The sequence below is a fragment of the Salmo salar genome, chromosome ssa14 (genome assembly GCF_905237065.1).
Source record: "Salmo salar chromosome ssa14, Ssal_v3.1, whole genome shotgun sequence".
NCBI classification, from domain to species: Eukaryota; Metazoa; Chordata; class Actinopteri; order Salmoniformes; family Salmonidae; genus Salmo; species Salmo salar.
The window spans coordinates 78,262,711-78,551,068 of NC_059455.1; the positions used below are offsets into that span (position 1 = coordinate 78,262,711).

At 42.8% G+C, this 288,358-nt stretch overlaps 6 protein-coding genes and 2 long non-coding RNA genes across 24 annotated transcripts; 4 read left to right on the forward strand and 4 right to left on the reverse strand.

Moving 5' to 3' along the window:
- Positions 1-3,581: 3,581 nt before the first annotated feature.
- On the forward strand, positions 3,582-10,253 carry LOC106570352 (XK-related protein 8). Its single transcript, XM_014142563.2, has 3 exons — positions 3,582-4,259; positions 4,718-4,908; positions 5,230-10,253. The coding sequence occupies exons 1-3, from the start codon at positions 3,895-3,897 to the stop codon at positions 5,997-5,999; spliced, it is 1,326 nt and encodes a 441-aa protein (XP_013998038.1). The 5' UTR covers positions 3,582-3,894; the 3' UTR covers positions 6,000-10,253.
- Positions 10,254-10,581: 328 nt separating this feature from the next.
- Positions 10,582-43,796, reverse strand: LOC106570353 (eyes absent homolog 3). Of its 9 annotated transcripts, none has more exons than XM_014142565.2 (18): positions 43,668-43,796; positions 28,940-29,039; positions 28,155-28,204; positions 27,688-27,785; positions 22,229-22,312; positions 21,868-21,937; positions 21,027-21,136; positions 20,562-20,702; positions 19,920-19,996; positions 17,561-17,741; positions 16,436-16,626; positions 15,912-15,995; positions 15,611-15,759; positions 15,276-15,436; positions 14,640-14,763; positions 14,381-14,502; positions 14,054-14,195; positions 10,582-13,900 (listed from the first exon to the last, which is right to left on the reverse strand). In XM_014142565.2, exons 2-18 carry the CDS (start codon positions 28,997-28,999, stop codon positions 13,831-13,833), a joined length of 1,914 nt encoding a protein of 637 aa, XP_013998040.1. In that variant the 5' UTR covers positions 29,000-29,039; positions 43,668-43,796; the 3' UTR covers positions 10,582-13,830. The 9 variants fall into 9 exon arrangements, with proteins under 9 accessions (XP_013998040.1, XP_013998045.1, XP_013998042.1 ...); XM_014142570.2 differs by having other exon boundaries at positions 14,095-14,195; positions 14,649-14,763; positions 16,436-16,605; positions 28,940-29,036; positions 43,668-43,792; XM_014142567.2 differs by having other exon boundaries at positions 16,436-16,605; positions 28,940-29,036; positions 43,668-43,792.
- LOC123726805 (uncharacterized) lies at positions 39,617-40,597 on the forward strand. The gene is made up of 3 exons (XR_006758953.1): positions 39,617-40,055; positions 40,303-40,324; positions 40,460-40,597. It is a non-coding gene; the product is annotated as an uncharacterized lncRNA (long non-coding RNA).
- A 1,806-nt stretch (positions 43,797-45,602) lies between the features above and the next one.
- On the reverse strand, positions 45,603-64,432 carry LOC106570356 (serine/threonine-protein kinase Sgk1). 2 transcript variants are annotated; one of them, XM_045694833.1, is made up of 9 exons: positions 64,140-64,432; positions 51,615-51,690; positions 50,282-50,354; positions 49,876-50,061; positions 49,455-49,699; positions 49,000-49,219; positions 48,543-48,698; positions 48,301-48,390; positions 45,603-48,062 (listed from the first exon to the last, which is right to left on the reverse strand). In XM_045694833.1, the coding sequence occupies exons 1-9, from the start codon at positions 64,165-64,167 to the stop codon at positions 47,901-47,903; spliced, it is 1,236 nt and encodes a 411-aa protein (XP_045550789.1). In that variant the 5' UTR covers positions 64,168-64,432; the 3' UTR covers positions 45,603-47,900. The 2 variants fall into 2 exon arrangements, with proteins under 2 accessions (XP_045550789.1, XP_013998047.1); XM_014142572.2 differs by lacking the exon at positions 64,140-64,432 and adding an exon at positions 52,234-52,498.
- Positions 64,433-99,492: 35,060 nt separating this feature from the next.
- On the reverse strand, positions 99,493-129,747 carry LOC123726807 (uncharacterized). Of its 4 annotated transcripts, none has more exons than XR_006758955.1 (5): positions 129,513-129,747; positions 124,670-124,811; positions 124,371-124,425; positions 122,764-122,870; positions 99,493-100,412 (listed from the first exon to the last, which is right to left on the reverse strand). It is a non-coding gene; the product is annotated as an uncharacterized lncRNA (long non-coding RNA). The 4 variants fall into 4 exon arrangements; XR_006758956.1 differs by having other exon boundaries at positions 122,764-122,888; XR_006758958.1 differs by lacking the exon at positions 99,493-100,412 and adding an exon at positions 105,623-108,846.
- On the forward strand, positions 129,597-133,738 carry LOC106570357 (uncharacterized). Of its 2 annotated transcripts, XM_045694834.1 has the most exons (4): positions 129,597-129,786; positions 130,004-130,092; positions 130,201-130,290; positions 132,311-133,738. In XM_045694834.1, exons 1-4 carry the CDS (start codon positions 129,609-129,611, stop codon positions 132,359-132,361), a joined length of 408 nt encoding a protein of 135 aa, XP_045550790.1. In that variant the 5' UTR covers positions 129,597-129,608; the 3' UTR covers positions 132,362-133,738. The 2 variants fall into 2 exon arrangements, with proteins under 2 accessions (XP_045550790.1, XP_013998050.1); XM_014142575.2 differs by lacking the exon at positions 132,311-133,738 and having other exon boundaries at positions 130,201-131,925.
- Positions 133,739-134,052: 314 nt separating this feature from the next.
- Positions 134,053-197,146, forward strand: LOC106570358 (unconventional myosin-Ig). The gene is made up of 22 exons (XM_014142576.2): positions 134,053-134,384; positions 136,611-136,819; positions 139,790-139,883; positions 140,246-140,411; positions 141,109-141,162; positions 142,893-142,988; positions 143,747-143,863; positions 144,790-144,996; positions 145,267-145,412; positions 145,680-145,794; positions 145,989-146,159; positions 146,995-147,065; positions 152,082-152,156; positions 160,778-160,910; positions 165,229-165,395; positions 165,718-165,925; positions 168,620-168,843; positions 171,017-171,161; positions 173,474-173,578; positions 174,448-174,561; positions 176,725-176,882; positions 196,442-197,146. Exons 1-22 carry the CDS (start codon positions 134,290-134,292, stop codon positions 196,602-196,604), a joined length of 3,033 nt encoding a protein of 1,010 aa, XP_013998051.1. The 5' UTR covers positions 134,053-134,289; the 3' UTR covers positions 196,605-197,146.
- Positions 197,147-228,361: 31,215 nt separating this feature from the next.
- LOC106570360 (cyclin-dependent kinase 5 activator 1) lies at positions 228,362-231,053 on the reverse strand. Of its 4 annotated transcripts, none has more exons than XM_014142580.2 (2): positions 230,484-231,053; positions 228,362-229,727 (listed from the first exon to the last, which is right to left on the reverse strand). In XM_014142580.2, exon 2 carries the CDS (start codon positions 229,496-229,498, stop codon positions 228,512-228,514), a length of 987 nt encoding a protein of 328 aa, XP_013998055.1. In that variant the 5' UTR covers positions 229,499-229,727; positions 230,484-231,053; the 3' UTR covers positions 228,362-228,511. The 4 variants fall into 4 exon arrangements, with proteins under 4 accessions (XP_013998055.1, XP_013998054.1, XP_013998053.1 ...); XM_014142579.2 differs by having other exon boundaries at positions 230,378-231,053; XM_014142578.2 differs by having other exon boundaries at positions 230,318-231,053.
- Between the last annotated feature and the right edge of the window lie 57,305 nt (positions 231,054-288,358).

A 288,358-nucleotide genomic window follows, 5' to 3' on the forward strand; every position in this document is an offset into this window, starting at 1 on the left:
CTCTGGATAAGAGCGTCTGCTGAATGACTAAAATGTCATGTAAAATTTAAGGGGCTATTTTGCTTCCACTGGTCCTGGGGCCCTTGTTAAGATTGACGGCATCTTGAACTTTATTCAGTACCAGGACATTTGAGCCGAAAACCTGTCTGCCTCTGCCAGGAAGCTGAAACATGGTGTATCTTCCAGCAAGACAATAACCCCAAACACACAACAAAATCCACAAAGAAATGGATAATTGACCACAAGAATCAACATTTTGCAATGGCCATCTCAGTCCCTGGACTTGAACCCCATTGAAAACGTGTGGTTTGAATTGGAGAGGGCAGTCCATAAGCGGAGATGAAGCATATCAAGAATCTGGAAAAATTCTGTATGGACGAATGGTCTAAGATCCTTCTAAAGCTGTTCTCCAATCTCATAAAACATTTTAGAAAAAGGCTCAGTGCCGTTTTCCTCACAAGTGGAGGGATAGTATTGAAAACGGGGGTGCCAATAATTTTTTACCCCTATCTTTAAGATAAAAAAGATTACTTGTTAAACAACATTTCTTTCTCTTAGCATTTGTGTTAGTATAAAATAATATACAGTTGAAGTAGGAAGTTTACATACACTTATGTTGGAGTTATTAAAACTCATTTTTCAACCACTCCACAAATGTCTTGTTAACAAAATATAGCTTTGGCAAGTCGGTTAGGACATCTACTTTGTGCATGACACAAATAATTTTTCCAACAATTGTTTACAGGCAGATTATTTCACTTATAATTCACTGTATCACAATTCCAGTGGGTCAGAAGTTTACACACACTAAGTTGACTGTGCCTTTAAACAGCTTGGACAATTCCAGAAAATGATGTCATGGCTTTAGAAGCTTCTGATAGGTTAATTGACATCATTTGAGTCAATTGGAGGTGTACCTGTGGATGTATTTCAAGGCCTACCTTCAAACTCAGTGCATCTTTGCTTGACATCATGGGAAAATCAAAAGAAATCAGCCAAGACCTCCGAAATAAATTGTAGTCTGGTTCATCCTTGGGAGCAATTTCCAAACGCCTGAAGGTACCACGTACATCTGTACAAACAATAGTACGCAAGTATAAACACCATGAGACCACGCAGCCGCCATACCGCTCAGGAAGGAGATGCGTTCTGTCTCCTAGAGATGAACGTACTTTGGTGCGGGAAGTACAAATCAATCCCAGAACAACAGCAAAGGACCTTGTGAAGATGCTGGAGGAAACAGGTACAAAATGATCTATATCCACAGTAAAACAAGTCCTATATTGACATAACCTGAAAGGCTGCTCAGCAAGGAAGAAGCCACTGCTCCAAAACCACCATATGGGGACAAAGATCGTACTTTTGGGAGAAATGTCCTCTAGCCTGAAGAAAGAAAAATGTAACTGTTTGGCTGTAATGACAATCGTTATGTTTGGAGGAAGAAGGGTGTGGCTTGCAAGCCAAAGAACACCATCCCAACCGTGAAGCACGGGGGTGGCAGCATCATGTTGTGGGGGTGCTTTGCTGCAGGAGGGACTGGTGCACTTCACAAAATAGATGGCTTCATGAGGAAGGGAAATTATGCGGATATATTGAAGCAACATTTCAAGACATCAGTCAGGAAGTTAAAGCTTGGTCACAAATGGGTCTTCCAAATGAACAATGACCCCAAGCATACTTCCAAAGTTGTGGCAAAATGGCTTAAGGACAACAAAGTCAAGGCATTGGAGTGGCTATCACAAAGCCCTGACCTCAATCCTATAGAAAATTTGTTGGCTGCAAAAAGGTGGCTCTATAAAGTATTGACTTTGGGGGGTGAATAGTTATGCACGCTCAAGTTCTGAAAATCAATTTTCATTCCAGATTGTAAGGCAACAAAATAGGAAAAATGCCAAGGGGGTGAATACTTTCATAAGCCACTGTATGAACTGTTTATAGTGACCACAGTCCATTCTTTAATTGATCAAATCTATCCTAGCCAGAGATGTAAAGTTGGAGCCTATGCATAATGCTGTGTGTAGCCTATAGTGTAAATAACATTGAAAGATTCGTGGAATCTGGGTGGGTAGCTGGACAGGTAGGATGACTGACAGTGAGGGTGAACAGGTGGTCACGGGTCAGGTGACAGAGGAATGGATGAGACAGGCAGGAATTCCTTTAACCATAAAGTGGTATATTTACTGAGTAGTCTGTGCTGCATAACAAAGGAAACAGAATAACGTGTATCCAATCAAATCCATCATCATAAAGATCTAACCATAACAATCATTCATTATTAACATCATTTAGCGAATTCAACAATCCAGTTCATTAATAAGTCAATAGGAATCATCGGTGAGTAATTTAGGCTCGTAACTATTTATCATAAATCATGAAAGAATAATACAAACAGTGATCGGTTATTCAATCTATAATCGCCATTAGTTGGATCAGAGTCGATCAGTTCAACAAACAATGACTTTCTTATTTCACCCCTTCAAGTGTCTTCATGTGTACACGTAATTTCATTACATATTAACCATACCAATTGCATAATTGGCCTACCATTGACCATTCACATTACACAAAATGTTTGAAGCGTGCGCTCCAAGCCGCGCTCCGCCCACTCTCCCGATCGCAACAGATAGTTCAGATGAAAGTTCAGATGAAAGGTAACAGAGTCGGTGGATTCATGGACGCACAGAACTTCTGCATTTGACAGAGTGAAGGATGAGAAAGCAGCGCGATCAGGCGATGGTGATTTCCTCCTTTTATGGAGTGGAGATCTGTCGGACATTTCCACCTGACCTAATTAAAGCGCCCCTGGCCCAGCTGAGTAAGTGGCAATGAATTAAAGGCTATTCCACCAACTCCATGGGCTTTTTCTACAAACATTTACCAAAAGACCTACTAAATTATGAAGGTATAGTCAATCAAAGAGTACTCTATAAACGAGGAATGCATTTACTCAAATCGACTAATAAGATGTATTAGTCACGAAAGAATAAACACTCATACAATAACAATGTACATGGAAAACATGACATGCAAAATACAAACAGATGACTATCAACTAAATAAGACTCGTGTTTACTTACAGGTGTCTTCAAAATAATATCTAGAGAGAAAGTCTGTCTGGTACAGCGAATTCACTGCCCATTTAACCAAGTGAAAATGGGAAACTCACCCACAACTTTATGATACATATTTTGTGTCCATTTTTTTAAGGACGCACCTCAAATATTGTCACCCCTCCACCACCTCAGGACAAGCGAGCTGATGTTAGATGGGTAAATTGCTGAACCTGACGTTAGGGCCCGTTATACTATAATCTCATATTGTTTGGCAACCTGGTCTCAGAGCATTTTGCATTATTCTGTATATATATCTGAGACACTCAATTTAGTAAAATGTTACATTTTGCCTTTTTTTATGTAACCATACCAAATATAATATCTCATACTATTTTGAGTGTCTTAGTAAACTAAATCTGTTACGTCTAGTCTATGAGACCAGGCTGTGTGTGGGCATATGAGTAATGCTCACACGTCTCGGTCTTCAAACATGTCAATTGAAGTGTAGTAGCAAGTATGGAACTTTTGTACTTTAACTGTGTTACATGAGAATCCATAGGGACTTCAGTAACTTTGTTACTTTGCTTGTCTTTTATCATCTGCTCAGGTTGTGTACAACTTGAAATACTCTCTGTTGTATGTCAATGTGCTTTACATATTTCTCTTCTCCCTCCACAAAACATGTTGGAGGTGTGGTGATTTGTTTGGAAGTGTGTGTACTTAAACTGTCTGGACTTTGCTGTTTGCATACCTTCAGTTTCACAGTCGATGGGTCACTCAGTGAGCAGGAGTCACAAGTAGCGGCTGCGGCTTTTTCTTCTCTTTTCCATTTGGTGGTTAAATGCTAGAGCAACCGCAAACGTGTGGAATTGAGGTTTACTCAGTCATCATGGAGGAGGACAGGGGAAGCCCTCTTTTCAAGTATCCAGTATCTGACTTCCTGTTGACAGTCGGTGGTCTGGTGTTCTTTCTCCTGGACGTGGGACTGGACGCGTGGGCGGTGGTGTCTTTTTATCAGGAAGAGGACTATGTGTTCATGGGACTGCTGGTGTTCCTACTCCTAGGTTCCTCGGCCCTGGTCCAGGCTTTCAGCTGGCTGTGGTACCACTATGACAAGGACGGGACTGAGACCAGGACTGAGAGCCTTGTGAAGAACCTCTGCTCTCTCAAGATCCTCCATTTTTTCCAGATGGGAGTCTACCTCAGGTGGAGTTCAACTGTGTTTACTTGGTGTTGAAATGGAAACAGCACAGGCTGTGTTTATAATCTAAAAAGGTTGTTTTCAGAGTCCTTGTTATTCTGGCAAGCAAGGCTCCTTTAAGAATTCTCCTGCTTTTCTGTTTCCCTTTCTGCTCCACTGATTGTGTTGCAGTTAAAAGGAATAGTCCCGGCTGACAGGAAAAGTACAGCAAATACAATTGCCTAATACTATGTTTGAAATGATACATAAACATTCCAGAGTACATTGTCAGAGTTGTACATTCATGGAGTAGTACATCATTGAAGTAAATGAGTAGTCAGTTCTCTGAAAGAGTTTCCCACTCATACTCAAGGCAGAAACACCTTTGTAACCACACTTCTTTGTATTATAGAATTAAGATGGTGAATGTCGTGTATAAAATCTAAAGTCTCAAGTTACACATACTGCTTGGCTGTCATTCTAGATATGCTGGTGTGGTGAGGATCTCGATATGTGGCTTCTGCTGTGGAAAGCGTTACATGGATGGCGATGCTGTGTATCTGACCCATGACCTGAGCCTGCTGCGCCTCATCGAGGCTTTCTCTGAGAGCACCCCACAGCTTGTCCTCATGATCACTATCATTGTCCAGAGGGGAGAGGTTGAGCCCATCACAAGTACATACATGTATAGACAGAGACTGTGTCCCAAATGACACCCTATATCATACACAACATTGACCAGAGCCCTATGTGCCCTCGTCAAAAGTAGTGGATAAAATAGGGAATAGGGTGCCAAATGTGGCACAGTCCTAGAGGTATGACGCATTGTGGCTGGTATTGCCCTGTAACTAGGCTTCAGAGTTTTCTCCTGACCCTACTCATAATCTAAGAGTTGACTCCAAACATTATGATACATTTTTATCATTTCATCCATTGTCAGTTAGTTGATTAGTCTCTGTTATTTAACTTCCTGTGTTGGTGTTCTCTCTCCCTCAGTCTTGAAGGCACTTGGTTCAGCATCTGCCATCGCCGTCAGTGTGACCATGTATCACCGTTCCCTGCGCTCCTTCCTCCCTGACAAGGCCAAGCAGGGCTGGTTCTCCTCTGTGGTCTACTTCCTGTGGAACCTGCTCCTTATTGGTCCACGTGTGGCAGCAGTCGCCCTCTTTGCCTCAGCCTTCCCCTGCTTTATCACTGCCCACTTCCTGTCTTCCTGGATGGTTCTCTTTTTCTTTGCCTGGCGACTCAAGACAGACTTCATGGACAGCGCCGGTGGAGAATGGCTCTACCGGGCCACTATAGGACTCATCTGGTATTTCAGCTGGTTCAATGTTATAAAGGGGGACACCAGGTGCCAGAGCACCCTCTACCACACCTGGATAGGAGTGGATATTGGTATGCTTTGTGGTGTTTGGGTGTGGCAGATGAAGAAGAACCCTCCATATTTTGAACTGCCACTAGATCCCTATGTTATCCTTGGCATTATGATCTCATTCTACATTGTTGGGCTCGGTCTTAAGGTGATATACTACAAGTACAGTCACCCAAAGATCACACAGCTGAGAGAAGACGAGCGTTGCCTCGAACCGGAGCCAAGGTCTGAGCCAGAGGATCTCACCTCAGATTCCCATGACGAAGTGGACTGTAGGCTTATGAGCCATAGAATGGGTCCTACAGAACCAGTCAAAACCTTATCAGACCCTCCAGACCCGGTCATCAGAGTCAATAAGAGGATGAGGAACTTAGCTGATAACTTTTACTCCTGAATGGATCATCAGAGACCTCCTACACATGGAGAAGGCTGTATGGGCTTGTTTGACATTGCAGCCAACATTGCAGTCAGTCTCAATGAGTCATTCAGTCACAATTTACCCACAATGACTAAATGGTCTGTCACATGTGGAGATGGAATCCACATGACAGATGGCTGTGTGAGTGCTTCCCACACTGGTGAAAATACCAAGTTCCTTTAAAAAAAAATATTTAATCTTTATTTTGACAGGGAGTCATGCTGAGACCAAGGGCTCTTTTACAGATGAATCTGGAGGCGAAAGAAACACACACCTGTTTAGGCGAGGTACTGGCTATGAGTGTTTGTTTGTTGTTGGAACATCTGTTTAATGGAATACTTCAGCTCCCCTAATCGTGATATTTCAACTGAACATGTAGGTTGCTCACCTGCACATACCCCGACTCATTTTAGAAGTAAGAGTTATTTTGTACCTCCAGCTAATCGCAATCACTCTATTGAGACATATTGCAGACTCGTTGAAAAATATGTTGGTAATCTCCTTCAGAACAAAACAGGAGTACACATCCTTCCATAATTTAACAGAGAATGAAAAACAAGATTTGCTTGATTTACAATCCAATATATCAGTCCTTACCCGTCCTGCTGATAAGGGTGGGTCAGTTATACTCATGGATAGTACAGTTTATCTAAAGGAGTGTCATAGACAACTGCTTGACAACACCTCTTACAAGAAACTCAGAAGTGACCCCACTTCCTCATTTCAGAACACTATCTTTACTGTCCTAGATGGGTATTTAAATTCTGGTCAGATCACCAAAAAAAACACAACTTTTTGGTTATTCAACACCCTAAAAGTGTCACTTTCTATACTTTGCTGAAATTACACAAGAATGTTACAAAACCTGCAGGGCGCCCTATTGTAGCGGGCATTGACGCAGTAACGGCCCCTTTTATCGACTTTTGTTGACTTTTTATTAGACCACTCGCAGAACAGCTCCCCTCCTTTGTAAAGGACACCAGCAGTATCTCTATTAGTGAATCTCTTGATCCTCTCCCTGAAAATACTTTGTTAGTTACTTTTGATGTTGAGTCGTTATACACAAATATTCCACACGAGGGCGGTATTGAAGCCATGGAACATTTTCTTCTGCAACGTGACCCTAATGAATTAATTACCTTCCAGTGCCTGCATTATAACATTGGCTGAAATAGTACTCACACATAACTATTTCATGTTTGTAAATGATTTCTTTATTCATACGAAGGGTACTGCTATGGGATCCCCATGGCTCCTAACTATGATCATTTGTATGTGGGTTACATGGAGAAACAGTCCATTTTCAATCCTCTCAACAACAAAAATTTTGTCTAACATTATTTGGAAACGGTACATTGATGATATTTTTGTTCTATTGAGGGGTGAAGCAAAACCGCTCCAGGCATTTCATGCTTTTCTTAACTCTTGTTCTGAGCACCTGAGATTTACTATGAAATCTGACACACGTCAAATCAGTTTCCTTGATCTTCTGATTTTGTTTGAGGATAATGTTCTATACACTGATCTTTACAGGAAACCTACTGATCGTAACAGTTTGTTGAAAAACAGTTTGCCCTATAGCCAATTCTGTCGAATCAAAAGAATTGTACAAAAAACAATCAGATTTCGACAGAAATATGGCTGAGACGCAAAGCAAATTCAAGGAGGGGGGTACAAAAATGGTCAGATTAATACTGCCATTGAGAAAATTCAAAACTAATCGAGACATGATCTCTTTCAAGGACAAGTCTCGCAAAAAGAAGCATTCTTGCATTCTAGCTACCCGCTATTCAAAGTGTTCTGAACAAATTACGGGAATCTTTCACAAACATTGGCACATTCTAAGATCCGATGACAGTATCGGTAATGTGTTTTCGGACTCTCACTTGGTCGTATTCTCACGGGGCAGAAATCTCTGATAAATTGGTAAACTCTGATTTACCAGCCTAAAATATCCCTGCACGTCTATTTGCGCCTCTACCGGATGGAAACTACAAGTGTAATGGCTGCTCCCAATGCAATGGCACTTAAAAATGTAGATCATTCAAACAGATCCCTATCAAAGGTGTTATCACGTGCTCCACTAAGGCAGTTATTTATCTTGTAACTTCTCCTTGTGGTAAAAAGTATATGGGTAAATCAAAGCGCAAATTAAAAGTACAAATCACGGAGCATCGTAGCACCATTAGGTGCAAAAACTTGATTTACCCAGTTGCGGCCCACTTTTTGGAAGTGAACCACTCAATTTCGCCCAACGTTATATCGGCATTGAACATGTCACCCTCCGTAGGAGATGGGGTGACCTCGACAATTTATTATTAAAATGAGAGGCTGCCTGGATCTTTCATTTAAAGACCCTTGCTCCCTTTGGTCTCAATGTAGACTTTGATCTGAAGCCATTGTGATTTTGCTACTCATTGTAAATGTGTGTAGCCAAATTGTATCTACGCTATGCTATCCATTCATGTTTTTTGTATGTTATTTTTATATCTGGGAATTAACTAATGATATGAGGTCACACCCGGCCATGATTAGACACCTGTGTGTGTCCTTAGACACTAAACTAGTGCCCCGTAGTGTTTGTCATTATACCCTGATGACTGTCGAAACGTTGGATATTAGGTTATTATAAACTGGTTGGTTCAGCCCTGAATGCTGACTGGCTGACAGCCATGGTATATCAGACCATATACCATATACATTTATTTTTACTGCTCTAATTATGTTGGTAACCAGTTAATAATAGCAATAAGGCACCTCGGGGGTTTGTGATAAATGGCCAATGTACCACGGCTAAGGGCTGTGTCCAGGCACTCCGTGTTGCGTCGTACTAAGGAACAGCCCTTAGCCGTGGTATATTGGCTATATACCGCACCTCCTCGGGGGCAAATCATGATGTCAGTGATCTTCAGGTCGGAAAGTTGGAGCTCTAGAAAGAGGCCCGAGTTGGATGACCGTTCAAAAAAAATAATCCCAGTCGGAGGTCATTTTTTTTCAGAGTTCAAAGTTGTCTATCTGAGTTCCCAGTTGTTTGAACGTGGCATCAGATTGTAACTATGGTACCTCAGGGTTGCCAGCGCATACCCCCCCCTCCAGGGGTTTTATTTTTATTTAACTTATAAACTTTTCCTGTGCTTGTCCCCTATTTATTGATAAATCCCCCATCATAGTGGTTTCATCCAAACTTGACAACCCTGATAAACTTTAGCGTATGGTTAGGCAGTAGGCTTCTATTTGGAGTGATGATCTGTGAGGTGATAACATTTTATTTGCTTTGTGATTTGTCAAAAACTGTAAATGACTTGTCAAGTCATGTTCTCCAGTTCTTGTATACACTATAACTAGTACAGTGAAGATTTGTAATATGCTGAAAAGTGGCCAAACTAAGTTCATATTTTTCAGGCAATGGGCGCAGCCATCTTTGACTTTGTTTATTTGCGTTTTATAGTGAATGGCATTCTGGGATTAGGGAGTATTTACTTGTCAGACAAACATGGCTGCCATCATAAAGAATTGAACTGCTGTTAGATCACTATGATCGCCAGGAACTTTACTTTTGGTCTCTAATTTTAATTGTTGCGCTACTGGTGATGCCTGTTGATGTTAGGTAGGCAGCTACAGTAGCTGAATGATGTTAACATCTTCGGGTTTTGTTTCATTAAATGTATTTTATTTAATCTGGGTGCTTACGTCACCTACTAACACCCTGGAACTACCCGTAGCTCCAGTTCTCCTCAGTCCGAGAAAACACTGAGAAAGAAAGGTATGTGTTGCAGATTACTCCTTTTGTAGAAGTCCATAAAGTGAAATAAATAAAACAGGTTAATGCTGTAGATATTGTTATAAGGGAGCGTGAGACTATTGAAACACGTAACTTTCAGAGTTTTGTCGTTATTAATATAGTTTACAGAGTGCTAAAAGTGTTGCTAGCTAGCATGCCTTTCTGTGATGCAGACGGTTAGCTGAGCTGCCGACTGGTGATGGTGTTGCATTATGGGAGATGTAGTTTTGGCCCTCTAAGGTCTAAGAATTAAGATTATACATTCTTCGTATTAAGGACTGATTATTATTTTATACTATACATTATGGCTTTATGTATGAGTGTGATTGTGTGAGTCTGAGAAAACAGAGAGAAAGAACAACTTGTCAGCTGGTGCATTGGAGACTGATGTGTTCCTGTCCTGTCTTTTCACAATACTATTGCAGATCAACATAAAAGCCTAAAAGACAGCCGTAGTGTCGCACTTCATTTCTTGGTTCTCCCGTGGTGCATAACAGACCCGCTACATATCATTGTCATGAAGTTCTTACTACTGTAGTTTCATGACCACGGCTGATCAGGGTTACATACTGAAATGTTAGTAGGGCCTCCTGCGTGGACATTTTTATGATTAGATGGTAATAACCTCAGGGGATTTAATAAGTGTCATCTCTCACACAATCATTTTCATACAGCTGCTCGCGAGAGGTTCAGAAACCCTTTATGGTGTACATTTGCATTTTTTGTTCTTTGTATGCGAACATGACTATAAAATGTACAAAGACAATGTGAACCAGGCACTTTGAAAGTAATTTTATTTGTATTTACAATTGCCTTGAGTGTTATTATACACAGGACAACCTTATTGGGCCTTCAACAGTGTTCCGGTCCCAGACAAAAAAGTGGGGTGGGAAAACAAGTCCCTTAAATGTTTTATCGTCAAGGCTTTTTTTCTACAGAAGATAGTCACACTAGCTGAGTATTCAAGAAATAACATGATCAAGTTGAGCCAGATATGTCCCTACAAAGCTGTGCCTTCATAGCTCCTTGCATTTGACAGTTGAAATGTAAAACACTACATGACAGCCAACAGAGACTGGTCAAAATGCACTTATAAAATTGTACATAGTTCTTAGCCTTTAACACAAATCCAAGGGAAATGCAAAAAGCATATCCAGCTTTTTTTTTAACAATCATAATTTGTTAGCAACAGAGTACTTTAAATCAAACTATCACTGATAGAACTACATGCACCGTAAACACCTAACAAACTAAATCATACCAACCAAAAGGGTGAAAGGCAAACAAAACTAAAGATGATCTAATGATCAGTTCAACAATAAAAAACAAAACAAGGGATTTTGGTTTGGGTATGCTGACTTCCAAATGTGTGTCAACTTCACAAAATGCCATGTCCAGGACACCCTTCCATTCTAAAGGATCTAATTCATAATTTTACAATGCATCCATTTCCTCTTAACTCCATTAGGTAGTAACATGTACTGTTTCAGGAGAACATACAAACATACTGCAAGTCTATATACATGCTTCACCATAGGAGGTGGATCTGGGCACCATTCAAAGTACCATGTGATACAGATTTGATTGTCTAAGCAGTAAAAGCCAGTCACAGCGACTCAGAAATGCTAGGTGACAGCATTGGCATTCAGTTTTCAACAAAGGGAAGGATGCTATGACTTGGTGAACAAAGCTGCGAATCGTCTTTAAAAGGAGAGAATTTCCGCTGTAACATTTGTCATCGGCAGGACAATCAAAACAAGAAAATAAAACTTATTCAAAAGGAAAAAATACATTTCACATACAGTAAGCTTTTCAGTGCTACTGATAGTAAAATAACGTGTGTAACAACAACCATGTTTGATAATGCATTTAACACAACTTAAGTATTTCCCTTAAAGATGATATATTCATATACAATATAGATGGCTAAAAAGGCACAATATAAATATGTACAAGACACTCTAGAAAGATGCAAACAAATACACAAAGAACACATTCTTAACGGTCAAGCTGCAGGGGTGTGTAAAATTGCCAAATCTTCTTCAGGCTCAGTATTGTTTAGTCATAATCTCACACAGACCAGGGTTTAATAATATCAACCCTCTAATCAACTCTCTTGACCAGCTAGCTACATGCGGCAACAAAATGTCCCTTGAAATATAGACCAGTTAATAACAGGCATACCATTACCACTGACCAGAACTGTATTGCACGGTCATCCCTGTTTTCCCCCCCAATATGTATAATGACGAGGGTAGATCGACTGACTACACTGCAAACAGACAGCGGCTGTATATTTCTTGGGCACCCCAGCTAGTTCACTGATGAATTACCAACTTGGGGACATATCTTTGTATGCTGCTGTTTCTCTATTCAAAATGTGACTATAGGAAAATCTGTGGTATTTGGAAACTGATGTCACTCCTGGGAAATAAATCAACACATATTTTTGGTAAGTTACCCACCACATTGAAATAATGGTATCTGGGGTTGTGTGCAAAAACAAAACACACATGCAAATCAACTATAGATTGATTTTACAATTGCGACCTACACACATTTCCATTTATCAATGACTCAAGCAGTTGATCTTTGTGATGGAAAATATGTCATGTGAGGTAATCAGGACCATATTGACCAGACAAACCTCCTGTGACTTGGTCTAACATTTCCAGTATTGAACAATAACATAACAATTGCACTGCATCTTAAACATGTGATTGGATTGTGCGATTTGCCATTCCTTTCAGCAAACTGCTTTTAAATGCTATTTGTCAAGTTTAAGTCCCTTTGCAGGAATTCAAGGACACTTAGGGCTGTGCTCTGAGGAACAATTAGCCCAGTGGGGACAGCTTCTAAAGGTTATGTATACATGTACACACATTGAACTTCAGCACAATGCTGAAGAAATTACACATTGTTTCAAAGGCCCATCCTTGGACTTTTAAAGTTAATTTACAGAAAGGCCAGGTTTGGCTTATCTTAGGTAATAATATACAGCAACCTGGAGTCCATAGATATCATGCAGTGAAATACAGGCTAGGTTCTTCATTGAATCATTGCCACACATCAGTTTATGTAAAAAGACCACAGAAGACTGTTAGGCTGTTGAAGTCTGACACAGTGGAGAGGTCAGGACAGCTGAGAGAAGGGTGGTTTTTATAATGAGCACAACATTCTATCTCCATGGAGGACATAGTCAGTACTAGAGTATAACTTGTAGAAAGGTTACATCCAGAAGGCAATTGAAGGTCATTACTAAGTAGCCATCTCATCATATGCTTAGAAAAACTAAAACAATTACCAACCCCCATCAATGCTGCCTCAGTAACATTGAATTCTGTTTTTTAAGCTTTGGAATGAGTGCAAAATAACCCAAAAATTATAAAAATAATTCATTTTGTGACATTATCCTTTCATGTATAGCTACTGAGGGCTCTAAAACAATCCAAAGCGTCCATCCGTGATGCCCGACAGTGCTGCAGACCTTTGCTTTGGTCGATCCACGAATGAGAGAGTGAATCCCAAATGGCACCCTTTCCCATATATAGTCACTACTTTTGAACACTACTTAGTCAAAAGTAGTGCACTGCATAGGGAATAGGGTGTAATTTGGGATGAACCCAGAGGAACAACAGCCTGTGGGTTGTGGAGCCAGAGGTTTGTCTTCTTCCCTTTAGTTGTGTCCTCTCTGACTGCTGTGCCCCAGTGCCAGGATAGCTGCCATAGGGAGAGTGCTGCTGGGCAGGAGCCCTGCATCAGAGAGTATGTCTGTCCAGTCTGCTTCCCAACCACTGCCATCCCCAAGTCCACCTCAGTTCAGTCCATGGCCATCATACTGGGGCAAGAGTAACTCACTAGGGCCAGCAGGTGTGTATTTCAGAGGGCTGGGGTGGAGCCGAGTACAGAATAATAATAATAATAATAATAAAGAAAAGAAGAAGAAGTCACTCCACAAGCGAACAGTGGTGTGACTGACTGTTTCCCTCTGTGTCAGACCTCTATCCCTTCCGCTCTACAAGAAGTCTAGCTCCAGAGCTTGGTGGAGGGATACAAGGTCCCCGTGGGTGGAGATGCGCCAGAAAGGCATGTTGTGCTGCAAAAACAGAGCAGAGATACCAACAATCAAATCAATACACCAAGACTAATTTACTGCAGTGTTGAGTGTAAATGGTGAATACCAGAAGTACTTGACATACTGTATGCAACACATAAGAATTACTGCCGGCTGTTTGTTCAGTCTTAATACCTTGTAATATGCAGCCGATACCCAAATGCACATAGGCCTACCCGTTTTGCGGCAAATTCCTCATCACGGCCATCTCCTACCACCACATAGGTCACCTTCTTCCCAAAGCGAGAGACGATGCGCTCAAAGCAGCTCTCTTTCCCTACAGAAAGACCACAGCAAAAGCAAATAGTCACAAGGACACACACTAGTAGATTGACTTTCAGCTGAGATACTCAAATGCTGGATTTAATCAATTTCATCCACCTTGGATCAAATACAAATCCTTTAAACCCCACGGCTATGGAGAACATGGGTTAAGGTCTGTGTGTTAGTGGTTTAGTTTACCTATCTTGGTGGCACTGTAGATGTTCTCTATGGGGAAGACGTCCCCCAGGCCATAGAGCAGCACCTTGGCCAGAGCAGGCACCAGCTGGGTGGTCGTCACCAGGACATTCATACACTTACCCCTGTTGCCACGGATGCACACACAGTGAGTAAGGCCACAAACTCCACTACTATACACTTCCAAATTTCAGTAAAAAAAGAAAAATAATAATAAACACTGTAAAATAACAACATAGATTGTCTAAAATGTCAAACTCACTGTGCTGACCTGGACTGGATGAGCAGCAAGGATTTGAGTGCCGTACTGAGCCAGGCATCCGTCACATTTTCCATCTCGGACTGCAGTCGAAGGAGCAGCTCCCTCTTAATGGGACTCAGCAGGCCTGGAGGAGAGCAAAGGAGTTAGATGTGTTATTACCAGGAAAGGCCCAAGAACACAATTCTAGCATCACTAATTTCTTGCATTGATTCCGTATATAAAAACAATACCATCAGAGCAGGGCGTTTAAAGGTTATTACCACAGCAACCAGGAGATGGCGCAGGAACACATTTACAACCTACCCATCGCCCTATTTTTTTTTCTCCATCTGTTGATATCTGGCTTTTGATCTGGCTGTTATATCAATGTCTGGTTAAATTCTAGATTCCAGGATGCTGCACACAAAATTACTGTGCACAAACAGGAATATTCCTCCCAGGCAATACTATGACAGGGCAAGAGTACACAAAAGCATACAGTTTTTATTTGAACAATGCATCAACTTTAACGTCTCAAAGTAATATTGTGGATATTAATATTCAGATGTCATCAGTGTTTGGATGCCGTGCCTTAAGGGTTTCCCAGTAAGTCACAGTCCGGTGATTAGTCCGAATTTGAAGACAAACACATCTCACCTCCCACGTTGCATTTGTATCCATTGTAGAGGTCCTTTAGACGGCGGTAGCGGAAGGCCAGTTTCCTCATCCACTCCACCCCACCCTGGACTCCAGTGGTGGCCCCTGGGGCCCCTCCACCACTGGGGCCATTGAAGCCGTCCGCCAGGAAGTTATAGGTGCTGAGAGGAGGAGGATGAGAGGATTGTATGTGGCGAGCGAGGAAATTAGGGTTACTGAGTCTCTACCGTTTCCTGATATAAGCATCACAAATTATCATTATTTAGCTAAATAGTATGGCCTTTTGCATTTACTGGTTGTTTCCAGCAGCATCATAACTGAAGACATGTCCATACCTCAGATCCTGTCCATTGTCATCAGAAGCCATGTCTTCAACATGGACCTGGTCACACTCCTCCAGGTCATTGAAGAACAGGTGTGTATCTGCCAGCTCAAAGATCAGCTCCTCCATCTGAAGGCCCAGGTTCAGTACTGTGGCAGGGTCCTACACAACCCCAACAGGACAGAGGTTATATTCATATCAATAGAAATCTTACCACATATCAACAGAGAAATTCTCTCTATTATACAGATGTGTAAAATAATAGATTACAGCGCTTGTGATTTCCCAATGTATCTTCATTCCTAAAGACACACCTTGCCAAACTTCTGAGCGAAGGAGCCGGTGAGCAGAGAGTGGAAAATTATGATGGTCTCATCCAGATCCCAGAGAAAGATTCTCTGAAAGAGACAGGAGAGGAATGAGTCAGTAACTAAAGAGTGGGATGAATCAGAAATTATTCAATTTATAAAATTACATGAACATGTAAAAACAAAATAAAATGTTGTAGAGCAGATACATAAATAACAAAGACAATTAAAGAACCAGTCACCTGAGTAGCTGGTTAATTTGTAAGTCTGTATATGAATGACTGCATTTTTTTAAACAGTCTGAGGTGGGGTTTTTTAAAGTGTTTTTTTTAAATGTATGCTTTGGCCACAAATATAAGGATAGGATGAGTCAACAACATTATTTGGGTACGAATCAACAGACAACTTTTAAAAAGTGAGATTTTCACTGGAAAGTTACTTTAAAAATAACCTCATCTGAGTAGCTGGTAAATTTGTATATGACTGAGTAAGTGGTTGTGCATCTCTGTTCATGTGGGTCCTATAGTTACCTCAAGGTCGTTGTCAGTGGGCTGGTTGCTGTCTGATTTCTTGGTCTTCCCCTTGGCCTTGCCAGCAGGGTTCCTCCTCCCTGCCTCATCCTGGTCCCGGGCCCCCGTGGGGAGAGCCACGCCTGCCGGGAGGGCCACTCCAGTCGGGAGGTTCTCACGTGGAGACGCGTCTGAGGGAGAGGGCAGACAGGCTGTGGATTGATAGTTGACAATTCAGTTGAGCACTGACATAATCTCCCATGTTTCTGAATGTTGAACACCTCAGCCTAAATGGCCTAATAAGCCCGTAATCAAAGCAATGTTGATAACACATTAACTACTGGATCCCAGTGTTATCCATCCAGCTATATTCTAAACATGGAACTGACATTCATCCGGTAAGGCAGTGTGACACCGATAACGAGAGTTATCAGAAGTACCTATAGATACCTGCATGGTCCTAAGGTAAGACTAGGGTTGCAAAGGGAGGGTATATTACTGGAAACTTTCGAGGTTTACCAGTAAACTACCAGAATGTTGGCATCTTTCAAGGATTTTATGTAATCTATCACAAGAAATCTAATGGCCCTTTTGGGTTCTTCAGGTTTTTACAGGTGTCTAATGATCTCTGGCCCTCTGTGGCCTTATCACATGTAAACTACTTTAATTAAACAAGATGATTTTAACATAAAATATAATGACAAAGCTGTAAACATTATCCTAAATATAAACCATTGGTGTTTAATATCCTTTATATTTTTTATTTATATTTATTTTAATATGTATTAGTCGTCAATGTTTTGGTGTCAAACTGGTGGCAGTAGTGAAAAACGTCAATCAATGGAAGAGTTGCAGAGTTAATTGAAAATAATGAAATTGTTGATTAGATGGGGGTTTTTTCTCCATTAATTAGGATATTTTCTCTTGAATCATATTGGCCTATCTACTAGAAAAACTCATGGACACTGATAAACAATGAATACTATACAAGAATACATTTGTTAAAAGTTATTCAAGTATAAATTACCAAAGTTACCATAGATTGCTATTGATTCTGTTAATTACCAAAATGACGTTAACTACCGGTAGCTTTGTAACCCTAGGTAAGACGGTACTAGCTATTGTTATGAGGTAAAGCTGAAGTACCTGTAGTGCTGGGCAGTCCAGCGGAGGCACTGCCCTCCGTCTTGATGGCTGGATAGCCAGCCACACCCACACTGGATCCATTCCCTTCGCTATTGGGCTGGCCGGCGAGCACGTAGCTAGGAGGTGGGGCGTAGTACTGAGGGAACTGGGCCTGGCCCAGAGAGTTATAGCTGCTGAACTCCTGCAGCACGAGAGACACATACAGAGAAGGGACATGAAACAATCAAGGATGGATTTACAGGCTGTGTCCCACAGGGCTCTGGTCAAAAGTATGGCAGTTGTGAGGCAGCCATACTCCATTAGACATACTCCGTAAATGCATTGCGCCTTGACCCTGCACCGCACTGAAGGCTCTGTAGAGATTTGTCTTGCCGTAGGTTGTAACTTTACATATGCTCCAGTGACGTTTTGCTACAGAGACTAGGGCTGTTGCAGTGACCATATTAGCGCCACACTGGCAGTCATGACCGCAGTAAAATTCTACATGAAAGTTGAGTCACGGTAATCTCCTTTTATGCACTCTGGACATGCCTCAGTAGTAGCCTATCCAACTGGCTAACGACCATCAGGTCCTAATGGCCTGCTACTCGGGGCTCTATTGTCCCTCTAACCACTGACAATGGAAAAATCACATCAAAAACTCACCTCATTATGATTGATAAATTCAAAGAAAGAAGTTCAACAATAGGTTGAAACAGAGTAGAACACATGGCCATTCTGGATGTTGTTTCAAAGCCTAACAAAAAAAAAAAAAAAATGGACAGCGCTTTCTAAGGAGACGATTCATTCAAAAATACCCATACGCATATTAGAGCTTATTAATAAGCATAGGCCTATATGAGCCCAAGCCCCCCCCAAAAAACGATTGGGCCGTTATACAATACATAACCAACGAATAATACACATGGCAGAAAAACATTTAAAAAAAATACTGATTCAAGATATCTTTGGTACATGGTCTAGCCTACATTAAACCAATTCTGATTTAGCCTACACTTATAGTAAATTTAAGATTTTGAATAATTTAGTAATAGGGATTTTTATTTTAATAATTAATAGATTGACAGATTACCTTTAGCTACAGAATATCTCACCACTGAGTTGCCATCTCCTTCATTCCTTTCTCCAGCGCACAGAGAGGGGCTGTCAACAGTTTAATGAAAAATGTTTTGTGAAAACATGTTACTATCGATGTTCCCGAACAGATTTCACTTGGTTTCTCAAATTAAGCACTGGGTAGCTGCTAGAACAGGGTTGGAGAGCCCATGGCATACAGAGTTTGGGCAGAATATCACCTGTGGCGCAACGAAATTACTGGAGTAGCCTACCCAACATGAGTGAAAAACGTACCGTCGGGGAAAGTGGCCTCCATTCGCTATTCCAGTGCATAAGGATGACATGTCTTTTTTGTCTTGACCCTGTTCCTGCCCATTTGATAAATGGGCCATTCTAAATCTAAATATATTTTACATATTGGTAAAAACAAGATTAAATCGAGAATAGTCTGATGGGTGAAAATATGATCACTTGATGAGAGAACAGTACGTGCAACCTGAGGCAAGGAACAGAGCGCAAACTTTTTTTGTCATTTTCTCAAAATGATCAATAGCCTATAGCTGCATCATGCAGCCCAAATATATTTGGATTGCTAAGGCCTTCTAATGTTTGTATCATTTATGACTCAAGTTGCCCCAAAAAATAAACTCTACATCTAGCATATAGGACCTGTTTCAAATTCTCACTTTTACACTCAGCACTCTCGCTCCGGAAAAATATCCGTTCCATTTTATTTAGCTAAGTTCAATTATATTATTCATACTATAAAGGTAGCCTAGTGGTTAGAGCGTTGGACTAGTAGCCGAAAGGTTGCTAGATCGAATCCCCGAGCTGACAAGGTAAAAATCTGTCGTTCTGCCCCTGAACAAGGTAGTTAACCCACTGTTCCTAGGCCGTCATTGTAAATAACAATTTGTTCTCAACTGATTTGCCTAGTTAAATAAAGGCGAAATAAAATATTCTGTTCTGAAAAAAAACATTTTTTTTTCTTTAGACCACCTAAAATAAATAATGAATGTATTGTGATGGTGTATATTAAATTGATTTATTAGACTTTAAATGTAGATGTTCCCAAAAGGCTCATATCAGTGGCTTGTATGCTGCTTGTATGAGTGGAACCTGGAAATGCTAACCATGTTTATGTTAATTAATGGTAAATTACTGTGAGACCAGCAGACTTTTGCATGACAATAACCAGCTGCCAAAATTTCATGACCCCGACAGCCCTAACAGAGACCGTTCTGATGGATTTTTTTGCTTTTCGAGGCCCTAATTTCCCTGGTCAAAGCTAGCCAGTCCTTACCTGGTGAGTCACTGTAGGTGTAGCCGTGGTAGCTGAGGGGATGTTAGTGTACACACTGGATGTAGTGAAACTGGAGCCTGGCGGAGAGAAAACAGACACCTCAAAACATTGGAAAAACGCAGACAAGAATTAATACTTCATCTCAATCCATTTCAATGAATAGATCATTCACGCTAGTGAGCACAGTAACCGTAGTAGTGAAAAGTGCAAAAACACATCTGCATAAATCGTAGCACCGATTTTCTTGTCCAGTAAGCTTGTGCCTGACTTGCACTATGGGACTGTTCAGAACCATAATGTGCTGGCTTGGATATTGTCCTTCCACATTGCCTTTTCCAGAACAGTTAGAGCAACTATTGTGGATGCGAAACCAGGCCAGGCCAGCCCAGCACAGCTTGGCTCAGTTTGGCCCTGTAGTGTGAATCAAGCATTGGTTGGAAATATTATTATATGAGGTGCACTTATTGGCGTTGACAGAAAGCAGATGTTTCTGGTTTTCAGGAACACAGTATTTTCAACCTAACTTCCGTTTGCCCTGAATAACAGAAGTAGGGAATCCTCTCAGGCGTCTGCCTACATCTGCTACGTTAGGTTATATGATGTGAGTCAAGGTGGTGAGATTGATAGATGGCGATGGCTTGCCTTGGCTGGGGTATGAATAGTGCACCTGGCCTGGCTGGGTTGAGGTATATGCAGAGCTGAAGCTGAGAAACCCAGGCTGGCCAACAGAAGGCACTGCATCAGGCAGCCCTGTCTCTGTCTTAACACCTGGCCACATAGCACCTGAGGGAGGGATGGACAGAGAGAGAGAGGGGGAGAGGGAGGGGGAGAGAGGGAGCAAAAGGTAGGAGAGGGAGGTGTAAAAGGAAATTAAAAAAAGATTTAGAGAAGGAAGTGTTAGAAAGACCTTTCAGTCAAAGGGGTGAAACTTATTGGAAATTTTAGGGCATTTGAATCAGTGCAAAAGCTTGACGTAGCGTAACAAGCGTAATAATGAACGAACAGAAGCGTAGTGTTGGGTTATTGTGCAGGTGACGTTAGGAGAAGACCAGGGAGGTGAAGTGTGTGTGTGTGTGTGTGTGTGAGAAAGCGAGATCAAGGACTGACCGAATGGTGGGAGGCCGTAGGTCTGTCCTGCCTGGGGGAAGGCGGTGTACACAGTGGACTGGGTCAGAGGAGGGAAGGCCACCTGGCTGCTGTACGAGGTGACGGCTGGGCTGTGGGAAAGACGGGACTGTGAGACCTACTGGAGGAAAACTATCTTCCCAATAGCATGCTGTGGAGAGCTGGGCCCGCATTGATCAATTGTTTCAGAGTAGAAGTGCTGATCTAGGATCAGGTCCGCCCTGTCCATGTAATCTGATGCATGATGATTTAAAAGGCCAAACTCATCCTAGAGCAGAACTCATACCCTGAGACGCATTGTGAATATGGTCCCTGGGCCCCCATTTATCAAGTGTCTCAGATAAATAGTGCTGATCTAGGATCAGTTTGACATTTTTGATCATAATAGTTCAGATTATTATGGACAGGGCGGACCGGATCCTAGATCAGCACTTCTACTTTGAGACACTTGATAAATATGGGTCCTGACCAGAACTTTTTAATATCTAGAGTTTCCACAGATCTGTCTGCACAAAGCATTTCCCTGCGGGAACGATAAAGTATGAATTGAACTGTCATGCAAGTCCCAACATACATGTAACCCAGTGTTTCCCAATCCTGGTCCTGGGAACCCAAAGATATACACATTTTTGTCCTATCCCTAACACACTTGACTTAACAAATCAACTCCTCATCAAGCCTTATATATATATATATATATTTATTTATTTTTTGAAATCAGGTGTGTTAGTGCTAGGAATTAAAAAAAATAAAAAAAATGCACCCGTTTGGGTCTCCAGGACCAGAAAACACTGAATAACCTATGACAGCAGACAATACTCACCTGCTTCCATGGTAGATGTGGGAGTTATATTCAGAGGCTGTTGTCATGGTGAGCTCTTTACAGGTCACCGCTGGAAAAACATGAACAATGGTAGCCAAGCCTCAGCTTAAACACGTTTTACAAAACATGGCCTCACTATGACAAATTAAAAGCTTGTGTAGACCCAAGGAGAGTTGTGCTCGTACCGGCGTGTGCAGGGCAGCATTTTCCAAACTCTGTCCTGGGGACCCCAAGGGGTGCACCTTTTGGGTTTTGCCCTAGCACTACACAGCTGATTCAAATAATCAAACCCAAAAGGTGCACCCCTTGGGGTCCTCAGGACAGAGTTTGGGAAACCCTGTGTAAAATGTTGTGCTCATACCAGTGTGTGTGTAGGGGTTCATGGACTCGTTACAAGCCTGAGGCCCTGCTCCTCCTCTGTCTGAACCAGACTGGTCCCTGCTCCCTGAAATCAAAAAGACAACAGTCAACCATCTACACCAATGAGTGAACTACCACTTATGTTCACTGACGCCATCTACAAGTTTCATCTATTCCTTATATGCCCACACACAATAGATCAGGGCATAAAATGAACACCTACCAAATGTGGGTAGATTTAGATATTTGCGGGTAAGAATGTCTATTTCACCAGCTACTTTGGCGGGTGGTCAATTTGCAGGGCTCTACAGTGAGAGCAGTACATTCGCAATTGTGAAAATATTCAAAAGTATGACCACTAGAGGTCAACCGATTAATTAGGGCCGATTTCAAGTTTTCATAATCGGTAATCGGCCTTTTTGGACGCCGATTACATTGTAATCTACGAGGAGACTGCGTGGCAGGCTGACCACCTGTTACGCGTGTGCAGCATCAAAAGGACCTTGTGGCTGCAAGAAGCCAAGGTAAGTTGTTAGCTAGCATTAAACTTAGCTTATAAAAAAAAAACAATCTTCACATAATCACTAGTTAACCTGTTATGGCTAGGGGGCAGTATTTTCACGGCCGGATAAAAAAACGTACCCGATTTAATCTGATTATTACTCCTGCCCAGAAACTTGAATATGCATATAATTATTGGCTTTGGATAGAAAACACCCTAAAGTTTCTAAAACTGTTTGAATGGTGTCTGAGTATAACAGAACTCATATGACAGGCAAAAACCTGAGAAGATTCCAAACAGGAAGTACCCTCTCTGACCATTCCTTGGGCTTCTTGGCTCTGTTTAAAGAAAATTTAGGATCTTTGCTGTAACGTGACACTTCCTACGGCTCCCATAGGTTCTCAGAACCCGGGAAAAAGCTGAATGATGTAATTCCAGCCCCAGGCTGAAAAACTTTAGCGCGTTTGGATAGTGGCCGGTCAAAGGACCATCAGACTGAGGCTCGTGCACGAGGGGGTCCATGTTTTTACTTTCTCTCTCTTTGAACGTAAACACGCTTTCCCGGTCGGAATATTATCGCTTTTTTACGAGAAAAATTGCATAAAAATTGATTTTAAACAGCGGTTGACATGCTTCGAAGTACGGTAATGGAATATTTATAATTTTTTTGTCACGAAACGCGTCGGGCGCGTAACCCTTATTTACCCTTTCGGATAGTGTCTTGAACGCACGAACAAAACGCCGCTATTTGGATATAACTATGGATTATTTGGGACCAAACCAACATTTGTTATTGAAGTAGAAGTCCTGGGAGTGCATTCTGACGAAGAACAGCAAAGGTAATAACATTTTTCTTATAGTAAATCTGACTTTGGTGAGGGCTAAACTTGGTGGGTGTCTAAATAGCTAGCCCTGTGATGCCGGGCTATCTACTTAGAATATTGCAAAATGTGCTTTCACCGAAAAGCTATTTTAAAATCGGACATAGCGAGTGCATAGAGGAGTTCTGTATCTATAATTCTTAAAATAATTATGTTTTTTGTGAACGTTTATCGTGAGTAATTTAGTAAATTCACCGGAAGTTTGCAGGGGGTATGCTAGTTCTGAACATCACATGCTAATGTAAAAGCTGGTTTTTGATATAAATATGAACTTGATTGAACAAAACATGCATGTATTGTATAACATAATGTCCTAGGGGTGTCATCTGATGAAGATCATCAAAGGTTAGTGCTGCATTTAGCTGTGGTTTGGATTTATGTGACATTATATGCTAGCTTGAAAAATGGGTGTCTGATTATTTCTGGCTGGGTACTCTGCTGACATAATCTAATGTTTTGTTTTCGTTGTAAAGCCTTTTTGAAATCGGACAGTGTGGTTAGATAAAGGAGAGTCTTGTATTTAAAATGGTGTAAAATAGTCATATGTTTGAAAAATTGAAGTTTTTGTATTTTTGAGGAATTTGTAATTCGCGCCACGCCCATCATTGGCTATTGGAGCAGGTGTTCCGCTAGTGGAACGTCTAGATGTAAGAGGTTAACCTAGTAATATCATCAACCATGTGTAGTTAACTAGCTTGTTCTGCGTTGCATATAATAAATGCGGTGCCTGTTAATTTATCATCGAATCACAGCCACAGCCTACTTCAACTTCGCCCAACGGGTGATGATTTAACAAAAGCGGATTCACGAAAAAAAGCACAATCGTTGCACAAATGTACCTAACCATAAACATCAATGCCTTTCTTAAACTCAATACACAAGCATATTTTTTTAAACCTGCATATGTAATTAAAATAAATTCATGTTAGCAGGCAATATTAACTAGGGAAGTTGTGTCACTTCTCTTGTGTTCAGTGCAAGCAGAGTCAGGGTATATGCAACAGTTGGGCTGCCTGGCTCGTTGCGAACTGTGTGAAGACAATTCCTTCCTAACAAAGACCGTAATTAATTTGCCCGAATTTGACATAATTATGACATAACTTGAAGGTTGTGCAATGTAACTGCAATATTTAGACTTAGGGTTGCCACCCGTTCAATAAAATACGGAACGGTTCCGTATTTCACTGAAAGAATAAACGTTTTGTTTTCTAAATTATAGTTTCTGGATTTGACCATATTAATGACCTAAGGCACGTATTTCTGTGTGCTTATTATATTATAATTCAGTCTATGATTTGATATTTGATAGAGCAGTCTGACTGAGCGGTGGTAGGCAGCAGCAGACTCGTTAGCATTCATTCAAACAGCACTTTACTGTGTTTGCCAGCAGCTCTTAGAAATGATTGAGCACAGCGCTGTTTATGACTTCAAGTAAATCAACTCCCGAGATTAGGCTGGCAATACTCAAGTACCTATAAGAACATCCAAGTCAAAAGGTATATGAAATACAAAATGGTATAGAAAAATAGTCCTATAATTCCAATAATAACGACAACCTAAAACTTCTTAACTGTGTTAAAAGGAACCACCAGCTTTCATATGTTCTCATGTTCTGAGCAAGGAACTTAAACGTTAGCTTTTTTACATGGAACATACTGCACTTTTACTTTCTTCTCCAACACTGTTTCTGCATTATTTAAACCAAATTGAACACGTTTCATTATTTATTTGAGACTAAATAGATTTTCTTTATGTATTATATTAAGTTCAAATAAAAGTGTTCATTGTTCATTCAGTATTGTTGTAATTGTCATCATTACAAATATATATATATAAAAATTGGCATCGGCATTTTTTGGTCTGCTAATAATCGGTATCGGCATCGAAAAATCATAAGCGGTCGACCTCTAATGAGCACGTGTGAGTTTGAAAACAACTACTGCAGAATTTTTCTAAGTATGTCTGCTGTTTTGTCTCATAGCTAATTGCACAAAGAAATAGGAATCCTATATCCCACCTCACGCAGCTACACCACTGCCTGCCAGTGAAGTGCAGTGCTGATAGATTCATTTTAAGGCACTGCGCACAGCAATAAAAGTTGGTCTAATTTACTCTAGTCTACAAAGTGAGACTTTGTCCTAATGTTTCTTGGCTATTTACACTTTTTCACAAGGTCGGTTGTTTTTCAACGTTAGTTTGTCTGCTGCTTCAACCAATAGCGAAGAGTCAGATCCCAAGTCACTCGCACTCAGGACTCTTATAGGGGTAGCTGAACATTTTGTCTCTGATATTTTGGTTAAAAGACTCAGGTCACCAAACACGAAGTGAAATTTAGCAAAGCACGGTCATCCATTTTGTGAGTTGCTGGTAGACTTCGTAATCTACATGCCACAGGGGCTGGTGGATAAAAAAAAGTACACTGCTCAAAAAAATAAAGGGAACACTAAAATAACACATCCTAGATCTGAATGAATGAAATAATCTTATTAAATACTTTTTTTCTTTACATAGTTGAATGTGCTGACAACAAAATCACACAAAAATAATCAATGGAAATCCAATTTATCAACCCATGGAGGTCTGGATTTGGAGTCACACTCAAAATTAAAGTGGAAAACCACACTACAGGCTGATCCAACTTTGATGTAATGTCCTTAAAACAAGTCAAAATGAGGCTCAGTAGTGTGTGTGGCCTCCACGTGCCTGTATGACCTCCCTACAACGCCTGGGCATGCTCCTGATGAGGTGGCGGATGGTCTCCTGAGGGATCTCCTCCCAGACCTGGACTAAAGCATCCGCCAACTCCTGGACAGTCAGCGGTGCAACGTGGCGTTAGTGGATGGGGCGAGACATGATGTCCCAGATGTGCTCAATTGGATTCAGGTCTGGGGAACGGGCGGGCCAGTCCATAGCATCAATGCCTTCCTCTTGCAGAAACTGCTGACACACTCCAGCCACATGAGGTCTAGCATTGTCTTGCATTAGGAGGAACCCAGGGCCAACCGCACCAGCATATGGTCTCACAAGGGGTCTGAGGATCTCATCTCTGTACCTAATGGCAGTCAGGCTACCTCTGGCGAGCACATGGAGGGCTGTGCGGCCCCCCCAAAGAAATGCCACCCCACACCATGACTGACCCACTGCCAAACCGGTCATTCTGGAGGATTTTGCAGGCAGAACGTTCTCCACAGCGTCTCCAGACTCTGTCACATGTGCTCAGTGTGAACCTGCTTTCATCTGTGAAGAGCACAGAGTGCCAGTGGCGAATTTGCCAATCTTGGTGTTCTCTGGCAAATGCCAAATGTCCTGCACGGTGTTGGGCTGTAAGCACAACCCCCTCCTGTGGACGTCGGGCCCTCATACCACCCTCATGGAGTCTGTTTCTGACCGTTTGAGCAGACACATGCACATTTGTGGCCTGCTGGAGGTCATTTTGCAGGGCTCTGGCAGTGCTCCTCCTGCTCCTCCTTGCGCAAAGGCGGAGGTAGCGGTCCTGCTGCTGGGTTGTTTCCCTCCTACGGCCTCTTCCACGTCTTCTGATGTACTGGCCTGTCTCCTGGTAGCGCCTCCATGCTCTGGACACTACGCTGACAGACACAGCAAACCTTCTTGCCACAGCTCGCATTGATGTACCAACCTTGGATGTGCTGCACTACCTGAGCCACTTGTGTGGGTTGTAGACTCCGTCTCATGCTACCACTAGAGTGAAAGCACCGCCAGCATTCAAAAGTGACCAAAACATCAGCCAGGAAGCATAGGAACTGAGAAGTGGTCTGTGGTCACCACCTGCAGAACCACTCCTTTATTGGGGGTGTCTTGCTAATTGCCTACAATTTCCACCTGTTGTCTATTCCATTTGCACAACAGCATGTGAAATGTATTGTCAATCAGTGTTGCTTCCTAAGTGGACAGTTTTGATTTCACAGAAGTGTGATTGACTTGGAGTTACATTGTGTTGTTTAAGTGTTCCCTTTATTTTTTTGAGCAGTGTACATTTTAGGCCCTGCAAGATATGGATGAGCATATTTTTTTTTTTTAGAGCCATTTATTTCTCAGGCTTTCTTTTATTCAACTCACCTCCATCAAGCTGGGCATTAGACAAGGAGGAGAAGGAGTCATCCTGATCTCCTGAGCCCAAGAGAGTAGGGGGGCTTTGGTCATCACCACCCAATCCCCTAAAAAAAAAGATCAATTTACCAAATATCACAGGCCTATTTACTACCCACTGACAGCACTACCTGTGCTAATGAGCCAAGTAAAACTGAACCATCAAACTACTCAGTAATACATTTCAGTCTAACCACCATATAGAATCTTTGAAAGGTCTTTAATAAGAGCAAACACCACTGTACGACCCACAACAGGAAACAATCACAAAATTATCTTCTAGTGTATGTGAGAATGCTGAAAAAGCTGACAGACCCCCTCAAATGTCTGCTCTTTCAGTCACCTATTATCAGAACATAGATCTCATTCATCCGAAGTGGCTTTCTAGAGACAAAATGGGCCATGTTAAAAAGCATGTTAGAAATAAACAAACTGACCGTGGCTCTTTATCCAGTCCAACGTTGAGCTCATGCCTTGCCTTCTTGATCTGTGAAAGTAAAACACACATGAATGACATGTTAACCGTTCTTTAAGTCTCAAAACACTTAAATTATGACAGTCAATCAGGTAGTGTCAACTTTAGTGTTTGGCAAGTTGTGAAGTGATGTTAAAGGAAAATCCACTCAAAAACCCAACATTGGCAATAATTCTGTCAACAAGATGTATATTACAAATCTTAGTATCGTATATAGATTTGGAATCTGGACATTACGTACTTGAGGAAAATTGGCACGTTTTGACATATTCCTTCAGTCATTGGATTCCTATCTCTTTTCTATAATATCTCTGGCAACGGCACCATGCAATGCGCACTGGACTTAAGAGGCAGACTAATTGGAAAAATGTGCTAGACCCTCCGTTAAATTACACCTTTCTTGAGGTAGTAATATAGTAAAAATATGAACAATGGCTGATTCGAGAGGAGATATCCTCCTGAGTTATGACATTGGCCTGTACTGAAATCTGACATGATAGACGTTTTCGTGATCTAAAAGTCATATTCCTATTATCTTCCAGTGTAGTGAGAGACTTTATCACGGTGCTACGTCATACCGGCAGGATTTCTGCCTGCTTGAACGCCAATAACTCAGATACCCATGAAAAAACATGAAATGACCCAGGGAATCAATAGAAAATCCCGCAGAGATGTAAAATAAACAAATGTAACATTCAAAATCGGTGAGCCATTCCTTTAAGGTGAATGTCTTGAGTCTCAACTCACCGGCAGTTCAGGCAGGTCCTGCAAGTCATCCATGTCTAATGAGCCACGTCCTCCTGACATATCTTCACTCTCTTCGTCTGGGGAGGCTGTCCGGACCCTGCTTCACACAAACACGGTATGCCCAGGGTGAGTGGACAGGACCACTGGTTTAAGTAGCCAGCTATGATCCCCTCCCCCCTGACGCATCTCCGGTGCCCCCCGCCCACCATACTATCGTAGGTGTTTATCAACAGTGAGGCGTGATGTCGCCTACTGGGGAAGAAGTGATGCACGGTCGGCCTAATCTACTGCAGGGGAGCGGCAGGCGAGGCACGTGCAGCGTGGCCCCACCACTCCGGTGTTTACAGTTGGATTAAGGGGAGCGTGCCTCCTTACATGACCTAGCCTACATTTGAGGAAATGTATTCTCTGCGGATTACATGAGCGGCATTAGGTGTTCAGATGCAAGCTGTCGTATCAACAGGTGGTCCACTGGATAAGATCTAACCTCATTTTCAGCCACCGGCCGCCCCCTTTAGCCTCCTCTCTGTGTGCCCTGGCCATAGAGCCCTGATCTAACTGGCATTTGCGGGAAGAGAAGGGAGAAAATAGTATTTCCCACCTGACCTAATTTATCAGGCACTTGTTAAAGAAAACCGTGCACATGAACAGGATGTCAGCCACCTGAATTATAGGCATAATCGAGGCACGTGTCCCAAAAACACTTATGCCATTCTTCCTAGTAAAATGGACCACTACATATTTTTTAGGAACCGTTTTTGTACACCATGCAGCTTACGTCAGATCATCTTGCAACTTTCTCTGTAAAGCTAACTTTTGTCAAGGTTTCATATATTCTACAATTGGTTTCTCTTTTCATTGTCAGTAGGCCCATCCATTTTCAGCGTTGATATCCATAACATCTAAGTCTTGACATTTATGGCTCATAGCTTCAGAAGCTTGTGCATTCACCACATTGTGTGCGCTTGTTCTGAGATTTATTTTTCAGACTTTTACTGAAGCAATTGTTAATATATTGAAAATGTGTTTTAGCTAAGATTCCCTTAGAAAATACACACTAAAATGTATTTCTCATATGTAGCAGTACTGTTCTTTATTTCAGATAAACACATATTTCTATCAACGATCTTTTAAAATAGTCCTGGGAGTGTATTTTTCTAATTAAAGTGACCCAAAACATACTGACTTCATCCAGTGTCCTGAAAAGTGGATTAGTACATGTATCATTTGCATATTTTGTACGCAAACAGTATCAGAAAAATACAAAAAAAAAAGTGTGTTAGATTATAAATCCGTTTTATATATCCTTAGAGATTTCAATTATTTGATATATCCTTAGAGATTAATTTCAATGATAAGTTCAAGCTCTTTGTGTATGAGAAGTAATTATTTAGTGGCCTGCAGTAATGTGTACTCCCTATAACTCAAGGCCTCTCCTGACTGATAAGAAGTTATGTGATATGCAGAGAAATCCTGGGTGATGGAAGAGTACTGAAGTGCATATTTGTGGAAAGGATGGGGCGAGAGCTAAGGGTGTAAGTGGACACTGCACTGAATGTATGTTTTTACAGTCTTGTGTCCAACATTTAAATGTATTTCTAAACATTTTTTGCTCAGAAAACTAAGGGTTCGAAATAAAACCACAGCCAAATTCAGCCTGCCAGTTGGGGAACACTGGTGTTTACCTTCAATTGGTTAAGGTTAATTTGGATATATCAAAACGAGAAGAAAAACCCTATTAGGTTGTGGTGCCTTGCATCAGGGATGCAAACTGGTGAGGGTCCAAAAATGTGACACTAATTTCCCCCCACTGAAACATGCAAAAAAAATCCCTGCTTAGGAGGAAATGCAGGTTTTAACTAATTAAAACAAAGAATATTATCTACATGATCAGCTTGGGTGTAAAATAGTGGTTGAAGTGAACCTAACTCACAGCTAAAAAAAATGTAAAGAAAACAATCCAATGTTTTGTTGCCTAGACTTTACTGCAAATGACACTCAAGTCTTGAGAAAGAAAACAATACACTAATATTGTAGTTAGCCATGACAGCCTTTATAATAGAACGCTTGTGACCACACAAATATTGCACTTGGGGGAAAAAAAAAAATAATCTTATGTAGAAATAGAATGAAACAGGCATTCTATTTTTGCTCTATTATAGTGGCCACTATAGACATCAATTAAGTGCACAAGGCTACATGTGTGCAAAAATAACATTCACTGAATAAAAAAAAGAGAGAAGAAAATCCCCCCCCCCTCTCACTCACATGTTACTGTCAAGTTCAACACAACAAAAGTAATATCTTTGGGCTACACTGCACACTATTACATTGTACAATTTCTGCCTGTGGACATCTGTTCTACAATGTGCCAGCAAAAGTGAGAAAGAGGGAAAGTGTGTGGTGTTCCTTTCACCTCTATAGTGGCATCCAGCTTAAGCCAGGCCCAGCTACACTTGATCCCTGAATCCACTTGTTTAACCTGTTAGTGATCCCTTCGCGCGCGCCAATCCCTTTAGCGGGATCGATTTGACAACATCCAGTGAAATTGCAAAGCGCCAAATTCAAACTACAGAAATATCAATATTCAAGATAACCAAAAATATAAGTGTAATACATCAAAATAAAGCTTAACCTGTTATGGCTAGGGGGCAGTATTTTCACGGCCGGATAAAAAACGTACCCGATTTAATCTGATTATTTCTCCTGCCCAGAAACTAGAATATCATATAATTATTAGCTTTGGATAGAAAACACTCCAAAGTTTCTAGAACTGTTTGAATGGTGTCTGTGAGTATAACAGAACTCATTTGGCAGGCCAAAACCTGAGAAGATTCCATGCAGGAAGTGCCCTGTCTGACAATTTCTTGCCCTTCTTGATTATCTCTATCCAATACAGGGGATCTCTGCTGTCACGTGACACTTCCTACGGCTCCCATGGGCTCTCAGAAGGCGGCAAAAAGCTGAATCGTGGCTTTGCAGGCTCTGGCTGAAAAAAAGTAGCGCGTTTGGATAGTGGCTGGTCACAGTACTGTGAGACTCAGGCTCGTGCCAGAGTCGACCCCATGCTTTATTTTCATTCGTCTTTTTACCTAAACGCAGATTCCCGGTCGGAATATTATAGCTTTTTTACGAGAAAAATGGCATAAGAATTGATTTTAAACAGCGGTTGACATGCTTCAAAGTACGGTAATGGAATATTTAGAAATCTTTTGTCACGAAATGCGCCATGCTCGTGACCCTTATTTACACTTCGGATTGTGCGTTCAAGACACTAACAAAACGCCGCTATTTGGATATAACAATGGATTATTTTGAACCAAACCAACATTTGTTATTGAAGTAGCAGTCCTGGGAATGCATTCTGACGAAGGACACCAAAGGTAATCAAACTTTTCTAATAGTAAATCGGAGTTTGGTCAGGACTAAACTTGGTGGGTGTCTAAATAGCTAGCCGTGATGGCTGGGCTATCTACTCAGAATATTGCAAAATGTGCTTTCACCGAAAAGCTATTTTAAAAATCGGACACCTCGATTGCACAAAGGAGTTCTGTATCTATAATTCTTAAAATAATTGTTTTTTGTGAACGTTTATCGTGAGTAATTTAGTAAATTCACCGGAGGTTTGCGGGGGGTATGCTAGTTCTGAACGTCACATGCTAATGTAAAAAGCTGGTTTTTGATATAAATATGAACTTGATTGAACAAAACATGCATGTATTGTATAACATAATGTCCTAGATGTGTCATCTGATGAAGATCAAAGGTTAGTGCTGCATTTAGCTGTGGTTTTGTTTTTTTGTGACATTATATGCTAGCTTGAAAAATGTGTGTCTGATTATTTCTGGCTGGGTACTCTACTGACATAATCTAATGTTTTGCTTTCGCTGTAAAGCCTTTTTGAAATCGGACAGTGTGGTTAAAGGACAGTCTTGTCTTTAAAATGCTGTAAAATAGTCATATGTTTGAAAAATTGAAGTTTTTGTATTTTTGAGGAATTTGTAATTCGCGCCACGCCTATCATTGGATATTGGAGCAGGTGTTCCGCTAGCAGAACGTCCAGATGTAAGAGGTTAACTTCTTGCTAATCCAGCCGCAGTGTCAGATTTCAAAAAGGCTTTACGGCGAAAGCAGACCATGCGATTATCTGAGAACAGCACCCCGCATACAGACACATGAAAATCATTTTCACCCAGGCAGGTGGCGACACAAAAGTCAGAAATAACGATATAATTCATGATCTTCTTCTGTTGGCACTCCAAAATGTCCCAGAAACATCCCAAATGGTTCTTTTGTTTGATAATGTCCTTCTTTATATCCCCAAAATGTCAATTTATTTGGCGCATTTGATTCAGAAATACACCAGTTCCAACTCGCCCAACATGACTACAAAGTATCTAGTAAGTTACCTGTAAACTTGGTCCAAACATTTCAAACAACTTTCCTAATCCAACCTAAGGTATCCTAAAACGTAAATAATCTATACAATTTAAGACGGGATATACTGTGTTCAATACCGGATAAAAACGTGATGCGAGTTCCAATTCACGCGCACCAAAAGACTAGAGACCATCTGAGTGACACAAAGAATAGGACTACTTCATTTCTCAAAAGAAAATCAACCAATTTCTAAAGACTGTTGACATCTAGTGGAAGCCATAGGAACTGCAACCAGGTTCCAATTAAATAGGGCTTTCAATAGAAAACCAATGGGAAATACTATGACCTCAATTTTCTTTTCCCCTGGGTGGTTTGTCCTCGGGGTTTCGCCTGCCAAATCAGTTCTGTTATACTCACAGACATTATTTTAACAGTTTTAGAAACTTTAGAGTGTTTTCTATCCATATCTACCAATTATATGCATATGCTAGCTTCTGGGCCTGAGTAACAGGCAGTTTACTTTGGGCACGCTTTTCATCGGGATGTGAAAATACCCACCCCATATCCCTAAGAAGTTTTAACAAGCATCGGCTCATTTTCAACTAATTCTGAAAATTAACCACATACTGTAGAGGGAAAACATTAGTTAACAGATAGTGGTTAGTTTGATAGCTAGTTAACATTTCACAGATTGCCAGGGTCCAGTAAGCAACTAACACATTACAACTTTGAGGAACGGTGTTTTGCTGAAAATCTCCCCCCTGCCAGAATTATCGCCCCCTTCTAATTTCCTTACATTTTGTGACTAGAGTCAATTACTTTCTGTGGCACACAGAGTCAAATACTTTCTAAAGAACAAACTCACGTCAGGATAGGCAACCAAAATGAATAATTCATGTATGTGTGTTACATTAAACACAGAGGGAGTTAAATGTTTGCAAGAAATAAACATTTCAGAACAACTATGGCTGAATTATTATCCTTACACTTTCAAAAATACTAGTCGAATAAGACATGGGCAAGATGATGAATTTTGGCAAAGAGATTTATTTATAGACTAATTCAAATCAGTAGCGGATTTAGATACGAGTGACATGGGCAGTTCGCTCAGGGCGCCATACAAGCTAGAACTGCCACATACACTTGAAACAAATAGCCAAATCGAAAACTGCAGACAAAAATGCTTTCTGCTACTAAGATCAGTGAAATGTAGGCTAAACTGACAACGGAGTGAAGAGCAGAAATCTCAACTAGCAAGCAAATTGCAGCAATGAAGAACGTGAAGGGGGGGGGGAAATTCTGGCAAAAGTGACATCATCTGATGTAACGTTAGCTGTCTGACTATATTATCAAGCTAATTCTCACACCATAAACTCAATTATTTGATCAGAGTTGACTAATGTTGCTAACAATTTCTTTGGCTAGCTAACGGAGAATTCGATCCAGCTAGCAAGATACTTAACATTGCTAATACTTGTTCCACCACACTTTCTCCCACAAACTTTCCAAATGCCAGTTGTGTTTCAGTTACAGCTCATGAAGTACGCTTCATCCCCGTCTCCGTGGTCAGGCTTCTCAGCTAACGTTCGCTCTTTGGTATCATTCAGGGGACACGCTGCCGTAACTGACATGCATTCTGGACGGTTTGGCAGGTCATATTTCGGAGGACGCATGACTCGACATTTGCCTCCTGAGCCCATTTTGCAGCGATGAGAAGATCAAATTGGGGAGAAAATGGGGGTAAAAAAATGCAACAATTGGAAACGTTTCTAAAAAAAATTGTTTTTACTTTGTCCTTATGGGGTAGTGTGTGCAAATTGAGGAGGGGGGGGTGCAATTTAATAAGGCTAGGATTGCACATTTTTGGGGATATTCAGAGGTGGAAACTTTCCATGGGAATATATGCAAATTAATATTAATACCATGTAAATACTTTTTTTATATTTACCATATCATATGGAGACAGGTTTATGTTTCTAAGTAGACAATTGTAAATTATTAAATCCTTCCAATAGACCAACAAAAATCTATTTAGTTACAAATTGAACCTTACATGAGTTGACTCTTCACATGGGATGATTTCACTGAACAACAAAAGAAAGGGAATATTGAACAATCCCCAATGATTCATCGCATCTCCCAAAACTGTTTTCAACATACATCTGTAAACTAATAGTCTAGAAACTAAAGCTTTGGTTGTCTTCCTCTCAGGCTTCCATGTCTTCTCCTTATACCTCCTCAATGTCCAACTCTTGAACATCAGATTCTGAGGCCTCATCTTCACTGTCCAACCTTGTTGAGGATGGCTCGTTGTCAGGCTCAAAAAGCCTCAAATCTCCCTGGATGGCCACCAATTTTTCAACCCTTGTATTGGTCAGCCTGTTGCGTGCTTTGGTGTGTGTGTTCCCAAACAAGGACCAGTTGCGCTCTGAGGCGGCTGATGTCAGTGAGATTTGGAGGATGAGGGAGGCAACAGGGGAAAGAGCCTCTGATCCACAAAGTCCCTTCCACCAGGTGCCATATTGCATCTCCATCCCAAAGCCCTTGCTTGGAAGTGTACCTCGCCAGACTGCCAAGAACCTTGCCCTCATCCAGGCCAAGGTGGCGAGACACAGTAGTGATGACACCATAGGCCTTGTTGATCTCTGCACCAGACAGGATGCACTTACCAGCATACTTGGGGTCCAACATGTACGCTGCAGCGTGTATGGGCTTCAGGCAGAAGTCTTCATGCTTTTCGATTTATTTCAGAACTGCAGTTAGTGAAGTGGGCAGGGCAGTACGGATTTCTTCTTTTACATCTGCAAGCAGAGTCTGAACATCAGACAGTCTCCCTCAATCCGTGCAATGGCTACTGCTATAGGTTTCAGGAGTTTCAGGCTGCTTACCACTCTCTCCCAAAATACAACATCCAGGAGGATCCTCTTGATGGGGCTGTCCATATATTGGCAGACTGTGATATGGCCATTTCTTGGAGAGACTCCTTCCCATACAGGAGACTGTCAAACATGACAACACCACCCCAACGGGTGTTGCTGGGCAGCTCCAATGTGATGCCCTTATTCTTCTCACTTTGCTTGGTGAGGTAGGTTGCTGCTATAACTTGATGACCCTTCACATACCTAACCATTTCCTTGTCTCTCTTGTAGTGTTTCTATTGTTTTCAGTAACATGATGTCCTTGAGGAGCAGATTCAATGCATGAGCAGCACAGCCAATGGGTGTGACATGAGGGTAGGTCTCCTCCACTTCAGACCAAGCAGCCTTCATGTTCGCAGCATTGTCTGTCACCAGTGCAAATACCTTCTATGGTCCAAGGTCATTGATGACTGCCTTCAGCTCATCTGCAATGTAGAGACCGGTGTGTCTGTGGTCCCTTGTGTCTGTGCTCTTGTAGAATACTGGTTGAGGGGTGGAGATGTAGTTAATTGTTCCTTGCCCACGATCATTCGACCACCCATCAGAGAAGATTGCAATACAGTCTGCTTTCTCTATGATTTGCTTGACCTTCACTTGAACATCCAGCAAATGAGTAGATAGAGCACGTCTGGTTGGAGGGTGCATGCTGGTTGAACAACATTCAGAAATCTCTTCCAATACACAGCCTGTGAGCATCAGAGGTGAACCAGTTGCATATACAGCTCGAGCAAGACATTCATCAGCATTTCTCTGACTACGTTCCTCCAGCGAGTCAAAAAAAACTTCTGATTCCAGGAGGACCATGAGCTGTTGCTATCGATAAGGTGTCTGATTAATCATTTTCACCTTGAATAGAAGTAGAGGGACTTTTGTCAGAGGTTGCTTGTTGTGAGCGCTGAGGGAACTTTATGCACTTGGCCAGAGGATTCTGCACTTTTGTTGCATTATTCACATAGGATTTGGCACAGTATTTCCACATTTATATAGCTTTTCCATCTACATTAGCTGCAGTGAAATGTCTCCATACATCAGATAGTGCCCGTGGCATTTTCCTGTAAAGATTAGAAAAAAAGAGAGAAAGTTTAACCTCTATGGGCTAGGTGGGACGCTTGCGTCCCACCTACTCAACAGCCAGTTGAATCCTGTGGCGCTTTATTCAAATCCTTAGATATGCTATTACTTCAATTTTTCAAAAATATGACTATTTTACACCATTTTAAAGATAAGACTCTCGTTAATCTAACCACACTGTCCGATTTCAAAAAGGCTTTACAACGAAAGCAAAACATTAGATTATGTCAGCAGACTACCCAGCCAGAAATAATCAGACACCCATTTTTCAAGCTAGCATATAATGTCACATAAACCCAAACCACAGCTAAATGTAGCACTAACCTTTGATGATCTTCATCAGATGACAACCCTAGGACATTATGTTATACAATACATGCATGTTTTGTTCAATCAAGTTCATATTTATATCAAAAACCAGCTTTTTACATTAGCATGTGACTAGCATTCCCACCGAACACTGCCGGTGAATTTACTAAATTACTCACGATAAACTTTCACAAAAAGCAGAACAATTATTTTAAGAATTATAGATACAGAACTCCTCTATGCACTCGATATGTCCGATTTTAAAATAGCTTTTCGGTGAAAGCACATTTTGCAATATTCTCAGTAGATAGCCCGGCATCACAGGGCTAGCTATTTAGACACCCAGCAGGTTTAGCACTCATCAAAGTCAGATTTACTATAAGAAAATTTTTATTACCTTTGCTGTTCTTCGTCAGAATGCACTCCCAGGACTTCTACTTCAATAACAAATGTTGGTTTGGTCCAAAATAATCCATCGTTATATCCAAACAGCAGCGTTTTGTTCGTGCGTTCTAGACACTATCCTAAAGGCTAAATAAGGGTGACGAGCATGGCGCAATTCGTGACAAAAGAATTCTAAATATTCCATTACCGTACTTCGAAGCATGTCAACCGCTGTTTAAAAATCAATTTTTATGCCATTTTTCTCATAAAAAAAGCGATAATATTCCGACCGGGAATCTGCGTTTAGATAAACAGACAAAGGAAAAGAAACCATTTGGTCGAAGCGGGCACGCGCCTAAGCCCATAGTACTCTGATCGGCCACTTGCCAAAAGCGATAAAGTGTTTCAGCCAGAGCCTGCCTCGATATCGTTCAACGTTTTCCCGGGCTCTGAGACCCTATGGAAGACGTAGGAAGTGTCACGTTATTGCACAGATCCTGAGTCTTCAATAAAAAGAGCCAAGATGAAACACTACTTCTCAGACAGGCCACTTCCTGCTTGAAATCTTCTCAGGTTTTGGCCTGCCATAGGAGTTCTGTTATACACAGACACCATTCAAACAGTTTTAGAAACTTTAGGGTGTTTTCTATCCAAAGCCAATAATTATATGCATATTCTAGTTACTGGGCAGGTGTAGTAACCAGATTAAATCGGGTACGTTTTTTATCCAGCCGTGCAAATACTGCCCCCTATCCCCAACAGGTAAAAAAAAATATATACAATTCCATGTACAGATAAATAGTTAGATTAAACAACTTTTGTAAGATAAATGTTTTAAAATGAAACATGGAAACAGGTGAATTAACACTCAGTGAGCAGGCTCAAGCAAGCTAAAACCCACATGGTAGCAAAAACTAACTAGCAGAAATTGTAAACAAGTTAGAAATGATTTAAACACACTTTGCTGTAGGCTACTATTTCCTAGTTAACAAAAAATCATGTATGTTATACAAAATATATTCACCCCACCCAGTATTGTAATCAAAACTTACCAGAAAGCATGTAGTCCTTGGCTCAGACATTGTAGTAGTGTGGGTTCAATAGAATCTCATTAGTGTGAAAAATCTTGAGAATCAGTTGTACACGTGATGGAAGAATGCACTGTGCATGCATAGGGTTGCAATTCCATTGAATTGGGGATAGTTTAACCAAAATATGCCACAAGACCTAGAATTGCCTTGTGTATCCCACAAAAAAAGGTTCACTGTTAAGCTAACTTTTTGGATGAATTTAAGCAAAATTCCCAGGCTTAACTTCCCATGGAGAAATTCTGGAAATTTACCGTAAAGTTTCAGACACTTTGCAACCCTAAATAAGGCTGTAACATAAAATGTAGAAGTCAAGGGGTCTGAATACTTGCTGAATGCACTGTACACTCCCCCCAAGGGGTACTATAGACACACATTAAAAGTTTAATTTTATATTTTGTGCATTCTCTGAGACAGTAAAGTTGTGATATTGCATGCAAATGTAACATCCATAATGCTAAAATTGCCCAGTAGTACTAAGACCAAAAGGCAAAGCTGAAGAATTCAAATGAGGGCACCTTTGACTAAATAAAAAGTCTAAAATATTCCTGTCATTCACATGTGCAGTGTAAACTTTTTAAAATTTTAAATATGAATTTAATCTGATGGTTTAAAGATTTGCAAACAGCCCTGGCATTTTCTATTGAATTTAGGCATATTATGAATCTGGCCTCTATAAACTAATAGTGTTAAGATCTGGCTTGTGAGACTATTGTGACCCCAATGCAATCTCGGTTGTCCTGACAACCATACAAAAGCTCAAACTACTCACTGCACCTGCTGTCGACACGGGTAACCTGCTGTACCTGTGCTGTACACAGTGATTAGCTGATGTTACCCTATGGTGTTTCCAGTTCTCAGAACCGTCACTAAACTTCTAGCCATCTGAATCACAACACACACAGGCGCTGTAGTACGCTTTATGCAAAACAATGAAGCAAGCCTACCTGCTCCACAGACACGGAGGTATGAATCTTTTTTATTTATAATTATTTTTAAATAGGCTATACTGTGGTCTACTTCAGGGATCATTAACTAGATTCAGCTGTGGGTGGATTTTTTTGTTGAGCAGATGGTCACGGGGCAAGAACATAATTACAAATACAAATGTTGGGCTAAAATAAAATAATTTCAAGCTTTGCTTACATTTGTATACGATACTTGGGAACAGATTTCTTAAATTAAAATAAATTTTTTCTTGGTGTTTTTACAGGCTTATATCCAACAATGAAAATGTAAGTTTATTATTTTATTAAAATTGGGATGTCTCTGTGCTGCCTATGAGTATTGTCTTGAGAAGCAAACATTGTGTGTATGATGATCTTACTGCTATTATTGCCTCCTCTAATAAGACATTGTGACATTTACAGGAGCACTGTGCTGATTTGACTTAATCTTTGTCCAGGAAAACCAGCCCTACAGTGCTTTCAGAAAGTATTCACACCCCTTGACTTGTTCCACATTTTGTTGTGTTACAATGTACATTTCACATTTTGTGTCATTGGCCTACACACAATAACCCATAATGTCAATGTGGAATTATGATTAGGAATTTTTACAAATTAATTAGAAATAAAAAGCTGAAATGTCTAGAGTCAATAAGTATTCATCCCCTTTGTTATGGCAAGCCTAAATAAGTTCAGGAGTAAAAATATGCTTAACAAGTCACATAAGTTCCATGGACTCACTGTGTGTAATAGTGTTTAACTCATCTCTGTAAGGTCCCTCAGTGGAGCTGTGAATTTCAAACTGATGCAACCACAAAGACCAGGGAGTTGAACATTGAATAACCCTTTGAGCATGGTGAAGTTAATAATTACACGTTGGATGGTGTATCAATCCACCCAGTCACTACAAAAATACAATGGTCTTTCCTCTCAGTTGCCAGAGGAAGGAAGCCACAAGGATTTCACCATGAGGCCAATGGTGACTTTAAAACAGAGTTTAAATTGCTGTGATAGGAAAAAACTGAGGATGGATCAACAATATTGTAGTTACTCCACAATACAAACTTAAATTACAAAGTGAAATGGAAGCCTGTACAGAAAAAAAAAGAAAAAAAAAAATGCATTCTGTTCGCAATAAGGAACCAAAGTAAAAATGAAAAAAAAAAAATGAAAAAAAAAAAGTGGCAAAGAAATTACATTTACGTCCTGAATACAAAGTGTTATGTTTGGGGTAAATTCAACACAGCACGAGAACCACTTCATATTTTCAAGCATGGTGGTGGCTGCATCCTGTTATGGGTATGCTTGTCATTGGCAAGAACTAGGGAGTTTAAGACTTAAAAAAAATAAGCTGATTAGAGCTAAGCACAGGCAAAATCCTAGAGGAAAACCTGGTTCAGTCTGCTTTCCACCAGACACTGGGAGACAAATTCACCTTTCAGCAGGACAATAACCTAAAACACAAGGCGAAATCTACAATGGAGTTGCTTACCAAGACAACGTTGAATGTTCCTGAGTGGCTTAGTTAGAATTTTTAATTAAATAGTCTTGAAATCTATGGCAAGACTTTAAAAATATATATATCTGCCGTCTAGCGATAATCAACAACCAACTTGAGAGTTTGAAGAATTTGTTAAAGAATAATGTGCAAATATTGTACAATCCAAGAATGCAAAGCTCAGAAGTTTACCTAGAAAGACTTACAGCTGTAATCACTGCCAAACGTGATTCTAACATGTATTGATGCAGGGGTGTGAATATTTATGTAAATTAGATATTTCTGTGTTTCATTATCAATACATTTACAAACATTTCTAAAGACACATTGTGTGTAAATGGGCGAGAGAAAAAAATATTCAACCCATGTTGAATTCAGGCTGTAACAACACATTTTTGAATATGTCAAGGCTTATGAATACTTTCTGAAGGAACTGTCCGCGTTTTTTCTGAATAACGTAGCTCATTGAGCTCGATTTGATTCATATTAAAGATAGCATACAGGTCCCGTTTCCCAGACACACATTAGGCCTGAACCTAAAACGAGTCCTGGACAACAAAAAAAGCAAGCTCAGCATGCTTTTAGTTCAAGGCCAGGCTAAATCTGTGTCAAGGAAACCAGCCCATTGAGAACTGATGTACCTTTGGATTCTGTTCTTGCTTCTTTGTGACTCGTGGACTATTGGTAACAAATAACCTAATGTCTAGCTGGATTGCGATAACATCCTGCTATGGTTTCAATAAAATTATTTTAATTAAAAGCTACTCAATTATAAGCTTTGACCTTCATAGTAGTAGCTAGCTAACGCAGGTAAAAACCAATGACAAGCTGGCAGCATGCCATTATCTGTGGTGGTGGTAGCTATCTGATTTTAACAACGCTAGTATTGACACACTAACGTTACTACTAGGGTTGCTGGGAATTAGCTTGCAAAAAAAACAGTCCGCCGGAAAATTAAATTTCAACGTACTCTGTAGAGGGAATTTGAGAAAAAACATCTAAATGGAACAAACGTGAGTCTGTTGTAGACCCATGCAGTTTCTCTTCGCTTACCTCATGGACATGTCAAAATAAAAAAGTACCACACAAGTTCTTGCTTTTACGTGTGCAGGTATGGCGCACGTGTAGGATTTTGACATGAGGTTTAGTATATTAGAATCCCCATTAGCTAATGCACATGCAGCAGCTACTCTTCCCCAGATCCACATAAAACGTACAGATATTAAGATATAGCTAGGTAAACAGAGAGGAAGTGGGTCTACAATAGACCCACGTTTGGAATGTCCAGTTAATTCGTTTCTCAATCCCCCTGCATAAGGACCAACACTACGGACAACCGGCAGAGTAAATTTAAACGTAATTAACTTTGACTATTCCGTTTTTTTTACAAGATAATTATGACATCTGGTGGTAGCTGTTTTTAGTGTGTAAATACTAGCCTTGTAAAAGCAGCTATGGTGGTGGGTGTCTGAGGCTGACTTTAGACTCTCATTTCAATACATGTTGAATGATAAGCGTGCAGATAGTAAAATAGCTAGCCAATTTTGCCTCCTAGGCAAATCCAAGTTAAATCCTATACAAGTGAGTGGGGGGACTAATAAGTAATTAGCATGCCCAAAACAGGTGTGCTAATGTTAACTACTACACGCACAACACTGAATCCAACACTGGTTCCAAATTGTTATTCATCTTTATCCAGGAACTGTATACACGATTAAGTGTTGCTAGCGATGGCACGCTTACTAGAACATTCTACATGTGTAGAGTCAAGGACAGTTTGTGAAGGTGAAGTCCAGTTATTGCTAGCAAATAAGATATCTAGCTAATCCGCTAAGTTAGCCAAATTACTACGTTACTTAGCCAACGGACTTCTCATTTTAGCAAACTAAGAGGCATTGGAAAGCTATAGATATGGTTTTATATATTGCAATTAGCTGAGTACCGGGAACCTTGCTTACTAGAACGTGTTAGCTAGCGCATAGCAAACTGCATTGTTTTTAGCTAGCCAACTCTCGAGATGCTATGTTAGCTAACGGAGTATTACCGCAACGTGTTGGAACTTCCCTTCCAAAGTTTGAAATCGTTACCGCCGTAGACCATAGGTCTATATGAGTTAGTCAAACTTAACCTTACCATTGGTGTAATGTATTTTTGCTTTAGTCGAATGTCTTCGTACTGAATCCACACCGCTTTGTCTGTTGTTAGACCACTATTTAGCAGGAAGTTTTGATTATTCATGGTAAGCGGTGTGCACGGTCCTTGGAATCCGGGATCTTTGGGACGTCACTACCCACCATTGAAGCTGAAATGTTGGTTAAGGGATACTTTAGATATGTTTCCATCAAATTGACTGACTTGTCGCAGATAAAAGGCTGTGCATGATGATGATGTATGGCACATAAACATACCTTTTGCGGTTAAATTCCCATGTACCGAATAAAAAAGACAAGTTAAATGGGTTTCCATCGCATTTTCAACTCTAATGGTTTTCTCACTTTGTTGTTGCTTTATATAGCAAGTTTGCCCACTCTGGTATTGGCATGTGCGCTCTAGCCAACAGTGCGGCTAGAGCGCACATATAACCTACAAAATGAGATTATTATGGATAAAAGAGCGAGATTATATTGTTATTTGTCAAACTGCAGCCAAGCGTCAATGATCATGTCATCAGAATAAGACCCTTGATATTTATTGGAAAGGAGCGTCAAACTCATCAATCAATCATTCAGATGTATTTATAAAGCCCTCCTTACATCAGCTGATGTCACAAAGTGCTGTACAGAAACCCAGCCTAAAACCCCAAACAGCAAGCAATGCAGGTGTAGAAGCACCTGTATCATCATTTTACACTTTCACCACCCTGTGAACGTCATCATAATTGATTTAATCTGTAGCCTAATAAACTGCATGCTTTCCCAACGAGTCATAGTGGGAAGACCACACATCATCGCATGACTCTACATTTATTTTTGATATGATGGTTATTATATCAATATATATATATATATATATATATGCACATCATTTCCACCGAGAATTTCAGTTTCTTTCATACTGGACACCGATACATAAAAATGGTATCCATAACTTAATCTGACTCTGGGGGAAAAGGGCATCATTGCCAAAATCCCAAAATACCCCTATAGGGTTAGGAAAGGTTTGTGGTTAGGGTAGGGACGTCCTAAGGAACCCGGATTCCACTAACTACGCGTGTCGTGCAGCGGAATTCGTATCCCCCTTCCCCAATAATTGGTATTTTGACCAATCACATCAGATCGTTTCAAATCAGAAAATGTTCAGACCAATAGTGTGGAAAAAAATATAAAAGCCCCTCCCCTTTTGTCCTCAGAACAGCCTCATTTTGTCGGGGCATGGACTCTATAAGGTGTCGAAAGCGTTCCACAGGAATGCTGGCCCATGTTGGCTCCAGTGCTTTCCACAGTTGAGTAAAGTTGGCTGGATGTCCTTTGGGTGGTGGACCATTCTTAATACACATGGTAAATTATTGAGCATGAAAAACCCAGCAGCTTTGCAGTTCTTGGCACAAACCAGTGTGCCTGGCACCTACTACCATACCGTTAAAAGGCACATAAATAGTTTGTCTTGCCCATTCAACCTCTGAATGGCGCACATACACAATCCATGTCTCAATTGTCTCAAGGCTTAACAATCCTAACCTGTCTCCTCCCTTCATTTACACTGATTGAAGTGGATTTAACAAGTGATATCAATAAGGGATCATAGCTTTCACCTGGATTCACCTGGTCAGTCTGTCATGGAAAGAGCAGGTTTTCTTAATGTTTTGTACACTCAGTGCATAAAATTGAATGTAGCCTATATTTCCAGGAGACCAGCACCAATAATCAAAATGTACCAGGTGTGTGGTGATTTTTTTAAATTGATATCAAAATGTATGGGAACGTGTTCCTTGGAATAGAATGTAGTCAGCTAAAACTGACTACTTACTATTTTAGCATACTACTTACCAAGACTTACCATATATTTTCTTAAAACTCCTCAATTCAGTATCAAACTGGCCTCCAGAAAATCACTTGGTTCACACTTCCATTTGAATTTGGTCAATACATTTTATTTACCATTTTGAACTGATAGATTACAATTCAATATTTTAATTTTTCAATACTAGGAATTTGTCCTCTGGTCTTTATACATACAGTACATTATGTGTCATGACGTAAATAAATATATATGGAGAAATAAAATACAAAAACAAATAACATATGTAAAGCTTCCAAATATGTTAGAAAATCACCTATAACTGTATTGCGTTGTTTGTAATTTTCTACAAGGAAGCAGTACCACAGAATGGTCTGTAGATATTCACTGCAGAGTCAACACTTCTTTGCAGACCAACATTTCCAGACTTGGCAGGATCAAGGAAGTTTAAGTGACATATCAAATTAAGTGTCAGTCCTTTATCAATTTACACTATATAAAAAAACAACGTACGTGATTTTCATCATGAATAGATATTTGTTCTGTCAGCCATTACAAGGTTATCATATCTGTTAAGGCTAAATAAAATAAATCAGTTCATGCCCTTTTTTATTTTGACTACTGACATCGGGTAAACACTGATCTTCCATAATCTCAGTCATTTTAGAGGATGATTTTTTAAGGCATGATGACTAATGGAAAAATATATCTCTGGTCAATTAAAGGTGATTCTTGCCAAGCCTGCGATGTTATTGCGCTATTTAGGGCCATCAGTAAATGAACGGCGCTAGCGCTGTTTACAAAGAGTCATTTCAGTCTAAGCTCTCGTCATTGCAGCAGCACAGCTTTTCAGGTCGTGGTCTTCAGACCATGAGGATAACAGAGAAGAAATAGATACAAATGGATCAGGCCTACCTATCCTACTGTAACATGGCTGGAACAGACAGGCACACTTTACAAAACGAAATACATGTACAGTTCCTTTCTATATCAATCTAGCAGGAGTTCTGTACACAATGCAAATGGATATACATAACAATATAATGGATTCTCTTGAGTGTTTTGCCAGCAAAACAGCAATCACTTTCACTCGCAAGAATAACAATGATTGATATGTGTTATTACTGCAGAAGACCTATTATTGCTGGTAAAACTGTATACTCCATTTGCTGTATTTATGATAAAAAATATATTAATGAGTCTACAAACATTTATGTCAACACAATTTGTCAACACAGTCTCAGGGGGGTAAAAGTGCAGGTATTAGAAGAACAAAGGCAAGAACATTTTGTTCACATAGGGAGTATAAATAGTTAAACATTTAGAGCTTCCTAATATATTACTATGGTTTATGTTAAAGATTCAAGTGGAAAATGTGTTTTTAAAAGGAGTACTTTCTAATTTCTCAAACTGAAATACTGTAGTAAAATGAACGGTACCATTAAAATAGTAAACCAATGCATTATTTGGTAAGATTTGAATTAAATTACTATGCCATGACATGATATGCAGATTTCTTGTAAAATAACATATTCCGTGTCTGCTTTCTATGCAGTGGCATTCATTTGCTCTGTTATCAGTATGTGGACGATAATTATCCACCAGTAGAATTTGGTTCAGATGGTACCATAGTACCCTATTTGGTCCAAACAAAATTGTTTAAATTTCATTATCCATTCTGGTGTTTTCCTACTTGTTTGAGATTATTTTGTGGGTGAAAAGATTTGCAGCTGACCAAGAGAGAGTGGATGCTTAGGAAACGCAAATATTTTCTTTACCCTTGTTTCCTCAAGTGCAATCGACCATTCACATAACAAACCGATAAATGCATTGTGACTCGGACAGACATGTAAATCTTCAATATATGCAGAAAGATTAGGAAGGCATGGACCTCTCTACAGCTAGCGCCAGGGTCATAAGTCCAAACAGACTGGAAAGTCTGTGGGTTTGATGCAGCCGGCTCTTCTTGCCTAGCTCTGTGGGTACAGTACTGTTCTCGCTGCCTTGAAACTTCAGGCACTTCACTCTTATCTCCGACAGTGGTCGTAGTCCACATCGATTTGAGAGAAATGTCCTTTCTCCCTGTAGTACAAAACATAATCTCTGTTTCCCACCTTGGCACACTTTGGGTCCGTTTTGGGGTGGGTGAGTAGGTAGGGCCATTGGTGTTGAAGATTAGAGTCCCATGCAATCTACACCCCTCATGCAACAATCCAACAAGATCTGGAGTTTCTGGACCCCCTTTTCATGCCTCTTAGGCATGTCACTCAGGATTTCCATTAGCAGGCCATGCAAACCTCCTAAGCTGCTCTAACAGTGCGTGGTCATTGTCCCAGGCAGTGTCTGTCTGTTCCTATTCCCCCTCTCGACTGTGGAGGGGATGAGGATCGAGGTGGATAGAGGAGTCCTTCACATGAAGCTGTCAGCAGGTCCATAGGAGAAGCCTGGGAAGGCTCCAGCTGCCTCCTTGATGCTGCTAGTCACCAGCAGGCCGTCCGTGTTGCACAGAGATGAGGTCACAGGGAGGTGGGTGAACTCTGGGTCAAAGTGCCTGAGGTCCGTAGGCCCGCTCTGTGAAAGCCAACCAAAGCAGTATATTAGAGACGTGCTCTAAAACACAACCATCAAATTCACATTTCACACCCATACAGCCTCTAAATATATACATTGTTGTCCTTGGGATCCAGTTTGTGACCATTTCAGTAAAACAAAAATTCTACTTGAAGTGAACAAGAAAAGGTACATTTGTACTTCTCTCACATGTTAACCTGGAAGACTACATGTATACATTGTTGGTAGATGTACTTACCACTGAGGGAATGTAGGGTGGTGTGATGTTCCTTGCCATCAGGTCATCCCAGTTGATAGGTGAAAAGAAGGTGTGGAACTTCAGTTCCATCTAGAGGCAGATAAAAACACTACATCAATCCACTGGTACAGAACAATACTGACACCTTAGTAGTATTTTTTTCGTGTGTTATTCATATAATGTATTTGTTTGTTGAACATGGATTGCTCTGTCTGTCTATGTCTGTGTGTGTGGGTACTTACAAAATCGTCTTTCACTCCCAGCCTCTTAGTGCGGTCCTTTTGCAGGAGCCCCTCCAACAGTTCTCTGCCTGCGTTGGACACGTTGGGCTTCAGTACGAGAGGCTTGTTCAGGATATTGTTGTACATCTCAGCTGTGTTGCGGCTGTAGAAGGGGGGCTATGGAGAGAGACAGCAAAAATCAGTACATGCTACTTGGCCAAACTCCATACACACCACGCACCATGATTGTCAGTGTACTTGTGTGATTCATACTGACATTCCTTATATATAACTGACATGGTGACATACGGTGTCCCACCAGAGTCTATAGAGCTCTGGTCAAATGAAGTGCACTATATAGGGAATAGGGTGCCATTGGGGATGCATTGATAGTGGATATCATAACTATTGTAAATGCATTGTGAAAACTGAACCATGAAAGAGATGCTGAAAAGAGCAGTGATCAGTAATGCCTCACCAGTCCATAGAGCATCTCGTAAAGCACGGATCCCAGGCACCACCAATCCACGGTTCGGTCGTACGCCTGCTTCTGCAGCACCTCGGGGGCCAGGTACTCTGGGGTTCCACAGAAGGTGGTGGTGGTCCCAGTGGGCGCCAGGCCCTCTTTGCAAAGGCCAAAGTCTGTCAGGACGATGTGGCCCGCAGAGTCTAGCAGGATATTCTCAGGCTTCAGATCTCTGTGAAGAGAAGAGAAAGGGAGAGGGTTAGGAAAGTGCAACTCTCCCTATACTTAATGCATTTTTACGCAAAAGGTGGATAAACAGTGTTTACGTGCGTTTACCTTCCTCTAAACCACTGGCCCTTATTCACTGGACCAGACTACACATTTTTATGAGTGGTATTTTTTCTGTCATGTGCTATGACATATAGTCACCACCAGATGGTGGTGTATGATAGGATCTTAGTTCATACCTGTAAACAATATGCAGGGAGTGGAGGTATCCCAGAGCACTGGCGATCTCTGCAGCGTAGAACCTGGCTCTGGGTTCTAGGAACACCCTCTCTCTCTGAAGATGATAAAACAGCTCTCCTCCGTTCACGTAGTCAAGCACAAAGTACAGCTTGTCAGTAGTCTGGAAGGAATAGTGCAGCCCCACCAGGAAAGGATGTTTGATATTCTTCATCAGGACACTTCGCTCCGCCATTATATGCTTTTGCTAGATGAGGGAGTAAGAGAAAGATGAGCATACCACTCACAATGACATCAGTGCAATACTTAAATTAGAGCAACTGAGCGAGCAACTGAGTGGTTGTATGTGTTTGTGGCTATTGCAGCTTGCTTGGAGTATTGACTGTGTGTTTTTATGGTGAAGATCAGTAGAGTAAGACTCACTTCTTTCTTCTTCAAGATGATTTTCTTCTGTAGAACCTTGACGGCGTAATACTCGTTGCTCTCCCTGTGTCGAGCCAGCAGCACCTTCCCAAAGCTCCCTTTGCCAATGATTTTCAGGTAGTCGAAATCACATGGTTTGATCGCCAGCTCTTCAGCTAGTGAGCTTCTGGGGGAGGTCAGTAACATCTAAGAACAGAGGAGGAGAGAAGGAGCTAAGAATGACCATCTTGGCTCTGGATAAAATTATCTATTTTCCGTTCACACTGGTAAATCAAATGGCACCCTATTCCCTATATAGTGCACTACCATAGGGCTCTTTTAAAAACTGGTGCACTATATAAGGAATAGGGTTCCTTTTGGCTCAGTCTGTCCCAGTGGCCAAGGCATGTGTTATGCTGATGCTCACCGGATTTAAGAGCTCAGCATTGTCCAGCTTCTCATTCTGGTTCTCATCGATCTTGAGGAAGTCAACTTCAGAGCTGAGGAATGAACAGAGAATGTTAGAATGGAATCCTCCTTCACTTATGATACACTCATTGCCACTGTGATTTTATAGGGATGAGTGACCTCTCTAAGTTGACAGTGTATTTTATAGAGTGCTTAAATTATAACAGTAGTCTAATACTTAGATTGCCATCAAAGGCCAGTATTACGATTCATACTATTTTTCAAAGTTGGACATTGCAGTAAAATGGTGAGTTTTACAGTGATTTAATTGAGTAATTAGATAGAGAAGGTTCCATTTGTCATAACTGACCCAAATGAGATACAAACCGGCCAAGACTTTAAATAAGGGTCTCCTCTAACTCCTGAGAGACTATTCAGTTGTTGTTGACCTATACACCATGTAGCCTGCAGCACCATCTGAAAAGCAGTTCTAAGCCAGGGGATCAGACATGACTAGCACAAACAGCCCAGAATTTGACTGCTGTAACAACCTAGCACCTGAAGAGGGTATTTCATTTTTGTATATTTTATTGAACCTTTATTTAACTAGGCAAATCAGTTAAGAACAAATTGTTATTTACAATGGCAGCCTACTCCGGCCAAATCTGGATGACGCTGGGCCAATTGTGCGCCACCCTATCACGGCCGGATGTGATACAGCCTGGATTCAAACCAGGTACTATAGTGACACCTCTTGCACTGAGATGCAGTGCCTTAGACCGCTGTGCCACTCGGGAGCCCAAGGTGTTTGGGAATTTTCCACTGAGCTAGACCCCCACCTGGCCCCTTTTTAGGCTGTTGAGTACAAACCATATTGTGTGGTGCGCACTTAATTGAATTACCCGGTTATCCCAGTCAAGGGGACACAGGGGATTTGCAGAAAAGGTGCTTAAGAACTGGAGAGACCATGGCGGGAACACACTTGACATGACATAACTATTCTTGTGCTGGCTTTGCCTGCTTGGCCCCAGATTACTGCTTTGACTCAGAATGTGAATAGTGACGTGCAGATGATTGGATTGGAAACGTACAGTAGCTTACACTGACCTAGGTAGACCTATACAATTATAAATAAAAACATAGACCTAATCTAATGCCATGGGAAGCAGATGAAATGTCGCAGAGGCCTATTGTGTACGCACCTATCATATATCTCGACTATTTGATAAATATCTATACTTTCAGAAAAGGTAATTTGTCATAATATTATCATATTTCATTGGCAGTTGGTAGCTCATATATAGTATCTAAATATCTCATTTGGCCATACAAGTGCTCCATATAATACTTACTGTTGACACATATGTGGGTTTGACACCAGCCTCGATATGAAGTCGTTAAGTCCAATTTTCCTCTCCTTGATGAAAGCTGCAAATCAAAAATAAGCATTTATGTCAGCGGGCACCCAGAGAACACAACGTCACAGATTTAACAGCCCTTCATCAGACCTAAACTACACCATTGCAGAACTAGGGCCATGGATAGGCCTCTATCTACCTGGGATAACAGCTTACATTTCATCACAGTGCGGTGAACAGTCTAGAAATTATAGCCGTATGCCTATACTAAATCTGTTCAAAACTTTCATTTTAAAATGTTCCAGACGTTCAAAAATGATTTGGAATGGATTCCCGTTATAATGCATTATGTGCCAAATTTAGTCGTTATGCAACAAAATATTACTATTGCTTTGGCGAACCGCCGCGTCGCATAGTGAAAAATAACACTCAAAGCCTATATCACAAACATGGACATGGATAAAGAAGCCACACATCAATAGACTACAGTCCATCTACAAATCATAATCCAAAGAATATTGATGCATACTATTAAACAACACAATGTAGAAGCTAAATTCAAAATAAAATAATTGAATTTAGATTAACACAAATAACTGATTAATATGCCTACCAGTGAGCACTGACACAATTCCTCTCATTTTGCAATAAGACAAGTCACATGGAGCCTTGGTAACAGCCATGGTGAATAAAAATATGTATCCACTTGTAAAACAGCGCCAGTAGAAAGCTCCTTTATGGAGAAGACACGCTGTTTGCTCTAGTACCAATTTCTCCACTTCATGCGCACTAGCTACAGAGTCCTGCCTGCGAACACGATCAGTTCAAAATACCTAACCAGGGCGCTGGGCTGCAAGGCGTTATATACAGAGCACGTGATTTTAGGAGGAGCGGCATACTGACGGCACTTGGTTACTAAGCAACTGTCAGAGGCAGTGATGTCACGGGATTCCGCAGCTCAATCTTTTGCCTGCAGGAGGCGGGGAATGACAGGAGGCGCGCAGCAGTGTATAGGCGGAGCACGCTAGATTGAAAATCGCTCCTCCAACCCCCTTTTCTACCAATGGAAAGATACGGATGGCTGTAATCTCGCTAGAACCGAAAGCAATAAAGGCAGTCTGGATAATTTCCAATGAAAAATTGAATAACAGGTGCATTGATCCTACACAGATTTCTGTCACCAGCCTCAAAAATACACTGAACAAAAATATAAATACACAGAACAAAAATATAAACACACAGAACAAAAATATAAACACACCATGTTTCATGAACTGAAATAAATGATCCCATAAATGTTCCACACACACAAAAAGTTTATTTCTCAAAATATGTTGAGCACAAATTTGTTTACATCCCTGTTAGCGAGCATTTCTCCTTTGCCAAGATAATCCATCCACCTGACAGGTGTGGTGTATCAAGAAGCTGAATAAACGGCATGATCATTACACAGGTGCACCTTGTGCTGGGGACAATAAAAGGCCACTCTAAAATGTGCAGTTTTGTCACACAACACAATGTGCAATTGGCCAGTGGTGGAAAAAGTACTCAATTGTCATACTTGAGTAAAAGTAAAGATACCTTAATAGAAAATGACTCAAGTAAAAGTGAAAGTCGCCCAGTAAAATATTACTTGAGTAAAAGTCTCTAGAAGTATTTGATTTTAAATATACTTAAGTATCAAAAGTAAATGGAATTGCTCAAATATGCCATTGCAAATTCATTATATGAAGCAAACCAGACAGCACAATTGTATTTGTTTGATTTTTATTGAAGGATAGCCAGGGGCACACTCCAACACATCATTTACAAACAAAGCATTTGTGTTTAGTGAGTCTGCCAGATACGAGGCAGTAGGGATGACCAGGGAGGTTCTCTTGATAAGCGTGCAAATTGGCGCATTTTCTGTCCTGCTAAGCATTCAAAATGTAACGAGTACTTTTGGGTGTCAGAGAAAATGTATGGTGTAAAAAGTACATTATTTTCTTTAGGAATGTAGTAAAGTAAAAGTTGGCAAAAATATAAATAGTAAAGTACAGATTCCCCCAAAAATGACTTAAGTAAAAATACTTTAAAGTACTACTTAAGTACTTTACACCACTGAAATTGGTAGGCTGACTGCAGGAATGTCCACCAGAGCTATTGCCAAATAATTGAATGTTAATTTTCTACCATAAGCCGCCTCCAACGTAGTTTTCGAGTATTTGGCAGTACGTCCAACCGGCCTCACAACCGCAGACCATGTGTATGGCGTCGTGTGGGCGAGCGGTTTGCTGATGTCAACGTTGTGAAACGAGTGCCCCATTGTGGCGGTGGTGTTATGGTATGGGCTGGTATAAACTATGGACAACAAACACAATTGCATTTTATTGATGGCAATTTGAATGCACAAAAATACCGTGACGAGATCCTGAGGCCCATTTTTGGTGAAAGGCATTTCAAGATTAAACTTTTTAAACTTCTGTAGCCAATTCCCTGTTTGCATCATCAGCAAATATCCAATATGTTCTTATGAAAGGATGGAAGCAAGTCAATGCAAGGAACATTCAAATGCAGGTGAAAATATGCCAACAAAAAAGTGATTTTCTTTTATATTCTGCAAGACATTATATTCTACAATACACCATCAAATCCTAACCCTGGTGTTTACAAAATGGCTTCTCTCCATTTCCCTGACATAAGGCCCAGTTATGGACCTATGCATACAGTGACAGTGCAGATCAAAACATTAAAACAAACCGCAGGATCAAAACAGAGAACTGTCAGGGGTAACTCCTAGGCTATGTCCCAAATGACACCCTATTCCCCACAGAGGAGACTACTTTTGAGCAGGGCCCATAGAGCTCTCGTCAAATGTAGTGAACTATGTAAGGAATAGGGTGCCATTTGGGATGTTTTGCTTGCTCAATGGCATGTGATAGTCATGCATACTTCGAAGGATGTCCCATCTCGGGACTGAATTTGACCGATAGTTCCTACTATATAAGAGGAAGCATGTTGCCAAGCTAAGTACATGAAGAAGCAAAATGGTGTGAAGACAACAGCTAATTGTGTCATGTCAGGTTATGGTAGTATACATTCCCAGCAAAGATCTATTTACACACTGTCAGGATCAGATGGCACGACATTGACACCTGGGTTGTGTCCAAAATGGGGCCCTATTACCTACATTATATTGTGCACAACTGGTCAAAAGTAGTGCACTACAGGGAATAGGGTGCCATTAATGTAATTGTAAAAAATACATACATAAGGGCGCTCCAGCTGGTGAAGACTCCACATGTAATTTAAGAAAATCATCATGGATAACACCAAGCTCAAAAGCCTATTTCCATTGTAGTCCTTTTTGACAGACAATTGTTGTTTGTTTCATAAAATGAGCTAATTAGTACAGTTCCATTTCCTAATAAACAACGACGAACAGGTATATCTCCCTTGTCTCACATACCCCTAATATATAAATCAATTCCTAACATATAAAACAATCAATCCCTAATATATATATATACACAAGACAATCACAATAGGCACCAAAAGGCAGACCATATGTTATCCCGGGCATTTTCTTCTCACCCTTGTAATAGTCTTATGACTCACTTCTGAGACATTCCACTATTTAGCCGTTTTTTCAGTGAGAACTTTAAACTGCCTATGGAGGTTATACTTTTCAAATGCTGTTTCATTTTGGACATAACCCTTGTTAGGAGCTTAGGTAGAGGCTATTTCCTGACCTCATCAAGCCCTTATTCACACACATAACCTCATCTCTGTCATGCTAGTGTGATATCAACACTTTAAAGGGAACATTTGTAACCACAAACGATTGAAAACAGCTAGGGAAATTCAAGTTCCCACGCACAGTTGAATCTATTTCAGTTTGCTTGACTTTAAAACAATTTAACACAAGTTATTTTGTGCACAAATGCCGGCTCTGCAGAACTGGTTGTGTGTTTGTACTGCAGTAAAGACACCTCGCTTTTGTCATGTGCACGTGTTGTATTTTTCATTTTTTGTTGTTGTAATATATACTGAACAAAAATATAAATACAACATGCAACAATTTCATTGATTTTACTGAGTTATGGTTCATATGAGGAAATCAGTCAATTGAAATAAATTCATTAGGGCCTAATCTAGACAGGTAGCTGGGTGGTTAGAGCTTTGGGCCTGTAACTGAAAGGTTCCTGGATTGAATCTCTGAGCTGACAAGATAAAAATATGTTGTTCTGCCCGTGAACAAGGCAGTTAACCCACTGTTCCCCAGTAGGTTGTCATTGTAAATAAGTATTTGTTGTTAACTGACTTGCCTAGTTAAATAAAGGTTAAATATAAAATTAATCTATGGATTTCACATGACTGGGAATACATATATGAATCTGTTGATCACAGATACCATAAAAAAAATATCCTCAGGATCTCGTCACAGTATTTTTGTGCATTCAAATTGCCATCAATAAAATGCAGTTGTGTTTGTTCTCCATAGCTTATACCAGCCCATACCATAACACCACTGCCACAATGGGGCACTCATTTCACAACGTTGACATCAGCAAACCGCTCGCCCACACAAACGCCATACACATGATCTGTGGTTGTGAGGCCGGTTGGACGTACATTGGAGGTGGCTTATGGTAGAGAAATGAACATTCAATTCTCTGGAAATAGCGCTGGTGGACATTCCTGTAGTGAATATGTCAATTGCAGTACGCCAGTATGCCAATTGAGATATCTGTGGCATTGTGTTGTGACAACTGCACATTTTAGTGGCCTTTTATTGTCCCCCGCACAAGATGCACCTGTGTAATAATCATGCTGTTTAATAAGCTTCTTGATATGCCACACCTGTCAGGTGGATGGATTATCTTGGCAAAGGAGAATTGCTCACTAACAGGGATGTAAACAAAGTTGTGCATAGAATTTGAGAGAAATAAGATTTTTGTGCGTATAGAAAGTGGGACCAACACTTTACATGTTGCATTTTATATATACAGTACCAGTCAAAGGTTTGGGCACACCTGGTATACAGAAGATAAAAGACTAAGTCCATATTATGGCAAGAACAGCTCAAATAAGCAAAGAGAAATGAAAGTCCATCATTACTTTAACCTGTTATGGCTAGGGGGCAGTATTTTCACGGCCGGATAAAAAACGTACCCGATTTAATCTGATTATTACTCCTGCCCAGAAACTAGAATATGCATATAATTATTAGCTTTGGATATATTAGCTTTGGTTATATCCTGCTTGTTTGGCCCTGTCTGGGGGTATCATCGGATGGGGCCACAGTGTCTTCTGATCCCTCCTGTCTCAGCCTCCAGTATTTATGCTGCAGTAGTTTATGTGTCGGGGGGCTAGGGTCAGTCTGTTTCATCTGGAGTATTTCTCTTGTCTTATCCGGTGTCCTGTGTGAATTTAAATATGCTCTCTCTAATTCTCTCTTTCTCTCTTTCTGTCTTTCTCTCGGAGGACCTGAGCCCTAGGACCATGCCTCAGGACTACCTGGCATGATGACTCCTTGCTGTCCCCAGTCCACCTGGCCGTGCTGCTGCTCCAGTTTCAACTGTTCTGCCTGTGGCTATGGAACCCTGACCTGTTCACCGGACGTGCTTGTTGCACCCTCGACAACTACTATGATTATTATTATCTGACCATGCTGGTCATTTATGAACATTTTAACATCTTGACCATGTTCTGTTAAAATATCCACCCTGCACAGCCAGAAGAGGACTGGCCACCCCTCATGGCCTGGTTCCTCTCTAGGTTTCTTCCTAGGTTTTTGGCCTTTCTAGGGAGTTTTTCCTAGGGAGTTTTTCCTAGCCACCGTGCTTCTTTCACATGCATTGCTTGCTGTTTGGGGTTTTAGGCTGGGTTTCTGTACAGCACTTTGAGATATCAGCTGATGTACGAAGGGCTATATAAATACATTTGATTTCATTTGATTTGGATAGAAAACACTCCAAAGTTTCTAAAACTGTTTGAATGGTGTCTGTGAGTATAACAGAACTCATTTGGCAGGCCAAAACCTGAGAAGATTCCATGCAGGAAGTGCCCTGTCTGACAATTTCTTGCCCTTCTTGATTATCTCTATCCAATACAGGGGATCTCTGCTGTCACGTGACACTTCCTACGGCTCCCATGGGCTCTCAGAAGGCGGCAAAAAGCTGAATCGTGGCTTTGCAGGCTCTGGCTGAAAAACATTAGCGCGTTTGGATAGTGGCTGGTCACAGTACTGTGAGACTCAGGCTCGTGCACGAGTTGACTCCATGTTTTATCTTTGAACGAAAACCACCACTCCCGGTCGGAATATTATCGCTTTTTTATGAGAAAAATTGCATAAAAATTGATTTTAAACAGCGGTTGACATGCTTCGAAGTACGGTAATGGAATATTTAGAAATGTTTTGTCACGAAATGCGTCGTGCGCGTGACCCTTCGTCACCCTTGGATAGTGTCTTGAACGCACGAACAAAATGCCGCTATTTGGATATAACAATGGATTATTTTGAACCAAACCAACATTTGTTATTGAAGTAGCAGTCCTGGGAGTGCATTCTGACGAAGAACACCAAAGGTAATCAAACTTTTCTAATAGTAAATCGGAGTTTGGTGAAGGCTAAACTTGCTGGGTGTCTAAATAGCTAGCCCTGTGATGCCGGGCTATGTACTCAGAATATTGCAAAATGTGCTTTCACCGAAAAGCTATTTTAAAATCGGACACCTCGATTGCACAAAGGATTTCTGTATCTATAATTCTTAAAATAATTGTTATGTTTTTTGTGAACGTTTATCATGAGTAATTTAGTAAATTCACCGGAAGTGTTCGGTGGGAATGCTAGTTCTGAACGTCACATGCTAATGTAAAAAGCTGGTTTTTGATATAAATATGAACTTGATTGAACAAAACATGCATGTATTGTATAACATAATGTCCTAGGGTTGTCATCTGATGAAGATCATCAAAGGTTAGTGCTGCATTTAGCTGTGGTTTTGTTTTTTGTGACATTATATGCTAGCTTGAAAAATGTGTGTCTGATTATTTCTGGCTGGGTACTCTGCTGACATAATCTAATGTTTTGCTTTCGCTGTAAAGCCTTTTTGAAATCGGACAGTGTGGTTAGATAAAGGAGAGTCTTGTCTTTAAAATGCTGTAAAATAGTCATATGTTTGAAAAATTGAAGTTTTTGTATTTTTGAGGAATTTGTAATTCGCGCCACGCCTATCATTGGATATTGGAGCAGGTGTTCCGCTAGCGGAACGTCTAGATGTAAGTTAAGACACAAAGGTTAGTCAATCCGGAAAATTTCAAGAACTTTGAAAGTCGCAAAAACCATCAAGCGCTATGATGAAACTGTCTCTCATGAGGAACGCCACAGGAAAGGAAGACCCAGAGTTACCTCTGCTGCAGAGGATACATTTATTCGAGTTACCAGCCTCAGAATTTGGCAATTAACTGCACCTCAGATTGCACCTCACCGAGTTCAAGTAACAGACACATCTCAACATCAACTGTTCAGAGAAGACTGCGTAAATCAGGCCTTCATGGTCAAATTGCTGCAAAGAAACCACTACTAAAGGACACCAATAATAAGAAGAGACTTGCTTGGGCCAAGAAACACGAACAATGGACATTAGACCGGTGGAAATCTGTCCTTTGGTTTGATGAGTTCAAATTTAAGATTTATGGTTCCAACTGCTGTATCTTTGTGAGACGCAGTGTAGGTGAACGGATGATCTCCGCATGTGTGGTTCCCACTGTAAAGCATGGAGGAGGAGGTGTGATAGTGACACTGTCAGTGATTTTATTTAGAATTCAAGGCACACTTAACCAGCATGGCTACCACAGCATTCTGCAGCAACATGCCATCCCATCTGGTTTGCACTTAGTGGGATCATTTGTCATTTGTTTATCAACAGGACAATGACCCAACACACCTCCAGGCTGTGTAAGGGCTATTTGACCAAGAAAGAGAGTGATGGAGTGCTGCATCAGATGACCTGGCCTCCACAATCACCCGACCTCAACCCAATTGAGATGGTTTGGGATGAGTTGGACCGCAGAGTGAAGGAACAGCAGCCAACAAGTGCTCAGCATGAGTGGGAACTCTTGAAGACTGTTGTAAAAGCATTCCAGAAGCTGGTTGAGAGAATGCCAAGAGTGTGCAAAGCTGTCATCAAGGCAAAGGGTGGCTACTTTGAAGAATCTCTCAATTATAAAATATACTGTATTTAGATTTTTGTAACATTTTTTTGGTTCCTACATGATTCAATATTTGTTATTTCATAGTTTTGATGTCTTCACTATTATTCTACAATGTAGAAAATAGTAAAAAATAAAGAACCTGGAATGAGTAGGTGTGTCCAAACCTTTGACTTGTACTGTATGTATACAACATATATATTTATTATTTGAAATATATTTTCCTTTATTATTTTCCCTAACCCTACCACCCCTCCCCTAATTAGAGTAAACTAATGGACAAAAACACCTAGACTTCTACTTCCAGTTTACATATACATTTTACGGACACAGTATATTTTGGATTTCTAATTGCCATATATTTTTCCACTGTGTTGTGTCACAAAAGTTCTGATGTCCATGTATTTTCCAAAATCAAATAATGCTTAGACCCTGCCCATCTGTCATCTACTATAATGCCAGCACGAGGTTTCCTAGTGTGTATGCACATCATTACAATGACCAAAAGAGAGTATCTGGATTACAATGTGTAGATGGGGGAACTCCCTTCCATCCAGGTTTGGCTGCAATCCGATCCTGTTCCTTCTCCTTCTGACAAATTAGTCATTCAAAGCCTGCGTCTTGTGTTCAGTCTGCTTTTGGAGATGCTTTAAGGCAACGTGTGGTGAATCAGAGGTGCTGAATCTACAGTTTAAAAGCTTTGCATGTTTAACAGTCGAAAATGACCTTTCTCTATTTCATTAAACAACACTTCAGTGCCAGCATTGCCACATAACTGCTTTAACGCTTATATTTAGCATCCTCCCAATCCTAAAAAAAAGCCCCTTAATTTGCCACCATCTCTTTGTCTGATTCATGCCAAGCAGACAGGTGGTAGTATAGGCAACATTTCCACTGGTGAATACTACCCATGATGAGTCACTACTCACCAAGGACCCCTGTCCTCGCCAGCAGCGGCTGATAAATGCCTCTGTTAGTACTATCTGTAATAAAACCCAGTCCCCAGCCTGACTGTCTTCTTTTACGTCACTACTTCGTGTTGTCTTGGCTACCTCTCTATGTTCTGCTCCTACGGATGTTTGAGTTTAGTATTTACATCCGAGGCAGTGTGTTGCTGGTTCAGGTCCCAATGGATGCATCCCAAATGGCACCCTATTCCCTTTGTAGTGCACTACTTTTGACCAGGGCCCCCAGTGCACAAAGGGAGTAGGGTTCCATTTGCATCTGTTTTGGATGGATCTGGTGGGAAGGCAGGGCCTGCTGTGCAGTGATGACTCACACAATCAGCTAGACCCCCACCTGGCTGGTTAACCTGCTGCTATTGCTGGGCTGAAGGAACCACCAGGGGAGGGGGCGCACATCCAGGCCTCCCCCGCACAGCTCACTCTAGGTGGGTCGTGGCTCCGGGGAGGAGTGGGTAGTGGGTGGGGGAGCCAGCCTCTCCCTCTCACTCTGACTGTCTAAGAGAGGGAGGTAGTGTCCAGGACTGTATCCCAAATTGCACTCTATTCTTTACGTAGTGCACTACCCTATATAGGGAGTAGGGTTCCATTTGGGATGCAGCCCAGGGCTTTGACGTCCTGCCTCCACAGTTATGCAGCCAGCAGCTCCATTGATTTCCCCCCCTCCACCTGGTGTGAGTCACCCGGTTGAGTAATGAACCTCCAGTGTAATTCCCTAGAATTTCTCACCTGCTACATCCCATCTCTCTCCACGTCTGTCATTTTTGCCTTTTCTACTGCTTCTCGATTGCCCTTTTTCTCAATTTCCTCGAGAGAATCATCCCACCCCTCCCTTTTCCCTTCTATTGCTCTGTCTCTGTACCTATCTACGTCTGTGCTGTCCATTCTGTCTATGCTCAGGGCACTTTGGCATTACTCAACGTCGACCCACAGAGACTAGAGTACTGGAGGTGTTGGGGTCCTTGAACAATGAACACTGCAGTGCAGCTTCAGGTCCGAGTCAGTAGGAGGGTTAACTCATCATCCCAGCACAATCTGTACGGCAGCATTACACACAACTCCATTTCCTTCTACAATTCCCAGAAACAGAGATGACTGATATTCAAATCACAGTCAGCTGGGATACGGATATGTGCCTTTGAGTCCCAATGACTCAACATCAACTCAATGGCTAAGAGCCACGGAAGCTCACTTTAGGTGAGAGTTTATGTAACGATTCTGGCGCTATCACCAAGTACTCTACTAGCAACATCCTTCAAGCTTCTACATTGATGTCTAAGCCAACTGTTACTTAACTTTTACTTAAACTTAACCTACTGTACCAGGCCTACCACAACTGCACCTTCTAATATTCCTCCTGCTAGTATAATTACTAGTACTTTTCACTAGCTACTGCTACTACTATTCGTTCTAAATTAATATTTAATTTGACCAATGCCAATAGCCATTGTATTATGGGCAAAGCCAAATTCCCCCCTGAGTCTGTTCTCTTAGGCTGTTCCAAATGGCACCCTATTTCATACATAGTGCACTACTTTTGACCAGAGCCCCATGGGCCCTGGTCAAAAGGAGTGCACTAAAAAGGGAAATAGATACAACCCCGCTGGTGCAGCCAGAGCCAGGTGACTACTCTACAATAGGCCTGTCACGCTCTACTGACTTCCACAGCATTACCTAGCTCAATACAGTTCAGTGGATGGTACAGGGGAGCGGCTAGGGATTATACCACAGAACAACCACTCACATTTATTCAAAATGACAACACAACTCATGTTTACAAGCATCAATAAATGAATCAATGGGGAGTGTTGTGACAAGTTCTCTCTTCAAGATGCTGCTTCCCCCTTCCTTTGTTGGGTCGTTCCACCAATTTTGGTGACTTTTGAGAAATGTAACTTGGTCAAAAAACCTTGTGATTTCACCTAATTTAAAAATGTTGGCATAAAGAGCACATGTTCAACTTAATAAAAAAATATGTTTTCCCATCGTAAGATGTAAAATAAAAACAATACTATATTAAGTGCCAAAGAAAGTAACAGGGTTGACTGTAACAGTAGCAGCCATAAATCCCCTCATGACAGGGGGAATGGAATCTCGTTTTGTGCAACAGGGAGGTGCAATTGAATGCAGGCTTCACAAAAAATAATCAAATTCCTAAAGCATTTCTAACCTGTATATCTATGGGTAACAGCGTTGGCGTATTATACTCGACCCGAAAAGTATTCCAAAAAACACCAGAAAATGGCCAAAAAGAGTAGAACCAGCTAATCTGCTTTACAAAATGATTTGACTATTAGATGTTCATTGTTTCTTTTGAATTAAAAAAAAAAAAAAAAATAGTTTTACCATATTATAACGAGAGTTCAGTTCACATAACAGTGTTGACCTTACAATGAGGGACAGACTAATCACATGAAATAAATAATAATCTTCAGAAATTACTTTGTCAAGAAAAACGAAATAACTTGGGCTTTACAATGATGTTGAAACTTGGAGACATTTTGGGGTTAAAGGAATTGAAATATTCCTAGAAGTGACACAGGGTTGACGCATGGACATGTCAAAATGCTGAATCTTCGCACTTTAGCAAGCCTTCATAAAAATCTGATTTACTGAATAATCCATGCGGTCTATATTAAAAGGCACGTCATTTAATATAACAGTCTTTTAAAATGCAATATTGGTGGACAATTTCTACTTAAAATATCAAAGAGATGCAAAAGGCACTCTTTTTGTGGAACGACCCTGTTTCTCGCTCACTAATCCATACATGGGATGGATCATGATTAAAGATGTGTAAATGTGAATGAAGCAATGAATGACTGGGTAGCTGGCTGGAATGCACTTACATTCAAAGAACAGAGTGTGTTTAAACAAAGTGTTCTGTCTGTCTGATATTTCCTGTCACATTCTTTTCCCTCGTACATAATCTCAGCTTGTTTAGTGATTATTGGCTGCTCCCTACCATCCAGGTGAGTGATGATTATAAGTGATTTTACAGAGTAAAATGGATTATGTCACCTGTGATGGGACAGATAGAGGTGTGATTGATAGATAGATGGAGCAGGAGGTGATATGAAATCCTGCCTCTCTCCCTGACTAAATTATTTAGAGAGACACCATAAGAAGTAAGTCACGTAAAAAAAAAGGGAAGGAAAGAGAATCTGAAAGAGATGATGGAACAGACTGAAAGAGAGAAACAAACAGTTGAATGAAGACAATAAGCATGAAAAGTTATATTTAACCAAATTTAAACTCCACTTGTTCTAGACCTACAACAATGGCCTCAAACATGTCACCCCTGGGATAGGCGTTGCCAGATAAAGCTTATTATCACACAATAAATGAAAAAGGTTCCTACCTATGAAAGATTTCTTGCCAGTCTTCATGTCCTCTTCTATTTAGGTGCAGTGTTTTTTGTGTATTTGTGTCTGTCTCTCTGTGTGTGTGTGTCTGAAGCAGTAATATTCCAGTGTATGTCTCTGTGTGCGTATGAATGATGTAATCTTGTCTCCAGCTCCTCTCCCTCAGTAATATCCCCCTCTCTATGTCTCTGCAGCACCGTTTGAAAGAATTCGACTCTGCAATTCACAAGACCAGCAAATCCTTTCCTTCATCGCACTTCCCTATCTTTCTCTCTCTCTCTCTCTCTCTCTCTCTCTCTCTCTGTGTCTCCCTCTCTCCCAGGCAGTATTGGCTGAACTGATGAAACCAAAGAGGCGAAACCAGAGAAGTGTGACGCACCTGTCCCCCTCTCAACCCCCCTTCACCTGTTCCTTTATCTACCAGAGAGCCACAAACAAAACAATAGCAGGTGTCAGGATACGGTTCCCGTGAGTATGGGAGTCCTGCCTGAGGGAACCTAGTCTGCATCCTAAATGCACCCTATTCCCATCACAGTGCACTACTTTTTTTTTTACCAGGGCCCAGGTCAAAAGTAGTGCACTATATAGGAAATAGGGGGCCATTTGGGACTCAGGCCTGGTCTCTATGACACTAGAGCGCACCTGAGTCACCTGAGCAGTACAACACCAGGATTTTAAGTCCACCTTTAATTGGGGGATATTACTCTAATGATGGTGATGATGATGGTGTCTCCATCCCCCTATAGTATAGTATAGTCTTTCTATTTAAAGTTTCTGAAGTAATCCAGGAAGTAAAGTGATCTATTTAAGAACACTGTTACAGTTCTGATATATTTTACTGCCTGAGGTCGTACGTGAATAGATATAGTAGGACAATGAATGTTGGTCAGGAAACGAGGTCTGCTTCCCAAATGGCAGCCTATTCCCTTCATACGACACTACTTTTGGACCATGCACTGGTCAAAAGTAGTGCACTATGTAGGGAATAGAGTGCCTTTTGGGACACAGACTTAGGTCTGTGGGCACACCTGGCTGCCATTCACTGTAGTTCTATGGTGAGTTCTATGCAACTGGGTCATTGATGCGGTAAGGCCCTATTCAATGAGGAAAACCTCATTGGTAAATAATTATGTTTCTTTGTTAGTGCTGATCTAAGACACTGAATATGTGAAATCATTGTAAACGTGTTGTGAAATGTGATATACAAGCGTATGCAGGCGGTAGGTAGCCCTGCGGTTAAGAACATGACAAAAATATGAAATGTAAATGTTTGCATTATTTAATGTACTGAATATAGTACATAGTATTTGACCATGGTGGATAAAATAGCTTCGTTGAGTGGGCTCTTGTAACAGAATGTAACACTGTGTCCAATACAAGTCCTGGCTAAAACTATTAGGTCCAGTTTCCCGGACACATATATTAAGCCTAAAAATCATGTTCAAAGGAGAGTCACCATTGAAAGTTCTTCTTAGTCTAAGATTAGGCTTAATCTGTGTCCGGGAAACTGGCCATTAGAGAATCATTTAAAAAGTTGAGTTCACACATGGATGTTGCTGACTTTTAGTCTTTCTGTTCACCAAATCCTCTGTTAAAGTTGGAGTCCTTAATGGTTAAACTGCCAGGTCAGTTTGCGACATTACAGCAACAAAGAAGTTACTGCGAACAGCGAACACTGTCTCAGTCATCATTGCACGCGCGATAGAAGAACAGTATAAGTACTGCAATTTTTTTCTCCCTTGAATGCGCAACGCTCCCCAACTCTGCTTCATCAACAAAACAATAACAATGGCCATGGGGCAGACGGTGGCACTGTTTCCCCTACTTTAAACCACTATCTGTCTGTCCCTTTTGGACTTTTCTGCGCAATTGATTTGCCTTCCACTTTGCAAATGAGAATGGCAAAGCTGCCCCACCGCTGATAACCGAATAGATTTCTCATCCACTTTGTGAAAGAAAATCGAAATGCATATTACTACTATAACCCTGGAAAGAGAAAGCATTTATATCCCAGGGATAGCAATTGTTTTATTTTATGTCCTTGCTGTAATAGAGGTCCATTTTACATCCCAAATGGCACCCTATGCACTACTTTTGACCCTCTGGTCAAAATGTGTGCACTTTATAGGGTAGCATTTGGGACACAAACCCATTCTCAGCCTATATGGAAATAAGATGTGCCGTTCCGTGCCATTCAGAAAACAATCATGGCTGCCTTTTTGGTGATTAAACAGGTCATGTAGTACAATGGACTCCATGGCTGTTCAATCCACATTATCTGATGCTTCTGTTCTATGCCTTGACGCATTCTACAACCCATTCATTCATTTCTGCTGTATTGATATCGAGGCAATGGTGGTTATGTCCCGAGTGGTGCAGCGGTCTAAGGCACTGCATCTCAGTGTGTGAGGTGTCACTACAGACCCAGGTTCATTCCTGGACTGTGTCACAACCGGCCGTGATCGGGAGTCCCGTAGGGCGGCACACAATTGGTCCAGCGTCGTCCAGGTTAGGGGAGGGTTTGGCTGGAGGGGGCTTTACTTGGCTCATTGCGCTATAGTGACTCCTTGTGGCGGGCCGGGCGCCTGCAGGCTGACAACGGTCGTCAGTTGAACTGTGTTTCCTCTGACACATTGATGCGGCTGGCTTCCGGTTTAAGCGGGCGGGAGTTAAGAAGCGCAGTTTGGCAGGTCATGTTTTGAGGTGTAACGGCTGTCGTAGAGAGGGGACCAAAGCGCAGCGTGTTGATTGCTCATGATAAATATTTATTTTAACTCAGAACACTAAAGAAAAAATAACAAAGAGAAAACGAAAGCGCACAGTTCTGTCAGGTACAGAAAACTAAACAGAAGACAACTACCCACCAAACACAGGTGGAAAAAAACCCTACTTAAGTATGATCTCCAATTAGAGACAACAAGGACCAGCTGCCTCTAATTGGAGATCATCCCAAAAAACAACAACATAGAAATAGAAAACTTGAACCCAAACATAGAAATACAAAACATAGAAAAACACAAAACACCCCCTGTCACGCCCTGACCTACTCTACCATAAAAAATAACATCTTACTATGGTCAGGACGTGACAGTACGTCCTGACCCCAAAGGTGCGGACTCCGACCGTACCTAAACAAAACAACAAACCCCCCCCCCCCAAAAAAAAAACACAAAAGGGAGGGTAGGGTGGGTAACTCCTGTCTATGGCAGCTCTAGTGCAGTCCACATAACCTTATCCTCCAGCGGATCCTCCAGCAGAGGAGGTGGCTCCGGTTCAGGGCGTAACCCCCGCTCCACCCGCTGATCCCTCTGCTTCAGTACCACCGGACCGTGGATCGTCATCGGAGGAACCGGACAGTAGATCATCACTGGAGGCTCTGTGCCGCAGACCGCCGCTGGAGGTTCTGGGCTGCAGACCACCGCTGGAGGTTTTGGGCTGCAGACCACCGCTGGAGGTTCTGGGCTGCAGACCGCCGCTGGAGGTTCTGGGCTGCAGGCCGTCGCTGAAGGTTCTGGGCTGCAGGCCGTCACTGAAGGTTCCGGGCTGCAGGCCGTCTCAGGAGGTTCCGGGCTGCAGGCCGTCTCAGGAGGTTCCGGGCTGCAGGCCGTCTCAGGAGGTTCCGTACTAGGGAGCGTCGCTGGAGGCTCTGGACTGGGGAGCATCACTGGAGGCTCCGGACTGGACAGTGTCGCTGAAGGCTCTGGACTGGGGACCATCGCTGCAGGCTCCGGACTGGGGACCGTCGCTGGAGGCTCCGGACTGGGGACCGTCGCTTGAGGCTCCGGACTGGGGAGCGTTGCTGGAGGCTCCGGACAGGGGACCGTCGCTGTAGGTTCCGGACTGGGGACCGTCGCTGCAGGCTCCGTGCCATGGATCATCACTACAGGTTCCGCGCCATGGATCATCACTGGAGGCTTTGTGCCATGGATCATCACTCAACATAGAAATTGGGGTGAAAAAGGGGGTAAAATAAATAAGAAAAAAAAAAACAAAAAAAAATAATAATAGTGGTTATGTCCAAAATGGTACCCTATTCACAATTTAATGCACTACTTTAGACCAAGGGCCCTAGTGCACTAAATATGGAATAGGGTGCAATTTGGGACGAACATTGACGCAATACAGCTTCCCTGCCCTGGTGTTGAAACCATGGATTTGAACAAACAGTATCGCTCACAGGCCATTTGTAATTGTAATCATTAAAGCATGCAGATACTTGGAGGTTAGTAAGACTTGTTACATTGGTGTATCTTTTACCTCAGTCTTGTTCATTCCATGGAATTGCATCGAAATAAAAATGTGTTTTTTATTGAAACATTTCAATGTTTGACGAGTTAGTCATCTTATATCTTGAGGGAACTAATATGTTTCATGTAGCAAACACATCTTGTGGGTTCTTTTCATTACTCTGTACAATCCAAAGCTAACATTTCACAGGGAAAGCAAACATACTAGATATTGGCTGGCTGATTCCATGGAACTTGATAACTGGGCCTGTTTTCACAAAGCATCTCAGAGTAGGAGTACCGATCTAGAATCAGAGGTCCCCCTGTCCATATAATATTACTTATTATGATTTAAAAGGCTAAACTGATATTTTATCAGCACTCCTACTCAGATACTCTTGATGAATATGGGCCCTGGTGTGTTGTGAGAAAAGGTCAATAGAGAAACAAAACAAACAGAAATTTGGCAAAGGTTGGAAAGTGTGTCAAGCAGCATCTTTTGAAAGATTTTGAATAAACAGATTAGAGTGTTATGTACAACAAGGGGAAAAGTGTGTCACATGTCATCTTTGAATGGATTTGAACACATTGTGATGTTATTTAGAGCAGAGAGGAGTAGGGTTTGAGAGGAGGGACAAATGAGAGGAGTAGGGTTTGATTCACTCATATAACAATACTTTTACAGTCACCATCCAGCCATTGGAAAATCATTAAGAATGGAAGATGGCTATTCTTTCAAGTGTTGACACTTCCTCCACAGATTGAATCAAATGTGATTTTTGGCAAGAGATGGCCTCAGCTGGTCATAGCTGGCCTCATCTGTCATTATGTTTGCCTGACTCTGCGATATCCCAGTCACCATCCAGCATTGGGTATCCCAGTCACCATCCAGCATTGGGAATCCCAGTCATCATCCAGCATCGGGAATCCCAGTCACCATCCAGCATTGGGAAATCATGAACAAGACTAGCCAAGATGTGTTCAAATGTTGACACTTGCCTTGCACATTCTGTCAAGAATCTGGCCTGAGATCAATCAAACTGCTTCAGCTGCATGGTCACAGCTGGTCTCATCTGTCATGTTGTTATGTTTACATTTGAGTCATTTAGCAGATGCTGTTATTCAGAGCAACTTACAGTTAGTGCATCTATCTTAAGGTAGCTAGGTGAAAAATCACACATCAGTTATGGTAAATGCATTATTTCTCAATAAAGCAGCTATAAGCAAAGTCCAACATTGGATATTTCTAGTAAGAAAAGACAAGTGTTAGTGCAGAGATGGCAACAGTGAGAGTATTTCTTATCTCAAGTGCACATGATCTCAAGAGGAGTAGTGCACGTGACTGATAAGTTGGCCAGATCACAGCATGATTTTGAAAGTGATCATATTTGTAAACGGCCAGAACGTCCACCCACAAAACGAAATTAGTCATAAACCCCAAGAAATCATGGCACCTGATCAAAGGGATTAGGGATCTTGTAATTGTTTTATTTTTGGAAGTATAGGGTCCGTCCCAAATGGCACCCTACACGCTACATAGTGCACTACTTTTGACCAGATCCCTATGGGACTATGTGCACTACTGTACATAGGGAATAGTGTGCGATTGAGATGTAGACAGTCTCTCATGACAGCCTTTAAGTTAAAATGTTAAACATTAATCAAATAGTTCCGATTTGGTTCTGGGTTTAGAAATGAGCTGAAGTACAATTTATGAGGTAAAAAGAAAAACATTGCATTCAAGTTCATGTTCAAGTTTTATTGTCACATGCACAAGTACAGTGCAATGTTTAACTTGTGAGCTCTACCCAATAGTGCAGTAATCAATATCTAAAATGGTTTAACTAATAACAAAGTATATAATAAAAAACACAATAAATAAGAGAGGAAGCTATAGACAGGGTCAGTGCCAATACCAATTTTACAATGTGCAGGGATACTGGAGTAATTTGAGGTAGCTATGTAACATGTAGGTAGGGATTAGGATAAAATGACTGATATCAGGGTAAATAATAATAATAAAAGTTAACAGTATTGCAGCAGGGTGTGTGTGTACAAGAGTGTCAATGTAGAAGTGATCGGCGGATATACAATACATGTAAACAGGGCTGAAAAGTGACTGGTAGCAGGAATATACTGTATAAGTACTTATGGTAATATATTAATGGCAATATATACAGTTGAAGTCGGAAGTTTACATACACTTAGGTTAGCTTGTTAACAAACTATAGTTTTGGCAAGTCGGTTAGGACATCTACTTTGTGCATGACACAAGTCATTTTTCCAACAATTGTTTACAGACATTATTTCACTTATAATTCACTGTATCACAATTCCAGTGGGTCAGAAGTTTACATACACTAAGTTGACTGTGCCTTTAAACAGCTTGGAAAATTCCAGAAAATGATGTCATAGCTTTAGAAGCTTCTGCACCGATGCCCAGTCCAGGCACGGCCTCCAGTCCAGCTCCAAGGCCGGAGCCTTCCCCTGTGCCGATGCCCAGTCCAAGCACGGCGTCCAGTCCTGCTCCATGGCCGGAGTCTTCCTCTGCGCCGATGCCCAGTCCAGACACGGCGTCCAGTCCCGTTCCATGGCAGGAGTCTTCCTCTGCACCGATGTCCAGGCCAGGGCCGGTGTCCAGTCCCGCTCCATGGCAAGAGCCTTCCTCGCCATCGAGATCCAGTCCAGGCACAGTGTTCAGCCTGGGTGCATGGCTGGATCCGCGGGATGAGCGGTTTCTTCGTCCCGCACCAGAGCCACCACTGACACTAATCACCCCCCCTACCCTCCCTATTTGGTTTCAGGTTTTGCGGCCAGAGTCCGCACCTTTGGAGGGGGGTACTGTCACGGCCTGACCATAGAGAGCCATTGTTTCTCTATGGTGAAGTAGGTCAGGGCGTGACTGGGGGATATTCTAGTTTATTATTTCTATGTGGGGTTCGAGGCTATTATTTCTATGTTGGTGATTTGTATGATTCCCAATTAAAGGCAGCTGGTAATCGTTGTCTCTAATTGGGGATCATATTTATGTAGTTATTTTTCCCACCTGTGTTTGTGGGATCTTGTTTTTGTGTAGGTGCCTATTTGCACTTCACTGTCTTCACGTTTCATTTGTTCATTTATTGTTTTTGTATTTTGCTAAGTTTCACATTATAATAAAGATGTGGAATGCTACTCACGCTGCGCCTTGGTCCAATTATTACGACGATCGTGACAAATATATACATGTGAACAGGAGTAATAGTGACCAGTAGCAGGATAAATAGATAGATACTCATGGTAATATATACATGTAAACAGGAGTAATAGTGACCAGTAGCGAGATAAAATAGATAGATACTAATGGTAATATATACATGTGAACAGGAGTAATAGTGCCCAGTAGCAGGATAAATAGATAGATACTCATGGTAATATATACATGTAAACAGGAGTAATAGTGACCAGTAACAGGATAAATAGATAGATACTAATGGTAATATATACATGTAAACAGGAGTAATAGTGACCAGTAGCAGGATAAATAGATAGATACTAATGGTAATCAATGAACAGCAGCGTAGTGGTAGTAATACATCCAGTGTAGGTGTGAGGGGGAGCAGTAGTTGTTAGCCATTTAACAGTCTCATGGCCAGGGGCTAGAACCTGTTAGGAGTCTGTTGGTCTGAGCTGGTCTGCATCGGTATCCTCTGCCTGATGGAAGCAAGGAGAACAGTCCATGTCTCGGGTGGCTGCAGTCTTTGGGAATTTTCAGGATGCTCTCCATGGAGCAGCTGTGAAAGGGGTCATGCCAAATAGTTTTAGCCTCCTGAGGGAGAAGAGGTACTGCCGTGTCTTCATCACGATTGTGCTGATGTAAGAGGACCATGTTAAGTCCCCAGTGATGTGGAGACAGAGGAACTTGAAGCTCTTGGCCCTCTCAACTGCGACCCCCGTGGATGGGGGTGTGCACCCACTCCTGTTTCCTGAAGTCCACGATCAGCTCCTTGGTCTTTCTGACGTTGAGGGAGAGGTTGTTGTCCTGGCACCACACTGCCAGGTCTCTGACCTCTTCCCTGTAGGCTGTCTTATCGCCGTTGGTGATCAGGCTGACCACCGTCATGTCGTCAGCAAACTTGATGATGGAGTTGGAATCATGCGTGGCCACACAGTCGTGGGTGAACAGGCATTACAGGAGGGGGCTAAGCACACACCCCTGGGGAGGTCCCGTGTTAAGGGGCCTGTGTGATAGAGGTGTTGTTGTTTACTCTAACCACCTGGGGGTGGCCAGGCAGGAAGCCCAGGATCCAGCTGCAGAGAAGGGTGTTCAGTCCCATTGTCTCTAGCTTCAGACTAAAATGTGGGTGGGGATGACAAAGAGAAACATGAAAATGCAAAGTCATTGCCCTCTTGTCTTGACTGTAGAGAATGAGGAAGGGGAACTATGTTCGGCCAGATCATGGGAGGAGGGAGGGTGGGGAGATGTGATGGATTGTTTACGGATGCTGTACAATAGTACACCCTCTAAATAACCCTAACTTTGGACTGATTAACTGGTCATCTGAGGTAGTATCGTGGGATCTATTTAAATCATGTGGGCTGACTCACTCCCTGACTGCTGCTGACCTTGGACCAAAATGCCTGCAAGGCTATTTACAATCTTCCCCTGTTGAGCAAGTCTCGTGCACTCCTACACCTCACCTTTAGGATCATAGGTTCTTAAGACCTCAGACCTATTTATAACCTCCTGTGATAATCTGAGCTTTCCAATGTCCACAATGCAAAGACACCAACCAACACCTCTCTCCTCTCAATACAGCTGAACTGCTTAGTGACCCACGTCTTTGTGGGACTGTGTGGTCACATGCACCGCAGCCTATGGCCTGTCTAAGAAAACGCAGGACAGGTGTGTCAGCTCGCTGGATTATTGTCAGGTCAACACAGCCAAGGTTGAGACCTTCTCAATATAGCTGAACTACTCAGTGACCCAATGTATTAAATGGTTACATGCACTGCTGCCTAGAGCCTTTCTAAGAAAACAGTAGAGGTGTGTCAGCCCATTTCTATTTAGGTCTGTCAGGGATTTAGGCCAAGTCTCCAGACTAAACATATGGATCAAAGCAGCTGAGGACATATAAGAAATACTGTGCGCAACACTTCCATCAAATGGCTGTCTCTGTGTGTTCTATTAAAGCAGTAGTTACTAATTGTTGCATAGTAATTACATTTCAGGTTTTTTGAGATTCATTGACACAAATGTGTCACAGGGGTCGTTGAAAGGGGACCAAGGCGCAGCGTGTAAAGTGCTCATATTTATTTTATTAATGATAACACTTCAACAAAATAACAACACGACAGCCAACAGTTCCGTCAGGTACGTATACAAAACGGAAAACAACTACCCACAAACCCCAAAGGAAAACAGGCTGCCTAAGTATGGCTTCCAATCAGAGACAACGAAAGACACCTGCCTCTGATTGGAATCCATACCCGGCCAAAACCTGGAAAACAAAACATAGAAATAGAATACTAGAAAAACCCCACATATAAACAGAAAACCCAAAAATACCCAACACAACCACCTGTCACGACCCTGACCGCTCTACTATGGCAAATGACCTCTTACAAGGGTCAGGACGTGACAAAATGTCACTGTGTAGAATTATAATACAATGAAATGCATCAATATCACACATCTTGATATAAAATCAGGTTTCAGGGAGTCAACACATTCTCAGGCACTGATCAGGCCACCTAAAGGACATAACAGAGCTGGATAGAAAATATGGGTTTAAAAATAGACCCCCTACAGCATCTCAGAAGTCCAATAACTTTTTAGATAGAGAAGATTAATCACACCCAACACTAGCGTTTAACATTCTATCACTGTCAGGACTGATGGCCATGACGATGATATTATTTGCACAGCTATCTCAGATTTACATGATTTGTCAGATATAATCTATCTCTGACTTTTCCTTGATGGCTGGTCCCGGGAAAGGGTGTGTATGTGTGCATGTTCAGTGTGTGTGTGTGTGTGTGTGTGTGTGTGTGTGTGTGTGTGTGTGTCTGTGTGTGTGTGTGTGTGTGTGTGTGTGTGTGTGTGTGTGTGTGTGTGTGTGTGTGTCTGAGTGTGTGTGTGTATGTGTGTGTTTGGTAATCGTGTGTTTGTGTGTGTATCGATGCAGACCAGTGGGCAGCATGGCATGAGTTGTAATGTGGAGCATAATGATTTTGAGGAATGCAAGGTTACAGTCCTCCTGCGCTCTGCTCTCTTACCCAATCCCGCTATCATGGTTGCAGTAGCATGATAAAAAAGGATGGGCTACGCCCCAAATTGCACTCTATTCCCTATATACAGTAGCGCACTACTTTTGACCAGAAGTAGTACAATATAGAGGTGTGGGATCTTAATTTGACCAGTTTTGTCGCAGGAGTAAAATGATCCTGCAGCAGGAGGATTTGATTGTTTAACAAAAAGTGATAATTTCTAACGGAAAATTAGTTTTGATAGGCTACAGTAGGCTATAGTGTAGGTGTGAGATCTATTGAGAGAAAGAGAACTGAGGGGATTGAGTGAATTTATATAAATCACAAGGATCATTTAGATTTCCTGCAGCGTAGGAACAGAGTGCGACAACAGTGTGATCAAATTATGATAGTGCATCTGTATAGGGTATATAGTGCCATTTGGGACACAGCCAGTGGAGTGGTCTATAGAGACCAGGCTGGATAGAATGAATATGTGTGAAGTAATAAGAGAACCAACTGCTATCAGCTTTACAAGTGTTTTTATGCATGGGTTATTGAATTCATATGCATTTCCTATCCCACATTACACACCCATCGTAGGGATACCAGCTTGTCTTGCATAAATGAGGTGGCAGTCAGATATACGTCTGTCTTATCTAGTCCTTACTTCACAAGGACTGCTGCTGATCCTCTAGATTGGTGTGTGTGTGTGTGTGTTTGTGGTGCATGCATGTACATGGATGTGTGTGTGTGTGTACTCGCTTACTGAGCACAGGGAATGCTCAGGGATGATACAAACTCTATTGGAGGGCCACCATAAACCATCATTAACATTAGAGAGAGAACTCACTGTACTTAGCTGCATCTGGAAACTAATTGGTATCAGGCAATGTTCTTTAGGCCTGAATTTCATGTTGTCAGAGTAACATAGTGGCGGTTTGCTTATTTGAAATGAATCCAAATGTACAGTAAGATGTTTATGTCCCCACATGGGCTTATTCCAGAACAGAATAAAACCCCTGCCTGCAAGCAGATGACTGAGTGGTCTTAATAATTAGTGTTTTAAATAGAACTTTGTCTCCTTGTGGTATGGGCACAGCTTCCTTTTCTGTAGTTAGGCTGGCGGCTGTCTTGTTACATTATCTAACAGTGTATACAGTAATTCTGCATTCCAAATGGAACCCTTTTACCTTAATGGGCTCTGGTCTAAAGTACTGCACTATATAGCAAATAGGGTGCTATTTATGAGAGTTGTTCGCTGCAATCTTAGTTTGAATGATGTTCAACAAACGTTCAACAAAGAAAAGGGAACTATGCCAAGTACCAGTGGTTAAGAGAAGTGGGAGTGAGAGTGGGACCACATTACCATTGGCTGCACGGAGTCGCATGAACAGAAACCCCATGCAGCCTTGTTTACAAGTTGGAATGTGAGATGTAATCTACACCTCCATTATGATGATAGAAACCCTCATTATTTAGTTTAATGAGTTTAAATTTGAGAGTAATTATTTCTACAAAGCCTACACTTTCTTGTTCTGCACTTCTAACCCGAGTGGGGCGGGTGTGGCTTCGTGACAATGATCGCAAGAGCAGCTGTCACAAATCTCACCGATTTGACGGTTCCAACGTAGTTCCACCTCCAACACCACCAAAACCGCTATGCGGCTGTCTTCTATCGCTGTTTAACGCTTGATCTGGTGGAATCTAGATCCTAGTGTGCATCCCAAATGGCACCCTATTTGCTACATAATGCACTACTTTTTACCAGAGCCCTATGGACCCTAGTGCACTACATAGGGAATAGGGTGCCATGTAGGACGCTACCCTATAGTACAGGGCAGCAGGGGATTAGATTACATCATTTTAGCATTTTAGATTACATCATCATCATTATCTGTTTGAGTGAGAGTTGATAAAGTAGATTACATTACTGCTATAATCCTCTTATTGATGGCTGATGGAGGGATACGGAGAAATGACCAAATGATGTGACTGCATTGGGCTGAAAAACAGGATCCATCTTTAGGGATCAAATTTGATACCTTGGAGAGAATAAAAGGTGTTGGTCGCAGGTGCAGGGCCAGGTCTAGCACGTCTGTTACAGATGATAGATTGATTCATATCTCCCTAAAGAGAGATGTGTGTGTGCAGGTGCATGTGTGTGTTAGATGTACTGTGCATGTGTGTCAGAGAGAGAGACGGAGAGACCAACAGAGGGAGAGAGAGGAAGTTATAAAGAGGGAGGACAGAGTTATGTAACTCAATAGGATGTCTAATGACTTTATAATGAGAGAGAGAGAGAACGAGAGAGAGGGAGAACATTCACTTCCTTGCAGGTCTAAATAAGTTTGTGCTGCAGACACGGGATGTGTCCCAAATGGAACCCTACTGTCACGGGCTGGCTCAAGAAAGCAGGAGAGGTAGAGTCAGGCGCAGGAGACAGAGATTTCTTGACCACACTTCTTTATTCCAGAAAGTAGATATGGTCGCCAAAAAATAGGGACGCAGCCCTTAAATACTTCCGTGGTGGTGAACACAAAGAAACCAACCACAGGCAGAGGAAAACCAGCACACGTTCCTCAAGCACACAAAACGGACAAGAAACATAATCACGCACAAACACAGACATCCTACGCTAACCTAAATAACCCCCCCTACTAATAACTAACCCAAAACAGGTGCGTGCCTACCTAGACCTAACCAACAGAAAGTGAAACAAAAAAGGATCGATGGCAGCTAGTAGGCCGGCGACGACGACCGCCGAGCTCCGCCCGGCCGAGGAGGGGCGCCACCATCCGTCGGTGTCGTGACACCTACTCCCTTTAAGTGCTACTTTTTCCAGGGCCTATAGGGCTCTGATCGAAAGTAGGTCACGACATAGGGAATAGGGTGCCATTTGGGACACAGTCAGTCTTTCAGGGACATCCTCTTGATCTTTTCATCCACTCCCCTCTTACTTTTGATCTTCAACCAACTGACTAACAGAAAACCCAGGCCTCTTAAAGAGATCTTTCTCCAACTAACAAACAGAAAATCCAGGCCTCCTAAAGAGATCTTCATCCAACTGACTAACAGAAAACCAAGGTCTCTTAAAGAGATTGTCATCAAACTGACTTACAGAAAACCAAGGTCTCTTTTAAATAGCTCTGCAAAGCCTTCAGTAGATTCTCCTACCCTGCTAGATCTAATTCCTCATTATAGCTCCACCCTCCAAAATGCATTGTCTTGTCAAAGATTTCGAGTCTCTTTGAAAAAGGCTGGTGCAGTGCACTGCAGTGGTCTTGTTTCTTGGCTTTGGGTATTATGTCTTCAATATTATGTAATTATGTCTGATGGCCAAGAGAGGGCTATGGCTTCATCCCATATGGCACACTATTTCCAATATAGTGTATATAGTCCCTGGTCAAAAGTAGTGCACTACATGGGGAATAGGGTGCCATTTGGGACACAACCTACTGTATATTACAGCCCACGGTGACAAAAAGCTTCCTCTCTTTTACCCTGACCCTGGCTCATAGCTGATCCATGAATCATTAAAGATGCATTCTCAAACTTTTGTATAATTTCAGCCAGTAGTTTTGAAAGTGGTGCTCACAAGCCAAAGTGGTCCGCGTTTTTTGTGTACTACGTCATCCAAATGTGTACCATGTCATTCATTTTGTGTAATATGTTACAAATGTTTGCCATTTGTATGATACAGTATCATACACATTTTGTAATTTGTGTGATATGCTAGGAATCCAATTTGTGCAATATGTTACACATTTGTTGTGCTTAAGATCCTGGTCTGCATCTTTAAGGGAGGTTGGATTGTCTTTTCTATTTCTCAAATTCCTCTGTGTTGTGTCTGTATTGGATCCTATAGCTGGCTCTGTGACACTAGGCAAATCAACATGCAAAGAACACTTCCAATGGGGATGGAGGGGAGGAAGGAGTACATGGGAGGGGATGGGAGGGGGTGAATCCTGTGTGTGTGGATTGGCTCTTCCCTCTCCCGTTCCCCAGGGTCGTTATGCAATATCCCAAGAGGAGAAGCTCCAAAGAAAGAACACAACGGGGGAGAGGGGTCTGAAGGTCTGGCCTGCAGGTGCCATAACAGCAGGGGGTGGCCCTGTTTTTGGAGTTGCTGTTGACTCCATGGTTGCATCCCAAATAGCACCCTATTCCCTATATACTGTACTACTGTTGACAAGAGGGCTCTGCAGTTTATAGGGAATATGGTGACATTTGGGATACACACCCACCCCCAATGTACATCAAAAAACATGCTGCTGGGAAAAGCAGGGAGCCGAGTCACAAACCGACTGAGACCAACTCAATCCGGTCCTATTCAAAGAGAAAGTCTGGCCTGGATCTTCTCATGATGAGTTTAAGCAGTGACATCCTTCCCCCTGTTGGAAAGAGGATCAAAGAGAGAAAAGACAGTGTTTGTGCTTGACATTACACAGACAATGTTGTCGGTTTAAACAGGTTTCAAGTGCTATATTAACAACTGAATGAGTGGGTTTGAGTGCCTGAAATGCAAGTGGGTTTGAATCACGATGAATATAATGTAATCCTTGCTACGTTTGTGGAAATTACAGAGAATCTCTGTGATGTCTCTTAATTTGCATTATCTACTGGGGAAAACCCCACAGCTGTAATAATAATAATAATAATAATAATAATAATAATAATTTGGTAGGTGCTTATATTTGTGCTGTTTCACACACGCACAAGTGTGTTTTATATGCATGTCTGAAATGGATATGTGTTTTTTGCATATCCCAACTCCCCTTGAGATACCTTTGGAGAGTGGTGTCACAGCCTTGGAGAGTGGGGTCACAGCCTTGGAGAGTGGGGTCACAGCCTTGGAGAGTGGGGTCACAGCCAGGTTCAGCCATTATCAGCAGTGACCCTGGAGTTTAACTCAGGGTTAAGTGCCTTGCTCAAAAGCACATTGATATATTTGTTTACCTTGCTGGCACAGGGATTCGAGCTAGCAACCTTTCGGTTACTGGCCCAACCCTCAAGCCACTAGGATACCTGAAGGAGAAGGAGGACTTACAATGAGTCAGAGCAATCTGACAAGATCAGCTAGACATGAGCACCTCTTCATTATTCACAAGGGAACAACTGTACAGTGATATGCGAACCAGCTTGGATCTAACTCTATGAGTATCACAGTATCTCGCTATCTATCATTATCTCTCTCTCTTTCTCTGTCTCTCTCTCTCTTTCCATCCCACTTTCTCTCCCTCTATATTGACCTTTCACAAACACAAACACACTTTGTTTACTTGTTATCTTCCTCTATCGTCTCCTGAGTTAGGGTTAAACCTCACACTCTCACATGGTGTAAAAGTTTGGTTTGGGGAATTTGTCATCATAGGGAAAGCGGCATTGTGAATTCTATTGCCTGTGGCTCTGCGGAGTTGTACAGTGGACCACATACCTTCTATTCTATACCTATCTGTTATGCTACGCATGAATAAAGGTTGGGTTCGGGGAATTGGTCATCGTATAGAAAGCAGAATGTTGATTGGCATAGGCTGAGTGTGGAAGGAGTTATACTGTACATACTTTCTACTTCGTACACTTGCTGTCCTAAACCGGGCAGGAGAATGGGTGTTTTGTTTCATCATTTGAATACCATGACAGGATACAGGAGTCACCGGTTTAAGAAAACAGACCAAGGGCCTCTCCTCTCAGGACTCAGGACACACAAAGACAGCCATTCCCTGAGGGACCGAAAGACATGGAAATGCACTTCAAGATGCACAAAGGAATGTTTATTCCCTTCTCCTTTCCCAAGAGGGTCCATTCCCAGCTGTTGAAGTATCCCTTCTCTCTCAGGAGAGATTAAGCAAATCATTAGAAATTATGGAAAAATGCCAATGCTGATAAGTTCTCATGCTGCTATCAGCCCTGGTGAGAGGGAGAGGGTGACTTCAACAAGACGTGGCTGTAGTGGCGTTACCACTGGGCACAGACGTCAATTCAATGTCTATTCCACTTTGGTTCAACTTAATTTTATTGAAATGACGCGGAAACAACGTTGATTCAAGCAGTGTGTGCCATGTTGACATAAGCACAAGCAGGCGTACAGATTTAGGATCTTAATTTGATCACCCTGTGGACATTTAAAACTTGTAGTGTATTTGAGGTTTAAAAAGGCTTCTGAAGTTTATAATTTCCACTTTGAAATTTCAGACTTGATTTTCTCTAACGAAAACTTTATTATCCCCAACAAAAAAGTCCATTAATTATAATCCACATAATAATTCACATTTCCTATTGCTGCAGGATTCTTTTCCTGCTGTAACTGGCTCAAACTGGCTCAAATTAAGATCCCACATCTGTAGCATGCAAAACAGGTACATACTAGGATGATTCACCTCCACTAACCTGGAAAGAGACAGAGACATTTGAATACATGGAAAGTTGTTCCAGGAGAGAAGCACAGCAGAGAATATTAGCCTACATGAGGTTTAATACCATTATGACATAATGGATGGATGGATAGAGGGAGAGAGGGAGGAATAGAGTGGGAGGGAACAAGGTAGAGGTCACATAGGGGAGGGAAAGAGGGAATATAGTAGGGATAAGGAGATGGTAGGTAGATGTCCCAAAACGGGTCCATGATAGATTTGGAGTCAACATGGGTCAGCATTTCGACACCTTGTAGAGTCCATGCACCAACTCAATATTAGGAAGGTGTTCTTAATGTTTGGTATACTCAGTGTAGGTCCAGGTAGATCTACACTGAGTGAACAAAACATTAGGAATACCTTCCTAATATTGAGTGGCACCCCATTTTACCCTCAGCTGAATGGCACACATACTCAGACATTTTAAGACCTTTAAACTATCCTGCTGACTTTTTGTAATTGTTCTGTAAATATATGTTTCTTTTTTCTGTTGTTGTTGTGTTTTACATTTTGAAATGTAATCTTGACTGCAGCAAAATGAGTTGCCTCTTGAGGACATTAACATTTTCTGAATCTGAATGTTGTTTAATTCACTTCTAATCCTCCCCAGCCGCTGATGTCTTTTTGCCTGATCGCAACTCTTGCTCTTACATGTAAACCTTGGGGCTGACGCGGAAAAACACAAAGAATTATGAAAGAAGGGGGAAAAAGCCTTTTAGCCTCTTTCCATGCCACTCAAGTATGGATGCATGCGCAAAACCTCAGACATTTGCGTGCACTAACTGTGACAGCAATATGACCATTGAAAAGCCTTTGCTTCTCCTTCGCTCTTAGATCCTCATTCCCTGCAGTCTTGGCCTTTTTTTCTTTGTGATTGATGTATTCTCTTTCATTGTCTTTCACTCGTCTTTTAGTCTCTCACTATTTTCTGTCTTTGACCCTTGTAGGGTGGGCCCTGGGGTGACCCTGTCCTATTCAGAGCGGATTGCGTAAGTTGCTGAGCTAGCTTTTTCTGCCAAATGTCCCCTGGTTTGCTGTACTCTATATCTAGGTTAATGCTGTGGCTTGGTAGGGGGTTTAAAACAGCATAGTGGGCACAGCTGCGCCCTGGGGTGTGTCCCAAAATGGAGACCCTATTTCCTATGCAATTAAATTCTTCTGACCAGTACCCATAGGGCTCTGGTCAAAAGTAGTGCATTATATAGGGAAAAGGGTGCCATTTGGGACGTTGACTTGGTTTAGGTGGGAGGGGAGGACAAAGCCCTGACTGCAATCAAAAAAGAAAGAACGCTAAAATATGTACAGTGCCTTAAGAAAGTATTCACACCCCTCTACTTTTTCCACATTTTGTTTTACAATGTGGGATTAAAATGGATTTAATGGTACTTTTTTTGTCAACGATCTACACAAAATATTCTGTAATGTAAAAGTGGCCAGAAAATTTGAATGTTTGTAAAAACAAATTATAAAAAGTTAAACACCAATATATCTTGATTAGATACAGTTGAAGTCGGAAGTTTACATACACCTTAGCCAAATACAGTTGAAGTCAGAAGTTTACATACACCTTTAAACTCAGTTTTTCACAATTCCTGACATTTAATCCTTGTAAAAATTCCCTGTCTTAGATCAGTTAGGATCACCACTTTATTTTAAGAATGTGAAATGTCAGAATAATAGTAGAGAGAATGATTTATTTCAGCTTTTATTTCTTTCATCACATTCCCAGTGGGTCAGAAGTTTACATACACTCAATTAGTATTTGGTAGCATTGCCTTTAAATGGTTTAACTTGGGTCAAACGTTTTGGGCAGCCTTCCACAAGCTTGCCACAATAAGTTGGGTGAATTTTGGCCCATTCCTCCTGACAGAGCTGGTGTAAGTGAGTCAGTTTGTAGGCCTCCTTGCTCGCGCACACCTTTTCAGTTCTGCCCACACATTTTCTATAGGGTTGACTTTGTTGTCCTTAAGCCATTTTGCCACAACTTTGGAAGTATGTTTGGGGTCATTGTCCATTTGGAAGACCCATTTGCGACCAAGCTTTAACTTCCTGACTGATGTCTTGAAATGTTGCTTCAATATATCCGCATAATTTTCCATCCTCATGATGCCATCTATTTTGTGAAGTGCACCAGTCCCTCCTGCAGCAAAGCACCCCCACAACATGATGCTGCCACCCCCGTGCTTCACGGTTGGGATGGTGTTCTTTGGCTTGCAAGCCTCCCCCTTCTTCCTCCAAACATAACGATGGTCATTACAGCCAAACACTTACATTTTTCTTTCATCAGGCTAGAGGACATTTCTCCCAAAAGTACGATCTTTGTCCCCATATGGTGGTTTTGGAGCAGTGGCTTCTTCCTTGCTGAGCAGCCTTTCAGGTAATGTCAATATAGGACTCGTTTTACTGTGGATATAGATAATTTTGTACCTGTTTCCTCCAGCATCTTCACAAGGTCCTTTGCTGTTGTTCTGGGATTGATTTGTACTTCCCGCACCAAAGTACGTTCATCTCTAGGAGACAAAACGCGTCTCCTTCCTGAGCGGTACGACGGCTGCGTGGTCTCATGGTGTTTATACTTGCGTACTATTGTTTGTACAGATGAACGTGGTACCTTCAGGCGTTTGGAAATTGCTCCCAAGGATGAACCAGACTGGTGTTGGCTGATTTCTTTTGATTTTCCCATGATGTCAAGCAAAGAGGCACTGAGTTTGAAGGTAGACCTTGAAATACATCCACAGGTACACCTCCAATTGACTCAAATTATGTCAATTAGCCTATCAGAAGCTTCTAAAGCCATGACATCATTTTCTGGACTTTTCCAAGCTGTTTAAAGGCACAGTCAACTTAGTGTATGTACACCTCTGACCCACTGGAATTGTGATACAGTGAATTATAAGTGAAATTTGTCTGTAAACAATTGTTGGAAAAATTACTTGTGTCATGCACAAAGTAGATGTCCTAACCGACTTGCCAAAACTATAGTTTGTTAACAAGAAATTTGTGGAGTGGTTCAAAACGAGTTTTAATGACTCCAACCTAACTGTATGTAAAACTTCCAACTTCAACTGTAGGTATTCAACCACCTGAGTCAATACATGTTAGAATCACCTTTTGGCAGCAATTACAGCTGTATGTCTTTCTGGTTAAGTCTCTAAGAGCTTTCCACACCTGGGTTGTGCAACATTTGCTCATTATTATTTTCAAAATTCTTCAAGCTCTGTCAAATTGTTTGTTGATCTCTGAATGTTTGACAACAATTTTCATCTATTGCCATAGATTTTCAAGCAGATTTAAGTCAAAACTGTAACTCAGCCACTCAGGAATTCACTGTCTTCTTGCTAAGCAACTCCAGGGTATATTTGACCCTGTGTTTTAATTATTGTCCTACTGAAAGATTGATTCATCTCCCAGTGTCTTGTGGAAAGCAGACTGAACCAGCTTTTCCTCTAGGATTTTGCCTGTGCTTAGCGCCATTCCATTTCTTTTCCCCCCTGAAAAACTCCTCAGTCCTTAATGATTACAAGCATACCCATAACATGATGCAGCCACCACTATGCTTGAAAATATGAAGAGTTATACTCAGTAATGTGTTATATTGGATTTGCCCCAAACATAACTATTTGTATTCACAACAAAAAGTTTATTGCTTTGCCACATTTTTTGCAGTATTACTTTAGTGCCTTGATGCAAACAGGATGCATGTTTTGGAATATTTGTATTCCTTCTTTTCACTCTGTCAATTAGGTTAGTATTGTGGAGTAACTACAATGTTGTTGATTCATCCTCAGTTTTCTCCTATCACGTCCATTAAACTCTGTAACTGTTTTAAAGTCACCTTTGGCCTCATGGTGAAATCCCTGAGTGGTTTCCTTCCTCTCTGGCAACTCAGTTAGGAAGGAAACCAGTATCTTTGTAGTGACTGGGAGTATTGATACCCCATCTAAAGTGTAATTAATAACTTCACCATGCTCAAAGGGATATTCAATATCTGCTTTTTACATTTTTACCCATCTACTGTACCTATAGGTGCACTTCTTTGCGAGGCATTGGAAACCCCCCTGGTCTTTGTGGTTGAATCTGTGTTTGAAATTGACTACTTGGCTGAGGGACCTGAAAGATAATTGTGTGGGGTACTGAGATGAGGTAGTCATTCAAAAATCATGTTAAACATGATTATTTCACACAGAGTGCATCCATGCAACTTATTAGGTGACTTGTTAAGCTTATTTACACTTGCCATAACACAGATTTTGAATACTTATTGACTGAAGACATTTCAGCTTTTCATTTTGAATGAATTTGTAAAAACTATTTGAAGGCACTATATGCTAAATGGAAGGAAGAATACTGGTGAAACAAGTACAAATACATAGCTATCACATTTATAAATACTTCCCAGGTCAAGTTTCCCCAAAACAGCTCAACAAAAAGTATGACCGAAGACCAAAATATTATAGTATTCAGGAAAGAGAATTCACCATCCATTGCATTTCTCCATTGGATGTTACAACATCTTCCCACAGTGAGAGACAGACAACAACATCTCTTTTGTCCCAAAGGGGGTTGAATCGTCCTCATGGAAGAGCCACAAGGAAATTGAAAGCATCATAGTAAGAGACACACATAAATGAGACGCAGTGAATGAATGTCATGAAGGGCTTGAATCCATGGCGATAACAAAGAGGAACTTGTGCCTGTGGCTAGGAAACTGCAACCACACAGTAAGTGGGAAGAACTCCATTAAATTGCGACACACAAATGGTGACACACCCAGACACTCACGCACGCAAGCACGCAGCCATCAATTCAGTCCATATCATCAATCCAAAACACACACACACACTAAACCCAATCCCCAACCCAGTAGACATGAGAATTGTTTTGTGCTCTGGCCCTATTTGGGTGACTTTACAGCCTGACCAGAGCCCAGTCAAAAGTAGTGCACTATATAGTGAACATAGTGCCATTTGGGACACAGACAGGATGTTTTATAGTAATCAAAGTAATCAATCAGATTGGGGGCTAAGTCAACACTGTGTGTCCCATTACTACTGCTCTTACCGGTATTGGAGAATATCCCAAAATAGCCAATTGCAGAGGATTGTTGATGCATAGGTGACAATGCTCTGTTGGCACGGTTACAGAGTAGAGCCAGCCAGAGGCGCATGATGTACCAACCAACCCTCTCAATGGGGAGTGTCAAGGTCGACCACATAACACAGACCTAGTAAAAGAACAACAGAAACTAGTAGCACTGGCACGGCAATGGAAAATATAACCAGACCCATCAATGGGTAATGGCGTAGTTCTCAGAGCTTATTATATATTACATTGATTGTCAGTTCTGTATTTAGTAGTGTACTGTGATATATGCTGATTTTGTTGTAGTAATACAAGTAGTAGTAGTAGTAGCAGTATTAGTAACAGTAGCAGTGGTGTTTTTCAGTAGCGGTGAGTGGGTAAAAAAAAGCCATATTACAACCTGTGTTGTGATAATTGCGCTGTTGGCTCTATAACCTCTTAGTTCATATGCCTTGTCACCGTCATATATAGGCCCAAGGTCGAGACAATAAGAAGACACAGTGGCAGAATAAATTCAACCACACCTTTGTTTCATCACAAAACTGGTGATCAACCTCTGTCCGGTGAAGTCCACAAAGTATATTGCATGTAACAAACAGTTACATGACCTACAGTATGGTCAAGCAAGTTAATGTTTCCGACATTTTCGGACCACTAAACAACTATTGATTTAGAACCACCAAGTCGCAAAGAAAACAGGAGCTGCCTCCACTATTCCAGCACCATTTCAACTCCAACATCTCAACATAATTGAATCAGCTATGCTTAGTCTAATACAGTGACAACTAAAATATACCAAAAACAATTTAGTCCAATCAAAGTAAACTAAATATGATGTGGCTGTCCATAGTACTGATTTCTGTGAGTGTGTGTGTGTGTGTGTGTGTGTGTGTGTGTGTGTGTGTGTGTGTGTGTGTGTGTGTGTGTGTGTGTGTGTTGTGTGCGTGCTTGTTCGTGCAAGTAGAAAAAACATGTTGACCCACCCATACTTGTAGAGAAACGCCAATGCCATCCTCTCTTTTATTGTTGACAAAACGGTCTTTCACTCTGTCATACAGTACACGCTTACATTTTTTGTTGTTTTAGGCTACCTGGCTAAAATGCTTGCTCGCTAGCCTAACTTCCATTCATGGGCAACATTAGCTAGTTAACATTAGCCTTCTACATCTAGCTACATATTGAACTTTCATCCTCTCAGGCCAGGGGCACAATTTATGAATTAATGGTTGGATCAGAATCGGCGTTATAATTATTGGCCAGTACGGATAATTAAGTATAACCACAAGTCCAAATCCCTATCTCCATCCATGGCTAATTTAGGAAAGGGACCATTTTAGCTAGCTAGCCACTTGAGGACAATGACACAACAAGGTGAAACAATTCAAGTCTTTTCTGTCAATGACGTATGCTCTCAATGTGATGTGATAGGTGTGACGCCAAATTCAAACTGGCTTCTCTTTCCTTTTTTTTTGGTGTGCCAGGACCATTCACAGCTGAGCTCACACAGTTTAATACACACCACTGGTGTTTTTAGACATGGCAGTTATAAATTATACTCATAGTGGCTCGAGAATATCACATACATTTCAGCTTGATCGAGGCCAATTGGGTCTCGTGCATTTCCAAGTAATGTACATGACCGTATACTGTACACAGAAATGTACAGTATGTACATTATTTAACACAGAAATGCAAAGACCTATACTTCTCTCTTCACTACACAAACCCTTTTTAGAGCTATTTTGGACAGGGAGATTAGTGCCAAAGAATGTCCAATAGATAATGTAGGATCTTGACTTTTATTTTGTGCATATTCATCCAGATTAGAAAACAAACCACTAAAGCCACCTAGGTCAAGTGACAGGATGCAAAATAACTGAATAGACTCTGTAGATAGGCTTGATGAATTCATGCACTTAGCTAACATATGGTATTAGACTATCATCGACACATTCTTGTCCATATGACCACTCAAGCCATTCCTTTTCTAATGATTGTCCATCTCATGATGCTGTGTGATGAATCGCATCTCTGCATGTCTGGCAGACATATCAGTGTGGATGACGGATCACCACCTCAAGCTGAACCTCGGCAAGACGGAGCTGCTCTTCCTCCCGGGGAAGGACTGCCCGTTCCATGATCTCGCCATCACGGTTGACAACTCCCTTGTGTCCTCCTCCCAGAGTGCTAAGAGCCTTGGCGTGACCCTGGACAACACCCTGTCGTTCTCCACCAACATCAAGGCGGTGACCCGATCCTGTAGGTTCATGCTCTACAACATTCGCAGAGTACGACCCTGCCTCACACAGGAAGCGGCGCAGGTCCTAATCCAGGCACTTGTCATCTCCCGTCTGGATTATTGCAACTCGCTGTTGGCTGGGCTCCCTGCCTGTGCCATTAAACCCCTACAACTCATCCAGAACGCCGCAGCCCGTCTGGTGTTCAACCTTCCCAAGTTCTCTCACGTCACCCCGCTCCTCCGCTCTCTCCACTGGCTTCCAGTCGAAGCTCGCATCCGCTACAAGACCATGGTGCTTGCCTACGGAGCTGTGAGGGGAACGGCACCTCCGTACCGTCAGGCTCTGATCAGGCCCTACACCCAAACAAGGGCACTCCGTTCATCCACCTCTGGCCTGCTCGCCTCCCTACCTCTGAGGAAGCACAGTTCCCGCTCAGCCCAGTCAAAACTGTTCGCTGCTCTGGCACCCCAATGGTGGAACAAGCTCCCTCACGACGCCAGGACAGCGGAGTCAATCACCACCTTCCGGAGACACCTGAAACCCCACCTCTTCAAGGAATACCTGGGATAGGATAAAGTAATCCTTCTAACCCCCCCCCCTTAAAGATTTAGATGCACTATTGTAAAGTGGTTGTTCCACTGGATATTATAAGGTGAATGCACCAATTTGTAAGTCGCTCTGGATAAGAGCGTCTGCTAAATGACTTAAATGTAAATGTAAATGTAATGATGTTGTTTTTTCGAAATTGCATGGATTTTTTTGTTGCTTTCAAGCTCTTTGAGATTATTTAATGAACAGCACCATAAAAGTTGAATACATTATTATGACTATTATTATTATTATTATTATTATTATATAATTGTCATTATTTCAGTAGGTTACAAAACATACCGTAACAGACAATTGTATTGTTAGAAGTGTTGCAAGTGATGTAATTCTTTGTAGAATCCTTTAAAGAGTTTGTGTCTAAAAGACACTTATGGCAGCATTCATCTGATGTGTGTAAATTCTTCAGTAGATTACACAACATAACAAAATAACAATTGAATTGTATTGTTAGAAGTGTTGCAATTGATGCCACTCTTTTTCACATACAGCGCCTTGAGAAAGTATTCATACCCCTTGATTTATTCCACATTTTGTTGTGTTACAGCCTGAATTCAAAATTGATTAAATAGATTTTTCTCTCACCCATCTACACACAATATCTCATAACGACAAATTGAAAACATGTTTTTAGAAATGTGTCAGGTATGAAGGTAAGACCCAGATGCAGACAATGTCAAATGAACAATGGTTTAATAATCCAACAGGGGCCAGGCTATAGACAGGTCAAGGCAGGCAGGGATCAGTAAACCAGAGGTGGGGCAACGGTACCAGACGGCAGGCAGGCACAGGGTCAGGCAGAGTGGTCAGGCAGGTGGGCTCAGAGTCAGGACAGGCAAGGGTCAAAACCAGGAGGGTGAGAAAAAGAGAGACTGGGAAAAGCAGGAGCTGAGACACAAAAATGCTGGTTGTCTGGACAAACAAGACGAACTGGCAACAGACCAACAGAGAACACAGGTATAAATACACAGGGAAATACACATGGGGAAGATGTGGAGACAATCACAAAAACAGGTGAAACAGATAAGGTTGTGACAAAATGTTTGCACATTTATTGAAAATTAAATACAGAAATATATCCTTTACAGTATTCACACCCTTGAGTCAATACGTTAGAAAAACCTCACAGTGAATAAATCTGTGAGTGTTTCTGGGTAAGTCTAAGAGCTTTGCACACCTGGATTGTACAATATTTGCATATTATTATTTGACAAATTCTTCATGCTCTACAAGTTGGTTGTTGACAGTGACGTAAAGTACTTATGAAAAATACTTTAAAGTACTACTTAAGTAGTGTTTCTGGGTATCTGTATGTTACTTTACTATTTCAGATTTTTTACAACTATTACTTTTACTCACTACATTCCTAAGGAAAATTATGTACTTTTTGCTCCATACATTTTCTCTGACACCCAAAAGTACTCGTTACATTTTGAATGCTTAGCAGGACAGAAAATGTGCCAATTCGCACGCTTATCAAGAGAACCTCCCTGGTCATCCCTACTGCCTCTGATCTGGCGGACTCACTAAACACAAACGCTTTGTTTTTAAATGATGTCTGAGTGTTGGAGTGTGACCCTGGCTATCCGTAAATAAATAAAAAATGACGATTTGCTTAATATAAGGAATTCTACATTAATCATACTTTTACTTTTGATACTTAAGTATATTTTAGCAACTACATTTACTTTTGATACTTGAGTATATTTAAGACCAAATACTTTTAGACTTTTACTAGGTGACTTCCACTTGAGTCATTTTCTATTAAGGTATCTTTACTTTTACTCAAGTATGAGCATTTTGTACTTTTTCCACCACTGGTTGTTGATCATTGCTAGACAATGTTTTTCAAGATTTAAGTCAAAACGGGAAACTAAGCCACTCAGAAACATTGAATATCTTCATGGTAAGCAACTCCAGTGTATATTTGGCCTAATGTTTTACGTTATTGTCCTGCTGAAAGGAGAATTTGTCTCCCAATGTCTGTTGGAAAGCAGACTGAACCAGGTTTCCCCCTAGGATTTTGCCTGTGCTTGTCTCTATTCTGTTTATTTTTATTTTTAATAACTCTAGTCCTTGCTGATGACAAGCATACCTATAACATGATGCAGCCAACACCATGTTTGAAAATATGAAGAGTGGTACTCAGTGATGTGTTGTGTAGGATTTGCCCCAAACATAATGCTTTGTATTCAGGACATAAAGTTATACATTTCTTTGCGACATTTTTTGCATTTTTACTTTAGTGCCTTATTGCAAACAGGATGCATGTTTTGGGATATTTAATTCTGTATAGCAGGAGTGTCAAACTCATTCCTAGTGTCTGCAGGTTTTTGGTTTTCCTTTCAATGAAGCCCTAGACAACCAGGTGTGGGCAATTCATTACTAATTAGTTACCCTAATTCAATAATCAAGTACAAGGGAGGAGCAAAAACCAGCAGACACTCGGCCCTCCGTGGAATGAGTTTGACATGTGCTGTACAGGATTCCTTCTTTTCACTCTGTCATTTAGGTTAGTATTGTGGAGCAACTACAACGTTGTTGATCCATTCTCAGTTTTCTCCAATCACAGCCATTAAACTCTGTAACTGTTTTAAGGTCACCATTGGCCTCATGTTGAAATCCCTGAGTGGTTTCATTCCTCTCCGAAGGACGCCTGTATCTTTGTAGTGACTGGGTTTATTGATACACTATCCAAAGTTTAATTAATAACTTCACCACGATCAAATGGATATTCAATGTCTGCTTTTTTATTTTTACCTTTACCTATATACCAATAGGTGCCCTTCTATGCGAGGCATTGGAAAACATAATTCTAAATCTCAATTTAATAAATATTAAATTTAGGCTGTGCTTACATCAAAATGTGGAAAAAGTCAAGGGGTGTGAATATTTTCTGAAGGCACTGTATGGCAGCATTCATCTGATGTGTGTAAATGCTGGCTAATACCACCTCAAGCTGAACCTCGGCAAGACGGAGCTGCTCTTCCTCCCGGGGAAGGACTGCCCGTTCCATGATCTCGCCATCACGGTTGACAACTCCCTTGTGTCCTCCTCCCAGAGTGCTAAGAGCCTTGGCGTGACCCTGGACAACACCCTGTCGTTCTCCACTAACATCAAGGCGGTGACCCGATCCTGTAGGTTCATGCTCTACAACATTCGCAGAGTACGACCCTGCCTCACACAGGAAGCGGCGCAGGTCCTAATCCAGGCACTTGTCATCTCCCGTCTGGATTATTGCAACTCGCTGCTGGCTGGGCTCCCTGCCTGTGCCATTAAACCCCTACAACTCATCCAGAACGCCGCAGCCCGTCTGGTGTTCAACCTTCCCAAGTTCTCTCACATCACCCCGCTCCTCCGCTCTCTCCACTGGCTTCCAGTCGAAGCTCGCATCCGCTACAAGACCATGGTGCTTGCCTACGGAGCTGTGAGGGGAACGGCACCTCCGTACCTTCAGGCTCTGATCAGGCCCTACACCCAAACAAGGGCACTCCGTTCATCCACCTCTGGCCTGCTCGCCTCCCTACCTCTGAGGAAGCACAGTTCCCGCTCAGCCCAGTCAAAACTGTTCGCTGCTCTGGCACCCCAATGGTGGAACAAGCTCCCTCACGACGCCAGGACAGCGGAGTCAATCACCACCTTCCGGAGACACCTGAAACCCCACCTCTTCAAGGAATACCTGGGATAGGATAAAGTAATCCTTCTAACCCCCCCCTTAAAAGATTTAGATGCACTATTGTAAAGTGGTTGTTCCACTGGATATTATAAGGTGAATGCACCAATTTGTAAGTCGCTCTGGATAAGAGCGTCTGCTAAATGACTTAAATGTAAATGTAATAGTTAAGCGTTTGTTCACAGTTGGTGTGATGTAAGTGTTCAAAGGACCATTAGCTAGAGGAAGCGTTCTTCTGATGTGACAGAAAACAGTCTCAAGTAGAGCATCAAAATAAAGACCATGAAGGAACAGTGACACCCGACCTGGAACACGTCGTCATTCAGAGGCTATGTCCCAAATGGCACCCTAGTCCCAATAAAGTGCCCTGGTCAAAAGTAGTGCACTATAAAGGGAATAGGGTGCCAGTTAGGATGCAACCAGAGAGGTCAGGACAGCCAGTCTGAGAATGTCATGCATGACTGCTGCTCTGCTGCACCGGAACACAACATCCTGTGGTTACTGTCACTTGGGCAGTCTCCCAAAGTCAGTCAAGTATGTCCATGCTCCTGGCTGCCAGGGTTGTCAGCCCAAGTACAACTTAACACCAAATGTCCACTTTTAAAAAAGATGTGCCCTTCTCAAACCCAAACACAAACAGGAATGTGCATACACACACCCGACACCTGCACGCACACAGTCACGCACGCACCACGCAGGCATGCACACGCACACACCACGACTATGTGGTCTAATTCCCAGATCGGAGTCACTTCCACAGGGAGTTGTGATGCTTGCAGCAGGGTTGAGGTGAGAACTGGAGACAGGAACATCAACATGTCTTACTACTGGAACAGGGACATCACAAGCTCTATCCAAATACTGGAAAATAAATGTGTCACCAAGCCCTCGGTAAGCCCCCACCACTAGTTTACTACTACTACTAAACTGGTTCAGTGCCCATCACTAGTTTACTTTATAGTCCTATAGTTTTGTACATAACTCAAATCTCATAGGCATAATGACCTATATTCCGTGAGTTCTTGTCCTGCAAGAATGCACATTTGGATTCATGACCTCACTCAAAATTTACATTGTTAACAAATAAGAACATTACTCAAACTTACTGTAGCTCTTGCTAGGTGAGTTTTTCCTCATTTCCTGTTTTGATTGAATCAGGCCCTTCCTTTTATATAAACTAAAACTCTCTTGACCTATGGTTGTCCCATCAACAGACATATTAAGCTGTGTGATTGAGATGTGCCATCTCTCCCTGCTAGGTCAGGTACCACAACAGAGAGAGGAAGAGTGTTTTTTGTTTTGATTAAAGAAAGATTACATCACTAGGAGGATGAGTTTAATAACGGCTGTCTGCCACAATGTCTGTTTGACTCCTGCTGGCTAGTGTGGGGAGAGAGAGAGAGAGAGAGAGGGGGGGGCAACACTGGCATGGGTCAGAGATGGTGAAGCCTGCCTTGGGCGTAGGGATTGAGAACAGAACAGGCGATGTGTTATGAAACAGGGAACATCTGTTCCTCTGGCAACCGGGGCTCTGCCCTGTTCTGGCCCTATCCCAGGACCAGGCTGATGCCACCTCACACCGTCATTCATCTAACCCCTCCCACCTTGCCTACCATGCCAGCCCGATGCCACCTCAGGAAACCACATCACTACTCCCCTGATCCCTGACCTGCTGACACCTGCTGTGTAGGTAGCTGCTTTCTCCTTACCAAAGAAATAATACAAGTTATGTTATTTTTTAAAAGTCCATTTTGGTTGGTCACAGTTGAAACATATAAACAAAAGTATAATAATAAGACATCATAACATATCCATTCAATCAAGCAATAACGTGATTAAATTAAATTAGTAATAAATAATTTCCTATTGCATAATTTTATTCTCAAAAAGGGATGAAAGAGATCCTTGCATTTTGGGATGGGAGGCAGTTTGTTTACAGTAATTAAGTCAAAGAGCACTCTAATTTTGTCCTGTCTGCTCCTGCTCCACCTCTCCGGCGTACGACATCGCCAGAGTACTAACCAAAGGTCCTGGGATTCATCATTACTTACACCTGGCAAGGGGTGTTTCACCTCCACCCCCTTGCTAAAACACCCAGATCCCACACTACCTTTTGTAGTGTGGGAGGTTGAGGTAGATGCATCGGAGGTGGGTGTGGGGGCAGTTTTGTCACAAAGACAGAGGGACCCTGTAAGGATCTATGTGTAGCTGGTGCAGAGGAGTCAGGCGCAGGACAACAGAGATGAGTAAATAAAAGTAACTTTACTCAAAGTCATCATAATACAAGAGAATTACCAAGCCCACAAATACGGACCACAATACAACAAACAATCACTCACAACCTGGGGGACAAAGGGTTAAACAATAAACAGGTAATTGGGTGAGGGAAACCAGGTGTGTAAGACATAGACAAAACAAAAGGAAAAGGAAAAGTGGATCGGCGGTGGCTAGAAGGCCGGTGACGTCGACCGCCGAACGCCGCCCGAACAAGGAGAGGGACCGACTTCGGCGGAAGTCATGACAGACCCTCTAAAATTGTATCCTTGTGCTTTCTTCTCCAAGAAACTGTCCACCGCAGAGAGGAATTACGACGTCGGCGATCGGGAGCTCTTGGCGGTGAAGTTGGCATTAGAGGAGTGGAAACACTAGCTGGAGGGTGCCAAGGAACCATTCGTCATCCTCACTGACCATCGGAACCTTGAGAGCATACGGACAGCGAGGAGACTGCATACGCCAAGTGGGCCCTCTTCTTCACCAGGTTCGACTTCACGCTGACCTATCGCCCAGGTTCTAAGAACATCAAGGCCGATGCCCTGTCCCGTATCTACGATTTGGGAGAGGCTCCTGTCCAGAGGGCAACCATAATCCCATCCTCCTGAGCCGTGGGTCCAGTGGTTTGGTATGTAGATGTGGACATCCGTCAGGCTCTAGAGAGGGAGCCCGCACCCCGGGATTGTCCTCCCACGTGCATCTACGTTCCCACACAGATAAGGGATTGGCTGCTGACCTGGGCACACATAGCTGTTGTCGCTGGACATCCAGGTATTTCTTGCACCATCCATTCCATCACTGAGAAATACTGGTGGCCCACCTTGGTGCAGGATGTTACATGATATGTCAACTCCTGTTCCGTGTGTGCTCAAACCAAGTCCCCCCGGAATGCTCCAGCAGGGAAGCTCCTGCCGCTTCCCGTGCCTCAGTGACCTTGGTTTCATCTATCCATTGACTTTGTTACTGAGCTTCCCCCTTCTGATGGCTTCACCACCATTCTGGCGGTAGAGGATAGATTATCCAAGTCATGTCGATTAATCCCTCTTCCTGGTCTTCCCACTGCTCTCCAGGTCGCTGAGGCACTCTTCCAGCAGGTCTTACGGCATTACGGCCTTCTGGAGGACATCGTCTCAGACCGTGGCCCCCAATTCACATCCCGAGTATGGAGGGTCTTCTTGGAGAAGCTCGAGGTCACGGTTAGCCTCACATCCGGGTATCGGCCTCAGTCTAACGGGCAGGTGGAGAGGATGAATCAGGAGCTCGGGAAGTTCCTGAGGAGTCACTGTCAGAACCGGCGGGGGAGTGGGCACTTTTCCTTCCTTGGGCAGAGTATAGCCAGAACATTTTACATTTTACATCACTCTTCCACTGGTTTGATCCCTGTGTGTGTGTGTGTTGGGTTTCCAGCTGGCCCTGACCCCATGAACCCTGGGTCAGACCGTGGCTCCTGCGGTAGATGAGTGGTCCGGCATGCGGAGGAGGTGTGGAACAATGCGCACGTGAGACTCCAGCACACCGTCCACCGTCAGAGGGAGCAGGCAGACCGTCATCGCAGTGAGACCCCTGTGTTCCATCCTGGGGATCGCATCTGGCTCTCTACCAGGAACCTCCCACTTCGCCTGCCCTGCAATAAACTGAGCCCCCGGTTTTTGGGGCCGTTCAAGGTTCTCCGGAGAACCAATGAGGTGACATACAGGTTACAAATACCCAGTCACTACCGTATCTCACCCTCTTCATGTCTCCTCAAAGGCCGGTGGTTCCTGGTCCCCTAGCTGATGCTGTCCCCCACGACACACCTCCACACCCCTGAACATCGAGAGGAGCCCAGCGTATGCTGTCAGATCCCTCCTGGACTCCCGATGTTGTGGGGGTCGGCTCCAGTATCTGGTGGACTGGGATGGGTATGGCCCAGAGGCACGGTGTTGGGTTCTGGTGGAGTACATTCTGGACCCCAACATCATCCGTGATTTCCACCTTCGCCGCCCGGACCAACCCGCTCCTCGCGGTCGTCCCCCTGGTTGGCGTCGTCCTGCGGCTGGAGCCGCACGTTAGAAGGGGGGGGTACTGTCACGTCTGCTTCTTCTCCTCCCCTCCAGCGTACAATGTCGCCAGAGTACTAACCACCGGTCCTGGGATTCCTCATTACTTTCACCTGGCACTCATCATTACGCACACCTGAATCATTATGATTCACACCTGGACTCCATTACCTTCATCATTTCCTCCCCTTTATATGTCACTTTCCCAGGTTCACTCACCAGTTGATATTGTTCTTGTGCGTCGGTGTACCGCCTTATGTTAGTGTCGTGTTCTTGGTTTTGTTGTTTTCTTAAAACGTTTCACCTGCTTCAGACTCGTCGCCCCATCATTACAAATGTACCCATATAAACCCACGCTTCAGGCCATGTGTACAACTGTGTGTGAGGTCTAGTAATCTCAACCTAATGTTTAATGCCATGTTCCTTCACACGTTGGCATGGTAAGGATGGACAGTGCCAGAGTTACTAGAAATGAAATGCACTTAAACTGAAGGGGCACACGTGGTACAAAGTGAGTGTTTGGGTGTCGTAACCATGGCCGCGGGAATATGTTTTTGGGTGGGGGTGCTGCCAACGGAGGTTATCCAGAGGTGCTTCAGCACCCCTACTTCCCGCGACCATGGTAGTAATATAACGTAGACTATGTTCCTGATTTGGGTCAACAGTCAATTATTAAATTAAGAAAATATCCTTGTGAAATAAAAAAATCATATGATAAAAATCGACGTCTGTGTTTACTCTGCAACAATCAAGCTTGGGACTGACACTTGTGGTGTTATAACATAATGTAGACTATGTTCATGATTTGGGAAAACAGTAACTTATTAAATAAAGTAAATTAGGACTATTTCCTTGTAAGATAAAGGTCCTATATTTGACCGTTTACTTTAGAGTCTCTACACCATTGACATCAACTCCAGTACAGTAGGCTAAGCCCTTCACTCTAGTTTCACATTCTCCAGTCCATTGACTGGGTCTAATGAGATAGCAGGGACTCAATTCAGGGCTTGGTATATCTCTCCTTTTTCTTTCTTTCTCTCTCCCTCCATCTCTTTCTCTCTCTCACTCCATCTTTCTTTTGCGCTCTCCCTTTCTCTCTCTTGCCTCTCTCTCTCTCTCTCTCTCACCATTTATCTCCATCTCTCCTCAACCCCCTCTCTCTCGCTCTCTGGAATGCCAATGTTTTTGTGCTGAGCACTGCTCCTTTCCCAACCAACTCCCCGTTTCCCTATCATCCAGCCCAGGGATTCCACAGATAAGGAGGTTATTATTCAGAACAATGCCCAGTTTGTCCAGCGTTAGGTTGTGTCCTAAATGCCACCCTATTCCCAAATAGTGCAGTACTTTTGACCCGGGTCCCACAGGGCTCTGGTCAAAAGTAGAGGACTATGTAGAGAATAGGGTGTCATTTGAGACATAGTCTTAGTCTTCAGCTGACCGGACCACGCTGTTTGTTTGGCCACGTACCCAAGGAGGAATTTTCCACTTCGTGTTCTCCCTGGGGAGAACAGCCAGCGGGCTCAGGCTTGTTGTTTTACAGGTGAACCTGGGTCAATTCAGTGCATGGGACTTTGTTTTCATTCCAAGTATTGATACAACTGGATGTGATATTAATATTGCATCTTGTTATTATTATATGAAGTAAGACATAACACTTGCGAGTATTGATACAATTAGATCCAGGGATGATTTAGAGATTAAATAAAAAAGATTGCATGGCGCCTGGAATATTATTTGTGTATTGCATCTTAATGACCTACAATGATAAAATAAAACATTTCCATCAACTAACTAGTATGAATTTAAGGGAGGAGATGGAGAGATGATGCATTGAGTTTGTCTAAATATAGTATCTTATGAGTGTCAACTCGTTATTGACATTGACACAGTATGCGTGACAATGCTATTCTATATACTGACTTGTCCTATTGTCTTTTACATAACACTGCTGTCAGACACATGATGGACCGGTTCATACACACACACACACATAGGATAAAAATACCATGGTAGCAAACTTCTTCAGAATCGGTGGGTCCCCCATGGGACGGTTGAGCTAACGTAGGCTAATGGGATTAGCATGAGGTTGTAAATAACAAGAACATTTCCCAGGACATAGACATATCTGATATTGGCAGAAAGATTAAATTCTTGTTAATCTAACTGCACTGTCCAATTTACAGTAGCTATTACAGTGAAAGAATACCATGCTATTGTTTGAGGAGAGTGCACAATTATGAACTTGAAAAGTTATTAATAAACCAATTAGGCACATTTAGGCAGTCTTGATACAACATTTTGAACAGAAATGCAATGGGTCATTGGATCAGTCTAAAACTTTGCACATACACTGCTGCTATCTAGTGGCCAAAATATAAATTGTGCCTGGGCTGGAAAAATACATTATGGCCTTTCTCTTGCATTTCAAAGATGATGGTACAAAAAAAGAAATTCTTTGTATTTTCTTTGACCATATCTAATGTGTTATATTCTCCTACATTCATTTCACATTTCCACAAACGTCAAAGTGTTTCCTTTCAAATGGTATCAAGAATATGCATATCCTTGCCTCATTACCAGAGATACAGCCAGTTAGATTTGGGTATGTCTTTTTAGGCGAAAATTGAAAAAAAGGAGAGGATACTAAATTAACATACCATGCTTATGATGACAACTCATTCCACTCCACTCCAAATAACAGGGATAATAGTCCAGCCTATGTTTGTATAAATAGCATAGTGCTGTTAGTTTGACGCATCTCCTGCCTCACCCATCTGTCTGATGTTCGGAGTGAGACGTGTTATTGGAGCGGAGAAAGGGAAAGTGTTGAGGGCATCTTTTGTGCTATGTGACGTTTCACCAGCTACTGAAAAAAAGACCCTGGAACAGAAATATAGCCTACATTTTAGATAAGAGGGCAGAACCTGATTTGATCAGCAATGTATTGTCATAGAGGGGTGCAGTTTTGTTCCTTAATTGGGTGATTGTTTTGCGTTACTGATTAAGTTGCTGCTATCAGTCTCATACAGTAGGTGTTCTGTAATATTATCTTGACATCACAACAATCCAATACATGTACACTAATCAGAACAAAGTGGACTACAGCTTACTGTCAACCGTGAGGATATTATGATATTCATCACCATCATCTGTTGCTGAAACACTACTTTACTATACTAGCTTAGCCTGGTCCCAGATCTGTTTCTGCTTTTGCCTACTCCATTGTCATTGTCATGCCAAACATGGCATGACAATTCCATAAGGTTTGACAAGAGAGCAGAAACAGATCTGGAACCAGGCTAATACTAACCCCTGAAAGCCGACTGTCTGTAGAGTACCCTTGGATGTAGGGCAGTTACATCAGACCATCAACACCTCCTCTGCTTTCACACGCTAGGCCCAAAGGCCCAATTCTCCCAAGGTGTCAGGTTGATGCCAGGGAGTCCTGCCAGGCCGGGGTGGATACTAGGCAGTGGAACTACTTTTGGCAGCTATAGGAGGCATAAACAAAGTAAATATTTTAGTAACACAGCAACGACCACAACAGAAAGATACTCTTTTATCCAAAGCGTCTGTATCTCTATCTACCAATTAGATTACCCAGTGTAGAAACAGAACCCTGTTGTGGTCTGGGACATTATCCAGTATAGAAACAGAACCCTGTAGCAGCTCTTTGATCTCTGACCAACGTGCAGAGCCAGAGGGAACATACACTTCAAATCAAATCAAATGTTATTTGTCATATGCACCGAATACAACGAGTGTAGACCTTACCGTGAAATGCGTACTTTCAAGCCCTTATCCAACAATGTAGCTCAAGAAATAGAGTTAAGAAAATATTTACTAAATAAACTAAAGTAAAAAATTAAATAGAAAGTAACAAATAAAATACCAGTAATGATGCTATATACAGGGGGTACCGGTACCGAGTCAATGTGAGGGGTACAGGTTATGTGCGGGGTACGGTCGGATGCCGAGCAGTTTCCATACCAGACGGTGCTACAACCGGTCAGGATGCTCTCGATGGTGCAGCTGTAGAACTTTGAGGATCTGGGACCCATGCCAAATCTTTTCAGTCTCATGAGGAGACAGTAAGGGGGGGTGTCAGTAAGAGCCAGGAGAGATGATATTAACTGGAGACAGAGTGAGAATAGAGAGAGATGGAGAGAGAGATGGAGGGAGAGAGGGAGAGAGGTGGAGGGAGGGGTTGTCCACACTGTTTTCACACTTGCTTTGACCAACAGACAACAGAAAGAGAACAGCTGAACATAACAGTATGACAGTGGAAGGGAGGACAGTAGCAGGTGACCCAACTGTGGTTTGTGACTACTATGATTTCCCATTGTAGACAATTAAATTGCAGTAATTATGTTACTGATTTATTATCTGGTAATGTGGTTACCAGTTCTCAGAATATCCAATATTAATGTTCTATACACGTTTCCCATTAAACGTGTTCAAAACATTAATATCTTATATTTTGAGAACATGGCAACCATGTACTGTGTATGTTTGGTGTGACGTTGATGGAATACTCTCCTAACAGTCAGAAAACGGAGAATTATTGCAACATTCCAATGAAACATGTCTAGAACATTCATATACAATGGCAAGAAAAAGTATGTGAACCCTTTGTAAATACCTGGATTTCTGCATAAATTGGTCATAAAATGTGATCTGATCTTCATCTAGGTCACAGCAATAGACAAACACAGTCTGCTTAAACTAATAACACACAAACAATTACACGTTTTCATGTTTTATTGAACACACCGTGTAAACATTCACAGTGTAGGGTGGTTATATATGTGAACCCTTGGATTTAATAACTGGTTGACCCTCCTTTGGCAGCAATAACCTCAACCAAGAGTTTTCTGTAGTTGCGGATCAGACCTGCACAACGGTCAGGAGGAATTTTGGACCACTTCTCTTTACAAAACTGTTTCAGTTCAGCAATATTCTTGGGATGTCTGGTGTGAAGTGCTCTCTTGAGGTCATGCCACAGCATCTCAATCAGGTTGAGGTCACGACTCTGACTGGGCCACTCCAGAAGGCATATTTTCTTCTGTTGAAGCCATTCTGCTTTTGATTTACTTCTGTGTTTTGGGTCGTTGTCCTGTTGCATCACCCACCTTCTGTTGAGCTTCAATTGGCGGTCAGATAGCCCAATTCATTTTTCCGTCGATGATAGCAAGCTGTCCAGGCCCTGAGGCAGCAAAGCAGCCCCAAACCATGACGCTCCCTCCACCATACTTTACAGTTGGGATGAGGTTTTGATGTTGGTGTGCTGTGCCCTTTTTCTCCATACATAGTGTTGTGTGTTCCTTCCAAACAACTCAACTGTAGTTTCATCTGTCCACAGAATATTTTGCCAGTAGCGCTGTTTTTTTTGGACAGCAGTGGCTTCTTCCGTGGTGTCCTCCCATGAACACCATTCTTGTTTAGTGTTTCACGTATCGTAGACTCATCAACAGAGATGTTAGCATGTTCCAGAGATTTCTGTAAGTCTTTAGCTGACACCTCATTGAGCATTCTGTGCTGTGCTCTTGCTGTCATCTTTGCAGAACGGCGACTCCTGTAGCAACAGTGCTGAACTTTCTACATTTATAGACAACAAGGCATCTCTAACCAATATCTTCAATCTTGTCTCATTGATTGGACTCCAGGTTAGCTGACTTCTGACTCCAATTAGCTTTGGGAGAAGTCATTACCTTAGGGGTTCACATACTTTTCCAACCTACACTGTAAATGTTTAAATGATGTATTCAATATAGAAAAGAAAAATACAATCATTTGTGTGTTTTTAGTTTAAGCACACTATGTTTGTCTATTGTTGTGACGTAGATCCAGGTAATTTTTCTTGCCACTGTAAGATATTCTGAGAACACGTTCTTGGTAAGTTCTGTTTGACATTAAAGGGAATTGTCTCTTGGAAACAATCCACTGGAATATTCTTATGAAAGCATTCGGTGATGACCTAATGACACTCTTAAGGGGAAATTCTCTAACGGAGTGGAAACGTTTGTTGTTAGCTGGGTTGTCACCTCCTGTTGCTCTGTCATATTAGTCATTTTGAAGGCGGCTTCAGGGCCTATAGGACTGTCTTATTGTTATCTGAAGAGCCTGTCCTGTTCATGGTAAAAAGTCTTTATTCTACATCTATGTGAACATGTCAGGACAGAGACATTTTTTCTCCTCCTCCTCCTCTCGTCTGGTGGGGTGGGTGAAGTTGCCAGGACGACAGGCCTCTCTGCTTCAGAGTGGGATGTTGTTGGCTGGAGTTGTTCTGTTCTGGTGTGGGTTACACTAGTGCTTGGATTGGTTGACCGTATGCCGAGTGGCCCAGCAAACCGAGTGGCTCAGTGGGCTAAGGTACTGTATTTCAGTGCTAGAGGTGGCACTACAGACCCGGGTTCGATCCCGGGCTATATCGCTACCGGCCGTGATTGGGAGTCCCATAGGGCGACACACAATTGGCTCAGCGTTGTCTAGGTTAGGGGAGGGTTTGGTCGGGGTAGGCCATCATTGTAAATAAGAATTTGTTCTTAACTGACTTAGTTAAATAAAGGTTAAATAAAAAAAAGGTTGTGGTTTGTTAGAAGGTAAAACCTTTGAGATAAGACATCTCATTTTCACGTTGTTGACATTATCTGTCTGCAAGTCTGAAAATACATATATCATACCACATTATTATAGCCAATCCTAGCTCAAATAGATTCTAAATGTACCAATATGATGATGGTGCATGTGGTAGTACAGAAAATGTAACTATTTAAAAACTTAAGGAACTAGCTTTAAGCTCTACATGGTGTTATGGAATCTCATTACAAGGTGGTGATCATAAAAGCACTGGTATCCAGTGAGCTGAACCATGGGAACTAGAGGTTGATCAGATCAGTAGTGCACACCGGGCACACTGCTGCCTAATCTCTGACCGCAGCCCAAATGGCACACTATCCCATACATAGTGTACTACTTTTGACCAGAGCCATATGGGGCCCTGGTCAAAAGTAGTTCAATATGTAGGGAATGAGGTGCCATTTGGGGCTCAGAGTCAGGAACGCAGACCTGTCATGTGAGGAGCTCTGTCATGTAAAGTTATGTCCTTTTTCCACACACCAGCATTCCTTAATTTCTCCTTCATCCTCCCTCTCTCTGGCGCACACACACTCCCTCAAACACACCCACCACACGCATGCGCTCAAAAGGGTAGAGATACACACAACCCCCACTTCCCCACAAGCACAAGCAGACACACCCCTTATCATGTGACCGACTCAACGAGCACATTCCACATTCCTTTATGTTCTTACTGTTTAACTGTTTTGAACCACATGAGTGGAATTATGCTCATATCCCATGAGAGAGACTGAGTGTATTGTGTTATGTAACAAGACATGGCCCTTGCAGACACAGAGCCACTTCCTTAACCTTTGTTTCCATTCCGTTAGGAACATACAGTACGTACAGTCCTCCTAAATTACAATTCACTGCATCACTAATGGAAGGAAATGGTTATTGGATGCCATGTACTTTCTATCCCATTCCCTTATTTTACCACTTGACCATGTACACATATATACTGAACAAAAATATAAACACAACTTGTAAAGTGTTGGTCCCATGTTTCATGAGCTGAAATCACAAAAGCTTATTTCTCTCAAATTTTGTGCACCAATTTGTTAACATCACTGTTAATGACCATTTCTCCTTTGCCAATATAATATACAGTATCCACCTGACAGGTGTGACATATTAGGTGTGATTAAATAGATTCTTGAATACACAGGTGCACCTTGTGCTGGGGACAATAAAAGGCCACTCGATAAGTTTAGTCACACAACACAATGCCACAGATGTCTCAAGTTTTGAGGGAGCGTGCAATTGGCATGCTGACTGCAGGAATGTCCACCAGAGCTTTTGCCAGAGAATACCATCTTCATTTCTCTACCATAAGCTACCTCCAAATTCATTTTAGAGAATTTGGCCATACATTCAACCGTCCTCACAACCCGCAGACCAAGTGTAACAACGCCAGCCCAGGACTTCCACATCTGGCTTCTTCACCTGCTGGATCGTCTGAGGAGGGGATGGTGGGGTGGGGGGATTGGCTGGGCCTGGCTCCCAAGTGGGTGGGCCCATGCCCTCCCAGTTCCACCCATGGCGCAACATGCAACAATTTCAAAGGAAATCAGTCAATTGAAATAAATTCATTAGGCCCTAATCTTAGGCCTATGTAATTTGTCTGCTCATGGATTTCAGTATGTGGGTGTAATAAAACTTGAATTTGATATGCTACAGTAACATCACCATTGTTATGAATAGGCCCACAAGTGGAAACAACCCATGATTTAATGCAAAAGCACAGTGGATATGTGTTACAGGGTGTACCACTACTGCTACAGGGAGTTGTAGTCACCTTGTGCAGCTAGTAAATACCTGTGTAGCCTAACATCATGAGATTTACCACTGGCCCTATGGAGCTCAGTGTTGACCTGAACCATGTGTGGTCTGCAACCCATCATTGCTGGTTAGTATGCTAGTATTTGGCCCAAATGACACCCTATTCCCCTTGTAGTAGTGCAGTAGTTCAGTACTTTTAACCAGGGCTCTGGTCAAAAGTAGTTTGCTCTATAGGGAATAGGGTGCCATTTAGGAAACACTCCTGCTAATCACAAGGGGTCGCAGGTAGGGGCCTTTCTTTTCCTCCTAAGGGACAGGGCAGTACTTCTCTCTCAACAGCTGGGACTGAGTGGACTTTGGTTGGTTGGGATTAGGCCCTCTGAGAAAAATGAGATTACCCAGCGTTTATACACCATTACATCATTAAAAAAGAAAAACTCTCAATCTCCCACACAGACAGGATACGATTGCAAATGTAGGGCGGATACAGGAAGGGAATTGGACAGGATGGAGGTCGATTTGGGGAGAGAAGGAGAGAGGAAGATAGTAGACATAGATTAAGCTCAGTTAATGAATGAATGGATGAATGAAGTGGATGGATGGAGTGATGGGATGGATGGATAAATGGAGAGATCATGGAGGATTTGAGGCGTGAGGTGGAAGGTTTATTTGCTGGGTGAGAGTGTGTCATATAAGGGCATAGTCTAGTGCTCCAGACAGGAAGGAGGCAGGCAGAGATGGGAGAGGGACACTCTGTCCCAAAGGGCCGAGCCGTACAGGACACCGCCCCTTCCCATGCTGCAACAACAGCTGGAAGCAGGAGGTTGGAGCTGCAGGAACAGTTATGACAGTATGGTAGCATCCCAAATGGCACACTATTCCCTATTTAGTGCACAACTTTTGACCAGGGCCCATAGCTATGGTCAAAAGTATTGCACTATATAGGGAAATGGGTGCCATTTGGGATGTAACAATGACAGTTATCTTTCGCAGAACACAACACAAACAACAGGCCAAAACATAAATCATGTTCTGTTTTTATGGATTATAAACTCTGTTCTGAATCCAGAGTGCAGAAGAGCTTAAAATGGTTACAGTACGGCAGAGCAGAAAGGCTCAGGGAAATAAAAAGAGTGAATAACAGGGTCATTCCACAAAATGAGTGCCTTTTGCGTCCTTTATGATATTTTAGGTAGAAATTGTGCATCAATATTGCATTTTAAAAGCCTGTTATATTAAATGAAGTGCCCTTTAATACAGATCAGATGGAGAATTCAATAAATCAGATTTTTAATATGAATAAAGACTTTCTTTAGTGCCAAAATTCAGCATTTTGACATCCCTCTGTGTACCATATCTGACTTCTAGGAACATTTTAACCCACCATCATTGTAAAGCCCTAATCATTTGGTTGCTTAAAACGGCAAAAAAAGTAATTTCTGTAGATTATCTTTTATTTCCTGTGATTAGTGATTCATTTACGCCAGGCCCTCATTTTAAGGTAAACCCTGTCGCATGAACTGAACTCTCGTTTTAATATGGTGAAACTATCCTTTTTTAAATATTTTTTCTAAATAAACATTGAACACCTAAGAGTAAAATCATAGTGTAAAAGCATGTTAGCTGGTTTTACACTTTTTGGGCATTTTCTGGTGTTTTGTGGTGGAAAACTGAGCGGGTCGAGCATAACACATCAACCCTGTCACCCATAGATAGTCAGACTAGAAATGTTTTAACAATAATTAAAATTTAAAAAGCTTGCATTCAAATGCCCCTGTCACAAGGAGAGTAATGGCTGATTTAAAATCTCTTCGATGTTAAGTCCCTTGTTTAGGAGACCTGCGTGTTTCTGGTACCGGTCCCAAACAACATTTTCTCTTATAAATCCATCTGTGGACACCGTAGATCGCAATGGCTTGCATTGAGCGATAGCCCTGATTCTATTTTGCCTGTGTGAAGCAGGATGTGAAATCTGACACCACTTGAAGATGGGATGTCCTACCATTTCATTTGTTTTTCCGACTGTCCATCCACTCCTGACTGAACCATACGTCACAGTCACTAACAACGCATATGCCTTACATCGTAACGCAGCAGGAGAGTGGTTTTGTCTCTGTAGCACATTCAGAGATCGATTTATAGCCAGTAATCTAAACTAATTCATAGATTTTAAACAAAAAACACTTTCTGTTTGTCATAGATGTAAAAAAAAATATTCATATGTGATGAAAGGTGAGTTCCTAACAAGTTCAGGAAGCCTAGCTAGAGCTCTTTGAGACATTCAAAGCGATGGGGGCAGACTTTATGATCAAGAAAGACCTTTAGAAAACATGCACATTTTCTCTAACAGTAAATATACAGGCATATATTTAACAGTTATAAGGTGAAATCTTATAGTTAGACATTTTCTAAATTGATTCTAATATATTTAGAGAAAATATAAATCATTTCAAGCCTTGTTCATACAGTTTTGTTGAATAGGAAATCCATCATAATATCGTCAACACTGTTACAGTTAACCCTGTTATGGTCAACCCTGTCACTTTATTTGGCACTTATTATAGTATTTGTTATTTATTTAACCTCTTGAGATGGGAAAACAAGTTTTTAATGAAGTTGAACATGCTCTTTATGCCAGAATGTAAACATTTGGTAAAATCTTTTTTTACTAAGTCACACTTCGACAACAAGAGGTCTCTTTAGGCCATATGGAATATGCCATGCAAAGACACCTGCCTTGGTCTATGATCCTCGTAAATTGATTTAATTGAAAATGGGTGCTGACATTTTCCTCCTCAATGATTGACAGACGGACCTGATTGATGGCCTCTGTATTTTAGATTATCTCGGGTCCAATGTGTGTGTTCATAATGGAAGAGAATCTTTGGGAAGTCGGGACTTGTATTTTTATGATAAGCCTGTTCCCGTCAGGCTCGGAACAGTACAGTGTGAGAGAGAGGGTGACCTGGACATTACCGTCTGCAGATATGCTGTTTCCTTAGCCCTGACTCAAGTGTGTCTGGCTAATAATAGCTAGCTTCCCTCCCAATGGAGAGAACTTCAGACATCTGGTGTTGTATGCGTTTGTCATCCTTCCATTTCCGACAGCTTACAACGCTGATTAAGAGTTCACAATGAGACAATTGTTTTTTTCTCCATTAAATCTTCTCTGAAGTTTTTCCATTGAGGCCAGTCAGGCCATTGAGGCATGGTTTGGAGCCCTCTCATTGACTTTGACTTCAGCATGGTCCTAGATCAATTGGTCATTGTCATGTCAATGGCACAAACAGGGTGTAGTTGCCCCTAGATGCTGATCTTGGGTCAGTTTTACATTTCCCCTACTAATGGTTAAGATTGGGGGAGTGGAAGCTGATCCTAGATCTATGCCTAGGGGAAACTTCACCCCGAAGTGGTTATTGTTACACAAACTGGGGCCAGGCCTAGCCATTCTTCCTTGTGAAACCTGGTGGTGGTGCCAGGGAAGAGGGGGGAGGTGTCTACAGTGGATCGATTCCATGGGATCTGGAACAGAGATAATGGTGTTAAAACCAATCCAGCTGGTCCCAGAGACCAGATCAGACCAGTGCCCCTCTTGAGTCATTGAGAGAGTTTAGCCTAGGCCTAATCACTGAGGGGGATCATGGATGGGATGACGTGCCAATCGGTCACATGGTCAGATGCCATATGATGGGAGCCTGGGAGGAGGATTGACTTATAATGTTAGATAGAAAATTGTCTGCATCATTTCAGATCCCCCATATATTTTAGGCTTCTACTTCCAGCTTATACATACTATATACATTTTACGGACACATTGTATTTTACAATAGTTATCTTTTGTTTGTTTTAATCACATCCTTCAGCTACCCTCAACCCCTCCCATCTATCTCTGATGACCCTCCAGTTTTGATTTCTATTTGCGATATATTTTTAACTGTGTTGTTTCACAAAAGTTCTGAACCTATATACATTTTATGGACACAGTATATTTTACATTAGTTATCGTGTTGTTTTCAGTCTCACCCTTCAGCTCCACTTAACCCCTCGCATCTACAGTGCATTCGGAAAGTATTCAGACCCCTTGACTTCTTCCACATTTTGTTACATTACAGCCTTATTCAAGCTTTTATTAAAAACATATTTTACCTAATCAATCTACACTCAACACCCCATAATGACAAAGCAAAAACAGGTAAAAAAAACCTAGCTGAAATATCACATTTACATAAGTATTCAGACTTTCCGAATGCCATGTACCTCTTAACACCATCCAGTTTTGATTTCTATTTGACATATAGTTTTCCACTGTGCTGTGATAAAGGTTTCCATCAAGTATTTCTCTTTACATTGCTCCTATCATCTTTCCCTCGATCCTGACTAGTCTCTCAGTCCCTGCCACTGAAAAACATCCCCACAGCATGATGCTGCTACCACCATGCTTCACCGTAGGAACGTGAAAATGAGTGACAATCGGGTTCTAGGTCACCTCCCTGACCAAGGACCTTCTCCCCTGATTGCTCAGTTTTGCCTTTTGGCCAGCTGAGGCCAATGTGTTCTTGCTGCAGAAATATTTTGCTACCCTTCCCCAAATCTGTGCCTCGACACAATTCTGCCTCGGAGCTCTACGGACAACTCTTTCAACCTCATGGCTTGGTTTTTGCTCTAACATGTGTCCACATGGTGTCCACATCACCAACAAACTAACATGGTCCAAGCACACCAAGACAGTCGTGAAGAGGGCATGACAAAACCTATTCCCCCTCAGGAGACTGAAAAGATTTGGAATGGGTCCTCACATCCTCAAAAGGTTCTACAGCTGCACCATCGATAGCATCCTGACTGGTTGCATCACTGCCTTGTATGGCAACTGCTCGGCCTCCAACTGCAAGGCACTACAGAGGGTAGCGCGTACGGCCCAGTACATCACTGGTGCCAAGCTTCCTGCCATCCAGGACATCTATACCAGGCGGTGTCAGAGGAAGGCCCTAAAAATTGTCAAAGACTCCAGCCACCCTAGTCATAGACTGTTCTCTCTGCTACCGCATGGCAAGCGGTAATGGGGCACCAAGTCTAGGTCCAAGAGGCTTCTAAACAGCTTCAACCCCCAATCCATAAGACTCACATCTAATCAAATGGCTACCCAGCCTATTTCCATTGCCCCCCTCCCCCCTCTTTTACACTGCTGCTACTCTCTGTTATTATCTATGCAAAGTCACTTTAATAACTCAACCTACATGTGCACTACCATTCAAAAGTTTGGGGTCACATAGAAATGTCCTTGTTTTTGAAAGAAAAGCACATTTTTTGTCCATTAAAATAATATCAAATTGATCAGAAATACAGTGTAGACATTGTTAATGTTGTAAATGACTATTGTAGCTGGAAACGGCTTATTTTTTATGGAATATCTACCTAGGCGTACAGAGGCCCATTATCAGCAACCATCACTCCTGTGTTCCAATGGCACGTTGTGTTAGCTAATCCAAGTTTATCATTTTAAAAGGCTAATTGATCATTGGAAAACCCTTTTGCAATTATGTTAGCACAGCTGAAACTATTGCCCTGATTAAAAAAAGCAATAAAACCGCAATAAAAGTCTTCAGACTAGTTGAGTATCTGGAGCATCAGCATTTGTGGGTTCGATTACAGGCTCAAAATGGCCAGAAACAAAGAACTTTCTTCTGAAACTCGTCAGTCTATTCTTGTTCTGAGAAATGAAGGCTATTCCATGCGAGAAATTGCCAAGAAACTGAAGATCTCGTACAACGCTGTGTACTATTCCCTTCACAGAACAGCGCAAACTGGCTCTAACCAGAATATAAAGAGGAGTGGGAGGCACCGGTGCACAACTGAGCAAGAGGACAAGTACATTAGTGTCTAGTTTGAGAAACAGACTCCTCACAAGTCCTCAAGTGGCAGCTTCATTAAATAGTACCCGCAAAACACCAGTCTCCACGTCAACAGTGAAGAGGCGACTCCGGGATGCTGGCCTTCTAGGCAGAGTTGCAAAGAAAAAGCCATATCTCAGACTGGCCAATAAAAAGAAAAGATTAAGATGGGCAGAAGAACCCAGACATTAGACAGAGGAACTCTGCCTAGAAGGCCAGCATCCCGTAGTTGTATTTGTTGTATTTGGTGCATGTGACAAATAAAATGTGATTTGATTTGATTTGACATGCACTGTCAACTGTGGGACCTTATATAGACTGGTGTGTTCCTTTCCAAATCATGACCAATCAATTGAATTTACCACAGGTGGACTCCAAGTTGTAAAAACATCTCAAGGAGAATAAATAGAAACAGGATGCACCTGAGCTCAATTTCTGTCACGACTTCCACCGAAGTTGGTCCCTCGGGCGGCATTCGGCGGTCGAAATCACCGACCTTCTAGCCATCGCTGATCCTCTTTTTATTTTCCTTTGGTTTTGTCTTGTCTTGTATCACACCTGGTTCCAATCCCATTCATTACATGTTGTGTATTTAACCCTCTGTTCCCCCTTATTGTCCTTGTCGGTGATTGTTTGTTTGTAAGCTATGTGCAAGATATGTTCTGGTGTGCGACGGGTTTTGTACCCACTTGTATTATTTTGGTTTTCAGAGTTTTTGAGCACTTATTAAACTGCTCCGTTTTATACCAAGTTCGATCTCCTGCGTCTGACTTCCCTGCTGTCACGCCCTGACCTGAGAGAGATGTTTTATTTCTCTATTTTGTTAGGTCAGGGTGTGGGGTGGGCATTCTATGTGTTATATTTCTATGTTGTGTTTTTCCTTTGATTGGACTAGTATGGTTTCCAATCAGAGGCAGCTGTCTATCGTTGTCTCTGATTGGGAATCATACTTAGGCAGCCCTTTTTCCCTCCTTCAGTGTGGGATCTTATTTTTGTACAGCTCAGTAAGCATGCAGAACGTGACGTTCGTTTTTCGTTGTTTATTATTTTGATTTAGTGTTCTGAGTTAAATAAAATAGAAATCTGAACACTTACCACGCTGCACCTTGGTCTTCTCCTTACGACGATCGTCACATCTGCCACCAGCACGCACCCTTACAATTCAAGTCTCATAGTAAAAGGGTCTGAATACTTATGTAAATAAGGTATTTCTGTTTTTTATTTTTATTACATTTTCAAAAATGTCTAAAAATCTGTTTTCGCTTTGTCATTATGGGGTATTGTGTATTTTTCCCCAATCCATTTTAGAATAAGGCTGTAACATATCAAAATGTGGAAAAAGTCAAGGGGTCTGAATACTTTCCAAATGGACTGTTTATATAACATTCTATGTTTTTTTAAATAAATTAGTTTATTTGAGTTTAACCATAATATTTGTTGTATTATTTGTTCTGTATTTTCTAATGGATTAAGCTGAAATTGCAACCAACTTTGTATGGCTAGTTAAAAAAATAGCGATATTTTGGAGATTATTTCATTTTCAAATAACAGAAAGTGAGAAAAAAGCCATTCTTGAACATGGGGTGAGACATTTTTACTAATCTGCTAGAGAACTAGTTCGGATTTAAGGATACCTTTTGTATGACTGAAGCCTTTAGTCAGAGGTCTAATGCTTTAATATTTAGTCATTTATGCCCTCCGAATTCATATTCACTATATAAATAGGCCTGTTTAATTTTGCCTGGCTTGTAGTTCCAAATAAAATGGAATATTTTTTGCTCATATCATTTAAACAAGTCGCTAGGTGTAGGCAAAATCATAAGCAAATAGGTAAACTGGGATATGACTAAAGAGTTCATTAGGGTGATTTTTCCACAAATAGACAGGTATTTCAAGCTGTTACCAAAGTGATAGAAACCAGAGGAACATAATGTTCCCCTTATTCAGATCAGAGCATCAGACTCTGTGCTCTGTTCTGAAAGTGATATGTACAATATGTTACGAATTTCTAAGTGCTTCAGACCCCGGACTGCACAAGCATTTCACTACACTCGCATTAACATCTGCTAACCATGTGTATGTGACCAATAACATTTTATTTGATTTGATTTGCATCTTTAAGTTGTCTAACTAACCTTTGCAGGTTAGCATTTTTTTTGTTGCCATGAATCTTGTTATGGAGGCAGTCCTGAAGTGGTCAGTAGCTGCCACAGTCACAAAGTCATTTCTGTTGCCATAAATGTTTACGATATAGCCAATTTTTACTTTGCAGCTGGCCCATTTAGCAGAAATCGATCAATTCTGCCTCCATGGCAAAATTCATGACAGTAAACCCCAACCTGCCTGACCGGCACCCTCTGTCTAATATTGCAAAAGGACAAGTAATCTGACAGGTCTGGACAGAGACTTCTGTAACTCTGAATAAGCGTGGGAGTTGATGATGGCCAAGACCTTGCCTTGCCACTGAGCCACTGAATGGAAATTCACCACAGGAGGTTCCCATGGTTACCACACTCCCGCCCGCTTGCTCAACTGGCCTCAGCTGAAGCTGATTGGTCGAGCCAGGGCACTTAGCAACCAGATCCCCACTTAGCCTGAATCCAGCCTGTACTTTGGCGTTCAACAGCAGGTCAAAGGTCAAATGTATCCTGATTCGTGACCAGCCTCCAACCAACCAGTAACCTACCAGGCGATTGGCTAACAGGTTAAAAGGAGTATTAGGCCCAACTCATCGACAAAGACAGTAGTCTTAATTGGAGTTGATATCTAACTCAGCAATAGGTGTCCCTTCCCACGTCAATCAAAATCATAAGAAGCCATGTAATGGCTTGGTTACCAGACTCAAATAAAATCAAATGCCCAGTATTTGTCACATGAGCTGAATACAACAGGTGTGGACTTTACCATGAAATGCTTACTTACGAGCCCTTTCCCAACCAAAAAAAATACAAATAAAAATGTAAATAAAAATTTGCCTCCCCAAAAAAGAAAGAAATAGTAACACAATAAAATAACAATAACAAGACTATATACAAGGAGTATCGGATGCAGGGGTAATATACACATGTCATGTAGGTAGGGGTGAAAGTGACTAGGCAATCAGGATAGATAATAAACAGAGTAGCAGTGTATGGGAAGAGTGTGAAAAATGGTCAATGTTTGTGTGTTTTGTGTGTGTGAGCATATGTAGTGTGTGTGTGTATGTGTGTGTTGTAGGCCGAGTGTAGTATGTGTGCGTGTGTGGGTAGAGTCCAGTGAGTGTGCATAGAGCCAGTGCAAGAGAGTCAGCAGCAGTCTTATGTCTTGGGGGTAGAAGCTGTTCAGCTTTGGTCCCAGACTTGTTGCTGCGGTACCGCTTTCTGTGCAGTTGCAGAGAGAACAGTCTATGACTTGGGTGGCTGGAGTGTGACAATTTGTAAGGTCTTCCTCTGACACTGCCTGCTATAGAGGTCCTGGATGGCAGGGATCTCGGCCCCAGTGATGTACTGGGCCGAATGCACTTCCCTCTGAAGCACCTTACGGTCGGATGCCAAGATTGAGGTCAGTTTGAGCAACACAACAACTACACAAGTCTCAAAGACTCTAACCAGAGAAACAAAGTCTGATTGAGCATGGTAAACTCATAATAACCAAAAGAGGAGACTGACCGATGTTGTTCTCTGCACTATTGCTACGTGCTTATAATCATAGTGTACGGAAAAAACAAATCAACATTCTTTAAGCCCCACAAGGCCTGCAGTGTCAGCTGAAACATGTTGTACTGTATTTAGAACTAAACTGCCTTTAACTGTCTAGGTAAGTGACTGAAACATTAAAACTAAAGTGCTGGGAGACAAAACATCAAAGGTAATCTTATAACATTAGTGGTAGGTACACTCAGGCACAAGGAATGTGTTGGAGTTGGAGGTTATATTTTTAAAAACATTACCCAAAACTCCTCACCTCAGCACTTAAAAGAAGTGCAATGACAGGATATTTCATATCCATTTATTACAGTCCGGGGAAGGAACAAAATAAAATAAAATGTTCCTATTAGTCACCCCTCATTTAATTTCCTGGTTGGCCCCCTAGATAGATCAGAACATGTCCAATGTTCATTCACTTGTGAGGATCTGACCTATCTGTGAGCCTCTTTTATCTCTGGCCAGTCCTTTCCCAGGAGGTTGACTGACTTCCTCATGTGGCCAGGTGTGCGTCACAAATGGCACCTTATTCCCTATGGGCCCTGGTTAAAAGTAGTGCACTACATAGGCGATAGGGTGCCATGTGGGTCACACACCTGGAGTTTGGTTTCAGTCTGATCACCCACAGGTAGCCCAAGAAGCACAGGTATCCCACATTCCCCTGACTGTGCCATGGGATGTAGAGAGAGAGGGAGAGAGGCAGTTTCCCTGAGAGTGGTTGTCAGGGCACCGAGGAGGTGAGAAGGGGAAATATGCAGACTGGAAAAACTTATGGAAGGAAGGATTAATGGAGTCACACAGAGAGGGGGAATGAGAGAGAGAGAACATTTGAGAGAAAGAGAGGGAAATTGAGAAAGAGAGAGGAGAGGAGAGAGGGGGGTAGACTGAGAGAGATAAATTGAGAGTGAGAGACACACAGACAGAGAGAAAGAGAGAGATAGGGGGAGTGAGAGAGACAGAGAAATAGAGAGAGGAAGCCCACAGGTAGCCCAAGAAACAGACTCCCCATTCAACCTCCTCCAGTGCTCTCCAGATCAGTATGTTCTGCACAGGAGGACTGTGCCTCAGCCTGCCTGTCCGGTTGTGTTTAGTACAGTACCTCTGTACTCTACCACCGATCTCACTGTAGCCTGTCTCTTCACATCTATGTCATCATTAGTGCTAGTCTGATAGAGCACTAATTGCTGCAACAATCAAATCAAGCTCGAGATCCGGAGCAGGGTCCTCCTATATCGAAGTCTCCACGCGGCTGCCAAAGCTGCCCCAGGGACACATGAGTCTGCTGTGACCAAGACCAGACCCAGACACAAAAGTAGTGCACTACATAGGGAATAGTGTGCCATTTGGGACACAGCCAGTGAGGGAGCAACTCTCTTCTCTCTGAGGGGCTAACCCCGTCTGGGGCCTCAGAGGCTAGCTCTGGCCCCCTCTACCCTCCAGCTCACCCTGATACCCTGTACAGAATACAATCCATGGGCCACTGGAGAATCAATTCAAGCTGCCAGAAAAAACAGACTGACTGGCTTACAGAGGGTCCAAGTGGGGCCATCAAAGTGCCCACATGTAAACAACTGGGTTCATCAAAACAGTTATGCATAAGCCACTGTCCATTAGCTAGCAGTACTAAAGCATGATGCAGCTTCTAAACAAACAACAACCGAATAACAGCAGAATAACTTTCATATGCCAGAGTGGTTACAGCCTCAAACAAAAACAACAGGCAGCTTAGCGAGGGCTGTTTTGGCAGCGGTGTTGTTCCTGATTGTATCCCAGTGTGAGTCCCAAATGGCACCTTATTCCCTACATAGTGCACTACTTTTGACCAGTGCCCTGGTTAAAAGTAGTGCACTATGTAGGGAATAGGGTGCCATTTGGGACACAGACCCATGTTGATCCAGCAGGCCTATACGTGAAACTGTTAGATAGAGCTGATTAATGAGGCTCTGTATGAATGAAAGGCCCCATCCATCAAACACAGCTGTACTGGGTTACTGCACAGCACAGTGGGCTGGACAGGCAGATAGGCAGTTCTGATCTAATGCACCATGTGCTGGACCAAAACACTTTCATCTTGTTTACACTGTTCTACTTGCTGTGTAACATAAAATCTATTTATTCATCATACTCACAGATCTTAGCTTGGCTGTAGTGCAATACAAATAGCACAGTAGGTAATGGATGATATGCTCTTCGAAGAAAATGTTTGTTATCTGGGGTAAGATATGCATCTTGAGGTTTCTGGATTGTAATTCATTTCATGCAACTTTTCCCTTTGGGTTCCTATAATATTCCATGGGCCATGACGACAGTATAGAGTACAAACAGTAGGCTATCACTTCCTGAAAAAGTGAAGTGTACAAAACAAACACTGAGTACTAAATGTTGGTGAATTGCACACACCCAGACGTGACAACAACCCTCATTGCTTCACTGTTAACACTTCTCAAAAAGGGAAGTTGTCTATGTTCATTGCGTAAGAGACAGTGGACATTACGTACAAGGAGGGTAGTATTACAGACAATAAAACACCCTTATCACAACAACAAAGAGTTTTTTACTGAGTTTACTGATAACACAGTGACTCAATGAAATGTGATGTTGCTGTCTTACTGTCGCTACTGAACATAACATTGTGTCCTCACGGGACATTTTGAAATTACTGAGGATTCCAGAATATGAGTCATGCCAACCAACCATGATGTGGTGATTTTATGCTATTGGCTACAGAAAATGTAATTGTGTCCATATGGAACATTTTGAAATGACTGTGGATTCCAGAACTCCAATCATGCCAACCAACCATGATGTGCCGGAGGACAGAGGATAGAACATCCTGGTTACGCTGAAATCAAACCAGAAACTTTCCCACTGAGCCATGCTGATTTTGGATTGTGTCTCAATAATCTCTTCTTCCTCCAGAAGTATGCACTTGTTCACTTCCCATCACTGACTTTACAGGAAATTACTGGTATAAGACATATGGCGGAAACACCCTCTAGTCCATGCCTCCACTAATCCAATGCTTTTAGATTTGTGGGAAGTAGTGAATGAGTTCACACTTCAGGTGGAAGGAGATATTATTGGGAAGCACCCAAGGCGGTCATTGGTTCACCTGTAGCAGACACACAACTCTTACTGTGCATAGTACTACATGTACTTATTCTGAGATCATGAAGTCATAGGTCATTTATGGTGTATTGTTGGTGATTCATATGGGTTGCCGATTCATTCACCTCACCTGTAGAGGACACAAGCCACTCTTACTGTGGTAGATATGTTTATTCTGGGATCTTGATTTACCTTATAGGTCGTACTGGTCATTAATCACGTGTTTTCTCTGTTAGTTTCATCTTGATGCCAATTCATTCACCTGTCCACCTGTGGTTAGGTACTGTAGTTGTGAGGCGTATAGCCTTGGCTACAGTCACTACCATCTGCACAGTAATGGTACATTCAGTGGTGTGATAAGACTCTTAGAAAAGGATCTGGCCTCCAGAAATAACCTAGACTTAGTCTCTCCCTTGTTCCCCTGACCGTGCCATGGGAGAGAGAGAGAGAGAGAGAGAGAGAGAGAGAGAGAGAGAGAGAGAGAGAGAGAGAGAGAGAGAGAGAGAGAGAGCATACCGTTCAGATGCAGGAGCCTCAGGGCTGGTAGCTAAGAGACTGACTCATGCTATGCTGTGGGGAAAATCATGTTCTGGAAATCTGCTCAGGAGATCATAACTACATTCATAGGCTACTCTACTTCTATTCGGAATGATGCACCTAAACAATAACTACATTATGTTCTATTGAATAGATCCTACTGTACAACAGTGACGTCCTTCATAGGAGCACAGGACCCACAGGCTTTATGATGACATCCCTTAATGCGTCATTGAACCTCTTAAGTACTGCACTCATGCACTACTGATGATTAAACTTAGGGCTGTAGTACGTACATCCAAATGTTAGGTACATTTAAAGCTTTAAGGCCTCACATTTGCCTTGACACAATATTGAGACCCTCAAAATGTCTGTCCAACAGTTGGCCTGGATCCCATGCAAAACAAGCTGCCCAGAGAGTTAGGACACTGGGTGAATGAAAATGGGCAGATCATGACCACACTTTGCATGGCCCATTGCATACAATGAGGGTCAAGTCGATCATTTGCTTTGAGGTTCATGAGTTAGGCATCTTTTGAGGGTCAGGTCGGGGCCTAAAGCTGCGTTTACACAGCCCAATTCGGATATGTTGCCCAATTATTGGCAAAAGTGCTAATCTGGTTGGTTGAAATACCAATACCCTGGATTCCATGCAAAACAAGCTGCATGAATGAAAATGTCCAGATCCTGATTCCTGACCACACTTTGCATTTACCATTACACCCTTCGTGACCTGGGAGAATATCTTTCATCTCAGTGTGCTGAACAGGGGGGTCAGGTGTAAGGGATTAGCTATGTTTATGGTCAAGCAGCAGCCCAAGGCCTGGCTGGAGTGAGTCTTCATTATTCACAGATTACAACCTTCCAAGAGCCAAAACCCCAACAGATCTACCAGTAGGCTCAGCTGTACCTCTCATGTTCTATTTTTGTTTCTGGGTTCATTTTGGTGGCTGGCGATCCCCTGGAACAAAAGTATAGGTGTCCTATTCTATATATAGTGCACTACTTTTGACCAAAGCCCTATAGGCCCTGGTCAAAAGTAGTGCACTTTAAAGGGACGCACCCATATCTACGGACAGGACATGTATTCATGTGGAGACACATACATGAATGTACACTCATGCACAGTATGCATGCACAATCAGGTGCAGTTTTTACTCAGAAGCATTAATACAAATAGCTGGTTCAGTAGCTTACAAACAAACTACTTGAGTTGACCCACTGGGCAAAGATGTCAGTTTAACATTGAGTTTAAATTTACCTTTGATTGAGTTGTCAACTAACATGAATTCAATGTGAAATCAACAAAAAAATGAGTTCATGTCATTGGATGTAGGTTTAAAGTCCGTGGAAAAAACACTAATTTCTTTACGTTGATTGCTTTTTGCAATCTAATCAGTTTTCCACCTTGATTCCACATTTTATTATTTTGTTGCAATGACATGGAAATAACGTGGATTCAACCAGTTTGTGCCCAGTGGGGCGAGTCAGTTGGTGTGTATCTCCTGTCCAGCCTATCCCCGTCCCCATGACAGGGAGTGTGTAGCATGCGGACTCAACACAAAGACATCATTCACACTGGCCCTTACATAACCTTCAGATACAAAGCCTTTCATTTTGGGCTAGATACCATATCCTCTATGTACCCTACAGCTAGGTAAAGGGCAGAAAGGTTGAACAGAACTATAACATAGTATTTCAAAACATTCTTTCCTAGAATACAAGTCCATTATGACCCTTTTCCACGTGGAACCTCTAACTCAGGTATTCCCCCAGGGGTGCGCACAATGCCGTCGGGGGTACGCCAAATAAACATGTGATTCACATTTAAAACATAAATAAATCAATAAATAAATCTTCACATTTTCAAACAGTTCATTTATATTTTCCAACGGGGCTATACATTTGGGTGAGGGTTTTTCTTCTCACCTGAGTAGCCACTGGCAAAAATAAAATTAAACCATCTAGTGTTCCCCCGAAATAACAACACAATGTCAAATACAGGTAGCCTAGTCAAATAATTAACATCCAATCACATTAACCGTTACTCTCTCGCGGGAATACCACTAACGGGCCGTAGCTTCTGCTCATGTTGGTATCTGTACTGATGGCGCAAAAGCCATGACAGAGACTGGTAACGCGCGTGCAAGCAGTTGCTCCCGACGCCACTTGGGCACACTGCAGCATCCAGCCAAGAGGCTCTTGCTGCCAAGGGAATGCCTGACAGCTTGAAAGATGTTTTGGACACTACAGTGAAAATTGTGAACTTTGTTAAAGCAAGGCCCCTAAACTCTTGTGTATTTTCTGCACTATGCAATGATATGGGCAGCGACCATGTAATGTTTTTACAACATTCCGAAGTGTGCTGTTTATTAAGGAGCAAAGTATTGACATGTTTTTTTTTTTAATTGAGAGACGAGCTTAAAGTTTTCTTTACTGACAATAATTTTCACTTGTCTGACCGCTTGCATGATGACGAGTTTCTCACACGACTGGCCTATCTGGGTGATGTTTTTTCTCGCCTGAATGATCTGAATCTAGGATTACAGGGACTCTCCACAAATATATTTAATGTGCGGGACAAAATTGAGGCTATGATTAAGGAGTTGGAGCTCTTCTCTGTCTGCATTAACAAGGACAACACACAGGTCTTTCCATCATTGTATGATTTATTTTGTGTGCAAATGAACTCAAGCTTACGGACAATGTCAAATGTGATATAGAGAAGCACCTGAGTGAGTTGGGTGCGCAAATACCCAGGTACTTTCCCGAACCGGATGACACAAACAACTGGATTCATTATCCCTCATTCACTTGTGAGGGTCTGACTCTGCCTCCAGTCCACTTACTGATATCTGAACAAGAGAACCTCATCCAAATTGCAACAAGAAGTTCTGTGAAAATTGAAACGCAGCTGGAGGTTGAATGTTTGAAGGGGTACGGGACTATAAAAAGTTTGGATACCACTGCTCTAACTGGTTCTAAGAACCCCACCACCTCCAACCTCCTCTGCTGACACAGACTAAGCTGTGTCACGGTGCCGTGAGAGAGACTACAGGAGTTAAATATTGTACTAGTACCCAGAACTCAGTTAGGTAGCTAGGTTACGCAGTCAGTGCTCTTAATCTGTTGTCCCAGTGGATGCTGTGCCGTCATTAGGGCCAAGGCCAATCCTCTGTCTTATACAAGCTTAATACCAGAATCTGACCTCTTCCTCACGCATCAGGATGATTAAGAGTCAATGGGAAGAACTTCCGGCCTTTAAGCAGAACATAAAATGCACTTGCACATCTGAGATTCCTTGTTGCAGATGTGTGGGCATCATCATTGATGTCTTCAAAGAAAAGAAAGACCTGCACACTGCTCTTGCCAGTATCATTACCATAAAGCAGAACCATTACTCCTCTAATACACACAGGTATCAGCCGTTTCTATTGCTCTTCCAGTAGGGTTTGAGAAATGCTGTGTGTCACATTGAACTCCCTCCCCAGGCCTCGTTTTAAAAACACAGAGTTCCTGAGCTCTGCAATGACACAGACGAGCCGGAAATGAATGACTAGTGTTTTCCTGCCAACACAGATGCAAGCGTTCAAGCTTGGTGGTCAACCCATCTGCATGCGGACCACGTCAACTGGAGAGACAGTCAGCATTTCAATAGACAAACAAAGCTGAAATTCATAGCCTGTCCTGTGATCATAGACGCTATGCCAATGACAGAGCTCTGTCTATGGGCTGTATTGTTGTTGTCTAATGATGTATTCTGAGTCATCCACCATGCTAGTCCTTTGTGTAAGGGGCTCTGTGAGACCACAGTCACCACCCACCATCAAAGCCGTTACTGCATCAGTTTCTAACTATCTATATTGTAGTGTAACAGACCAAGGGTTGGGGTCAGAATGCATGGTAAACTCAGTTTGAATTTGAATTGAAAAAAGGTCAAGAGGAAGTAGAAATGTAAATGGGCGGAAGGTAACCTAGCGGTTAAGAGCGTTGGTTCTAAACGCAAAGGTCGCTGGTTTGAATCCCTGAGCAGACAAGGTGAAAAATCTGCTAATGTGCCCTTGAGCAAGACACTTAACCCTAATTGCTCCTGTAAGTCACTCTGGATAAGAGCTTCAATTAAATGACTAAAATGGGAAAGACAGGATATTCTATATAATTCTAATCATACTACGTATGAATGACTTATTTTACACGTAGGAAGATGAGATAGGTAGACTTACTGTATGCTACACAGCCAGTGAGATTGTTCTGGATGGACTGTGTTGCTGAAACGGTAACACTGTAGATTGCGACCAAACAGACACCTTGAGCAGTCCTCGGCTGTCCCCTAGTGGGGAAAGTGTCACTATGAATCAACAAAAAAATGCCTATTGAGTTTGTGCATTCTAAATGTTTGTTTGTTGTGAATACATTCTGAAATCAATACAGAATAAACACCCAGCTAATCAATTCCAAAACAATAGGTGTTTTGCTGATACAAATGACCAAATTAAAAAGTAGGGAGTATCTAGGCTAATGCCTGGCAACAATTTAAAATGGATATGAAAAACAAGTATTATCATACCAAACGACATTAGACTTATTGATAGATTGATACCAGAGGAGGCTGGTGGGATGAGCTATAGGAGGACAGGCTCATTGTAATGGCTGGAATGAAATCAAATAGAACAGAGTCAAACACGTGGTTCCCATATGTTTGATGTGTTTGGTACCATTCCATTTATTATATTCCAGCCATTACAATAAGCCAGTCCTCCTATAGGTCCTCCCACCAGCGTCCTCTGATTGATACGTATATACAGTACCAGTCAAAAGTTTGGACACACCTACTCATTCAAGGGTTTTTCTTTATTTTTACTATTTTCTACATTGTAGAATAATAGTGAAGACATCAGAACTATGAAAGAACACATATGAAATCATGTTGTAAACAAAAAAGTGTTTAAAAAATATACAAATATTTTATATTTGAGATTCTTCAAAGTAGTCACCCTTTGACCTTGATGACAGCTTTGCAGACTCTTGGCATTCTCTCAACCAGCTTCATGAGGTAGTCACCTGAAATGCTTTTCAATTAACAGGTGTGCCTTGTTAATTCCCTATTTGGTAAAAGACCAAGTCCATATTAATGCAAGAACAGCTGTACTCTGGACCTTCCTGTCTTAAAGTAATGATGGACTGTCGTAATGATGGACTTTGCTTATTTGAGCTGTTCTTGCATTAATATGGACTTGGTCTTTTATCAAATAGGGCTATCTTCTGTATACCAACCCTACCTTGTCACAACACAACTGATTGGCTCAAACGCATTAACAAGGCACACCTGTTAATTGAAAAGCATTCCAGGTGACTACCTCATGAAGCTGGTTGAGAGAATGCCAAGAGTCTGCAAAGCTGTCATCAAGTCAAAGGGTGACTACTTTGAAGAATCTCAAATATAAAATATAATATGATTTATTTAACACTTTTTTGGTTACTACATGATTCCATGTGTTATTTCATAGTTTTGATGTCTTCACTATTATTCTACAATGTAGAAAATAGCAAAAATAAAGAAAATCCCTGGAATGAGGAGGTGTGTCCAAACCTTTGACTGGTAATGTATGTAATTGATTGACACCTTGATAAAAGTGAAGAGTCAGACCACGTGGATTTCGTACAACAGAGAAATGTACGTCGTCAAAGCTGTAGGCATCTTTATAAAAATCTTTTTTATAAACTGCTCCTTAATGTTGTGAGTTGTTGTCCTATTTTGTATTTTTGAAAATATATTATATGGTGTAAAGTAATATTAATGTGGGTATGATGTGTGAGAATGCTGACTCACCGCAAATCTTTAGTTTGCTGCACATGCACACATGTGAGCCGACAGGAAACCGTAACTATGGAGTAATGTGTTGAAGAAATGGAATAAGTGGAGGTTAAAGCAGTGTCATTCACTCAAAGCTAGCAAAATGTTACAATGTACTTTACAATTTTAGGAAAACTCTGAGTATCTATCAAACAAATCTACCTCCCGCCAAATCCTCAGAATTGTATGTGCATGCGCTGTGAGATGGGCTGGGGATGAGGTCCCGAGGTTACCCATCTTCAGTTCATTGAAAGTATACGGCAGTGTTAACTTACATGAGTTAATGTTTCAATATGCAGACCATTCAGCGAGGCTTGGCCTGTCGTGGCTCTGTCCTTTCCAGTAGTGTCTGCTAGAGAGAACTGGGATGGTTTGAGGCTCTGTTGTGTCTCCACCGTGGTTATAGGTAGCCTAAACCTTAATTATATTAATTATAAGGTTATTGTAGAAGGTCAACTATATTTAAACCACCCTATATTATACAGTGCATTCGTAAAATATTCACACCTCTTCCCTTTTTCCACATTTTGTTACGTTACAGCCTTACTCTAAAATACTTTTTTTTTTTTTAAATGTCCTCATCAATCTACACACAATATCCCATAAAGACAAAAACATTAAAAACAGAAATACCTTATTTACATAAGGTATTTCTATAACTTGACTGGAGTCCACCTGTGGTAAATTTAATTGATTGGACATGATTTGTAAAAGCACATATCTGTCTATATAAGGTCCCACAGTTGACTGTGCATGTCAGAGCAAAAACCAAACCATGAGTTCAAAGGAATTGTCCATAGCTTTCCGAGATCGGATTGTGTCGAGACACAGATCTGGGGAAAGGTACCCAAACATTTCTGCAGCATTGAAGGTCCCCAAGAACACAGTTGCCTCCATCATTCTTAAATGGAAGAAGTTTGGAACCAGCAAGACTCTTCCTAGAGCTGGCCGCCCGGCCAAACTGAGCAATCGGGGGAGAAGGGTCTTGGTCAGGGAGGGGACCAAGAACCCGATGGTCACTCTGACAGAGCTCCAGAGTTCCTCTATGGAGATGGGAGAACCTTCCAGAAGGACAACCATCTCTGCAGCACTCCACCAATCAGGCCTTTATGGTAGAGTGGCCAGACGGAAGCCACTCCTCAATAAAAGGCAAATGACGACTCCTTTGGAGTTTGCCAAAAGGCACCTTAAGGACTCTCAGACCATGAGAAGATTCTCTGGTCTGATGAAACCAAGAGTGAAATCTTTGGCCTGAATGCCAAGAGTCACGTCTGGAGGAAACCTGGCACCATCCCTACTGTGAAGCACTGTGGTGGCAGCATCATGATGTGAGGATGTTTTTCAGCAGCAGGGACTGGGAGACTAGTCAGGATCGAGGGAATGATGAACAGAGCAAACTACAAAAAGATCCTTGATGAAAACCTGCTCCAGAGTGCTCAGGTCCTCAGACTGTAGCGATCGAACATCTCTGGAGAGACCTGAAAATACCTGTGCAGCAACGCTCCCCATCCAACCTGACAGAGCTTAAGAGGATCTGCAGAGAAGAATGGGAGAAACTCCACAAATATAGGTGTGCCAAGCTTGAAGCGTCATACCCAAGAAGACTCGAGGCTGTAATCACTGCCAAAGGTGCTTCAACAAAGTACTGTATAAAGGGTCTGAATACTTATGGAAATGTGATATTTCAGTAGTTTTTTTATTTACTTTTTTGCAAAAATGTCTAAAACCTGTTTTTGCTTTGTCATTATGGGGTATTGTGTGTAGATTGATGAGAAAAAAATTACAATTTAATACATTTTAGAATAAGGCTGTAACGTAACATTTTGAAAAAATCAAGGGGTCTGAATACTTTCCCAATGCACTGTAGTTGGTTGGTTTGAGGCCAATCAAAGTAATAACATTTACAGTTGAAGTCGGAAGTTAACATACACCTTAGCCAAATACATTTAAACAATTGCTGACATTTCAATTCCTGACAGACAACAATTCCTGTTTTTCACAATTCCTGACATTTAATCCTCATAAAAAATCCCTGTCTTAGGTCAGTTAGGATCATCACTTTATTTTAAGAATGTGAAATGTGAAATGTCAGAATAATAGTAGAGAGAATGATTTATTTCAGCTTTCATTTCTTTCATCACATTCCCAGTGGGTCAGAAGTTTACATACACTCAATTAGTATTTGCTAGCATTGCCTTTAAATTGTTTGACTTGGGTCAAACGCTTTGGGTAGCCTTCCACAAGCTTCCCACAATAAGTTGGGTGAATTTTGGCCCATTCCTCCTGACAGAGCTGGTGTAACTGAGTCAGGTTTGTAGGCCTCCTTGCTCGCACACGCTTTTTCAGTTTTGCCTACAAATGTTCTATGATTGAGGTCAGGGCTTTGTGATGGCCACTCCAATACCTTGACTTTGTTGTCCTTAAGCCATTTTGCCACAACTTTTGAAGTATGCTTGGGGTCATTGTCCATTTGGAAGACCCATTTGCGACCAAGCTTTAACTTCCTGACTGATGTCTTGAAATGTTGCTTCAATATATCCACATAATTTCCCTTCCTCATGATGCCATCTATTTTGGAGCAGTGGCTTCTTCCTTGCTGAGCGGCCTTTCATGTTATTTCGAGATAGGACTCGTTTTACTGAGGATATAGATACTTTTGTACCTGTTTCCTCCAGCATTTTACAAAGTCCTTTGCTGTTGTTCTGGGATTGATTTGCACTTTTCGCACCAAATTACGTTCATCTCTAGGAGAGAGAACGCGTCTCCTTCCTGAGCGGTATGACGGCTGCGTGGTCCCATGGCGTTTATACCCGTATGCTATTATTTGTACAGACGAACGTGGTACCTTCAGGCATTTGTAAATTGCTCCCAAGGATGAGGCAGACATGTGGAGGTCTACAATTTTTTTTCTGAGGTCTTGGCTGATTTCTTTTGATTTTCCCATGATGTCAAGCAAAGAGGCACTGAGTTTGAAGGTAGGCCTTGAAATACGTCCACAGGTACACCTCCAATTGACTCAAATTATGTCAATTAGCCTATCAGAAGCGTCTAAAGCCATGACATCATTTTCTGGAATTTTCCAAGCTGTTTAAAGGCACAGTCAACTTAGTGTATGTAAACTTCTGACCCACTGGAATTGTAATACAGTGAATTATAAGTGAAATAATCTGTCTTTAAACAATTGTTGGAAAAATGACTTGTGTCATGCACAAAGTAGATGTCCTAACCTACTTGCCAAAACTATAGTTCGTTAACAAGACATTTGTGGAGTTGTTGAAAAACGAGTTTTAATGACTCCATCCTAAGTGTATGTAAACTTCCGACTTCAACTGTAGATTTTCTAGTGATATTGTATCATTAAAGACTGTATAATAGGATTCTATCTTTCTAAATATATACACTTTCTCGCTTTTGACCTAAGAATGAGTTAAGTCAATCCTAGGACCTCAAACTTGTTAATGGTCAAATGAAACCAAATAGTAATCAGTGATGAAAAAACATCTAATTATGGGGCTACATTGTTGACTTGATACCTAAACTGAAAAGGTTATTTTTTTTAAAGACTCAGAATGTTTAAATAATTATATTACCGTAGGCTTCTCTTGCTTTTCATTATCTGGTAAAACAATATTATATCAATAACACACAGGCTGTTCAGCAAGGCTTGGTTTGTCGTGGCTCTGAACTGGGATGGTTTGAGGCCCTGCAGTGTCTCCACGGCTAAGTTAGCTAAACCTCAGACATGCTTATACTTAATTATCATGTATCATTGAAGACTATAATAGGATTGGATCAAATCACTATTTGTTTAAAACCCCTATAACAGGACTGTCTTTGACTTGGTATAATTTGGGCTTGTTGTTTTATTATTGTACAGATATCCTTCCCAGGTGTTTGAGAGGTAGCCTAGAGGTTAGAGAAATGGACCTACAACCAGAGGTTTGCTGGTTTGAATCTCGAGTTGGGTGCTAAATTGTTAACTGGCTGCTTGTTTCAGGTTAACTGTTGTGCTTGTGAGCAAAGCACTTATACCCTAAAACCACATGACAACATTTGATGTAAAAAGGGCTTTGTAAATACAATTTCATTCAAATGGTGCATCTGAACTAGTATGCCTCATTTAATCAGGGGTCACCAGCCTTTGACAATTTTGATTTGGTTTTGGAATCGACAGGATCTTTTCAAGCAAGATGGAATCCAGCCAAACAAACATGGATCTTGGATACTCTCATCCAATCTTGTTCCATTCAATTGAACTTCCTTGTTGGCTGATATGGGAAGTTCAGCTTCTTGGATAACCCCATGATTGACATTTGGGTCCAAGACACCAACCCCTACATTCTTGTACTCAAATAATCAAGAAAAAAACTAAATGTGAATACAAATACAGTTCTTATAAACCATTTATTGTCCCGCTCAATGTGTTGAATGTATGTAAGAAGATGAACCTTGAGTAGACCAATGTACACCTTGCCCTCAGATGGTTGATATAGGCCTAGCTGGATATACTGTATCATTATACCATTTTAAACAGATATTATGACAGTTATTGGTCTCGGGTTATATTTAAGACAGCCTTGAGTGTATTAAACTGCATTGACATGATTCCAACAATGAGAGAATTCGTTTGACAATGTATTATTACAAGGGGTTCAGTACACTACAGAACCCCTGTGAGTAGAAGGCATAGCTTATTTAGTCAAGCAGCGCCCCATACTGGCCATCGTGAGAAATATGCGCACCTTTCACTTTCGGTTTTCTCGAAATGCATAGTGACGACCTTTATTTTGAACGAACGACTACACTAGATAGATAGGTAAGTTTAGGTTCGAATTACACCATTTTTAGGAAAAGGAAAACACAAGACGTTCTGTAAAATGCATAACATGCGTCAGCATCTTTGCTATGTATTTTCTTAGTGGAAAAACTGGTGGAAAACGAGTGGGAAACTTTGACAGGGATTAAAACAACATTGCCAAACAAATAACATTGATTGGGAGAACTTCTTCGTTAACTGACATATCCATAAACAGTTAATGTAATGTAAGATTATATTGCGTACAATGGAATATTTCGTACTGTTAAAATGCTTAATTTCAGTAACTTTCAGTTTTTCACCTTACATGGCCTTTATAGTCTCCATTACTTGCATGATGTGGTTTCAACTTCGGTCACGTTGCTCATCTCGTTCTCAAGTGTTGACAGAACTTCACAATGGAGGGTATAGTCGTGGAGGTTCTTGGCGTCCCCAATATCCTTGCCTCTGACAGAATGGTTGACAAGCTCACTATACACTTCCTGCGACCACGGCACGGGGGAGGAGAGGTGCAGAGAGTGCTGTTTCCATCTGATAGCCCGGGACAGGCCTTTGTCATATTTGAGGAACCAGAAGGTAGGCAGTCTACTGTAACTGATGGCGGGGTTACTTACATATATTCAGTGGCTGAACTAGACATGAAGGGGATCAGAGACAAAAATGGATGCAATGAATATATGTCACAATATTAGTATGTGTTAAAGTAGGCTACTCTTTCCCCCTGAATTTATTGATACATAAAACCACCCCAAATACTTGATAATTTCTTTAACCTACCCTCTATCTTTTGCAGTGGCTGCCCATGTCTCGCGGTTGACCCATATGTTGGAGGTGGACCAACAACAATTTTGTCTCAAAGTCAGAGTAGTTGACAGGCCTGAGGTAGGGAAAAGCCTCCGTCCCTTGTATTACATATCATATTGTCATATTGTTCAAGTGTAATTCAATCCTAATGTTTATCTTGTTTTGTTTTATTTGTGTGTATCACAGGTGGACATGCCAGTCAAGGCAACTCTGGATGTGCGTATGTTCCCCAATGACAGAGAGGTGCGGCGACTCCTAGACATCCATGGCTTTAAGGTGAACGAGCTTCAACATGGTCAGCTGCTTGTCCAGGGCTCCTTTCTGAAGCTCAGAGCAGTGAAGGCCCAACTGCAGCAGCTCCTACACCAAGACAACCAGCCCCAATACAACCCTTCCACACCCAGCCTCAGTGGCCATGCCTCTGGGACCTACAAAGCCTACAGCAGGACGCACCACATCAATGGCACCGCAATGCATGCTGGGAACATGAGTCCTATGTATGCTGGGAGCAGGAGTCCTATTTCAGTCAATGGAGAGCAGTTTGCACATGTCCTACAGTCTTCTTCCCCTACCAACTATTCACGGGACTCAGGGTCACCTTGTAGCCTCTCCAGCCCCCGGAGTGGCAACCCATCTCCCAGTCTTCTGGCACCAGGGTATGGGGCCAACGTGACCCACAGGAGGAACCCATCTCCCAGCAGGTCTCGCAGTGTGGTCTCCTTCCTAATGGATGCAGATGTGCTCCGATATGCCCAGCGCTTCAGGAAAAAGGACATTGATACAATTCTTGGAAGCAACAACATTCAAATGAATGTGCAGCCTAATGAATGTTCCGATATCAGTTCTGTTAGCCTTGAGGGGAAGAACCCAAAGAGTGCTATGGAAAAGCTGCAAGACTATCTCACTACACTCAACTCAACACTACGCACCCAAGAAATCCCACTGGAAACATTCGATCACAACGAGCAGGTTAGAATTAGTAAACTGATTCAGAAGTATAATAGTGTTTATCCTACTGTCCTCGTCAATCAGGTTGGAGATATTCTCCGCCTTGTAGGGCCTTCCAGGGACAGTTATGACATGATGCAGATTCTCTTGGGAAAACCCCTAGAACTTCCACCAGCCGGGCGAACAGGGAGGGCACTGGACAGGGGCTCAAGGGACAGGAGAAGCAGTTCTCTATCGAGTCTGCCCAAAAGGAAGGATGCACCCATCCCATGGCATCATGTCCCTGTGTCTGCTGCTGTACCAGATTACCCCCCCTCAAAGTACCAGGGTGACTCTGGGCATGGACGGACTGTACAGAGGGCTGGAAGCCCAGTACCCTATACATCCACCCCCAGTCACAGGGGAAGAAGTCACTCTGATTCACAGGAGAAAGTAAAGGAGCAGAGAGTAACACAGAGGGACATCTCTAGGCAAGAACGGGTGGATGATGTGGTAGGGCCCTCTGCTGGAGCTCAGATGCCAGTGATGAAAAAGAAGTCATTACTTCCCAAAATTCCTACAAACAAAGCAGATTGGAAGAATATGCTACCAGGAAAAAAGAAAAGCCATAACAAGTCACTAGTTTAGATTCTGACACCTATAATACAATTGGCTTTAGCTGTTTATTTCTTGAATACCTTATATGTCATGATGTGGGGCAAAATGTTCAATACAGTTTGGCTTAGGCAAATTGATTATGACAGATTCTAATATGTTCTTTCTTATGGTCTGATTTTAAACTATTATTGTTAATAAATGTGGTTGATTTTATTTATATTTATTGAGGGTTCAGAGTATGACAAATGTATTATATTTGTAAATCTTTTTTGTTGCTGTGATATTTGTTATTATTTTCATTGTTTTTGAGACTAAATCACTATCGAAAGGTTTTGTAGAAAATATGCAAATGAAACGTAATTCGTTTCTGGAGTAGACTTTGAATGTAGCCTAATGATTCATCATAATCTATCTGTGTTGATTATTTGGAACAATTTGCCTATTCTGGGATGATCTAATTCAATCACTTGTGGAAACTGTCATGGAATGTGTTAATTTAAATACTTCACATAGATTCAAATCAACATATTCTCTCTTTAGAATTGTCATTGACTCCACATTCCACTTAGTTCTGTTCCTATGTCAGTCTGCCTCTATGCTTTTGCCTTAGTATCTGGTTGTGTGCCTCTTGTCAGACTGATTCTGAGTATGTAACTTCTGGACTCAGAGTGTCATGTTGTGTGATGATGGAGCCAGAAGCAGATGAGAGAGGAAGTGCTCACTGACGCAGCCCTCCCCCCTCTCTACACAGGATGTGAGGCGGCCCCACGCAGTCGACATGACAGAACACAAGACACACTGACAGAGGAAGTGCTGATCAGAGATAAGCAGGTTAGGAGGGGGTGAGTGGTAGTGCAGTCTATGGAATGATACTTATGAGGTAATGGGGCATGTTCTTAATATTATGAAAAAACATTAAGAACACCTCAGAACAGCTTCAATTCGTCAGGGCATGGACTGCAAGGTGTCGAAAGCGTTCCACAGGGATGCTGGCCCATGTTGACTCCTGCAGTGTTGCAGTTCTTGACAAACATACACAATCCATGTCTCAATTGTCTCAACCTGTCCCCCCCCTTCATCTACACTGATTGAAGTGGTTTTAACAAGTGACGTCAATAAGGGATCATACTGTAGGGTTCACCTGGATTCACCTGGTCAGTCTAAGTCATAATGTTTTGTACACTCAGACAATTCAGTTTTTTTCCCTCAATTATTGGCAAAAGAGCTAATCTGATTGTTAAAAAATACTGTTAGTGGAAAATAGAATGAGGCTACCTGTGTAAACGCAGCTTTAGAGAAGCAAAAACCACTCCTAGCTAATGAGTGCTTTGAGGTTTTATGTTGAGGTCCATTGCCTCATCATACACTGTTTCCCAAACAACGTTGGTTCACACGTTGTAGAAAAACAAATAACTGTCATTGTCAATGAGTTGAAATGTACGATGTTAGATGACCACCAATGACTAAGGCTGCGACTCAGAGGCTGACAGAAGTACACTGACTGAAATGTAAGAAAATAGATTTAGTTTGTTAACTACATTTTATTATTTGGCAATATTGACAAAGACTGAATCCCTCTTTGTCCTCTCATACACTGATGCCCCCCCTACACAATGTATCACCATCCTTTTCCAGAGGTTGGTAGAAGACTGCTCTTCATACGTTCTGACTCATGTCTGGAGCCAGATTACCTGTCCTGCATTGGAAAATACCATACTGTTGAAACAGAGTGGAAATCTTGGTCTTAAATGGATGGTTGTCTACACAGGAATCGGTCAATCCCGCAATTTTTACAGAAATATTTTGCCTTCAATTATGATGTGGTTTAATGTCTGATAAGGATGAGCCTGATGTCTAGCTCATGACAAACCCCAGGGGGATGATGAATGCTGCTGTGGAGTCAGAAGCAGGAAATGCCCTGATCCTTCCCAGGAGATAAGGGAACGTTGTTCCCAAATTTACAGCAGATTTATAGGATTAATTGTACATGGTTGGCGGTGGAGAGAGCCTATGTGTCTCTGTTCTGTTTTTATTTTCTGTCAAATATGTGAAGTCTTAACAGAAAAAAAGAGGCATGCAAAGGGAGAGGCTGAAAGACAGAGAGAAGGAAAGAGAGAGTGTGAGAGCACGCAAAGGATGGCAGAAAGAGAGAAAGAGACAGTGAGAGGGAGAGCCTGAGAGAGCTTCTGCAATGGTTCACTCACTGTGGTCTGTCTCCCACGGAAACAAGGAGGTCTGGAGGCCTGTGGCAGGAAGAGGAGGATGCAGAAGTGCTGTATGTATTTAATGATAGCTCTTCTCTGTCCCGTTATGTACATTATATATACCCGCAACAAACACAACACACATACTCACTCTCCCACTGGGCACAGACATCAATTAAACATCTATTCCATGTTGGTTCAACCAGTGTGTGCCTCCAGCTCTCTCGCTCTCTCGCTCTCTCTCACACACACACACACACACACACACACACACACACACAAACTCACATAAACACACACCACTGAGAGGATGACGTGCTGCAGCATGCCGACCACAGCCCTCAGTGACTTGACTAAGCAGCACACCATCCCAGAATCCACCACACCACAAAAGAACAGACTTACGCCACACCCACAGCACGCCACCGGGCCCCAGTAGCACTAGTCTGCCTGCCTTCACTTCTCTCTCTTCTCTCTTCAGTCCTCGTTCGTTCCTTCCTCTCTGTTTATCTGTCTGTCCGTCAGGATGGCGGAGCTGGAGGGCCTGGAGTTTGGGAAGTCGGATTTTGTCCTTCTGGATGAGGTGAACATGGAGCAGTTTATGGAGAATCTGAAGTTAAGGTATGTCCTGATTGTAGAGTCTCCTCTGGTAGAGATGAGGTAGAGGGGAGGAGAAAGCAGCTGTCTGTAACACAGGGATGGAGATGAAGCTGTCATGGGGACACCTACTGATGACTTTGTGGGCCCTCAAATCTTGTATATGTATCTGTTATCTCAAACTGTCTGTTTGTGTGCTTGTAGGGTTGTGATGTCACAGCTTGATATTTGAGAGCTCTGTTGTCAGAGAGTGTGTACTCATCAGCCTCACAACAATGGCAACTTTTCAGGGCCTCTAATAGGAGTGTTATAAACTCTTTGTTTGTACGAGAACCACGGTGAAGAAGTTGACTTGTATAGAACGTGAGAGAGAGAGAGAGAGAGACAGGAAAAGGAGAAGGATGAGTCATTTCTGGTTTGACTTTCCCGCCCACCTTCAGTGGTTGCGATATGAACTTGTAATGTCCAGTTAGTTGCTATCACCATAGAAACGGTCACATAAATAGATGCATTGTAAGTCAAGAATACGTCATCAACCCATTGGTCAAGACCTGAAACTCGTTTTGTTTGACTTCACACTTACGGGAACTACTTTCCTGTAAAAGCCCACCCTTTCTGATTGGTTTTCTCAGTGACGTATTCTGTTGAGTTTGAGTGAATCAGGTGACCTTTTTTTCCTCTATTTTGGGTGTGGTGTGACTGACTGCATCTGCTGCTAAATTCACCCCTCTCAGCATCTCTCCATTCCAACACTTGTCAGACAGCACAGCTCTCTCTCTCTCTCTCTCGCCCTCACACTTTTATCTCTCAAGTTTGGTAACGTCGTGACATGCCCTTCTCTTGAGACAGTATTGAGAAACCACATAGCACCACATCTTTAGAATCCAGTGGAAGCCTAGGAGTTAGAGTAGCATATCACTCAAGAATTTACAGTAGAATAACATGTCAATTATTTATTTTGTAGATCTTATACAGCTCACAAATTCTTAGCAAATGGACACTAGTTTCATATCACTTTTCTCATCATAGTCCACAGGTGCGTTTGAGATGGCATCCTATTCCCTTTCCTATATAGTGGGTCAAAATTAGTGCACTTTAGGGAATAAATAGGAAATAGGATCCCGTTTCACATGTAGCCCATGTGTTTTAGTCAGGCCTTTGCCCTAGAAGGTAAGCTAGGCAATGCATGCAACAATTCTTATTCCCTGAATCTCCCATTCATTTGATCATGCACTGCCTGACCAGACTTGCCCCATGGCAATGTCTGGAGAAACATTCAGGGCCACTTGATGTTAGATAGGAATTTATAAAATAAAGCTTTCCTGTAATATTGCCCATCAAGATACTATTAGGATCAGTCATTGTCACATCCTGGTCTTAGTATACATCTAATATACACTGTAAATTACTGTTTGTGCCTGTGTTTGTATCACAGGTTGTGACATTTACAGTATTTTTGGTTTAGAAGCAAATAGATTTGATTAATGATTTCATGCATATTGTATTTTTACACATAGAAAGAGACAATTATGTGTAATTTCAGCAGAATAGTTGCCACAACAAGTCAAACCAATACCCAGGAAGGTTAAACAAGGTGAAGGAAGTGACACCTCTTGTGGGTTGTCACTAGTTATCACAGCCACAAAGTCATAATTATGGCTATACTCCACCCATTAAACCTAACTCTAACCTTAACTGCACTGCTGTTGAAACTGACTTTATGGCTGAGTTATCTAGTGGAAACCCCTCTTGAGCCATAATTTGTACATACTTCCTGTTCTCACTTCCCACCTGTGTCACTTCCTGTCCTTTGGGGTGTGTTCTCTTGAGGGTAAGAGGTTTGACTTTAGGTGCAAAAATATGTTGCCTTTTTTATTTCAGGGTGTTTCTCTGTAAAATAGGTTATCTAATGTCTATGTAAACATCTCTCTCTTTGGTGTTGATGGGGTGGAGACTTAGATACTGACTTTTGAATGTGGTGTGGGTATTTGTAGGCTATATATAGCCTATATAAGCATTGCTGTGACACAAATTATTCTGGTCCCCCTTGTTACAGCGTTATTATCACGAGTTGGCTGTTTCATATCAGAATTATGTTTCTGTTGTGGACATTGATACTTGGACAATTTTCAAGTCATTTCAAGTATACTCAAATGCTACATGAAGACATTACATACAAATATTAAACCATACTTCAAAAAGCTAAAATAAATTCAACTCTGTCTCTGTGTTTGTCTGTGTGCCTGGAAGGTTTGAGAAAGCCCGTATCTACACCTTCATAGGTGAGGTGGTGGTATCAGTCAATCCCTACAAACAGATGGACATCTACGGTAAAGAGGCCATCGACGCGTACCGCGGCCGGGAGCTGTACGAGAACCCACCCCACCTGTACGCTGTGGCCGACGCTGCGTACAAGGCCATGAAGAGACGGGCCAAAGACACCTGCATCGTCATATCAGGTCTGTATCAGACTCCAGTCTCCTACTCTTTCATTCATTCATTCATTCATTCATTCATTCATTCATTCATTCATTCATTCATTCATTCATTCATTCATTCATTCCATCTCATACTCCAACCATAATCTTTTACCTAGTTTACCACAGTCCTGCTTAGCATGTTTGACTCACACCTTGCTGGTTTCTGAGCAGTTCAGAAGACATGGTGCATGAATAGTTTTTTTTAACTGGCTATGTCCTGTTGCCTTCATATAAAAAAGAGGACAGTTTTGTTGATTTATGTATGTAATATTTCTAAGGGCACTATCATGTGATGGAACATTCATGCCACAGTATTGCTTCCTGGCGTATACAGTAGCACCCTGTTATCAATAGTTTACTGAGGGAAGTAGAGCTGAGCAGGGTCCCTAATCTATTCACAGTCTGTCCTGTTGCAGACCCCATCATGCCACTCTGTGTGTCTATGAGGTTTTCTTGTTTGAGCAAAAGTCTGTCCTCCGTCCTCTCTCCATGACCCGGAAACCGATATGCAGTTGTGTGGTCGAGGAGTGTGTCAATTCGTTAGCAGGCAAATGGAAGACAGTCCTCCCCTCCTCGATAGCCTCCTTTTGGCGAGGAAGCACAAGTGTACTGTATCCTACGAGTCCTACACTTGTGAGTCCTTCGTGGAAGAGTTTTGAAATCTGCCACACCCCCTTTGAATCAGCTGTTGTTGTCTCGAAGGAGAAAAGCATGGACACATTTAAAAACAATACTCTACTCAATGTTTATCTATAAAATGTCTGTCACAACTAGCTACATTTGTTTTTATCACTTTATAAAAGAAAATGGGGATTCCACCCTGTAAACGTAATTTGCCTGATGACGTCCGATTGAAGAAGGGGAGTCTCATTTCATACCAGCGCATTTTCATCTTATTTCCCTCTCCTCGCCACCTCTCCTCGATTACTTTTGATATTTTTTAAAAGGAGGCCAGAGAGGACACAGCTAATCTAATTGAGAAAAGGCCAATGTCTACAGTTTCTGAGTGTTCTCAGTTCCTCACTTCCTCCAGGATGCTTATTGGTCTTCACTGTTGCTGCAATGGTCTTTTCTTAGTTGCACTAGCTCATAATGTCCTGTTTCCTCATCTGCTGTGTGTAGCAGGCTACTTTACGGTCATAGAAAGAGGAATAAAAACATGGTGATTGGTGACTGACAGTCAATAACTACTTCAAGAAGATTCATGCCATAAATAGACTTCAGTTTACCATGTATGATCTCATATCGTAGAAGTACAAATATACTGTATGTCTACTAATATACTGCTCAAAAAAATAAAGGGAACACTTAAACAACACAATGTAACTCCAAGTCAATCTCACTTCTGTGAAATCAAACTGTCCACTTAGGAAGCAACACTGATTGACAATAAATTTCACATGCTGTTGTGCAAATGGAATAGACAACAGGTGGAAATTATAGGCAATTAGCAAGACACCCCCAATAAAGGAGTGGTTCTGCAGGTGGAGACCACAGACCACTTCTCAGTTCCTATGCTTCCTGGCTGATGTTTTGGTCACTTTTGAATGCTGGCGGTGCTTTCACTCTAGTGGTAGCATGAGACGGAGTCTACAACCCACACAAGTGGCTCAGGTAGTGCAGCTCATCCAGGATGGCACATCAATGCGAGCTGTGGCAAGAAGGTTTGCTGTGTCTGTCAGCGTAGTGTCCAGAGCATGGAGGCGCTACCAAGAGACAGGCCAGTACATCAGGAGACGTGGAGGAGGCCGTAGGAGGGCAACAACCCAGCAGCAGGACCGCTACCTCCGCCTTTGTGCAAGGAGGAGCAGGAGGAGCACTGCCAGAACCCTACAAAATGACCTCCAGCAGGCCACAAATGTGCATGTGTCTGCTCAAACGGTCAGAAACAGACTCCATGAGGGTGGTATGAGGGCCCGACGTCCACAGGTGGGGGTTGTGCTTACAGTGCAGGACGTTTGGCATTTGCCAGAGAACACCAAGATTGGCAAATTCGCCACTGGCGCCCTGTGCTCTTCACAGATGAAAGCAGGTTCACACTGAGCACATGACAGACGTGACAGAGTCTGGAGACGCTGTGGAGAATGTTCTGCTGCCTGCAACATCCTCCAGCATGACCGGTTTGGCGGTGGGTCAGTCATGGTGTGGGGTGGCATTTCTTTGGGGGGCTGCACAGCCCTCCATGTGCTCGCCAGAGGTAGCCTGACTGCCATTAGGTACCGAGATGACTTCCTCAGATCCCTTGTGAGACCATATGCTGGTGCGGTTGGCCCTGGGTTCCTCCTAATGCAAGGGAATGCTAGACCTCATGTGGCTGGAGTGTGTCAGCAGTTCCTGCAAGAGGAAGGCATTGATGCTATGGACTGGCCCGCCCGTTCCCCAGACCTGAATCCAATTGAGCACATCTGGGACATCATGTCTCGCTCCATCCACCAACGCCACGTTGCACCACAGACTGTCCAGGAGTTGGCGGATGCTTTAGTCCAGGTCTGGGAGGAGATCCCTCAGGAGACCATCCGCCACCTCATCAGGAGCATGCCCAGGCATTGCAGGGAGGTCATACAGGCACGTGGAGGCCACACACACTACTGAGCCTCGTTTTGACTTGTTTTAAGGACATTACATCAAAGTTGGATCAGCCTGTAGTGTGGTTTTCCACTTTAATTTTGAGTGTGACTCCAAATCCAGACCTCCATGGGTTGATAAATTGGATTTCCATTGATTATTTGTGTGTGATTTTGTTGTCAGCACATTCAACTATGTAAAGAAAAAAGTATTTAATAAGATTATTTCTTTCATTCAGATCTAGGATGTGTTGTTTAAGTGTTCCCTTTATTTTTTTGAGCAGTGTATATCCAGTATCTGTGGTAAAATACTCAAGTAATGTACATGTACTGCTATATGTGAGTTGCTTCTTTGTTATTAATGGTCTGTGTCTGTGTGTCCCAGGTGAGAGTGGAGCAGGAAAGACAGAAGCTAGCAAGTACATCATGCAGTACATCGCAGCTATTACCAACCCCAGCCAGAGAGCAGAGGTTGAGAGGTGAGTCATCAGTGTCAAATGTCAGGGGTCAGCAAGGTGTTGGGGGACAGGAGGCTCTCCTCTCCCATTTAAATAACTACATCTTAGACTGGGTTAGAGTACAGGTTCTGATTCTGATAGGAACTTCAGTATATTGCATTTAGTCTTATGCATCAGGCTTCCTCCCTAACCTCAAAAGTACAATAGACCAGAGACAAGGTTATATTGGGTCAGTCTCAATGTCATAGACACAAATTCACAATTGAAGGGTGGAAAGGACTTCCAATTCACCTCTCTCTTTTTCTCTTCCTCTCCTCTCACTATTTGGGCCACATTGTCACCTGATACTATCAATGATGACCACCCTCTCCTCTCTTACACAGTGTGAAGAACGTTCTGCTGAAGTCAAACTGTGTGCTGGAGGCCTTCGGTAACGCCAAGACCAACCGCAACGACAACTCCAGCCGCTTCGGCAAGTACATGGACATCAACTTCAACTTCAACGGCGACCCCACCGGCGGCCATATTAACAACTACCTGCTGGAGAAGGTAAGAGCAATATGATTAGATAGGATAGAGAGAGACATACAGTGATTGGCGCCTGAAGTGAGGGGAAGGACTTAACAGATAGGCGGGGAGATTTGATTGGATGGTTTGAACAGAAGTCGTATTTATAGGCCAAGTTTCCCAGACACAGATTAAGCCTTGTCCTGGACTACAAACAGAGATTGAACATGCTTTTTAGTGAAGGAGTATACAATAGTGAAGGAATATACTTAATATGTGTCTGTGTCCATAGTCTTCTTTTGAAAAGTTATTCACTTTCTGGTCTTCATTTCGTGGTGGAACATACATGTTTGATAAAGGTGGTGAAGCAGAGAGAGTGAGAGAGTGGGTCCATGAATAGAAATGCCTGTGAATTACACCCTGTTCTGTTCTGGTTCTGTTGAATGATAATGAAGGGCTCGCCTGGGGGCATGATGAGATAGGTTGCTGTTTTTATCCTTTCTATGAGCTAGCCTATCACACCATCTGACACAGTGGGGCTGTGTGAACGACGGTGTCATCCATTCTCACTGCACAGACACAACCTTACTAACTGTGGATCAGTGAACTGTCTGAACCCCGTTCTTCTGTCTTGTATTGGAGTTATGTGGTTGGTTAAACTTGCGGCCTGTGTGTATGTGTTTGTGTGTGTATGTGTGTGTGTGTATTCATGTATTTTTCTCTGTTCCCACATGCAAAGTCAAGGGTTGTTCAGCAGCAGGGAGGAGAGAGGAACTTCCACTCCTTCTATCAGGTAAATATTGATCTTTACTGGTCAAACGTATGCACGCATGACTGTAAGTCACTTCGGATAAAAGCGTCTGCTAAATGGCATATATTGTTAAAATAAAGTCATAAGTATGATTAACCCCTGTGCGGCCTCGAACAGACATCCAGCGAAAAATCATATCGCCATTAGCATAACAAAATGTAATACTTTTTTTTTTTCAATTTTTTTTTCAAATTATATCGTTTTATAGATACACCTCTCCTGAATCGAACCACGTTGTCAGATTTCAAAAAGGCTTTACAGCAAAAGCAAAACATTAGATTATGTTAGAGGAGTATATCGTAAAAGTAGCCACATAGCCATTTTCCGACCAACCACATGCATCACAAATAACCAAAAAACAGCTAAATGCAGCACTAACCTTTGACAATCTTCATCAGATGACACACCTAGGACATCATGTTACACAATACATGCATTCTTTTGTTCGATAAAGTTCATATTTATATATAAAAACAGCATTTTACATCGGTGCGTAACGTTGACTAACTATTTTCCCTCAAATGCATCCGATGAAACAGAGCTACAATTTACTAAATTACTATTCGAAAACATTTTTAAAATGTAATATTGTCATTCTAAGATTTATAGATGAATATCTCTTGAAAGCACCTGTAATGCCAGATTTAAAAATAACTTTACTGGGTAATCACACTTTGCGATAAAAGGGGATGCAATACTCAGAACAATAGGCTAGCAATAGCAATAGGCTAGCCATCTTGGAACAATCGCATATCACATCTAGTCTTGTATACTATTGTCAATAATCCCTTACCTTTGGTTGTCTTCATCAGAAAGCACTTCCAGGAATCCCAGGTCCACAACAAATGTATTTTCGTTCGAAAAAAATGACTCCTTTATGTTCCAAGAGCTTGTTCTTGTTAGCGCGTCTGAAGGCTGCTCCAAAACTTCCGTCGGCCACGGGACAGCCATTTCGAGAAAATGCATTTTTTTCCCATTTAGGTTCGTTCAAACGTCAAACGTTGTATAACATAAATCTTCAGGGCGTTTTTCAACAAGAGAGCCAATAAGATTCGAGGGGGACGATTGCATTGTGTTTCAAAACGTTTCGAAAGGGGAGGGTAACCAGGGGCGCCGGCATCATAATGGTGATGGCCTTCTTCGTGTGACTACGTTCCAAAGCATCTCATTCATTCAGTTTTAACAGTAGAAGGCTCAAACCAATTTGTGAAGACTGGGGACATCTAGTGGAAGCAATAGGAAGTGCTCAATGAACCATAGCTCACGGTGTGATTAATAGGCAACGTGATGAAGTTGAGTTCGCAATTCAGAATTCCACTTCCTGTTTCCATCTGTCTCGGGGTTTTGACTGCCATATGAGTTCTGTTATACTCACAGACACCATTCAAACAGTTTTAGAAACTTTAGGGTGTTTTCTATCCACAAGTATTAATTATATGCATATCCTAGCTTCTGAGTTTGAGTAGGAGGCCGTTTAAAATGGGCATGAATTTTTTTCAAAAATCGCTTTTAGCGCCCCCTATCCTAGGGGAACGCCAAGAGGTTAATAATGGCTGTTTGGGTCAGGACATGTTTGGCTGGATCAGGAAAAGGAACGGGTGGAAAAGGATATTTTGATTCGTTCTATTACAGATTAATAATTTGTAATGAATGTTTCCACATTTTCCCAATTCAACTTCTGTACTGTACTGTATGTCTGTGTATTTCCACAGTTACTGCGTGGAGGCTCAGAGGAAATGCTGGGGTCACTTCACCTCCAGAATGACCCTGTCAACTATGTGTATACCAGAGAAGGAGCTGCCTCCACTGTGAGTTCTCCTTTACTCTTCTACAGTAGTTCCACAACCTTACCATGACATTGGTTGCTGGACAAAACGCATAGACACTCAACACTAATTTGTGAATACAGTGTTTCCACCTGTCTCTAAGAAAGGAAAGCAACGTAAAGTAAAGTAGAATAACGTTTAGTAACCTAGGGTAAAGTAAAGTAACGTAAAGTAAAGTAAAGTAGAATAACATTAAATAACCTAGGGTAAAGTAACGTAAAGTAAAGTAGAATAACATTAAATAACCTAGGGTAAAGTAAAGTAATGTAAAGTAAAGTAAAGTCGAATAATGTTAAATAACCTAGGGTAAAGTAAAGTAACGTAAAGTAAAGTAGAATAATGTTAAATAACCTAGGGTAAAGTAAAGTAACATAAAGTAAAATAGAATGACGTTAAATAACCTGGGGTAATGTAAAGTAAAGTAAAGTAGAATGACGTTAAATAACCTAGGGTAAAGGAAAGTAACGTAAAGTAAAGTAGAATTAAATAACCTAGGGTAAAGTAAAGTAATGTTAAGTAAAGTAGAATAACGTTAAATAACCTAGGGTAAAGTAAAGTAATGTTAAGTAAAGTCGAATAACGTTAAATAACCTAGGGTAAAGTAAAGTAATGTAAAGTAAAGTAGAATGACGTTAAATAACCTAGGGTAAAGTAACATAAAGTAAGGTAACCTAACGTAAAGTTAAAGAGTAGTAAATACTGTTCTGTAGTCTGTAATTTACCTCTCTCTTTCTCTGTAGACATCCAACAATGACCGGTCCAGTCACAGGGCTGTGCTGAGTGCCCTGCAAGTGATTGGCTTCTCAGAGGAGGAGATCGACTCCATCTACAGGATCCTAGGGACCATCCTCATCCTGGTTGGTTGTATTCAGTATATTCTTGGTCACATTTCTATTGGCCATACATACCAAATGATACCTGAATGGTCTAACGCAGCTATAAAACCTTAGCATGTTGGTTACTTACATTATTGGTGCCCACCTCTAAACTAAGAGCTAGTGTTAATGGTTCAGTGCAGTAAAACTTAGCATGTTGGTTACTTACATTATTGGTGCCCATCTCTAAACTAAGAGCTAGTGTTAATGGTTCAGTGCAGTAAAACTTAGCATGTTGGTTACTTACATTATTTGTGCCCATCTCTAAACTAAGAGCTAGTGTTATTAATGGTTCAGTGCAGAAAAACCTAGCATGTTGGTTACTTACATTATTGGTGCCCACCTCTAAACTAAGAGCTAGTGTTAATGGTTCAGTGCAGTAAAACTTAGCATGTTGGTTACTTACATTATTGGTGCCCACCTCTAAACTAAGAGCTAGTGTTATTAATGGTTCAGTGCAGTAAAACTTAGCATGCTTGACAGAGGTTGATTTGATTCATTAGGATCCCCATTAGCCAACGCCAATGGCGACAGCTAGACTTACTGGGGTCAGACACAACGAAAAAGACATTACAGACAAAATACTGTACTTTATAATTGACATACATTTAAAAACATTAACATGTAGTGTGTGTGTGTGTGTGTGTGTGTGTGTGTGTGTGTGTGTGTGTGTGTGTGTGTGTGTGTGTGTGCGTGTGTGTGTGTGTGTGCATCTATCAGTTACACATAGATGTCAGTTGATACACAGATAAAGGAACATTTAATATCTTGGTTGGAAACCATATTATTTCTTAGTACATATCTTGCAATTTACTTGTGAAGTAAAGTTCAACCCTGTGATCTATGATTTATACCAAATCCAGTTTTATAATACTAGGATCATGAACTGTGTTTCTGCCACTCCCCAGGGCAACCTGCAGTTTGAGACAGACAGTGAGAGTGTCCAGGTGGTGGGTTCAGAGGCTGTGAGTCACATCGCTGGGCTGACCACCACAGAGCCAGACAACGTGACTAAGAGCCTGCTGTACCGCACTGTGGCCACCGGGGGCGGAGAGGTCATAGAGAAGGGACACACTGAAAAGGAGGCCTGCTTCGGCCGGGACGCTTTCGCCAAGGTACTGGGCTGGTCACTATTAGCACATCAAGACTTGTTGTCTTCATAAATGACAAATCCCATCAATGTTGACTCATTATTGTGTACTGCATAATCTCTCTCTTTCGTTCTCTCTCTCTCTCTCTCTTTCGTTCTCTCTCTCTCTCTCTCTCTCTCTCTCTCTCTCTCTCTCTTCGTTCTCTCTCTCTCTCTCTCTCTCTCTCTCTCTCTCTCTCTCTCTCTCTCTCTCTCTCTCTCTCTCTCTCTCTCTCTCTCTATGTTGGTTCCTTAGGCTCTCTATGAGAGATTGTTTTGTTGGATTGTGGCTCGTATCAATGCTGTTATTGAGGTGAAAGACTACAACCCAGTGCTTCATGGGAAAAACACAGTCATCGGAGTGCTGGATATTTACGGCTTTGAAATCTTCGACAACAACAGGTTAGACTCTCCAGTAGAATCTATCTACCTTCTCCTCCCTGTCCATGTATTTACAATCTTGTGAGTTATCAGGATGGTGGATCAGCCTTGTATTTGACCAGATAGATATATATTGATATAAATATTTCTCACAATATCTATAATTTGAAACTTTTTGAAACCTCTCTGAAGAATATATTTATTTATTCAAAATGTATGGTAGTCATGGTGACTACATGATCTGTTGTTCCATATTGAAACCTGTGTTTCTGTGTTGTCGTCGGGCAGCTTTGAACAGTTCTGTATTAACTACTGTAATGAGAAGCTGCAGCAGCTCTTCATCGAGCTGATCCTTCGCCAGGAACAAGATGAGTACCAGAGAGAGGGTATCACCTGGCGGCATGTGAGTCAGACACACGCGCACGTGGACTAACACAAACACATGCCCACACAGACGCGCGTGCACGCAGAAACACTCTCTCTCTCTCTCTCTCTCTCTCTCTCTCTCTCTCTCTCCACAAACACACTCCCATAAGCAACACATGCAGTATTCAGAACCCTACATCTAACAGTTCCTCTCCCCCTGTGTGTTTCCAGATTGACTACTTTAACAACCAGATCATCGTGGACCTGGTGGAACAGCCCCATAAGGGCATCATCTCTGTGTTGGACGAGGCCTGTCTCACTGTGGGTAAGGTGACAGACACCATCTGCCTGGAGAGCATGGATGCTAAGCTGGGACAACACCCTCACTACACCTCCCGCAAGGTGGGTCAGACGAGCAACGCTGCCTTCAATAGAATAAACTCTATTCTATTCTATTCTATATTATTCTCTTCTATTCTAGTCTATTCTGTTATTCTCTTCTAATCTAGTCTATTTTATTCTCCCAGGCCATACTTCTAATACACATACCTCAACATTCCCTGTCCCTATAACCATGAAATCGTCATTCCTTCTGCAACCTACACTAAAAACCCACAATGTGAATTATGCTAAGGTACACCAATCCTTCCTCTACCTCACTGAAGATGTCTTCTCTTCATTACTGTCTTCATTTGACTGCAACACTCCCATCAGGACCCCATGGACGGTTTAAGAATGTCTTTAACACCCCACTGGTATGATATTGTTAGTGCCGTTACACTGGATGGTCAATAGAGAGGAGGGGTCTCCATCCCACTATTTGCACTCTGTTGTGGTTTCGTTATACTTCAGAAGGCAGCTACATTCCATTGAGACCATTGAGACAGACAGTAGCATCCAATGGTAGTGGGTCTAAATGCTCCACTTCCAACAACTATAGGATGCTTCCATTTCGGTTTCTTGAAGAGATGTATGTGAGAGGCATACGAGAGGTGTAAGAGATGGTTGTATCCCCCTCTGCCAGCCTATATTACAGAGGGTAACTGTGATGATGATGATGGTGATGATGATGATAAGGATGATGTTGACGATGATGATGAGGAGGTTGATGATGATGATAATGGTGATGATGATGGTCACAATGATGATGATGGTGATGATGATGGTCACAACGATAATGATGGTGATGATGGTGATGATGATGATGATGATGATGGGGATAATATCTCCATTGTAGCTCACCCCATCAGACAAGACCATGGAGTTCCACAGAGACTTCCGTATCCGCCACTATGCTGGGGACGTCACGTGAGTCACATACTTGTACTTGCTGTAAAGTCACTTACTCTATTCTCCTTCATCCCTGTTGGCCCTCCTGCTGTGTTCCGGTTGAATTGAACCGATTTACAAGTTTTCTCTCTGAAAAATGTAGTTCATTTAAATCGGGTTGCCTTAAGGTTCCATGACTTTGTCCACACAGGGCATCTGAACACACAAAATACATTTTGATGATTTTCATTACATTTTGGGTGTTTTATTTAACTTTTGTACACCTGTGGTGTTCCCGGTGAAAAATGACCGGTCATTAGAAATGAATGGGTTGAGACTGCAATTAGTGTATAAAATTGATTTCAGGCACATGCCCATTCATCAGATGAACACACTTCCTCTCCCGGACCCCCACATGCATGTGTGTTTGAGCACACACACACACACACACACACACACACACACACACAGCTCACTCCCCTTCTTGGCTTCCATGGCAACCCCCACGGGAACCTTTCCCCAATGGAATCTTTCCCCCATGGGAACCACACCTGTTGGCATTCTCACAAACAATCGCAACATTGTTTCAATAATATATAGAACTTTTCTCGCAGCTCTAGTATATTAAGCTTTTTTAAGGCCTTGCTCACAATTCATTCTGTGGCAGGCCAATGACCAAATGATATACTGTATGTGAGGCTCTTGATCATATCTTTGATCATGACACTGGTGAGAAGGAGAGAGGCCAGGAAACTGACAGTGAAGATGCATTAGAGGAGAAAGTAGTGTGTGATAAATAGCACAATACGTTTCATTTGAGTATTTGTTATAGTAAAAAAATATACTCAAAAACGAGTTGTATGAGCTCAGGTCAATAAATAGCAAATAGTTCAAAACTTGTAATGTTCGCAAGAACTTAAGTTGATAAAAAGATCTAACACAACATTAAATGATAATATATGTATTATTATGGATTTATAGTCAGCAATAATGGGGCGGTCATTTTGAACCGAGAACACAGAATGAATTAACATGAAACGAACACAACAGGAGGGTTACGGCTGACTCAGCCTGCACTTAAACCACAACCATGACAGGAAACTATGGTGGTTCAACAGGTGAAAGGTCATGATGATGTAACACAGGGAAGGTCATAGGTTATAGGACCTATAAGATTAATGTTGATTGGATGAAAAGTCAAGGGCAGTGTAGCTAAATGGAGACAAGCCAATACCAGCGCCAAGCCATTAGTGACTTGGCTAGCACTGTTGGCACTAGTATTGTGGGACCTACAGTAAAACATTTGAAATAGAAGGACGTCGTCTTGTTGAGGGAGGGAGAGAGGAAGGGAGGGACGAGGGAGGGAGGGAGGGAGAGAGAGAGAGAGGAAGGAGGGAGGGATGAGGGAGGGAGGGAGGTAGGAGAGGGCAGGGAGGGAGTAGACCAGACTGTTATCCAGTACCAGGGTCTTTCATAGGTTAACGCTGTCGGTTTATCTAGTACCACCATATTTCATTGGCTAACACTGGGGGTTTATCCACTACTAGGGTCTTCCATTGGCTAACACTGAGGGTTTATCCAGTACCAAGGTCTTCCATTGGCTAACACTGGGGGATTATCCAGTACCAAGGTCTTCCATTGGCTTACAGTGGGTTTGAAGGATCTACATTGCCCTCAATTTTAGAAATAGTAGGGCATCAAAGGAGCCAGGGAGAGTAAGAGGAAAGGATATATAGGGAGGGAGGCATAGAGAGAGAGGAAGGATGGAAGGGATAAAAAGAGAAGAGAGAAGAGAGAGAGAGAGAGAGAGAGAGAGAGAGACTACCAGACTATTTCCCCTTAGAAAGTCTCGAGCAGTATTAATAAAGGAGAAGTCGAGTGGGTCTTGCCAAGTACATGTGACGAGAAATGACAGTCAGGGAATCCAGGTTAACATGAGTATAACATGACTTCAACGCTGAGCAATTAGGTCATGTTTAGTTTGCATTCATCCATCCCTGAATCCCCAGCTGGCTCACACATCACAGTCATGCCTTTTAGTGCACAACATGCTAGTGCACTAGTCTTCGCCTGCGTCTGAAATGACACCTTATTCCCTATATAGGGCATTATTTTTGAGCAGGGCTCTGGTCCAAGGCAGTGCAATATATAGTTAAAAGGATTAGATGTTGTTCCAGTACGACAGGGCTCCTGGGCGGCCAAGATGGAAGGCTCTCCTTGTCACTGTGTTGTCCTCGTCTGTCTGTCACTCTGTCATAGCCAGGACCCAGGGGAGAGCCTGCCTCAGCCTAGCTGTCATCCCCCATAAGGTCCCTACACCTCCCCTGTGACTGCGACAGTCCCCCCCTCCCAACCTATCCCATTCCCTGCTCCTGCTAAATATACCCTGCCTTGTCCCTGCCACCCCCCATGTCACAATGCCACCCCTCCCATCCCACGCCCCTCCAGCACTGACCTACTTTGCTCCCCCCTCCCTCCCTCCTGACTTTTCTCACTCCGTCTCTCTTCCTCTCTTTCTCTTCCTCTCTGTCTTCTCTCGCTGTCTTACCGCTATCATCTGTATCCTACAGCCATACTTTTCCATCTCATTGCCTTATAGTGTTGCTGACTCCTCAAACCCGTCCTAACTCTAGATACTATTGAACTGCATGCTATAGCTTAGCCTTTATATTTTAACCATGGCCTTTAGCACTTCACTCTCAGTCTCTCACCACTATATACCTTTGCTTTGTATAACCATATATTTCCATACTGTTTACTGCACACAATGTACTTCCACCCCATATGCTACCCTCTACCTTCAAACCTACACTGAACAAAAATATAAACGCAACATGTACATTTTTCATGAGCTGAACTAAAAGATCACAGAAATGTTCCATACGCACAAAAAGCTTATTTCTCTCAATAAATTAAAGGCCACTTTAAAATGTGCAGTTCTGTCACACAACACAATGCCACAGATCATGTCTCAAGTTTTGAGGGAGCGTGCAATTGGCATGCTGACTGCAGGAATTTCCAACAGAGCTGTTGCCAGAGAATTGAATGTTCATTTCTCGACCGTAAACCACCTCCAATGTCGTTTTAGTGAATTTGGCAGTACATCCAAACTGTCTGTAATAAAGCCCTTTTGTGAGGAAAAACTCATTCTGATTGCCTGGGCCTGGCTCCCCAGTAGGTGGACCTGGCTCCTAAGTGGGTGGGCCCATGCCCTCCCAGGCCCAGTCATGGGAAATCCACAGATTAGGCCCTAATGAATGTGTTTAAATTGACTGATTTCCACCTATGAACAGTAATTCAGTAAAATCTTTGAAATTGTTTCATGTTGCATTTATATTTTTGGAAAACACTTGAGTAAATGAGGGATACAAAGTATATTGTTGTTGTTGCCCAATGCCCTATTAAAACACTTTATGTTGGTGTTTCCTTTATTTTGGCAGTTACCTGTACAATACAGTATATACCAGGGTTTCCCAAACTCAGTCCTCGGCACCTCAAGGGGTGCACGTTTTGGTTTTTGCCCTAGCACTACACAGTTGATTCATATCAACTAATTATCAAGCTTTGATCATTAGAATCAGCTGTGCAGTGTTAGGGGAAAACAGCGAGTTTGGGAAATGCTCATATATTCCCTGAATCATCCTTCATCTTCTGGATAGCTGCTTTTCCTCCCTGTGTCATCTTGTCTGTCCTGTCCTTGTAGCATCTGCCTTGGCCCTGTATGTGTCTGCCTTCCAAATGGTACCCCATTCCCTACATAGGGCTTTACTTTTGACCAGCACCTGGTCAAAAGTAGTGCACTATATAGGGAATGGGGTTCCATTTGGAACACATGGTGTGTTCTTCTCTCTAGAGAGGTTCCTGGAATCCGGTCAGGTGGTGTTGACACAACAACACACACACACACGCACACACACACACACACACCGCCTCCATCAGCCTCAGGAGCACATCTGTCATACTAACACAAGCTCTTCATCTGCCTCTCTGTCAAGATGTGACAGTCATGGAGAGACAGAACATTCTTTCACAGTGCCATATCTGTGTGTGGCAGGGGTGTGTCTGTGTGTGTTTGAAAGAGAGCGAGAGAGAGAGTTCTTGTGTATGCATGAATATGTACCTGCACGCGTGTGTGTGGGTGTGTTTGAGAGAGAGAGAGTGAGTTCTTGTGTATGCATGAATATGTGTGTGTGTGTGTGTATGTGTATGTGTGTGTGTGTGTGTGTGTGTGTGTGTGTGTGTGTGTGTGTGTGTGTGTGTGTGTGTGTGTGTGTGTGTGTGTGTGTGTGTGTGTGTGTGTGTGTGTGTGTGTGTGTGTGTATTAAAGGGTTTAGCCTTTCACATCTGGTTCTCTAATCCAGTGAAGCAGCATGCCATGAGATATCACTACGGCGAAGTTTCAACTCAATTTACCTCATTTAGTTCTAAACAATTAATAAAGTTCATTCATTGTTCTATTTTCTATTTAATGTAATCAGGTTGCCCCATGCACACGTATTGTGTATTTTTTAATAGTAACTAGTCCCACAAAGTGGTGCATAATATCATAATGTTGTTGATGTGGTTCAACTCAGTTTTTTTCCCTCCTGTTTCTTAAATGTAAGCTCTCGGGGAGTTTACTCAATCCACTAAGCGCCGTGACTATTATTATAAGCTTCTGCCCGAGGACTCCTTGACTCATTTACATTTACATTTTAGTCATTTAGCAGACGCTCTTATCCAGAGCGACGACTCACTTGAGAGAGTACTGTTCTATTTGTGTAGAAGGGATTGTGCTGGTAATATAGTATGCATTCTCAATGGCACCCTATTCCCCATGTAGTGCACTACTTTTGACTAGAACCCTATGTGCCCTGGTCAAGAGTAGTATAGTACTAAGGTAATAGGGTGCCATTAGTGATCCATCATAGTCTCCCATTAGGAGAGAGTTTAGGACTGACTCTTATGTACTGTCTGTGTTACTTCACTTATGGTTGCAGTGTCACTTATGGTCTCTTGTACATTTGAGGCTGTGTTATTTTCTATAACCTCTGTCTGTCTCTCTCTCTATTTCAGATATTCCGTCGAGGGCTTTTTGGACAAGAACAAGGACCCACTCTTCCAAGATTTCAAGCGGCTCATGTATAACAGGTGTCTCCTCTGCACACACACGCTTTACAGAATGATAAAGTTCTTGAAAAATGAGTTCCCGTTACCCTGCTTCCCTTGCTCCTCTCCTCTCCTAGACCACTTCATCCTGTCCTTACAGTACCCTCTGCTCTCCTCTTCTCTCCTAGACCACTTCATCCTGTCCTTACAGTACCCTCTGCTCTCCTCTTCTCTCCTAGACCACTTCATCCTGTCCTTACAGTACCCTCTGCTCTCCTCTTCTCTCCTAGACCACTTCATCCTGTCCTTACAGTACCCTCTGCTCTCCTCTTCTCTCCTAGACCACTTCATCCTGTCCTTACAGTACCCTCTGCTCTCCTCTTCTCTCCTAGACCACTTCATCCTGTCCTTACAGTACCCTCTGCTCTCCTCTTCTCTCCTAGACCACTTCATCCTGTCCTTACAGTACCCTCTGCTCTCCTCTTCTCTCCTAGACCACTTCATCCTGTCCTTACAGTACCCTCTGCTCTCCTCTTCTCTCCTAGACCACTTCATCCTGTCCTTACAGTACCCTCTGCTCTCCTCTTCTCTCCTAGACCACTTCATCCTGTCCTTACAGTACCCTCTGCTCTCCTCTTCTCTCCTAGACCACTTCATCCTGTCCTTACAGTACCCTCTGCTCTCCTCTTCTCTCCTAGACCACTTCATCCTGTCCTTACAGTACCCTCTGCTCTCCTCTTCTCTCCTAGACCACTTCATCCTGTCCTTACAGTACCCTCTGCTCTCCTCTTCTCTCCTAGACCACTTCATCCTGTCCTTACAGTACCCTCTGCTCTCCTCTTCTCTCCTAGACCACTTCATCCTGTCCTTACAGTACCCTCTGCTCTCCTCTTCTCTCCTAGACCACTTCATCCTGTCCTTACAGTACCCTCTGCTCTCCTCTTCTCTCCTAGACCACTTCATCCTGTCCTTACAGTACCCTCTGCTCTCCTCTTCTCTCCTAGACCACTTCATCCTGTCCTTACAGTACCCTCTGCTCTCCTCTTCTCTCCTAGACCACTTCATCCTGTCCTTACAGTACCCTCTGCTCTCCTCTCCTAGACCACTTCATCCTGTCCTTACAGTACCCTCTGCTCTCCTCTTCCCCTAGACCACTTCATCCTGTCCTTACAGTACCCTCTGCTCTCCTCTCCTAGACCACTTCATCCTGTCCTTACAGTACCCTCTGCTCTCCTCTCCTAGACCACTTCATCCTGTCCTTACAGTACCCTCTGCTCTCCTCTCCTAGACCACTTCATCCTGTCCTTACAGTACCCTCTGCTCTCCTCTCCTAGACCACTTCATCCTGTCCTTACAGTACCCTCTGCTCTCCTCTCCTAGACCACTTCATCCTGTCCTTACAGTACCCTCTGCTCTCCTCTTCTCTCCTAGACCACTTCATCCTGTCCTTACAGTACCCTCTGCTCTCCTTCTCCTAGACCACTTCATCCTGTCCTTACAGTACCCTCTGCTCTCCTCTTCTCCTAGACCACTTCATCCTGTCCTTACAGTACCCTCTGCTCTCCTCTTCTCTCCTAGACCACTTCATCCTGTCCTTACAGTACCCTCTGCTCTCCTCTTCTCTCCTAGACCACTTCATCCTGTCCTTACAGTACCCTCTGCTCTCCTCTTCTCTCCTAGACCACTTCATCCTGTCCTTACAGTACCCTCTGCTCTCCTCTTCTCTCCTAGACCACTTCATCCTGTCCTTACAGTACCCTCTGCTCTCCTCTTCTCTCCTAGACCACTTCATCCTGTCCTTACAGTACCCTCTGCTCTCCTCTTCTCTCCTAGACCACTTCATCCTGTCCTTACAGTACCCTCTGCTCTCCTCTTCTCTCCTAGACCACTTCATCCTGTCCTTACAGTACCCTCTGCTCTCCTCTTCTCTCCTAGACCACTTCATCCTGTCCTTACAGTACCCTCTGCTCTCCTCTTCTCTCCTAGACCACTTCATCCTGTCCTTACAGTACCCTCTGCTCTCCTCTTCTCTCCTAGACCACTTCATCCTGTCCTTACAGTACCCTCTGCTCTCCTCTTCTCTCCTAGACCACTTCATCCTGTCCTTACAGTACCCTCTGCTCTCCTCTTCTCTCCTAGACCACTTCATCCTGTCCTTACAGTACCCTCTGCTCTCCTCTTCTCTCCTAGACCACTTCATCCTGTCCTTACAGTACCCTCTGCTCTCCTCTTCTCTCCTAGACCACTTCATCCTGTCCTTACAGTACCCTCTGCTCTCCTCTTCTCTCCTAGACCACTTCATCCTGTCCTTACAGTACCCTCTGCTCTCCTCTTCTCTCCTAGACCACTTCATCCTGTCCTTACAGTACCCTCTGCTCTCCTCTTCTCTCCTAGACCACTTCATCCTGTCCTTACAGTACCCTCTGCTCTCCTCTTCTCTCCTAGACCACTTCATCCTGTCCTTACAGTACCCTCTGCTCTCCTCTTCTCTCCTAGACCACTTCATCCTGTCCTTACAGTACCCTCTGCTCTCCTCTTCTCTCCTAGACCACTTCATCCTGTCCTTACAGTACCCTCTGCTCTCCTCTTCTCTCCTAGACCACTTCATCCTGTCCTTACAGTACCCTCTGCTCTCCTCTTCTCTCCTAGACCACTTCATCCTGTCCTTACAGTACCCTCTGCTCTCCTCTTCTCTCCTAGACCACTTCATCCTGTCCTTACAGTACCCTCTGCTCTCCTCTTCTCTCCTAGACCACTTCATCCTGTCCTTACAGTACCCTCTGCTCTCCTCTTCTCTCCTAGACCACTTCATCCTGTCCTTACAGTACCCTCTGCTCTCCTCTTCTCTCCTAGACCACTTCATCCTGTCCTTACAGTACCCTCTGCTCTCCTCTTCTCTCCTAGACCACTTCATCCTGTCCTTACAGTACCCTCTGCTCTCCTCTTCTCTCCTAGACCACTTCATCCTGTCCTTACAGTACCCTCTGCTCTCCTCTTCTCTCCTAGACCACTTCATCCTGTCCTTACAGTACCCTCTGCTCTCCTCTTCTCTCCTAGACCACTTCATCCTGTCCTTACAGTACCCTCTGCTCTCCTCTTCTCTCCTAGACCACTTCATCCTGTCCTTACAGTACCCTCTGCTCTCCTCTTCTCTCCTAGACCACTTCATCCTGTCCTTACAGTACCCTCTGCTCTCCTCTTCTCTCCTAGACCACTTCATCCTGTCCTTACAGTACCCTCTGCTCTCCTCTTCTCTCCTAGACCACTTCATCCTGTCCTTACAGTACCCTCTGCTCTCCTCTTCTCTCCTAGACCACTTCATCCTGTCCTTACAGTACCCTCTGCTCTCCTCTTCTCTCCTAGACCACTTCATCCTGTCCTTACAGTACCCTCTGCTCTCCTCTTCTCTCCTAGACCACTTCATCCTGTCCTTACAGTACCCTCTGCTCTCCTCTTCTCTCCTAGACCACTTCATCCTGTCCTTACAGTACCCTCTGCTCTCCTCTTCTCTCCTAGACCACTTCATCCTGTCCTTACAGTACCCTCTGCTCTCCTCTTCTCTCCTAGACCACTTCATCCTGTCCTTACAGTACCCTCTGCTCTCCTCTTCTCTCCTAGACCACTTCATCCTGTCCTTACAGTACCCTCTGCTCTCCTCTTCTCTCCTAGACCACTTCATCCTGTCCTTACAGTACCCTCTGCTCTCCTCTTCTCTCCTAGACCACTTCATCCTGTCCTTACAGTACCCTCTGCTCTCCTCTTCTCTCCTAGACCACTTCATCCTGTCCTTACAGTACCCTCTGCTCTCCTCTTCTCTCCTAGACCACTTCATCCTGTCCTTACAGTACCCTCTGCTCTCCTCTTCTCTCCTAGACCACTTCATCCTGTCCTTACAGTACCCTCTGCTCTCCTCTTCTCTCCTAGACCACTTCATCCTGTCCTTACAGTACCCTCTGCTCTCCTCTTCTCTCCTAGACCACTTCATCCTGTCCTTACAGTACCCTCTGCTCTCCTCTTCTCTCCTAGACCACTTCATCCTGTCCTTACAGTACCCTCTGCTCTCCTCTTCTCTCCTAGACCACTTCATCCTGTCCTTACAGTACCCTCTGCTCTCCTCTTCTCTCCTAGACCACTTCATCCTGTCCTTACAGTACCCTCTGCTCTCCTCTTCTCTCCTAGACCACTTCATCCTGTCCTTACAGTACCCTCTGCTCTCCTCTTCTCTCCTAGACCACTTCATCCTGTCCTTACAGTACCCTCTGCTCTCCTCTTCTCTCCTAGACCACTTCATCCTGTCCTTACAGTACCCTCTGCTCTCCTCTTCTCTCCTAGACCACTTCATCCTGTCCTTACAGTACCCTCTGCTCTCCTCTTCTCTCCTAGACCACTTCATCCTGTCCTTACAGTACCCTCTGCTCTCCTCTTCTCTCCTAGACCACTTCATCCTGTCCTTACAGTACCCTCTGCTCTCCTCTTCTCTCCTAGACCACTTCATCCTGTCCTTACAGTACCCTCTGCTCTCCTCTTCTCTCCTAGACCACTTCATCCTGTCCTTACAGTACCCTCTGCTCTCCTCTTCTCTCCTAGACCACTTCATCCTGTCCTTACAGTACCCTCTGCTCTCCTCTTCTCTCCTAGACCACTTCATCCTGTCCTTACAGTACCCTCTGCTCTCCTCTTCTCTCCTAGACCACTTCATCCTGTCCTTACAGTACCCTCTGCTCTCCTCTTCTCTCCTAGACCACTTCATCCTGTCCTTACAGTACCCTCTGCTCTCCTCTTCTCTCCTAGACCACTTCATCCTGTCCTTACAGTACCCTCTGCTCTCCTCTTCTCTCCTAGACCACTTCATCCTGTCCTTACAGTACCCTCTGCTCTCCTCTTCTCTCCTAGACCACTTCATCCTGTCCTTACAGTACCCTCTGCTCTCCTCTTCTCTCCTAGACCACTTCATCCTGTCCTTACAGTACCCTCTGCTCTCCTCTTCTCTCCTAGACCACTTCATCCTGTCCTTACAGTACCCTCTGCTCTCCTCTTCTCTCCTAGACCACTTCATCCTGTCCTTACAGTACCCTCTGCTCTCCTCTTCTCTCCTAGACCACTTCATCCTGTCCTTACAGTACCCTCTGCTCTCCTCTTCTCTCCTAGACCACTTCATCCTGTCCTTACAGTACCCTCTGCTCTCCTCTTCTCTCCTAGACCACTTCATCCTGTCCTTACAGTACCCTCTGCTCTCCTCTTCTCTCCTAGACCACTTCATCCTGTCCTTACAGTACCCTCTGCTCTCCTCTTCTCTCCTAGACCACTTCATCCTGTCCTTACAGTACCCTCTGCTCTCCTCTTCTCTCCTAGACCACTTCATCCTGTCCTTACAGTACCCTCTGCTCTCCTCTTCTCTCCTAGACCACTTCATCCTGTCCTTACAGTACCCTCTGCTCTCCTCTTCTCTCCTAGACCACTTCATCCTGTCCTTACAGTACCCTCTGCTCTCCTCTTCTCTCCTAGACCACTTCATCCTGTCCTTACAGTACCCTCTGCTCTCCTCTTCTCTCCTAGACCACTTCATCCTGTCCTTACAGTACCCTCTGCTCTCCTCTTCTCTCCTAGACCACTTCATCCTGTCCTTACAGTACCCTCTGCTCTCCTCTTCTCTCCTAGACCACTTCATCCTGTCCTTACAGTACCCTCTGCTCTCCTCTTCTCTCCTAGACCACTTCATCCTGTCCTTACAGTACCCTCTGCTCTCCTCTTCTCTCCTAGACCACTTCATCCTGTCCTTACAGTACCCTCTGCTCTCCTCTTCTCTCCTAGACCACTTCATCCTGTCCTTACAGTACCCTCTGCTCTCCTCTTCTCTCCTAGACCACTTCATCCTGTCCTTACAGTACCCTCTGCTCTCCTCTTCTCTCCTAGACCACTTCATCCTGTCCTTACAGTACCCTCTGCTCTCCTCTTCTCTCCTAGACCACTTCATCCTGTCCTTACAGTACCCTCTGCTCTCCTCTTCTCTCCTAGACCACTTCATCCTGTCCTTACAGTACCCTCTGCTCTCCTCTTCTCTCCTAGACCACTTCATCCTGTCCTTACAGTACCCTCTGCTCTCCTCTTCTCTCCTAGACCACTTCATCCTGTCCTTACAGTACCCTCTGCTCTCCTCTTCTCTCCTAGACCACTTCATCCTGTCCTTACAGTACCCTCTGCTCTCCTCTTCTCTCCTAGACCACTTCATCCTGTCCTTACAGTACCCTCTGCTCTCCTCTTCTCTCCTAGACCACTTCATCCTGTCCTTACAGTACCCTCTGCTCTCCTCTTCTCTCCTAGACCACTTCATCCTGTCCTTACAGTACCCTCTGCTCTCCTCTTCTCTCCTAGACCACTTCATCCTGTCCTTACAGTACCCTCTGCTCTCCTCTTCTCTCCTAGACCACTTCATCCTGTCCTTACAGTACCCTCTGCTCTCCTCTTCTCTCCTAGACCACTTCATCCTGTCCTTACAGTACCCTCTGCTCTCCTCTTCTCTCCTAGACCACTTCATCCTGTCCTTACAGTACCCTCTGCTCTCCTCTTCTCTCCTAGACCACTTCATCCTGTCCTTACAGTACCCTCTGCTCTCCTCTTCTCTCCTAGACCACTTCATCCTGTCCTTACAGTACCCTCTGCTCTCCTCTTCTCTCCTAGACCACTTCATCCTGTCCTTACAGTACCCTCTGCTCTCCTCTTCTCTCCTAGACCACTTCATCCTGTCCTTACAGTACCCTCTGCTCTCCTCTTCTCTCCTAGACCACTTCATCCTGTCCTTACAGTACCCTCTGCTCTCCTCTTCTCTCCTAGACCACTTCATCCTGTCCTTACAGTACCCTCTGCTCTCCTCTTCTCTCCTAGACCACTTCATCCTGTCCTTACAGTACCCTCTGCTCTCCTCTTCTCTCCTAGACCACTTCATCCTGTCCTTACAGTACCCTCTGCTCTCCTCTTCTCTCCTAGACCACTTCATCCTGTCCTTACAGTACCCTCTGCTCTCCTCTTCTCTCCTAGACCACTTCATCCTGTCCTTACAGTACCCTCTGCTCTCCTCTTCTCTCCTAGACCACTTCATCCTGTCCTTACAGTACCCTCTGCTCTCCTCTTCTCTCCTAGACCACTTCATCCTGTCCTTACAGTACCCTCTGCTCTCCTCTTCTCTCCTAGACCACTTCATCCTGTCCTTACAGTACCCTCTGCTCTCCTCTTCTCTCCTAGACCACTTCATCCTGTCCTTACAGTACCCTCTGCTCTCCTCTTCTCTCCTAGACCACTTCATCCTGTCCTTACAGTACCCTCTGCTCTCCTCTTCTCTCCTAGACCACTTCATCCTGTCCTTACAGTACCCTCTGCTCTCCTCTTCTCTCCTAGACCACTTCATCCTGTCCTTACAGTACCCTCTGCTCTCCTCTTCTCTCCTAGACCACTTCATCCTGTCCTTACAGTACCCTCTGCTCTCCTCTTCTCTCCTAGACCACTTCATCCTGTCCTTACAGTACCCTCTGCTCTCCTCTTCTCTCCTAGACCACTTCATCCTGTCCTTACAGTACCCTCTGCTCTCCTCTTCTCTCCTAGACCACTTCATCCTGTCCTTACAGTACCCTCTGCTCTCCTCTTCTCTCCTAGACCACTTCATCCTGTCCTTACAGTACCCTCTGCTCTCCTCTTCTCTCCTAGACCACTTCATCCTGTCCTTACAGTACCCTCTGCTCTCCTCTTCTCTCCTAGACCACTTCATCCTGTCCTTACAGTACCCTCTGCTCTCCTCTTCTCTCCTAGACCACTTCATCCTGTCCTTACAGTACCCTCTGCTCTCCTCTTCTCTCCTAGACCACTTCATCCTGTCCTTACAGTACCCTCTGCTCTCCTCTTCTCTCCTAGACCACTTCATCCTGTCCTTACAGTACCCTCTGCTCTCCTCTTCTCTCCTAGACCACTTCATCCTGTCCTTACAGTACCCTCTGCTCTCCTCTTCTCTCCTAGACCACTTCATCCTGTCCTTACAGTACCCTCTGCTCTCCTCTTCTCTCCTAGACCACTTCATCCTGTCCTTACAGTACCCTCTGCTCTCCTCTTCTCTCCTAGACCACTTCATCCTGTCCTTACAGTACCCTCTGCTCTCCTCTTCTCTCCTAGACCACTTCATCCTGTCCTTACAGTACCCTCTGCTCTCCTCTTCTCTCCTAGACCACTTCATCCTGTCCTTACAGTACCCTCTGCTCTCCTCTTCTCTCCTAGACCACTTCATCCTGTCCTTACAGTACCCTCTGCTCTCCTCTTCTCTCCTAGACCACTTCATCCTGTCCTTACAGTACCCTCTGCTCTCCTCTTCTCTCCTAGACCACTTCATCCTGTCCTTACAGTACCCTCTGCTCTCCTCTTCTCTCCTAGACCACTTCATCCTGTCCTTACAGTACCCTCTGCTCTCCTCTTCTCTCCTAGACCACTTCATCCTGTCCTTACAGTACCCTCTGCTCTCCTCTTCTCTCCTAGACCACTTCATCCTGTCCTTACAGTACCCTCTGCTCTCCTCTTTCTCCTTCAGCTGTTCAAACTCTCTTCAAACTCTTTCATTTGAGCCTGTGTTCGCTTTTATAACCTCCTTCCATCTCTCTCTCTCTTCTCTCTCTCTCGTTCTGTAGTTCCAACCCTGTGCTGAAGGAGATGTGGCCAGATGGTCAGCTGAGCATCACAGAGGTCACTAAACGACCCCTGACTGCAGCCACCCTCTTCAAGAACTCCATTGTGGCCCTTGTGGATAAACTGGGCTGCAAGGTCAGTGGTGGTTGATTGCAGACTGGTTGTATTGGGCAACTCCTCATAGCGATAAAAGTTCATTCTGTTCATGGTGACTCTGGTGTGCCTGGTAGGTTTGATGTTTGTCCCACTCCTACTTTTCTCCCAACTTTTCGGCAATATAATATGAATCCGTGTTGCTTGGCAATGGCTGTCAAATCAAGGCCACTCGTCCGTCACTCTCCATGCTTTTTATCTAACATGAGCTTAACCTCTCTGTCATCATCGTCCTCTGGACATTGTGGACTAGCCACGCCTGTGTTTCTAACAGCTGGACGAATCAACCAGCTCCTAGAAATATGGATAACGTTGTCAGAGATAACAATGTCTGTTTTTGAGAGGTCAGTCAGATACTGACAAACTGCAGGGATGATTACTGAGACACACACACACACAAAAATACCCCAAAACACAGCCTGGTACGGTTGCCACCCGGCTGCCTGTGGTCCTATAAGCCTCTCCCTAGGGGGTCTAGTCTATCTATCTGTCCTGTGAGAAAATGCCTGGACACAAGACATACCACTACATTAATGAGATGGCAGTCTGCTGCACAGACAGGACTGGTCCTGTATTCCACACAGACCTGTGCCATATCTACAGTATATGTGATGTAATATCCTGTATCTCACACAGACCTGTGCCATATCTACAGTATATGCAACGTTTTAGACATATGAGTGATAAAGCATGTCTTACAGCATATGAGGAATTTGTTTCTACATGAGGTGATATGTCTCCCTGTAACCCTGACTGAGATGGGACATTTCCTGATGTTATTTTGAGATGACCGACTCGTACTTCAGTGTTTCTCTGTCAGGATGCGCTAGGCCAGTGTGCATGGAGAGGGGACGGGGACGGGGACGGGACGGACACATTGGGGACAGTTTTTAGGTCATGTTGAAGGACTGAATGCCCTGATTGTTAGTCCCAGGGGGACACCTGTACCCAATCTGACCTACCGCTTCTCAGCTCCTCGTTCTACCCCTCCCAGTCTGACTGCCTCCTTTCTCAAGTCTCTGATGAACTGAGCTAAAATTGTTGTGCTGGTGTGTGTGTGTGTGTGTGTGTGTGTGTGTGTGTGTGTGTGTGTGTGTGTGTGTGCTCTGTTCCACTGTATTCATCCTGCAGGGGGCAGTGAATGAGAGACAGACCACAGAACACTAAGAACAGAGAGAACAAAGTTCTGCATCCCAAATGGCACCCTATTCCCTATATAGTGAACTATGAGCCCTGGTCAAAAGTAGTGTTCTTCAATGGAAATAGGGTGTCATTTGGAACACACAACATGCCCATTCCCTTGACAAGAAGATGTGTCCCTTAATATGTCCCAACAAGCTCCTGTCTGGCACACAGAGGTAGCACAAGGACACACTCTATGTGTCCCAAATGGCACCCTATTCCCTACATAGTGCACTACTTTATAGGGAATAGGTTACTAATTGGCATGCTGCCACTATCTGTGCACTTTAAAAACTAGTATTATGCCATTTTAAGAGTTTAATAGTCTCTTTCTGTAGGACAGACGCGCTGTGAGTTTGGCCGCGCTAGACTTTAATGATGCATTGATATTCTAATAGGCTTGGATGTATTTCTGCATGATTGCACAAGGCAGATTCAGTCCTCTTTGGGATGGCTATGTTCCACTGAGTTCTGTACAGTCTGGTCCATGCCAAGTTGACTACAGAGCCAACTTGGGCAAAATAGGTATTTCTAATGTTTGTCACTATTTTGCTTTTGGACTCTTACCACTATTATGACCAGTATAGGTTATTCTGTCTATTACAGGAGCTGTACTATGTGATACTACAGTAATACAGTATTTGACTGTTCCACTACTCTCTGTATTGTGAGAGCGGTACTATGTGTATACAGTATCTCCTATACAGTACATAGATGCAGTAAAGAGGTCAATGGAACTCGACCAAAACAATGGAAATGCCATGGAAATGCGTAGGGGAAAGGGCCATGAAGATCCTGAATCTCCTCATTGCCCTCAAGCAAAATTTTCCTACTGAATATTTAAGCTATTGTTTATACACTGGGGGAAAAAGGTATTTGATCCCCTGCTGATTTTGTACGTTTGCCCACTTACAAAGAAATTATCAGTTTATAATTTTAATGGTAGGTTTATTTGAACAGTGAGAGACAGAATAACAACAAAAAAATCCAGAAAAACACATGTCAAAAATGTTATAAAATGATTTGCATTTTAATGAGGGAAATAAGTATTTGACCCCTCTGCAAAACATGACTTAGTACTTGGTGGCAAGACCCTTGTTGGCAATCACAGAGGTCAGATGTTTCTTGTAGTTGGCCACCAGGTTTGCACACATCTCAGGAGGGGTTTTGTCCCAATCCTCTTTGCAGATCTTCTCCAAGTCATTAAGGTTTCGAGGCTAAAGTTTGGCAACTCGAACCTTCAGCTCCCTCCACAGATTTTCTATGGGATTAAGGTCTGGAGACTGGCTAGGCCAATCCAGGACCTTAATGTGCTTCTCCTTGAGCCACTCCTTTGTTGCCTTGGCCGTGTGTTTTGGGTCATTGTCATGCTGGAATACCCATTCACGACCCATTTTCAATGCCCTGGCTGAGGGAAGGATGTTCTCACCCAGGATTTGACGGTACATGGCCCCGTCCATCGTCCCTTTGATGCGGTGAAGTTGTCCTGTCCCCTTAGCAGAAAAACACCCGCAAAGCATAATGTTTCCACCTCCATGTTTGACGGTTCTTGGGGTCATAGGCAGCATTCCTCCTCCTCCAAACATGGCGAGTTGAGTTGATGCCAAAGAGCTCCATTTTGGTCTCATCTGACCACAACACTTTCACCAGTTGTCCTCTGAATCATTCAGATGTTCATTGGCAAACTTCAGACGGGCATGTATATGTATTCTTGAGCAGGGGGACCTTGCGGGCGCTGCAGGATTTCAGTCCTTCACGGTGTAGTGTGTTAACAATTGTTTTCTTGGTGACTATGGTCCCAGCTGCCTTGAGATCATTGACAAGATCCTCCCGTGTAGTTCTGGGCTGATTCCTCACCGTTCTCATGATCATTGCAACCCCACGAGGTGAGATCTTGCATGGAGCCCCAGGCCGAGGGATATTGACAGTTCTTTTGTGTGTCTTCCATTTGTGAATAATCGCACCGAATGTTGTCACCTTCTCACCAAGCTGCTTGGCGATGGTCTTGTAGCCCATTCCAGCCCTGTATAGGTCTACAATCTTGTCTCTGACATCCTTGGAGAGCTCTTTGGTCTTGGCCATGGTGGAGAGTTTGGAATCTGATTGATTGATTGCTTCTGTGGACAGGTGTCTTTTTTACAGGTAACAAGCTGCGGTTAGGAGCACTCCCTTTAATAGTGTGCTCCTAATCTCAAACTCCTAACCTGTATAAAAGACACCTTGGAGCCAGAAATCTTTCTGATTGAGAGGGGGTCAAATACTTATTTCCCTCATTAAAATGCAAATCAATTTATAACATTTTCGACATGCGTTTTTCTGGATATTTTTGTTGTTATTCTGTCTCTCACTGTTCAAATAAACCTACCATTAAAATTATAGACTGATCCTTTCTTCATCAGTGGGCAAACGTACAAAATCAGCAGGGGATCAAATACTTTTTTCCCCCACTGTATGTGTATTTCACAATATGTTAAGAATCTGAGTATAATGATTGTATGGATGTCAACAGAAATACATGTTCTTGTCATCGTAACTGCATTACGGTTAAAAACAACTTTGACTACCACCCCTGATTTCTGTATGCTAGCTATTTTACCAGCTTATACAAAAGGGAGCTATCATTTAGCAGTCACTTCTTCATAACATGAAAAGGGACAACTTCTAAATGTTATGCAGTGAAAACAGCCGAAAATATCGAAATCGGACTTCAGTAACCACATTGTGGGCCTGTTACAGTACATCAATTATGATGGATTTGACGAATATCCACTTTGTTAGATCAGATTTGTTGAATGTGCGCCAATCCGGCGTCCTTCTATCCCCGCGGTCTGCGTTCCATTGACCTTTTTACTGCATCTATGACAGTGTATTGTATCCTGTTGGACTGTGACTGTGTTCGCTGTATTGTAAGAGCCGTACTATGTGTTACTGCACAGTTTTCGACTGTGTTGTGTATTGCAGTATTACAGTATTATATTAGAGGATTCTGTGTGTTGTATTCTAGGAGCCATACTTATTGACTGTGTATTATTCTGTGTATTACAAGAGAGGTAGTATGTGAGACTGTACTACACAGTATATAACTATGCTGTTAATGACTTTGTGTTTTGTATTGTAGGAGCCATACTATGTGCGCTGCATCAAGCCCAATGAGATGAAGTCTCCCGTGCTGTTTGACGACGCCCGATGCCAACACCAGGTGGCGTACCTGGGCCTGCTGGAGAACGTCAGGGTGCGGAGGGCAGGGTTCGCCTACCGCCAGCCCTACGCACGCTTCCTACAGAGGTCAGAGGTCATGCACACCCTGAGGTCTAACGTCAGTGGGGCGAAAGCATTACATAAAGAATGAGTCATTTCTCAGCAATTAGAGTCAATGTCCGTGATTTTAATAACATTCTGCCACAGTATTCATGCGAATAACAAGCTTCATATGACTGTGTTCAACCATGTGTATAACAGAGGAATTTAAATCTATCCAGTGTCCAATCCTAGCCTCAGTGCCACTCTGTTTGTTCTATCATACCAACTCCTTACGTCACTCATTGTCATGTTTAGCACAACTGCCTGTATCTTGAACTCTTCATCTTCCCTCCTGTGTGTACTGTAGGTATAAGATGACGTGTGAGTACACCTGGCCCAATCACCTGATGGAGACAGACAGGGAGGCAGTGGAGGCTATTGTTACGCAGCACGGTTTCCAGGACGACGTGGCGTATGGACACACCAAGCTGTTTGTGCGAACACCTCGGTCCCTTTTCACGCTGGAGCAGGAGAGAGCTGCGCTCATCCCCATCCTGGTGCTGTTCCTACAGAAGGTAGGGGCCCCTAGTGGCCGGAGGCTGTACTGACAGTAAAAGTTTACAAACTGGGTTGTGTTCAATCAATGGGGAGAAAATGGTATATATCTGTCTTGCCAAATGTACATTTCCTCCTGTTTGGTTTTACTGAACAAACCCCTGCTTTCAGATACTCCACACACAATTCTATGGCATTTATCCTGAATTTATATTTCCTGTTACTTTCATAGACCAAATTATTCCTGTATGTATGAAAACAGACAGAGATGCATTTAATTGTCCAAGGACCCATGGCATTGGCAGTTAGTCCTAATTAAAACCCCATCGACAGCTTGCGTGTCAGAATGTGAATCATACAGCAGCATCCACATCTTATTAAGACCTCTGCATTTAAAGGGGCAATCCGCAGTTGAAACAATAACAAAGCCACTGTTTCAGTAAAAAGCTGAGGGATGGGGCTGGAGAAATGTAACCACTCTCAAATTCATAGAAAGACCTATGGATGCAAGGACGGACCATCAGCGATATTTTTACTTACATGTAAAAAATGTTTTACAAACAGAGTAAAACAAACTTATATTTTAGGTTCTGATGGGGTACGGCAGTTGAACTAAGCTAATTCGGTATTTATAAGTTAAATTCTTCAAGAATCAATGGGTACATATCATTAATTCACAAGTCCAAAAATGGATGATACAACTGCAGATTGCCCCTTTAAAAGAAAAGCTTTTAATTTGTCTCCAGCTTGACGATGATCTGGCTCCCAGTCACAGCTTGAGTCCCAAATGGCATCCTCTACCTTTGTAGTGCACTACGTTTTTTTTACCAGCGCCCTTAGCACAAAATAGGGAATTGGGTGCCATTTGGGATGTGTTATATTCAACTCAGTGTGATTCATCTGCTGAGTCAAATGGAGATCGCTCTGATAACAATAATTGGGATAATGAATGCGATCAGAGCCATCGTTACATTACATTTCATTAATTATTCTCTTCTTCTTGCTCTGTGATTGTGAATTAAATGCCCTGCTTTTCTCTCTGACCCAATTCAGGGACTGCGTCCCAAATAACTCCCTATTCCCTATATAGTGCACTACACCGTATGCGCTCTGGTCAAAAGTAATGCACTATATAGGGAATATGTTGCAATTTGGGACGAAACCCGGATGAATCTATCTGCAGCTAAGCCTCTCTAACTGGAACAGAACATTGTCTGGAACTCAGCAGGAGTCTAACCCAGACAGTCTCTGGACAGACTTTGATTTGTCCCACACAGAAAAATCAATGGTGTACATTTAACTCAGAAAGTGTTAAATGTACACTATTTTCAGTGAACATGAGCCCTGCTGAACTGGTGTTAAGATAACACCTTTGAAAGAGTTAAAGATTTAACTCTGTTGCAGTGTTCCCCATTTAACTTTTGAAGTGTTCAAATTAACTTTATTGTGATGTTTGCATAGCTCTACTGTAGAGTGATACGCAACACTTACAGTGTAAAACATAACACTTGATTTAGAGTAAACTTGACACACTTTGCGTTGTGCTGACGCTGTTACTCTTTCTCAGTGTTAGAAATTAACACCTGTTGTGTTACAGTAAATCATTTTGGGGTGTTGTTTTAACGCTGTATGGTCTAAAGCCTGATTTGCACATTTCCCAGGGTGCCTTTCCTTTTCGAGTGAATTGTAGAGTTACCACCCATGACTGTATTTGTTATTGACAGAGATATGGTTATTGAATTCTTTCATTTTAAAGACCTGTGGCTTTCATTAAGTGAGTACCTAGGCAAATGTTATCATTAAAATTGAACTCTATGACAATACAATACTTATATCATTAGGCTTTACTTTGATGGCCAAGTTTAATCCTCACACAGTGCTGTTAGGAAACTCTTTGTCACATTATGCTGGCTTGTAAAGTGATGTGTAATTCATATTGGATTTCAGACAGTTATGATATCCAACAGTTGGGATTTTTATTCACCTGCAACCTGCATTCAGAATGAATGCCAAGGTTAGGAAAGTTGATACGAAGACTACTTAAACCGTTTAAACTGGAACAACCATTTCAGTAATGGGTGCAATAAATCTAACCAACTGATTGGATTAGTTTATTAAAATGTATGTTATTTATCCTTGTGTAGCATAAGATTAATCAATCAATGTACATGCAAAAACAGAGATATTAAAAACAATCCTAAAGAATATATTTTACAATAGAGCATTCTGGGAAATATGATAAGGATGGGCATGGTTTCTATGGGACTGTTTTACTCTCCAAAGTGTAAAACAATAACTCTGGTTATTAACACCAACACTGGGGTTTCATTTACACCACTGGGTGTCAATTTCACTCTTACAGAGTGAATTTAACACCTAAATCAACACTAGAAATGTTACACTGAAAAATTAACACTGGCAAATTTGCTTTGCAGACTTTGATTTGACAACTAGTCTACCTGTCACCCTTCTTTCTTCCGCTTCCTCCTTTGTTTCACCTTTTATTAGTATTTCCCTAACTTGCTACTTCAATTGAGTGCCCACTGAAAAGTGTGGACCCATATAGACACTGGAACAACACTGACAGTATTGATTTAACACTGGAGAATTTGCTGTGCTCCATCTCTCTCTCTCACTCTGACTCTCACTTTCTCTCCATCCATCCCTCACTCTCTCTTTCGCTCTCTCTCTCCCTCCCACCCTTTCTCCCCCAGGTATGGCGTGGGGCACTGGCGAGGATGAGGTGCCAGCGTATGCGTGCCATCTATGCCATCATGGGCTGCTACAAGCGCTTCAAGGTCAAGGCCCACTTCTGGGAGGTAGAACGACGTTTCACCAACGTACGCAACATGGCTGACTATGGGAAGAGCGTGGAGTGGCCCACGCCGCCGGCAGCCCTCGCACAGTTCGACAGCATCACTCAACAGCTGCATCGCAGGTCAGTCAGCCCCCGTAGTTACCACAACGAGAAATAGAATGTGCATGCATTTATATCAGGGGAAAACGACTGCCCCCTCTCATTGAAGCCATGAAGTTCAAGGCCGACCGCCGTACTGCAGGCATTGTTAGTAGAAAACAGCATCCTCCATTATAGTGAATGGAAAACTGCCAATCTCCGTGTAAATAAAAATATGTTTAGAAGACAATCATGGTACCAATAATTGCTTCTAATACACCAGATGTATGTCCTTGAACCGATTATTTTTCAATCATACACAGAAGATACTTTAAGGATCTTTTAGTTGCTAATGGCAGGCTGCAGTACCTCGGTCTGCCTTTAATTTGGAGTTACTCAATAGGAGGGGGCAGCACGGAGCTAGCCTGCAACGTCACTTCCTGGATGTCTCCATGAGACTCCATCTTAACCGACTTCATTTGGCTTCAATGCACTATTGAGTCTTAAAATAAGAATGAATGGTTTCACGTGATCAATGGCTTTGTTCGTTTATATATTGTCATTGCTTTAATATGTTTGGGGTCACTTAGAAATGTACTTGTTTTTGAAAGAAAAGCAATATTTTGTCCATTAAAATAACATAAAACTGATCAGAAATACAGTGCAGTGTAATGGCTGTTGAAGGGAGTAGACCAAGGCGCAGCGTGTTGAGTGCTCATCATAATAATTTTAATAGAACACTTTAAACAAAACAAGAAACGAACGACAGCCAAACAGTTCTGTCAGGAACAAGAACTAAACAGAAAGTAACCACCCACAAAACCCAAAGGAAAACAGGCTGCCTAAGTATGGCTCCCAATCAGAGACAACGATATACAGCTGTCCCTGATTGAGAACCATACCCAGCCAAAACAAAGAAATACAAAACATAGAAAAAAGGACATAGAATGACCACCCTAGTCACACCCTGGCCTAACCAAAATAGAGAATATAACCCTCTCTATGGCCAGGGCGTGACATGCAGACATTGTTAATGTTATAAATGACTATTGTAGCTGGAAACAGCAGATTTTTATGGAATATCTACATAGGTGTACAGAGGCCCATTATCAGCAACCATCACTCCTGTGTTCCAATGGCACGTTGTGTTAGCTAATCCAAGTTTATAATTTTAAAAGGCTAATTGATCATTAGAAAACCCTTTTAGAATTATGTTAGCACAGATGAAAACTGTTGTTCTGATTAAAGAAGCAATAAAACTGTCCTTTAGACTAGTTGAGTACCTGGAGCATCAGCATTTGTAGGTTCAATTACAGGCTCAAAATGGCCAGAAACAAAGAACTTTCTTCTGAAACTCGTCAGTCTATTCTTGTTCTGAGAAATGAAGGCTATTTCATGCGAGAAATTGCCAAGAAACTGAAGATCTCGCTGTGTTCTACTCCCTTCACAGAACAGCGCAAACTGTCTCTAACCAGAATAGAAAGAGGAGTGGGAGGCCCTGGTGCACAACTGAGCAAGAGGACAAATACATTAGAGTATCTAGTTTGAGAAACAAGTCCTCAACTGACAGCTTCATTAAAAAGTACCCGCAAAACACCAGTCTCAACGTCAACAGTGAAGAGGCGACTCCGGGATGCCTCTGTCCAGTGTCTGTGTTCTTTTGCCCATCTTAATATTTTATTTTTGGCCAGTCTGAGATATGGCATTTTCTTTGCAACTCTGCCTAGAAGGCCAGCATCCCGGAGTCACCTCTAGCTAACACACTGTGCCATTGCAACACAGGAGTGATGGTTGCTGATAATGGGCCTCTGTATGCCTATGTAGATATTCCATAACAAATCTGCTGTTTCCAGCTACAATAGTCATTTACAAAATGAACAATGTCTACACTGTATTTCTGATCAATTTGATGTTATTTTTATTTACTTTTTTTGTTGCTTTTCTTTCAAAAACAAGGACATTTCTGAGTTACCCAAAACTTTTGAACGGTAGTGCATATTTTGGTAACTACAGTAAGGAAGTCTGTAATTATCTTAGTGGGCAGAAGGGCACGGCATGTGTTCTTTCTTCACTATAAAATGTAGTTACTGTTCATTTCAGGCCTATACACAGATTATTTTTTATCTTATCTGACAGAGTGTGGTTAAGAATGAATGACAGCACTTTTTTCTGCAACGTCTTTGATGTATTCTCTATTATACATGTTTGTTCCCAGGTGGCGTGCCAGGCAGATAGTGAAGAACATCCCTCCGTCTGACATGGGGGAGGTGAGGGCCAAGGTGGCTGCTCTGGGGGCTCTGAGTGGGGAGAGGAAGGACTGGGGCTGTGGCCGACCCTGGGAGAGGGACTACCTGTCTAACGTGAGTCACAACACGTTAGCTGTATGTCAAATTACCTCCTAGCTCCTCCTTCCAGCATATTGCTTCCACCTATCCAATCCTCTCATATCTACAGGAGTGGCCAGAGAATAAGGGCAAGGGTTTGAATTGTAATTCAACAGTTGGCTAACATACTCACATGTCTTCCTATCATCATACCTTGTTTATAGTATTTCAACAAATAGTAAAATGTGAACAACAACTTTTTGCAACGTTCATATTCTGTCCCCATGGGTTGGCCCCAAGTGCAGTTCTGTAAAAGAAATCTAGACGGCACTGTACATTGAAACACTAATACAACATCATACACACACTCACCCGGGAGAGGATATATGGATGCCTGGTGCCCAAAATGTATGACGAATGTCTCGCAGCGAGAGATGAGTGGGGACAAATGGAGCTACATTGCCACTTCCCTCTCCTTATTGCAGGACAGCGGTGCTCGGCAGTCCGCGAGTGAGAGCGAAGGACACACTGTGCCCCGTGTTGTTGTGTTGCCGGCTTGCAGTGCAAACTCTCCCTATTGAGCAGTAGACTGTATCACGGTGACATTCAGATGGTTACTATACTACCAAATACCAATATTACAAGTTATTTATCTTGTGGTCTGCTATCCTACTCGAAATACAATTAAGTGAGATGAACAAATTGGCCACGTAGCTACCGGTGGGAATTGGGAAGCACCTCGATACAACACCGTTGTACTGGTCATTCGCTTGTCGTTACGTTAGCTAATTGGCATGTCATGGTGACATCTAGATGGTGACCAATACTACAAGTTCTTTCTCCTTAGCCCATTGAAAGAAACATCATTTTCCTTTACAAGTTTTAACTAGTGCCATTTTGTTGTTGTTGCTAGATAGCCAGCATAAACTAGCTAGCTGGGAAGGGCTCATCATCAGGACGACTGACTGAATCCAATCTGTTGCTCTCCACTCGCACGACGTACTATACGTCATCAATGTGGGCACCAGGCGTGTCCATATTCACCTCCTTTTCAACGGAAGTCCTCCACCAAACAGAACGTTTCGGACATTGTTTTGTTTCCATGTTCGTAAATAAGGTGAATCGACTCTCCCCACTCACCCTGACTAGTACACGGGGAGATGGGGAGTTCCTGAAAATACAATGACATTATTGAGGAAGCATTATTTACATTCTTTAATTTAACCTTTATTTAACTAGGCAAGTCAGTTAAGAACAAATTCTTATTTACAATGACGGCCTACACCAGCCAAACCCGGACAATGCTGGGCCAATTGTGCGCTGCCCTATGGGACTCCCAATCATGGCCAGATGTGATACAGCCTGGAATCGAACCAGGGACTGTAGTGACCCCTCTTCCGAGTGGGGCTCCCGAGTGGGGCTCCCGAGTGGTCATCCATCCCATGAAGGAATTCTTGTGATAAACCACATGACCAGCAGTTGCCATGTGACTCAATTTGACAATGCTTAATTCAAAGGCAGACACAATAAGTCTCATTCTAATGGGTCTCACTCACGCCTCGCTTACGGGTTAATCCAATGGCGTTTGGTCTGTAGAGCCATGAAAGGCCCCTCTAGGTATCATATTAATCACTCAATCAATCAGTCAGTTAGTTGGTCCTCGAGTGGTCTGTGGATTGTGTCCCAAATGACACTCTTTTCTCTACATAGTGCACTATTTTTGACCAGAGCCCAATGAGCCCGGATAAAAAGTGTAGACTGGGACGTCATTTTTACATATTGCTGTTCTTCAAATTCCTAAATAAATTTCCTTAAGGCAGGGCAGTAGATGTGGAAAAGCTATGTTAAGTTACAATACAACTACACTGCCATAAAAGCCATGACCCATCTCTAAATGCTCCTCAAAGTCAGTGTCTAATATCATTTCCCTCAGGCTGTGGTTTTTGATCTGCTGGTCTCAGAATATCAGTGATACAAGCTTGAAAGAGAAGGTTATAAACAGTGTTATGACTAATGAGGAGATGCTGTCCTAGCTGGTAGCAGTGTAGATGGTGGGTCGTGTAATATTAGCCTTGTTCCACCAAACAAGAGCGCAGCAATCAGGATGGTGGATCAGGCTGGTGTAATATTGTTTACGTCCCAAATGGCACCCTGTTCCCTAGATGAGCTCAATGGTCAAAAGTAGTGCTCTATATAGCAAATAAGGTGCCATTGGGCCCTGGTCAAAAGTAGTCCACTTTAAAGAGAATAGGGTATGGGCCCCGGTCAAAAGCACTATATAGGGAATAGAGTGTAATTTGGAATGCATCCCTAATGTGTACCTTTGTAATGTGTCTCTTTGATTGCAGGTGAGGGACTGCCCTCAGACGAGCTCTAACTTCATACGGATCTCCAAAGAGCTGAGAAACAAAGACCAGTACAACCAGGTCCTCTTCTCAGGGTTCTGTAGGAAGGTGTGTTACAGTACCATAGCCTACTGTACTGTACTGCCACAAAGAGTTTATTTCTCTCTCTCGTTGTTGTTCTGTGTCTCTCTATCTCTATCTCTATCTCTATCTCTATCTCTCACTCTGTCTGTCTGTCTGTCTGTCTGTCTGTCTGTCTGTCTGTCTGTCTGTCTGTCTGTCTGTCTGTCTGTCTGTCTGTCTGTCTGTCTGTCTGTCTGTCTGTCTGTCTGTCTGTCTGTCTGTCTGTCTGTCTGTCTGTCTGTCTGTCTGTCTGTCTGTCTGTCTGTCTGTCTGTCTGTCTGTCTGTCTGTCTGTCTTTCTTTAGCTAGCACTTTAACTTCAGATATAGGCTCAGTTCCAGACACAGCACAATATAGTAAACCTGCCAGTACATATCCACTGGACATACCACAGCAGTCGTGGGTACTGACCACTTGACCTCCTTATCAGGCTATGAGATAAACTGTTTTTCAGAAGACAGGACCCCACATCCAACCTAGTTATTATGACTATTTTAATTACCATCCTTGTTGGATAGGTGTGTAGGGAATGCATGAAATTATATAAACTATAAACCCATCATCTTCAATAGACCTTTTTGTCCTGACATATCTGTCCTGGATTATGTTTTGTCTGGTTTAATCTCCTGATATATTCTGAAGATGTAGAACAGAATAGAACTTAGAAAACAGAAATGTAGATAAGCTTGAATGTGTTTGAAATCTCCTCTTGTTCCCTTGTTCTACCCCACCCACCTCTTGTTCTCTATCTTGCTCCCCCTTCTCGCTCTCTTTATCTCTCTCTCTGTCTATGTCTGTCTGTCTCTCTCTCTTTTTCTTTTTCTCTCTCTCTTTCTATCTCTTCCTCTCTCTCAGGTGAATCGGTTCAATAAAAGCACAGACCGAGCCTTGTTTATTACGGAAAAACATATCTACAAACTGGACCCCAAAAAACAGTTCAAGGTGTTGAAAAGACTGCCTCTAGAGAGTGTGAGTACTGGCTCAGAAGAACTCTACACACACACACACACACACACACCTTGGGTCATACAACCGCACGTATACTTCATTTGATCACTCTTTTGTTGCTGATAATTGTTCTGCACAGCAGGAAATGCAAACTTAGTATTCAAGAGTTAAAAAGGCTTCTAAAGTTTGTAATTTCCACTTTAAAATGCCAGACTTTATTTGCCCTAACAAAAAAATGTATCAACCCCTACAACAAATGCCAATTAATTATAATTCACATAATAATTCACATTTCCTCTTGCTGCAGGATTATTTTCCTGCTGTAGCAAACTGGCTCAAATTAATTTCCTACATCTGTAAACTTTCCCAATGTGTCAATGAACATACACTCTCTAGTCCTTCCCTTGAGTTCCCACTTTACACCCTCTTATACCCATTGCCTTGGTATTACTTTATAACATGAGATACATCCCAAATGGCACCCTATTCCATACACAGTGTGCCATTTAGGATGCAGACATGAACAATGGCTGTGCTCTCTGTCTGTATGTGTGAGTTAAAGTGACCCAGGTCCGATGAGAGAGGGAGGGAGGGAGTGAGCGAAGTAGGAAGGGAGAGAGGGAAGGAGGGAGAGGGGGACAGACGGGAGAAAGGCTGAGGAGCGGTACAGTGCTGCACAAAGGAGTGTGTGTTCTGTGTGTTTTCTCTGTGTATGTGTGAGTGTGTGTCTTCGGTCACAAAATGCGGCACTGCAGTGTGGGGCGGGCCCGTCTCATTTCACGAGCTGATCTGAGAAATTGGATCAGGGATCTCTCTGGGGCGCTGCTCACAAGGACAAGGAGGAACCTGGAATATAGAGGGAGGGAGAGAGAGAGGGAGAGAGAATGAGAAAGAGAGACTGAGACCGAGTCCAAGGAAGAGAAAAAAGCGACCGTGAAAGACATAGAGAAAAAGAGAGGGAGAGGGAGAGAATAAGGAATGGAGTGACAGGGAGAGAGAAACAAATAAAGAGAGAGAGAGAGAGCTCCATGTGGGACATGACAGTGTGTGACTGGGACATTCTCTGCCTCAGTGACAGTCAGTCAGGTACTGTACTGTACAATAGAACACCACACTACTCACAATACGCACAATGTGTCTGTGTGTGTTTTGGCCTGGAGGCTGTGCATGTTATAGAACAGACTGTAGGTTTAGGTAACAGATCAGGCAGTTAATTACACAGTATTACTTAATGAGGTACAACACAGCTGGACACCAGTTAGGATAGAACACAACCATGCCATGGGGGAGAAACAGTAGAGCTGGAAAGTTATCCAAAGCAATATCACTACCCCATTAACCTATAGGATGGCAATAGAGTATGGCTTAGTACTATAAATAACTTTCAATTGAGTTTTACTTAGAATGTATGAATTACAGGACACAAAGTTGTGTTTATGGTGCGACTAGCTCACAACTAACTGTCTGACTCACGACATTACAGTGTAGTTCCACATGGTAACGTACTAGAGCTCACGCATTGTAAAAGGGTTAGTGCTATCTGGTATCCTTGGGACGTCCCTACCCTAACCCTAACCTTAACCATAACCCTTACCTAAGCCTAACCCTATCTTTAACCCTTACTTAACCATTTGAAATGTCAACTTCAATGGGGTGTCATCAGAGTTGGGCCGTCCCAAGGATCCCGTTTAGACTTTTCCTTTGTAAGAGGAAGTGGAAGACAGGATTCAACAGAGAATCTCTTTCTACTGCTCTGTGTGATGCATGTATGTTGTGACAGGTAGTATGTCTGCTCCATTTAGCATGATGCCCAACAAAATAGTAATACCTCAACACTGTTCTCTACTATGACTATGTCTGCGTCCAAAATGGCACCCTATTCCCTATAAAGTGCACTACATTTGACCAGAGCCCCATGGGGAACCATGAAGGGAATAATCCAATCTCCCCTAGCGCACACACACACACACACACACACACACACACACACACACACACACACACACACACAGAGAGACCACAACAAATGCATAATGGATAGAGAGAGTAACCTGTGTTTTGTTTTAGTGTGTGAGCCTGTGTGTGTGTGTGCATGTGAGTCTGTGTGTGAGCCTGCGTGCATGCGTATGTGTCTGTGTTTGTGTCTGTGTGTATCTAACCCCTCTGTGTCTGTCTATCCCCCAGATGACAGGCCTGAGCATCACTGCAGGTGTTGACCAGATGGTGGCGCTACACACCTCCTCCCAGGATGATGTCCTTCTCTACATCCAGAGAGGAGAGCTGTGCCCCAACCAGGACCGCATCGGGGAGCTGCTGGGAACGCTCATTGACCACTTCACACGGTCAGTGGCCGCTGTCAGGGGGTGTTGGGTTGAGACTGGGATTGGGTTTAGACTACAGAGTGGAGCCGAGTTGAACCAAGCCAAACCAAATTTTACTGAGCTGGCCTCCTGTGGGAATCGAACCCACAACCCTGGCGTTGCAAACACCATGCTCTACCAACTGAGCCACAGGGAATGTCAGCTCTCATCCGACTGGTATAACTTTACCTTTGCTAGATAATAAAGAAAACCACGTTCATTGGCTAGCTACCTTTAACTACTTGCCTGTTCGTTAGCTAGCTAGGTTAGCTTTCAGCTGACTGGTTTTAGCTAGTTACAGTCAGAGGCTAGCTGCTGTACTTTGTCCAAGCACGCTAACGTTAGCTAGGTAACATTAGCTAGCTAACCAATCAAAATACCTGTTTGCATTTATTGATTGACCACAGTTAGCTATATACACAATAGCCTAGGCTTGTTCGCATACAATTCGGGTGAAAAACATGGCCCACCTTGCCTGGCGAGGATTCATTCTCCTCACCGCCCGGATGTACTCCAGATTGCGGTGGTCAGTCCAAATGAGAAAAGGGTGTTTAGCCCCCTCAAGCCAATGCCTCAACGTTTTCAGAGCCCCAACGACAGCCAACAGCTCGCAGTCCCCCACATCATACTTTCGCTATGCCGGGCTGAGCTTCTTCGAAAAGAACGCACAGGGGCGGAGTTTAGGTGGCGTACCCGAGCGCTGAGACAGCACAGCTCCTATCCCAGCCTCGGACGCATCCACCTCTACTATGAACTGTAAGGAGGGATCAGGATGAGCCAACACTGGAACCGAAGTAAACATAGCCTTCAGTTGATTAAAAGCCCTCTCCGCCCCAGCTGACCACTGCAGTCACACTGGTCCCCCCTTTAGCAGTGAGGTACTGGTAGCCGCTACCTGCCCAAAGCCCCGGATAAACCTCCGGTAGTAGTCGGCAAACCCTAAGAACCGCTGCACCTCCTTTACCGTGGTTGGAGTCGGCCAATTACGCACGGCTGAAATGCGGTCATTCGCCATCTCCACCCCTGACTCTGACAGACGATACCCTAAGAAGGAGACGGACTGTTGGAAGAACAAACATTTCTCAGCCTTCACATACAGGTCATGCTCCAACAGTCTACCAAGCACCTTGTGCACCAGAGCCACATGCTCGGCGCGTGTAGTGGAGTATATTAGAATGTCATCTATATACACCACTACACCCTGCCCGTGCAGGTCCCTGAAAATCTTGTCTACAAAGGATTGGAAGACGGATGGAGCATTCATCAACCCGTACGGCATGACGAGGTACTCATAGTGCCCAGAGGTGGTACTAAATGCCGTCTTCCATTCATCCCCCTCCCGGGTACGCACCAGGTTGTAAGCACTCCTGAGATCCAATTTGTTGAAGAAGCGCGCCCCATGCAATGACTAGGTCACACTGGCTATGAGAGGCAGAAGGTAACTATACTTCACAGTGATCTGATTTAAACCTCTATAGTCAATGCACGGGCGCAAACCTCCATCCTTCTTCTTCACAAAAAAGAAACTTGAGGAGGCAGGTGAAGTGGAAGGCCGAATGTATCCCTGTCCCAGAGATTCGGTGACATATGTTTCCATAGCCGCCGTCTCCTCCTGTGACAGAGGATACACGTGACTCCTGGGAAGTGTTGCGTCTACCAAGAGATTGTCGCACAATCCCCCCGTCGATGGGGTGGTAATTGAGTCGCCTTCTTTTTACAGAAGGCGAGAGCCAAATCAGCATATTCACAGGGGATGTGCATGGTGGAGACCTGGTTTGGACTCTCCACCGTAGTTGCACCCATGGAAACACCTATACACCTCCCTGAACACTGACGTCACCATCCGTTGAGAGCCTTCTGTTGCCACGAAATAGTGGGGTCATGATAAGCCAACCAGGGAAACCCCAACACTACAGGAAACACAGGATAATCTATCAGGAAGAGACTAATTCCCTCCTCATGACCCTCCTGCGTTCTCATGCATAGTGGAGCCGTGACCTCCCTAATCAGACCCGATCCTAAAGGACGACTATCTAAAGAATGTACAGGGAAGGGCACATCAACAGGAACAATAGGGATCCCTAAATTACGAGCAAACAAACGATCAATAAAGTTCCCAGCTGTGCCTGAATCTACTAGCGCCTTATGCTGAGAATGCGGAGAAAACTCAGGAAATTCTATAGATATATACATGTGCGCAACAGGAAGCTCTGGGTAGGTTGGGTGCATACTCACCTGGGATGATCCACCAGTGCCCTGCCTGCTGCCTCGACTTCCTGGGGTACCTCTCCAGCACCGACCAGCAGTGTGTCCGCTTATTTTAACCTAAAAAAGGCTTGATACAAGACCATATCTTGATGCATTTTCTGTGTAACTCAAAACAAGTAAATGCAATTTTTTTGGGTAGGAAAATCAACTCAAACCAAGTTATTTTTACTTTATTATCTCAATAAAAGAAAACAAATCTAGGTAAGATGTTTATTTTTTGCAGTGCAGGCCAGAGTCAGCCTGTCTGTTATGTGTCTCACCACTAAGCCTAGTGTCCTCCTAGCTAACAGCACCCATCCTAAAATGATTGGTTTCCTAAATCTTAATCCCCAAATCCAGTCATACTGATTTACTTAAAAACACCAAAGACCATACTCCCACTTATTTTAATTGTACTACAAACTTTTCAGTTCAAACCTCTGAATCGACATTCAATGTTTCCAAATATAATGAGGAATAACAAATTCCTCATGTGCCGTAGGACATGCTTTCTCACTCATGTCAATCGTATTATGTCTATTACGTCACATATACTGTAGATATGGCACAGGTCTGTGTGGGATACAGGATATTACATCACATATACTGTAGATGTGGCACAGGTCAATGGGGGATACAGGATATTACATCACATATACTGTTGATATGGCACATCTCTGTGCGGAATAGAGGATATTACATCAAATATACTCTAGATGTGGCACAGGTCTGTGTGGAATACAGGACCAGTCTTGTCTGTGCAGCAGACTGCCATCTCATTAATGTAGTGGTATGTCTTGTGTCCAGGCATTTTCTCACAGGACAGATAGATAGACTAGACCCCCTAGGGAGAGGCTTATAGGACCACAGGCAGCCGGGTGGCAACCGTACCAGGCTGTGTTTTGGGGTATTTTTTGGAGCGTGTGTGTGTGTCTGCGTGTTTGCATGTTGGACAGCGTGTGTGTTTTAATGACAGAGCAGCATCCTAGACTCCTGGACTTTAGGTCTGGGTCTGGTGTGTGTGTGTGTGTTTTGGTCTGTGTTTGTGTTGGGGGAGTCAGTCAGTCAGTCAGTCAGTCTGTGTCAGAGGGGTTCCTACAGCAGCTGTGTGTCTTTGGCTGCTGATCGGAGCGGCTGGCGTCAGATAGTTAGTGACGGCCATTGAGAAAGGCTAATCACTGTGCCGGCCTGTCTGCCTGCATGGCCCCCATGTACCTTTGTGCCGCCATCTGGGGGTCGTGACCCCCACAGGCTCTCATCAAAAGAGAGACTTGGAGACTTAGAGTCGGGGGGGGCGGGGGATAGTGGGATTGTGGGGTTGCCGACCACAGAAGTGTGTGTGAGGGGGTGAGTGTGTGTAAGCATGAACGAGGGGGAGGAGGAGAATGGCAGATGACAATACACACACGTTCTTTTTCCTCTCTCTTTTTCATCACTCTTTTTTTTGCCAGGAAGTCAGTCCCAAGACCACAGTAGTCATGCCCCAGTCAGGCCTGTTCTCACATGTAGTCTGGTTTGGTCTGGGAGGGAGAGTGAGAGAGTGAGTCAATGGAGCGATTGTGGTACCAGTCTGTTTCCCTCTGCCCCGAGCCAAACACTGATGCCTATTACGTACTGATGAGTATTTGGAGCCTCATGGAGTAGGTGTGTGTGTGTATTGGGGGGTTAGACCCCTTATGGGCCATCTGCTGAGACAGCTGGGTGTGTGTGACAGGGCAGGGGCAGAGGGCTGGAGATTTAGGGTTTGGTCAGCCCCTTATCTGAAAGATTGGGGAGGGGATATTCCTTTACATCCCCCTTTTCTCTTCCTACCCTGTCCCCCTCTTCCCCCCTCCACTCTCCCCTTCTAACCACCCCCCCACTCTCTTCCTCCCCCTCTTCCCTTCTTCCCTCACCCCCTCTTCTCCCTCCCTCATTTTTACCTTATGTGACCCTGGTCAAGGTCAGTGTGATGTCAGTAGCAGAGATCACGGACCTAAATGGTCTCCGCTCTTTTCTAAACTTGACTCGCTTTTTAGGTTGTGAAAGGCGTCATCCTATCCTGAAATAGCCTGCTCTTCCTCCTCCTCTTCCTCCTGCTCTACCCTTCTCCCTCAGTGCCTGTCCTCGATACGCTCGTTTCAGCGTTAAGCGAGGCGAGCCACGGCCCTACCTCTCTCTTTCTCTCATTCTCTTCCTCTTCCCCTTTTATCTCTTCCCTTCTCGCTCTCTCTCTCTCTCTCTCTCTCTCTCTCTCTTCCTCTCTTCCTCTTTCTCTTTCTTTCTTTCTCTCTCTCTCTCTCTCTCTCTCTCTCTCTCTCTCTCTCTCTCTCTCTCTCTCTCACTTCCTCTCTCTCCCTCTCTCTCCCTCTCTACCTCCATCTCTTTCTCTTCCCCCCTCTTTCTCTCTACCTATCTCTCTCCCACTCTCTCTCGCTGTCTCCCTCTTCCTCTACCTCTCTCTTTGTCTCCCTTTCTCTTTCTCTCTCTTTCTCACCTTTCTCTCTCACTCTCACCCTCCCCCTCTCTTTCGCTCTCTCCCACTCTCTCACCTCTCTCTCTCTCTTACGCTCCCGCTCTTTCTCTCTCTGTCCCAGCCATGGTTGACTGTTTGTCCTATTTAGGAGTCATTTCTAAAATCTAAAAGGGAGTCAAGAACTATTTGCTTTGTGCCTATTCTGAATGGAGAAGACTCGTAGGCTTATATACATTTGAGATTCCAAAGTTGTAGTCATTAGAGAGAGGTTGGTCAATGGAACTGATTTAACCTTGGTGTAATAGTTTGAAGAACTAAAAATAATAGTTAAAAAAAATAAATGCAGGCATGCTTATGCAGAGAGAAGGGAAACAGAGAGAGAGAGAGAGAGAGAGAGAGAGAGAGCTCTGCCATCTCTTGCATGACAATGTTTTCACATGTTCACATCAAACCCATCAAATAGCTACATTTTACAAAGACAGTCTGACTGCGCTGCAGTAGCAGCTACCAGAAAGCTACCATGGCCTTGTTCATTCCTGGTAGGCTTTCTGTTTGACAACAGAGGCCTCTATCTCACGGTCTGCTTTACAAATGGCACCCTATTTCCTATATAGTGCACTACTTTTGACCTGGACCCATAGGCACTTTGTAGGGAATAGGGAGCCGTTTGCGACAGCGGCACAATCTACTACATTTACAGAGTCAGCTATTAACCCATGAAACTGAGAGCAGTGCAGCATCAAAGTACCTCTTTGTGGATGCCTTGTTTTGGAATCATCAACTGAAATACCATGATGAAACACAATTTTGACAGATTGATAGTCAGTTAGTTTTCTAACTATTATGATAGATTCATTTGAATTATGGACTTAGTTATATCTTAAGATGGAGGGGGTTGTAAGATGGCGCCGGAGAAGCTAGCAGACGTTTTACGTGCCCCTAGCCGATTGTGTTTTTTGTTTGGTTATTTGCGCTGTTACTTATTTTGTACATAATGCTGCCGCTACCATCTCTTATGACCAAAAATAACTTGTAGACATCAGGACTGCTGTTACTCACCACGGACTAGCAGAATCCTCTCTCTCCTTTCATGACTCTGACGAGCCCGACGCGAAGGATACACTGCTTCCATGGGAACAGGCCCCGATCCCCGTGATCTGCGTGAAGGGAAAGAGGGGCCGAAGATCAGGCTGCCTTCTGAGAATTCGGAGGCGGTCGATTAAACCCCCACTTCCCTCCATTCTGCTAGCAAACATACAATCTTTGGATAATAAAATCGATGAGTTACGCGGAAGATTAAACTACCAACGGGACATTAAAAACTGTAACATCTTATGCTTCACGGAGTCATGGCTGAACGACAACAACATCAACACACAGCTGACTGGTTATACGATGTACCGGCAGGATAGAACAGCGGCTTCTGGTAAGACAAGCGGCGGCGGTCTATGTATTTTTGTAAACAACAACTGGTACACGATAGCTAAGGAAGTCTCGCGCTATTGCTCGCCTGAGGTAGACTATCCCATGATAAGCTGTAGACCACACTACCTACCGAGAGAGTTTTCATCTGTATTCTTTGTAGCTGTTTACATACCACCACAGTCAGAGGCTGGCACTAAGACAGCATTGAATGAGCTGTATTCCGCCATAAGCAAACAAGAAAACGTATACAAAGCTCTCCCTTACCCTCATTTGGCAAAGCTGACCCTAATTCTATCATCCTGATTCCTGCTTACAAGTAAAAATTAAAGCAGGAAGCACCAGTGACTAGATCAATAAAAAAGTGGTAAGAGGAAGCAGATGCTAAGCTACGGAACTGTTTTGCATGCACAGACTGGAATATATTCCGGGATTCCTCCGATGGCATTGAGGAGTACACCACATCAGTCATTGGCTTCATCAATAAGTGCATCGATGACGTCGTCCCCACAGTCCCCACATACCCAAACCGAATTGAATCGTACTACGCCGGCTCTGACGCTCTTTGGGTGTGGCAGGGCTTGCAAACCACTACAGACTACAAAGGGAAGAACAGCCGAGAGCTGCCCAGTGACACGAGCCTACCAGAAGAACGAAACTACTTCTATGCTCGCTTCGAGGCAAATAACACTGAAACATGCATGAGAGCACTAGCTGTCCCGGAAGACTGTTGAATCACGCTCTCCGCAGCCGATGTGAGTAAGACTTTAAACAGGTCACCATTCACATGGCCGCAGGGCCAGACGAATTGCCAGAACGTGTACTGCAAGCATGCGCTGACCAACTGGCAAGTGTCTTCACTGACATTTTCAACCTCTCCCTGTCCGAGTCTGTAATACTGACATGTTTTAAGCAGACCACCATAGTCCCTGTGCCCAAGAACACTAAGGTAACCAGCCTAAATTATTTCCGACCCGTAGCACTTACGTCTGTAGCCGTGAAGTGCTTTGAAATGCTGGCCGTGGCTCACATCAACACCATTATCCCAGAAACCCTAGACCCACTCCAGTTTGCATACCGCCCCAACAGAACCACAGATGATGCAATCTCCATTGCACTCTACACTGCCCTTTCCCACCTGGACAAAAGGAACACCTACGTGAGAATGCTATTCATTGACTACAGCTCAGCTTTCAACACCATAGTGCCCTCAAAGCTCATCAATAAGCTAAGGACCCTGGGACTAAACACCTCCCTCTGCAACTGGGTCCTGGACTTCATGACGGGCGCTCAGGGTCCTCAGATCCTCAAAAGGTTCTACAGCTGCACCATCGAGAGCATCCTGACTGGTTGCATCACTGCCTGGTATGGCAACCACTCGGCCTCCGACCGCAAGGCACTACAGAGGGTTGTGCGAACGTCCCAGTACGTCACTGGGGCCAAGCTTCCTGCCATCCAGGACCTCTATACCAGGCCCAGAGGAAGGCCCTAAAAATTGTCAAAGACTCCAGCCACCCTAGTCATAGACTGTTCTCTCTGCTACCGCATGGCAAGTGGTACCGGAGCGCCAAGTCTAGGTCCAAGAGGCTTCTAAACAGCTTCAACCCCCAAGCCATAAGACTCCTGAACATCTAGTCAAATGGCTACCCAGACAAACCCCCCACCCCCTCTTTACACCACTGCTACTCTCTGTTGTCATCTATGCATAGTCACTTTAATAACTCTACCTACGTGTACATACTACCTCAAATAACCGGTGCCCCCGCACATTGACTCTGTATCGGTAAATCCCTGTATATAGTCTCGCTATTGTTATTTCACTGCTGCTCTTTAATTACTTGTTACTTTTATCTCTTATTCTTATCTGTATTTTTTTTAATCTGCATTGTTGGTTAGGGGCTTGTAATTAAGCATTTCACTATAAGGTCTACACCTGTTGTATTCAGCGCAACCAGCGTGACCAATACAATTTGATTTGATTTGTGTGTACTGCATGACCCTTCTGATAAAGAGGCAGGGCAGCGGAGGTTGTCATCAAAAGCAAAATCGTACATTAATGTTTGTGTTCTGATAGTGTTAATTGTTTGTTTCCTGTTGTGTCTCTGACCCAGCAGCAGACAGAGACACTGATAACTATAATCAGAGCAGCTACAGAATAGCTTCTCACCTCTAAACAATATTAGTACAGTAGTGCACAGTAGGCTACAATCAGCAGGAACCAATGTCCCAATATGAAAAGTCTTTTGCATAAATTCCCTCCTGGGGTGTTACGTTGTTTAACTGCCCCCCTACTACAGATAATCATTCAATCCCCGCCTCCTGTAGATAATCAATCTGGTGGTGGTGAGACACTCTCTATGTTCCTTCTCTCTTTGATTGACTTAGGTAGTGAGGTAGGATGCTTTTGCTCCTAACTCCGAGATGTGTGTGTGTGTGTGCGTGTGTGTGTGTGTGTGTCCTATGGAGTCCAGGAGTCCATTAATCGTTTCCAAGAAAATGATTGAAGCTAATGCTATTACTCACTGTGGTGTGACGCACGTTTCTAGTTCAACATACCATGTAGCAGAAAACCTAAGTGGTGTCAATATGCATTAAACAGTGTGGTTTCAGTCGGTTGAGAATGGCGCTTGCAATGCTAATGGTCGTTGGTTCAATTCCACCGGGGCCACCCAATTGGAAAATGAATGCACACATGACTGTGAGTTGCTTTGGATAAAAGCTTCTGCTAAGTGGCCTATGTTATATTATTATGAACATAGGTTAAAGGTCATATTCCTTCAATTAATTTCAATCCATGATTGCACAACATGGTGTTTCTGCTCTTCATGAGTGAGTTGTTTTTTTCCTTAGAATACATCCTCCAATGTACCTGGTTGCAGCAAACCTAATAGGTATAAACATATACATATTACAATAGATGAACGGAGGCTAAGGGTCGTATTCCTTCAATTCATTTGAGTCCTTGATCACTAAACGTGGTGTTTCTGCCATTCATACAGTATACTGAATAAAAATCTAAACGTTTACTAACAGGGTTGTAAACAAATTTGTGCACGCAATTTGAGAGAAATAATATTTTTGTGCGTATGGAACATTTCTGGGATTTGTTTTTGTCAGCTCATGAAAAATGGGACCAACACTTTACATGTTGCGTTCATATTTTTGCTCAGTGTATATTAGTACATATTAGATTATATAAACTTCGGTTAAGAATCATATTTGCTCAAATCATTCGAATCCATGCTCACACGACATGTGGTGTTTTTGCTGTTTTTGCCTACGTCAGTCGTTGTTTTTCTCCTCAGAATACATCCTCCAATATACCTGGTAGCAGCACTTAGGTATAAACATACACTTTGAAAAAAGGGTTCCAAAAGGGTTCTTCTGCTGTCCCCACAGGATAACACTTTTTGGTTCCAGGGAGAATTATTTTAGGTTCCATGTAGAACCCTCTGGGGAAAGGGTTCTTCATGGAACACAATGGGGTTCTACCTGGAACCAAAAAGGGTTATTTAATGGGTTCTCCTATGGGGACAGCCAAAAAAAACATTTTAGGTTGTAGATAGCACCTTTCTTTCTAAGCGTGTATACATAATATACTATATGAGTGTAGATTAAGGGTCATATTCGCTCTATTCATTTGAGTCCATGTTCATGTTTGTGCTGTATCCTATGTGGTTGTGTACCAAATGGCATCCTATTCCCTAAACAGTGCGCTACTTTTGCGTGCCATTTGGGATGCAGTCCGTGAGTCATTGTTTTTCTCACAGAATACTCCCAGGTGAGCCTTAAGATGCAGGAGGCAGCTGGCTGAGATGGTCCTGTGTTGGTGGTGATGTTGATCACGATGACGACAATGCTAAATCAAGGCAGTCTAGTCCTTAATGTCAAAACAAGCTCCCCTGCCCATCCCCTACCCAGACCACTTGATTTGAGTGCATGTTCGCACAACATGTGGTGTTTTTGCTGTACATCCATACATATTAGTAGATGTTAGTACATATTAGTACATATTAGAGTATATGGGAATAGGTTAAGGTGGCAGCTGTTTGAGATGGACCTATTGTGGTGATGATGATGGTGATGTTGATGATGATGATGACAATGCTCAATCAGTGTGCTGTTGGTTGTTAAGTAGTCTGGCGAATGGCCATCCATATTTCAACAAGCCCCCTGGCCCATCCTCTGCCCAGCCTAGCACCCATAGACCCAAATAGCCTCCTCTTCCTCCCATCCCCACCCCCTCTGTACAGGACGCAGATGCTGCTGTTGCCCAGGGATTGTTGCCAGGCAGCTGAGGAGGAAGTGCTCATTTAGGGCTTTGGGGCTGTGGGGATTGAATGGGGATTTACTCAACAGGAGTTGAGATTGTGTCAGAGCTCTCTGCTGAGACTGTGACTGCATCCCAAGTGGTACCCTATTACTTTCATAGTGTAGTGCACTAATTATTGGCCACTATATAGGGAATAAATTGGGCACTATATATAGGTAAGTTAGCACTATATAGGGAATAAGGTACCAATTAGGACGCAGACTGTGACTGAGGTACCACAGTGTGAATACGTTGTTTTACCACTGTGGTAGAGTAGTGTGAATAAGTTGTTTTACCACTGTGGTAGAGTAGTGTGAATAAGTTATTTTACCACTGTGGTAGAGTAGTATGAATAAGTTGTTTTACCACTGTGGTAGAGTAGTGTGAATAAGTTGTTTTACCACTGTGGTAGAGTAGTGTGAATAAGTTGTTTTACCACTGTGGTAGAGTAGTATGAATAAGTTGTTTTATCACTGTGGTAGAGTAGTGTGAATAAGTTGTTTTACCACTGTGGTAGAGTAGTGTGAATAAGTTGTTTTACCACTGTGGTAGAGTAGTGTGAATTAGATGCTGTACCTCTGTGGGTGTTAAATATGTTCTAGTCTACACAGTGAGCATGTTTCTCACCAGTGGAAGTGAATCTCTGAAGAGCAAATATATTGTACAGCAGTGGAGGCTGGTGAGGGGAGGACGGCTCATAATAATGTCTTGAACGGAGCATATGGAAACCATGGAAACCATGTGTTTGATACCATTCCACTCCAACCATTACCACGAGCCCATCCTCCAAATGAAGGTGCCACCAACCTCCTGTATAGTACAGGTAACTGCCAAATTAAAAGAAAACACCAACATAAAGTGTCTTAATAGGGAGTTGGGCCACCACGAGCCGCCAGAACATATTCAATGTGCTTAGGCATAGATTTACATTTTTTTTACATTTAAGTCATTTAGCAGACGCTCTTATCCAGAGCGACTTACAAATTGGTGCATTCACCTTATGATATCCAGTGGAACAACCACTTTACAATAGCACATCTATATCTTTTTTTTGGGGGGGGGGTAGAAGGATTACAATATCCTATCCCAGGTATTCCTTAAAGAGGTGGGGTTTCAGGTGTCTATGGAAGGTGGTGATTGACTCCGCTGTCCTGGCGTCGTGAGGGAGCTTGTTCCACCATTGGGGTGCCAGAGCAGCGAACAGTTTTGACTGGGCTGAGCGGGAACTGTGCTTCCACAGAGGTAGGGGGGCCAGCAGGCCAGAGGTGGATGAACGCAGTGCCCTTGTTTGGGTGTAGGGCCTGATCAGAGCCTGAAGGTACGGAGGTGCCGTTCCCCTCACAGCTCCGTAGGCAAGCACCATGGTCTTGTAGCAGATGGGCAAATGGCCATTTTTATACATGAACCTATGCATTATGGGATGTTAATTTCTTAATTAACTCAGGAACCACACCTGTATGGAAGCACCTGCTTTCAATATACTTTGTATCCCTCATTTTCTCAAGTGTTTATTTTGACAGTTACCTGTAGTTCCAGTTCCATGAGATAAATATACAGTACTAATCAAAAGTTTGGACACACCTAACTCATTCAAGGGTTTTTCTATTTTTTTAAATTATTTTCTACATTGTAGAATAATAGTGAAGACATCAAAACTATTAAATAACACATATGGAATCATGTAATAACAAAAAAAGTGTTAAACAAATCAAAATATATTTTATATTTCAAATTCTTCCTTCAAGACTGTTGGAAAAGCACTCCAGGTGAAGCTGGTTGAGAGAATGCCAAGAGTGTGCAAAGCTGTCATCAAGGCAAAGGGTGGCTACTTTGAAGAATATACAATATATTTTGATTTGTTTAACACTTTTTTTGTTACTACATGATTCCATATGTGTTATTTCATAGTTTTGATGTCTTCACTATTATTCTACAATGTAGAAAAAAGTAAAAATAAAGAAAAACCCTAGAATGAGTACGTGTGTCCAAACTTTTGACTGGTACTGTACATCATAAATACATGATGAACTGAGGAGAAGTCTGAGTCTTTAGTAGTCCGGTAAACTACCATCATTCGTCTTTCGAATGCTCAGGGGAGAGACGTCTATTCCTCTCCAGAAACTGTCCATCCATGTCCTCTTTATCATCCTTAAAATTACTCCTTTATTTCCTCTTCTATCACTCTCTCCATCAATGTCTCTCCTGGTGGGATACTGTAGCTGGCTAGGTAGAGGGCCTGACCACTCCACAGTTAGTTTCCTCTCTTTCTTTCACTCTTTCTCTCTTTCACTCTGTTGACCAACATATGTCCTATCTGATCCCCTCCTGAGGGCCAATTATACCTGCCTGGATGGATGGAGGGAGAGAGGGACGAGGGCAGAGTGAGTGAATGGACAGAAGGAGGCAGGGATAAGAGAAGAGAGAGTGAAGGGAGGGAGAGAGGGATGAGGGGAGAATGTTAGTTTAGTGAGATAAAAGAAGGTTAAGGAAAAGCATACCTTTCTTTGGGATAAGTAAAAAATAATCTTATTCCAACCATTCAACCACAATGCAACATACTTCTTCATCTAGGGCATACGTTTAACACCCCATGCACACACTGCTATAAACAGCCTACATGCCATGGTTATCTTCACAAACCGATGCAGTGGTAAACCAAGTGCTATTGAGGTGCTATGAGTGAGATGATGCTATGTGCTAAGTAGGCTTTATGCTGTTACAGAGAAAGTACAGGCTAGCAGTGATTACAGAGACAGTTGAGGGTGCAGCGTGGATGCATGCAGTGTGCTGTGTCCCAAATGGCCCACTATTCCCTATGTAGTGCACTACTTTTGACCTGAGCCCTATGGGCCCTGGTCAAAAGCAATGCAATATATAGGGAATAGGGTGCCAGAGCAGCTGTAGTGACTCAGTGAGCCCCAGACAGCCATTGTGTCCCTTGGCAGTAAGCTGTGTCTTCAGGCTCCGGTAGTGTGATCATCATCAGGCTGTTCTGTGGTCAGTGGTATTATTCGGAGCAGCAGTCATCACAGCTGCTGTATAAAGTGTCTCAGAGTTTGAGTGCTAATCTAGGATCAGCTTTGCCTTTTATATCATAATGAATAAGATTACATGGACAGGGGGGACGCAATCCTAGATCAGCACTCCTACTCTCAGATGCTTTATGAATGTGCACTGAGCCTCCCCGGAACAGGCAGCTAACTGTTTGGGACCCATTGATTACTAGATGGTGAGTCAGAGAGTCAGTGTGGATGGCAGTGTTGCTTTCATTGGAAAACCAGGAAAAGGTGTATGAGAATATGTGAACCAAAGGAATGGGAACTTTATTCTCAAAGCATAGCGTTGTTAGCTTGGTCCTAGATCTCGTTGTGCTGTCTTGTCTTTGGCAAGACTGCACAAACAGATCTGGGACCAATCTACAGTGTTGACCCTGCAGATAGCTTTTTATGATCCGTCATACTCGTGTGCTACTTTGTTAAATGATATTAAGTTACCTACTCAGCCTACTTGCTCATTAAAGTTGCACTGGTTAGTTATATAAATACTTTGGCATGAAATACTTTATGATTTCCATAGATGTCTCTTGGCTGTCAGTGAGATTATGTAATATCTTAGAAAATGTTGAAGAAAGGCTTGGTTTTGGGGCTACACTGATAATAATGTCCTAGTTTGGACAGCTTGTGTATACACACACACACACACACACACACACACACACACAGACAGACAGACAGACAGACAGACAGACAGACAGACAGACAGACAGACAGACAGACAGACAGACAGACAGACAGACAGACAGACAGACAGACAGACAGACAGACAGACAGACAGACAGACAGACAGACAGACAGACAGACAGACAGACAGACAGACAGACAGACAGACAGACAAACACCAAACACACACACACTCCCCCATCATAAACATGTTTTATTTGCAGTGACACATATTTCCTGGCAGGGACGCTGTACAGGCCTCAGTGTTAATGATTTGATTTCTACACAATGGGATCTAGTGCTGGTACCTCTGATGCCACAGACAGACAGACAGACAGACAGACAGACAGACAGACAGACAGACAGACAGACAGACAGACAGACAGACAGACAGACAGACAGACAGACAGACAGACAGACAGACAGACAGACAGACAGACAGACAGACAGACAGACAGACAGACAGACAGACAGACAGACAGACAGACAGACAGTCTAGCAACAGCATCACTAACACAGTAACTGAGTGTGGCAGGAGGCACAGCAGAGGCAATGTCTTACAGCACATACACCCAGCCACAGCCCAGCACAAAATGGTCTCATAATTCTCCGTAATGGAGACACAGGAGGCATATATTCACATCGGATTATTACACTCCAACACTATAGAGGAGATGACAGGGGAAAGAGGGAGGATGAGGAGAGGGAGGTGGGGAAGGAGGAATAGGAGGAAGGAAAAGGCGGAGAAGGAAGGAGGTGGGTGGGTGGAGGCGGTCCTCAGGCACCTGCAGGGTTGCGTCCCAAATGGCACCCTATTCCCTACATAGTGATCAGAGCCATATGGGTTCTTGTCAAAAGTAGTGCACTAAATAGGGAATAGAGTGCCATTTGGGACACAGACCAGGAGTTGCTGCTGCGCCCCAGTTCTGTCAGCGGTCGTTTCCAGGAGAATGAATAATTCGGCTGCAGCATCAGGAGGCCTCATTGGCACATCTCCCTGTTTATGAACCAGAGCAGTGAGACAAACCAGCTTGTAAACACCAGGCCTGTGCCTGAAATGGCACCATTTTCCCTATGTAGTGCAAAGGGTATATGTTGTTTTTTTTTAAATAATTTTTCTCCCCTATTTCATGATATCCAATTTGTAGTTACAGTCTTATCCCATCACTGCAACCCCTGTACAGACACAGGAGAGGATCAAACCCAGGTCTGTAGTGACACCTCAAGCATTGCGATGCAGTGCCTTAGACCAATGCATCACTCGGGAGGCCGTAGTGCACTACTTTTGACCAGGGCTCTATGCGGATAGTGCACTACATAGGAAATAGGGTCCCTGATCAAAAGTAGTGCACTATAAAGATAATAGTATGCTATTTCAGACGCAATCCAGGTCTGTCTCATTGAGAAATCTGGACCATCTCAATCAATCACACCACAGCCCTTTAGGCTTCACACATACACTATATATACAAAAGTATGTGGACAGCCTTTCAAACTAGTGGATTCGGCTATTTCAGCCACACCCGTTAGTGACAGGTGTATAAAATCAATCACATAGCCATGCAATCTTCATAGACAAACATTGGCAGTAGAATGGCCTTACTGAAGAGCTCAGTGACTTTCAACGTGGCACCAACATAGGATGCCACCTTTCCAACAATTTAGTTTGTAAAATTTCGGCCCGGTTAGAGCTGCCCCAGTCAACTGTAAGTGCTGTTATTGTGAAGTTGAAACGTCTAGGAGCAACAATGGCTCAGCCGCGAAGTGGTAGACCACACAAGCTCACAGAACGGGACCAAGCGCGTAGCGCGTATAAATTGCTTCTCCTCAGCCGCAACACTCCCTACAGAGTTTCAAACTGCCTTTCAAACTGCCTCAAGAACTGTTCTTCGGGAGCCACACACAAGCCTAAGATCACCATGCACAATGCCAAGCGTCGGCTGGAGTGTTGTAAAGCTCACCGCCATGGGACTCTGGAGCAGTGGAAACGTGTGATGAATCACCATTTGGCAGTCCGACGGACAAATCTGGGTTTGGCGGATGCAAGGAGAATGCTACCTGCCCCAATGCATAGTGCCAACTGTAAAGTTTGGTGGAGGAGGTATAATGGTCTGGGGCTGTTTTTCATGGTCCAGCTAGGCCCCTTAGATCCAGTGAAGGAAAATCTTAACACTACAGCATACAATGACATACTAGATGATTCTGTGTTTCCAACTTTGTGGCAACAGTTTGGGGCAGGACCTTTCTTGTTTCAGCATGACAATGTCCCCGTACACAAAGCAAGGTCCATACAGAAATGTTTTTGCGAGATCGGTGTGGAAGAACTTGACTGGCCTGCACAGAGCTCAGACCTCAACCCCATCGAACACCTTTGTGATGAATTGGAACGCCGACTGCGAGCCAGGTCTATTCGCCCAACATCAGTGTCTGACCTCACTAATTACCTTATGGCTGAATGGAAGCAAGTCCCCACAGCAATGTTCCAACATCTAGTGGAAAGCCCTCCCAGAAGAGTGGAGGCTGTTATAGCAGCAAAGGGGGGACCAACTCCAAATTAATTCCCATGATTTTGGAATGAGATGTTCGACAAGCAGGTGTCCACATACTTTTGGTCATGTAGTGTAGATTCCCCCCTCTACTACACTGCAGTACCACAGCCCAGCCATAGAAATAGATAGGTAGACCTGGCTTGGGCTGCGTCTGACATGGCAGCCTATACCCTCATCTCATTCTAGCCCAGCCATAGTGGTCAAATATCTCTGTCATAGCCCATGGCTTAGTGTGAAGTTCAAAGAGCCTTACCCTGGTGTAGATTTACACTGGGCCATTCCTCTGGACAGTTGGTCAATCAATCTGTGCTGAAATCAGTATTGCACGCGAATCATCAAAACCCAGGGAAGCTAGGAAGTCAGTGGGTTTCTGGGTCGCAGGGTCGGGCGGGTGTGTCTCTGGGAGTGGGACAGCTGGTGGAAACGGGTGGAAGGGGGAGGAAGGGAAGAGGAAGAGGGGGTTTGGGGTTTACGTGACTTTGGGCACTGGGGACTATGGGACTGGGGTCACACCTGTTAGAGTGGCTTATTGATGGACGCCGTGCAGCTTTGTGAAACAAGGGTGCTGGAACTGGAAGGAAACCTTGAATTAAGCTTTAGCACAGTACACAAGCACTGTATACAGGTTCAGATACAATAACAATACACACGCACATATACACACACACACACACACACACACACACACACACACACACACACACACACACACACACACACACACACACACACACACACACACACACACACACACACACACACACACACACACACAGGCACACGCAGACACACAGATAGTTACTTTCCTGCATCATCAATTCAAACTGAGACAAATGCAAGTTCTGCCCTTTCAAACCATTTCCCCCCCACAAAAAAAGCCTGTGCTCCCAGAAGAATAACACACAAAGCTCCTTAACCAGCCGAGATATAGAGCAGTTTAACAATGCACTGTGCACCCATCCAATCCCATAGCATAGACAGATAGATAAGGCTCTCTGTGTATTTGGTCATGTGCTGGTCCTATGTGTTAACTAGAGAGTCAGTGTGGTGCAGAAGTCCAGCCAGGCTGGAGGATCCCCCTGGTCAGACAGAGGCTGTGTCCCAAATGGCACCCTATTCCCTATATAGTGCAATACATTTGACCAGGGCCATAAGGTGCACTATGTAGGAAATGGGGTGCCATTTGGCATGGAAACAGAGACTGTAGTATGGCCTTCGGAACAGATCATCTTCAGCTGACTGTGCAGCGGCCAAAGCCCTTCATCTCCCTCTCGTCCCTCTCTCTCCCCTCTCGTCCCCCTCTCTCCCCCTCTCTCCCCCTCCCCATGGCAGCTGTCAGCTCAAGGATAGGGTGTGTGACACCACAGCACCTGCACACAGGATACTAGATAGATGAGAGGATGGCAGTCAGTCAAACCCCTCTGAGAGGCAGTGTAGAGTTTTCAGTTAGATAAGGACTATTACCTTTTATAAACTGGGTGGTTCGAGCCCTGAATGCTGATTGGCTGACAGCTGTTGTATATCAAACTGTATACCATGACAAAACATTTATTTTTACTGCTCTAATTACGTTGGTCACAAGTTTATAATAGCAATAAGGCACCTCAGGGGTTTGTGGTATATAGCCAATATACCACTGCTAAGGGCTGTATCCAGGCACTCTGCGTTGCGTCATGCGATAGAACAGCCCTTAGCCGTGGTATATTGGCCATATACCACACCCCCTCGTGCTTTATTGCTTAAGTATAACTAATGGACACACTATTGGTGCTGTGTTAACTGTCCTTTACTGACATGTTGGAATACCAATTAAAACATGTCATATGGAGCTGATGAGAGGTGTAATATAACTTTGGTCAGGAAGGTGACCAAGAACTCGATGGTCACTCTGTCAGAGCTCCAGAGTTCCTCAGTGGAGATGGGAGAACTTTCCAGAAGGACAACCATCTCTGCAGCACTCCACCAATCAGGCCTTTATGGTAGAGTTGCCAGACGGAAGCCACTCAGTAAAAGGCACATGACAGCCCCCTTGGAGTTTGCCAAAAGCCACCTAATGGACTCTCAGACCATAAGAAACAAGATTCTCTGGTCTGATGAAACCAAGATTGAACTCTTTGGCCTGAATGCCAAGCGTCACGTCTGGAGGAAACCTGGCACCATCCCTACGGTGAAGCACGGTGGTGAGATCCGTGATGAAGAGAGATCCGTGATCCATCAAAACCTGCTCCAGAGAACTCAGGACCATACACTGGGGTGAAGGTTCACCTTCCAACAGGACAACAACCCAAAGCACACAGCCAAGACAACGCAGGTGTGGCTTTGGGACAAGTCTCTGAATGTCCTTGAGTGGCCAAGCCAGAGCTCAGACTTGAACCCGATCGAACATCTCCGGAGAGACCTGAAAATGGCTTTGCAGCGATGCTCCACATCCAACCTGACTGATCTTGAGAGGATCTGCAGAGAAGAATGGGAGAAACTCACCAAATACAGGTGTGCCAAGCTTGTAGCGTCATACCCAAGAAGACTCTAGGCTGTAATCGCTACCAAAGGGGCTTCAACAAAGTACTGAGTAAAGGGTCTGAATACTTATGTAGATGTGATATTTCAAATGTGCTAACATTTCTAAAAACCCCACTATGGGGTATTGTGTGTAGATTGATGAGGGGAAAAAAACAATTTAATCAATTTTAGAATAAGACTGTAAAGTAACAAAATGTGGAAAATGTAATGTGGTCTGAATACTTTCTGATGATACTATATATTTTATCTTGTTTTGTAGATAATGATCAGTGAGTTAACAGTCAGTGTGTGTGTGTTTGTGCATGTGTGTGTTTCAGAGTGAGGAACGCCCCGCTACCAGTGAAGGTTTGCTGCTCGGCCGTCCAGCTGCACATGCGAGGCAAGCCCAAGAGGGTAACCCTGGAGACCAAGGCCGGCCAGGCCCACGCAGACTTCCGTAAGAACCGCGACGGTTTCACCCTCCTGATCCCCTCCAACTGAGACAGTCACCACCAGCTACCCCAGGCACATTCTAATCTGGACCTCAAAGCCTGCTGATTTTCATGTTCTTGGAAAAGGAGCTTCAATCTTATTGGTTGAAAATGTAAAACCAATGCACTGATGGTTGTAGTTGGAACTACTCATTATGGCAGGGACTCACACTGGCCATTGGATGTTTTTGTCATATTATGTATGGTATAGATGCTCACAGGTATAACATTTTAACTTTAAAAACATATTTTTTATATGATTTCCTGTTTTTGCAAATTTCAGAGGATTAACAGAGATATATAGCCTAGAGACTGAAATGCAAACAAAATAGCAATATTTCACATACCTTTTTTCAGACTAAGTTAGCTTAGCTACAGTGTTTTTATACTGTATATTCAGCAGAGAAGACAGCTATTTTACTGCCTTTGAGAAATGGGAATACTCCTTTAAAGTGCATCATCTCAACATGCTGCCTTGAAAGGGCAGACCATGAGATTCATAGCAACAATGAAAAAGCAAATATATAATTTATTAAAATGTATTTTATCGCAGTATGTGTAGATGTTTTTACTCTATCAAATAAGTATATATAATATGTTTATATTATTCATACTATTTATTTTCATATGATATATTATTAATGTTATTATATTTTGGGCCAATTTTCTGGACCCAGATTAAGTCCATTGATGAACAGTCTTATTCTGGGTTAGAGATACCAGTCCTATATACTGTAATGTAACTGAGAGCCTCTCTCTCTCTCTCTCTGACATCCACTATCTCCATCCTCCCCTCCTGACATCCACTATCTCCATCCTCTCCTCCTGACATCCTCTATCTCCATCCTCCCCTCCTGACATCCTCCCTCTCCATCCTCCGCTCCCCTGACATCCACTATCTCCATCCTCCCCTCCTGACATCCACTATCTCCATCCTCCTCCCCTGACATCTTCTATCTCCATCCTCCCCTCCTGACATCTTCTATCTCCATCCTCTCCTCCTGACATCCTCTATCTCCATCCTCCCCTCCTGACATCTTCTATCTCCATCCTCCTCTCCTGACATCCTCCATCTCCATCCTCCCCTCCTGACATCCTCCCTCTCCATCCTCCGCTCCCCTGACATCCACTATCTCCATCCTCCCCTCCTGACATCTTCTATCTCCATCCTCCTCTCCTGACATCCTCCATCTCCATCCTCCCCTCCTGACATCCTCCCTCTCCATCCTCCGCTCCCCTGACATCCACTATCTCCATCCTCCCCTCCTGACATCTTCTATCTCCATCCTCCTCCCCTGACATCTTCTATCTCCATCCTCCTCCCCTGACATCTTCTATCTCCATCCTCCCCTCCTGACATCCACTATCTCCATCCTCCTCCCCTGACATCTTCTATCTCCATCCTCCCCTCCTGACATCTTCTATCTCCATCCTCCCCTCCTGACATCCACTATCTCCATCCTCTCCTCCTGACATCCTCTATCTCCATCCTCCCCTCCTGACATCTTCTATCTCGATCCTCCTCTCCTGACATCCTCCATCTCCATCCTCCCCTCCTGACATCCTCCCTCTCCATCCTCCGCTCCCCTGACATCCACTATCTCCATCCTCCCCTCCTGACATCCACTATCTCCATCCTCCTCCCCTGACATCTTCTATCTCCATCCTCCCCTCCTGACATCTTCTATCTCCATCCTCCCCTCCTGACATCCACTATCTCCATCCTCTCCTCCTGACATCCACTATCTCCATCCTCTCCTCCTGACATCCACTATCTCCATCCTCTCCTCCTGACATCCACTATCTCCATCCTCTCCTCCTGACATCCACTATCTCCATCCTCCCCTCCTGACATCTTCTATCTCCATCCTCCTCTCCTGACATCCTCCATCTCCATCCTCCCCTCCTGACATCCTCCATCTCCATCCTCCTCCCCTGACATCCTCCATCTCCATCCTCCCCTCCTGACATCCTCCATCTCCATCCTCCTCCCCTGACATCCTCCATCTCCATCCTCCCCTCCTGACATCCACCATCTCCATCCTCCTCCCCTGACATCCTCCATCTCCATCCTCCTCTCCTGACATCCTCTATATCCATCCTCCCCTCCCCTGACATCTTCTATCTCATCCTCCTCTCCTGCCATCTTCTATTTCCATCCTCCGCTCCCCTGACATCCACTATCTCCATCCTCCCCTCCTGACATCCACTATCCTGTTGAGGACAGACGTTCCGCTAGCGGAACCCCGTTCCGCCTGCGGAACCCCTAGCCAATGGCATCGCACGGCGCGAAATACAAAACCAACTAAAATACCACAATTCAATTTTCTCAAACAATCAACTATTTTACACCATTTTAAAGATAAGACTCTCGTTAATCTAACCACATTGTCCGATTTCAAAAAGGCTTTACAGCGAAAGCAAAACATTACATTATGTTAGGAGAATACATAGACACAAATAATCACACAGCCATTTTCCAAGCAAGCATATATGTCACATAAACCCAAACCACAGCTAAATGCAGCACTAACCTTTGATGATCTTTGATGACACTCCTAGGACATTATGTTATACAATACATGCATGTTTTGTTCAATCAAGTTCATATTTATATCAAACACCAGCTTTTTACATTAGCATGTGATGTTCAGAACTAGCATACCCACCGAAAACTTCCGGTGAATTTACTGAATTACTCATGATAAACGTTGACAAAATACATAACAATTATTTTAAGAATTATAGATACAGAACTCCTTTATGCAATCGCGGTGTCAGATTTTAAAATAGCTTTTCGGCGAAAGCACATTTGCAATATTCTGAGTACATAGCTCGGCCATCACGGCTAGCTATTTTGACACCCACCAAGTTTGGGGCTCACTAAACTCAGAATTACTATTAGAAAAATTGGATTACCTTTGCTGTTCTTCGTCAGAATGCACTCCCAGGACTTCTACTTCAACAACAAATGTTGTTTTGGTTCCAAATAATCCATAGTTATATTCAAATAGCTCCGTTTTGTTCGTGCGTTCAGGTCACTATCCGAAGGGTGACGCGCGAGCGCATTTCGTGACAAAAAAATTCCAAATATTCCATTACCGTACTTAGAAGCATGTCAAATGCTGTTTAAAATAAATGTTTATGCTATTTTTCTCGTAAAATAGCGATAATATTCCAACTGGGCAACGTTGTATTCATTCAAAGGCTGAAAGAAAAAAATGTAGTAGTCTCGTGAATGCGCATCTCAGTCTCACTGTCCCCAGGCTGACCACTTGCAAATTCTGCTGCTGTTCTTTGCCCAGAGACAGCAGACACCCCATTCCACTTTCTGGCGGCTTTAGAGAGCCAATGGAAGCCTTAGAAAATGTCACGTTACAGCACAGATGCTGTATTTTCGATAGAGATGCAACAGAAGGACAACAAATTGTCAGACAGGGCACTTCCTGTATGGAATCTTCTCAAGTTTTGGCCTGCCATATGAGTTCTGTTATACTCACAGACACCATTCAAACAGTTTTAGAAACCTTAGAGTGTTTTCTATCCAAATCCACGAATTATATGCATATTCTAGTTTCTGGGCAGGAGTAGTAACCAGATTAAATCGGGTACGTTTTTTATCCGGCCGTGAAAATACTGCCCCCTATCCCAAAGAAGCTATCTCCATCCTCCTCCCCTGACAGCCACTATCTCCATCCTACCCTCCTGACATCCACTATCTCCATCCTCCTCCCCTGACATCCTCTATCTCCATCCTCCTCCCCTGACATCCACTATCTCCATCCTCTCCTCCTGACATCCACTATCTCCATCCTCTCCTCCTGACATCCTCTATCTCCATCCTCCCCTCCTGACATCTTCTATCTCGATCCTCCTCTCTTGACATCCTCCATCTCCATCCTCCCCTCCTGACATCTTCTATCTCCATCCTCCTCTCCTGACATCCTCTATCTCCATCCTCCCCTCCTGACATCCACTATCTCCATCCTCCCCTCCTGACATCTTCTATCTCCATCCTCCTCCCCTGACATCTTCTATCTCCATCCTCCTCTCCTGACATCTACTATCTCCATCCTCCTCTTCTGATGACAGCGATGGGGAAGAAAAGGTGATCAACAGTATTGTTGTCACGGAAGAAGTTGACCTAGTTTTGACATCAGTGGAATGCCCGGTGGAAGCAGAGAGATGAATGCCAAATGCGGAGAGAGTCGAAAGAGAACACAGAAGGCTGTTGTATAAAACACCTGTCGCCCACTCTGGTTTTGGCACAAGCACTCTAGCCAACAGCTCGCAGATACAGTGCGGCTAGGCTACCTACATTATGAGATAATTACGGACCTGGCAAAGAGGGCATTAATCAGAGAGGCATCAAAGAGACCAAAGATAACCCTGAAGGAGCTGCAAAGCTCTACATCGGAAATTGTACCGGTTTTCATGTTTCCATAATAACTTGGTTGTGACTTTTTTCATGCGTCAGGTAATTCATCCTCATGGAATGGTTGGATAGAAACCTGGTTAGTATCAACTTCCTCTTGTGTGGTTGCATGTATTTCTTTGTGATTGCATGTGTCTGAGCAAGTCTCCCATCTTACCGGACAACCGGAAAAGCATTCCTCTCTATCTTTCCCCTCTCTCCCTGAACCTTCACTTTCTTCTGCTCTTTCAAGCTGAGCCTCTTGAGATGTCAAGTACTCTCTCCACTTTCCGTGACATTAGGAGATGATAGGCCTGCATCAAGGCTGCAACACAGATACAGTGCCTAATATCTCCCATGACACCTCTCTCCTCAGTGTTATTGAACCTGCTAACCCAAATCAGCTAGTTTGAATAACACTTAATACCTAGGAGTCTGGAATGGCTCTTTGATGTTGTTGGCACAATGTGTGTGTATATTTAAGGGGGCTGTGCTTTTACTGTTTGGCTCTTCTCTGTGTCTTTCTCACTCACTCAAACAACCACACCACACACAGCCCCTGAGCGCCGCCCCCTTCCAATACAATGGTTGGATTTTCAACCCCAGAGGAGAAAAATATATATTTAAGAGAACCGATCAAACCCGTTGCACAATGTCTGAGCAAATAGTGCAATAACAAACCGCCTCCTTTCCAGACCAGAGTGGTTACAGCTCTCCCTGCATTGTAAGTCACGTCAACCAGGCTACAAGTTAGAAGCCTCGGCAGCCAAGCGTCTTTTTTTTCCAGATCTCATGATGATGATGATGATATAGTGCGAACCAATACCGAGCAGAAACAGCTGTCTTCTCCCGCTACCCTCTCCCTCGCCCTAATTCAACAGCAAATTGAGTGTCAACAAACAAACGTAATTGTACATTTTGTTTAACCTAACTGCTGACTTGGTCTGGGAAACCGTTAAAGTGTCTAAGATATAAATTCAGCAAAAAAAGAAACGGCCATTTTTCAGGACCCTGTCTTTCAAAGATAATTAGTTCCATTTTGGTCCAAAACACTTGACTTAGATGTCATCCAAACTGGACTGGATGAATATGAAGTTGTTAAAACATAACTTTTTTCTCAGAAACTTTTTTCCAGATCATTTCAAAACATATTTTGAAAAGTGTCTTATCCTTTGCCAACCTGAGTGAGACAGAGCTCTCTTGCTGATAGCTGTGTGTTCTTTGGCCAAAACAGATTACTTGACAAGTCTATGTGCTAATCTATAGGTGGTGTCCTAAATAGCACCCTACTCTTTATATAGTGCAGTAGTTTTGACCAGGGCCTATAGGGCTCTGGTCAAAAGTAGTGCACTAAATAGGGAATAGCGTGCCATTTGGGACATAACAGTCTCTCCTGCTGAGATAGACATCTGTTCTTACTAATACATACACCAATCACACACTTGCTTAGAGACAGCTACTGTAGCTATCACGTACAGTGGCCATTGATTCAAAACGTCTGTGTAACTTCCCTTAATCATTGATCGATAGGATTGTCAAGCTTTTTCCATATAATGTTTTAAGGTTAGAGTACAGTAGATAACTCTAACTGGGTATTGATTGACTGTTGTCTCTGTATGTAGTTTGGTATTTGGGATGCTTTCAGCCTTCTACAGTTAGGAACAAGGTAGAGGTATAAGGTACAATTCTATGTGTCCTGAATGAAACCCTATTCCCTATGGTGCACTACGTTGAATAGAGAGTCCTATTGGCCCTGGGGAATGAAGAGCTATGGGCTCTACTCAAAAGTAGTGCACTATATAGGCTGCAGCTACACTACACTTCAACAGTCATTTAGCAGACACTCTTTAGCAGACACTCTTTAACAAACTCCTCACAAGTCCTCAACTGGCAGCTTCATTAGATAGTACCCGCAAAACCCCAGTCTTAACGTCAACAGTGAAGAGTTCCTCTGTCCAGTGCTCATCTTATTCTTTTCTTTTTATTGGCCAGTCTGAGATATGGCATTTTCTTTGCAACTCTGCCTAGAAGGCCAGCATCCTGGAGTTGCCCTTTCACTGTTGACGTTGAGACTGGGGTTTTGCGTGTACTATTTAATGAAGCTGCCAGTTGAGGACTTGTGAGGTGTCTGTTTCTAAAACTAGACACTCTAATGTACTTGTAATCTTGCTCAGTTGTGCACCGGGGCCTCCCACTCTTCTTTCTATTCTGGTTAGAGCCAGTTTGCGCTGTTCTGTGAAGGGAGTAGAATACAGCATTGTACCAGATTTTCAGTTTCTTGGCAATTTCTCACATGGAATATGTAGCTCTCTTCACGACAACAGACACAGGTTGGTTCCTTGAAACGGGCGTTTATTGCCTTGCACGTCTTTTTCTCCGATGCATCCACGTCACGCCGTGAGAACTATATGTTTAAATGAACACAGTAACGTTGATAAATTATACAGTACTGAAACAAAGGAATAGAAATGGCGCTTGGCGCGACAATACAAATGGCACTTGGCGCGACTATAAACAAAGTTCTATAGGTTGAACAAAATACCTCGTTGGCTGCTTGTCCTGAAAAGAGGTTCTTGAATCCTTAAAGTCCCTTGAAAGTCCCTTTACTGTCTTTCTTAGCCTCTGTCATTGTCACAAAAAATGTCGTACTCGTCACGGAAAATGTCGTACTGGAGAGATGAGGACCAAGGCGCAGCGAAAATGTGAATACTCATATTTTAATTACCAAAAAGGCTTTACAACGAAAGCAAAACATTAGATTATGTCAGCAGAATACCCAGCCAGAAATAATCAGACACCCATTTTTCAAGCTAGCATATAATGTCACATAAACCCAAACCACAGCTAAATGTAGCACTAACCTTTGATGATCTTCATCAGATGACAACCCTAGGACATTATGTTATACAATACATGCATGTTTTGTTCAATCAAGTTCATATTTATATCAAAAACCAGCTTTTTACATTAGCATGTGACTAGCATTCCCACCGAACACTGCCGGTGAATTTACTAAATTACTCACGATAAACGTTCACAAAAAGCTTAACAATTATTTTAAGAATTATAGATACAGAACTCCTCTATGCACTCGATATGTCCGATTTTAAAATAGCTTTTCGGTGAAAGCACATTTTGCAATATTCTCAGTAGATAGCCCGGCATCACAGGGCTAGCTATTTAGACACCCAGCAAGTTTAGCACTCATCAAAGTCAGATTTTCTATAAGAAAAATGTTATTTCCTTTGCTGTCTTCATCAGAATGCTCTCCCAGGAATTCTACTTCAATAACAAATGTTGGTTTGGTTCAAAATAATCCATAGTTATATCCAAACAGCGGCGTTTTGTTTGTGCGTTGAAGACACTATCCGAAAGGGTAAATAAGGGTGACGAGCATGGCGCAATTCGTGACAAAAAAATTCTAAATATTCCATTACCGTACTTCGAAGCATGTCAACCGCTGTTTAAAATCCATTTTTATGCCATTTTTCTCATAAAAAAGCGATAATATTCCGACCGGGAATCTGCGTTTAGGTAAACAGACGAAAGAAAATAAAGCATTCGGTCGACTCGGGCACGCGCCTAAGCCCATAGTACTCTGATCGGCCACTTGCCAAAAGCGATAATGTGTTTCAGCCAGAGCCTGCCTCGATATCGTTCAGCTTTTTCCCGGGCTCTGAGAGCCTATGGGAGCCGTAGGAAGTGTCACGCTATTGCAAAGATCCTCAGTCTTCAATAAAAAGAGCCAAGATGAAACACAATTTGTCAGACAGGCCACTTCCTGCATGGAATCTTCTCAGGTTTTGGCCTGCCATATGAGTTCTGTTATAATCACAGACACCATTCAAACAGTTTTAGAAACTTTAGGGTGTTTTCTATCCAAAGCCAATAATTATATGCATATTCTAGTTACTGGGCAGGAGTAGGAACCAGATTAAATCGGGTACGTTTTTTATCCGGCTGTGTAAATACTGCCCCCTATCCCCAACAGGTTAATGGTAGCGTACGTATAATATCCTTAAGTGTTTTTTATCCCTCTCACAAATGTACTTCCGGTTTGGAGCGAGCAGTCGCACTACGCTTCGCTCCACAGGTAATATTACACTTCCTTACATTACAATGGTTTGATTTGTTTGATCTGAGCAATTTTTCTTAGCTGGCTACATAGCCGTCTTTGTATCAAAGATAATTGTGTAGTTTAGAGTAATTAGAGTAATTATCGAGGTTAGCTATCTTCGTCCTCCTAACGTAGTCATCACTGCTAGCTAGCTAGTCAACACTGCTAGCTAGCCAACTTCTACCGACTAGCAGCACTGTAGAAACTATTACATTACAACGGAATGACTTGATTAGTGTAGTGTTAGCTAGCTTAGTCAACACACCTAGTCATCATTAACCCACTGCTAGCTAGCCAACCGTTACCGACTAGCAGCGCTGTAGATACTAATACTTTACAACGGAACGATTTGACTAGTGCAGTGTTAGCTAGCTAGCTACATAGTTGTCTTTGTCATAGCTTGATAATTGTGTAGTTTAGTAATTATCGAGGTTAGCTAGCCAGCTATTTCCGTCCCCCGCGACGCCATTTTTCCAAACCCAGCCAACTATTACCGACGAGCAGCATTGTAGAAACTAAATACGTTACAAAGGAACGTCTTGATTAGTGTTATGTTCGCTAGCTACAAAGTTGCTTTTGTATCATGACAAGGTGTAGTACTGAAACCATCGAGGTTACCTAGCCAGCTACACGTTCAAAGTCAACAACGCAGCCACTGCTAGCTAGCCTACTCCACCAGCCAGCAGTACTGTGTCATTTTAGTCAATAAGATTTTTGCAACGTAAGCTTAACTTTCTGAACATTCGAGACGTGTAGTCCACTTGTCATTCCAATCTCCTTTGCATTAGCGTAGCCTCTTCTGTAGCTTGTCAACTATGTGTCTGTCTATCCCTGTTCTCTCCCCTCTGCACAGGCCATACAAACGCTCCACACCGCGTGGCCGCTGCCACTCTAACCTGGTGGTCCCAGCGCGCACGACCCACGTGGAGTTCCAGATCTCCGGCAGCCTCTGGAACTGCCGGTCTGCGGCCAACAAGGCTGAGTTCATCTCAGCCTATGCTACCCTCCAGTCCCTAGACTTCCTGGCGCTGACGGAAACATGGATTACCACAGATAACACTGCTACTCCTACTGCTTTCTCCTCGTCTGCCCACGTGTTCTCGCATACCCCTAGAGCATCGAGCCAGCGGGGTGGTGGCACTGGAATCCTCATCTCTCCCAAGTGGACATTCTCTCTTTCTCCCCTGACCCATCTGTCTATCTCCTCATTTGAATTCCATGCTGTCACAGTTACCAGCCCTTTCAAGCTTAACATCCTTATCATTTATCGCCCTCCAGGTTCCCTTGGAGAGTTCATCAATGAGCTTGACGCCTTGATAAGTTCCTTTCCTGAGGATGGCTCACCTCTCACAGTTCTGGGTGACTTTAACCTCCCCACATCTACCTTTGACTCATTCCTCTCTGCCTCCTTCTTTCCACTCCTCTCCTCTTTTGACCTCACCCTCTCACCTTCCCCCCCTACTCACAAGGCAGGCAATACGCTTGACCTCATCTTTACTAGATGCTGTTCTTCCACTAATCTCATTGCAACTCCCCTCCAAGTCTCTGACCACTACCTTGTATCCTTTTCCCTCTCGCTCTCATCCAACACTTCTCACTCTGCCCCTACTCGGATGGTATTGCGCCGTCCCAACCTTCGCTCTCTCTCTCCCGCTACTCTCTCTTCTTCCATCCTATCATCGCTTCCCTCTGCTCAAACCTTCTCCAACCTATCTCCTGATTCTGCCTCCTCAACCCTCCTCTCCTCCCTCTCTGCATCCTTTGATTTTCTCTGTCCCCTATCCTCCAGGCCGGCTCGGTCCTCCCCTCCTGCTCCGTGGCTCGACGACTCACTGCGAGCTCACAGAACAGGGCTCCGGGCAGCCGAGCGGAAATGGAGGAAAACTCGCCTCCCTGCGGACCTGGCATCCTTTCACTCCCTCCTCTCTACATTTTCCTCTTCTGTCTCTGCTGCTAAAGCCACTTTCTACCACTCTAAATTCCAAGCATCTGCCTCTAACCCTAGGAAGCTCTTTGCTACCTTCTCCTCCCTCCTGAATCCTCCTCCCCCTCCCCCCTCCTCCCTCTCTGCGGATGACTTCGTCAACCATTTTGAAAAGAAGGTTGACGACATCCGATCCTCGTTGCTAAGTCAAACGACACCGCTGGTCCTGCTCACACTGCCCTACCCTGTGCTTTGACCTCTTTCTCCCCTCTCTCTCCAGATGAAATCTCGCGTCTTGTGACGGCCGGCCGCCCAACAACCTGCCCACTTGACCCTATCCCCTCCTCTCTTCTCCAGACCATTTCCGGAGACCTTCTCCCCTACCTCACCTCGCTCATCAACTCATCCTTGACCGCTGGCTACGTCTCTTCCGTCTTCAAGAGAGCGAGAGTTGCACCCCTTCTGAAAAAACCTACACTCGATCCCTCCGATGTCAACAACTACAGACCAGTATCCCTTCTTTCTTTTCTCTCCAAAACTCTTGAACGTGCCGTCCTTGGCCAGTTCTCTTGCTATCTCTCTCAGAATGACCTTATTGATCCTAATCAGTCAGGTTTCAAGACTGGGCATTCAACTGAGACTGCTCTTCTCTGTGTCACGGAGGCTCTCCGCACTGCTAAAGCTAACTCTCTCTCCTCTGCTCTCATCCTTCTAGACCTATCTGCTGCCTTTGATACTGTGAACCATCAGATCCTCCTCTCCACCCACTCCGAGTTGGGCATCTCCGGCGGGGCCCACGCTTGGATTGCGTCCTACCTGACAGGTCGCTCCTACCAGGTGGCGTGGCGAGAATCTGTCTCCCCACCACGTGCTCTCACCACTGGTGTCCCCCAGGGCTCTGTTCTAGGCCCTCTCCTATTCTCGCTATACACCAAGTCTCTTGGCTCTGTCATATCCTCACATGGTCTCTCCTATCATTGCTATGCAGATGACACACAATTAATCTTCTCCTTTCCCCCTTCTGACAACCAGGTGGCGAATCGCATCTCTGCATGTCTGGCAGACATATCAGTGTGGATGACGGATCACCACCTCAAGCTGAACCTCGGCAAGACGGAGCTGCTCTTCCTCCCGGGGAAGGACTGCCCGTTCCATGATCTCGCCATCACGGTTGACAACTCCCTTGTGTCCTCCTCCCAGAGTGCTAAGAGCCTCGGCGTGACCCTGGACAACACCCTGTCGTTCTCTACTAACATCAAGGCGGTGACCCGATCCTGTAGGTTCATGCTCTACAACATTTGCAGAGTACGACCCTGCCTCACACAGGAAGCGGCGCAGGTCCTAATCCAGGCACTTGTCATCTCCAGCCTGGATTACTGCAACTCGCTGTTGGCTGGGCTCCCTGCCTGTGCCACTAAACCCCTACAACTCATCCAGAACGCCGCAGCCCGTCTGGTGTTCAACCTTCCAAAGTTCTCTCACGTCACCCCGCTCCTCCGGTCTCTCCACTGGCTTCCAGTTGAAGCTCGCATCCGCTACAAGACCATGGTGCTTGCCTACGGAGCTGTGAGGGGAACGGCACCTCCGTACCTCCAGACTCTGATCAGGCCCTACACCCAAACAAGGGCACTGCGTTCATCCACCTCTGGCCTGCTCGCCTCCCTACCTCTGAGGAAGCACAGTCCCACTCAGCCCAGTCAAAACTGTTCGCTGCTCTGGCACCCCAATGGTGGAACAAGCTCCCTCACGACGCCAGGACAGCGGAGTCAATCACCACCTTCCGGAGACACCTGAAACCCCACCTCTTTAAGGAATACCTGGGATAGGATAAAGTAATCCTTCTAACCCCCCCCCCCCCCTTAAAAGATTTAGATGCACTATTGTAAAGTGGTTGTTCCACTGGATATTATAAGGTGAATGCACCAATTTGTAAGTCGCTCTGGATAAGAGCGTCTGCTAAATGTCTTAAATGTAAATGTAAATGTATACATTTCATAATTTGTTGTCAATGGGTGATCAAAACATGCCTCGTTCTAGTTTTAGGCATTTTCTAAATCCTGTTCTGTTTGTTTTGTGATGATGATGATGATGATGATGCAATCCGGACCATTGGTTGATGTTACAGTTAGGCTATTGTACTTCAGTGTATTATCAACTAATTGGATCCAAAGTCTTATTCTAAACTAATCTATTGGGATTGGTCATTGTTAATGCATTATCTCTAGAGGGGGTGTTCAATTCCATTACTGAAAAGGATCCGTCCCACATGGCACCCTATTCCCTATGTAGTGCACTAATTTTGACCAGAACCATGTGGTCCTTGATCAAAAGTAGTGCACTAAATAGGTGATAGGGTGCCATTCGGGATGGATCTGGCACCTGGTTCTATCTCTACTTAGAGATTAGAACCCACCACAGTTAGTTAATCAGTTGGGGAGGATTTGTCAATGGGAATATAATACCTCTGTGTCCCAAATGACATCCTATTCCCTATGTAGTGCACTACTTTTGACCAGAGCCCCCCGCTGGTCAAAGGCAGTGCACTACATAGGAAATAGGGTGCCTTTTGGGATTATATTACATGGTCCAGGAGCAGCTACTGTAGTCTACCATGCAGGTTTTTATTCTCCTAAATCCTCTCAGGCTAGACCTCCGCCACCGGTTTGGTAAGCACTGCAGGTTTTCTAATCCTGAATTCCAAATGGCACCCTATTCCCCTACATAGTGCACTACTTTTGACAAGAGCCCTATGCCACTATATAGGGAATAGGGTGCCATTTGGGACATATCTTGTATGTCTCCCCTTTAGGCTGAGCAGAGGAAGGTCACATGGGAAAGATTACTTTAATGTGAGGGTGAGATTGCTTTCTGCTTGGTTGAGCTGAATCAACATACCATCAGTGGTAATAACAACTAATCAGGAAACGTTTGACAGACCAAACCTGTCGCTTACACTGAGAACTCTGATACTTTTTCAATGTTGTATAATGATAATGATAATGAATATTTGCACTATGTGATTGTATGTAAGTAAGCCTTGTCCAAGCCAGAAAGGCCCATAGGCTCCTGCCCTATCTCCTGGTTCTGTAGCTCAAGGCAGCGTGCTGGACAGGACGCTAGTCAATCGCAAGGCATGTGATTGTATGAGAGAGTCCAGTCTGTATGAGAGAGGGTGATATTCTCAGACACTTATCAATATGTACAGTAGGTTCAGGACCCATGTGACTTCTCGGAGTTTTGCTGTTCTTAAAAAATGTATATATATATATATATATATACATACAATATACACTGCTCAAAAAAATAAAGGGAACACTTAAACAACACAATGTAACTCCAAGTCAATCACACTTCTGTGAAATCAAACTGTCCACTTAGGAAGCAACACTGATTGACAATAAATTTCACATGCTGTTGTGCAAATGGAATAGAAAACAGGTGGAAATTATAGGCAATTAGCAAGACACCCCCAATAAAGGAGTGGTTCTGCAGGTGGGGACCACAGACCACTTCTCAGTTCCTATGCTTCCTGGCTGATGTTTTGGTCACTTTTGAATGCTGGCAGTACCACTCTAGTGGTAGCATGAGACAGAGTCTACAACCCACACAAGTGGCTCAGGTAGTGCAGCTCATCCAGGATGGCACATGAATGCGAGCTGTGGCAAGAAGGTTTGCTGTGTCTGTCAGCATAGTGTCCAGAGCATGGAGGCGCTACCAGGAGACAGGCCAGTACATCAGGAGACGTGGAGGAGGCCGTAGGAGGGCAACAACCCAGCAGCAGGACCGCTACCTCCGCCTTTGTGCAAGGAGGAGCAGGAGAAGCACTGCCAGAGCCCTGCAAAATGACCTCCAGCAGGCCACAAATGTGCATGTGTCTGCTCAAACGGTCAGAAACAGACTCCATGAGGGTGGTATGAGGGCCCGACGTCCACAGGTGGGGGTTGTGCTTACAGCCCAACACCGTGCAGGACGTTTGGCATTTGCCAGAGAACACCAAGATTGGCAAATTCGCCACTGGCGCCCTGTGCTCTTCACAGATGAAAGCAGGTTCACACTGAGCACGTGACAGACGTGACAGAGTCTGGAGACGCCGTGGAGAACGTTCTGCTGCCTGCAACATCCTCCAGCAGGACCGGTTTGGCGGTGGGTCAGTCATGGTGTGGGGTGGCATTTCTTTGGGGGGCCGCACACCCCTCCATGTGCTCGCCAGAGGTAGCCTGACTGCCATTAGGTACCGAGATGAGATCCTCAGACCCCTTGTGAGACCATATGCTGGTGCGGTTGGCCCTGGGTTCCTCCTAATGCAAGACAATGCTTGACCTCATGTGGCTGGAGTGTGTCAGCAGTTCCTGCAAGAGGAAGGCATTGATGCTATGGACTGGCCCGCCCGTTCCCCAGACCTGAATCCAATTGAGCACATCTGGGACATCATGTCTCGCTCCATCCACCAATGCCACGTTGCACCACAGACTGTCCAGGAGTTGGCGGATGCTTTAGTCCAGGTCTGGGAGGAGATCCCTCAGGAGACCATCCGCCACCTCATCAGGAGCATGCCCAGGCATTGTAGGGAGGTCATACAGGCACGTGGAGGCCACACACACTACTGAGCCTCATTTTGACTTGTTTTAAGGACATTACATCAAAGTTGGATCAGCCTGTAGTGCGGTTTTCCACTTTAATTTTGAGTGTGACTCCAAATCCAGACCTCCATGGGTTGATAAATTGGATTTCCATTGATTATTTTTGTGTGATTTTGTTGTCAGTACATTCAACTATTTAAAGAAAAAAATATTTAATAAGATTATTTCTTTCATTCAGATCTAGGATGTGTTGTTTAAGTGTTCCCTTTATTTTTTTGAGCAGTATACTTGCAGTGAAGCCGCTCAACAACTACACCATACCAGTCATCCAACAGACTCACATTCAGAGCGAAACACAGAAGCATCCAGGGTCAACGCCCTGCTCAAGGGCACATTGACAGATCTCCACCAGGCCAAAAAACGTGAACCGAACCCTCCAAGATCCCCCGACAGTTCTCCAATAGCTGTCCCTCAACCATTCGAGACCCTTTCCTCAGTCCCCCCCAAGAAGAAAAATAAAAATAAAAATACAATTAATACCATAATTCCACCCCCAAGAACCCCCAATGCACCAACAACCAAGAGAATTGAACTAAAGACAAAAATAAAAAGACAGAAGAAAACAGCAAACAACAATGCAAAAAATAAAAATAAGAAAACAACAAAACAAAAAAATGAAAAACAAAGGACATCAAGGACAACTAAAATCATAACAGCAATGCCTACTGTATATGTTTGTGTGCATGTTTGGCACTATTACATGTATATGTGTGTTCTTGTATGCGTTTATTTGAATGAGAGTGTGTGTATATGCATGTGTACAAACACCTGCACGACATCAGCCTCAGGCAAACCGGCATTAGCTATTAAAACACTGCCCCTCAGTGTCATTCAAACTTACTTTTTATTATGTTTTATTTTGACTTTATTTTTTTACTTTTATCTTTGACCATCATTCTATCTCCTGCACAGCAACTCCACTCCCACTTGTCTCCAATTCCACATCCCAAACCTCAGCTTGCCTCAGCCCATCCCACCTATCTCTGCTGGCCATCCTCTTCGGATTTCTTTCCGCATCATATATCTTTCAACTATGCTCTGATGTTCAACGTACAATTTCAATCTATCTAATCGAAAAGAATCCACAAATTGTGAGTTGAAGCGAAATACTTTTACTAAGAGTATTAGTATATTAGTAATTGACTGACCTGGTCTCTCCAAATCTCCTAACAGTACAAATTCTAGGGTCAATTTTAGATCAATGCTATGAATTTTCAGCCATTCCTGAACCTGAGACCAGAAACGGGCTACCTGAGGGCAATACCAAAATAAATGGTCTATTGATTCTGTATCCTCACAACAAAATCTGCAGAGCTTCGATGATTTTATGCCGCAAACATTCAACATTTTGTTGGTGACAAGAATTCTATATAATAATTTTAGTTTAAAAAGCACAAAGTCTTGAATCTTGCGTTGTTTTATATATCAACTCATACACCCTATACCATGGAATCGGTACATCAAAAATCTCTTCCAAACTATTTAAAAATCTGTATGGCACAGTTGTCAACATCCTGGTCCTCAAATGAAACTGGTATACTTTCCTATTTATGCTATTTGTATTCCTCCGCCAGTTTTGATCCTTTATATTGGGCAGACAGACCAGTTCCCAACCTCCTACCGCTGCCACCTGCCTCCTCCATTTTTGGGGCAATGCTATAATCAATTAGTTGTACTCTTGGATTGAGCAGACCTTCCCATACAATTCTGATAACTCAATGAAGGACATAACTCGACCATTCCAATTTACAATATCATTTAAGAACAAAATACCCTTTTCAAATATCTTTCCCCATAAATACAGGCATTTATTTTATCAACCAGCACATTTGAGTTCACCATAATATTTGTTAGAATATTTGTTCTATCTTTTCAGGGGGAAGAAATTGAAATTGTAGCCAGTTCTGCAATGCTTGTTTGAAAAAGAGAGATATTTTGAAAAAGGTATCATTTTCAATTAATCGAAAATGAGACATGGCAATCTGCACAAAGGCAAAAAGGCCATTTTTAAACAATGGATGAGCTTTTCTTAGTAATCTACTTGAGAACCATTTAGGGTTCAAGTAAAACTTTTGAATAATTGAAGCTTTTAGAGGTTTGGTGCTTTTCATTTTAATAATCTCAACCCACCCAATTCATATTCATTATATAGATAGGAATGCTTTATTTTGTCTGGTTTAGCGTCCCAGATAAAGCAAAATATTTTTTGCTCATGTGATTTGAAAAATGAATCATCAGGAGTAGGCAGCGCCACAAGTAAGTGAGTAAACTGAGATATGACTAAGGAGCTAATCAGGGTGCAGGTTGCAGGATCTTGTCTATTTTTTCTATTGAAATTCAGTATGGAGAGCTTATTTATATATTTTGTGATATGAATACCAAGAATGTCTACTTCACCATCAGCTCATTTTATAGGTAAACCGCAGGGTAATGTAAAAGTTGTATTTTGTAAAGATCCAATATGTAATATTGCACACTTAGGTTTTAGTCCAGAGAGTACAGAAAAGTTATCTAGATCTTCAATGAGACATTGCAGGGATCTAGCTTGAAGACTTAATATAAAACTTGAGTTATCGGCATACATGGACACCTTTTTTTTAAGCCTTGGATTTCTAATCCTCTAATGTTGTTATTGGATCTGATTTTAATAGCTAGCATTTCGATGGCCATAACGAATAGATATGGTGACAGCGGACAACCTCGTTTAACTCCTCTTCAAAACTCTCTGAGAAGTAGCCCTTATTTACTATTTTACACCTGGGGTTGCTATACATTATTTTTATCCATTTTATGAGAAAATCACCAAAATTGAAAAAATCCAGGCATTTATAAATAAAATCCAGTCTTACTTTATCAAAGGCCTTTTCAAAATCCGCTATAAATACCAGGCCTGGCTTCTTAGATGTTTCATGATGTTCTAGTATTTCTAGTAGTTGTCGTATATTATCTCCAATGTATCGTCCATGTGAAAAACCTGTCTGACCAGGATGAACAATACCTGGTTAAACCTTTTTAATTCTGAGTGCTATGCATTTCGCTAGTATTTTTGCATCACAACATTGAAGTGTAAGGGGCCTCCAGTTTTTTAGATAGACTGGCTCTTTATATTTGCCATCTGGGTCTTGTTTTAATAATAGAGAAATCAGACCTTCCTGCTGAGTATCTGACAGACTACCATTTCTATAGGAGTAGTTAAAACAATCTAATAATGGAGCTTTTGGTAATCAAAAAGGCTTGATATACAGTTGAAGTCAGAAGTTTACATACACTTAGGTTGGAGTCATTAAAACTCTTTTTTCAACCACCACAAATTTCTTGTTAACAAACTATAGTTTTGGCAAGTCGATTAGGTGTGCATGACACAAGTCATTTTTCCAATAATTGTTTACAGGCAGATTATTTAACTTAATTCACGTATCACAATTCCAGTGGGTCAGAAGTTTACATACACTAAGTTGACTGTGCCTTTAAACAGCTTGGGAAATTCCAGAAAATGATGTCATGGCTTTAGAAGCTTCTGATAGGCTAATTGACATCCTTTGAGTCAATTGGAGGTGTACCTGTGGATGTATTTCAAGGCCTACCTTCAAAATCAGTGCCCCTTTGCTTGACATAATGGGAAAATCAAAAGAAATCAGCCAAGACCTAAAAAAAAAAACTGTAGACCTCCATAAGTCTGGTTCATCCTTGGGAGCAATTTCCAAATGCCTGAAGGTGCTGGACGAAACAGGTACAAAAGTATCTATATCCACAGTAAAATGAGTCCTATATCAACATAACCTGAAAGCCCGCTCAGCAAAGAAGAAGCCACTGCTCCAAAACCGCCATAAAAAAGCAAGACCAAGATTTGCAACTGCACATGGGGACAAAGATCGTACTTTTTGGAGAAATGTCCTCTGGTCTGATGAAACAAATATAGAACTGTTTGGCCATAATGACTATCGTTATGTTTGGAGTAAAAAGGGGGACGCTTGCAAGCCAAAGAACACCATCCCAACCATGAAGCACGGGGGTGGCAGCATCATGTCGTGTGGGTGCTTTGCTGCAGGAGGGACTGGTGCACTTCACAAAATAGATGGCATCATGAGGAAGGAGAATTATGTGGATATATTGAAGCAACATCTCAAGACATCAGTCAGGAAGTTAAAGCTTGGTCGCAAATGGGTCTTCCAAATGGACAATGACCCCAAGCATACTTCCAAAGTTGTGGCAAAATGGCTTAAGGACAACAAAGTCAAGTTACTGGAGTGGCAATCACAAAGCTCTGACCTCAATCCCATAGAAAATTTGTGGGCAGAACTGAAAAAGCATGTGCGGGCAAGGAGACCTACAAACCTGACTCAGTTACACCAGCTCTGTCAGGAGGAATGGGCCAAAATTCACCCAACTTATTGTGGGTGAATTATTATTCGGAGAATCATAGATGACTCCGTTTTCAGTAACGAGTTTCTGCAAATTATTTTTGTTAGCGTTCCTGTATTGGAGATTCAGGAAGAATTTTGTGCATTTTTCTCCCTATTCCATCCAGTTTGCTTTATTTTTGTAATAGATTACATCAGATTGTTCTTGAATAAGTTCCTCAAATTCTTTTTGTTTTTCCTACAACTTATTTTTATCTCTGTAGTATCGTTTTTATTGCTATCTACTATTAGTTCATGGATTTCCCTTGTTAGTCTTGTCTCTTTAGCCAGAAACAGTTTTTTTTATTATTGATGAATATTGAATTGAATGACCTCTGAATTTACATTTAAAGGTATCCAAAACAATAAGGGGATTTGCTGAACCTATATTACACTGTATTAATATTCAGTTATAAATTATTTTGTCTTAGTTATAAATAAATTGTCCTCCAGTAAACTTTGATTAAATTTCCAATATCCCCGTCCACGTGGAAAATATATAAGAGTTATGTGAATGCCAATTAGATGATGATCCGATCGCATTCTGTCTCCTATTAAAACTTTTTTATTGATGCAAGAGAGAAAGAGACAAGAAAGATGTCAAGATGACTAGCTCGATTAAGTTTCCTCCATGTATATCTCACTAGGTCAGGGTTTTTTAGTCAACAAATATCCACTATTTCTAATGTGTCCATAATATTTGTGTTTTCCTTAAGGGCACGGTGATGATAGTTTGTAGAGTGATTACCTTTACGGTCCACTGAGGTACCCTACACTGTGTTATAGTCTCCTAACATAATGATATGATCATTTGTCAATAAATTGGTATAAATGTTTTCGAAGAAGTATGGATCATCCTGATTTGGACCATATAGATTAATGAGCCAAATCTTTTTTTCGTCCACTTTCATATTCAAAAAGATCCACCTTCCTTGCGAATCATTCCTGACTATTTGCACATTCAGATCGACATTTTTGTTCATTAATATCATCACATCTTTTGAGTTCCTTTGTCCATGATAGAAAATTATTTCACCACCCCATTCCTTTTCCCACGCAAGTTCATCTAAGGATATAGAGTGAGTTTCCTGTAAACAGTATATGTTATATTCCTTTTCTTTCAGCCACGTGAAGACTGATCTTCCTTTTTTATAATCTGCTAAACCATTACAATTATAACTGGCTATACTTATTTCACCCCTTACCATAACTAGATACTATTCTCAGGCTAAATTTACCATAATTAGTGCTTGTAAAGTTACTGCCATCGGCGATATTATGACAGTCAGAATTAGAGCTTTCAAATGTCTGATATTTAGAATTCAAGAAATAGGTTCTAGCAATATTTGTTTTAGTCCCTTGCCTGTTTGCCTGTAAGCCAATGCCACAGATGTTGGAAACATTGATACAAGATATTATGTGTGTAGTAAATCTGAGTAGGTTGATGTGTATGTTATTGGATGTGATTTAGTGAGAGTGTGAATGATGTCTGAATAAGAGTAAGATTATAATGTATGCTGTCCAAATAAATAATAACTCCGCCAATTTGCATGGTTGAGTGTCTATGTGTGTAACATGTAGTGCATATTACCTTAATATTCATGATGATAATTGTAATCCATATAATATCACCATCATAGTTGCATCATAATTACCTTTAAGGTCATTGAAAAACACATCCCAGCATTTTCACAGCAATTGACGTTTCACATGATCATGAAAGAGACCTTGCATTACGGCTTCACTACAGTACAAAAATATTCTGTACAATATGTTATTATTCCCCAATGCCCCTATTCTGATATTGTTGCTTGTTGTAAACCTTGCTTGTTGTAAACATATATAAACTTGTAGACAAATACATAATAAAGATAGACAAACAAGAAACATATTAAATTATAAAACAGTTCTCGACAATAGAGAGAGAGTGAGAGAAGAGAAAATAAGAGAGAGTGAGAGAAGAGAGCGAGATCATGTGTGTGTGCGTATGTATAAGTCCGTATGTGTAAGCGAGCATGTAATTGAGTACGTGTGTGTTTATATCCACTTCATAGTGTTCAAATATTTTTACAGTTCCCATACTTTCTTTTTTTCGTACCCTGAAGTCCGTGTAGAATTTAGTACAGCCATGGTGTTATGGAGCTGTCTCGGAATAGCTGTCCATCTATAAAGAGTTTGTCCACAATGAGAAAGGCACGCTTACCCTTCTCCCTCTGTTGCCTTTGTACCGGATACAGTCTCTTACGACGTTTGTTTATCTCCCTTGGAAATTGGTCATTGAGACCGAATTTGGTCCCTTTAAGCTCCCTTCCCCTGCTTTTGATCAGCTCCTTTTGTTGGTAGTGTTCAAATTTTCCAATGATCGGTCAGGGACGCTTGGTCTTGTCGCTCCGAGCTCCAAGTCTGTGTACTCGGTGGAAAGCCACCTTGTTTACAGTCTCTATAGGAAGTTTCAAGGCGGATTGCATGAATTCTCTGATCACGCCCTCTGCATTATTGGATGCGTCCTCAGGAATCCCTGACAAAAATTGATTTTCATGTATGCTATGACTTTGTATGTCTAGTAGCGACTCCTTCATCCCCCTGTTTTCCCTGAGTAGACAATCCATGTTGGAATCGTGGATTTTTACCTTGGCTGTGAGTGCCTTGTTCTCTCCTTGGAGCGTGAGAATTTCACTCTGGCTAAACTCCAAACTCCCCCTCAGCCCTGCTACCTCACACAACTTTTCCAGTGTTGCATGGATTCCAGCCAGAGCACTAGCCTCTACTTCAATGGCAAGTAAATCGTCCGTGTCTGTAGATGAATCTGTGTATCTTTTTTTTTTGTCGGTTTAAAGTTATTTTGTGAGGTAGTCGGATCTTTCCATGATGGACTATGTTGTTCCTCCATAGTGTAAAGCTGTTGGTTCTCGTCGATTTCCCTCAGGATCTCCTTAGTATCCAGGTTGGCTCTTTACTGCAACCAGTTGTTTTACGAAAAGATAATAAATCTCAGCTCTGCTGTACTTTGTGTTCATTGTATGCGTCCTATTCCCTAGTTAGTGCACTACTTTTGGCCAGGGCCCATGGGGCCTTGGTCAAATGTTGTGCACTGAATAGGAAATAGGGTGCCATTTGGGACGGAGTCAACGTGTCTTCTGGTGTTCCCTTGGGCTCTTCTGGACTGGTGTTGCCCCTGGCACTGACCTAGGCCCGATGCCTTTTGGGTGCAACATGGCTCTGGAACTTGGTACAGCTACTACCTCACCAACCATCTGTTCTCCCATTTGGAGGCTGCCAGGCCAGCAGGCTGCCTCTTTTCAAGGTCCCAACTGTACCATGATCTATTTAATCCGATGTTCTGTAGAAAGAAACTGACCCCATATTGATGCTTTAAGTATGAACTGTACTGTGATCTACAAACCAATGCACTGTAGAAACTGACCCAATATTTATGTTTTTAGTTAGAGACTCCCCATAGTATAATTAGACTATTTCCTTAATTCTGACTATATAGTTTGAGTTAGACTTGGACATGATCTTCCTAGAGTAAATAATATGATTAATTCAAGCTATTTAGACGTATGGTATATCCTATTATGCATTATTATGTATTAAGATGAGAGCAATTTAGGTTGGCTTTATTCATTCTAAATTGACAAAGCTACTCTTTAAAGTGCCGTGTAACCTATGTGGATTATTGTATACCAGTCAAAAATATCAATTACCAATTGTAATCACTTCTGGAGAGGCAGAGCACAGCCTGTGGTTGAATCTCAAATGGCACCCTATTCCCTTAAAAGTGCACTACTTGTGATCAGAACCATAAGGGCCCTGGTCAAAGTAGTTCACTATAAAGGCAATAGGGTGGTATTGGGACACAACCTTCTATGAAATGCTGCTACACTCTTAGAAAAAAACGGTTCCAAAAGGGTTCTTCGGCTGTCCCCATAGGGAACTGATAGCAGAGGACTGATAAAAGACTGAGAACAGCAGTAGAGGCTCTCACAGAGGCACAAAGGACCACAACACTTGGAGGGAGGGAAATAGGGAGAGAGAGATGGGAGGGAGGGAGGGAGAGATGGGAGGGAGGGTGGGAGAGAGGGGAGGAAGCGAGTGTGCAGGGTGATTTGTGTCTTCGACAGACGAGGGAGATGGCCAGACCAACAGAGTCCAGATCAGCCATCTGCATCCACTCCTTTAGATCCCCCCTCTCCATCTTGTTCTATCCCTCCCTCCCTCCATCCCTTCATCCTTGTGTCCTGGCCTGGCTTCGGTAACCTCTGTGGCCCCAGTGACCAAGAGCAGGGTCCCTGGACACGGTCACTAACCCAGCCCCATCCCTTATACCATATGGCTTCACCCTGCTCTAAGCATTGTGCCCAGATCATGAATGGCCGTTTAAAACGAATTGTCAAATACAATACTCAACCAAAATAAGTAAGCTGCCTTCACCGGCCAAAAGTTATTTTCATTTAGTTTTATGCTGGTTATAGGAGGATGTAATGTCTATTCAAAATGAAACACCCTAAATCCTCTTTTTGGGTTTTACCAGTTTCATTGTTGTGTTTTGCTTTTACTCAGCATTGCTCAGTACGCTGTTCCTGTCACTCTGCAGAAGAGAGAGAGTTTGTGTGTCTGTGTCATGGATAATGTGCTTTACTGTGTTGTTTTAAAGCATATCTATGTGTTTGCTTTGTTGCAGGGATTTTAATTGTTTATGCATAGACTTAAGGTAACTCGCAAGAAGACAACAAGGGCACATCAGTGTGTGTGTCCAGTCCCTCTACAGGGGTACTCTGTGTCACCATAATATACAGTGACAGCCAGCCAGAGGTGGCCTGAGGCAGACCCACTGTCCAGTGCTTGCAAGCTAGTACTCAAACTACACATACAACCTGTTGTGCTCTCTACATCTCCCTCTCATAAACACACACATCACACATCCTGCAAACAGCCAGGCTAGTACATAACACAGCATGCTGCAACAGCCAGGCTAGTGCAAGCAGCCAGGCTAGTGCATAACACAGCATGCTGCAACAGCCAGGCTAGTGCAAGCAGCCAGGCTAGTGCATAACACAGCATGCTGCAGACACATCCTGACCAAGGCTGGGATTCAATCATTTCTGCTTGAGCCGATATCTACAGGGTTTACCATGATGGCTTGTGGTAGTGCGAGAACTCTCCTCTGGTTGAATCCTGGGGTTGTTGTTTTGTTAGATACATAGACCCAGCATGCCACCCACACCCACCTGTGAGCTGAGAGACCAGTCCCTCCTGTGGATCACATCAGTGGGAAATTGATTGACTACAGAGACATGCTCCAATAGAGAGCACAGATCCGCCCCTTAACTAAAACCCAAAGTGCCATCTGCACAGCCAGGCTATTGTGGGTGACCATGCATTATGCTATTTTACTGTCGGCCAGCCAGGTGCTGCGTTGCTGGGCCCAGACAGGCAGAATATACCATATGCACTGGGAGAATACAATGGTAGCTTGTGGGCCTTGCAAATACCGGAGGAGGGTGTGTGCGTGCGATGGATAGATGGTGAGTGAGTGAGTGAGTGAGTGAGTGACAGAGAGAGAGAGAGAGAGAGAGAGCATACAATATAAAGCTCTTAAGCCATCACCCAAATAACGTTAACACCACAGGAGAGGAATTTCACCTCAATACTTTATTGAATAATAATAGTAAAAATCATCAACATCGTAATGAAAAAAGGAAACAAAAATTGCATTTTAACATGAAAAACAAAGTCACATTGTTTTCATCTTCAAGTGTTCCCCAACAACAATATTAGACACATCGAGTTGCATACAGATGTAGGATCTTAATTTGAGCCAGTTTGCTACAACAGGAAAGTAATCCTGCAGCAACAGGAAATGTGGATTATTATGTGGATTAAAATTAATGGACATTTTTGTATGGGTTGATATATTTTTCAAAAGAGAAGAAATTAAGTCTGAAATTTCAAAGTGGAAATTACAAACTTCAGAAGCCGTTTTAAACCTCAAATACACTACAAGTTTTAAATGTCCTGCATTGCAGTTAAGTCCTCCTGCAACAGGGTGATCAAATTAAGATCCTACATCTGTACACACAAATGAGGTGGCTTTACAAAAGTAACTCTGGTCTCTCCATTTCAACTGAGTTTTATCACAATGTCATTGTCAGTCAGTGCCAGGGGCAGGTAACCATGGAAACCTGGGCTAAGGGTTGGGTTGGCAGCAACGGTGAGAGGAGACTGAAGGGTACAGGTCTTCTGAGAGGGTTGGCAACAGGTAAGTGTCTAACTCAAAGCACTGATCATTCAGACAGTTCTTTGTTGATGTTTTGGTCAGTATTTTGTTTAAGTATTTTCCTTTCATAGAATAGGAGTGCTATGTAGCCTTGAAAAGAAGCAGAGGCCTCAATTATATGCAGTGCTGTGGGTTAAGACATAGCTACAATGAGGGTAAGGACCGGAGATGCTTGTGTGGGGACGCCTGTCTTTGATCTGACCACTACAATGTCTTCCATTGTGCATCAATTCACCATCTGTTGTCACATTGATGAGGCTTCGCCATTGATTCCATTGATTCTGCATTTGCTATACACACAGCAGCCATTACAAAATTATGTTGATGTTTTCGTGAAAATCAATCATTCGCCCATTTCACAATATCCTCAGAGGAAGTGAGACAAGCACAAACTGAAACACTTCCTTCTAACAGAAGGCTAGGTGTGTGTCCCAAATATTACTCTATTCCCTATATAGTCTATAGGGCTCTGGTTAAAAGTAGTGCACTATATAGGGAATAGGGTACCATTTGGGCTGCGCCCTACGTACCCAGCCACCTGACCCACCACCCATCACAATGATGCCAATTATACCATTATACCACCACATCTACCATGTCTAAACAGTGTTGTGTCAAAAGCTGTGTCTGAAATCGCAGTTTTGACATCTTTGAACACTAAGACATAGCGGTAGAGAAATGGGAGAAACTATGTTATCATTGTTTACATGATTTCACATTCTTCAAGATGTTAAAGACAAAGATTCATCAAAACAAAATGAGAATACAGGTACTGTATGTTCTCTGTCTCTGTCATTCAATAACATAACATCCACAATAACAATAACACTTCAAATGTGCAGTTATAATTATAACAGTCATCATGACTTCAATAATTACATACTAATACTGTTTGACATCAGATCTTCTCCCACGACTAGGGATGAACTGATTACTTTTTTTAAGTTAAGGAAATAACATTTCATTGAAAACACATTTACGGCATTAAAACAAAAGCGAATAAAAAAGAAAAGAAAACGTAAAACAAAAAAAAATGCTAGTCTATCTGGCATGCACACCACCACAGTAACAAGATATGACATATTTTTTTGTTTTTCCTGTCGTCGGTTCATTTTGTCACACAGCAACATATTTAAGCTGCACAATTTTCTACTTCTTTTAAAGGGATATTTCAAACCAATGTCAATTTGTAATTTTAACTATCCCTTTAAGTCTGCACTTAGACTGTTATAGGTGTGCCATTGAAATTCTACTCCAACATAGCAGAAAAATACACTGAGAAAACAAGTTCACCAGAACTCACAGAGCAATGGTGACTTAAACAGCCTTCGCCTGATATTCCCGCCAAACCAAAGTCTCCCACTATGCCAAACTAGGGCCTGAGATCCATTTGAAATATCCTGGATGGTTGAGGTGCAATAGTCTTTGCTTGAGTCCCACCCATGTAGTTCATAGAATAGGGTCCAACAGTCTTTTGTTTTATTCCTGGTTGACTCTCCATATTTTGTCCATTTGTAGTGAAGGAGAATCCCTTGACCAATGGGGTTGCAAAGAATATCCTGTCGGCCAATCAGTAGTTTCATCCAACAGTCAAACCGAGTTCCAGGGTTCTGCTGAGGTGTTTGATTGGACAGGTAGAGTCACAGTTCCTGTTGAGTAGCATATGATTGGGTGGAAACAAGAAACAGGTCTGGTATAGGCATACGATTGGATAAACAGGGATCCAGCTCAAGGTTTTGTTTGAGTGGGTGGAGGTAAAGAGATAAAGGGGTAATCTGCTTAAGGTGAGGGTGAGGGTGGACTCAAGGTTGATGGATGGCACATTACAATAACATGCTAATAATAAATCTACCATGTGCAGGGCCTATGTCTCTCTCTATACCTCCATGGACTACATGTACTTTTCAGTAAGAAATACTCTTCTTGTTCACATGGACTACAGCGTAGTCCCATAGTTCTAAACTGTATGGGCCACATCTTAACTTGAGATCCATACACATAACTGAAATGTTCATGCCTATCTCCCACTGACATCAATGGAATGATGATTTCCAACAAAACTGCCAGTTACATGTAGCGTGTACACGTTTTAAAATTAGGATGCCTCTAAGGTCACACACATAGACATGCAACATTTTACAATTTCCCTGAAAGACGCAATAATATTACATAAGAGGAGAACAGGACTTGACTAGGAGACTCCTGGTGTAAGCAAAATGCTCCCAATACTATGACCCACATGCAATCCCTATCACCCCTATAGACAGGATAGCATACAACACAACGGTATAGATAGAGGCCATAGAGCCCCATTACTAAGGCTGTGTCTGTGACTGACTGTTGGCCAACAAACACCACCATTCTATCTGCTCCTCTCTCCACAATGGGGTTGAACATCCAATCAAATGGCAACAGGCAGGGGAACAACAGCCGAGTGTGTGTGGAAAGCGAGACGGGGATAAGGGAGGGGAGGAGGAGAAATGAGGAGCGGGTGAGAGGAGGGGATAGGGTTGATTGCTGTCAACACACTAGAGGCCTTGAGTGCTGGCCAGTGGCCAGTGTCGTACTGAATGCACAACAACGTCCACAACAATAAGAGCGGCCGGCCGTCTTCCAAGATGGCCGTCGACCAAGGCTCCTGAAACAGAGACGGTGGTCCCCAGCAATGAGACATCCTCGCCAACCTCGCCCAGCTCTAGTCTCCCACTTCTTAGATAGAAATACAAGGCCCCTGGGCAGGCAGGCAGGAACCACTGGACTGGACTGCCTCCAACACCAATAAGCCTCGGTCTGAGCTGAAGAAGTGAACATGAGGTTTGTCCATTGGTCTTGGGGGACCTCCAAGTTGTTATGAGGAGTGTGTCATGAATTGGAAGGCTGAGCAGAGGGCCAACACAGGGGGAAGGATGGAAGTGCAAGACCAAATCTCATCAGATTTTGAACCTTTTGGCATATACTTATTCCCCCTTGCTCTATTTGATTGGATGGGAGGATTAATCGTGGATTACCACGATGTGTGTGTCTGCTTGAGTGTGCGTGTACGTACTGTATGCACGTTCCTGGCATGGGGGAGGGGACGGTTAGGGTGGCATAGCACTGCCACATACTGTTCCTGAATGGGCCACCCACCACCCGTCTGGGCGGAAGTGGAGCATCGAGCGCCGAAGTCCCAGACCCTGAAACATGTTTTCTAGGTCTAGGACATTAGACCAGTTGCCTTGGTTCAACAAACCCATAGCAACCCATTGCAACCTATAGTACTCTCATCCAGAATCAGAGTGAAGAGAGACTGAGGCTGTTATGTTGCTTTAGCATCAACAGAAATACAATTGGTTTGGCAGCAAGACCTGTCTGCATAGAAAGCGATAGAAGAACTACCTCACCCACTCATATGGGGAGTAACTATCTTTGTGATCCTACTGTATGGATGCATCCCAAATTGGCACCCTATTCCCTACATAGTGCACTAATTTTGACCAGAGACCTATGGGTCTTATGAGCGCTATGGGCCATTTGGGCCAATTCCCATGACTCACCTTAGGTGTGTTTCTACATTCTACACACCTCGTTTTCCTATTGTAGCTATTGTAGTTTTTGCTCATTAGCAGGCTAACAGTCTGCCATGGCCAGAAGGGAATGAGAGGATCCAAAGCCTCTCTCGCTCTCTGTTCATATTTCAAATCAGATTTTTTTAATGCCTTGGCAACCATGATAAATATATTTTTATGAGCACAGCTTGCACACAGAAAAAATCCCGCCCTCTGGCCCTGAGGTACATCTGTGGTCTATTCCTGACAGACACAAACACACATTAGAGCACATGTGACTTAGATCAAAACGTGTGAACCAGAAATTCCAAGGTTTCATTAAAAACATTTTTTAAAGAGGAGAACAACATGGCCTATGGGTCCTGGCCAAAAGTAGTGCACTATAAACGGAATAAGGAGCCATTTGGGACACAGATGTAATCCCTAGAATGAGACAGCGAGGCTAACAACAATAACAGCAGCATTTAACCACAACTACACACATCTTGCCATTCCAGGCCAGCCCTGCACTGGGACTAAGGACCACCTTCAGCTACCTCTACCCTTTTACAGGACACGTGTGACTCATATCTACACCCCTCCTCTCTCCCTCTCATACATTGTTTCAGGGGACTTCCGGTGCAGGAGACTAGGTATTTAAGTGTATGTGTGTGCGTGTGTGTGTGTTTAAATTCCAGGCCAGCCTGGATTAGCCAGTGACTGAACCTCTAGGCCTGTAGAGTAGCCTAGAGGGGGACAGAGGTGGATGGAGGGTATGGGGCCAGAGTAAGAATGGAGGAGAGGTGGAGGAAGAGGTGGGGGGGTAGTCTCATTAATGCCACAGCAGCAGCGGCCGGGTGCCCTGATGACAGGCACAGCCAGGGAACAAAGGACTGACGGGGTAAAGAGCTGATGAACCTCGCTATCTGCCAATAACATACCCACATACACAAAAGCACACACACACATGCAAAATAAGGACGTATTTTGCTTCCACCAGGAGACCATTAGATTAAATGATAGCTGGAGAGAGAGAAACAAACGGCCCTGCACCCTACAGATGTTTTTTACGCTCTGTCCTAAATGGCACCATAGTCCTTATATAGTGCAATACTTTTGCACTATATAAGGACTATGGTGCATTATTTAGGAAATAGGGTGCCATTTCGGTTGTAAACTGAGTGAATGGTATTAATGGGTTGGTAGCTGTTCTAGCTTTTCCCTCAGGTCAGATGACCCTCTGTTGTCAAAAGAATTGTTTTACTGATGACCAAGCACACGACAGACAGAATCAAGTGGACCTAGACGACATGGGACCTAGGCAACATGGGACCTAGGCAACATGGGACCTAGGCAACATGGGACCTAGGCAACATGGGACCTAGACAACATGGGACCTAGACAACATGGGACCTAGACAACATGGGACCTAGACAACATGGGACCTAGACAACATGGGACCTAGATAACATGGGGTTTTGTTACTTACATAAGGAATTTAGTATATTACCATAATACATGTCTGTAGGTCCTATTTTAATGTCCTGTTATGTCTTCAGTTAGGTCTGTTCACTTCTAGTAAAGTAATTTACAAGTAATGATGTCCATGATCTTCTAGGTAAAAATGTTGTTGTTGAAATGCCATTCCCTTGGGTTGTTTATGACCCAACCAATCACTGTTTAGAACATCTGACCCGGCTCTGTATGTGGTTGTAATAGTGAATTACTTTTTTTCTGACAAAAAAACTGTTCCATGCAAATGTATGTTGCTATCACATTCAGACAGGGAGTCTTGGCTGTGGTAGAGGTGGGAGAGGGGAGGAGAGAGAGTGGAGAGAGGAATGCGAGGAGAGGGGAGAGGAGAGAGGGGAGGGAGGAGAGAGAGGGGAGGGAGGATAGGGGAGAGGGGAGTGGAGAGAGGGCAAAGGAGAGAGGAGAAAGGAGAGAGGGGGGAGAGGGGAGAGGGAAGGGGACAGAGAGAGGAGAGAGAGGAGAGAGGATAGGAAAGGGGAGAGGGGAGAAGGGAGGGGAGAGACGGGAGGAGAGGGGAGAGGGGAAAGAGGAGAGAGGGGAGGAGAGAGAGAGGGGAGAGAGGGGAGAAAAAGGAGGGGAGAAAGAGGGGAGAGTGGGGAGAGGGAAGAGAGGAGAGTGGGGAGAGACTGGAGGGGGGAACAGCTGAGATGACTGTTTCTGTTTCTGTTCCCCCAGCTCACTGAGACACAAGAGGTGAGAATGGGGTCACGAAGGACAGGTAGACCAAATGGTTCCACCATTCAAGTAAAATCAGGTGAGTATTACATAACACAAAAGGGCTTGTGCTAACAACATAAGCACTCAACCCTATTGATGACACATGCTAATTTCTGATCTAGTCTTAGGAGGACAAGTTTCCCCATTGTCTTAATGTAGATGGCTCATTGGTGGTTAATGGCAGGGTCTCCGGATGTACCATTAGATGGGGGAGGGGGGGGCAGTCCCTTATCCCTTATCCATTATCCCTGTGTTACATTCTTGGAGGTAGGTGGCTGGAGCGGGTGGGAAATGTTTGGCAGAGAGATGGGGGGAAAGGACAGGCGGATGGGGATTGGGGGGGTTGTACCCCACTACCCCTCCTCTCACCGGTCCAGCACGCGGCTGTAGTCCTGTGGGCTGCTGCCCCCTTCACTCTTCAGCTCAGCGAACACCTGGGTGAAGAAGTGCGGGTCAGCGTTGATGCGCAGCATCTTGGCGCTGGTGGCATCGATGATGGCCAGGCAGCGGTCCCAGAAGGCGTCCTTGCCAGCCTCCACCAGGAAAGGTTTCAGTGGGTAGGATATCTCATTGCCCATGTAGGAATAGGACAGGTAGAGACAGGTGAGTAGTGTGGCCTGAAGTTCGTGCTCCGACGCCACCAGGTCTCCATCCACCACATCACGACACAGCATGTAGACAAACACCACGTTGGCCGGAGTCACGAAGGCCTGATCCTGCCAGCCCTGGAGGAGCAGAGAGCGGTCCACCGCCCGCAGCCACAGCACTGGGTCCGCAGGGGAGAGGTGCTTCAGCCGGTAGCAGCGGCCACACAGGAACTCACCCAGGCACCGGAGAAGTTCACTGGTGGACGCCTGGACGATGATGCGCTTGGGAGATGAGACGGCCGTTCCTTGGTGGGGCACCTTCTTGACAGAGGACAGCTGCTGGGGCTTTATGCCCATGCCATAGCTGTAGTGCCCCTGGCCGAAGCCTATCCCCAGACCCAGTCCCGTTGGCCCGTCGTAGCTTGTGAGGTTGGCACACGACAGAGACTTCTTGACATTCTCGCGGTTGAGGTGCAACACTGGATCCTTCTGGTAGATGTTGTTGTTGTTGAGGGGGTCTCCAAGTGACCCCGGACCCCCAGGACATTTCTTAGAGCCCCCTCGTTTCTTGGTGGAGGCGACCAGGCGTTTCCAGGTGAGGGCTGGGAGAAAGATTGACTGTCCCCGTTTCAGGCCACCTGCGCGGTCTTTCTGAGTGTTGAGCGAACGGCTGCTCAGGCTCGGGTAGTGGTTGAGTGAGCCAGGCCGCGTGTCATAGTAGCTGTTCTTCCTGAATGCAGGGGAAAGGGATAGTACTGTGCCCATTGTGAGTCAGTGCTGTAAAGAATATTATACTGGCTTTGGATTTGGACAGGGGCGAGGTGGAGGCACAGTTCTCTCCTGTTTTAGCTATTACAATCCAGGCAGTGAATACTGGACGGAGAAGCGATATGAAGAGATGACTGAGGAATACATTTATAAAGCTTAGTTGAGCTTTGTGACTTTTCAGTTGATGCTGACACTATTCAAATGCCCATGAAGACACATCCAGTATCTGCAACACACAAGAACAGGCAACCGTATGATTTTGAGAATAAACAAGGTAATACTTTAACATTGAAAATAATACATTTGTAATAACGTGTAATAATGTAATCATGTAATATTTGTTGTTGTTTTTTTATCGCAAAACCTCTTAATTTTTCAATGTCCCGTCAAGCAGCGATGCTACATTATTCCCACATGCATATCAAGACAAGCTCTGGTCCAGGACGTTAGTGCGTGTTCTTCTACTAACATCTACGAACGCGAACTAACGCCCTGGACCAGAGCTAGTACAGACAATTTCCTAGCCTAGTGTGAGGACTGTTCCTCATGCGCCTGTCTCTTAAGTCACTAGACTGACTCAGACAGCCTATACATGCAGCTATAATTGTCGAATCAATGCAACACATTGTAACCTAGGCTACTGCAGTGGGCTAAATCAATAACTATTCGTTTTTTCACAAAGCGCAATGATATTCCAGGACAGGTTACAACAACCTGCGCACTATAACAAGAGCATAAAGCCGCAAACCCCAACCTCAGACAATAACATCACACACAGAAAATAATTATCAGGATAATGTAACATTTATAAAATACCTGCATGTAACTCCAAAGAGGTTGTATAATAATCAATATGAAGAGAATAGCGGTGCTCACACATTTATTATCGGATGTCCACTGTCGCCTATCCGTCGCATTCAGTGATTTACAGAACTGCACAACAACGCGCAACAAATGAACTGCCTGTGTGGAAGTAGCCTACCATTGACAACAGTTCAGATAAGAGTAGAAATGATCGATTCAGTTCAAGAAGCGCTTCTGAGCAATTTGTTATTGAGCGGAGAGCCGCGTAGAAGCCGTCTCGGCCAAGTCGGGTGCAGGTGTCCGGCGCCGCGTAATAGCTGCAGACAATAAATCCAAAGGCCGCTCCGTTATGAGAAAAAGTGGATAAATTATTATGTCATTCGCGTCTCCATCTCAGAGGGAGTGCTGTGCAAACTTTCACTCTGATATCGGACCTTACTGTCCTTTCGATTAATTCCATCTTCGCAGCCATCCTCGCGATCAAATACGCAGTATTTATAGCCTACAGAACTTTATGTAAATACACAACACAAAGTCCTTCACCTTCAAAATCCAGACAGTTCTCTATGCGTCTCTGGCTATTCTGTTCAACGTGGAACGAGCGGAGGGACAGGGATAGCATACTATGCTTCTAGGCTACCCGGTGAAGAGGGACAGGATACCGGGGAAGCGATTCTCCTTGTCAACCCTTCAAATCGGTCTCCGTAAACCACTGAGCGCACCGAGTGGCGCGAGGCGGCTAATCAAATCGTTTACTGACTCCTCCTAGCAGGGGTGCGTGTACTGCTCAGCTTCCTGACGCGCGCACAAACACACTCACTCACTGATGGCAATGTGTTGTTCGACACTACATTGCTAGATCACAAGACTATCGTTAACGCATTCGAGTGATATGGTAAATTGTTAGAAACTGTGGCTGTAGATTCCGATATTTTGCTTGTTTTATCATGTGTTTGTGTGTGTTTGGAGTGGGATAACGGGTAAGTGGCTTCAGTGTGTCTCTCATAGTCTTCAAGCTATGGTAGGCCTACCTGCAGGCATGGTCTACAATAGATATTACATGCCACATACCCAGTAGGTGACCGTTGTCTATAACATATAGTTACAGTATGGTGAAACTCTAGCACAGGGTTCCTAACTGGTGGCCCGCGGGTGATTATATTTGCCCCCCCCAAGTTTCTATGCAAACAAAACTCAAACAAAAACTTGTATTTTTATTCTTGTACATAAAATAATTTAAAAACACCAGCAAATCAGGTCCAAGTGATTTTAATTCAGGAAATCTGTTACAAATTATTCTCACGCAAAATAAAGAGATACTGTATGTGTGATAATTTACCCTACAAATGTAAGCATGGTTAAAAAATTATTAGTCAAATATTATAATCTGTTTGGGCTTATTTCTTGAGGTCAATTTGCAGCCTACAAATTATTTTTAGTTATGTTCCCCGACCATCTGGTAAAAAAATAAAAAATTGGCCTGCGGCTGAATCTACACTGAACAAAAATATTAAGGCAACATGAAACAATTTCAAAGATTTTACTGAGTTACAGTTCATATAAGGAAATCAGTCAATTGAAATAAATCCATTAGGCCCTAATCTGTGGATTTAACATGACTGGGAATACACCTTTGAAATGTGTTATTTCTTATGGATCAAATCAAATGTTATTTGTCACATGCGCTGAATTGTCACGTCCTGGCCAGTAAAGGGGTTATTTGTTATTGTAGTTTGGTCAGGACGTGGCAGGGGGTGTTTGTTTTATGTGTTTCGGGGTTTTTGGGTTAATGTTCTATGTTAGAAATATACTATGTTCGTTCTAGTTTTTCTATTTCTATGTTTAGTTTATTGGGTTGACCTTCAATTTGAGGCAGCTGTTCCTCGTTGCCTCTAATTGAAGGTCCTATTTAGTAGGGGTGTTTTTTCATGGGTTTTTGTGGGTAGTCGTTCCAAGTGTAGCTGTGTGCTTCACAGGACTGTTTTCTCGTCATTGTTTTGTTCAAATGTTTATTTTGGTTTTCTTCTAAATAAAGAAGATGAGCATACACATTCCCGCTGAGCCTTGGTCCCATATTTACGACGAACGCGACATGAATACAGCAGGTGTAGACCTTAGTGAAATGTTACGTATAATTATTTTACCAAAAATGCAGTTTTAAGAAGAAATAAGTGTTAAGAAAAAAATTGATAAGTAAAAAAAAGTTAGTCGAGGTTAGTTGAGGTAATATGTACATTTGTAGTCGGAAGTTTACATACACCTTAGCCAAATACATTTAAACTCAGTTTTTCACAATTCCTGACATTTAATCCTAGTAAAAATTCCTTGTCTTAGGTCAGTCAGGATCACCACTTTGTTTTTATAATGTGAAATGTCAGAATAATAGTTGAGAGAATGATTTGTTTCAGCTTTTATTTCTTTCATCACATTCCCAGTGGGTCAGAAGTTTACATACACTCAATTAGTATTTGGTAGCATTGCCTTTAAAATTGTTTAACTTGGGTCAAACATTTCGGGTAGCCTTCCACAAGCTTCCCACAATAAGTTGGGTGAATTTTGGCCCATTCCCCCTGACAGAGCTGGTGTAACTGAGTCAGGTTTGTAGGCCTCCTTGCTCGCACTCTGTTTTTCAGTTCTGCCCACAAATTTTATATGGGTTTGAGGTCAGAGCTTTGTGATGGCCACTCCAATACCTTGACTTTGTTGTCCTTAAGCCATTTTGCCACAACTTTGGAAGTATGGTTGGGGTCATTGTCCATTTGGAAGACCCATTTGCGACCAAGCTTTAACTTCCTGACTGATGTCTTGAGATGTTGCTTCAATATATCCACATAAAATCATGAGGAAGGAGAATTATCTATTTTGTGAAGTGCACCAGTCCCTCCTGCAGCAAAGCACCCACACAACATGATGCTGCCACCCCCGTGCTTCATGGTTGGGATGGTGTTCTTTGGCTGGCAAGCTTCCCCCTTTTTACTCCAAACATAACGATAGTCATTATGGCCAAACAGTTCTATATTTGTTTCAACAGACCAGAGGACATTTCTCCAAAAAGTACGATCTTTGTCCCCATGTGCAGTTGCAAATCTTGGTCTGGCTTTTTTTTATGGCGGTTTTGGAGCAGTGGCTTCTTCCTTGCTGAGTGGGCTTTCAGGTAATGTCAATATAGGACTCGTTTTACTGTGGATATAGATACTTTTGTACCTGTTTCCGCCAGCATCTTCACAAGGTTCTTTGCTGTTGTTCTGGGATTGATCTGCACATTTCGCACCAAAATACGTTCATCTCTAGGAGACATGCCCCCATGTCTTTCAGCAAACCGCTCGGCCAAACGATGCTATACACGCTGTCTAACATCTGCCCGGTACAGTTGAAACCGTGGTTCATCCGTGAAGAGCACACTATTCCAGCGTTCCAGTGGCCATCGAAGGTGAGCATTTGCCCACTGAAGTCGGTTACAATATCGAACTGCAGTCAGGTTAAGACCCGGGTCAGGACGACGAGCACGCAGATGAGCTTCCCTGAGACAGTTTCTGACAGAGTGCAGAAATTCTTTGGTTTTGCAAACCCAATGTTTCCTCAGCTGTCCGGGTGGCTGGTATCAGACAATCCCACAAGTAAAAGAAGCCGGATGTGGAGGTCCTTGGCTAGAGCGGTTACACTTGGTCTGCGGTTGTGAAGCCGGTTGGACGTACTGCCAAATTCTTGAAAAAGACGTTGGAGGCTTATGGCTTATGGTAGAGAAATTAACATTACATTCTTTGGCAACAGCTATGATGGACATTCCTGCAGTTAGCATGACCTTTTATTGTCCCCTCAACAGCACAATGATCACACCTGTCAGTTGGATTGATTGTCTTGGCAAAGGAGAAATGCTCACTAACAGTGATGTAAACAAACATTTGAGAGAAATAAGCTTTTTCTGCGTATGGAACATTTCTGGGATATTTTATTTCAGCTCATAAAACACTTTACATGTTGCCTTTATATTTTTACTTAGAGTTATGCTACAGCTAAACTAAACTAACATAACTGGGTCAACAATGGCTTTGTGACCCACCTGAATAACCAAGCCTCTTTCAAGCCAAGACAATGGAATGATATAGCCTGCAAATAGGGCCACAGAGCATACTGAGTGAGTACAGCTTATACATATCTTCTCGTCTCACCCTTATCCTAGGGTGTTTCGAATGGCAACCTATTTACATTTCTCACTTTTTTTGACCAGGGTCCATAGTAGTTAAAAGTATTGCGCTATGGTCAAAAGTACTGCACTGTATAGGGAATAGGGTGCCATTTGGGACTGATCCCTGACCTATACATTAAGATTAAGATTACTTTTCTGGTCCATTGCACACAAGGTCCAACCTAAATTTGACTTCTGCTTTTAACCCAACCCCTCAGAAAGACACACATACAGTGCATTCAGAAAGTATTCAGACCCCTTGACTTTTTTCACATTTTGTTATGTTACAGCCTTATTCTAAAATGGATTAAAATGTTTTTTTTTGTCCTCATCAGTCTACACAAAATACCCCAACAATGATAAAGCAGAAACTGCTTTTTAGAAATGTGTGCAAATTTATGAAAAAACAACAGCTGAAATATCACATTTACATTAGTATTTAGACCCTTTACTCGGTACTTTGCTGAAGCACCTTTGGCAGCAATTTTAGCATCGAGTCTTCTTGGGTATGACGCTACAAGCTTAGCACACCTTTATTTGGGGAGTTTCTCCCCATTCTTTTCTGCAGATCCTCTCAAGCTCTGTCAGGTTGGTTGGGGAGTGTTGCTGCACAGCTATTTTCAGGTCTCTCCAGAGATGTTCGATTGGGTTCAAGTTCGGACTCTGGCTGGGCCACTCAAGGACATTCAGAGACTCAGACAGTCTGAGGTCCTGAGAGCTCTGGAGCAGATTTTCATCAAGAATCTCTCTGTACTTTGCTCCATTCATCTTTCCTTCGATTCTGACTAGTCTCTCAGTCCCTGCCGCTGAAAAACATTCCCGCAGTATGATGCTGCCACCACCATACTTCACCGAAGGGAGGTGCCAAGTTTCCTCCAGACGTGGCACTTGGAATTCAGGCCAAAGAGTTCAATATTGATATCATCAGACCAGAGAATCTTGTTTCTCGTGGTCTGAGAGTCTTTAGGTGCCTTTTGAAAGCCCGCTTGGAGATTGCCATGTTCCTTTTGCTGAGGAGTGGCTTCTGTCTGGCCACTCTACCATAAAGGCCTGATTGGTGGAGTGCTGCAGAGATGGTTGTCCTTCTGGAAGGTTCTCCCATCCCCACAGAGGAACTCTGGAGCTCTGTCAGAGTGACCATCGGGTTCTTGGTAACCTCCCTGACCAAGGCCCTTCTCCCCCAATTGCTCAGTTTGGCTTGCTCTAGGAAGAGCCTTGGTGGTTCCAAACTCCTTCCATTTAAGAATGATGGAGGCCATTGTGTTCTTGGGGACCTTCAATGCTTCAGACATTTTTTTGTACCCTTCCCCAGATCTGTGCCTCGACACAATCCTGTCTTGGAGCTCTATGGACAATTCCTTTAGCCTCATAGCTTGGTTTTTGCTCAGACATGCACTGTCAACTGTGGGACCTTATGCAGACAGGTGGGTGTCTTTCAAAATCATGTCCAGTCAATTGAATTTACCACAGGTGGACTCCAATCAAGTTGTAGAAACATCTCAAAGATGATCAGTGGAAACAGGATGCATCTGAGCAACATCTTGAGTCTCATAGCAAAGGGTCTGAATACTTATGTAAATAAGGTATTTCTGTTTTTTATTTTTAATAGATTTGCAAAGAACATTTACATTCTTTTTTTTGCTTTGACATTGTGGGTTATTGTGTGTAGATTGATGAAGGGAAAAAAATATTCCATACATTTTAGAATAAGTCTAACGTAACAGAATGTGGAGAAAGGGAAGGTGTTGGAATACTTTCCGAATGCATATACATACATACACATACTGCACATACAGTACCAATCAAAAGTTTGGACACAGCTACTCACTCAAGAGTTTTTCTTTATTTTTACTACAATCTACATTGTAAAATAATATTGAAGACATCAAAACTATGAAATAACACTACATCAAGTAGTAACCAAAAAAGTGATAACACAAATCAAAATATATTTCAGATTTTAGATTCTTCAAAGTAGCCACCCTTTGCCTTGATGACAGCTTTGCACACTCTTGGCATTTTCTCAGTCAGCTTCACCTGGAATGCTTTTCCAACACTTTTGAAGGAGTTTCCCCACATATGCTGAGCACTTGCTGGCGGTTGGAACCAAAAATCTCAAATTGGGACTCATCAGACCAAAGGACAGATTTCCACCGGTCTAATGTACATTGCTCCTGTTTCTTGGCCCAAGCAAGTCTCTTCTTCTTATTGGTGGCCTTTAGTAGTGGTTTCTTTGCAGCAATTAGACCATGAAGGCCTGATTCACGCAGTCTCCTCTGAACAGTTGATGTTGAGATGTGTCTGTTACTTGAACTCTGTGAAGCATGTACGTATTTGGGCTGAAATTTCTGAGGCTGGTAACTCTAATGAACTTATCCTCTGCAGCAGAGGTAACTCTGGGTTTTCCTTTCCTGTGGCGGTCCTAATGAGAGCCAATTTCATCATAGCGCTTGATTATTTTCGCCACTGAACTTGAAGAAACTTTCAAAGTTCTTGAAATTTTCCGCATTGACTGACTTTCATTTGTTGAAGTAATGATGGACTGTCATTTCTCTGCTTATTTGAGCTGTTCTTGCCATAATATGGACTTGGTCTTTTACCAAATAAGGCTGTCTTCTGTATACCATCCCTACCTTGTCACAACACAACTTTTGACTTGTACTGTATGTACAGTTGAAGTCGGAAGTTTACATACACTTAGGTTGGAGTCATTAAAAGTCGTTTTTCAACCACTCCACACGTTTATTCTTAACAAACCATAGTTTTGGCAAGTCGGTTAGGACATCTACTTGTGCATGACAAGTAATCTGTCCAACAATTGTTTACAGACAGATTATTTCACTTATAATTCACGTATCACAATTCCTGTGGGTCAGAAGTTTACATACACTAAGTTGACTGTGCCTTTAAACAGCTTGGAAAATACCAGAAAATTATGTCATGGCTTTAGAAGCTTCTGATAGGCTAATTGACATCCTTTGAGTCAATTGGAGGTGTACCTGTGGATGTATAACAAGGCCTACCTTCAAACTCAGTGCCTCTTTGTTTGACATCATGGAAAAATCAAAAGAAATCAGCCAAGACCTCAGAAAAAAACTGTAGACCTCCACAAGCCTGGTTCATCCTTGGGAGCAATTTCCAAACGCCTGAAGGTACCACGTTCATCTGTACAAACAACATTATGCAAGTATAAACACCATGAGACCGCACAGCCGTCATACCGCTCAGGAAGGAGACACGTCCTGTCTCCTAGAGTTGAACGTACTTTGGTGCGAAAAGTGCAAATCAATCCCAGAACAACAGCAAAGGGCCTTGTGAAGATGCTGGTTGAAACAGGTACAAAAGTATCTATATCCACAGTAAAACAAGTCCTATATTGACATTACCTGAAAGCCTGCTCTCAAGGAAGAAGCCACTGCTCCAAAACCTCCATAAAAAAGCCAGAATACGGTTTGCAACTGCACATGGGGACAAAGATTGTACTTTTTGGAGAAATGTCCTCTAGTCTGATGAAACAAATATATCACTTTTTGGCCATAATGACCATCGTTATGTTTGGAGTAAAAAGGGGGAGGCTTGCAAGCCGAAGAACACCATACCAACCGTGAAGCACGGGGGTGGCAGCATCATGTTGTGGGGGTGCTTTGCTACAGGAGGGACTGGTGCACTTCCCCAAATAGATGGCATCACGAGTATGGAAAATTATGTGGATATATTGAAGCAACATCTCAAGACATCAGTCAGGAAGTTAAAGCTTGGTCGCAAATGGGTCTTCCAAATTGACAATGACCCCAAGCATACTTCCAAAGTTGTGTCAAAATGGCTTAAGGACAACAAAGTCAAGGTATTGGAGTGGCCATCACAAAGCTCTGACCTCAATCCTATAGAAAATGTGTGGGCAGAACTGAAAAAGCGTGTGCGAGCAAGGAGGCCTACAAACCTGACTCAGTTACACCAGCTCTGTCAGGAGGAATGGGCCAAAATTCACCCAACTTATTGTGGGAAGCATTTGACCCAAGTTAAACAATGTAATGGCAATGATACCAAATACTAATTGAGTATATGTAAACTTCTGACCCACTGGGAATGTGACGAAAGAAATAAAAGCTGAAACAAATCATTCTCTCTACTATTATTCTGACATTTCACATTCTTAAAATAAAGTGGTGATCCTAACTGACCTAAGACAGGGAATTTTTACTAGGATTAAATGTCAGGAATTGTGAAAAACTGAGTTTAAATGTATTTGGCTAAGGTGTATGTAAATTTCCGACTTTAACTGTAGGTTATGGGAGTGGTGCGGAAGGCTACAACACTGGGCTCCCGGGGCACCTTGCAGCATACGCTCTTAGATGATATTTTTTTGTTGTTGCTATCTTGAGTTTAAAAGGGTTCTTCAGCTTTTCCCTTAGGAGAACCCTTTAATAAACCTTTTTGGTTCCAGGTAGAACCCTTTTGGTTCCAGGTAGAACCCTTTTGGGTTCCATGTAGAACCCTTTACACAGAGGGTTCTACCTGGAACAAAAAGGGTTCTCCTATGGGGACAGCTGAAGAACCCTTTTGGAACCCTTTTTTCTAAGAGTGTATGCCTCCAAGATGCCCCCTGTTACATCACACTGTTATACTGAGAATACTGTATATGTTAAGCCACTGGAGAGATGGAGGAACAATAGCTACAGGAGTTGTAAGTAGAGCAATGCCAATATACATATGCATGAATGAGGCTCCCTCATACGGTGGACTGGCTTGTTATGCAACCATATTGATAAGGTGCTTTCTTCATCATATACTGTAGGTCAGGGTTCACAAACTGGCACCCGTGGAATTAATTTGGCCTGTGGGTGGTTTTATTTGGCCCATCAAATATTCTGACCATGAAAGAAAAACTTATATTTTTTCATGGTCGGACATAAGACACCAGGAAATCCGCTCCAAGTTATTTTAATTTTGGAAATTTGTTCCCAGGTATTCCTGCACATAATAAAGACACGTGGTTGTATACAAATGTAAGCAAGGTTTGAAATGTTTGGCCTTCTTGCTGTCAATTTGCAGTCTACAAATTATTTTGAATTTTTTTCTGGACCCCCGACCATCCGATTGAGAAAAAATTGGCCCACGGCTGAATCTAGTTGATGATCCCTGCTGTAATTCCAGCTCTGCAGGCTCTGGAATTCGAGTATGAAGAGTACACCAGAAGAGAAGCCAGAAATAGATACACACCAACAACTCAGTGGGCACACCACGTCATTTCAACGTGGAAAATTGGGTAATATTTGGTTGAGAAATTGATCAATGAGATTATAACCTGTATTCACCCACACAAAAAGACAGGCAAAACTTAGTGGAATTTCCAAAGTGTTATCACTATGCTTTCAACCATCTAAAAGCACAACCAAATTCCAATGGAAAAACAAATGTCAGATTTTTGGTTTAGTTGTCACCCAAATGTCTATCCCTGTGCTCTCAACCATTTAAAAGCACAGCAAAGTTCAAATGGTCATGGATGTGTTACTCATTTTATTAAGGTTGAATGTTACATTAGTTTGTAAAATAGCCTTAGCTTTGGCCTATCTACTGAATTACAAAAGTAATATTGAATTGTGTTTGTTTGACAACGCAACCAAATATCAACATTTCAAGGAGATGTATCTACTGTCTTGTGTCTTTCCTGTCCCGTGTAGATTAGTTGGTAGAGCATGGCACTTGCATTGCCAGGGTTGTGAATTTGATTCCCATGCTGGACCAGCATGAAAAAGATATGCATTCACTACTGTAAGTTGTTCTGGATAAGACCGTCTGCTAAATGACTCAAATGTACTGCTTCGGTAGTTCCATCTAAACCTCTGGCTTAATCCGCCCGACAAGTTTATAGGCTATTTATTGTATTATCAACGCAACCAAATATCAACATTTAAAGGAGATTTATTTTCTACTTGGATAGTTCCATCTGTGCCACTGATGTCGTCTGGCTTTAATTCCAGTTTGTCTACAAATTAATAATTTAATGTCTCCATCTCAACTAAAAATCAAAGTTAAAGAATAGGACTAAATCAAGTCAAACTATGAATGCACTTTAAATATCATTTTAATTTCATTTAGTACTATTCTTTAACCTTGGTTTTTGGTTGAGATGGAGACGTCAATCCAACATATCAATGATTTTTTTTGTAGACAAAAGGTAATTAAAGCCAGTGGCACAGATGGAACTATTCAAGCAGAATACAAATGTCTTTCAAATGTTGATATTTGGTTGCATTGACAACCAAACACAATTCAATATCACTAAAGCCTAGGCCAATTGCATTACCAGACAGATTACCAGGACATGGTCAGCGCATGCTCGCAGTACAACTGGCAAGTGTCTTCATTGACATTTTCAACCTGTCCCTGACTGAGTCTGTAATACCAACATGTTTCAAGCAGATCACCATAGTCCCTGTGCCCAAGAACACTAAGTTAACCTGCCTAAATGACTACTGACCCATAGCACTCACGTCTGTAGCCATGAAGTGCTTTGAAAGGCTGGTCATGGCTGACATCAACACCATTATTCCAGAAACCATAGATCCACTCCAATTTGCATACCGCCCCAACAGATTCACAAATTATGCAATCTCTATTGCACTCCACACTGCCCTATCACACCTGGACAATAAGAACACCTATGTGAGAATGCTATTCAGTGACTACAGCTCAGCGTTCAACACCATAGTGCCCTCAAAGATCATCACTAAGCTAAGGACCCTGGGACTAAACACCTCTCTCTGCGACTGGATCCTATAGTTCCTGATGGGCCACCCCCAGGTGGTAAGGGCAGGTAACAGCGCATTTGCCACGCTGATCCTCAACACGGGGGCCCCTCAGGGGTGCGTGCTCAGTCCCCTCCTGTACTCCTTGTTCACTCATGACTGCAAGGCCAGGCACGACTCCAACACCATCATTAAGTTTGCAGACGACACAACAGTGGTAGGCCTGATCACCGACAATGACGAGACAGCCTATAGGGAGGAGGTCAGTGACCTGGCCGTGTGGTGCCAGGATAACAACCTCTCCCTCAATGTGATCAAGACAAAGGAGATGATTGTGGACTACAGGAAAAGGAGGACCGAGCACTCCCCCATTCTCATCATCGGGGCTGTAGTGGAGCAGGTTGAGAGCTTCAAGTTTCTTGGTGTCCACATCACCAACAAACTACAGTATCATGGTCAAAACACACCAAGACAGTTGTGAAGAGGGCACGACAAAGCCTATTCCCCCTCAGGAGACTGAAAAGATTTGGCATCGGTCCTCACATCCTCAAAAAGTTCTACAGCTGCACCATCGGGAGCATCCTGACTGGTTAAATCACTGCCTGGTATGGCAACTGCTTGGCCTCCGACTGCAAGGCACTACAGAGGGTAGTGTGTACGGCCCAGTACATCACAAGGGCCAAGCTTCCTGCCATCCAGGACCTCTATACCAGGTAGTATAAGAGGAAGGCCCTAGAAACTGTCAAAGACTCCCTAGCCATGGACAGTTCTCTCTGCTACCACACGGTAAGGAGCTCCAAGTCTAGGTCCAAAAGGCTTCTTAACAGCTTCTACCCCCAAGCCATAAGACTCCTGAATAGCTTCCCAGACTTTTTGCGATGTCAAATCCCTCCTTTACGCTGCTGCTACTCTGTTTATTATCTATGCATAGTCACTTTAACTCTACCTACATGTACATATTACCTCAATTATCTCGACTAACCTGTGCCCCAGCACATTGACTCTGTACCGGTTCCCCTGTATATAACCTCGCTACTGTTATTTTTATGCTGCTCTTTAATGATTTGTCATTTACATTTTTTACAGTTATTTTTCCTTAAACTGCATTGTTGGTTAAGATCTTGTAAGTAAGCATTTCACTTTAAGGTGAAATGCTGTTGTATTTGGCACACGTGACAAATACAATTTGATTTGATTTGATTGTATTGTCGATATTTTTTTTTGAATTCTGGGTTAAATTGAAACAATAGCTGTCGGTGACTTTGCAAATGCTATGTAGGCCTAAATAGCATCATTGATGATATGTGAGGATAATGTATGGTCACATTTAATTTGCTCTGTTAAACCTTTGGAATGATTTCAATAGCAACAGTGAATCTATTTAGCTTTTAAGTGGAGACCTCTCAACAATAAGTATCACGATAGCACATTGGTAATAGTCAGTGACAAATACACTACATGACCAAAAGGATGTGGACACCTGCTCGTCGAACATCTCATTCCAAAATCATGGACATTAATATGGAGATGGTCCCCCCTTTGCTGCTATAACAGTCTCCACTCTCCTGGGAAGACTTTCCACTAGATTTTGGAACTTTGCTGCGGGGACTTGCTTCGATTCAGCCACAAGAGCATTATTGAGGTCGGGCACTGATGTTGGGCGATTAGGCCTGGCTCGCAGTCAGCATTTCATGCCAAATGTGTTCCATCGGGTTGAGGTCAGGGCTCTGTGCAGGCCAATCAAGTTCTTCCACACCGATCACAACAACCCATTTCTGTATGGACCTCACTTTGTGCAAGGGGGCACTGTCATGCTGAAACTGGAAAGGGCCTTTCCCAAACTGTTGCCACAAAGTTGGAAGCACAGAATAATCTAGAATGTCATTACATGCTATAGGATTTCCCTACACCGGAACTAAGGGGGCTAGCCCGAAACATGAAAAACAGCCCCAGACCATTATTCCTCCTCCGCCCAACTTTACAGTTGGCACTATGCATTCAGGCAGGTAGCGTTCTCCTGGCATCCGCCAAATCCAGATTTGTCTATCGGACTGCCAGATGGTAAGGCGTGATTCATCACTCCAGAGGACGTGTTTTCACTGCTCTAGAGTCCAATGGTGGCGAGCTTTACACCACTCCAGCTGACGCTTGGCATTGCGCATGGTGATCTTAGGCTTGTGTATGGCTGCTCAGCCATGGAAACCCATTTCATGAAGCTCCCGGCAAACATTGTTGTGCTGACGTTGCTTCCATAGGCAGTTTGGAATTCGGTAGCGAGTGTTGTGAACGAGGACAGATGATTTTTATGCGCTACGTGCTTCAGCACTCGGCGATCCCGTTCTGTGAGCTTGCGTGGCCCACCAGTTCGTGGCTGAGCCGTTGTTGCTCTTAGACGTTTCCACTTCACAAGAACAGCACTTACAGTTGACCGGGGCAGCTCTAGCAGGGCAGAAAGTTGACATACGGACTATTCTCCAGTATGAGATGCTGCCCAGCCTAAAAGTTCTTCTTTTTATGTACAAGGTTTGTCTATGTTCAAATTTGGTTATGATGACATAATCCTGTGGTTGAAATTTCACCCTCAAAACAACAGTTGATTACTTTTTTCAAATCCGGTGTATTTTCCATGTAGATTCCACGCCATAATACGTTGACAAAGTACACTGAAACAATGTTGATGCAAAAAGTGTGTGCCCAGTGGGAAGGCCATCAACATAAATATAATTTAACTTTCTCAAGGGTTGTTTCCCAGACATGGATTAAGCCTAGTCCTGGACTAAAAAATACTTTCAATAGAGATTCTACATTTAGAATGCTTTTTAGTCCAGGACTACCTACTAAACTGAATCTGTGTCCTGGAAACCGGCCTTAAGAGTGTAAACTGAATAGACCCTATTGGTTAAAATGGAGGCAGCACAGCCATATAGCTCTGTGAGTCCATTCATGTAAGCCCCCCTCCATGAGTTATTAGATGGCTGCTGGCGATTGTGGGCATTTGAGGCTGAGATGAGACATGGATTCATCATGACTTCCTCTGTGGTGATGACTGACTGAATGATGGAAGAGTGTTGTGTTGTGTCACTCACTTCCTGCTGTTGTTGTTATGAGGACCGACCTGCTGTCACACTATTCTGTTGTGTTGTGATGAGGACAGACAGACAGACAGACAGAAAATAAAAGCCAGAGAGAAAGTGATGACAGGCAGCTCATATTTCCCAAAGAAGGTTATATAATAATCACACATTACAACAACAATCTAATAAAACAGTTCTCAAGTCATGAAGGCCTGCTTATGGGTTATTATGCTGTAGAAACAGGAAAAAAAAAGTCTCCCTATTATCTAGGTTGTTATGCTAAAAATGTGTTTTGAGAAACTGAATTGATGTATGAATTAGGGAAGTATGTCAGTCCAGATGAAAGTTGGTCTACACTTTACATTTGAGCAGACGGTCTTATCCAGAGCAACATACAGTAGTGAGTGCATACATTGTTGTACTTCCAAAGTGGTCCCCTGTAGGAATCAAATCCACAACCAATACATTGCAAGCAACATGCTCTGCCAACTGATCCACATGGGACCATCCAAAGCAAATAAATAATATAACAAATATAACAAAAAAAGGCACCAGTTCCTTATTTGATTCAACGCCTCTATGTTTGGCAGGATTCTGCCTAAGATTTTCAACCATTTATGACCTGCCTCAAACATCCATTATTGACAATTCCCCTACTCTGTTTCCCTTTTTGTGTCATCAATAAGTCTGTGTGAAAGAGATCACACAGCGCAGAACACAATCATGCCCCTGCAGTTAGTTCATCATCCACAAATACACTGTAGACTACATGACCAGCCACTTTCTAGCATCAACTTACAGTACGGATGCAGGAAAACAACATCAAAGCATCACAAGCATAGGGAAAAGTCTCCTATTGGCATAGACCAATCTTTGTTGTTTTATGCCCCTAGTCTAGTTGATCACAGTGAGCTTGCTGATTGGCCGTGCAGCTGTATAGGAGGTTGTGTTCTAAATGGCACCCTATTCCCTGTACAGTATAGTGCACTACATTTAAGTAGTGCATTATACAGGGAATAGGGTGTCATTTGGGACCTAGCTGGGGAGATCTCCTCATTCACTACCCCCTCCCCTCCTTCCTCCACCCTGGAGGAACAGCTGCAGGGATGCCTGACCTCCCCAGAACAGCTGACCGAGACTGGCTACTAGCAGCTATGAAAGAGGCCCTGTTGGACCCAGCTCGGTGGCCAACACCACTACACAGATTGGAGGGAGAAAACAGCGGCTACATCCGAAATGGCACCCTATTCCCTAAATAGTGCACTACTTTTGACCAGGGCCCAATAGGGCGATTCTATGTGAGTGTGGACTTAAAATATTTTTGATATCTCAGATTGTTCTGGCAATTCTCATATAGAAACTTCAACGGGAGGATGAATGTTTGACATTCTTTTTACATTTGTATCACTTTTTAGAAAATCAAATCAATTGTTATGTCACATGCGCCGAATCCAACAGGTGTAGACTAACAATGCAGTTTTAAGAAAATCCCCTCAAAAAGTAAGAAATAAAAGTAACAAATAATTAAAGAGCAGCTGTAAAATAACAATGGCGAGGCTATATACAAGGGGTACCGGTACAGAGTCAATGTGGGGGGGCACCGGTTAGTCAAAGTAATTCAGGTAAAATGCACATGTAGGTAGAGTTAATAAAGTGACTATGTAAAGATAATAAACAGAAAGTAGCAGCAGCGTAGAAGAGGGGGTGGGCAATGCAAATAGTCTGGGTAGCGATTTGATTATGTCACGACTTCCGCCGAAGTTGGTCCCTCTCCTTGTTCGGGCAGCGTTCGGCGGTCGACGTCACCGACCTTCTAGCCATCGCCGATCCACTTTTCTTTTTCCATTGGTTTTGTCTTGTCTTGTCTTCCATCACACCTGGTTCCAATTCCGTCAATTACATAATTGTTTGTTGTAGTGCTTGTGCACGGTATGCTGGTATTTACTGGGTTTTGTTTGACCCATTTATTGTATTGTTCTGTTAATGGTGGTTTATGGTTATTATACACAACCGTTGTCAATCAGTTTCCGCTGTCCTGCACCTGACTTATCTTCCGCCAGTAGCATCGCATTACAGATGAGCTGTTCGGGAGTCTTATGGCTTCAGGGTAGAAGCTGTTTAGAAGCCTCTTGGACCTAGACTTGGAGCTCCGGTACCGCTTGCCATGCGGTAGCAGAGAGAACAGTCTATGACTAGGGTGGCTGGAGTCATTGACAATTTTTAGGGCTTCCTCTGATACTGTCTGGTATGGAGGTCCTGGATGGCAGGAAGCTTTGCCCCAGTGATGTACTGGGCCGTACGCACTACCCTCTGTAGTGCCTTGCAGTCGGAGGCCAAGCAGTTGCCATACCAGGCAGTGAAGCAACCAGTCAGGATGCTCTCGATGGTGCAGCTGTAGAACCTGGATCTGAGGACCCATGCCGAATCTTTTCAGTCTCCTGAGGGGAAATAGGTTTTGTCGTACCCTCTTCACGACTGTCCTTAGAGTGCTTGTACCATGTTAGTTTGTTGTTGATGTGAACGCCAAGGAAATTGAAGCTCACAACCTGCTCCGCTATAGCCCCATCGATGAGAATGGGGGCATGCTCAGTCCTCCTTTTCCTGTAGTCCACAATAAACTCCTTTGTCTTGATCACATTGAGGGAGAGGTTGTTGTCCTTGTATCACACGGCCAGGTCTCTGACCTCCTCCCTACAGGCTGTCTCGTCATTGTCGGAAATCAGGCCTACCACTATTGTGTCATCTGCTAACTTAACGATGGTGTTGGAGTCGTGCCTGGAGGTGCTGTCATGAGTGCGACAGGGAGTACAGGAGGGGACTGGGCACGCACCCCTGAGGGGCCCCCGTGTTGAAGATCAGTGTGGCAGATATGTTGTTACCTGCCCTTACCACCTGGGTGTGGCCCATCAGGAAGTCCAGGATCCAGTTGCAGAGGGAGGTGTTTAGTCTCAGGGTCCTTAGCTTATTGATGAGCTTTGAGGGCACTATGGTGTTGAACGCTGAGCTGTAGTCAATGAATAGCATTCTCACATAGGTGTTCCTTTTGTCCAGGTGTGAAAGGGCAGTGTGGAGTGCAATATAATTACATCATCTGTGGATCTGTTTGGGCGGTATGCAAATTGGAGTGTGTCTAGGGTTTCTTGTATAATGGTGTTGATGTGAGCCATGACCAGCCTTTCAAAGCACAGTGCTACGGGTCAGTAGTCATTTAGGCAGGTTACCTTAGTGTTCTTGGACACAGGGACTATGGTGGTTTGCTCGAAACATGTTGGTATTACAGACTGGGAGAGGTTGAATATGTCAGTAAGGACACTTGCCAATTGGTCAGCGCATGCTCAGAGAACACGTCCTGGTAGTCCGTCTGGCCCTTGGGCCTTGTGAATGTTGACCTGTTTAAAGGTCTTACATCGGCTGCGGAGAGCGTGATCCGGAACAGCTGATGCTCTCATGCATGTTTCAGTGTTACTTGCCTCGAAGCGAGCATAGAGCATATTTAGCTCGTCTGGTAGGCTCGTGTCACTGGGCAGCTCTCAGACTAGGGCAAAGGTACACCTTCCAACAGGACAACAACCCTAAGCCCACAGCCAAGACAATGCCCGGACTTGAACCCGATCAAACATCTCTGGAGAGACCTGAAAATAGCTGTGCAGCAATGCTCCCCATCCAACCTGACAGAGCTTGAGAGGATCTGCAGAGAACAACGGGAGAAACTCTTCAAATACAGGTGTGCCAAGCTGGTAGCGCCATACCCAAGAAAACTTAAGGGTGTAATCACTGCCAAAGTACTGAGTAAAGGGTCAGAATGCTTATGAAATGTCATATTTATTTATTATAATTTTGAAAACCTGTTTTTGCTTTGTCATTTAATCCATTTTAGAATAAGGCTGTAACGTAACCAAAATATGGAAAAAGTCAAAGGGTCTGTTTATGATCAGTTACAAGATGACATGGTGTCCTACTCTGGGTGGAATGAGCCTATGTTTGTTTGTTGTGAACGAAAGTCGCTTTGGCATACACACCTAGATGACTTCCTTGAATACGCTCCAAATTACGATCTGTTTCTCTGAATTACCTTGTGAAAGCCTAACACTGTACAGTTTTATTTTATAACTTAGCTAGTCATGTTGGCAATAGAACAAGCTTTCAAATCATATCCACCGGACCCAGATTGCGATTTATGGAATGTTTTTAGGGATTGTGTCAAAAACTACAGTAATTGTGTGATGGCTGGGATTCAGTGATGTGTTGCAACCAAAACAACTACAATTGTGCTTGCTCTAGTTCCTCACCAGCACAGCTAGGAGAGCTCAAAAAACACCTTATAGTTGAAGACTCTTATTTGTGTCATAAAAGTGCATTGAAATGGCCACACACTTTGTAAAGCTGTATGGCCACTTGGAGACACCAGTTAGTCCTCTCACTCAAACCCTTGTCATTTTGTTTTTTTATTTCATGTTGCACCTACCCCACATTTTTTCAGGAATAGTCTTATCACGTTTCTGAATGTATTCAGAGTATTTTCAGATTCCGTTATCAACAAATGCGACAAAAAGTGCACATAAAATCAACAGTGTAATGTTTGGTTTCAGTCCTGTCAGGTGAACTGTTGTGCAATCACCTTTGGTCTAATCATTTTCCCATTATCTCCAAACTGTTCTCTTTCAATTGCTACCATGGTTATGCATATGCTTTTCATATTTCTTATGTAAGAAACATTTAAATGTAGCCCTATCCATATCGGCCAATTCCCATTAGTGTAATGGGTTAACCAACCACAGCCCTCCTTTGGGATTGTACATTCAGCAAATCACTAGCAGAGGAAGTTCCCTTTGAACCCATTTTTCCATTCACTGTGTTGGTGGTGCTCATAGAATTGATCATAACTTCTAAATTAGTAGAGAGCCCACTCATGGAATGTGATGTACTTGTGGAGTATATTGTTCCAAACACATAAATAAGCCAAATCAGAAAGGGTTGTTTTGAGATATGAATTATAATATTTGTAATCTTGAATAAATTTATGTGAAAAATTGTATTTCAGAATCTAGAAATAATCCATTTAGAGCACTGTAAGGATTATAATAACACCAGGATGTTGTCTGGACCATGTGCTGTTCACGGATCATAGAGTCTTACAGGAGACATGTAAAGGTCTCTGTTGGGGCTAGGGGGCAGTATTTTCACAGCCAGATGAAAAACGTACCCAATTTAAACAGGTTACTACTCCGGCCCAGAAAATAGAAAACACTCTGAAGTTTCTAAAACTGTTTGAATGGTGTCTCTAAGTATAACAGAACTCATATGGCAGGCAAAAACCTGAGAAAAAATACAAGCAGGAAATGAAAATCTTGTGGCTGTACTATTTTCAAGTCATTGCCAATAAAACACACAGTGACAAAAGATTCATTTTTCACTGTCAACAATCTTTATAAAGTTGTTTGAAGCGTCTATGATGAACAGAGACCGGATGAGAAGTTGATGTCCCTGGGATGTCGTCACTTCATTATTGCGCGCTCATGCGCATTCATGTGAGGTGAGACCTTTTTCAAGACACAGGAGAGGTCCGGTTGAAATTTTAGATGTTTCACGTTAAAAATGGCCCAAAAGATTTATGCTAAACAACGTTTGAACGAACGTAAATAGATTTTTTTTTAAACTTTTAGTCGTGACTTTTCCCTCCCGCGCCCTACATTTTGAGTAGCCTACCAAACGCGCTAACAACATGGAGTTATTTGGACATAAATTATGAACTTCATCGAAAAAAACTACATTTGTTGTGGACCTGGGATTCCTGGAAGTGCCTTCTGATGAAGATTATTAAAGGTAAGGGAATATTTCTAATGTTATTTATGATTTTAGATGATTCCAACATGGCAGCTATCTGTATTGCGTAGTGTATTTTTCTGACCAGAGTATTCAGATTATTGCAAAGTGTGCTTTCCCAGTAAAGTTATTTTGAAATCTGTCAATGCGGTTGCATTCAGGAGATGTTAATCTATAATTCTTTGAATAACAGTTTAATACTTTAACCACGTTTTATAATGAGTATTTTTTGTAAATTCACTGGCAGTTTTGGGGGAGACACATTTTCTCAAATACGCGCGCCGATGTAAAATGCTGTTTTTGGATATAAATATGAACTTGATATAACAAAAAATGCATGTATTGTCTAACATAATGTCCTAGGAGTGTCATCTGATGAAGATTGTCAAAGGTTAGTGCATAAATTTAGCTGGTTTTCTGCTTTTGGTGACGCCTGTCCTTAATGAAAATGGATGTGTGTACTTTTTTGGCTATGTACTCTCCTAACATAATCTAACTTTATGCTTTCGCCGTAAAGCCTCTTTGAAAATCGGACAATGTGGTTCGATTAAGGAGATGTTTATCTTTTAAATGGTGTAAAATAGTTGATTGTTTGAGAAATTGAAGTTTAGATTTTTGATGTTTTGAATTTCCCGCCATGCTAGCAATCCCGTCAGTGGGATTCTATCCCCAAGAGTTGTTCACTTTCATCAAGATTTTCCAAACAATTGCTTGGGATAAAAATGTAAAGAGCATGTCAATCATCCTTCCTGCCAATGACGTTTCGTTGTGAAAATTGCCAGAACAACCTGAGATACCAAAAATATTTTTGTAATCTTGAATAAATGAATGTGAAAAATTGTATTTCAGAATCTAGATATAGTTCAGTTAGAGGACCATAAGCATTATAATAACACCAGGACGTTGTCTGGACCATTTGCTGTTCACAGATCATAGAGTCTTACAGGAGACATGTATAGGTCTAACAGGTGCCTTCTGTCCACACTCACATGGAATCTCCTCATAGGGGTCTGGTCTAAAGTAGTAAACTATGTAGGGAATAGGGTGCCATTTGAGATACAACAGGGCCATGGGATACAGACAGGCCCATGACTTGCCCTGAGATCTGTGATGGCTTCTCCTGTAGCATATCCCTATCTCAAACCTCGTACCCCTATCTCAAAATCGTCAATCAGGTGTGCTCGTTCAGGACTACAACAAAATTGTGAAATGTCTGGGGGTCTATGAGGAGAGGTTTGAGAAGCACTACTCTAGGCCTACACCTGGGGTTATAGTCTTAGCACTTGGCACAGATAGCGTCCACAGAATTCAGACATTTTGTCTTTCGTAAGCCTAATGAGTGTAATTTGATCAATATTAGGAGTTGAGAAATAAAGTTGACATCATTAGAAATATATTTTCTACTGTACGTATGCCATTTAAAAAGTGTTTATTCTGTTGCAAACAATATTCATAAAAACATTTATATAAAACATATTTGTATTTAAGTTGCTCCATTTTCAAGGTGTCCTGGTTTCATTGTGTAATAGTATTTCTTCATTGCCGTCTGTCTATGACATTCTGCTGTAAGAGAGAAGGTTGGCACAGTATAAGACAGAACATGTGTTTTATCCTCCAGAGCTACTCCACTCAGTGCTGTTTGCACTTTGCTAGCTACCTTTATATAAAAACAGGACAGTGTCCCCGGCAGCAGTGTCTCATCACATGCTTTCATCCTGTTCCAGCCATGTTCTGGCTCTGTCTTGTCTATTAGTCACATTCCCACTTTGTAATAAGTACTGTAGGGCTACAGTATGTCCCAATTTTCTCTCCTTCCTCCCAAAGTGTGCACTTGTTCAATTCCCTTCAATTATTTGAAAGGAAATGACTGGTATGAGAAATATGGTGGAAACACCCTATATCCCATGCAGTCACCAATCCAATGCTTTTAGATTTGTGAGAATTAGTGAACGAATGTAGAAGAAAAGAGATATCATTGGGAAGCACCCTGCGAATATACTGTAATAGCACCATTTCTCATCCAGACCAGCAGGTGGTTACTGGTCCTAGTGTGGCTAGCTACTGTACATACGTTACTGTAGGCTACTAAGGTGAAGTTTCCCCTAGGTACCGATCTAAGATCACCTTCCCTTTTCCCAATCCTAACCTTAACCATTAGTTGAAAAATGCTAAACTGACCCACAATTAGGGTCTAGGGGCAACTTCACCATACTCCACATACAGAACCAGTCAAAAGTTTGGACACACCTACTCATTCAAGGGTTTCTTTAATTTTTACTATTTTCTACATTGTAGAATAATAGTGAAGACATCAAAACTATGAAATAACACATATGGAATCATGTAGTAACCAAAAAGTTGTTAAACAAATTAAAATATAATTCATATTTGAGATTCTTCAAATTAGCCTTGACGACAGCTTTGCACACTCTTGGCCTTCTCTAAACCAGCTTTCTGAGGTAGTCACATGGAATGCATTTCAATTAACAGGTGTGCCTTGTTAAAAGTTTATTTGTGGAATTTCTTTCCTTCTTAATGCATTTGAGCCAATCAGTTATGTTGTGACAAGGTAGGGTTGGTATACAGAAGATAGCCCTATACGGTAAAAGACCAAGTCCATTTTATGGCAAGAACAACTCAAATAAGCAAAGAGAAATGACAGTCCATCATTACTTTAAGAAATAAAGGTTAGTCAATCCGGAAAATTTCAAGAACTTTGAAAGTTTCTTCAAGTGCAGTCGTAAAAACCATCAAGTGCTATGATGCAACTTGTTCTCATGAGGACCGCCACAGGAAAGGAAGACCCAGAGTTACCTCTGCTGTAAAAGATGAGTTCATTAGAGTTAACTGCTCCTCAGATTGCAGCCCAAATAAATGCTTCACAGAATTCAAGTAACAGACACCACAACATCAACTGTTCAAGGAGACTGTAAATCAGGCCTTCACGGTCAAATCGCTGCAAAGACACCACTACTAAAGGACACCAATAAGAAGAAGGGTCTTGCTTGGGCCAAGAAACACAAGCAATGGACATTAGACTGGTGGAAATCTGTCCTTTGGTCTGATGAGTCCAAATAGGAGATTTTTAGTTCCAACCGCCATGTCTTTCTGAGACGCAAACAACAATGAAAAACAGCAAACAACAATGCAAGAAAAAAAACTAAGGACATCAAGGACAACTAAAATCATAACAGCAATGCCAACTGTATATGTTTGAGTGCATGTCTGGCACTATTACATATGTGTGTGTCCATGTCTGTGTGTATTTGAATGAGAGTGTGTGTATATGCATGTGTACAAACACCTGCACAGCATCAGCCTCAGGCAAATTGGCATTAGCTGTAAAAACTGCCCCTCAGTGTCATTCAAACTTACTTTTTATTATGTTTTATTTTGACTTTTATCATCATTCTATCTCCCACACAGCAACTCCACTCCCACTCGTCTCCAATTCCACATCCCAACCCTCAGCCCATCCCACCCGTCTCTGCTAGCCACCCTCTTCGGAATTCTACGCAACATATATCTTTCAACTATGCTGTGATGTTTAACGTACAAGTTCAAATCTATCTAATCGAATGGAATCCACAGATTGCGAGTTGAAGATAAATACTTTTACTATCGCCCCATAGCACTCACTCCTGTCATCATGAAGTGCTTTGAGAGACTAGTCAAGGATCATATCCCCTCCACCTTACCTGACACCCTAGACCCACTCCAATTTGCTTACCGCCCCAATAGGTCCACAGACGACGCAATCACACTGCCCTAACCCATCTGGACAAGAGGAATACCTATGTAAGAATGCTGTTCATCGATTACAGCTCAGTATTTAACACCATAGTACCCTCCAAACTCGTCATTAAGCTCGAGACCCTGGGCATCAACCCCACCCTGTGCAACTGGGTTCTGGACTTTCTGACAGGCCGCCCCCAGGTGGTGAGGGTAGGAAACAACATCTCCACCCCGCTGATCCTCAACACTGGGGCCACACAAGGGTGCGTTCTCAGCCCTCTCCTCTACTCCCTGTTCACCCATGATTGCGTGGCCATGCACGCCTCCAACTCAATCATCAAGTTTGCAGACGACACTACAGTAGTGGGCTTGATTACCAACAACGACGAGACGGCCTACAGGGAGGAGGTGAGGGCCCTTGGAGTGTGGTGTCAGGAAAATAATCTCACACTCAACGTCAACAAAACAAAAGGAGATGATTGTGGACTTCAGGAAACAGCAGAGGGAGCACCCCCCTAACCACATCAACGGGACTGTAGTGGAGAAGGTGGAAAGTTTTAAGTTCCTTGGCGTACACATCACGGACAAACTGAAAGGGTCCACCCACACAGACAGCGTGGTGAAGAAGGCGCAACAGCGCCTCTTCAAACTCAGGTGGCTGAAGAAATAAGGCTTGTCACCGAAAACACTCAAAACTTTTACAGATGCACAATCGAGAGCATCCTGTCGGGCTGTATCACCGCCTGGTACGGCAACTGCTCCGCCCACAACTGTAAGGCTCTTCAGAGGGTAATGAGGTCTGCACAACGCATCACCGGGGGCAAACTACCTACCCTCCAGGACACCTACACCATCCGATGTCACAGGAAGGCCAAAAAGATCAAGGACAAAAACCACTCGAGCCACTGCCTGTTCACCCCACTATCATCCACAAGGCGAGGTAAATACAGGTGCATCAAAGCTGGGACCGAGAGACTGAAAAACAGCTTCTATCTCAAGGCCATCAGACTCTTAAACAGCCATCACTAACATTGAGTGGCTGCTGCCAACATACTGACTCAATCTCTAGCCACTTTAATAATTAAAAATTTAATGTAATAAATGTATTACTAGTCCCTTTAAACAATGCCACTTTATATAATGTTTACATACCCTACACTACTCATCGTATATACTGTACTCTATACCATCTACTGCATCTTGCCTATGCCACACGGCCATCGCTCATCCATATATTTATATGTACATATTCTTATTCATTCCTTTACACTTGTGTGTATAAGGTAGTTGTTGTGAAATTGTTAGATATTACTGCACGGTCAGAACTAGAAGCACAAGCATTTCGCTACACTTGCATTAACATCTGCTGACCATGTGTATGTGACCAATAACATTTTATTTGATAAGAGTATTAGTAATTGACTGACCTGGTCTCTCCAGATCAATGCTATGCATTTTCATCCATTCCTGAACCTGAGACCAGAAACAGGCTACCTGAGGGCAATACCAAAATAAAATGGTCTATTGATTCTGTATCCTCACAACAAAATCTGCAGAGCTTCGATGATATTATGCCCCAAATATTCAACAGGTTGGTGGCAAGAATTCTATATAATAATTTTAGCTGAAAAGTACGAAGTCTTGAATCTTGCGTCATTTTATATATCAACTCATACACCCTGTACCATGGAATCGGTACATCAAAAATCTCTTCCCAACTATTTTAAAATCTGTATGGCACAGTTGTCAACATCCTGGTCCTCAAACGAAACCCTTATCAAACATATTTCCCATAAATACAGGTATTTTATCAATCAGCACATTTGAGTTCAGCCAGAATATTTGTTCTATCTTCTCAGGGGGATGAAATTGAAATTGTAGCCAGCTCTGCAATGCTTGTTTGAAAAAGAGAGATACAGTACTTTGAACAGAGTATCATTTTCAATTAATCGAAAATGAGACATGCAATCTCCTCAAAAGCAAAAAGGCAATTTTTAAACAATGGATTAGCTTATTTTAGTAATCTACTTGAGAACCATGTAGGGTTCAAGTAAATATTTGGAATAAGTGAAGCTTTTAGAGAGAGGTTTAGTGCCTTTATATTTAATAATCTCAACCCACCGAATTCATCCCAGATAAAGCAAAATATTTTTTGCTCATATGATTCCTAAAACGACTAAATCAGGAGTAGGCAGCGCTATAAGTAAAGTGAGTAAACTGAGATATGACAAAGGAGTTAATCAGGGCAATTTTTCCATAAATTAGACAGGTATTTACCTTTTCATGGTTGCATGATCTTGTCTATTTTACAAGTCCTCTCTCGAAATTCATTGTGCTTATTTATATGTTTTGTAATATGAAACCAAGTATGTCTACTTCACCATCAGCCCATTTTATAGATTACCCTGCAGTTTATGTAAAAGTTGTATTTTTTAAAGAGCCAATAAGTAATATTACACATTTATAATAATTAGGATTTAGTCCAGAGAGTACAGAAAAGTTCTCGATCTTCAATAAGACATTGCAGGGATCTAGCATGGGGACTTAATATACTGTTCAAAAAAATAAAGGGAACACTTAAACAACACAATGTAACCCCAAGTCAATCACACTTCTGTGAAATCAAACTGTCCACGTAGGAAGCAACACTGATTGACAATACATTTCACATGCTGTTGTGCAAATGGAATAGACAACAGGTGGAAAATATAGGCAATAAGCAAGACACCCCCAATAAAGGAGTGGTTCTGCAGGTGGAGACCACAGACCACTTCTCAGTTCCTATGCTTCCTGGCTGATGTTTTGGTCACTTTTGAATGCTGGCGGTGCTTTCACTCTAGTGGTAGCATGAGACGGAGGCTACAACCCACACAAGTGGCTCAGGTAGTGCAGCTCATCCAGGATGGCACATCAATGCGAGCTGTGGCAAGAAGGTTTGCTGTGTCTGTCAGCGTAGTGTCCATTGCATGAGGCGCTACCAGGAGACAGGCCAGTACATCAGGAGATGTGGAGGAGGCCGTAGCAGGGCAACAACCCAGCAGCAGGACCGCTACCTCCGCCTTTGTGCAAGGAGGAGCAGAAGGAGCACTGCCAGAGCCCTGCAAAATGACCTCCAGCAGGCCACAAATGTGCATGTGTCTGCTCAAACGGTCAGAAACAGACTCCATGAGGGTGGTATGAGGGCCCAACGTCCACAGGAGGGGGTTGTGCTTACAGCCCAACACCGTGCAGAACGTTTGGCATTTGCCAGAGAACACCAACATTGGCAATTCGCCACTGGCGCCCTGTGCTCTTCACAGATGAAAGCAGGTTCAGACTGAGCACGTGACAGAGTCTGGAGACACCGTGGAGAACGTTCTGCTGCCTGCAACATCCTCCAGCATGACCGGTTTGGCGGTGGGTCAGTCATGGGGTGGGGTGGCATTTCTTTGGGGGGCCGCACAGCCCTCCATGTGCTCGCCAGAGGTAGCCTGACTGCCATTAGCTACCGAGATGAGATCCTCAGACCCCTTGTGAGACCATATGCTGGTGCGGTTGGCCATGGGTTCCTCCTAATGCAAGACAATGCTAGACATCATGTGGCTGGAGTGTGTCAGCAGTTCCTGCAAGAGGAAGGCATTGATGCTATGGACTGGCCCGCCCGTTCCCCAGACCTGAATCCAATTGAGCACATCTGGGACATCATGTCTTGCTCCATCCACCAACGCCACGTTGCACCACAGACTGTCCAGGAGTTTGCGAATGCTTTAGTCCAGGTCTAGGAGGAGATCCCTAAGGAGACCATCCACCACCTCATCAGGAGCATGCCCAGGCATTGTAGGGAGGTCATACAGGCACGTGGAGGCCACACACACTACTGAGCCTCATTTTGACTTGTTTTAAGGACATTACATCAAAGTTGGATCAGCCTGTAGTGCGGTTTTCCACTTTAATTTTGAGTGTGACTCCAAATCCAGACCTCCATGGGTTGATAAATTGGATTTCCATTGATTATTTTTGTGTGATTTTGTTGTCAGCACATTCAACTATGTAAAGAAAAAATAATTTAATAAGATTATTTCTTTCATTCAGATCTAGGATGTGTTGTTTAAGTGTTCATTTTTTTGAGCAGTGTATAAAACTTGAGTCGTTGACATACATGACACGTTTTTAAGCCTTGGATTTCTAATCCTCCAATGTTGTTATTGATTTTAACAGCTAGCATTTCGATGGCCATAACGAATAGATATGTCACAGCGGACACCCGTGTTTAACTCCTCGACAGTTCAAAACTCTGAGAAGTAGCCCTTATTTACTATTTTACACCTGGGGTTGCAATACATTATTTTTACCCATTTTATAAGAGAATCACCAAAATTGAAAAAAATTCAGGCATTTATAAATAAAATTCATTCTTACTTTATCAAATGCCTTTTCAAAATCCGCTATAAATACCAGGTCTGGCTTCTTAGATGTTTCATGATGTTCCAGTATTTCTAGTAGTTGTCGTATATTATCTCCAATGTATCACCCATGTAAATCAAATGTATTTATATAGCCCTTCTTACATCAGCTGATATATCAAAGTGCTGTACAGAAACCCAGTCTAAAACTCCAAACAGCAAGCAATGCAGGTGTAGAAGCACGGTGGCTAGGAAAAACTCCCTAGAAAGGCCAAAACCTAGGAAGAAACCTAGAGAGGAACCAGGCTAGCACTGGAGTAATATGATCACATATTTTGGTTCTAGTCAGGATTCTAGCAGCCGTATTTAGCACTAACTGAAGTTTATTTAGTGCTTTATCCGGGTAGCCGGAAAGTAGAGCATTGCAGTAGTCTAACCTAGAAGTAACAAAAGTATGGATTCATTTTTCTGCATAATTTTTGGACAGAAAATGTCAGATTTTTGCAATGTTACATAAATGGAAAAAAGCTGTCCTTGAAACAGGCTTGATATGTTCGTCAAAAGAGAGATCAGGGTCCAGAGTAACGCCGAGGTCCTTCACAGTTTTATTTGAGACGGCTGTACAACCATCAAGATTAATTGTCAGATTCAACAGAAGATCTCTTTGTTTCTTGGGACCTAGAACAAGCATTTCTGTTTTGTCCGAGTTTAAAAGTAGAAAGTTTGCAGCCATCCACTTCTTTATGTCTGAAACACAGGCTTCCAGCGAGGGCAATTTTGGGGCTTCACCATGTTTCATCAAAATGTACAGCTGTGTGTTATCCGCATAGCAGTGAAAGTTAAAATTGTTTTTTCGAATGACATCCCCAAGAGATAAAATATATAGTGAAAACGATAGTGGTCCTAAAACTGAACCTTGAGGAATACCGAAATTTACAGTTGATTTGTCAGAGGACAAACCATTCACAGAGACAAACTGATATCTTTCCGAAAGATAAGATCTAAACCAGGCCAGAACTTGTCCGTGTAGACCAATTTGGGTTTCCAATCTCTCCAAAAGAATGTGGTGATCGATGGTATCAAAAGTAGCACTAAGGTCTAGGAGCACGAGAACAGATGCAGAGCCTCGGTCTGACGCCATTAAAAGGTCATCTACCACCTTCACAAGTGCAGTCTCAGTACTATGATGGGGTATAAAACCAGACTGAAGCATTTCGTATACCTTGTTTGTCTTCAGGAAGGCAGTGAGTTACTGTGCAACAGCTTTTGAATTTTTTTATTGTTGAGAGGAATGGGAGATTCGATATAGGCCGATAGTGTTTGATATTTTCTGGCTCAAGGTTTGGTTTTTTCAAGAGAGGCTTTATTACTGCCACTTTTAGTGAGTTTGGTACTCATCCGGTGGATAGAGAGCCGTTTATTATGTTCAACATAGGAGGGCCAAGCACAGGAAGCAGCTCTTTCAGTAGTTTAGTTGGAATAGGGTCCAGTATGCAGCTTGAAGGTTTAGAGGCCATGATTATTTTCATCATTGTGTCAAGCGATATAATACTAAAACACTTTAGTGTCTCCCTTGATCCTAGGTCCTGGCAGAGTTGTGCAGACTCAGGACAACTGAGCTTTGGAGGAATACGCAGATTTAAAGAGTAAGTAATTTGCTTTCTAATGATCATGATCTTTTCCTCAAAGAAGTTCATGAATTTATTACTGCTGAAGTGAAAGCCATCCTCTCTTGGGGAATGCTGCTTTTTAGTTAGCTTTGCGACAGTATCAAAAAGACATTTCGGATTTTTCTTATTTTCCTCAATTAAGTTGGAAAAAAATAAAAATAAAAATAGGATGATCGAGCAGCAGTGAGGGCTCTTCGATACTGCACGGTACTGTCTTTCCAAGCTAGTTGGAAGACTTCCAGTTTGGTGTGGCGCCATTTCCGTTCCAATTTTCTGGAAGCTTGCTTCAGGGCTCTGGTATTTTCTGTATACCAGGGAGCTAGTTTCTTATGACAAATGTTTTTAGTTTTTAAGGGTGCAACTGCATCTAGGGTATTGCGCAAGGTTAAATTGAGTTCATCAGTTAGGTGGTTAACTGATTTTTGTCCTCTGACTTCCTTGGGTAGGCAGAGGGAGTCTGGAAGGGCATCAAGGAATCTTTGGGTTGTCTGAGATTTTATAGCACAACTTTTGATGCTCCTTGGTTGGGGTCTGAGCAGATTATTTGTTGCGATTGCAAACGTAATAAAATGGTGGTCCAATAGTCCAGGATTATGAGGAAAAACATTCAGATCCACAATATTTAGTCCATGGGACAAAACTAGGTCCAGAGTATGACTGTGGCAGTGAGTAGGTCTGGAGACATGTTGGACAAAACCCACTGAGTCGATGATGGCTCCGAAAGCCTTTAGGAGTGGGTCTGTGGACTTTTCCATGTGAATATTAAAGTCACCAAAAATTTGAATATTATCTACTATGATTACAAGGTCCGATAGGAATTCAGGGAACTCAGTGAGGAACGCTGTGTATGGCCCAGGAGGCCTGTAAACAGTAGCTATAAAAAGTGATTGAGTAGGCTGCATAGATTTCATGACTAGAAGCTCAAAAGACAAAAACGTCTGGGTTTTTTTGTAAATTGAAATTTGCTATCGTAAATGTTAGCAACACCTCCGCCTTTGCTGGATGCGCGGGGTATATGGTCACTAGAGTAACCAGGTGGTGAGGCCTCATTTAACACATTAAATTCATCATGCTTAAGCCATGTTGTTGTCAGGCCAATCACATCAAGATTATGATCAGTGATGAGTTCATTAACTATAACTGCCTTGGAAGTGAGGGGTCTAACATTAAGTTGCCCTATTTTGAGATGTGAGGTATCACGATCCCTTTCAATAATGGCAGGAATGGAGGTCTTTATTCTAGTGAGATTGCTAAGGCAAACACCGCCATGTTTAGTGTTGCCCAACCTAGGTCGAGGCACTGACACGGTCTCAATGGGGATAGCTGAGCCGACTACACTGACTGTACTAGTGGCAGACTCCACTAAGCTGTCAGGCTGGCTAACAGCCTGCTGCCTGGCCTGCACCCCATTTCATTGTCGAGCTAGGGGAGTTAGAGCCCTGTCTCTGTTCGTAGATAAAATGAGAGCACCCCTCCAGCTAGGATGGAGTTCGTCACTCCTCAACAGGCCAGGCTTGGTCCTGTTTGTGGGTGAGTCCCAGAAAGAGGGCCAATTATTTACAAATTCTATCTTTTGTGAGACTGTTGTAGAGCTCATCACTCCCCCTAACTGGGAGGGGGCCAGAGACAATTACTCGATGCCGACATCTTTCTAGCTTATTTACACGCTGAAGCTATGTTGCGCTTGGTGACCTTTGACTGTTTCATCCTTACATTGTTGGTGCCAACGTGGATAACAATATCCCTATACTCTCTACACTCGGCAGTTTTAGCTTTATCCAGCACCATCTTCAGATTAGCCTTAACGTCGGTAGCCCTGCTCCCTGGTAAACAGTGTATGATCGTTGGATGATTCGTTTCAAGTCTAATACTGCGGGTAATGGAGGTAATGGACTTGATCAGGATGAACAATAACCGGTAAAACATTTTTAATTCTGAGTGCTATGCATTTCGCTAGTATTTTTGCATCACAACATTGAAGTGTAAGGGCCTCCAGTTTTTTAGACTGGATCTTTATATTTGCCATCTGTGTCTTGTTTTAATAATATTAGGAAGATCTGATTTTCTCTGAGTACCTGAAAGACTACCATTTCTATAGGAGAAGTAAAAAAAAAAATCTTACAATGGAGCTTTTTGTATATCAAAAAAGGCTTGATATACCTTTACCGGTATGCCATCCAGCCCTGGGGTTTTTCCAGACCGAAAAGATTTAATAGCCTCAAAAAGTTATTCCTCAGTAATTTGGCCTTCGCACTGATCTTTTTGTACATTTGTTAGTTTTCCATTTTTTTATATTATTTGGAAAGAATTCCTTACCGTAATCTCATTCAGTGGGAGAGGATGAGATGGAAAAGAGAATCTGCCTAAAATATTTAGCTTCCTCTTTTAAAATATAATTCGGAGAATCATAGATGACTCCGTCTCCAGTAACGAGTTTCTGCAAATTCTTTTTGTTAGCGTTCCTGTATTGGAGACTCAGGAATACGTTTGTGCATTTTTCTCCATATTCTAATCAAATCAAATTTTATTAGTCACATGCGCCGAATACAACCTTACAGTGAAATGCTTACTTACGAGCCCCTAACCGACAATGCAGTTTAAAAAAATACGGATAAGTATAAGAGAATAAAGTAACAAGTAATTAAAGAGGAGCAGTAAAAAATAACAATATATACAGGGGGGTGCCGATACAGAGTAAATGTGCGGGGGCACCGGTTCGTTGAGGTAGTATGTACATGTAGGTAGAGTTAATTAAAGTGACTATGCATAGATGACAACAGAGAGTGGCAGCAGTGTGGAGAGGGGAGGGGGGGGCAATGTAAATAATCTGGGTAGCCATTTGACTAGATGTTCGGGAGTCTTATGGCTTGGGGGTAGAAGCTGTTAAGAAGCCTCTTGGACCTAGACTTGGCGCTCCGGTACCACTTGCCGTGTGGAAGCAGAGAGAACAGTCTATGACTAGGGTGGCTGTAGTCTGACAATTTTCAGGGCCTTCCTCCGACACCGTCTGGTATAGAGGTCCTTGATGGCAGGAAGCTTGGCCCCAGTGATGTACTGGGCCGTTCGCACTACCCTCTGTAGTGCCTTGCGGTCGGAAGCCGAGCAGTTGCCATACCAGGCAGTGATTCAACCAGTCAGGATGCTCTCGATGGTGCAGCTATAGAACCTTTTGAGGATCTGAGGACCCATGCCAAATCTTTTCAGTCTCCTGAGGGGGAATAGGTTTTGTCGTGCCCTCTTCACAACTGTCACAGTGTGCTTGGACCATGTTAGTTTGTTGGTGATGTGGACACCAAGGAACTTCTAGCTCTCAACCTGCTCCACTGCAGCACCGTCTATGAGAATGGGGGCATGCTCGGTCCTCTTTTCCCTGTAGTACACAAACATCTCTTTTGTCTTGATCACGTTGAAGGAGAGGTTGTTGTCCTTGTACCAAATGGCCAGGGCTCTGACCTCCTCCCTACAGGCTGTCTCGTTGGAATTGGTGATCTGTTGTTTCATCTGCAAATTGAATGATGGTGTTGGAGTCGTGCCTGGCCATGCAGTCATGAGTGAACAGGGAGTACAGGAGGGGGCTGAGCACACACCCCTGAGGTGCCCCTGTGTTGAGGATCAGCGTGGCGGATGTGTTGTTGCCTACTCTTACCACCTGGGGGCGGCCGGTCAGGAAGTCCAGGATCCAGTTGCAGAGGGAGGTGTTTAGTCCCAGGGTCCTTAGCTTATTGATGAGCTTTGAGGGCACTATGGTGTCAAACGCTGAGCTGTAGTCAATGAATAGCATTCTCACATAGGTGTTCTTATTGTCCAGGTGGGAAAGGGCAGTGTGGAGTGCAATAGAGACTGCATCATCTGTGGATCAGTTGGGGCGGTATGCAAATAGAAGTGGTTCTAGGGTTTCTGGCATGATGGTGTTGATGTGAGCCATGACCAGCCTTTCAAAGCACTTCATGGCTACAGACGTGTGTGCTACGGGTCGGTAGTCATTTAGGCAGGTTACCTTAGTGTTCTTGGGCACAGGCACTACGGTGGTCTGCTTAAAACATGTTGGCACTACAGACTCAGACATGGAGAGGTTGAAAATGTCAGTGAAGACACCTGCTAGTTGGTCAGTGCATGCTCTCAGTACACGTCCTGGTAATCCGTCTGGCCCTGCAGCCTTGTGAACGTTGACCTGTCTAAAGGTCTTACATCGGCTGCGGAGAGCTTGCTCACACAGTCTTTCGGTTCAGCTGGTGCTCTCATGCATGTTTCAGTGTTATTTGCCTCGAAGCAAGCATACTAGTAGTTTAGCTCGTCCGGTAGGCTCGTGTCACTGGGAAGCACTCAGCTGTGCTTCCCTTTGTAGTCTTATGGTTTGCAGGCCTTGCCACATCCGACGAGCGTCAGAGCCGGTGTAGTAAGACTCGATCTTAGTCCTGTATTGACGCTTTGCCTTTTTGGTAGTTCATTGGAGGGCAGAGCTGGATTTCCTATAAGCTTCCGGGTTAGAGTCCCGCTCCATGAAAGCGGCAACTCTAGCCTTTAGCTCAGTGCGGATGCTGCATGCAATCCATGGTTTTTGGTTGGGGTATGTAAGTACGGTGACTGTGGGGACGATGTCATTGATGCACTTATTGATGAAGCCAATGACAGATGTGATGTACTCCTCAATGCCATTGGAGGAATCCCGGAACATATTCCAGTCTGTGCTAGTAAAACAGTCCTGTAGCTTAGCATCTGCTTCACCTGACCACTTTTTTAATTGATCTAGTCACTGGTGCTTCCTGTTTTAAATTTTGTTCGTAAACTGGAATTAGGAGGATAGAATTATTGTCAGATTTACCAAATGGAGGGCGAGGGAGAGCTTTATATGATTCTCTGTGTGTGGAGTATAGTTGGTTCAGAGTTCCTTTCCCTCTGGTTGCACATTTGACATGTTGATAGAAATGAAGGTAAAACTGATTTAAGTTTCCCTGCATTAAAGTCACCGGCTACTAGGTGCGTCGCCTCTGGGCTTTTTCTTGTTTGCTTAGGGCAGAATACAGCTCATTCAATGCTATCTTGGTTCCAGCCTCTGACTGTGGGGGTATGTAAACAGCTACAAAGAATATAGATGAGAACTCTCTCGGTAGTGGTCTGCAGCTTATCATGAGAAACTCTACCTTAGGCGAGCAACTTCCTTAGATATCGTGCACCAGCTGTTTACAAAAATACATTAGGCCCACACCCCTTCTCTTACCAGACGCCGCTGTTCTATCCTGCCGGTACATCGTTTAACCAGACATAAGACGTTACAGTTGGTAGTTTAATCTTCCCAATAACTCGTCCATTTTATTGTCCAAAGATTACATGTTTGCGAGCAGAATTGAGGGGAGTGGGGGTTTATTCGATCGCCGCCTATTCCTCAGAAGGCAGCCCGCCCTCCGGCCTCTCTTTCTCCGCTTCTTCTTCACATAGATCACTGGGGTCAGGGCCTGTTCCCGAGGGAGCCGTATATCCTCTGCCTTAGGCTTGGCAGAGTCGTTAAAGAAGAAAAAGGATTCTGCTTGTCCGTGGTGAGTAATCGCAGTCCTGATGTCTAGAAGTTATTTTTGGTCATAGACGGTAGCGGCAACATTATGTACAAAAATAATAATAAGTAAGTTAAAAACAACGCAGATAAACAAACATAGTCATAAAACGTCTGCCTTCTGTTCTGGCACTATTTGTATACATTCCATCCAGTTTGCTTTATTTTTGTAATAGATTTCATTAGATCATTCTTGAATAAGTTCCTCAAGTTCTTTTTGTTATTCCTGTAACTTATTTTGTATCATTGTGGTATCGTTTTTATTGCCATCTACCTGTACTATTAGTTCATGTATTTCCCTTGTTAGTCTGGTCTCTTTAGCCAGAAACTGCTTTTCTATTATTGATGAATATTGAATGACCTCTGAAAGTACATTTAAAAAAGGTATCCAAAACAATAAGGGGATTTGTTGAACATTTATTATACTGGAAAGATAGTAATACAAAATAAGGTTGTCCTCCAGTAAACTTTAAATTTCCAATATCCCCATCCAAGTGGAAATTCAATAAGAGTTATGTGAAGGCCAATTAGAATGCGATCGGATCATCATCTATCTCCTATTAAAACTTTTTTAACCTTTGGCGCAAGAGAGAAATAAAGTAGTCAAGACGACTAGCTTAATAAAGTCTCCTCTATGCATATCTCACTAGCTCGGGGTTTTTTAGTCAACAAATATCCACTATTTCTAATGTGTCCATAATATTTGTGATTTCCTTGAGGGCACGGTGATGATAGTTTGTAGAGTGATTACCTTTACGGTCCATTGAGGTAGTTAACACTGTTATAGTCTCCCACCATAATGATTTGATCATTTGTTGCCAGTAAGTTCAATAAATTGGTATAAATATTTTCAAAGAAGTATGGATCATCCTGATTTGGACCATATAGATTAATGAGCCAAATCTCTTTTTCGTCCACTTTCATATTCAAAAAGATCCACCTTCCTTGCGAATCATTCCTGACTATTTGCACATTCAGATCAACATTTTTGTTAATTAATATCATTACACCTTTTGAGTTCCTTTTTCCATGACAGAAAATTATTTCACCACCCCATTCCTTTTTCCACGCAACTTCATCTAAGGATGTAGAGTGAGTTTCCTGTAAACAGTATATGTTATATTCCCTAACTTTCAGCCACATAAAGACATCTTTTTTTACAATCTACTAGACCATTACAATTATAACTGGCTATACTCATTTCACTCCTTACCATAACTAGATACTATTTTCAGTCTAAATTGACCATAATTAGTGCTTGAAAAGTTAGCCATCAGAGGTATGACAGCCAAAATTAGAGCTTTCAAATGTCTGATTTTTAGAATTCAAGAAATAGGTTCTAGCAATATTTGTTTTAGTCCCTTGCCTGTTTGACTGAGCCAATGCCACAGATGTTGGAAACATTGATACAAGATATTATGTGTGTAGTAAATCTGAGTAGGTTGATGTGTATGATATTGGATGTGATTTAGTGAGAGTATGTACGATGTCTGAATAAGACTTAGACTATAACGTATGCTGTACAAATAAATAATAACGCCGCCAATTTGCATGGTTGAGTGTCTGTGTGTGTGTAACATGTAGTGCGTATAGCCTTGATATTCATGATGATAATTGTAATCCATATCACCATCACAGTTGCATCATAATTACCTTTAACCTGTTAGGGCTAGGGGGCAGTATTGACACGGCCGGATAAAAAACGTACCCGATTTAATCTGGTTCCTACTCCTGCCCAGTAACTAGAATATGCATTTAATTATTGGCTTTGGATAGAAAACACCCTAAAGTTTCTAAAACGGTTTGAATGGTGTCTCTGTGAGTATAACAGAACTCAAATGGCAGGCCAAAACCTGAGAAGATTCCATGCAAGAAGTGGCCTGTCTGACAAGTTGTGTTTCATCTTGGCTCTTTTTATTGAAGACTGAGGATCTTTGCTCTAACGTGACACTTCCTACGGCTCCCATAGGCTCTCAGAGCCCGGGAAAAAGCTGAACGATATCGAGGCAGCCTCTGGCTGAAACACTTTATCGCTTTTGGCAAGTGGCCGATCAGAGTACTATGGGCTTAGGCGCGTGCCCGAGTCGACCCCATGCTTTATTTTCTTTCGTCTGTTTACCTAAACACAGATTCCCGGTCGGAATATTATCGCTTTTTTATGAGAAAAATGGCATAAAAATAGATTTTAAACAGCGGTTGACATGCTTCAAAGTACGGTAATGGAATATTTAGAAGTTTTTGGTCACGAATTGCGCCATGCTGGTCACCCTTATTTACCCTTTCGGATAGTGTCTTGAACGCACGAACAAAACGCCGCTGTTTGGATATAACTATGGATTATTTTGAACCAAACCAACATTTGTTATTGAAGTAGAAGTCCTGGGAGTGCATTCTGACGAAGACAGCAAAGGTAATAACATTTTTCTTATAGTAAATGTGACTTTTCTGAGTGCTAAACTTGCTGGTTGTCTAAATAGCTAGCCCATCTACTGAGAATATTGCAAAATGTGCTTTCACCGAAAAGCCATTTTAAAAATCGGACATCGAGTGCATAGAGGAGTTCTGTATCTATAATTCTTAAAATAATTGTTATGCTTTTTGTGAACGTTTATCGTGAGTAATTTAGTAAATTCACCGGCAGTGTTCGGTGGGAATGCTAGTCACATGCTAATGTAAAAAGATGGTTTTTGATATAAATATGAACTTGATTGAACAAAACATGCATGTATTGTATAACATAATGTCCTAGGGTTGTCATCTGATGAAGATCAAAGGTTAGTGCTGCATTTAGCTGTGGTTTGGGTTTATGTGACATTATATGCTAGCTTGAAAAATGGGTGTCTGATTATTTCTGGCTGGGTACTCTGCTGACATAATCTAATGTTTTTCTTTCGTTGTAAAGCCTTTTTGAAATCGGACAGTGTGGTTAGATTAACGAGAGTCTTGTCTTTAAATAGCTGTAAAATAGTCATATGTTTGAGAAATTGAAGTAATAGGATTTAAGGCATTTGAAAATCGCGCCACTGGATTACACTGGCTGTTACGTAGGTGGGACGATTACGTCCCGCCTAGCCCATAGACGTTAAACAATTTCCTGGGGAAGCAGACAACTGTACAGGAATTGGGGTTGGCCAGATTGAAGTACTTGCCAAAGCAAATAGGTTCACCTTAACTCCTGATGAGCACCAGTGTTATAGATACAAGAATGGCACCGAGAACTAAGATGATTTTAATGGCTGGAAAGGTAATCGTTAATGTGACTGACTTAGGTTTGAAAGCACAGGAGAAAATGTGTAACCTACAACTGATGAAGGGTGGGCTAGTACCAGCAAAGGACGCATACGACAGAAAATACCACAAAGGGTGGTTAGGAGCATGCGCCCTGGGGTTATTGGTCCAACCAGTTCGAATTAGTGATCAGAGACCAGTTATAGGAGGCTAAAGTAAGCACAGGAGGAGTTTTGACCAGGATGGAAATAGCTTTGAATAGATGGATGCTATTGGCATCCTCAGGGAGGTTCCAGATGAATACAAAGTAATGAATCAAATATGTTAAGGCTTTAACACTTCATTATTTTGGTAGTTGACAATAAATAATAATGTGGATTGAATTAATGTCATCTTTTATAATCAACAGAGATTCATGAATGAAACAGGGGATGCAGTAAAGAGGTTCTCTGACCAATTATCCGCCACCTCCCTCATGACCTGGTAAAATAGACTGACTCTCGATAGGTTACGGGCAAAGAGGATGGTGTAGGTAGAATGATTAGGTTCATTACTGTACATACATTTCTGATAACACAGCTCATGTTTGGGAAATGGAAAAGTGTTGTAGGAACTGTATTATGGGCTGTTTTCACCTGTATGAGTGTGTTTGGGTTGTGTGGTTGTTGTTTGGTCCCGTGTGCGAGAGGTTTAATCACCAGAACTCTAGAGAGATGGATAACGGAGCAGATGGTGAGCTACGGACCGAGTCAAAGTTCAGACCAATGAGAAGACAAGTACCTACCGCCGAGCAAGGTGGAGGATTCATTCAAATATGAGAGCACATGTTAGATGAGACCATCTATTGGGATGCATGAATTAGTTTGAATTTCTGAAATTTCTGAATCCAATAAAAATAGATGTGTTATAATGTATGTGAAATATCTAGCAAAACGGGTGGATTGTAATGGAAATGATATGATTTTAAGCCCTATTGAGACTTGACAAGCTATCTGCTGAGATGAGGGGTGAAGCAGGGGTAGACGAGGGAAATTAGATGAATTTCTTTTTTGGCAAGTACACATCTATGGTGGCTACTGGAATTCTGACCCTAGTACTGGTGTTCCTATTATTGATATGTTGTACTGCCTGTATAATCCCTTGCTTAAGAAAGTATCTTACAGAAGTTGTCAGAGCAACCAGAATGATGCCTTTGATGGAATTGTCCCCGGAGAACACTAAATCCAGCTCTGGGCCTAAGATGGATCTGTCAGAGGACGATCCTTGTTTTACTGTTGAGGAAGTGGTTGAATAAAGCGTATGCACAATAAATTCATATGTATTGAATGTAGTGGCAGGTGGATGAGAGTTTTAAGTTCTGGGACAAAGAGTCGGTCCCACACATGTTAGGTGTAGCCACTGTCGCAAAAATATTTTTTATACGTGTTGAATAATATGATATGAATTTATTCTGTATACTATTTGTCTTTCCTGATGTGAAGGTTTGAAGTTCCTGGATGACTGATAGTCAACCTAGTACAAGTGAGGTGTAGCCGGAAGGATGTGAGGGTTTATAAGGAAATGTATAATCATTGAAATGGAGATATACAAATTGTATATCCCAAGGGGTGTGAAAAGGGGGATTGTTAGGGTTGAACTGGCTATTTGTATGCATAACTTATATAATATACCGGGGAAGCTATGCTACAATATTAAGTATATAAACTACGAGTAAATCAACTGTTGAAGACAAGAAGAACTACAACCGGCAACAGGAAGTGCGTCACGACGCTGGGATCAGCCTGCACACCGACGACAGGAGGAGCAAGTTTAAACCACGCTCCTCCTCCCTCTGACAGGCCAGCATTGAGCGGGAACTAACTCTGTCAGAGAATAAAAGAGAGAACAAAGGAGGTGTCACCCTCTTCTCTGTTTTGCCCTGCAAGGTAAAACAGCGAGACCGTATATATGAACAACCCATTTACCACACACGTGTTTGCATTAATTAAAGTACAGCTAAATCAGAAGTCACTATGCGCTGACTATTTTGTTCTGTTACCAGAAACGAACTGTCGCAACTTTAACAATATGAAGTTGATTGAACAAAACATGCATGTATTGTATAACAATGTCCTAGGAGTGTCATCTGATGAAGATCAAAGGTTAGTGCTTCATTTAGCTGCGTTTTGGGTTTTTGTGACATATGCTTGCTTGGAAAATGGCTGTGTGATTATTTTTGGCTATGTACTCTCCTAACATAATCTAATGTTTTGCTTTTGCTGTAAAGCCTTTTTGAAATTGGACAATGTGGTTAGATATAGAGAGTCTTATCTTTAAAATGGTGTAAAATAGTCGTATGTTTGAAAAATGTAAATGATTGAATGAGGTTTTGCATTTCGCGCCACGCTGTTCCACTGGCTGTTGAATAGCCCAGAGAGGTTACCAGCGTGGCTATACACCATACCATCTGGTTCACACTTAGTGGGACTATCATTTGTTGTGCAAGGGCTGTGCAAGGGCTATTTGACCAAGGAGAGTGACGGAGTGCTGCATCAGATGACCTGGCCTCTTCAATAACCCTACTTCAACCCAAATGAGATGGTTTGGGATGAGTTGGACCGCAGAGTGAGCTAATGACAGCTCAGCATGTGGGAACTCCAAGAGTTTTGGAAAAGCATTCCTCATGAAGCTGTTTGAGAGAATGCCAAGATTGTGCAAAGCTGTCATCAAGGCAAAGGGTGGCTACTTTGAATCCAGGGCAGACTTGAACCATCTGCTTCACATGTTTGCATCTGGGTCTCACCCTGAGTTCTGATCGTATGAACTGGCCATGACTGACCCAGCAGACGTGGAACAGCTCTGCAACACTGTCTCCTCACAAGGAGCCACCATTGGAAGACACGAGAAGTTACTACATAACCTTATGGAAGGATTCCACACCTTGGCGGAACACCATGACCATGCCGTCAGTGCATTTTTGGAACAATTCCAGACTATCTATTAGGCAGCAAGCCACAACGGAAGCCTCCCAGACTCTCAGTAACCCCGCTACCTGGGGTGCTTCTCCCCAGCCTACCCCGACTTCCAGAAAACCCCGCTTACCTCCTCCAGAACACTATACTGGGGATCCCAGAACCTGCTGGGTGAGTCTCTCAGTGCTCCCTAATTTTTCAAGCTGCAGCCCTCCATTTCCTTCGGACCATTAAAAGATAGCGCATCTTATAATGCTGAGGTCACTCGCATGGGCTGCTGCGGTGTGGGAGAAACAATCCACTGTTTGCCTTAGTCTGGAGGATTTTGTGGCGGAAGTAAGGAAGGTGTTCGACTCTGTTGTTTGGGAGAGAAGCGGCTCGGAAGCGACTTCAACTGTGTTAAGGCTCCCGTAGTGTGGCAGACTATGCGGTCGACTTTTGCACTTTAGCTGCCGAGAGTGCCTGGAACCCGGAATCCCTGTTCGACACATTTCTTCATGGATTATTTGAGGGAATTAAATATGAGCTTGCAGCCCGGGAGTTGCTATTGGACCTCGACTCCCTCATAGCCCTGACCATAAGGATCGATGGGCGACTACGGGAATGCAGTAGGGAGAGAAGGTCTATCCCTGGGCACGCGCCCGCCCACAGTTTTCCCCTCGCCTCCGAAGAACTCCAGAAGTCTGATGCCTGCACTCCCGAGAGATTCCGATCTCACCCGAGTTCCCTCAGAAAACATTGAGAACTGTCATGCAACTGAATTGTCCCCTGAGGACTGAGCTCTAAAAGCCGTCTATATTGTGGAACTTCTGGACATTATATATATATATCCACCTGCCCAGTAAAAAGCCCAGGCTCATCAGTAGGTATGAGTACGCTGGTAGGCCATACAGGGAGTCTACCATCTACCATCTCCCATTACTCATACTCTTCTCAATGCTATCCTGTTGTGGGGTCTAAATCTCTCCGGGTGCTCATAAACTCAGGGGCCGAGAGCTTTATGGACATTACCCTGGTGTTGGAGCTGGATATCGCCACACAACTCCTCTCTGTTCCCGTGGACACCAGAGCATTGGACAAACACTCTATTGGCAGGGTCATTCACAGTACAATTCCTATCCACCTGCGAGTGTCAGGGAATCACAGTGAGTTCATGTAGTTTCTACTCATTGAGTATACAGCCGACAGCGGCGGTCGTATATCTGGGTCGAGGGTATGTTGACCTCTTCTTGCTCAGGGAAGAGAAGGTGCTGATAACCCACAGAGCACTTGAAGGGCAAGAGACCAGTGGCCGAGCAGGGAAGGGTGTTCCAGGCGTACTCCACCCACACAAGTTGCTGGCTCCAGGTGGTGGGGTTGGCCAGTTATAGTCAATGAACTAATCACTGATCATAATCTTGATGTGATTGGCCTGACTGAAACATGGCTTAAGCCTGATGAATTTACTGTGTTAAATGAGGCCTCACCCCCCTGGTTACACTAGTGACCATACCCCCCGTGCATCCGGCAAAGGCGGAGGTGTTGCTAACATTTATGATAGCAAATTTCAATTTACAAACTAAGTGCAGAGATACTCACAGGGGCCCGCCACAACACCCAGAGCAGGGTGAGACATAAAAACAGCCATTCGAAAACTACAAAGCTGCCACCCTGCCTCATTTTATATTTATTTTCCTTGAGTGTTTTTGGTACTGTATAACCAACAGTTGGATTGTTGTAAAACTATGGGATGAGTTGGACCACAGAGTGAAGGAAAAGCAGCCAACAAGTGCTCAGCATATGTGGGAACACCTTCAAGACTGTTGGATAAAAATTCCAGGTGAAGCTGGTTGAGAAAATGCGCAAAGCTGTCATCAAGGAAAAGGGTGGCTACTTTTGAGATTCTTCAATATATTTTTACTTGTTTAACACTTTTTTTGGTTACTACATGATTCCATATGTGTCATTTCATAGTTTGTCTTCACTATTATTCTACAATGTAGAAAATAGTAAAAATAAAGAAAAACCTTGAGTAGGTGTGTCCAAACTTTTGACTAGTACTGTGCGTGTGTATTCACACTAACGGTTTTGACTTGAGGTTATTGTTTATAGGGGTGCCAGGTAGGTTGTGCCTACCAGAGAAAATATTGGTTGTCTCCTTTTGGTTTGGGAGGGAATGAGTCCCATCTGGTCCGTCAAGTCAACACCAATACAAAGGACTCATGTAAAAGTCAGGATGGACATACACTTTTCATAAACCCTTAAAACATTGGAAAGAACTTCAAAAACAACTATTCTTTTGCATGGGTTGTATAGCCAACATAAATGATCACACACACAACAATATAACAAATAATGAGCTCTGGTTCCTCCAGAAATGTCCTGTACCTCGGGCCTAAATAGAGTCCAGCCCGGTAAAGAAGTTCAGGGAACTCAAGTGACCTTAGTCACGCAATGTTTGTTCATACCAGTGTAGCATAAACCCATTATCAATCAAAATAAAATATTTTACCACAACTATAAAGCGTATCAAATCTTAATACGTCCTCACTTACAACTAACTACATAAATCATCACGGTATACATCACACCAAAACAAATGAAATACCGTATGCAAAAAGATTGTAGTCGGTCAGTCAGACAAGCCAATCCGCCAACTGATCTCCAGGGAGAAAGGCCACGAAGAACAACGGAGGTGTAGTCCACGGACGCAAAGAGTGGATCCGATCCTGGGTAAACTTGCTATTAGGCTACAATGCACACTTTTAAAGGCAACAAAACAAACGGACGCGAACCGCTTCAGATTTGAGGGTTGACCACATCCTCATTGACGTCTCCATCACAACCCCACTTTTGAGTAGCTGATGCTGGCTATTTAATTGGGAATTAAAGGGGAAGCTCACTATTGGAAGGAGAAGCACTATTTAATTGAGAATTAAAGGGAAAGCGCCCTATTGGAAGGAGAAGCACTGAGACGGTTCAGAAAAATTCAGGGCCGTCACAACACACACACATATATATATTTATTATATATACACATTTGAAGTTGGAAGTTTACATACACTTAGTTTGGAGTCATTAAAACTCGTTTTTCAACCACTCCACAAATTTCTTGTTAACATACTATAGTTTTGGCAAGTCGGTTAGGACATATACTTTGTGCATGACAAGTAATTTTCTGACAATTGTTAACAGACAGATTATTTCACTTATAATTCACTATATCACAATTCCAGTGGGTCAGAAGTTACATACACTAAGTTGACCGTGCCTTTAAACAGCTTGGAAAATTCCAGAAAATGATGTCATGGCTTTAGAAGCTTCTGATAGGCTAATTTACATAATTTGAGTGAATTGGAGGTGTACCTGTGGATGTATTTCAAGGCCTACCTTCAAACTCAGTGCCTCTTTGCTTGACATCATGGGAAAGTCAAAAGAAATCAGCCAAGACCTTAGAAAAACAAATGTAGGCCGCCACAAGTCTGGTTCACCCTTGGGAGCAATTTCCAAATGCCTGAAGGTACCACGTTCATCTGTACAAACAATAGTACGCAAGTATAAACACCATGGGACCACGCAACCGTCATACCGTTCAGGAAGGAGACATGTTCTGTCTCCTAGAGATGAACGTACTTTGGTGCGAAAAGTGCAAATCAATCCCAGAACAACAGCAAAGGACCCTGAGAAGATGCTGGAGGAAACAGGTACAAAAGTGTCTTTATCCACAGTAAAACGAGTCCTATATCGACATAACCTGAAATGCCACTCAGCAAGGAAGAAGCCACCACTCCAAAACCGCCATAAATAGGTCAGACTACGGTTTGGAACTGCATATGGGGACAAATATCGCACTTTTTGGAGAAATGTCCTCTGGTCTGATGAAACAAAAACAGAACTGTTTGGCCATAATGACCATCGCTATGTTTGGAGGAAAAAGGGGGAAGCTTGCAAGCCGAAGAACACTATCCCAACCGTGAAGCACGGGGGTGGCAGAATCATGTTCTGAGGGTGCTCTGCTGCAGGAGGGACTGCTGCACTTCACATAATTTTCCTCTCTCATGATGTCGGCTATTATGTGGATATTTGAAGCAACATCTCAAAACATCAGTCAGGAAGTTAAAGCTTGGTCACAAATGGGTCTTCCAAATGGACAATGACCCCAAGCATACTTCCAAAGTTGTGGACAAATGGCTTAAGGACAACAAAGTCAAGTTACTGGAGTAGCCATCACAAAGCCCTGACCTCAACCCTATAGAAAACATGTGGGCAGAACTGAAAAAAGTGTGTGCGAGCAAGGAGGCCTACAAACCTGACTCAGTTACTCCAGCACTGTCAGGAGGAATGGGCCAAAATTCACCCAACTTATTGTGGGAAGCTTGTGGAAGGCTACCTGAAATGTTTGACCCAAGTTAAACAATTTAAAGGCAATGCTACCAAATACTAATTGAGTGAATGTAAACTTCTGACCCACTGGGAATGTGATGAAAGAAATAAAAGCTGAAATAAATCATTCTCTCAACTACTATTCTGACATTTCACATTCTTAAATTAAAGTGGTGATCCTAACTGCCCTAAGACAGGATATTTCTACTAGGATTAAATGTCAGGAATTGTGAAAACTGAGTTGGCTAAGTTGTATTTAAACTTCTGACTTCAACTGTATATTTTGTTATGTTGAAAATATACATTATTGATCACAAATAAAAGTCTCACCCTTTGTGGAATTGCCTCTGCTTCCACTCTTTCTTGAAAAAAGTATAAAATCGTCATATGCGTTGATGTTCTCTTCCATCATTCTGTGAAGCTCAGTTATGTCTACACTCTACACTTTTCTGAGAGTATAAGACTTATGAGGAAGTTCCTAGTAAGCGGGTGGTTCCACGAAATGGGTGCCTTCGACATCCCTTTGACATTTTCTGTAGAAATGATACAGCAATGTTGAATTTTAAAGCCTGTTATATTAAATCACTAGCGCTTTAATGTAGACCACATGGAGAATTCAATAAATCAACTTTTCATATGAATAAAGGCTTGCTAAAGTGCCACAATTCAGCATTCTGACATGTCCCTCCATCAACCCTTTGTCAAGATTTCAACCCACTTAATAATCCCCCAAATTATCTAAGTTTCACAATCATTGTAAAGGCCTAGGTGTTTTGCTGCTTTGACAGTCATTTCTGAAGTTTATTATTGATATTCATGCGATTAGTGATGCAAGAATTATGAGTTTTGGTGAGAAGAGCACCGGAACAATATCAGTCTTTCGGCGCACGAGGGAGAGGGCTAGCGCTTACTAATTTTCCTTTCCTATTGAACATACTACTTTCCGTATGAAATATTATAGTTTATTTACATTTTAGAGTACCTGAGGATTGGATAGAAACGTTGTTTGACTTGTTTAGACGAAGTTTAGCGGTAGCTTTTCTGACTCCTTTGTCTGCACGTTGAACGAGTGGATTGCTGAAATCGATGGCGCCAACTAAACAGACTTTTTGGGATATAAAGAAGGATTTTATCTAACAAAACAACCATTCATGTTGTAGCCGGGACCCTTGGGATTGCAAACAGAGGAAGATCTTCAAAAGTAAGTGAGTTATTTAATCACTATTTGTGATTTTTTGAAGCCTGTGCTGGTTGAAAAATATGTTGATGTGGGGCGCCGTCCTCAGACAATCGCATGGTATGCTTTCGCCGTAAAGCCTATTGTAAATCAGACAACGCAGTTAGATTAACAAGAATTTAAGCTTTTAAATATTTAAGATACTTGTATGTTCATGAATGTTTAATATTACGATTATTTATTTGAATTGCGCGCCCTTCAATTTCACCGGATGTTGTCGGCTTGTGTCCCGCTAGCTGGACGCCTATCCCTATGCCTGAGATGGGAAAATGTATTTCTCCATAGGCTAAACATACCCTCTGTCACGACACCGACGGATGGTGGCGCCCCTCCTCGACCGGGCGGCGCTCGACGGTCGTCGTCGCCACCGGCCTACTAGCTGCCATCGATCCTTTTTTGTTTCACTTTCTGTTGGTTAGGTCTAGGTAGGCACGCACCTGTTTTGGGTTAGTTATTAGTAGGGGGGGTTATTTAGTTTAGCGAGGTATGTCTGTGTTTGTGCGTGATTATGTTCCTTGTCAGCTTTTGGGGTATCTTGAGGAACGTGTGTTTTTTCCCTCTGCCTGTGGTTGTTTTTGTGTTTTATCACCGCACAGGTATTTATGGGCTGCGTCCCATTTTCTGACGTCAATAAGGGTTTTTGAGCGCGGTACTGTTTGGCGCCCTGCCCTGCCGTGTTTGGACTGTCTTTATTCTTTTTGCATACGGATTAAAGTGTGTTCAAGACTTAATTGTGTCCTGCGCTTGACTCTACCTCTCCTGCTTCCTTGAGCCAGCCTTGACACCCTCCATGCATTTGAATGTTGAAAGAAGGTATATTTGAAAGTTAATTTATTAAAGGATTGCGTGTTCCAAAGGCACGCACAAACAGAAAACTTCACCCTAGTTCCTCTTGGCCATACCTTTCAACATAATGCAGAAGCACATGGCTGAAGAGTGTTGAAATACTGTAGATGCTCAACCCCAAAAATACTTTACATGATTATATTAAAGTCATATTGCTGTCAACCTTGGTGCTGCTGTCTGTAAGAGTTAATGTTCAATAAAACATCTAACTGACATTAAGGGCTGGCTTTTGCCCCATGTACAAGATTTTTACTATTACTGTCAGTCAGTCAATGCCAACCTACAGTCATTACAGTAAAATGAGTCGCCGTTTTGCCAAGGGACAGCACAACAAAGATAAGAATGGTTGTATTCCCTTTGCGAGTATTATATTTATTGGCAACTTAAAATGTGCCCCAGTTTTGCCTGGGATGCTTGTGGTAGTGGATGGTTAAAAGGGTGGTTCTAGTAATCAAATTTTCTGTGGATAGTAAAGCATTGCAGCCAAAAGGTGTACAAGCCTACTAATGGCCATATGTCTTTATTTGAATATCTTAAAATTCCTCAGGTTCATCACATTTATTTTATTCAATGAGCACAATAACTTTATTATAAGACTGTCCATAGGATGTTATTTGATGTACAGAGAGGGTGAACAGTGCTTTCTAACTTCAACAGAATAGTTCTACTGCTCTCTAGTGGCCAATATCAGTCCATGAACCAGAGGTTACTAAACCATGTGGGATTATTTTAGGATTGATTTATGATTGAATTCACTCTCTACCTAGCATCTAATCTGCTTTATTCAGATTGCTCTGACCAAAGAGGTTGGTTAAATAATCAGTAATGCCTGAGGGGGTGTGTGTATGGCCGGTATAGGCCTATACCAAGACTAAGGGCTGTTCACTCTCTATGGCTACGTTGACAGGCAGCATAATTCTGTTATTTTTTCCACAACTTGGTCTTTTGACCAATCACATCAGATCTTTTCATGTCAGATCTTTTTCAGAGCTGATCTTATTAGTCAAAAGACCAATTAGAGAAAAAACAAAAGAATTGGGCTGCCTGTGTAAACACAGCCTTGGGTAAGGGGAGATTCTATATCAAGAACAACGAAGTGATACAGTACTTAATAACCTCTACAGGATCAGTGTCCCGACTTCGAGAAGGTTGAGCTAACGTAGGCTAATGCGATTAAAATGTTGTAAGTAACAAGAACATTTCCCAGGACATAGACAAGCGGATAAGGGGCAATCCGTAATTTCGATTTAAGACATTAATGAGTGAGCTAGGATGGACGTATTGAATTTAACTATTTGTTTAGCACTTTTGAAATGTACAGCGACAGAATACAGAACATGGGTCGTTCTTAGTGTTCTCCCTGTACAAAGTCAGAACTGAAGGATAAATAAAGGGGGCATATAAGCAGACAATGAAAGCACTTACAAAATTCAATGATTTCATTTATCTAAAACAGTTTATAGACTACATGTGCACACTTTGTATTACTTTCTTAGCTACAGTATACATATCTCCCTGGCATATTACAGAATTTAAGCAGCAGCATACAAAACATTTTTGGACATTGTTGTGCAGTGCTCACTAGAACAGGAAGGTGGCAAGGCGGTTCTTTGTGGGCAAATTTTGTCATCAAAGTCTGGCATTCTCTGGATTTAATGTGCTTTCAAGACCACTGGGAACTCATTGATCTTCAGGTCGTAGCTCTAGAAAGAGGCCCGAGTCCATGACTTAAAATTAGGAGTTAGACAACCATTCAAAACGTATTTCCCAGTTGGAGCTAGTTTTTTTCCAGAAATCTTGAACTCACTGAAGTGAAGTTTTCGCAGTTCCGAGTTAACAGTTGTTTTGAGCGTGGCACAAATCATGCTTCATTGACAGCATGGCCAATGTTGAATGTTTATCATTTTCAATTTGGAAAAGAGACACTTAATCCCAGATTTGGGGCCACACAGCCACTCCACTGAATAGCAGGCAAGTGATTGCTTTACAATGCTTGCAGTTAGCCACTGTCACTGATTCCTTCCAAACCACTCATTGTCGAATTTGTGATTTCCAACTTGTTGTGTGATGTTTGTCCAATGGCTGATGTGCACCGATACGTTTTATCTATAATTTCTCTTCATTATTTCTCTTCATATGACAAGGATTAAAAAGGATTTGCCACTAGATTGTTGACTTGATTCATGATGATGACTGCTAGCTAAGATTTGAAAGTATGATGTTGACATCAGTCCAATCAAAGCTACTGTAGTTACAACGTGATTTGACATAAAATTATCTGTGGCCAATGACCTTGAGCCTTCTTGGATGGGCACTTCTAATGTAACTCTATGGCAGCACCCAAGGGGCTTGAATGTTCGAGGTCTACCCTTAGACTTGGTGGTGATGCACTGTCCACACGAGTGACAGAACACTGAGCTAATCACGGCACAACTAGAGAACATTACCAACACCTACGCTCCGTATTTTCTGCTGGCTGCCCCACCACCACAGAAAGCACTGAGCTAAGCAGAATCACCTGTATATTGGACCTGCCTTTCTCAAGAAAGCAAAAAAGAGACAATTTGTGTATGTGGCTTTATTAACTCAAAGATTATATATATATATATATATATATTTTACATTGTTTTGAAACTGATATGTAACATGTATTAATGCCAAAATAACATGCAAAACAGGTAAGCACCCCCCCAATTTAAAAAAAAATGTTTATCATTTAAAAAAATGTGGAGCTGAAAACAGTGAATGACTGGTCGCCACTGGCGTTAGCTAACATGACCAAAAGCTAACCAAACAAAAACATCATTACTTTTACGATACGTGTTTGTGCCGTCATGTGCATTAGTAGCACAATTTCTAACTTATTTACATTCGTTTTTACTTACACTTGTATGTTGACTTCTCCATATTGATGTTGGTTTTAAGTTTTGACTGACTTCTTAGCAGATGTACAATCATCGCAAACTGAATTATGGGGGTGTTTCAGGCCCCGGAGTGAACAGAATTGTATACTCGCACACTCGATAACAAACAAGGGCTGAGAGGCTTACGTTGCCAACTTCCCTTGCTTTGCTAACTGCTTGGACCTATGGCAAAGATGGTTGCCTTGGATTCCCCCAAGGGCATAAGGCGAGGGTAAGTGGATGGGGGTAAGTGGAATTGTCATTTACGTGTTTGAAATGCAGCCTTGGATTTGTACATTAATAATATGCAGTATTGTAAAGTGCTTAATTAAAAGTACTACTTAAGTCGTTTTTTGGGGTATCTATACTTTACTATTTATATTTGACAACTTTTACTCCACTACATTCCTAAAGAAAAGAATGCACTTTTTACTTCATACATGTTCCCTGATACCCAAAAACACCTGTTACATTTTGAATGCTTAGCAGGACAGGAAAATGGTCCAATTCACACATGTGCTCTTTGTGACAGAATGTTAAAATTCGGTGAAATAAAGTTGTTTTTGACAAAATTACACTACCAAAAATGCACTCTATTCATTGAATGACACATTAGCAATCTTAACTAGCACTAAGTGTCTCACAGACAAATCTTATCACATATCTACAAAAACCATCAAACCACATTTTGCCCCATTGCTTAGACAGTCCAGCATAGTGCTCCCCTGAAGGGTCATCCCCAGTCCAGTTATTAGGCTTATTACTCCCTTTGGTGTGTGTGAACCAGAATCTGTTGATTAAGTGAAAACATGAACATGAAAAGCACACAAGGCCTCTCTTTCCCTTCGTCTGCTGGTCTAGTGAACCAGAATTTAGTGAGGAAATAGGATCACATGCAACCATTAGGCTTACATTGTAATTATTTTATATTTGCAGTTTTACAAGCCTTTAAGTAACATCAAATCAAATATGGATTAGATGAAGTTGATTTGGCCAGTACATTTTGACAGTTTCCCCAATTCACTTCCATTAATTGTTAGCTAGTGGTGGCTAAAGTTAGCTGTTGTCATGAAGTGGCCCTTTGTTGGTGTAGATCGTGGGGTCGACTAGGATATACATATAATTGGTAGAATTGGATAGAAAACCCTTTGAAGTTTCTAAAACTGTTAGAATAATGTCTGTGAGTATAACAGAACTGATATGGCAGGCGAAAACCCGTGGAAAATCTATCCGGAATTCTTTTTTAGGGGGGAGGTCACAGGCCTTTTCAATGCAAGCCTATGGGATATACAAAAGAATAGCTCCCAGATTGCAGTTCCTATGGCTTCCACTTCATGTCAACAGTCTTTAGAGGGTTTGAGGCTTGTTTCTTGAAAAACAAACAAGTAGTTGTAGTTTATCCATGGTGTTCTCATCAGGAAAGGTAGGCTTTTGGCGCGTGTGAATGACGGCGCACTCTTCGTGATTTTCCTTTTCTATTGAACACTGTTCTTCCCGTCTGAAATATTATTGTTTATTTACATTTTAGGGTACCTGAGGATCGATTAGAAACATTGTCTGGATGAAGTTTACCGGTAGCTTTTTGGATTCCTTTGTATGCATGTTGAAGGAGTGGATTACTGAAATCAAAAACTGACTTTTTTGGATATAAAGGACTTTATCGAGAAAAAAAATGAACATTCATTGTGTAGCTGCGACTCTTGGGATTGCAATCCGAGGAAGATCCTCAAAGGTAAGTGATTTATTTTATCGCTATTTGTGATTTTTGTGAAGCCAGTGCTGGTTGAAAAAGTATTTTGATGTGGGGCTCTGTCCTCAGATAATCGCATGGTATGCTTTCACCGTAAAGCCTTTTTGAAATCTGACAAAGTGGTTGGATTAACAAGAAGTTAAGCTTTTAAATGATGTAAGACACTTGTATGTTCATGAATGTTTAATATTACAATTTTGTAATTTGAATTTGGTGCGCTCCAACTTCACCGGATGTTGTCGATTTTGATCCTGCTAGCGGGATCCGAGCCCTAAGAGGTTTTAAGAGAATAAACTACAACTCTACCAAAATATAAGACTATACCATGTGGAGCATTGGCTTCACGGCTGGAAATTATTAAACTCTGAGACGATCAATCCCTACAGAATAAGAGCAAATCTTAGATACTAATTACTAGTCTGCAGCTAGAAATGACGTAAAACTAGGACGAGAATACAGACAACCACCGAAACATCTATTCTATGAAAACATTTTTTGTTGTTCTTGTGCTCACCGTCGGTTTAGAAACAACATGCTCTTGAATACAAGGGTGTAATTTCAATGATAGAAATATAATTCATGATTGACCTATTCCATCAGAATTTTTCACAAAATTATTAAATTGTTTGACAACCAGGTTTGTAAGCTTTTAAATGGCATCAAACTCAACAATTTATCCTTTACAGATATGGATGTCTCATGATATGGTGGGGTATGCAAAATGGGTCAAACTCCAGAATGTTTTGACATTCAGGTCCAAAAAGTAATTTTATGACTACTTCTTCCATGGGCAAACGTGTATGGTAAGTTTTGTTTAATGCTAAAGGGATGCAGTCAAAAAGTTATTGAATTCGAATGGATTTACTCAGCTTGAAAGCCGTGCTTTTAGTTTATGGTTGCCGCAGCTTGTTTGCCGTTAGTCAATCGGTGTTTCTCAGCGAGTTCAAAGCATATGAATGCATCCAACTTGTATTACGAATTCACAACTGGTAACTACCACCTTCCCACTTATGAATGCTGCGATATTTCTTGAATATTGTTAAAGATACTTTTGGCCATGTAGTGTATGTGAACACATGCTCGTCAAACATTTCATTCCAAAATCATCGGCATTAATATGGAGTTTGTCCCCCGTTGCTTGTATAACAGCCTCCACTCTTCTGGGAAGGTTTTCCACTAGATGTTGCAACATTGCTGTGGGGACTTTCTTCCAATTAGCCACAAGAGGATTAGTGAGGTCGGGCACTGATGTTGGGCGATTAGGCCTGGCTCGCAGTCGGTGTTCCAATTCATCCCAAAGGTGTTCGATGGGGTTTAGGTCAGGGCTCTGTGCAGCCCAGTAATGTTCTTCCACACTGATCTCGACAAGCCATTTCTGTATGGACCTCACTTTGTGCATGAGGACATTGTCATGCTGAAACAGGAAAGGGCCTTCCCCAAACTGTTGCCACAAAGTTGGAAGCACAGAATCGTCTAGAACAGGTGTTCCCAAACTGGGGTACTCAATGCCGTCAGGGGTATGCCAAATAAAAATGTAATTCACTTTTTTTTTCTCACATTTTCATTTTTTTTCCCAACGGGGCTATACACCTGGGTGAGTTTTTTTTCACCTCGCCTGAGTAGCCTCGTTTCACTGTCAAAAATAAAATTAAACCATCTAGTGTTCAGCGAAATAACACAATGTCAAATACAGGTAGCATAGTCAAATAATTAACATCCAATCACATTAACTGTTACTCCCTCGCTGGAATTCCACTAACGGTCCGTATGTAGCCAAATGTAGCTGCTGCTCATTTTGGTGTCTGTACTGATGGCGCAAAAGCCATGACAGGGAGACCTAGTGGAGTGGTAACGTGCGTGCAAGCAGTTGCTCTCGAGGCCACATGCGTACCCTGCAGCATACACCGAGAGGCTCTTGCTGCCAAGGGAATGCCCGTTTTGGACACTACAGTGAAAATGGTGAACTTTGTTAAAGCAAGGCCCCTGAACCCTCGTGTATTTTCTGCACTATGCAATGATATGGGCAGCGACCATCTAACCCTTTTACAACATATAGAAGTGCGCTGGTTATCAAGGGGCAAAGTATTGACATGTTTTTTTTAAATTGAGACACAAGCTTAAAGTTCTCTTTACTGACCATCATTTTCACTTGTCTGACCGCTTGCATGATGACGAGTTTCTCACAAGACTGGCCTATCTGGGTGATGTTTTTTCTCGCCTGAATGATCTGAATCTAGGATTACAGGGACTATCCCCAACTATATTCAATGTGCGGGACAAAATTGAGGCTATGATTAAGAAGTTGGAACTCTTCTCTGTCTGCGTTAACAAGGACAACACACAGGTCTTAACATCATTGTATGATTTTTGTGTGCAATTGAACTCAAGTTTACGGACAATGTCAAATGTGATATAACGAAGCACCCGAGTGAGTTGGGAGTGCAAATACGCAGGTAATTTCCCGAAACGGATGACACAAACAACTGGATTCGTTATTCCTTTCATGCCCTGCCTCCTGTCCACTTTCTGAACAAGAGAGCCTCATCAAAATTGCAACAACATTTTATTTAATCAGAAGCCACTGCCAGATTTCTGGATTGGGCTGCGCTCAGAGTATCCTGTCTTGGCAAATCGCGCTGTTAAGACACTGATGCCCTTTGCAACCACTGTTCTAGAATGTCATTGTATTCTGTAGCGTTAAGATTTCCCTTCACTGGAACTAAATAAAGGTTAAATAAAATGTTTTATAAAAAAATAGGGGGCCTAGCGCGAACCATGAAAAACAGCATCAGACCATTATTCCTTCTCCAGCAAACATTACAGTTGGCACTATGCATTCTGGCAGGTAGCGTTCTCCTGGCATCCGCCAAACGCAGATTCGTCCGTCGCACTGCCAGATGGTGAAGTGTGATGCATCACTTTCCACTGGTCCAGAGTCCGAGATTTACACTACTCCAGCCGACGCTTGGCATTGTGCATGGTGATCTTGGGCTTGTATGCGGCTGCTTGGCCATGGAAAACCATTTCATGAAGCTCCCGACAAAAAGATATTGTGCTGACATTGCTTCCAGAGGCAATTTGGAACTCGGTAGTGAGTGTTGCAACTGAGGACAGACGATTTTTCCACGCTACACGCTTCAGCACTCGGCGTTCCTGTTCTGTGAGCTTGTGTGGCCTACCACTTCGTGGCTGAGCCGTTGTTGCTCCTAGACATTTCCACTTCACAATAACAGCACTAACAGTTGCCCGGGGAAGATCTATTTATACATTTGATGAACTGACTTGTTGGAATGGTGGCATCCTATGACTGTGCCACGTTGAAAGTCACTGAGCTCTTCAGTACGGGCCATTCTACTGCCTATGTTTGTCTATGGAGATTACATAGCTGTGTGCTAGATTTTATACACTGGTCAGCAACGGGTTTAGCTGAAATAGCGAATCCACTAATTTGAAAGGGTGTCCACATACTTTTGGCCATGTAGTGTATTTTCACATTCACTTAGGTTTGTTATGTACCCAGAGCCACCGTCCTTCAGTCTCCAAATCATTCAGTCCGATCCAGTGACGCATATCTTCACCAATGGTTGACAGCAAAAAAATTGTGGGGAAAACAAAAAAGTTAACAAAAGCTGTTTTTAGACACAGCTGACTTTTTACCTCTGTCTGTTTAGTTTGACTTGCTTATCTTTTCCTATAACAAACATAAATACAAAACACTACACTGAAGAATACATAAGGTTGGTTTAAAAAGCTCTCCCTAGTCTCTAACTTCTCTCCCCTTCTTCTTACTCACCTGTTCCTCTTGGCTGTTGACGATTCATTGGACCAGTAGAGAAGTAGCATTTCCCCCCCATGAAACACCCAGCTTTCATCGCAGGCTTTACAGCCTTGCACCTCTGATTGACAAAAATAAAATAGTAACACTTCACTTGAAGGGGTTATATCTTTAGATTTGGTTCTCTTCTCCAAATGATAATTACACATCCTGTTACCAAGGTAGGATTTTAGAATTTGCGTGTTTTTCTTATAGGCTACTTGACTTGCAGTTCCACTAACATTTGCATATTCAAACCTCAATAATTGCATATTTGAACATATTCAAAAAGTGACTTTAACCTGTTGGGGATAGGGGGCAGTATTTGCACGGCCGGATAAAAAACGTACCCGATTTAATCTGGTTACTACTCCTGCCCAGTAACTAGAATATGCATGTAATTATTGGCTTTGGATAGAAAACACCCTAAAGTTTCTAAAACTGTTTGAATGGTGTCTGTGAGTATAACAGAACTCATATGGCAGGCAAAAACCTGAGAAGATTCCTTACAGGAAGTGGCCTGTCTGACAAGTTCTTGTTCTTCTTGGCTCTGTTTATTGAAAACTGAGGATCTTTGCTGTAACGTGACACTTCCTACGGCTCCCATAGGCTCTCAGAACCCGGGAAAAAGCTGAATGATGTAATTCCAGCCCCTGACTGAAAAACATTAGCACGTTTGGATAGTGGCCGGTCAGAGGACCATCAGACTGAGGCTCGTGCACGAGGGGATCCCATGTTTTTATTTTCTCTCTCTTTGAACGTAAACACGCTTTCCCGGTCGGAATATTATCGCTTTTTTACGAGAAAAATGGCATAAAAATTGATTTTAAACAGCGGTTGACATGCTTCGAAGTACGGTAATGGAATATTTAGAATTTTTTTGTCACGAAATGCGTCGTGCGCGTCACCCTTCTTTACCATTCGGATAGTGTCTTGAACACACGAACAACACAGAGGATATTTGGATATAACTATGGATTATTTTGAACCAAACCAACATTTGTTATTGAAGTAGAAGTCGTGGGAGTGCATTCTGACGAAGAACAGCAAAGGTAATAACATTTTTCTTATAGTAAATCTGACTTTGGTGAGGGCTAAACTTGGTGGGTGTCTAAATAGCTAGCCCTGTGATGCCGGGCTATCTACTTAGAATATTGCAAAATGTGCTTTCACCGAAAGCCGGACATAGCGAGTGCATAGAGGAGTTCTTTATCTATAATTCTTAAAATAATTGTTATGTTTTTTGTGAACGTTTATCGTGAGTAATTTAGTAAATTCACCGGAAGTTTGCAGGGGGTATGCTAGTTCTCAACGTCACATGCTAATGTAAAAAGCTGTTTTTTTATATAAATATGAACTTGATTGAACAAAACATGCATGTATTGTATAACATAATGTCCTAGGGTTGTCATCTGATGAAGATCATCAAAGGTTAGTGCTGCATTTAGCTGTGGTTTGGGTTTGTGTGACATTATATGCTAGCTTGAAAAATGGGTGTCTGATTATTTCTGGCTGGGTACTCTGCTGACATAATCTAATGTTTTGCTTTTGTTGTAAAGCCTTTTTGAAATCGGACAGTGTGGTTAGATTAACGAGAGTCTTGTCTTTAAAATGGTGTAAAATAGTCATATGTTTGAGAAATTGAAGTAATAGCATTTCTAAGGTATTTGAATAACGCGCCACGGGATTCAACTGGCTGTTGAGTAGGTGGGACGATTTTGTCCCGCCGACCCTAGAGAGGTTAACATTCATGACAGTGTCAGATAGTGACAGTGACAATGGTAGTCCCAACTCA

Bases quoted from the DNA above. Each gene is read 5' to 3' on its own strand.
- LOC106570358 (XM_014142576.2), top strand. From the start codon at position 134,290: ATGGCGGAGCTGGAGGGCCTGGAGTTTGGGAAGTCGGATTTTGTCCTT. The intron at 139,884-140,245 runs GTGAGTCATCAG...TCTCTTACACAG, and splicing joins CAGAGAGCAGAGGTTGAGAG to TGTGAAGAACGTTCTGCTGA. The intron at 152,157-160,777 runs GTGTCTCCTCTG...CTCGTTCTGTAG, and splicing joins AAGCGGCTCATGTATAACAG to TTCCAACCCTGTGCTGAAGG.
- LOC106570360 (XM_014142580.2), bottom strand. From the start codon at position 229,498: ATGGGCACAGTACTATCCCTTTCCCCTGCATTCAGGAAGAACAGCTAC.
- LOC106570356 (XM_014142572.2), bottom strand. From the start codon at position 52,303: ATGGCTGTTACCAAGGCTCCATGTGACTTGTCTTATTGCAAAATGAGA. The intron at 50,062-50,281 runs GTGAGCATCAGC...CTCTGTTCTTAG, and splicing joins ATGCTGAGCTCTTAAATCCG to ATGTTACTGACCTCCCCCAG. The intron at 49,700-49,875 runs GTGAGTCTTACT...TCCCTCATCTAG, and splicing joins TCATCTTGAAGAAGAAAGAA to CAAAAGCATATAATGGCGGA.
- LOC106570357 (XM_014142575.2), top strand. From the start codon at position 129,609: ATGGAGGGTATAGTCGTGGAGGTTCTTGGCGTCCCCAATATCCTTGCC. The intron at 129,787-130,003 runs GTAGGCAGTCTA...TATCTTTTGCAG, and splicing joins CATATTTGAGGAACCAGAAG to TGGCTGCCCATGTCTCGCGG. The intron at 130,093-130,200 runs GTAGGGAAAAGC...TGTGTATCACAG, and splicing joins GAGTAGTTGACAGGCCTGAG to GTGGACATGCCAGTCAAGGC.
- LOC106570352 (XM_014142563.2), top strand. From the start codon at position 3,895: ATGCTAGAGCAACCGCAAACGTGTGGAATTGAGGTTTACTCAGTCATC. The intron at 4,260-4,717 runs GTGGAGTTCAAC...CTGTCATTCTAG, and splicing joins CAGATGGGAGTCTACCTCAG to ATATGCTGGTGTGGTGAGGA. The intron at 4,909-5,229 runs GTACATACATGT...TCTCTCCCTCAG, and splicing joins AGAGGTTGAGCCCATCACAA to TCTTGAAGGCACTTGGTTCA.
- LOC106570353 (XM_014142565.2), bottom strand. From the start codon at position 28,999: ATGTCAGGAGGACGTGGCTCATTAGACATGGATGACTTGCAGGACCTG. The intron at 21,137-21,867 runs GTGAGTATTGTC...TCTTTCCCACAG, and splicing joins CACATCTACCATGGAAGCAG to CCCAGCCGTCACCTCGTACA. The intron at 14,196-14,380 runs GTAAACTAAACC...GTCTTTCTGTAG, and splicing joins CTACAGTGCCACCAAGATAG to GGAAAGAGAGCTGCTTTGAG.